General features: G+C 36.0%; 3 protein-coding genes and 2 long non-coding RNA genes across 70 annotated transcripts; 4 read left to right on the top strand and 1 right to left on the bottom strand.

Moving 5' to 3' along the window:
- Nucleotides 1-206: 206 nt before the first annotated feature.
- On the top strand, nucleotides 207-30,030 carry ubtfl (upstream binding transcription factor, like). Of its 55 annotated transcripts, none has more exons than XM_087239102.1 (20): nucleotides 207-357; nucleotides 2,953-3,060; nucleotides 5,024-5,205; nucleotides 6,922-7,005; nucleotides 7,117-7,272; nucleotides 8,793-8,857; nucleotides 8,939-9,059; nucleotides 9,200-9,310; nucleotides 12,400-12,527; nucleotides 12,727-12,868; nucleotides 14,010-14,051; nucleotides 14,127-14,240; nucleotides 14,363-14,518; nucleotides 20,591-20,701; nucleotides 21,130-21,215; nucleotides 21,328-21,517; nucleotides 24,560-24,607; nucleotides 25,924-25,989; nucleotides 26,237-26,350; nucleotides 29,353-30,030. In XM_087239102.1, the coding sequence occupies exons 2-20, from the start codon at nucleotides 3,003-3,005 to the stop codon at nucleotides 29,434-29,436; spliced, it is 2,058 nt and encodes a 685-aa protein (XP_087095228.1). In that variant the 5' UTR covers nucleotides 207-357; nucleotides 2,953-3,002; the 3' UTR covers nucleotides 29,437-30,030. The 55 variants fall into 55 exon arrangements, with proteins under 55 accessions (XP_087095228.1, XP_087095226.1, XP_087095206.1 ...); XM_087239100.1 differs by having other exon boundaries at nucleotides 26,234-26,350; XM_087239080.1 differs by having other exon boundaries at nucleotides 25,924-26,055.
- A 1,434-nt stretch (nucleotides 30,031-31,464) lies between these two features.
- On the top strand, nucleotides 31,465-123,398 carry asap1a (ArfGAP with SH3 domain, ankyrin repeat and PH domain 1a). Of its 6 annotated transcripts, XR_015477464.1 has the most exons (31): nucleotides 31,465-31,747; nucleotides 32,171-32,263; nucleotides 34,766-34,892; nucleotides 64,150-64,222; nucleotides 75,880-76,025; nucleotides 77,086-77,160; nucleotides 79,953-80,002; nucleotides 81,338-81,467; nucleotides 83,866-83,951; nucleotides 84,170-84,245; nucleotides 84,579-84,665; nucleotides 88,285-88,385; nucleotides 90,254-90,323; nucleotides 93,292-93,379; nucleotides 93,555-93,603; nucleotides 95,429-95,592; nucleotides 98,523-98,656; nucleotides 100,166-100,257; nucleotides 100,700-100,886; nucleotides 104,866-104,951; nucleotides 105,046-105,161; nucleotides 107,435-107,502; nucleotides 107,659-107,766; nucleotides 110,131-110,356; nucleotides 111,440-111,601; nucleotides 114,243-114,318; nucleotides 114,610-114,674; nucleotides 116,379-116,935; nucleotides 118,048-118,170; nucleotides 119,553-121,129; nucleotides 121,605-123,398. XR_015477464.1 is itself a non-coding variant. In XM_087238620.1 (30 exons), exons 2-30 carry the CDS (start codon nucleotides 32,205-32,207, stop codon nucleotides 119,625-119,627), a joined length of 3,456 nt encoding a protein of 1,151 aa, XP_087094746.1. In that variant the 5' UTR covers nucleotides 31,465-31,747; nucleotides 32,171-32,204; the 3' UTR covers nucleotides 119,628-123,398.
- Nucleotides 123,399-125,455: 2,057 nt separating this feature from the next.
- On the top strand, nucleotides 125,456-172,385 carry fam49ba (family with sequence similarity 49 member Ba). 6 transcript variants are annotated; one of them, NM_200070.3, is made up of 11 exons: nucleotides 125,456-125,832; nucleotides 149,740-149,829; nucleotides 151,291-151,412; nucleotides 151,535-151,640; nucleotides 155,553-155,689; nucleotides 166,317-166,394; nucleotides 167,170-167,286; nucleotides 167,426-167,505; nucleotides 167,626-167,752; nucleotides 169,860-169,930; nucleotides 171,744-172,385. In NM_200070.3, exons 2-11 carry the CDS (start codon nucleotides 149,757-149,759, stop codon nucleotides 171,808-171,810), a joined length of 978 nt encoding a protein of 325 aa, NP_956364.2. In that variant the 5' UTR covers nucleotides 125,456-125,832; nucleotides 149,740-149,756; the 3' UTR covers nucleotides 171,811-172,385. The 6 variants fall into 6 exon arrangements, with proteins under 6 accessions (NP_956364.2, NP_001278642.1, XP_087095010.1 ...); XM_087238881.1 differs by lacking the exon at nucleotides 125,456-125,832 and adding an exon at nucleotides 140,404-140,587 and having other exon boundaries at nucleotides 171,744-172,202; XM_087238883.1 differs by lacking the exon at nucleotides 125,456-125,832 and adding an exon at nucleotides 145,666-146,883 and having other exon boundaries at nucleotides 149,227-149,829; nucleotides 171,744-172,202.
- Nucleotides 172,386-172,749: 364 nt separating this feature from the next.
- LOC147837136 (uncharacterized) lies at nucleotides 172,750-176,383 on the bottom strand. Its single transcript, XR_015478697.1, has 2 exons — nucleotides 176,320-176,383; nucleotides 172,750-175,622 (listed from the first exon to the last, which is right to left on the bottom strand). It is a non-coding gene; the product is annotated as an uncharacterized LOC147837136 (long non-coding RNA).
- Nucleotides 176,384-177,578: 1,195 nt separating this feature from the next.
- Nucleotides 177,579-193,113, top strand: LOC147837135 (uncharacterized). Of its 2 annotated transcripts, XR_015478705.1 has the most exons (5): nucleotides 177,579-178,095; nucleotides 183,989-184,072; nucleotides 184,249-184,323; nucleotides 186,050-186,169; nucleotides 192,689-193,113. It is a non-coding gene; the product is annotated as an uncharacterized LOC147837135 (long non-coding RNA). The 2 variants fall into 2 exon arrangements; XR_015478706.1 differs by lacking the exon at nucleotides 177,579-178,095 and having other exon boundaries at nucleotides 183,981-184,072.
- The last annotated feature ends 50,680 nt before the right edge of the window (nucleotides 193,114-243,793 follow it).

Below are 243,793 nucleotides of genomic sequence, written 5' to 3'. Positions count from 1 at the left end.
CAATTTTTCTGCTTTGCTGTAAGAGCGTGTAAAGCTTGATAAAGAAGCGCTTTAAAATGCTGAAAAATTTAAAAACAAATACCCAGTTTCATTTAGAAATGTATCATAATGTTAAAAATAAATATTATTTCAAGTTTCAGCCTCCGCCTTTTTTCTCGCATGTTTTCCCTCGGAGTTCCTCCCCCTGCGGCGCTGGGCGGAGTTTCATACCGAACCAGACGCTCCTTTTGTCGGATTCGTTTCGACCTGACTCCCCGGGGTTTACGGCTAAAAAACAGGCACTTAAACACAGTAAAACCGTTTAACACGTATAAATCGCTAATCTGCAAACGCGTCCGTGACGGAATATTGAAAAAGGTAAGCGATTTGATGATTTTTGAGGCCGTTTTGAACGGTTTTCAATTTGCTCGTCCCCGAGTCTTTGTAACATTCATGGCGGCTCTGCAGTGAGGGCTCTGGGGCGAGGGAAGGCACAAGCGCCCGCTCATACCTCTATTTTTGATTCTGATTCACCGAAACATGGTATTTTTTAACATGTGGCCAGAATTACACATTTAGGAGTTTAACCTGATAACAAAATGTATTTTAAAGCGAAATTGCATTTTTTGAAATTATCACAATCTCTGCAAAACAAACAAAATGTGCATGTATATACTGTCAAAATTTCGGTAAGGAGGTTACTGATATGCCTAAATCAAGACATCAGTTGGCATATTTAATCGTCGTAAGCGTTATTGCTCGCACTTTTTCCAGCAGCTCGCTCGCTCGCTCGATGAGGCATTCGTGCCAGCGGAAGCTGCGTGGTGACTCCTGCCGGAATAAAGACGCCATTACTGGGGTTGCAACAAACTAACGGTCGGTGTGCTACAGGAAACATATTTTAAATGTATTTATTTAATAGGTAAGAGTGAGCTTTAAACGAGTCATTAAAGTAAATACGCAGACGCTTTTTATTAGCCGTATATTTTTAAAATAATCGGAATGCATTTTTGACAGTTTAACGTAACTTACTTTGCCTAACGTTAAGTTACTTCTGTCAAAAAGTGCTTGGAAGTCCATTACCTTGAACATAATGCGACTACAATATGCTGTCAGTTAACAGCAAGACCGAGAAACTGCAGAAAGAAGACTTTTTTCCCCGTGTTTTAGCTGTTTTGGCTCAGTTGACCTTGCGCGCGGGCGGGGATGACACTGTAACCGGGAAACCGGCGCCTCGTGCGGGCGCGCAGCGACGCCACAGCTCGAGAGAGACGCGGGCACGTGCGGGATGCTTCGGTGACACTTCCCGGTGATATTGCGGGTTAAATGACAGGACTTACCATACAATACAATACATTTGTGGTGTTGTCAAAATACATAAACGTAAGTTAGCGAGACATTTATTTATTTAATAAAAACGAAAACGTATCGCCTATTAAAATGTGAACTATCCACGAATAGGATATATTCAAACCAACAGCACATTCTTTAACACAAATGTATACACGCGTTGAATTGTAGGTAAAATGTTCTCTTCAGAAAATAAAACATCCGTAATATCATCAGTACTCGCCTATAAGTGCCGTAGTGGCAGCATGTAAACAGTGCGCGCTCGCGGAGAACGGAAGAAGAAACCCGAGGCTCCCGCGGCCACTGAAGCACTTGAACCGGGGTCTTGCTCGTCTTCATATCGCTGGTCGTGGTTATATAATCCCAGATGAAAGTCTTCACTTTCAGTCCTCGCCAAGATGACCCCGGACATCATGTACGTGCGTTCCTCTCGCATCCTCAGATCGTGGATTTAATCGGTCAGGATGCCCGGCCGGTTGTCGGACCTTTCTGAATGTTTGACTTTGCCATTCGCTATAGACGAACACAGATGAGAGTCGGTGGTTATTTCACAAATAGGCGTTGTAAATGTGCAGTTATGGCATCGTTTTGATGTCTTTTCCCAGCTCTCCGCCGCCGCTGGTGCGCTGGTATGGCTTCTGCGTAATGACGCGTCCGTTTTGAGGTGGTCCAGAGGCGGGGCATCATTTAGGCACATGCTCCTCTGGGTGGCACTGATGACTTTCAGTGCATTTCATTAATGTTATCACAATTAGACCACCATTCACAAAATTAAACCAGGGTCTGTTATGTCACTGTGCTCTCTTATGTTTCATTAAATTATATTGTGCCTGTGTTGTTCTTGGTAGCCCAACTAAAACAAAGAAACAAACAACAACAACAACAAAAAACTAATAATTACTAATATAATATGACAGATTTTAGGGTTAGTAGAACCGTAATTTAACACTGTTCTAACATTAATCAAGTGTTAGTTTTTGGTTTATTCTTATGTTACCCTAATGTTACTCTAACATTCGCTTTCATTGATGGTGTGGGTGCATTCTGACAATAAGATCTATATACACAAAGATTTTAAAATGAAGTTAAAGTAAATGAAAGTGATACTAATATTTCATAACATAAATATATACTAATATATAATGTAATTTATATATATAATAAGTTATGTGATAATTTATTGTATAGTTACAAGAAACAAACAGATAAACTTGTAATATATATATATATATATGTTTATTATAGGCCTAATTATTCTAAACAGTCGTAAGATACTTTGGATCTTATTTTATATATAAATTTAGATGTTTGTGATAATTTAATTTACAATAATTTATAAAATGTATATTTAATGCATTAATCAAATTAAATTCACTCATAAACATATTTGATTGCATTTAATACTACATTATAAATCATTTATAATATAACTATGTAATGATGAATGAAAACATAACAAAACCTGTAAATACTGCTTTGACTGCTCTGCCAAAAATCTGATTTGTGTTAATTAAGAATAGCTTTTGTTAAACATTAGCATAAATGTTGAAACTGATTAGCAAATGTAATAGTCTTTATTTGCAGCCTGACTTTGAAAGGTTTTTGCTCTCGTTTTCTCTGCAGCCACTTGGCCAGTGAAGTGTCAAGGTGGAGCTTTGGTGAACTCTGTCATCATGAATGGCAGCACCAGTGTGTCTGGCAGCCAGACTGGACGTATTAAAATTGAGTCAGGTATGCTGTCTGATGCACATATTCACACAATACCCCAGTTATATTGCCTCTGTCAACATTAAAGAGAGACTTCACCCCATATGAAAATTTACTTTCAAGTCATCCTAACTTAGTTTCTCTTTTCTGGTGAACACAAAAGAAGATATTTTGAAGAATGTTGGAAACCTTTTTCTGTTGACATCCATTGTAGTAGGGCTGGGCAATTTGGCCTGAAATCAAAATTAATTTAACATTTTAACTTGATTACAATTAATGAATGATTATTTGTTTATTTTTTGCCCTCATGGTTTACAAACAAGTTTTGAACAGTAAAAATGCTCTCTTTGAACGAAGAGTGCCTTACTTGATTTTAAAATAATTGAAGGAAACACACATCTGCTGTCTACTATCTATGATTATTTATTAAACATTTACGCTGCGCAAATGAAATTAAAACACACATTGCCTAAAATCACCAGTCACCAACATTCACCTTTTTTCTTATAAAAAAGTGAAAATAAATAACTTAAAATATTTTTATTTCATATTAAAAGCATAAAGTAAAAGCATCACTTCTAAATAAATTAACTCTTGTATATGCTGTAAATAAATTCTTCTGTAAAAAATATTTTCATGTAACTAATAATTTTAATGTGATCGAAAATAGGCCATATCAAAGCATCTCTGGTGCAGCGTCCAATCATTGTGTTTTGTGAGTGTTTTGTTTTTTCTGAATGCTACTTTAATGTTCAAGCAGCTCAAACTTGCTCATTTGGAGAGAGGAACCAGTGGATGTGCAACAACTTTAATCATAAATTAACACAAAGCAAAAGTTTGCATCTGGAGCTCCTCCACAGGACTGGGACTGGACACTCTTGCAAACACTCTCTTCAATGGGCTCGCTGCTCTCCCTGCTGCCCATTATCATCACCACTATCAAGTCGACCAATCATAGAGCTTAATCTACACGTCGTCACAATGTGTGGTTACTTTTTTTGTGCACCTAAGGGTCGGCGTCAGCCATGGTGAGGTGTATAGACCGCAGAAGTAAGAAACAGAGTGGGGTCACGTGACTCCACACGCAGTATGGAAAGTAATTAAAATAATCGATTATAGGCTCAATGTCGATTTCAATTATTTTTCGATTAATTCCCCAGCCCTACATAAAGGAAAAAGTACTATGAAAGTCAATAGTTACAAATTTCCAATATAATTTAAATTAAAATTTTATTTGTCTCATACATGGTAATACACAGTACAATATGCAGTGAAAATCGACTGCAAGTGACCTAAAAACAAAAGGCTATCAATTATAAATAAATTATGAAATAAAATAAGAAATCTAAATTATAGCTATATAAAATATTGTAAAACTATAAACATGGAAGATACAGCTATAGAAAATTATGTGTACATACAGTGAATGTTGGTAAAATGTTTTGGTGCATTTTAGCAAAATGGATTTATTGAGCGGATATATTAAAATAATATTTTAGTCGCTGAATATCTTTTTAAACAGAAAGATAATACATTTAAATTTATGCAAAATATTGCAAAAAAATGGTAAACTACAAAATTTCAACAAAATTTTATATATTTTAGTTTCTCTTGATTTTTCTTTCCCTTTTTAAAAATGCTTATTTATTATTTTGTCCTAAAATATAAATTTGGGCCACAATTCTTTTGGACTTTGATCTCCAGTTTTTTGTTAGATTAGCTCCAGATTTGGCTTCAGTACTGCCTAAGCGCATGTATACGGTATGCATAAATATATGATTGTAAAGCTTCCTATAGAAAATATTAATTTAGAAGAGAGATTTGTGAGGGGTCTACTCATATATGCTGAGCACTGTATATCCACACTATGTACAGTGAAAAAAATAACTCAATTGACGTAGAATTTAAATAGAAATGTCCAAAATATTCTTCAAAATATTTTCTTTTGTGTTTTGCAAGCTCGGCTCACATGTAATGTCCGTTTTAGTTGCCGATACATGGAGCAAAGAGGACTGTCTGATGCTGCTGGAGAGGATACGCAGTCTGCTACCTGATGGAGACACAATGAAGTATAAAACCACAGAGTCCCATTTTGACTGGGAGAAGGTGGGCTTTGGGGGCTTCTCTGGAGACATGTGTAAGCAGAAATGGCAGAAAGTTTCCACAGAGGTGAGCCAGATCCTTGTGAGCTTAAGCCAGGGGTCACCAATCTCGTTCCTGGAGAGCCGGTGTCCCTGCAGGGTTTAGCACCAACTCGCCTCAACACACCTGCCTGGATGTTTCAAGTATACCTAGTAAGAGCTTGATTAGCTTGTTCAGGTGTGTTTGATTAGGCTTGGAGCTAAAACCTGCAGGACACCGGTCCTCCAGGAACAAGTTTGGTGACCACTGGCTTAAGCAATAATGCTCCTGTTTTCCAAATAATGCTGATAGAACTTAATATTAAAGTCATATTTAAATTTATTTTTATTTATTTATTTTCCTGTTGTGTTACAAAGTTCACCCAAAAAGGAAAATGCTGTCATTATTTACTCACCCTCATTGAATCTGATTCATTAAGAAACTGTTTTTCTAATTAACATGTTAGACTGTGATAAATTATGGGTTCCACACAATCATTTTTTGTGTTGGAACAACATGAAGGAATTAAGTTAGTTTTTACAAATTTAAGTGGATGGAGCACACAACAAAAAAGTGTCCTCCCCAAAAAACCTCAAGAATTGTGTTTTTTAAGCTCACTTTAAAGGTGCTGTATGTAAGTTTTTGACTGTTCTAAAGCATATAAAAACTGTAATATGTTTTCAGATATTTAATAAACATGCCAAGTGAATATTGTTATTTATCTAAAAAACAATGCTGAAGTCAGATATTCTGCATTGAAAATATGTTTTCTTGCCGGAACGCTGTCTTTGTTTTGGTCTCTTTAACTCGTCCAAAACTAGTTTAGCCAATTATATTTCAGCACCCCAAGTTGCCTTGGTGGAAACAATGTATTTCATTCATTCAGTCATGAAGACTCTCAAAGTATGTGTCTGTGACCAAAATGCGACCTCCGGTGGATGGTGGAAGACTCTGAAATGAGACAGATTTAGAGTTCTACATGAAGTTATTAATTATCAAATAATACAAATATTACAAACGTGAGCATTAGGTGAGCAGGTTACATTGTAACCGCATGTTCTAACAACACGCTACATGATGAAATTTGCAGTTATACGCAACTTGGCTGTTTGCACAAGATGAAACACGACAGAAATTTAAATAAAGCCATTCAGAAGCACAGAATAGTGCACTTACTGCACTCCAAAAAGAAAAAAAAAAGGTTTATAATCCAATTAATACATATTAAACCTCTTAAACATTGTTAAATGTACATATTGAATCACTGATATGTGTTAGTTTGCACTAAGTCACAGTTCTAGAATTCAAGTTCAAATGGTTTATTTTATTTTCAAGATCTGAGGTGAACTATCTGGTGCTGCGTTCAGCATATGACAACAAATGTCTTCTGAAATGGCATTCAAACTCACATTGTTAGCGTTTAACACTGAATAACGCACATGAGGTTTACTTGAGGTGATCATTGTTTTTTTTTTTCAATCTGGCAACCTGCGCTTGCGTGTTTTGAACCAGGCATGTTCAACCACCGGATGTCAAACGTACATACTGCACCTTCAAATAAGTCATTTTAACAAACAGCAAACATCCTTTTTCGAGTGTAGAAAAAGTACTGTATTTCTTTCTACCATCAAAGTCTTAGGTTACTGTTTTCTAACACTCAATTTTTTCTAAAAAAAAAAAAGAAAAGAAAGTCATAAAAGGTGACTCGAGTATGATGAGTCAGTTGTTTGCATTGAATAAGTTGTAACCATTTTTACACCTCAGGTGCGTAAATACAGAACGATGACAGAGCTCATTGTCGATGCTATCGAATATGTGAAGAATCCTTATAAGGGGAAAAAATTGAAGGTAAGAATGCAAAAAATATGTTTTTTATCCTAACATTTCATGTTGTACCTTGCAATGTCAACCAACAGAGCAATTTTCATAGTGCTGTTTATGCCTTTTTCCCTGTTTTAGACGCATCCAGACTTTCCGAAGAAACCTCTCACTCCCTACTTTCGCTTCTTTATGGAGAAGCGTGCCAAGTATGCAAAAATCCACCCTGAGATGAGCAATTTGGATCTCACCAAGATTCTGTCCAAAAAATACAAAGAGCTTCCTGAAAAGAAAAAGGTTAGTTTTTTTTGTGGGAAGTTGACATTAAATACATTTCACAAGTTTAATTCATACCCCTACATACATTTAGTATGTTGTTATAGTTGAAACCTTTAAGTCTTTAGCTAAATTTATGAAGTATTTATACATTTTATTTATGTATAATTTATTAAATGGCATTTGTCCTCGCATTATTAGATTTTGCATAAACTGCTTGAAAATAGAATTTTGTTGCTTTGTTATATAATCGTATCTTTCTAAATTAGTAATTATTATTAACTATTTAAAGAAAAATAAATAAATCTCTTTGCTTTAGGATAAAATTTAAACTCTGGAGTTTCCACATGTGCCTGTAGCGTGACCTTTTTCATCTGCACCGCACCCTTTGAATTTAACATGTAAAAGAATTTCAGATTAAACATGATATACTTGATATGCAAGAATAAAATAATGAATAGTATGTGATTTAATATGATGAAGTATTTATATGTGTTTTATAATTTGCCACACTTGTAAAGTTTTGGAAAACTTTAAAAACTCACATGGAAGTGCTTGAAAAGTGCTTATATTTCACTTTGAAAAAGGTGTAAGAAACCTGTAAATGCTTAAAAAAGGAACTACTTTAATTTAATTTGTCTTTTTTTTAATGAAACTCAAACTATGAAACTACTAAATTGTTATTATAGTTAATTTGCTTTGTTGCAGGACGATTTAAAGGGATAGTTCACCTAAATATGAATATTTCCTCCTCACACTAAAGTGGTTCTAAACTTTTATGTTTATTTTCCCTCTATTAAACACAAGTTCTAAAGAGTCTTGGAAAAAAACAGACATTGATATACATAGTAGGAGCAAAAAATATATACTTTTTAAATTTTTATCGCTCTCAAAATTATAGTTAATATATATATATATATATATATATATATATATATATATATATATATATATATATATATATATATATTAGGAAGTTTTTTTAACACATTTCTAAACATAATAGTTTTAATAACTTATCTGCAGCTCATCATCATCATCATCATCATCATATATATATTTATATATTTATATTGAACTATTATTTTGAGGACGGTGTCAAAAGCTCAGTTTTGGTTGGCCAAAAATTCGTTTATCCATTTTCTTACACTAAATCAAAAAATGAAAATGGAGCCAAAATCTTGTTTTTTTTTTTCATGAGCAAAATAAGAGCCAAAAAACAGCTGTTTTCTTAGTTTTTCTTTTTTTGTCTAAAAACAAATAGGAAATGGATGGAAGACACCCTGATTTAACTGTTTGACAACTATCTATCCCATTAAATGTCAAATTGTGGCAATGCATTTTAACAATAGCAACAGAAATTTAACTTAAATTCTTAAAATTAAATAGAAGTGCTGTTTATTTATTCAAATAAAGTGATTTCATTTGTGTAATTTCCTTCTTTTTAAAGACTTAAGCCTTGTTTCTGTCATAAGTAATATGCATATAAGTATTGCTTGTTAATGCCATCTGTTGTTCTTTGGAAATTGCACTTTTGTCAGCTCAAGTACATTCAAGAGTTCCAGAGAGAGAAAGAGTCTTTTGAGAAGAACATGGCACGATTCAAGTCAGTGTCTACTTTCCTTCATACGCAAATACCTTATTTTTTATTATTGGTGATTCAGTGAGGAGCTTCTATTGATTTTAGGGAGGACCACCCAGATTTAATAGAGGAGAGGAAGAAGTCAGACCTCCCAGAGAAGCCCAAGACCCCTCAGCAGCTGTGGTACAACCATGAAAAGAAGACCTACATGAAAATCCACCCCGAGGTAAAAGAGTTTGGCAGGGGAAAACACCCTAGTGGTCATATGCTCTCTTGTTTTGGCTATGCAACATACAATGAGCCTTTCAGTCATTTCTGTAAGTTTTTGCTTATTTTTGAAAGGATTTGTATGTTTGATACTTGTAGGTGAGCCAGAAGGAGCTGAAGGAAGCGTTACGCAGACAGTGGTCTCAGTTATCAGACAAAAAGAGGCTGAAATGGATCAGCAAAGCTCTAGAGCTGCAGAAACATTATGAGGTATGATTTTTTGTTGGTGTCATAAAATCTCTATTTACACCATGTACATTTCAGGCATTGTCTATTCATTCCTTAAACTGGAATGACATGAAACAAATGTATAATTTATAGTTAACTGAATCCATAAAAACAATGCATATTTTCTGATAATGTCAAAGGGAGTGTTTAGCCGCTTTTCCACTCGTGCTGAATCGTTCTTTAAACAGAACTGTTCCATTCCGTGCCAAACCGGGCCAGACAGCACGGATACGGTTTCATTTTCCACTGTCGTGCTGCGACAAAGCTCTTTAAAACATTACACAAAACGCATCAGTAGTTGCCTTGGTAACGCAATGTAAACGGCTCCCTTTGTTCAATTAAAGTTAAATAAGAGCCGAAACTATTTTTTTTTTTTTTCATAAAAGCAAAAGCAACCATGTGACTAAACACTGTTATGCCGTTCTATCAAATAGGGGTGCTAAATGTGCACCCTTATTTATTTATATGTTGCGCAGCTCTGGCTAAATTTTATTTGGAGGGAAAATTACCAAAATGTAACGTGATGATTGAAAATAATTGAAGGGGAAATAAATAATATTTAAAATCTCTGAACATAACAGAAAAATAAACAATGATAAGACAACAATAATAGTGCATTGGCATTATAGTGGCTGAAATATAATTTTGGACAGGCCTTGTCAAAGGTGAGCAGGCACTTTCACTAATAAAAACACAGCACTTCAATTAATTCATTTTTAACAATTAATTAAATTACACTGCGTTTTTATATCAAAAGTTGATAATGATATAAAATATACTACATTTTGATGGTAAAATGAAACCAATTAAGCGCTGGTTGTTATTTGTTTTACTATTCAAACATTAAATAACGAATGCGGCAAGTGAAAAAAAAACGAATATGAAACAACACATATATTGCAGGATTTAAAGCATATAAAGCACTATTATATTTAGCAAAATGCTGCTCTATTATCTTTTTATTTTAATCATTTTATTTTTATTATAATAATTTTGTGTTCATAATTAACTAACAAGCTGTAGGCGAATTATTGCTAGACGTTTTAGAAAATATTTGCGTAGCTATATTAAAGATCACCACAAAAAAACAGAAACACAGAAACATGTTACATGCCTCATAAATGTCATATAACTTATGTAAAACTGAATCATATAATTCCCTATAGCTGAAATGATGAAAATTGCTCATTTTATTTTTATAAAACATTTGTCAAAACGTAGCTATTGATATTTTTTGAGTAAAAGCAATACTGACATTTAAGAATCCATATTTATTTAATTCATTCATTCTTTTGAATTGTTTATTAGTGCATATGCTATAACATAAATCATACAACAGTACCTTGGACAGTTACAGTGCCGCTCCGTAAAGCTTTCAAGCAAAGTCTTTTGGACGGCCGACATTACAACACGAACACGCTGTCCTTCAGGTGGTCTCGCCGGTATTACAAGCTGTCCTGGCTTTGAATTAAAAAGTGCAATTATTTCCTCGTTGTTAAAAGAGTCTGCAAGTTCGTGTTCCATGGATATAGTGATGTTGTTGTGGAATTTGGACATCGACGATGCAAAGCGTGACTTTATTCGCTTTATTCGCTTTATTCGATGCGCAGCAGGAAAAAAAAGTCAGCAGCGCAAGTCGCTGGCATGTCTCTCCCGGATCAGAGCGAGTTTTGTGCTGTGGAATACAGCGCTGCGTGCAATAAACTCACTTTCAGGCAGGCGAAGTAGGTCTGTATTCAAGTCAATAAAATAATAACTTTAATGAATAAAATATCTTCGTAAGAATGTGATGAGTTATTCACTTCTCTGCCAGAGACTACTCTATGGTTTAAAAACCCTTTTCAAACTGTATCGTTTAGACCTGGATCATTATTTTATATTAAATGTACTGCAGTTTATTGAGGATGTCTGATGACTAGCGTGCTTCTGCTGAGCCAGCTGTGGTAGCTTAGCAACCGAGTCGCGACGTCAACACAGAATCTGTCAGCACAGTTCAGCACGGTTGTCTAACCGTGCCGAGAATTCCGGGCCGAGAACGGTTTGTAATCGTGCCGCGCCGTTCCAGGCTCAGTGGAGAAACAACCGTAACCGTACCGAAGTGTTCTTAGAACGGTTTGGCACGATAGTGGAAAAGCAGCTTTTGATTTCAGTCCTAATAGGTGTTTGAATTATTGTTCAACTTTTGAAACCAGTAAGAGAGTTGACATTTTCCCCATTTCAAACTCAAGATGCTGATCTCAAACCAGTTACCACAAGGCATGTCTAAAACAGAATTATAGTTTTCTTATATTTTATTTTTCAAAAAGTGAATGAGAAATTCACTGAAATATTAATAATAGTAAAAACAAAATGACAATAGAGAAAATAGATGCTTTATGCAAATGTTTAATTTGGTAAACACAAAAACAATGAAAATTAGACATTAGAATTATTTCTTGATAATTAAATATGTGAGTTAGGTATAGAAATAGATATATTTTGAGTTTTTTAAATGAATATTTTCAAGACAAATGTTCCTAAATAACAATATTATCCGAACAGTAAATAATCAATATTACCTAGCTGCGTTACAGGAGAGCATTTGTAGCACCCTAATTTATTTGTAATTGCACCATCTATCGAATTGGAGAACCACATTGACTGCATTTCCAAGACCCTACGTTTATGGACCGAAAAAGGTGTGCTATTAAGGCAGTATTTTCTAGTGGGTCACACTAAAAACTGAACTACACTGTTCCAGTTACTATGACCATTTATGTGAAGCTGCTTTGACACAATCTACATTGTAAAAGCGCTATACAAATAAAGCTGAATTGAATTGAATATTTTCACCCAATTATACTTACTTACAGTTTTAGGGGTATTTAAAGGTTTACTACATGGTTGCTAAAACTTAGATGAATCAATCAGGTGGAAACGGCAATGGGTTTCGGCTGATCAATTGTGAACTGATCCCCAAAAAACTACATGTTAAACTCAGTTGGAACCATATGGAACTATGCTAATGGGATGAAATCTTTGTTTATTAGAGGGATTGGGTATTTTGTTCAAATATTGTTTTACTCATACAGGACACCATGAGAGCTTATATTGAAGCTCATCCAGATGCTAATTCAGATGAGCACGTCAAATCGGTCCTGACCAAGGCTGAACGGCAGCTTAAGGACAAGTTTGATGGCCGGCCAACCAAACCACCACCGTATGTTTCAAACCACTTACAGCCTTTGGTTTTCTTCTGAATTTCTTAATTTAGTTGTTTAGCATTGCTTATGCAAAATTATCTCCCAAAAACTTGGTCGTTATTCCAAGATTTGCTGCTGTTGACCATTTTAAAATTTTGGTTTATTATATTAGCAGTGTTTGCCATATATACAGTATTTTATGGTTGTGCTCTGCAGAAATGGCTATTCTCTATACTGTGCTGAACTAATGGTAAACATGAAGGACGTGCCAAGTACGGAGCGAATGGTGCTGTGCAGTAAACAGTGGAAGATGATGACCCAGAAAGAGAAGGACGCGTTCCAGAAAAGATGCGAACAGGTCTGCCAGAACCATCCACTCTTGATTGTTTAACCCAAAAAACTGAATAGCAAGTAATGTTCATTGAAAAAGGTTTCAGTGTTTGACTAGTAAATGCTGCTGGCCTCGGTTTTAGAAAGCAGATGGGCAATATAATATGTATGTGAATATTTATTGTATCTTCAGACCAAAAGTTTGGGATCAGAAGAAGTGTTTTTTTTATGGGAAAGTTGCAACCATTACTTCGACCTTTAGTGTTACACAAATCATTCAAGAAACATTTATATTTTTTTAGGTCTGCTTGACATTTCTGTAGAAACTGTATGTTTGTTTGAGTATTGGTTGATAAATAGAAAACTCCAAAATACATTTTATAAACGTATATAAAAGAGATATAAACAAGTGTTTAAGACATTAATTTTGTTCAAAATAAATAGGAAAACGAGGGAAAAAAGTTACTATTCATTGACAAAGCTCTCAGTAAAACTGATGAAAGGGCATAGTTCATATTACTTTATGCATAAAAAAAAGTCATATTTTGGTTTTGGGAGTCTCCAACAACAATCTGATATGCATGCAAGGTCAAAAAACACTTTCATTGTCTTATAATATGCATTTATTTTTAACTAATTATCCCAACGACTCCTGTTTGATTTGTACAGCTATTCATTTGTTCCCAAAGCCCTCCTTAGCACGATGCTAATCTGTGCTGATTGGTCCGATGACCCAGTCTTTTGCGATTGGTCAACTGTGTATAGCATGAGACAGAGAGAAATGCCCAGCATGGCTTATCAACAGTTTTGAAGTAGTCAGAGTGTATGTGTGAGCCTAATGCCACCGGCATACTGCTCTATTCTTAACCATGACACACATTGAGTATTAAGATTTGTTACCCCGATTCATTTGAACCACTCTGAGTTGACTCCTTTATAGATGAATCAATAGTTTTAAACATAATGCACTTTCCGATTTAAGCTTTAGCTGGATATTTCACTTCACTTAGAGCTGTGTTACACACTGCATGGAAGGTCATTTTTAAAAACCCATATTAGGGGCTCTTTACAATGTTAATGCTGTTATTAGAGTTCTTATTAACACCATTATTGCATTTAAATTTGTTTTAGATATAGATGAATCTAACAATCTTCATCTCTCTTATCAGAAAAAGAAACAGTACGAGATTGACCTTCAGAGGTTCCTTGAAGTAAGTACAAGTCACAATAAACTCATACTATTAAAATGGAGACTGTTGAATTTCTGAATCTTTGTTCCTCTGCAGAGTCTCCCAGATGAGGAGAGAGAGCGAGTGATGGGAGAGGAGAAGCTGGGTGGCTCCAGGCTGAGCTTAGGGGGCGCAGGAAGCCCCCTAAGGGCCAAATCCCCATCTGCGAAGGTGGGCATCTGCAAGGTGTCCTTATTTATTTACCTGCATGCTATAATTCTCTGGTGTTATTATGTCTAAAACTGTCTGTTTTCAGAGTGCAGTAATGTTTTTTTGTTGTTGTTGTGCTGTAGGATCGGGTTCGTGACCCTGAGCTGGATCAGTGGGTGCATGGACTTTCAAAAGAGAAGCGAGACAGTAAGAAGAAAACACGGCTTCCTGAAACGCCTAAGACTCCAGAAGAGATGTGGCAGCAGAGCGTGATAGGAGACTATCTGGCTAAATACAGAGTAAGAGAGACTTGACTGAATCACAGAATGCTAAAGAAAGATGTAGTATTTATCTTAATCTTGCAGTGTTCTTGTTACACATTACATTTGCTGTACTAATAACAGTAAGTTATGCATAATTGCATGCAACTAAGTGTAAACCACATCTAATTACTACCCTAAAACTATTGTTAAGTACATGTTGTCAAATGGATAGTTCACCCAAAAATGAAAATATACAAGTGGTTTTAAACCGTTGAGTTCCTTTTTTTAGATGAACACAAAATACAATGTTTTGAAGATAGCTTAAAAGTTTCTTTCAGCTTCGATGTTTAAATACAGTCAAATCTATTTTATCTAGAATTTATTTATTTTTTTAAATCCATGCTTTTATTACGACTAGATTGGAGTATTGTAACTCCTTATACTTTGGGATTAGTCAGAAAACCTTATCTCATTTACAATTAGTTCAAAATATTGCTGCAAGGCTTTTACTAAGAAACATGACCACATCACACCAGTTTTAAGCTCTTTGCACTGGTTGCCTGTGCACTGTCGAGTCACTTTTGAAATTCTTTTCTTGGTTTTTAAATCTTTAAATGGCCTGGCACCTTCTTATTTGTCAGACATGTTAATTGAAAATCAGCCTGGTTGGTCTCTTCGGTCATCTAAACGGGGATTATTATGCATTCCTAAGTCGAGGCTGAAATGCAGAGCTGACCGTGCCTTCGCAGTAGCTGATCCTAGGTTGTGGAATGTTTTGCCCCTCTGTATTAGATCGGTTTCATCTCTGTCTTTTTTAAAATCTTGAAAACCTATCTTTTTGATTTTTCAGTTTATCAATGAAAATGATCTGTTTTAGCTATAATTTTATATTTTTCTCTGTTGTGATGTGTATTGTGCAGCACATTGGTCAACCTCTGGTTGTGTTTAATGGTGCTATATAAATAAAATTGACATTGACATTGAAAACCTGTAACCATTGACAATTATAGTAGATAAAACAAATACTATGGAGGTCACTGATTACATGTTTTCTCCAAAAATATATTCTTTTGTGTTCAACAGAAACAAGTGAAGAGTAGGTAAATGATGACAATTTTCATTTTTGAATTATCTGTGCCTTTACAGGGTGTCTGTGGGGTCTTAAGTCTTAAAGTCTTAAATTTCAAAAACAAAATTTTAGGCCTTAAAAAGTCCTAAATTCACTGAAATATTGTGTTGTAGGCCTTAAATCATTTTAAACAGGTCTTTATTTCCCTATGTCCAAGTAAAGCTACCCAATTTGGCCAACATTCAATCACCTAAAATCATTTCGAAACTTCTTTTTTATATTTAAGTTTTTTATTGCAAAGAGAGATAATTAGCAATAGCTGTTAGGAATTTTTACAGCAAAGTCTCCAAATTAAATTCCCTAATCAGGGAAAGAAAACTAAAACTAAAGCAACACATCCCTTTACATGATCTTCCATTAATACAAAAACTGTTAAAGAAATAAACAAGTCATTAGAAACAAGTGATCAGCAAAGTGTTTAGCCCTGTATAAGTCAAAGATTTTATTCATAATGGTCTTAAACAGGTCTTAAATTTGATTTGAAGAAACCTGCAGAAAAGCTGCTTTAAAGCAACATTATGTTTTTTGCTTACAGCTTCCCCCATGTTGTTTATAAGCTTAATATTTTTGCTACCAGTATTGTTAATACTGCAACTGAGATGTGTAAGCTTCCCTGTGGACAGAGCATTAAATGCAAATTTGTTGACTTTTAGTTGATAGAATGGGCACATTCAGAAACCTTATTTGGAGACCATGTCCACCAGCCCAGCAAAGAAGCCCATTTACCACATAAAATACTAATAACCTATATATCTGGCATTGAAATAAGTTTGTAAGACTGTAAAGTAACAGAGCATCTTTATTTTAATAACCGTTAAAAACATGAACTAGACCGAATGTAGGTCCATCTGATATTGATTCATGCTCAGGCTTTTGTCCGATTACTTTCTGACTGTATCTGAATTTGACCCCTGTACCATTAAATTGTGCACTATTTGAGGGAGCAACCATTTGTAGAGGTGTCTAAAATCATCATAGTGAACGTTCTGAAGTGCACTCAACCAATCCCATAATGCATTGCGATAACGAGTGTACAATTAAAGTGTGAGAATTCATTCAGTTAAGAGTTGTTCTACTAATGAAATCATTTTAGAGACCTTTTTAAGGTCTGAAAACTATATAGTGTTGCTTTAATTTTCTTATTATTAAGATTTTTTTGGACATTATTTTTACGTTACATTGTATTTTATATCTGCAGCCAAAAATGAGAGCTTTTCTCAAAACATATGCCATTGTTTGCTTCAATTCTAAAGTTTTGCTTTGAAAACTTTTAGCTTTTTTATTTCAAGAACCCTTGGTGCCGGAACGCTGTCCTTGTTTTGGTCATTTTAACCTGCCCAATGACAGTTTAGCCAATTATATTTCAGCACCCCGGGTTGCCTTGGTGGAAAACCGTGTGTTTCATTTATTCAATTAATTATTCATTCATTCATTTAGAAAGGCTCTGAAAGCATGCATCCATGACTGAAATGCGACCTCTGGTAGACAGTAGCAGACTCTGAAACAAAACGCAGATTCAGAGTTACACATGAGGTTATTAATTAGCAAACTACTTAATTTTTACGAGTGTAAACATTAGATGAGCAGGTTACATTGTAACCCTGTGTCCTAACAACATGCTTCGTGACTAGATATGCAGTGATAAGCAATTTATCAGTTTGCACTAGACGAAACACGACAGAAAAAAAGCCATTCAGAAGCAAAGAATATGCATGAAATTATAAGGTTTATAATCGAATTAATAAATATTTACCCTCTTTAACATTATTGAATGTACATGCTGAATCACTCATATGTGTTTATTTTATTTTCAAGATCTGAGGTGATCTAGTGCTGCTTTCAGTAGTATGGCAATAAATGTCATGTAAAATGGCATTCAAACTCACATTGTTAGCATTTAACACTGAATAAAGCACATGAGGTTTACCTGAGGTGATCATTGCTTTCTGTTGTTCCACTGTGAGAAATAGAAGCTGTTTCTAAAATATAAAGTCCAGGTGTTAGTAAGAACAATAACTTTTTTTAATATTAAAAATATTCCTTCTATCATGTGCTGTTGTTTTTATTTAGCAAACGACTTAAATCAATCACTCCTGGGGGGTATTCCAGAAAGCTGGGTTAACTTACCATCTGCTAAAACCTAAACTCTCGGTTGATTTACCCAAAACCTGCTTACCGCGAGTATGTTGGTTCCAAAACAGGTGACAAGAGTTAGTTAAATCAACCTCCTGAAGATAACCGCGGGTTAATGCGCGTGCACGGCACACACCTGAAGGCATTTTCAGTAGATCGCCGAATTCACGAGTCACCATAGAAAGTCACGGTGAGAAAAAAAGGGCAACGCACTTTACAAAGGCGAAGCTGGAGGTTTTAAACACAGAGATTACACATCTGCTTCAACGAAGGAAAGAAATATAGAATAAGAAATAGATAAGAAAATAAAAAATAAATAATAAGAAAATGTATTAGTTCATTAAATTACACATGCCACCCTCCATTTTATTGTAATGATAAATTAAACTACTCTTTAACATCCTTTTTGAGTATGTTGTGTAACCATTCATGCATTTATTTTTCTTGCCATTAATTTCTTAAGGCCACAATATGTGTATTGACTAATAAGGCTTATAGAAATTGTAATCTTTCTGGAGCTAGAACTCTGTCCAAAGTCATTAAACACAGAAACATTATCATAAAAGGTAATATTTAATTACTGGAGCTCTTTATTTAACACTCTAGAATATTCTTTCTGACATGCAGCTAATAGAAAGAGGCCTGTCTAACTGCTGTGTCCTATAATAAAGGCTTTTCAGTGGTTGAGTTTTTGACTTAAACCACACACTCTGTCACTGTTGTAAGTGATTGTTGTCAGATAGCTTTAGGTTCTTTTTATTTTGCATGCAGACGAAGTTCCTTCTGCCTCAACTAACAAGCAGTGTAAGAATTTTCTGCACTTTTCCATATTTGAATATTACTCTTGGATCACAAAATCTTTTATCTACATATTTAAATTCTAAAGTAGCTGTATAAGGTCCATCTTCAAAGATAAAGTCACATGAGCATCAACTTAAGGTGAGAAATGTATATGAAAAATATGTTGCACGTTGAAAGGTGTGTGTATAAAGCAGTGTACAAAATCATTCATTTTATTTCAGGAAATGAAGAAATGAACAGACCAAACTATTTGATTAAACATAGTTTTTTGATTAATTATATTTTTTAGCACTCTTCCATCTGTTTTGTCTGCTTGGGTCACTGAGATTTCCTCTGGGTCAGGCTGCAGGTAGGGTGTGTCATCGTATAAGGCAGAAAAGGGTATCTTTTGTCCTCCAGTAAGTAACAATGTAGTGCCCAGTAATGATCCTATTTTATAATACAAATATAATAAAAATAAACATTGTGTTAAGCAACATTTGCTTTATAGTTTTTTATTTTTTTTACTATATTTGTGGTATACACTTGAATCATTACTTCCTGAAAATCAGCCATTTAGCCTCAACATAGTGATGAGGTGGGGTGTGTGATGAGCTGGTAAGTGGAAGCAGTAATGAGTTTAATAGTTGAAACACCAAAAGATTAAGGATAGAAAATTAAGTTGTACCTGCACACTTATACTTTGGACAAATTTTATTTTATCAGTGTCCTTTAGTGACTGATGGAGCTTTAAAATCGGCTGCAATTAATGCACACAATAGCATTTAGAAACCCTGAAAAAAATATTATATTAAAAAATGTAGGTGTGTGTGTGTGCGTGAATGTATATATATAAGAATGACGTCCTACATCTAAAATTAAAGATATATTTTCCTACAAAAGACAAAGCTGCCACTTATAATATTATACAGAAAAATGTGAGGGTGCAGAAGGAGAGAAAAAACACAAGATCTGTAAGTGAGATTCGAACTCGCTCCGTTGTGCGCTCCGTTTTTCTTTATCGACGCACTGTCCACTACGCTATTGCCGTGCTCTGAATCATCTGTGTAATGATACGCAGTGATTTATGACCAAGGAACTGTACGAAAGTGTAAAAAACAGTTCAGTGCCAGGCATACTGTACAGGTGGTCCTACTGCCACATTGTACAGTTGCCTAAAATGCCCTGACGCGAATACAAAGAGCAGCACTGAATGTTTTTTATGGTAAGCGCAGACCCGCGGTTTGTCACATTTGATTTCAAAAAGGTTTGTTAAATACATTGACATTATGAATTTGTTTATGAAAAAAACTATGCACTTATAACCCTCTCACAACGAAAAAACTTGTATCTGTGTGTCCACATCCATAAATATTCCCATCAAAAGAGCACGCAATGCTCAGTAAACTCTCTAAAACAGACAAACTCTAAAACATAGCAACTTACTCTCTGAACATAACCTGCTCCGGAGCAGGTTATCTTCAGAGAGTAAGTTGCTATGGCTACTTAACATACCCAGAAGTTACCTTCGATTTTGGAACCAAAGTTGAGGTTATCCACCTACTTACTCTCAAACTTACCCGGGTATGTCACATAACCTGCTTTCTGGAACAGCCCCCTGTTCTCAATCTGGCAACCTGCACTTGCGTTTGTTTTGATCCAGGCGTGCAATACCTAGTTCAAGCACTGGGTGTCAAACTTACATACTGCACCTTTAGTTCCAACATAAAGTGCATTGTAATAGTCCAGACGAGAGCTGATAAAAGCATGAATGGCTTTCTCTAGAAATATCTTGACTTTGGAAAGAAGGTGAAGCTGGAAAAAGTTTGCCCTGATCACTGAATTTTAGTTTCAAGCTTTCTGAAAATTCAGTGTAGAATTGTGCATACATGAATCTGTGCGCGGAGCTAAACAGGCTGTGATGTGGATGTAGACACAGATCTTAGTTTAGTGTGATGAAATTGGAACAAACTTGTTGTTTTATTCTAATATGTAATGTTCTAAGACCTTAAAAATCATGGGAAATTTCGATATCTCAGTTTATGACTCCTTTAAACTCTTCACAGAGCGACCGGAAGAAAGCACAGAATGCAATGGACGCCGCTTGGAAGGCCATGGAAAAGAAGGAGAAGATTCCGTGGATCAAGAAAGCTGCAGAGGACCAGAAGCGATACGAGGTTCAGTACCGAACCGTGGTCAGTGACCAGACGTTTTGACCACTGTCTTCTCACCTGTGCTGAAGAAATGTCAAAATGTTGGTCACCCCTAACCAGAGTAGAGGCAGAGGGGTCTGCAATGGATGCTCATGTTTCACAATGTGTATATGCTCAGTTTGTGCTGTTGGTGGAGCTTGTACAGTATTACTGTTCAACGAGCATGACACCATCATTTCAGTGCTTTGTCACTTATTCTTGATAAATCTGACAACATTAGATATGTTCGCTCTTGCACTTGTATATATCTGTGTTGTGTAAACAAATCATTTGGTTAATCTGCTCATCTGTTGTCATGAGCATTTCGGCATGAATTATGTTTGGACTTGGCGTTAAGGAGGAATAAAGTCAGTTTTATTTTCATGTTCTTTCTTTTGTTTTTTATTGTGCAGAGGGAGCTGTTAGAGATGAGAACGGTTCTGTCAGGACAAGGACAGAGAAAACCCAAATTCGATGGCGAGCCTAAAAAGCCCCCTGTGTGAGTTTGCCATTTTTACTTTGCTGATTTCTAAGAGACACCTTCCTAGTTTAAAAACAAATACTGTTTCATCTGTTTCAGCACTCATTCCTCTTCTGTTCTTGACTCTCAGGAGCGGTTATCAAATGTTCTCTCAGGAACTCTTAACCAACGGCGAGCTGAATCACTTCAGCCTGAAGGAGCGCATGGTGGAGATTGGCAAACGGTGGCACAAACTTAGCCAAAGCCAGAAGGACAAATATAAAAAACAGGTGGAGGAACAACAGCTCGAGTACAAAGCTGAACTTGAAGCTTGGGTGAAGGTAGGAAGTTTTTTCAATCGTTCACATCTGTGGACAAAAATGTAGTAAAATTAAAGACGATTTTAGTTTATAAAGTATATACGAGACTGTTTGGTACACTTTTATGGCCGTTTTCACTGTCAAAAAGCGTACTGAATTGTACCGTACTACTTTTTCGGCACCCTTTTGAAAGGTTACCAAAAGGCGGAGCTAGACGCGCAGGTGAACGCTATTGATTTACAGAGATGGGTCACTCGCTCACGCAACGAGTTAGAATGAAAACAAAGGATCCGCCATGTTTTAAATACACACACAGCCAAGAGATTACAGCGGAATTATATAAACATATAATAATGAGCCATGGTCGACCCGGGCTCAAACAAACCTTGTCGTCGTCTTGATGAACAGCCATAAAGCCAAAAAGAAGAGCAGATTTACCCTGTGCCTTGTAGTTATTTACGAGCCAGTCTGAAGCAGGAGCGGTTTCACTTACCTGCTTGCGCATGCCGCATGTCTGTCATTTCAAATATAAACTTCTTGAGCTCATGATAATAACGTGTGCTTAATTATTGGCATGCTTTTGAAACGCAATCCTGTCAGAAACTGACAAACGCAAGAGTGGCACGCGAAAATACAATGGAGAAGCCGGAAAAAAAGGAGCACATTTTTTCAGCAAACGTTAACAAACAGCCATGTTTAACTATATCATCACCTTTTGGACTTATGAACCTTATGAACACACACACCTTATGAACTCGGAATGATAGAATTATTTTCTAACAAGAGGCTACATGTGCTGCTGAAGATTAAAGACACATATAAGAGGTTTTCACTGGCTATATTTTGTGTTGTTTTTGAACCTAAATAAGGACTAGATGTCTGCTTTTGTGTAGTTCTCTTGTATTTGTTAACATATCAGAGACTGTAAGGGTCTGTATGTGTTCATACATGTTGCATTTATTTATTTATATAATCACAGACGTTACAGTAGGCTATTTGGCACTGTCATTGATCTGCAGTTATAATCAACTCATGTTCATAGAAGAGTTAGTAATAAACTTTAATACAGAAGTATTTATGTGTATAAAGCATCTGTTTTGTGAGAAGTGCTTCTCATATGATATGTAAGCAACTCGTACAGCTTTACTTTAGACATTTTCTCGAGGGAGAATGGTGTTGACTGAAACTTTGTCGTACACAACGCCCAACAAAAGAGTACATTAGTACCCTTTAAGTAGTGGAAACACAAGCCTGATAAAGGTGACCTGTACCAACCCGTACTGTACCAGCCAGTGGAAACAAGTCAAAAGTGACATTGTATTAATATATTTAAAAATCTTAATAGAATTAGTTTAAACAGTCTTTGAGGGATGTGTCCAGATGGACCTAAAAATATAGGATTTTTTTCTACATACCTACATTACATCTAAAAAAACGAAATCCGTTTTTTGTTTTTTTTTACATGCGTCTTAGTCTGGACATTCTAGATTTCTCATTTATTATGCTTGATAATAGCATAAACATACCTTAGTGACTCTACTATGATTGATTTCATAATGCAGTAAAAAAAAAAATCATTCAAAAAAATTAAAATGAATAAAAGAAAACCTTTCTACATCTTTCTTTTAGATTTTTTTAACAGTGTAACACCTTATTTAACTACTGAGTAACATCAATTAATTACATGTGCTTACTATATGGTTAGAGTTAGAATTTGGGTTTGGTTTAGGGTTTGTTAAATGTAATTATGTATAATTAATTGTAATTGGTTAATAGGGCTGCACAATATATTGTTTGGGCATTGATATATGTGCACAATAGTCACATTGCAAGATTAGATTATTTATTAATATATAAAAGATGAATATATTATTCCAAGGCACTCAGAAAATGTGGAAAATTATGTTTGTTTTTAATTTTCCACATTTTTCGAGTGCCTTGGACTGATTTCTGTTGTTTGAGATTTTCTGTAATTTGAGATACCCCCTGGGTGCTTTTTGTTTGTTTGTTTTGGATAAAGATATTATTATTTTAAAATCATTTATACAAAGATAACCATGTTATTTTTTTTTTGTTTAATTTCTGTATCTGCACTGTTTATTTCACTTTACCTTTGCTCTGTCAAATCTTTCAATGCTTGTAAGCTATTATATTTTATGTAAATGCACTGCATAGAAAAACACTTGATCCTCCCAATCAATCTAAATGAATTAAATCTTTCCAAATCAAGCAATTTTTAAATCGATCTGGTAAAATTATATTCATGTCGCAATGTATATTGCAGAAAAACAAAACATTCAATGTCCGATTTATTTATTTGTATTTTTTTTTTCAAAATCATGCAGCTCTATTGTGTAATTATAGTAAGTACATGGAACGTGTAACAAGGACACCTTAAAATAAAACGCTACCTATATTTTTATACTTCATTGTACATCTTTTTTTATACTTTTAGCATTTTCTTAATTTTAGAAAAACTGCTTGTGCATTTATATAAAAAAACAGTATGTTCAAATACAGGTATGATATTAATTACAAACAATAACACAATAAGGTCATGTTAACCTCACATTACAATGATTAACATTGAACTTTAATTTTTGACAACATTTATTTACCTTTGTCAATGTTAGTTCATAAAAAAACAATCGTTCATTACTCGTTCATGAAAGGTCATGGTGAATTAATGTTTGCTTTAAGGCATGTACAACTAATGTCCTAATAAATCTAGAAATAAATATTAAAATTAATAAATTATTTTGAAGTATTACTGTATTTACCTCAGGCTAATAAAAGATAGCTTTCTGCAAACTAAAAAGTTTGAAATCTTCATTTGAAATATAAAAAGTGTATTAAATATATATTTATTTTTACTTAAAATAAATTGTCGACTAAAGCTGAAATATTTGAAAACGTGAATTCTTTAAAGAAATTAGTGTATGTTCAAAATATTCTTTCTTTGTCATCCATGACTTGATTACAAAAATAAATGTGTGACTAGAGTGAGTTTGAGTGTGTAGTGACATCTCTCCCTCTGTTTTTTCTTTCTTTTCTCTCTCCAAGTCACTATCCCCTCAGGAGCGTGCAGTTTATAAAGAGTTCTCCTCTACGGTAAGCAGTCCCAAACTTCATATTGGCTGCTGTCACTTGCGCTTTATAATGCAGAGCTCAGTATATTAGCATAACTTCTTACACAGTCGATCATGTAGCTGAGATTGTGATTTCCTCTTCTCTGTACCCAAACCCCCTGCACTGCATGGCAAGATTCGGCACTCTGATTGATTAGCTGATTGACTTTGCATGTAAAGGCTGATTCTGCCCATACAATCACATATGGCTCCATTATTTCCTTACTTCAGAATCTCATACACTACTGGTCAAAGATCAGTAAGATTTTTAAAAATGTTTTGGATAAAATGCCTGATCTGCTCACCAAGGCTGCATTTGTTCAATGAAAAATACGGTACAAATGTAACTGAAATGTTATTACAATTTAAAATAACTGTTTTCTTATTTAAATGCGCATCATTGGTTAAACCCGATACTGTTTCCATTGAACATTATATAGTCTTCAGTCACATGAACTTTAAGAAATCATTACTATACTGTTGTATTATATAAATATTACTCTTAGTCAATCATTTATAGTGAGTTTTATTATATATAGTTATCATTATAATATATAATTACTTATAATTTTCAATGTTTAATCAATCAATTTTAGAAATTTTATAATATTTTGCGTTCTTCGTGTCTCTAATATTTCTGTTAAACATTTAAATTTATCTTTGGTGTATTAAAGTAAACACCTTTTTTAATCTTACTTTTAAATGCTGCCATATAACACTTTCCACAACTATGAAGCTGCCCAACAGTTTACTACACTGATAATAGTCATATGATAATCATAAACCCTGATAATTATCACACGCCCGTAGACCCCCCCCCCCCCCACACACACACACACTGCCCCCAACCCCAACTGACAAAGTCCAGAATTTGATCCCAACATGATCTCATTTATCCCATTTTTGACTGCTATACCAACATCAATTGTGAAAATTATCAATAGAAAAAGGCTTTTAAGACCAATACAATTTTTAATTATTCAAGTGGTCAAATTGTGACCAAGAAAAGTTGAACAAGCCGGTCAGTTTGTTATTTGCCTTACTTACTTACATACGTATTACCAAATAAATGCAGCCCTGGTTAGCAGAATAGGCTTCTTTTTTTTTTTTAAATGTGCTGATCCCAATCTATTGAGCAGTAGTGCATGTATGTCAGCAAACTAACATGATTGAATGTATAATATACTTAAGGCTGTACTGTGGTGCGACTAATCATTACTCAAGCTTGAACGTCTGTGTTTTTTTTCCTGTGCTGCTCTGTCCTTGCACCCCCATCCCGTCCTCTCTCTGCCCTCACAGAAACGGCGAAGCACAACAAAAGCTCAAGGTCCCGGGGCCAAAGTGCGCGTCACCAAGGGGAAGGCGGTAGGTGCCAGAGCCGCAACAGTGGGTCCCGGGGGGGGCAAGCGTTCCATGGCGTACCGGGCCAAGGTAACGCCCGCTCTCTCTGGGCTAATCACCCACACAGTCTGTGGACTCTGTTTAAGGGTGTTGCATTGTATTTTAGTTTGCGGATTTCTGCTGAGAGTGTTTTTTGTGTAAATGTGCTGGTACACCGATACACCTGTGTAGCTGCCTGTTTGAGAGATGTGTGACTCTTGGTTTCCAGCAGGACACATCAGACTCCGATGACGACGACGAAAAAACAGACACTTCCGATTCGGAGGATGATGATGACGAGTCGTCTGGCAGCACGGATAGTTATGAGGATGACGAAGATGATGAGGTTAATGTTGCTTTGGTTTAAACTAGGGCTGGGCGATATCTTCAGTCTGGATTCATCTCAGTGCATCCAATTCTGCCAGTTTTTTATTAGTAATTAATACTTTTAAAATGACCACAGGACAGTTTTTTTATCATTATTTATCATCGTTATTAAAAAAAAACAAGACATCTAACAAGAGCATTTAAGTAAGAAGAAATGCAGAAATGGAATGAAATGTAAGCGAGCTATTTTTTTCCTGCTGTTTGAGCAACATTAAGGGCACAGATAGTAGGTTTGTTATATGGATGCAGTGAAATAAAAATTCTGGGCCAAAACTGATTTACCAGCATTTCCATTGGCAACAGTGGCACAACTGCAAGCATCAGCATGCAGGAGCTACTCTTGCACTTTCGTCGGCACAGCAACAAACTGTCTTTGCGAAGAACAAGCCATTGAAATGAATGGGTTTCATAGGTCAGTGCTTTCCGTGTTCGGTGTTGATGTCTTCGAGTACACAGTGACTTTTGCTGGAGAGAGAGTGAAACCAGCGCTTAACACTTGGCAGTGTGGTGCAGAATAGCATTCAGCTCTTATTTTTGGCCGTTTTTCTCTTTTGGCTCATTGATATTGATATTTTTGGCTGAATGATATTTAGTGGCCTAATGCAGTGTTTCTCGACCATGTTCCTGGAGGACCACTAGCTCTGCACATTTTCCATGTCTCCTTAACCAAACACACCTGATTCAGATCATCAGCTCATTAGCAGAGATTGAAAGACCTGAAAAGTATATGACAGACAAAGGAGACATCCAAAACATGCAGTGCTGGTGGTCTTCCAGGAACATGGTTGAAAAAACACTGGCCTACTGCACAGATCTAATATAATGCAACACTTCAGATTTCCTCCCTGCACATCTTAAGACATGTTAAGTTTTAACATAAATGTAGTTAATTATAATTATATTTGGTAATGTATTCAGAGAATTTAAAAGTTGGGAAATTGGATGCGTATCAGTATAGACTTATTTCAATGGGGTGACATCATTGGCCCATGAACATTTCCTGTTTGTTTTCAAACTATTTTATTACAAGAGGCAATTTAATCATAACGTAATGTTAAAACAGCTATCAAAACATTATTTATCAAAATGTGGCGCATTTTAGATTCTCAAAAGCTATAGAAATTAAAAGTGTAAAACAAGAATTATGTTAGGACCATTGTTTTTGTTTACACCCCTTAAAATGGTCTATATTAGGTCTGTGCAGTCATTCTATTCACCTTATTTTTCGCTGACGATTGGGCGCAGCCATTTGAATATTTTTTGACTCGAGACTTCCGGTCTTATTCACTTCCATTCATTTTTAGACATTAAAAACTGCTCGTTTCGCTGTTTGATGTTGCAAACTGATATTTTCTTATTATATTATTCTACTTGTTCTGTATAATCATGCAAATATTTGTTTGTAGAGCAAGTAGTTTGACGGTTTTCTGCCGTTTATTATTTCTAGTCATTTGTCCCATAGGCGATTGAATCGAAAGTTCTAAAACAATTGCTAAAATAGGTGCACTTCCGCATTTTAGAATAAGGTCAATAAACTTACACTACATAGAAAAAACATATAAATATTAATGTACAGTATGTGTCTATTTTTAGTATTTGTATCTTGATGAGACTAATATCTAACATCCCACAAACTAAAGAAAAACTTTAACTATTTAGAAACATCCTGCTCGTGATAGAGGTATGGGTTTATCAACTAGTTTTCCCACTATTTCCACTCAAACTGATACTGGCGAAATCAACACCATTTTTACTGTCATGCACTCTAAAATAAATCAGAATCGAGTCAGCCTGCAGAGCTGAAATTCACACGCTGTAAGCGGTAGACCAATCACAACACACTGGGTCAGTTCATCAGAGCTTTCAGAAAAGAGAGGTTTACAAAGAACAAATCTTCAAATTAATAATATTTCAAAGAGTCTCACAAGGTGACGAAGTGAGAAAATAAAAGTGTATTTTGATATTACACGAATGATAACCTTATGAAACAGACTTCCAAAACCAATTAACATAGACACTTTCCTAAATTAATGTTTTTTACAGTCAAAAAATGCAACTTACAGCAGATTGCTGTAACTTATTCACAAGTACAGCTTAGCTATGCTTATTTCCCCTCCTCTCTACACTGTAATTTTGACACAGTAGGACCTTTTTTTCAGGAAGATACTGAAATTTGTACATGTTTTCTATTATATTTGTCCTATTGTTTTAAATTTGCTACTTTGCTCCTATTCAATAATAGGGAAAAAATCATAGCTATATTCTGCGCCACAGCCATATCACAAGAAGGGCTGAGCCTGGTCAATACCTCGATGGGAGACCATAAGGTAAAAACTAGGTTGCTGTAGGAAGTAACGTTAGAGAGGCCAGCAGGGGGCGCTCAACCTGCAGTCTGTGTGAGTCCTAATACCCCAGTAAAAGTGAAGGAGACACCATACTGTCAGTGAGCGCCGTCTTTTGGACGAGACGTTAAACCGTGGTCCTGACTCTCTGTGGTCATTAAAAATCCCATGGCATGGTACTCGTAAAGAGTAGGGGTCTAACCCCAGTGTCCTGACCAAATTCCCTCCATTGGCTCTTACCCATCATGGCTTTTTAATCATTCCCATCCACTGAATTGGCTCTATCACTGTCCCTCCACTCCACCATTAGATGTGTGTGGTGAGCACAGTGGCGTCGTTGTCCTGTGGCTGCCATCGCATCATCAAAGTGGATGCTGCACACTGGTGGTGGTATGGAGAGACCCCCCTCATAATTAAGCGCTTTGGGTGTATGGCACCCTAACACATTACATTACACATTACATTCTAATATAAGTCATTAACCCAAAATAAAATTTCTCATTAAATACATGTTTTGCTCATATCGCCCATGCCTAGTTAAGATCTCAAGAATCTGTTCTGTTATTATTATCATTAGAGGTATTCATTTCGTTTTCCAACATTGATCCCCAATGCACAGAATGAAGAGGACGATGATGATGACCGATCAGACGGCTCCAGCAGCTCATCATCAGAAGACAGCAGCGACTCTGATTCAGACTAATCCGTCCCAGGCTCTCTCACAAGGGGGCTGTGCCGGACACACCCCCTAATCTAACACCCCTCCCAAAGGCAGAGAGGGTGTCCTGTAGCTGTGAGCTCACAGCATGCCCACCGTAATCTGGTTCCCTTTCTTTACAGGGCAAGAAACCACAAGATATGGTGGCCGACAGCTCTCCCCGTCATCATGTCCATACGACAGACTTAAAGTCAATTGGACGCCATGTTGTTTTCTTCTTTTCTTTTACAGGAGCTGTGTTACATGTTTGGTAATGGCATCAATTTTTATTGCCTTTATATAGGTGTGTTATTAAATAATCTGTGTTGGCTGTTTTGTTCTTTTTGTTTTAACTTGAAAATAATTTTCGGATTGAGCCGGTTGAGCTTTTGTACGTTTGGAAAGCATCAGGGTTGCTCGGAGGTGGACGTTCGGGATGAGAGACTTTGCAATGGAGATGAAATCCCCCTGTTCTCCTGTTTATATTTGTCCGCCTCAGAGAGTTGCCGGGGCTGTGAGGGCTATACCAGCTGCTCAAGACTTGTTTAAATCATTCTGTTGCAGATTTTGCGTAATAAATGCACTTTTTTCCTTCTTGTACTCAGTTGTGTCTTTTTAGATACATTGATGATACATAAACCGTTTTGCAAAGGGGTTTTTGTATGTGGATAAGAATTAAATCCATTTTTAGGGGATTTTTGATCAACAACTTTGAACCGTTACATGTCTCTAATGACTCTAAACCAACAAGGAAACATGCAGTAATAGATTCGTAAATTTAAAGAAAAAAGCTATCATAGTGTTTATATATACACAAGACAAAAGTTTGGGGTCAGTGGGATTTCTAAATGTTTTAAAATAAACTTCTCCTGCTCACCAAGGCTGCATTTATTTAATCAAAAATACAGTACAAACTGTAAAATGTTGTTGCACTATAAAATAACTGTTCAAAAGTAGTTTATCATTTAATTGAATAATTTATGCCTGTGATTTTAAAGAAGATTTTTTGGCTTCATTACTCTTCAGAGTCATATGATCCTTTAAAAATCACTCTAATATTTATTATTATTATTATTGTAGTTAATAATGGTAATAGTAGTAAAGCAATAATGACAAGTAATAATTTCATTTGAAACTGCAAACAATATAAGAAAGCAGTTATTTGAAATAATATAACTTTTTTTTACATTTAATAAGTACCACCTTGAACAGAATAATTTTCTTTAAAAGAAACATGAAAAAACTGACCCTATTTAGATTTAGATTTAAAAAAATAATAATTACAATACATATATTCAGATGATTTATATTTAATGCCTAACACTATTAATCCTCAAGAAATTGTCATTTAATTATTAACTTTTTATCAATATAATTACGCCAGTGCATCTTAATGAAAAAACAAACAAAAATTGCATTTGGAAACACAGATTCATGTTTATAATGGATATAATTAAACCAATATATTTTGTGACTATTAATATACATTTATAGAATAAATGTTTTAAACAATGATTCGGTTAGGCGTATTTTTATGTAAATGAAAAATTATTGGTTTAATAATATTTTACAGTTAAAGGTAGCCTAACAGTTGGGAGTTTTTTTATGATAACATGTCTACATGTTTTAGCTATTTTTGTTTAAAATTACACTAAATGAAACAGCCTATTTGTTGACACATGCACACACACATACATGTGTGTGTGTGTGTATATATATATATATATATATATATATATATATATATATACACACACACACAATTATTAATGTTTATTTTATTTCAAGTAACTTTATTTTGGATTAATGTTAAAACATTTAAACAACCCCCTCAGATGATCCTAATCAAGGGTTATTGCGCATTATCTTCAGTTGATCAGATCTGGATCTGGATGAGTGTTGATCTGGATGTTTCCTCAAAAAACGCCACTGTCATTTCCGTCCGCGAGGCTGATTTTAACGCCGCAGAACGCGCTGGTTTAGGGCCGCGGTATCAGGTTTCCATTTAAAAGTGAAGAGTTGCCAGTTCCTGCCATTAGTCGTGGTCCTGTGCAAGGATTCCCTCCTCCGGCCCCCTCCAAACTCACATGCCGGACTCCCGCTTCCTGTCCAGCAGCTCCAGATGGGGCAGATCAATGCGCGCATTCCTGCTCATTGTAACTGTAGCGGCATGTGATTTCAGCCCGTAATGTCCGCGCGCTGGACGGAGCACAATGCGCTGAATATGGTGCCACTCGGAAACACGGAGCTGTACGCACAATCTGCTTTGCAATTACTTTTTAATCTGTTAATACGGAGTGAAACCGCAGCTGTCTCGGTAAGTTATAATAAGGCGTGGCTATTTTTCCCTGAGTGGCTAAAAATTGTTTCGGACTAATATTATGCCTGGAGCAAATAGAAACTTTAGGAGAGAAGCGCTTTTTATTACTTAGAAAAAATGTGAATCAATTTAAATATTGACAAGTTTTCTTCTCAGGAAAATCCAGCTTAACTGGAAGTTTTGTTTTGGAACATGGTGGGTGGGTGGCTTCTTTTTTAAGGTTGCCATTTGTTGTAGGTAACATGCTTAAAAAAACAGCCTGACCAGATAGAGATTCTGGCTTTCTGGATGGTTCAAATGTGTCCACAAGCTTTCATTAGCTATAAAGTAGCTATAGCACGAGCTGTTTTTCTTTCAATAGAAAGCAGATGTATTTGAGATGTGATCCACACACTGATAATACCTTTTTTATTGTTTTAGCTCAGGGTTGTTTTGCTGAGGTGACTACAGAGCCATGAGGTCCTCGTCCTCGCGTTTGTCAAGTTTTTCCTCCAGGGATTCATTATGGAGTCGGTGAGTTGAGAAATGCACTTCTCTTTTTAAATATTCATCTGCTCATCATATGTGCTTCCAGTGAGTTTATCCTTCCTCCAGATTTGCACATCAATATGCCCGCACTGCTCAGTTTACAGCAGAGTAATCAAACTGTTTAAAGGGGTAGTTCACCAAAAGAATAAATAAAATAAGATTGTTAAAAACCAACATGTGACTTTTGTTCCTCAAGAAAAAATATAGAAGATTTTTTAGCTGAAACTGTGATGCTTGATGATTCTTAAAATAGAAATCAGTAGTTACCACTACAAAACACACACACAAAATACAGGCAAAATAATGTCTTTTAAAGCATACAGGAATGTACTCAATGTACCAGTAGCTGCTAATAAATCACCAATGACAACAATTTAAGCTAAAACATTCTTCTTGAATGTCTCAATAATAGGTCATCTAAATCTTGCATTGGCTAAGGGGGAGTACATTAACAGCAAACTGTCATTTGACGATTGTCATCGCTTTTTTTTTCATATTTATATTCTTCGGATGTCTCTTACCACAGTTGAGATGTCCAACTCTGGTGCATAATTAATAACAAAAATCTGTCCAAGGCACTCAAAAAATCTATACCGCATGTTTTTGGACTGTGGTGGAAACCAGAGAACCCAGAGGAAACCCACGTGAACACAGGGAGAACATACAAACTCCACACAAAAACGCCAACTGACCCAGCCGAGGCTCGAACTAGTGACCTTTTTGCTGTGAGGCGACAGCACTACCTACTGCGCTACTGCGTCACCATATATATATATATATATATATATATATATATATATATATATATATATATATATATATATATATATATATATATATATATATATATATATATATATATATATTTATTTATTTATTTATTTTTTCTAACTTTTTCGAATGCCTTGGACTGATTTTTGTTGTTTATTCTGGTGAATCCCTTACCCAAAGAGCACAGACATAATATTAAAGTTACCCCTGAGCACTTTTTGTTTGATTTTGGATTTTAAGGTGCATTAATATTGGAGTGTGAAAAATAAATGTTTGAGAGACTAATGGAAACATTTTCAGTGCATAAACGGATTTCAAAATATGTTATTAAGTAAGTTTAGCTTATATTACATTTTAAAATGCTTAAATTAAACCAGTTCAGTTGTGGATTATAATTATTGAATTCCCTTTTAAATTCCTATTCAGTCCTATTCAGTTATCAATGTGATGCACGAGTTAGGTCAGAAACTATGCGAGATCCCAACTAAGTTGCTACAATTTTTCGTAATAATTTTGTTATATGTAATAAGCTACAATTTATTAGAAATCTATCTAATTTGACTGTTTTATATGGAAATACCCTTGCTTATGCTGTTTAACAGTATAATTTATTTATGACTGACCGTCAAACCAAATAAATGTATTTACTTTATAGACTACATTTATAAGGCATGGATAAGTGATAATAAATATAATCACAAAATACAGAGAAGGGCCATTTTTATTTATTATTATTATTTTCACCATTTATTTGTTTTATTGTTTTACCAATTTATCATATTTATTGCATGTCTTTATCTCGTTTTTATTGCATTAATAGCCTTTTATCATATGGACTATATATACACTTTTTTTAGTGAAGGTTCTTTATCGGCATGAGTGGTTCCATGAAAAACTTTTAGCATCTTAGGAAACTCTCCATTCAAAAAAGAAAACCTTCTTTAAGAGGAAAAAATGTTCTTTAAATTAATAACTTCTCAAAAAAAAAATCAATAGCTTCTCAAGGTTCTTATGAAAGCAAAAATAGTTTCTTTAATAACTTCACTGCCATAACATTATTTTGGGACCATTATGTTTAAGTGAATACACGCTTGTTTCTTAATTAGATTTTCTGTACAAAGCAGCTAAAGTAAAACCCCTCTCCATTGCGTCGTGACGCATGCGCAGCTGCTCCTCTTGTTTATCCCGTCATCAGCGGTGGGAGGAGATGAGCGTGCGTGCACGCGCTGGTGTCAGGGAGCTCAGACCGTCAGGACGGGGGGAAAACGGAGGAAAGAGAAAGGGAAAACAGAATGAAACCGCTTTACAAACCGGAACAACTATAATTGAAGAAAACACTTAAAATATCATAGCATTTGAAAGCTAGGCTGCGGAATGAGGGCATTTTAAACCAGCATCCCATATCTTACATTGGGAGAACAAGGAGAGGAGTCAGAGCCGTTTTATGTAGATGCAAGTGGATAATTAAGACAGGGGAAGAGGAAAGACGGGGAAATTACACACAACGACCCTCTCTAGGGACGGGATTTGCACAGTCAGTGAAGGAAAAGGCAGTGCCAGGCATTTGGCTACGTTTCTTTTCATTTTACGCATTGCCTTGCCATTCAGCCTTACCCAAACAGAGAGACCGCTCCGCTTTTGACCACCCCTGTCTAATTCATGGTGCTATTGTGATTTTTCTCCCCTCCATTTTTACTGGGCGACCGCGTTTGCAAGGATGCCGGATCAGATCTCCGTGTCCGAGTTTCTCTCGGAGACGACGGAGGATTACAATTCCCCTACGACCTCGAGCTTCACCACCCGCCTGCAGAGCTGCCGGAACACGGTCAATGTTCTGGAAGAGGTAAGGCCGCTCTGTCACTCTCAGATGAGGGGAGCCTCCACTCGCTCACTATTGTGCAAGACGCGAATAACGGTCCAGTCCAATGGAGGATTCACTTTGAACGCACTTAACACTCGTTTCTGCCCTACAACCTCTAGATTCTCCTTGACTCTCTGTGCTGTGAAGCACCAGTCGGTTCCCGTTGGGCTGCGGGTAGTTCAGTAGATGTAAATTTGCTGTAACGTTAAACAGAATGCGGCGCTGGTGAACATTTACATGAATTCATCCGTTGTTGACAACAGTTTACACAGAATACGTTATTCGATAATATTATTACGTCACAATTTCTGCTTTCTAAAAGGGCTGAACTGTGTAAGGTTAATCTGTTCCTGACATTTTAATGAATTTTAAGGAATAACGCGTTCATCAGCGGTGCCAAATAGTCAATGGATTTACAATGAAGTATATTTTATCTAGAACTGCATTGGAATTGCAACGCGAGATGTCAGTTGGATGTAATGTTGAATGTGTTATTTATTTTGTGGCTGACTGTTTCAAGGGAGAAAACGTCATAATTTGTCGTGAGGAATTCTGTGATGTCATCATGGCTGTGGATGTTGGAAGCTACACATTAGTTAATGGGAATTTGGTCAATTTCTTTTTGTAACAACAGACTGTGCACTCTGCACAATTTGTACTCAGAAATATCAGTCTTCTACAAAAATCACTTCATTTTTAATGTAGTGGGTCCTCCCTAATGTGCACTGCCTTGTTGACATCACCAGTCAGATCAATCAAGTCATATTTTGAAAATTAAAAGCTCATTTTTTTTATGTATACAGAAATATATTTTAAGCAATACCTGGGAAACATAAAGGCAGACCTGCTGTGTGCTTAGATGTGGTTTTATTTTGCATTAATTTATCTTCAAGCAGTTGTGTTATTAAGCAGAGCTGGTGTACATTATCAATCGTCAATCACAAAGTTGCAGTAAGCAACACACTAAAAGAAAGCCTTAGCTCCGCCCCTTTCATGTAGCACTGCGAGTGACGTCAGAGCTCTCTATATACTTGAAAGTCCAATAAATAATGTTTATTACATGTTAGTATCAGTATGTTAGTCTTTCAAAATATCTACCGTTTAAGCTAGTGTATTACAAAAAAAGACAAAATTCTGTATATAAAACTGATACAAACATGCAAAGATATTAGTTTATCACTTCTGCCTAAACGAATTAACGTTTTTTTCCACGTCAACTCAGAGTTTAGTTACTCATCAAATTCTGACCAATCAAATGCTCTCTAGTATCTGACATGCCCCGCCCCCTTCAAGACGCTTCTCATTGGCTGCGTCCGAAATCTCCTACTACTCAGTAGGTACTGCATTTGAATTTAAACGTACTACTCGGACATTAGAAAAGTTTATTCTATACAGTATGAATGTGAGCAGTATGAATGGACGTACTACATCCGCCATTTTGTCACGTGACCTACCTGCGTGAGTTGCATCACTTAACTCCCATTCATGAACTCTCTTGCGGGGCATTATAGGATAGCGTAGCGTCCATACGATGCGCACTTCAGAATCTCACCAGAAGTAGAAGGTCATCCGGGGACTTCTCACTTACTGATTTTCAAACTCTTTGAATTTGGACATACTACTCGGCTCGCATACTGTTTTTAGTGTACTATTAAGTATGGAAGTATGTGATTTCAGACGCAACCAAAGAAAAAATTCTTGTTTAGAAATAATTCTGATACAAACATGTAAAGATAGTAGTGTCAACTAAATGGGTCAACATTTTTTTAACATCACCTCATACTTCAGTTTCTCATCAAACCCTGACCAATCAAATGCTCTCTAGTATGTGATATGCCCCACCCCCTTCAATATGCTTCTCATTTGCTTTTCATTTGATGTGCTTGAGCCCAACCACTCTCATTGGGAGAGGGGTAATAAAACGAAACACTATTGGCTGTTTTTTAAAGGGGAGGAGCTATTATATGTCCCGCCCTTACTTTGTTTTTCATTTAAGTCAAACATCAAATAAAAAACTGCACATTTCGCTTCACGGGACCTTTAAATATCTGTATATATTTACCCATAATTTGAAATAAATTAGAAAAAAAAATTGTTTATATGTATATATGGAAAAAATGTGTTTTTAAAATGAATAGTTTAGATGGTGTCATTCTCGGTGCTTCAGGGGATTGTCGTTGTTAAAAGCAATTAAGCAAATGTCTTTTTCTTAGATTTTGACATACGTCTTTATTTCAAATCAAAAATGTGTCAATGGTTGGTTTAGTTAATGGCTTATAATGCTTTGGTAAATACTAAAAACTTTTTAGGGAAAAAATATGGGACAAATACTTTTAGCATTGGCACCAATTACTCTATTGACACTGTAATTATTATTTATTTTAACTGTTATAATAATAATAATATATTTACTTTATAAAATACTTTGTGAAACATACAACTTCATTTAATCAAAGCAAGCAATTGAATGCTTGGAAATGCAATTGAATGCAGGTTTGTTTGTATTCATACATAATTATCACACAATTACTGATTAATTACTTATTAATTATTTTCTTTTTATTCACAAACATTGAATTCCTTTATATTTCTGATGAATTTATAAGAACAGAGATTGTAAACCACCTCATACAAGTGCAACTGTGATTAGATCAACCTCAGCTAATTAGTCAAAAGCAACAAATGCAGTGGAACATAAGCGAAGACAGATGGGCCAGTGGTCCCCGTGACCTAGATGTCTGTATGTTATTATGTTCATAGATGAGCATGGACTAGCGGAGGGGCAAAATAGAGTCAAACGAGATTTGCAAATTTGCATAACTTTTGCTTGAAACTGGGTTTAAAATAAAAAAAACGTGTGTGTGTGTTTTTTTTTTTTTTCAATGAATCTATTTAATATTAGTGTCATTTGGGGGAATAGGCTCATTAATTTCTTTATTTGCGTGCAATTAAATTATTCATAAGCACACATCAGGCTGTCACATGATTTGCACAATGTACAGTGCAAAATGTCAAAATATCTTGTCCAAATATCTAAAAATTCTTCTATTAAAAAGACTTTTTCCAGACAAGTAATATTATTCTCTTTAATACGAGCAAAAATAATAATCCAAAAATCTAAAATGATCTATAATAATCTAAGAAATAGTCTAGTTTATTTTGCTTAGCCCACTTGCTGATAATTTTACATGCTTTAAGGAAAAACTTGCTTAAAACTTTGTTGTTTTTTATGAAAACAACACCATTTTGTATTTATCAAAAAAATGCTTCTTGATTTAAAAATTATTAGATATTTAGACTAGAAACAACACAAAACCTCTCTAAGAAAATCGTTTTTTCTTAAAAATAATCTAAAAGTTGGGTCAGCCAGTTGTGCTTTCCTAATTCTCCAAGAGCAGAAATCCCACAAGTCATGCCAGCGTTGTTCATCCGCTGTGGATCTGAGATTTGTGATGTTCTAAGAATAGTTCATGTTACAAGGAGAGGTTATTCTCCAGAGCAGTGGTTCCAGGAGCAGAACGAGGGAGATAGAGAGGAAGGATTAACCTACTTACACATGGACCGGTGAACACCTGACTTGCCAAGAAAACAGAGAGAGCTCTGCGGGCGGATAAAGGGGCTTCCTCTTGCTTTGCCACAGAGCCTGCTCTCTATTGACACACTGTTTTAATGGCCAAGAAAGACACGGAGATCCTCGAATGACTCTGAGAGACGTGAACGTCACCGTCATGAATTAGCAATGTCTAGGGTAGTGATAGGAGGCATTGTGAGACAGAATGAATGGGAGGTAAATGAACAGCGCTCTGAATTATACACATGGGCAGGCTGGCTGTGTTTTTTTACTGAAAGGGTGTTAAGGAGATGAACAGAAAGCTCAGGACCGGTTGTGAAAGGAGCCCCTGATTTTTAGCTAATGATGGTAGCCTGGTGTAGAGCTGCACAATATAAGCTTTTTAGCACTGATATTGCAACATGCACATCTGCAATATAAAAAAATGCTTTGCATACTTAGAGTTTTTGTCTCATTTCTAGTCCAAATATCTAAATATTCTTAAATCAAGAAGCATTTTTTAGACAAGTAAAAATATTGTTTAGTTTTTTTTTTTAAAAATGTAAAAAAAAAAAGTTAAATAGTCTGCCACAGGCCTATAGGGGGTTTGGGTAGTTTGAAAGTTGGGTGATCCCACTAACAGAGGTCAAGGTTTTGTCCCATTCATGAGCTCATTTGTCCTATTTCGACTGCTATGCCATCATAAATTGTGAAAATAACCCTTCGAAGAAGGTTTTCAAACTAAGCAGAATCCTCTGTTGGCTGTCGTGACTTCAGCTAATCAGTTTTGGCCAAGTCATCAGCAAAGAGTCCAACATCCAGGTGTGCAAGAAAACATATAATCTGACGATAGTAAAGTCATCTTTCACTGCCGACCTGCTGTATTGTTGTCAAAGAAACATTTTTGTTCTAAATTTCGGACATTACTCGTGAAAGAAAAAAACACCAATAAAAAGGTGTGAAGCACAAAAAATGGCCCATTTTGAAGTTCATTTTAATACTACTCAGGCAATTGTTGCTATCTATGGATTTACAAATTTACTGTTTTACAAGAGAGGATAGAATAACACGTGGTTTTTTGCTCCAAGGTGAAAACCCTACTCAGTGTTTGTGTTGCATAACTCCTCTTACTATAAAACACATTTTACTGGACTGTCCTGATTTTACTGATTCCAGAAGACTTTTTAATGAAATGAACTCTTTTAAGGACATTTTTAACAAAATTAAACCAGAAAAGATTTTAGAATTTTTATCATGTATTAACATAAAAAATCTTATTTAATTTATGTTTTATTTTGTTTGTTGATTTTTAAATTGTATATTTATTGTTGAAAGATTCCTGCCATGAAAATAGCCTTGTTGCTGACATGGCATTAAATAAAAAATACATTACATTACAAGAGGGGATAGAAGATCGTGAAGCTCTACATGATTATTTTTATGTTAGAATTTTTTTGTATCTTTTTGTATTTTTTGTATTTTTATTCTATTGGCAAAATTCTGATTGTGAAAAAGGTGCACAACCAACAGGAACCAAGTTTGTCAATGCAATTATAATGACACAAATCACTTTGCTTATTCATGCCAGAGACCCGCGAAAAAATGATTCACAGGTGTTAATTTGTGTGTAACTTATCTTTGTTTATTCATGATTTGGTTATGGGTAAAACAAAGACCATGCGGGTCAGGTAGTTGAAATGGTAGGCTACAAATAATTAATTTGTTATGAATTCATTAATTATTCATAAACAATTAGTTCACCACCGCCTACAATGACGATGCCATCGTCCATCGCGATGTTTCCCATAAGACATTGTACGATGCCAAATTGGTTGGTATCGCCCAACTCTGTCTGCACCAAATGTGTTTGACAGAAACATTTAAATACCATCCATTCATTTAAAGGTCATCCGTTGCACTCCAGTTGAAATGGTAAGGATTATAACCTATTTAATACATATCTAACTTATTTAACATTATGAAAAAAGCATAGGCTGTGTGACTGATGTTGTTAGCTTGCAGTTACTGACTTTCATTTTCAATCCATTTACTAGTTATTTAATTTTCAAGATCTGAAGTGAACTATCTGATGCTGATTTCAGTAGTATGGCAATAAATGTCACGTATAATGCTATTGAAATTCACATTCGGTAGCATTTAACATTGAATAAGGCACATAATCGGTACCTGAGGAGATAATTGGCATAGCTGTTTATGTGTTGTTTTGCCATGACCTCATGGAAAAGAAACAGTTTTTACCAGTTTTGCACACTGTCACAGATGGTTGAAAACAAAAACTCGTTTTAAGATGAAAAAGATACCTTTCATCGTGCTGTACCGCTAGACTCCCAGAAAGCCCTAATATACTGTTTATTTAATTTGTATATTTGCTCCACTATTAATCTATACTTGTAATTGGTTTATTATGAATAAATCAATTTCAATTATGAATTCCAATTTCCAAGTAGAGCCACTCATTTTATCTAGTGTTAAGTATACAAACTATTTCAATATGTATTGCCAGAAAAAAAAATCACAATATCACGCAGCCCTAATCTGAAGAGACTCGTCAGTGGTGTCTTGTTTTGGCAGCTCCACACGTCCCATTGGCGTCTTTTGAAAGCATCATCTGGAATTCAGAGGATTTCCTCTCTTATTTTATTCAGACATGAGAGGGCTAGGGAGAAGTAGGGGAATGGGATGGGGAAATGACAGATGAGATGACAGATGATGTGAATTCCCATTGTCCCATATGAGCACATCACATGTGTCAGAGCACATGCACTAACCCTTAGGCTAGATCTCAGATTTACATTTTTACTGTATAAACACACTAATTTCAATCAATTGGAATGAATCCTGTTGAATCTAATTGAGTATAATTGTAATTTCTGCCTTGATGACATATTTAGAAAAGAGTGCTTATAGCAAATATGTAGTAAGTGGCCAAAATGTCAAATCAAGTCACAAGACATAAATAAACACTCAAGTTTGTATAAAATAAAATGAAGCTACATACAGTCAAGGAGAAAATGATTAGCCCTTGTGTGAAATTTCAGTTCCTTCCCAAGTGAAATATTTAAATACACCCCCACCCCCAACAGTATATATTTGTCTTATTATATTTTATTTCTGAAGATTTTTTTTTTTGTTAGGCTAGAATATTTAATTGAAAACAAAAAATCAAACAAGGTCAATAGTATTAGCATAGGTAAGAAATTATTTTCTTCAATTGGTTACAGAATAAACCATTGTTCTCTATTGACTTGCCTAGTTAACCTATTTAGCCTAGTTAAACCTTTTAATAGCTGAATACTAGGATGCAGTGTTGGGGATAGTTACTTTTGAAAGTAATGCATTACAATATTGAGTTACTCTAACTAGTTCCGTTACTTTGTTTCTTTTTTATGAAAGTAATGTTGCGTTATTTTTGCTTTACTTTACCTGTCTGAGGCTTGATGTCTTTCAGAACTTGTTTTTTCACCTCTCTGCAATTGACAACGCACTGTATAACTTACACCTACATTTATCTTAAAGACTCGAACCAGCGACATTCTTCCTGTGAGGCAACACAGTGGTTCACAGTGGCTCATTGGTTATCTCACAGCAAGAAGGTCGCTTCTATGTCGCTTCTATATGTAATACACACTCATATCTAAAAAAAAAAAAACAATTTTTGGATGCAAACAATCTTAACTATTCTTTGCCCAGCACTAGTTTTAAGATGAATACTGCTTGAATTTGAGATAAAAGTAAAACTTCATAGGGTTTCTTAAAATGATTTTTATTAATCATCATTGCTGTTGTGACATTAATTGTGTCACGGTGGCGCAGTGGGTAGCACTATCACCTCACAGCACGAAGGTCGCTGGTTCAAGCCTTAGCTGGGTCAGTTGGCATTTGTGTGGAGTTTGCATGTTCTCTCTGTGTTCGCATGGGTTTTCTCCGGGTGCTCCGGTTTCCCCCACAGTCCAAAGACATGTGGGATAGGTGAATTGGGTAGGCTAAATTGCCCGTAGTGTATGAGTGTGAATGAGTGTGTATGGGTGTTTCCCAGTGATGGGTTGCAGCTGGAAGGACATCCTTGTGTGAAACATATGCTGGATAAGTTGGCGGTTCATTCCACTGTGGCGACCCCAGATTAATAAAGGGACTAAGCCGAAAAGAAATCGAATGGATCAATGAAAATGAATGAATTTCTGATTTATTCATTCATTTTAACCAATAAATTGTCCAGAAAAAAAAACAATAGAACCAAAATACAATTGTATATACAAATATATTTGTTATATTATGTAAGAAAATGCTTTGGTTAGGTTGTATGTTTCAGACCCTGAACATAAGCTTTTTTCAATCCTTTAAGCTAGCTTGCTGCAATTTCATGTGGAGTCATGACTCATGACGATTATGAATATGACTCAATGAACTGGATTGGTGCATTTGACATCATTAGTAGCTGAAGCAAGCAAAACAAACTATGTTATGGGTTAAAACCTCAGCATTGCACTACTCATTACTTCAAAATGCTTTGCTATTAATATTAATACATGCTACTGCCAAACATTTTAATGTGCAATCTATATTTTCGCTTCACTCCATTTTGTCCACAGCACGTTTTGCTATAATCCTGCATTCCATACAGAACCACTCAGTCGTGGTAATGTTTTCTGTGGCACTGCACTCATATATCCTCATCATGAGGACCAGATGGCAATGCAAATATATAGACTACATATCGACAAGCTGCTGGCATGCATACAAATATACGTATTTTTTAAATGCTCACAATTTACACTTCAGAATTTACAGAACGGATAAATCCAGCTTTCATTATGAGACTTGATGAGCGCCACAAGTTTTCCTTCATACAATATAATCGAGTGAATGATGTCAGAGATTCACTGTTTTACCCCAGCAGTAATACCCACACTGTTAATCCACTCAGCTACAAAAAAAAAAAAAAAAAAAAAACGTCCCCCAATGCTTAGGAGAAGTCCACAGTTGACTGATACAGCAGTTAGTGCTTCATTTACATGGGCATTGAATAAATCCCTTGTACAGGGACGCACTGTAATATTCTGCACTGCAGCAAAACCCATCCAACTCCAGATTCACTCATTGCACTCCTGAGGCGGAGCTTAAAGCATTAAAGGGAGACCATAAACAAAACAGAACACAATTGTGGATGTTTTATGCTCTCACATGTTGATCGGTTGAAGGTTTTTAGTCTTCAAACTCCTCTTCGGTGGTTTGAATGAAGGTGAAATGGGTCAGTGGAATACCTTTCTTTACTTAACAATACAACGCCGCTCGGATACACCCGCTGCTTAGTCATCCCTGTCACCAGCACCAACAAAAATATGAATAAAAGATGTCCACCCTCTTTAACATTTGCTCAAAACATGCTCCATTGTTCGCATTGTTTGCTCCAAGCGAATGAAGCAGGGAGTCTCAACAGCAACTGTACTATTAAGGACAATAGTGTTCTCTGTAATAGTTCTGGACTTTATTTGTTTGCGTTTTCGGTATTTTGGGTTGCATTTTGTTTAGTGAGCTCCAAACAGGGATGACGACAGTATTGAGGAATCTCTTTATTGCGTTTTATTGATTGGCTCTGGAAACAATGAGGATATTTGCCAACATGAAAGAGCACATGCTAACAAATGTGATCCTGCTTTTAAAGCTATTCGGTATTTTCCAGTTGGTATGTGCAGGACTGGCATATGTTGTCTTTCTTTTTTTAGCTTACACATATTTATTTTTGTGTGTACTCATTCATGCGTTAGAGAGCCTGCATGGTAGTCGAGGGAAAGACGATAAATCGCTCTAGTGACCTATTTTACGGCAGACCTGATCTGCAGCCATTGATTTGTGGCCAGATGGGAAATCAGAGGATTTGCGCGACATTTGCTTGCCTCGAAATTCCTGGTGCATGAGATCTGTGGGATTGTACAGTGGGATGTTTTAGTGCTGAGCAGATTTCCATTTTTCTCACAACATCGTGTTTTCATTGAGCTGCAGAAGACTGAACAGTTACTTGCAATATACTTTTATTTCATTTAGCTTTTACACAAAGTGAAGTTGAGTCCTTTTCTAAAAATGTTTAATTATCATTTGAATAATTTAATTAGTTTTTAGTCTTGAAATTTTGGGGAAATGATTAATAATTATCTTATACATGTTATGCAAGCTTGCATCATCATACTAGAGCAGGAGTAGCTTGATTTATTTATTCATTTTCCTTCGGCTTAGTCCCTTTATTTATCAGGGGTTCCCACAGCAGAATGAACCAACTAACTTAGCTAACAATTTAGCTTATTCAATTCACCTATAGCGCATGTCTTTGGACTGTGGGGGAAACCGGAGCACCCGGAGGAAACCCATGCAAACACAGGGAGAACATTCAAACTCCACACAGAAATGCTTACTGTGCTAGCCGGTGTTTGAACTAGTGACCTTCTTGCTGTGAGGCAACAGTGGTACCCACTGAGCCACAACTTTAAGGGTTATTAAGAAAATCAAGTTATTAGGTGGACATTGGATTTGCTCTTCAGTGTTTTGGCTTTCAGCATGACATTTACAATATGCTGAACTGTGAAAACTGGACTAAAGCTGTTTCAATTTAACTTCATCTATGTTAAGCTTCTTTGATACCATCTACATTGTTAAAGCACGATAGAAATAAAAGATGAAGAAATACTTGCTCCCAATTCTGTGGTCTATAAATGGATTTAGTTGCTCATTTATAAAGCGAACCCAACAAAATGTTACGTCTAGCATTATATTCCTGGTGTGGACTTCTACTTGATGATTATAAATAAAAAAATATTAATATAAATTGTCAAAATAAATGATAAAATAATGATACATTTAAATGGTAAATATAATAGTACTTAGCACCATGTTATATTATAACAGAACTTTTTACAAACCCCAAAAATATGGGCTTTAAACTAATAAAATAAAAAATAACAATGAAATAGTTAGGAATGTAAATGGTAAATGAAAAAACTAATAATGTTTTATATAGCATAAGTAAAATAAAATAATATTATGGCTTTCATATCAGTTACTGGTTGATTACACGGAAAAGCACGGCTGCTTGATTAAAGGATCCATTTCTACTTTTTAAAAATTAAAATATACAAAACTACTAGAACAGGTTTATATATTTTGCTGAATTATGTAATTATATTATCACAAATGTTTCAAAGGATGTTCAAAACCAGAGAAATAAATCAATTTTAACTAGTGACATAGACTGTGTCATTCTGTGTCATGCTAATGATGTCTTACACCCTCGATTTTGTTTGTGTATTAACGAAAACAGGGAAACAACAAAGACTATTTAATATGTTGTGCATGCTATCAGACTGCACAGAGCAGCATTATAACAGAACCTGTATTAAGTATAATGATACAGTGCTGATTCCTCTTTATGTGATCACGACTGGTAAAAAAGGGTCGACTGGCGTGGAAAAAACAGCGCAGGCTCATTCTGAAAATGTAGCCAAATATACATTTCTGGAGATCGCAAATTATGTAGCCAGAAGTACGTTTGGCTGCTTTTTTTTTTTTCATTTTGAAAGCAAAGTGACAAAAATGTTCCGGTGGTATGACGATGTTCCTTTTTGCGCTTACCTTTCCCGCTGTTACCAGTTTGTTCAGTTAGCTTGCTATGTAGGTCAGCAGACTTGGGAAGCAGAGAGACCATGAGTTGACCAAAAAATAAAATAAACAAGTAAGTAACGGTGAGAATATGGTAAAATCTGAAAACGAAAAACGTTTTCTGGATTGCTTTTTAAAACTGTCAGTTGGGTTTAGGGAAGGGGGTGCAGGGGTTAATCTGTGCTTTTGAAAACACTATTGGTTGGGTATAAGGAAGGAAAAGGGTGGGTCAGTCGATCAGTCAGTCATTCAGTCAGTCGACAGCGGCCTCTGGTGGATTTGCGAAAACAAAAACTGCAAAAACGTACTTTGTGCAATGTATTTGACATTGTCCAGAAATGTATATAGAGATATGTTTTCAGAATAAGCCTGGATTGGATAAACGCCATATCTGCTGCTTTTAATTTGATTTCGTCTTTCATCAGAAATTGCTTCAGCTGTTTCATTTTACTTGGGTGGTGTTCGGCCTTACTGCTTTATAATACCATAAACATATGTTGCTCATACATGAACATGACTTCTTCAGGGGTCTTGAAGGATGTAATGAAGACCACAAATCCCATGATTCCACACTAAGTCATGTCATCGTCAAAATACTTTGTTTGTTGTGAATATGAGCCCTCTAGTTGCAAAAATAGCATACTGTGCCTGTTACTTGGTCACTATTCCATGAGTCAGACTCAGATGATGGCTATATTTATGAAGTTGAACAGCCTATTTTGCATTTTTAAGAGTACATTCTAAGCTACTCAAACTTGCCAAAATGAAGTTCATGTGCATCAGCATTTACAGCAAACAGTTTTTGCATTTTGATAATTACAAAAAACCACATGACATTCTCAGGCAAAATTAAGATTTAGTTTTACTCTCATTTGCTTGTTAGGAATTGAAACACTTGCTTTAGATATCGCAGTTTTGTCTTCGTTTAAATAGACCTAAAGTATCACCACAGCTTGCAAAGCACATAAAGAAGGACTTTGCTTACTCAACACTGTGCTTGATCACCTTAGATGTGCTGGTGTGACTGGCATTTTGTCATTATCAGTCAGAAGTAGCTCTCAGTGGCCGCTCAGTGTTAGTCAGCAGATAATAGTGCTGCTGCTTGGCTGCTGTGTGATTGTGCTGCGTGTCTGTCATTTGAGAATTGTCCAGGCCCGAGCTCAGCTGGATGCTTGTACAAGCACATGCAGTAGTGGTGAAAGAGAGACGTGTGTCGCGACTCGTGTCCTTGCGCTGAGGTCACCAGACGCACTCGTCTTCACCGGGCTTCAGGGCTGACCAGACTGCTGTCAACAAAGGCCACCCTGCTCTGGCTGCTACTGGTAATACTCAAATATAATTTTAGGTGCAGCATTAATAGAACATTATTCTTGTTTTGTGTTTAGATGTTTGTTGTGGAACCCCTTGACTGATTTATTCATCCTACATTCATCATTTGCTGCTGGAGTCTTCAGGAAGCCCTGTGATTATGTTACAGGCAGATGAATGAGTGTCAGTTTTATTTATTATAATAACCCTTTCATGCATACGATCACACCGGTGTGATTAGAACGTTCAGTGTGCACGTCATCAACTGTTGAAATTCAAATCTGATGGCGCAAACAATTTATTTCAGGTTTCAGACATTGAAATTCACATAACTACAAGCAAAACATACAATTTAAAAGGAGACGGCAATAATAATAATTTTTCAATGTAACTGCACGATGTGCTTTATTCACGTAAGATACACACTGTTTATGTTACTAGAACATTTTCTTTATTCCTGTCCTAGATAAACAGTTGCTTAAACTGTGACATAATATTAATAATAATAATAATAATTATAAACATGACCAAAATCCAGTAACTCGACTCTCTCACCGAGCTGCATGAGAGGGTGTAGTCTAGATGGCATACAGCTGAGGATATTCACATCAATATAGCATAATTTTTATTAAACTGTACAACAAATAATATATTTACAGTGATGGTTGAGTTTAGGGTAGAGGTAGCGGTAGATGCTAATAAATTAATGTGTCATTTATTAAATAATATAAATACTTCTCATTAACTTCCGATCACAGCTGTATCCCTTCTAGCAACAACGGCTGTGCCCATTACCCGTCATATAACAAATAATATGACAATTTTTAAGCTGTTTAAAAGACAAAATATATGTTCTATCAGATATTTGAGAATCAAAAATTTCACAATATGATAAGAACATTTGTCAGTATTTACAGAAAAGGGCAAAAAGAAAACAAAATTTGTGGCTGGGCTCCACACCAAAATTTATCCCACCACGGCTACATTACAGCTTCTCATTCAAAACACTCAGTCGTTTTTTTTTTTATAGCGGGTTATAAATCACACCAAAACATATTAAAAGGTAAGTAAATTATAACTGCATGAACTTTTCTATAACCGTAGTAGAGCTGTGCGTTATTTGTTTAACCCTTTAAGGTTACGTGCTGACTGACTGACAGGTGCTTGATGCGTAAGGACTGCAAACTTAACGTAGTTTTCAGTTAAGATGAACACGGTTTCCATAACTATACTTTATAGATAAAGGTCTAGGGCTCTGCATATAATGATTTATCTTTCTGGAATTTATAGCCATTTCACTTTGCTTCAGGACACATTAATGTCGCTCTGTAGGTCTATTAGAGAAATTCATAAATATTCCTAGTAAATCTGATAAATGTTGGAGACAAAATCCCACTTTAGCAGCGTTTATTTGTGAGCGCACAAGAGGATCTGCGCTTGAGCAGCGTATATTTGAGGGTGTGTAAGAAGTTTTGTGCAAGAGCAGAGGAAATCGGCTCGCAAGCAAAGAGACTCGCATGCTCGTATTACATGAATGGGATCGCGACATTTGACATTGAATTAATAATTAGTAATTAGTAAATAAAGATGCAATTACAAGTGAACGCCATGATGGTAGTATTGCATGCGGTACAGTTAGCGCAACCAGTAGAATTAGAACACACTCTCGGATATTAAAATGCACTTGACCGTTAATGACTGAAAATAAGTCAGCAAAAAAAAGAGAAAAACTGACTCTGAATGTCAGCAGTAGGTCTAATATGCTAAGAAAGTATTGCTGTTTTTAAAGACTACAACATAGGGGGCCAATCACACCGACAAACTTTATGCGTCAAGCTTTAAGAGGCACCTCTTTTGAATGGTTTACTAACAGCCGCGAGGGTTTTTTCTATCAGAAAATATATTTTCTATTCTCCACTTTAAAAATTACATTATTAATATTATTATTATTATATTAGATTGGATATTTTAATTGTTTTATGATGATTGATAAGGAAATGTAAATAGCAGTGCAAATTCACTTGACTTGTAAATTTGACTTAATAATATATAAAAAAATCTGTTTTGTGTTAATGTGACATGTTTCTGTCCAACATTACATGCTCCCTGCATACTGCCACTATAAATAAAAGTTATTTTTTAAAGAACTTGACATGTGGCACTTTAATTGGTTTGCAAAACTTGATGTAGTCCTCTGGTCTAAAAGGTTTGCCCACCACTGTGTTAGACTGACAGACTAACAAACTCTTTACAAATTATTCACTGAGACAAACTGTGTACTTGATTATTTCAACACTTAACCAATTATTTATCTAACACAGTCAATAATTAATTGAACATTTTGAGGAAAAAAAAATATTTTTAAATCTGTTTCTTTAAAGGTATAATAAAATAACCAATATCCAGAAATTGATGTCCTGAATGACAGTGTTGCAGTTTGGACAATTTTTTGACATTTTATTCTCTCAAAAGTATTTTTTGATGCATTAAAGTTGTTTTTGTACACATTAAAGTGTACAGTAAAGTACACTGTTAAACATGCTGGGTTCCCCATAATTGCTTCATGTTGTTCCAACACAAATCAATTAAGTTAACTTAATCATTTTTACAAACTTAAGTGGATTGAACAAATTAATTAAGTTGTCCCAAAAAGTGTAAGAATTGTGTTGTTTCAGCTGATTTTAAATTTGTAGTTTAAACAAGCAGCAGAAGTCATTTTGTTTAGTGTACTTGTATTTAATGTGTTTTCTTTGTATATCGAACTATACACGTGTGAATTGGTTTATAATAATTCAGTGGTTCACAATTAATTTAGCCTAAAACATACTCTAATACATGCCAGCACACACAAGACGCATCAGCTATGATTAAAATTATATACCGGTTTGTTTAAATAAATAAAAATATTAAATATTAACATTTAAAATGAGTTCTATTTTAAACTTGCAAGGAAATTTAGGCATCATGATGTATAATATTCAGTTAATGACACCTAAATCTTGTTTATAAATGAATCTTATCATTGTGTAATCTAATCCTCACTTAATTTATATATAATAATATATAATTTATATTACATTGAGCTGACTGATAAATTATAAACGCTATCTGTCAGATTCATCGAGTTAGGCTTGCGTTTTTCAAAATGATTGAACCCAGTGTTTCTTTTACACATCCCACGAGAGTTTCCACCTGGCCTTGTGTGTGTGTCTGTGTTTACGTCTGTTTGCCTGTGTTTTATTAATCAGACTTGGACAGAACATGAATCCACTGAACCAAAGGCATACCTAGCATTCTGCGTGAGGATCGGAGGGCTCGTGGCTATGGATACCAACCAAACAGACCATAATTTACACAATGACCTGTTCTTCTCATATCTAGAGCCACAGATTCAATCAGTGCCAGCGCTGCAACGGCGTCTGCCAGGCCTGTGGGTGTTCGGTGGCTCAGCTATCGAGGGTGTTGACTTCATGTAATGTTTCCATTGCGTCTCCCTCGGTCATTTGTATCTTTTTCTTCCTCAGCTATTGAAACGAAAACAGACAGAATAAAGCCGGATCACCCTTGGACTGCAATTCTGACTCATAAACCCCATGAAACTTTGGCCTGAGCTCTTTTCCCTTGCGCTGTACGCTTCAGTCAAGTTTGCTGGCTTGGGTTTGGCAGCGAGACGTAATTCCTTAAGGAGTTCATGTTTCTTGTGGCTGATAGCTGGTGCAGGTCTCTCCTGACCTAAATGTGCACATGGGGCTATGTTTAAGTCTTGGAGACGTTTTCTAGTAAAAGACCCTTTTGGCAAGCCGGCTTTTCTTGCTTGGCTGGTCTGCTCTGGTCTTTTCGATTGGCTTTCTTGATAAAGTCCAGTATCGATCTTGTTGTTCCTAGTGTGAATCTAATGGATTGTGGTTGCTTTGAGCGGCAGTAAAAGTGTGTTATAGTGCTGTTTTTCCACCAGTATCTTGTTTCTGAGAGACTTTCAGCTTCGAGATTTGCACAGATGGATGGTGCTTTAGAGTGTGTTGTTTTTTTTGTTTATTGTTGGCTTCTTTTTGCCCCTGTAAAAATCAGTAAATAGCCATGTTCGAACTGGGGGAAATTACAAAAATGTATTTTTTCACAGACGTACATTGTGATTTTAATCCCATCCAAATGTGCTATATCTGTCTTTTTCTTCAATGACTAATGTAAAAATTCCAGGGCAATTCCAACATTTCCTTAAGAGTTTCATGTAATTTTGAATACTCCACATGTCTTAGTTTGATTTCTGTTTAGTTCCATTATGACTTAAGTCAGATTAAGGTAATCAAAAATACTGTTTACGTGGTAGACTCTTAATCCGAGTATTGTTTTAATCATATTAAAATTGGAGCGTTGGTGTCCATGTACATGCACTCAAGACGACTCAAGCCCCAACCCTAGAAAAAAGGAGTTCACTGATATCAATGACAGCCTTTCCACAGGTTAGTAGTAGTAAGCTTATGTAATGTTAATTGTATAATACAAATCTTGCAATTATCCTAACAAACAAATGATCAAAAGAAATATATTAATGCAATTATCTAAAATCATATCATATCATATCTAAAATATGAATTAATGTACACTTTAAACTTTAATTATATTGTTCAATTAAATGATAATTTCTTTTTGTCAATTAAGTTTTTCTAGAGTCATCCACTATAATTTGTGGCTCAATAGTATTGGTTCAGGCACCGTTTTGGCACTGGTATGGCACTGGCCATTTAAAAGTTTCGATTTACCGCCAGTATTGAAATAATCCCAATCGATACCCAACCCTAATCAGCTGTCCCATTACAAATCTAATCCTGTTCGAATGGGAATGTCTGAGATTGCCGAAAGAACAACACAGGCTCATCAGGTATATGTGCCCAGGGCTACATTTCTGAGAACAGAGAAATTTGTGCCTTTGGGTAGGGTTGCATGGTTTATCGATACTATTGTAGTATCACGATACTGTGACTCAAAAATACTGGCAGTGCCACCTGTAATTTGTAAACGATAGTTAATTTAATTTAATTTGGTTTTGGTTATTTTTTTTGTCAGTTATCTACAAAATAAACAAAAGGAATGAATAAAGTTTAGGTCATGCGATGTGCAAATCATACTTTTTGGCCCTAGGGTGAATTATGTATTACATTCAAGTAGGCCTATTATAACATAAAGTATAGTATTTCTGACAATTTTCATTATCATTTGAGTTATGAATTACAGGATCGCTACACTACTTAATATCGTGATACTTCACCAGGAGTAGTATCAGAAGATTAATGGTATTGAGACAACCCTACCTTAGGGTATATAAAGGTTGCATTTTGTGTGTAAAAACAGGGTGGTACTGCTGACTGCTTACTGTTGTATGCATAGCTTTTCTGGTGTGACTGGGTAGCTTACCACGAGCGGCCACCAAGGATGGTTCTAGAAACCTGGTAAAATGAAACCCCCCAAAAAAACAGTGTGATACAGTGGTAAAAGCACACGGCTATGATTGCTTTTCTCTTCTAGTTTGCTTTTAAAAACACAATTGGTTGGGTTTATGGAGAGGGATGTGGGTCAGTCAATATCAAGCTGATGTAATATGCATTACAAGCCAACCTGCCTCTTTCAATGAAACAAAAGGAGGTTGAAACAGCCAGAAACATACACAGTGGCCTCTTGTGAGAAATAGAAAACGTGCCCCAGTAACATATTTGAGATTGTCAGAAATTTGGCCTCCAGTGGATTTGTGAAAACAAAAACTGCAAGAAGACATAGTTTAAGGGTACATATTTTTTTCGGTTCTCAAAAATGTAACCTTGGGCTCATATTTCCAATGAGCCTGGGTTGTTTTATTGTATGTTTTTTTGCTCAACGTACTACCTTACAATTTCTAGCACAACGATATTTAGGATTCTGCGCACCAATAATGGATGTAAATGTGTTTGCCACCCTGTGAAGACATAAAAATGAAAACAGCTACAATCACATCCCAGTCACATAAATTGTTAAAACTGTTACTGTAATATTAGTTTAAGAGTATTTAAATTTCTGCATTCAGTTACATAATGTAAAAAGTATGTAAGTTAAAATGTATATATTCTAGTAGGTTTATTGTAAGCAGTTCTAATAACCTTCTTGTTAAATGTATCTGTTTTTTTTCTTTCTTTTTTTTTTTTTAGAACTTTTATAAAATGTTTAAACACTAAATGACCAAATGCAATTCACGCATCTTGAACACATGGTCTTGTTCAAGACCCACATGTAAAACACAAACTCCTATGTTTGTAATAAAGACAAAAATGTTAGTCCTATCTCAATCCATACATGAAATGACAGACATTGGCTGAAATGAACTAAGTAGTCCCAAATAGTGCTTGTGACTGGTTTGAGAAATTGTCCCGAATGGTGCATTCAATTTGGAACTGGGATTACTGAGCGCTCCAGGAATAGTGCCAAGGGCTCAGTGATGCCCATCATTTGAGTGGTTGAACAAAGGGTCAAGGTTTGTTGTGAGTAGTGTAGATGAGTATTAGCACGTTACTGCACTCCATCCAGTCATAAAGAGCAAACGCTTAGTCATGGAAGGACAAAGTAGACCTTTATTAAGAGTGTCATATTGTTATGGTGCCAGTGAGTGTAATGTTGCATTTGTTCTCAATAGGGCACTTGACTTTCCCTGTCTGTATAATAACTGTAGTGCTGCATTTCATTTTTGGTCTCAGGGTGAAGATGGTGTTGCATTGAAAATACACAGTTCAAGTAGGCTATTTAGCATGAGGCCCAACTTAACTTTGCATGTTGAATATCTGTTCACAATATTTTGGTTTGTAAAATAGTGATTTCTATTGTCTCATGATTCTCAGCATACGTACATCTAAACTACATAATATGCTGTTCAGTGTACGAATTATACATTGATAGGATTGTCAAATTTTCTGTTTTAGTTTGGTAATACATGCTTCAGTGAACCAAATTTATGAATGCATTTACATTGCATCTAATTTAATATTAAAATGTATGTTTCCAGTGTAGGACAGCAGAGTGGCGCAGTGGGTAGCCCAATTGCCTCACAGCGTGAAGTTCGCTGGTTTGAGCCTCGGCTGGGTCAGTGGCCATTTCTGTGTGGAGTTTGCATGTTCTCCCCTTGTTGGCGTGGGTTTCCTCCGGGTGCTCCGCTTTCCCCCACAGTCCAAAAACATTCGGTACAGTTGAATTTAATAAGCTAAAATAGCCATACTGTATGTGAGTGTGTGAATGAGTGTGTATGGGTGTTTCCCAGTGATGGGTTGCAGCTGGAAGGGTATCCGCTGCATAAAACATGCTGGATAAGTTGGCGGTTCATTCCGCTGTGACGACCCCAGATTAATAAAGAGACTAAGGCAAAAAGAAAATGAATGAATTAATATTTCCAGTGTTTTGAAGGATATTTAGTGTCTACTTTAGAGGTTACTGTAGGTCAAACTATACAAATTATGTGTCTAAATGTTCTTTTTTTTAAAGCTACATGCAGATATAAACACCTTTATTACAAGAAACGTGTTTTGTGAATACTCAAGATGTCTATTGGTGCTCTAAAACTGCCAGTTTCAGACTGTCAAATGATTTTTTTTCCCACCATTGATTGGCACAATTGATACATCACAGTGGTATGAACCATTGGTCCCCCATACATCTTGTTTTGATGTCCTCCAGGGGGATCAAGCGTTATTTTAGGGGGGATGCTGACTCGAAATAAAAAAGACTTGACTTTTCATTACATTCTTAAGGGATCTCTTGAATGAAGGATTCAGTGAAATACATTTTTAAACACTCACACCTACTCTCCTAACAGTGTAGTTGATACGACCTTTATTTAAATGCTTGTTACATTTAAAACTTGATGTATTCGGTGTTGATGTTGATCACTATAGTAGACATCAGTTTTTATGTTCAAACTACAAACTCTTCCATTATTTCTGTCATAATTAGATTTTATGTTGTGCATAGAAATAGGAATTCTTAATCCTTTTCATGATATTCTCTGTGATAAAAAGTTAATTTATTGTTGATATTTTATCTACTGTACAATTTTAAGTAAGTCTACATCAGACTGCACATTTAAATGATATTTTTGTCTATAAAGTAAAATGTATAAATTGTATTTAATTTAATTCACACTTAAAAGAAGGAGAGATTTACAGCATTACAGCTGCTGAGCTGTAATGTTTCTGCTGCAGAGCTCAAATTCATGTTCTGATCACTTTGGTCACGCCTAATAGCCTACAAGACCATCTGAGGATGTGGTTAGTTAGACTGCTGTAATTAGATATGCAATGGTATTGCCCTCTTCGTCATATATATTAGAAAACTGATATATTTAATGCTTATAGGGTACCTTGATTGATTGTAATATATATATATATATATTACATTTATCATTTTATATATAAACAATTATAACAAATTAACAAATTACCCTAACCCTAACAAATTATAACAAATCATGAATATACTTTTACATTATTTATTGTAAATATACATTAGCACACATTTTTCTTTAGCATCAAATTAGCATAATAGGTTGATTTCTCATTGATCACATGACACTTAAGTCTTTAGTACTGACTGATGAAATGTGGATAAATTTAGGTAGCACTATTATTTTAAGGTACAATTCTTGCTAATAATAAACCATTAACTTTGACTTTTGCACTAAAATAATTCTAATTTGCTGCTTATTAATAGTTATTAAGGCATAAGTTATGTTTAAGCATTAAGTAGTTAAGAAAAGGGATGTAGACTAAGATAGATGCAAAATATGTACTAATAAATATAATGTAAAGTACTAATAAATTACTAATAAACTCAAAAATCTTTATAATATGCAGATAATAATATACTAGCTAATATTCTAGTTACTTAAACTAAATTGTTACTAGTGCTGGGCGATTAATTGACATTCAGAACACATAACCAATCAAAATTTTCCAGGTCAATTTTTCAATTTCTACTGCATGTAGAGCAATGTGATCACACTCTGTTACTGGTTTACACTTCTACAGTGAACGCTCGGGTATGGTCCTTAGCGTGGTCGACGCTAATGCGCACCTCTAAAAAAGTTAATTACACATTGTGACTACGCATACTGCAAACTCTGTGATTGGTCAACTTGATAGAGGTGACGAGCGTGGGCTATGCGAAGAGCAGTGGGTGAGCAACGAGCCTGTTGGAGTGACTGTTTACAAGTGTGGAGTCCCGTAGAGGAGCTTTTGTTTAGTGTTTACCTTATAATTAAAGTTGTTGCACGTCTGTTCGTTCCCAACTCTGAATGAGTGAGTTTAAGCCACTTGTGCATTAAGGTAGCATTCAGAAGAAAAAAAAAACACCCACAAAGAAACTCAACACAGAGGTACATAAAACCTGCTGCCAGCTAGCGTTTCCAAAGTGTCATTGCAGACTGCAGAGCAACACAAAGAGCATGTAGAAGTATGAAGCCACTTTGCAGCCACATCTGATGTCTAGTCAAGTAGGACGATGCACCATTCTTGAGCCTTACTTTGTACTACACTGATCATGACTGGAAGCTATGCCAGAGAAGTCTTGGGATGGCAAATTTTCCATTGCAATAAAATTATTATTTACATATAAATATTTGTTTACAGAAGTTGTAAGAAATGCATTGTTTAAAATATAATTAAGAGATACTTTTTATTTTCTACTTTTAATATGAAAAACAATGAAAATAATTTATTTTGTTTCCAAAAGTGCAAGTTATTTATTTATTTACTTTTTTATAAGAAAAAAAGTGACTGTTGGTGTGTTTTAATTTTAGTTGTTCAACGCTGATGTTCAATGAATACATCCTCATACATCATCCTTCAATTATTTTAAATTATTTAAATTATTTAATTAAGTGCACACAGCATCCCATATCATCTGATAATTGTAGGAAATAATCCCAAAAGGCAATTGACTGTGTAAAGCCACATTAAACAAAACCAAAATAGGATGAATATGCCGAAATCAGTCGCTAATCTGCCAGAGTCAGCTGAGGTGAAGTGACGCGACCAGCGAGACATAGCTGTCAATCAAGTGGCCACGCCCTTAATTATGCAAACTTAATATTACCTAATATAAAGAAAACTGATGAGTTATAAAAAAATTCACCCCTCTCACAGTTGTCATGAAGGGTAATATTAGCTTTATGAACCAAAATCTTTCATTGTACCAGGCTGTAAACAGCTTTTTTCTGCTGTAAAGTTGACCATTCTAACAATGAGCTCAATTAAACTTTGCTCTATTATGGAGCCAGGACTAGCGGAATTTTGATGAGTTGCAGTTTCAGTTACTTCCGTAATGGACTCCTGAGGGAGAGCGGGAGGTTGCTGCTTGCTTTTAATATGTGAGCATATTCACTGTACAAAACCTGTCAGTGAACTATGAGGGCAAAAATAAATAAATAAATAATCAAACAAAATAATTGTTCAGTAATCGTAATCAACTTAAAATGTTCAAGTAATCAAGATTTTGATTTTAGGCCAAATCGCCCAGCTCTAAATGTTACTACATTTTGTAACACATGGAAAACAGTTACTTTAAATGGAAATAATAAATCACAACATTACTGTTTAACTGCAATTTTCATCCAAAAAAAAGAGTTTTAGTTAATATGTGAAAAAAAAAGTTGTGTAATCTTGCCTGCTCGCTTCTAAACGTCCTTTGTAAGTGCGTAATGCTTGTCTTTATACACAATAAAACGTTGATTTGCGTTTTTACACAGCTACCCATAATGTTCCTTTAAATCCTGGAATCTACAGGATGTTGTTGGTCATAACAATGGACTAACAAGGGAAAAGACCAGGATAAAAAAAGCTCTGAAAAGTCTCGACTTGACGCGTCCGTCTCTCACTGGTCCATAGTGGGAAGTCCAATTTTGGTGTACCAATGTCCAAACATAGCTGCAAGAAAACGAGAGAGTGACCGCAGCGGGAAATCATTTATCACATGAGAGTTGCAGAACTACTACTTTCATGGCCACAGGTTCTTGATCAGTGCACCACAGCTGTCCAAATGCTCATTATTGCTCTGCCTCAGCATGCCTTGTGTTCGCTGGAGAAGGAGGTACAGGAACACTATAAATGCTTTAAACACAAATCATCTCAAAACATATAGCAGGATATCAGCATGCTGATTAGAATTGGCTAGGGTTTCAATCTGACACGATCAGTATAGATATTTGTTGTTTTTGTCTTTATATGTTTGTCCCTTTTTTGTGTTTTGTTGCTAGATTTGTATCGGAATAGATTTTTCTATTTTTATTTCTCAATGGTAGAGCAAAATACTGCTCTTTTAGAGTGTCTGATATTGTCTGATATGGGTCTGTATTTGGGATGCTCATTTCGGTTAATTTTGCCAACCGATAACCGCCGCTCGTTAAGAAAATATTAACAGTTAACTGGTCAGATTAATCTTAAATTATTATTTAATAAATATTTCTTTGAAGTTTCTGCTTTGTTTCTGACACATTAAATATTGCATTTTAAAATATATACAGTGTTTCCAACAGCATGGGGAAAAAAAAATAATAATAAAATAAATAGTCCTGCCCTAGACATTTTTCACTTAAATGACAAATTTAGATTACAAAACAAAAAAAAAAACACTGACCGACTTTTTTAAGGACCAGTATATACGCTATTCTCTCCTATCATGTTTTTTCTTCCATCAAATAAAAATAGCAGGTTACCTCAAATCAATGGATCCGTGGAAAATATGCATTTAATTAATGTTCCGCTGTTATTCTTATATCACAAACCTCTGTCAACAATTTTAATAGAAGTCATTATCTAAATTATGTCTTAAGGGACAGAACTTGTGTGCTTTTTTTTCCTCTCTCATTCGCGGTTAATGTGCACGTGCTGCGTGTGATGAAAGACAATGACAAGGCTCATGTGTTGACTTTTTGTAAAGTATAGGCTACTATAGCATAATTTAGTTGATTACATATGATACTGCATTCATTTGCATACATGTTTTTTAAGCCAATCGTTAGTTATCATTATGCAAAAATCAAGAAAATCTTTGGATTTGAAGAACTTTTAATAACTGTAATTTTCCAAATAGTAAAAAAGGGTGGTTTGTTGATTATACAGTTAATCATCACAACTGAAACCTATTAGTTGTGTTTATGAGTGGTGTTGGAGTGCGCTTTTATGGCCGGCTTGTTTCCAAAGCATACAGTAGCACATTTCATACAGTTTTGCTTTGTTGCGTCTTTCTCCAATTGTAAAAATAAACAATAGTGTTTATGACGCCGATCCTGGACAGAGGCAATCAGCATCAGCGCTGGTTTGGCATCAACTCGACTGTAAAACTGACCAGCAATAGTCTCCTTTCCTTTTGCTTCTCTGGCAAAATATTAGGCACCTGTGGTAGCACCATCCCACAAGTTAACAAATATGTGTTTCACATTTATGCAACCAATTAAAAAAATAAAAAGTTAAACTGATACCATTAATCGGTTAAAAACTGACCCTTTCGGATAACGATGAATCTTGTATTATGAGCTTCCCTAGTCTTTATTTGATATATTCATATCTGAAAAAGTTTCTTACCAAGTCAACATTTACAGTTCAAATCACCATTTGTGTTTATTGGCCTATGTATTGGTTATCGGCTCCAAAAAACATTCTATAAAATTCTAAAAGTTATCGAAACAACCAAAATAACCATATCAGTGCATACCTATTACCTACTTTTCTTTAACCTCACAACAAATGTACATTTATGGTTTATTCTTAATAAAATATGTTAATACATTCAGTTAAAACAATATATTAGTAATACAGAAATGCTTTTTCTAAATTTTTGAAGACCCCAGCCATGTTGATGATGATCAGATGTTGTTGGAAAGCATTTTATTTTCAGAGAGCTGTCATGAAAGTAGAGGGATTTGCTTTCAAATTGTAGCCTTAAGCTCTGCGTTTCTCATTAATTGCCATTGAAGGGCTTCTTTAAAGACACCACAGCTTATTTTTGGGTACATTTGGGAGTGTGTTGGGGAGGGAGTGTTTGTGCTGGTAGCTGTGGCTGTTTGGACACACATCTGTTTGCTACCGGCTGAAACAGAGAGCTTGAGTGCATTGTGATTAGCTTTGTTTCCATCCACCTATTTTTATGGGCATTTTGGAATATTGCATAAAAAAAACGCTTACAGAAATGCCAAGATGCAGATAAATTTTGGATAAAAACATGCGCACAGCTGAGTAAGATAAACATTTTATTTGAAAAGAAACAATGCGTATGAATTTAAATGGAAACACATATACAGTATAAATTATAAAAAATGTGCACAGCAAAAAAGTCATGAGATTTTGTTTTAAGAGATCATTTCATAACAAAAATGGGTGTGATAGGACAGCATTAATGGACAAACCAGTCAACTCACCACATTGAAAAATATCTGAAATGTTGTTTTGATCATTCTAAAATGCCTTAGCCAAAGTCTGTCATCAAAGTGATTTGGTACTATTACCCTCCAGAGCTTTGTCTCGTACCTTCAAAAGCCACTGTGTGTTCTTTGTGTGTTATCATTGTCTACCAAAGTCATTTATTTATTATATAAGATTGTTAAAAAGTTCAAACTCATTCAAGGGAAGGAGGCAGGAAACCAGCAAATGTTCAGTATTTTAATAAATAAAAAACTGAAACCAAAACAAAAGCGCCAGACGTGGTCCTCTCTCATCTTCCTCTATCATCATTCCTCCATTTATATTTCCGCTCGAGACAGGTGGCGCCCGCAGGTGATGCTCATCAGTGCTCACATCACTGGCCTGGTTCCGTTCTGATGGCTCCTAGCCACGCCCTGCTTATGACAATGATAATAGGCCTCTCCTACCATGGTTGTTTCTAGAAGGGATACAGCTGCGGCTGGAAGTTAAGGAGAATTATTTATATCATTTATTAAATTACCCATTAATTGTTTTTTTTTAACATCTACACCTACCTCAACCCTAAACCAAACCCTTACAGTAATGTAAAAGAATGTTGTACAGTGTCACAATCATTTTGCTATATTGATGTGAATATCCACAGCTGTATCCCAGCTAGACATATTACCCCCTACCATAGCAAATTCCTTTTTTTTTTTGGATATTTGGTGCCGAGTGACAATTTTGTTCTCGTTGACTCATTGGATGAAACATTTGCTTTATTCGCAAATATTTTATGCGATTTTTCAGTTTTGTGCACAAGTTTATTTTGCATCTTGGGATGGAAACGTAGCTAATGGCAAAGTCTGTTGTTTTTGTTCACCAAATGCACTGAATCTGCTTAATTTAATGAGCAAATTTAATAAAGATACAAAGTTTCCTAGAATCAGATAGGGAGGAGGGCATTGGGAAACAGGAGCTAGAGCATATCATTGCATGCTTCCCAGTATTTTACATTTTGGTTTCTTTTTTTAAAAGGCAGAAATAAATAGACAGCAGGTCAGTGGGCTGCTTGGAGGAAACAGGATTGGTTGACACCCTGTTGTTTACTGTCATGCATCAAAATATTTTAGGAGATTTCCCTCAGGAGCTTGTCATGCTTGCAGCACTCTTAGTTCCTCAGTGGTTTGGTTTTGGAAATGATATCATCCACACACTGACAGTGAAGCGTGGTCGAGGGCTCTCCCCGTCCTTCTGCTGCGGTTGCTAGGAAACTGCTTGTCAAGGGTCCGTTGCTGGTATGTTAAGTTGTGTACCCATTAGCAGTCTTATTTAGCTATGGCATACCGTCTTGTCTGAGGAGATTTTGTCTAATATTTGTTAAGTTAATTAGTTAGTTGAATTACATTTTAATCAAAATCATTTTTGAAGGGTTAGTTCACTCCAAAATTCAAATTCTGTCATCAATTACTCACTGTCATGTCATTTCTAAACCCGTAAGACCTGACCTGTTATTTGAATCTCTTCATAGGACGTGTGTTCACCCAAATCTCTCACTTTCATAAGCATCCATAAAGAGATCAAAAAGTGTTCTTATTCACTTTAAATTATTGATTAGTGAAAACCTCAGAAGAATCTTAGGAGTTCTTGTTTGATGAGCTTTTGTTTGTCACGTTGATGATCAAAGTTTATGGGTCCTATCATACACCCAGCGCAATAAGGTACCAATCATGTGTATCACGATTTGTAGCTATTTTAAGACCAGCACAACCCTAATTTCTTAGTGTTTTGCGTCACGTTGTTTAAATAACAAAACCATTTGTGCCACTTTGTGGACTCATGGGTGTGCCGGTCTAAAAAGGAGGTGTGGTGAGGCGCAATGTTGGCGCGTTTCTATCTTGAGGAACTGAAATAGACTGTGCCACTGACCAACTTAAAGCTAATCTAAAGTCCAGCACAGAGAGCGTTAGTTGTGCGCCTCTGCGAGTCTAAATATGTACACATTGCTTAATACACACAGGATGTACAGCAATACACAAATATTTTTACAAATGAAAGAGAATTAAAGGTTTAAAATGTTACAAAAATTATTATTTTCTAGATAAATATAATAACCACTACCTATGCCTTTTTCAGTTTACTCATGAAAGTATGCTTTTGTATAATGTTATTAATATTAGCAGTATTATTTATTATATGCATATTTATATTTGTTTTAATAAAAACAAGTTTAGATTTGCCCACCTGTCGAGTGTTTAAGACGTAAGCATCATCATATGGGGCATAAGAATAGGACGTGTGTTTGAATATAAATCATTTTTTTTGACCACACTTTGTTATTATTGTTCATTTATTTGTTTGCTGGAAATTAGAACTGAATTTAGAAGTAGTTTTGAAACAGATCTTTGTGCTTAACAAATGAAATTAAATATGTAGTCTAATGGATGTCTTTAGTGGAGTGCGTATAACACTATTTCCTTACTCCACAAAAGTAAAGGAGTAAAGAATAAAACTAAAGGGAAAGTAAAGAGGCTGAATGGAGAAGGCTCAATTTTTATCCTCTGATTCGTTTATTGCACGTTATGCTCAAAACACACTCATAACTCATCAAGATAATAAGTACAACCCTTTTAGACCATGTACATCGGCGCAAACCATATTTTTCCATCCTTAAAACAGCAAAAGTTGATTTGGACATGTCCTTTTGCCCCCTTGCGCTTTAGACTTTGCGCCTAGATCCTTAAAATAGAGCCCTTAATGTGAATAAATGTCACATCAAATAAAAAATGTTTTTTTGGGAAATTTTAAAACCACTCAGTTGACACATGGACTTATTTTTTTATCTATTGATTGAATGTGTAAGCTTCAGAGTTTTTTACGAATACATTTTCAAAGGAGGGACAGAAATCTCAGTCATTCGTTCATTCATTTTCTTTTTGGCTTAATTCTTTTAATCTCAGTGATCTTCTTTTTTAATTTGGAACACCCTGATGAATTCTCTTTTTAGCCCGAATTACCCCTTAATGAAATAAAAATGCAGTTCACTAGGCTAAAAGCTGCTTTCTGTTTCTCTAGCTAGCCATAAGTTTTCCCATCATGTTGGCACACTTGAGTGTTGGTAATGCCTCCAAGTTTTTACAGCTCCAGTGTTGCATGGTTACAGTGTGATTATGGGATTCCCGATGTTTGGCTTTGCCCCTTGAGGTGTGCCCAGTGATGGGATTCCTCTGGAATTTTAGGATCATGACTCATAAATGAATCACAGACCTGTGATTTAAAATCATTCTCATTCTCTCTGTTTCTCCAGGCTTTGGATCAGGACCGAACTGCTTTACAGAAGGTCAAGAAATCTGTCAAAGCAATCTACAACTCGGGTCAAGGTGAGTTTTGATCCAGTAATCCAGTGCAACAGTAATGTTGTGGATATATTACAATAAGATTCCAAATTTCCATAGAGAAGGTTTTTAGGCATATTAGGCATATTTAGGCATATTAGGTGCATCTCTTAATGCTTAAAAAGTGGAAAAGACGCATGGACATTTTATCAGCTCAGTTCAGTGCTGCGTGAGAATAAGCTTATACTTTTCCCTTGACCAATCAAATACACATCCAGTAGACAGTTAGTTTTACTTTACTGTCTTTTTTAGATGACAAATATGAGAGGCTGTTTGATCAGGGCTCGATTATGTCTAATGTTTACTCTCAGGCCTCTCTTGTGGATCTGGAATAGACAAAGACATTGACATAGGCAGGGCTGGAGATTGAGAAGTGAGTGATGTGTGGATAGATAAGGCCAGGGCAATATAGCAAAAAACAAAACAAAAACATATCTTTGTATTTTTGTTGTTTTAATGCTTCCCAATCCTGTCCAATAAAATAATCTTTAAATTGATAGACATGAAAATAATAACATGCAAAAGATATAGCCCTTTTTACAGTAATTTGCTATCATGCTACCTGCTTTAATTTCATAATACAATTCTGAATACAACATATTACTGTGGATTTTACAGTTAAATCTTGTAGATTACAGGATTTTTTTACAGTGTAGGGATTTAAACCATGTATGCTATTCTACTGTGTTTGTGCAAAAAGATTTAAATCAAATTAAGTTCTAATGTTACAATTTAAAAACCAAATCAATGCTTTTCTGTTGCTGTTAAAGCAGATGTTAATATTCACCTTCAACTTTGATAGCACATTACTAGTCATTTTGCTGTTACTGATGTCATAAAAAAATTGAATGGGAATATTGCATGCAACAATTCAATGTTTTCCAGTTATGATGAAAAAGTATTGTATAAAAAAATACACGTTTGACTTAATATCGACTTACATATTACAATACAGTAATATTTTACACTGCTCACAAGTATCGGTATTGTTAAATGGCAATGAAACCCCTCCTGTCACAAAATGTGGTGAAAATCCTACATGATGGTAATAGTTTGATTAAGGTGTTTACATGTTTACATTTGGAGAGCAGCATTAACAGCAAATCTTTCAGTCCATAATATTGTAGTGATATTAACATACTGTCAATTTAGTAACAAAATAATTTTGACCAAGGTATGTATTTAAAAACTGAAAGAGTATTGCTAACGATAAGTACTAACTTTGCCATCTGAAAAAAATAAACAAAGCACATTGATCGCACACTTACCAAATCTGTAGAGACAGGACCATTGACACGAACTGGAACTTTTTTAAAAGAAGACGAGTGGCAAATCCAGATTTCACCATGTCCAGACGCAAAAAGCTCTCTCGGGTAAAAAGAAAATTCCTAACAAACTTATTTTTGTCACGTGTAAGGGACCACTGTAATCCACATGTGCGTCCATCTGCGCTCTCATAGCTGGGAAATGAAAACAAAAACTCTGTTGAGGCACATTTATGAAAACAACACATGTCTCCAAACAATTCTTCTTCTTCCACTTGGTTTAATGGCGGTTGGCAACATAGCGTGGCATCTCTCTGCCGCCTGAACATTGTAACAGGTTAAAACATTCTTTGAAGCTATCATGTTTATTCACAATAGAGTGCGCTGATTGGTTCGAACCAAGTCTTTCTCATGAATTAATGCTGAAAGTTCAAAGACGTCATATTGTACCCGCCAATACAGACATCCTGTCTCCATGCTAAAGTTTACACATTAATCTAATTGCTCTGACATAGCTTCAAATTTTCTTTCACATTGGAGAAACGAATTTGCTCGAAATAACGCAAAAACAACCAATTTTCACCTTTTAGCAAAATATATGTGTCCTAATAGTGTTTTTAGCTGCGTGGGACACATATATGACTGCCAACAGCTCACAAAATGTGTTTTGGTGTTGCGTGACTCTTTAAAGACCTGCTATATATATATATATATATATATATATATATATATATATATATATATATATATATATATATATATATATATATATATATGTATGTATGTGTGTGTGTGTGTTTGTATGTATTTAGAACTATGATTATTTTATTGGCAAAAATAGTAATAATAATACATTATAAATTGTATTGTTACAACAATAATGATAATAAAGAAAAGTGATTATTTGGTAAATAGACCAAAGCTGAAAAATTACATATTACATATTTTAGAAAAACTTTCGAAGCCTTGCCAACAGTCTGGAAGACTATAAAATAGCTTTTTACTTAAATTGCAATTTTAATGAGGACACTTTCAGCGCTGGCATTTTGTGGTCAAATGTAACGATTTGTATTTGTATCTTAAACAAATTAGATTTGTAAAATGAAGTAAGGGTCCAATTACAAAAATACACTGTTTTACCAGCATTAATGCTGTTTGCATTAACACAGACAACATTTTTTTCACAACAGAAGTGTCCAAAAAGATAAAAAATAAGGAATGTTTTTCTCTTAAAAATAGTGCTAACTATAAAATTGCCATCATCATTTTTTCACATATAGGTATAGACAGGGCTTGACATTAACTTTTTTGATCACCAGGCTCTGTGGTTAGTAGTTTTTCAACATTATTAGCCACTCACCATTTTCACTAGCCACAGTTTTGCTGTTAAGAAAATATATATTTATATGCATACATTTGACTTTGGCATGCTAAAATTAGATTTTGTAATATGTCCGCATGCCTCATCATTCATTTCACTTATGTGTGTTGTGTATGACCTTGCTCAATGAGCAAGAGCAAATGGTTTGTGGTTTACATAGTGTCACATTGCAATTAATTCTTGTTTCACAAGATTCAACACTAAGGATTTACCTCTTTCCACACCAAAAATAAACAGATAAATAAAAAATTTCTTTGCCACAATGTTAAAATAATTAAAAATTTTCAAAACATGCTAAATAAAGCATATATACATAGACTTTTTATTCAACAAAACGTTTCTTAAAAAAAAAAAGAAGACATTTTTAAAAATAATTATTGTCATGTATCTAGAACTCATAAAAGTCTGTCCTGACTAAAGGTCCCAGATCACTAGTTCACTATACAGAAATGGGAAGTTAATCTCCTATTAAGGCAATGCTATTGTAAAAGATGATAATTAAACCATTAATAAAAAATAACTAAAAAAAGCAGATGAAAAACACACTGTGTGTGGAAATGAAAGAATGATTACGTGCACATGGTTACCGTTAGCCCTATTAATAATCTGTTCAAAGAATGATTAAAACGAAAGTGGCAACGTCTGCTGCTTACACAAACACGTTTTTTAAAAGAATCTCAAACTCTTGAAAGCAAGCATCGCATTTTGTTTAGTCTATTTCAAAGGGAACCAATCACATCAGTTGCATTTCCAGGCACGGTTGCTTCATGCAAGGAAACAGGAGCGTGCAAGCAGTTAAACACTCACGCATCACATCAGCTGTGTGGGCAACACCTAAACCCTCGTCAGTGAGTGAGAGTCTCTTGTGCGTCATCTTCTCTCGTTCTGTAAATACCTGCTTTCTTTTGCTTACGCGAACAGTTGTTTTTGTCAGTCGTGCTGCTTCTTGATGGGCATCCTTATCCTAATCGAACTTTGCTTTTAAGAAAACTCCAATTTAAAAATTATTTTCAACCGCCAAAGTGGCTAGTGGGTGTGGTTGTCTAACCTGCCACAGCTGTAATCTACCCGCATTTGGCAGGTTGGGGGGTGTTAATGTCAAGCCCTGAGTATAGATATTAAAAACTAAAACAAATAAATATACTAGCACTGGCATTGTTATCAACCAATAGTCAGAATCTGGTTATCAAACCACTTTTTCTTTAAAAACTGTATCAGAGCATGTCCACCCACTACATGATCTGACTAGGACAGCATGTGGTGAGTCCGTATGGCGTGCGGAATGGGTCAATAACTTGACGCTGCAACGTGCACTCGTCTCACTGAACGTCTCACTGAACGTCTCACTGACGTCTTAAAAAATATTTTTTTTTGCTATTAAATCCATGCAATTTAAGACGCAGACGTGACGTAGACGTCACGTTGACGTCACGTAGACGTCACGTAAATCACGTGTGGCAGTGAAGTGTCAAGCCAGACGTTACGCGTGATTCACGTGTAGCAGTGAAGTTATTTATTTATTTTTTTGCTAACACGTATCATAACACGCTGCTCACACGGCTCAGTGCAGTGTGTGAGGCAGTGCACAATTTTCTTGCCCTTCATACATTCCTCTCAATGGACGTGACATCAACGTCTGACTTGTTACATGACGTCTGCGTCTACCTTTTTTTTAAAATATATATATTTGAGCAGTTTTTAGTGCGTCTGTCTGCTTTTTGCCGGCTAACTTATACAATATACAATAATTATGTGCAAATTATATATAAATATGTTAATATATAATGATATTTGTTTTCAAGATAGCATTAAAACGTATAAAAAATGTATAACAAAAATAACAAATGTCTCCGGAGGTAAAGTTTAGGTTGTTTATTAATATATTCATGTTGTTTAGTTTTGTAAAATCCTTTTTTAATTTGTTTTACATTTAAGTCTTATTGTGTTTTAATTTTTTACATGTTTAATGTAGCCTACAGCATATCAGTGATGACCAACTCATCGACCACTATCGACTGTTAGATCTGATACTTTTGCTGTAAAATATTAGAAAAATAGAAAATTACATTAACCATTATTGTGTTGTTTTTAAAGCACCTTTCTTCTTTATTTTACGTTTAAAACAATATTATGATTCTTTGACAAATAAAAAAAACATAACATAATTTATTTTTCATTTGTTTCCTTTCTTTTTTGAAAGAAAATTAATATTTTTATTCAGCAATAATGTTACATTGATAGTATTTATATTTTGAATAATAATTTGCCAGGATTCAATCAATCAATCCTGTAAAAATATCATAGAAAAACATTTAACAGCACAACTTTGACAATACACTGAAGGATCATGCGACATAATAGTGTCAAAAAAATTTACTTTGCATCTTATAAATAAATAAGTATATTAAAATAGAAAAGCGTTATTTTAAATTGTCATATTATTTCCTAATATTACCCAAACCCTGAACCATTCATAATAATAACCAAAACAGTGATGTTTAATCTTAAAACGTTGAATAGCCTAATGTTATTTGAAATAATTTAAAAAAATTAAAATTTGCTTTAAATGTTACATCTAAACTAAAAACTAAAATCGCCAGTAGGTGGCAGAATGTCACTATTACAGTTTTTCTTAATTGTTTACACACAATTACTTGTATATTTCGGCATACACTTTCCATCCCCAAGCAGAAAAAAAATCTTTAATAGGATTAAGGAATGGAGAATATGGAAGGAGATAAACAACTAAAAACATGGGTGGACAGTGAACCAGTTATGAACCAGATGAGCTCTGATTTCTAAATTGCAATTCTGTGTGACAGGTGTTTACTCATGTCATGAGTTAGTATACAAAGTAGGACAACTGACTTTACAATTGTGAATGACAGTGTGTTCCTTGTAAAAACAAGAGATTTTCTGCATGAAATTTGTGCCAAATGCAGAGAATTGTGTGTTGTGTTTTGAAAAAAAAGTGTGTTTTAAACCTGCAGTTTGAGTGTAAAGCAGGAATTGTGCTTGTAGTTTAGCTGCATTGGTTCAGGGGGTTAGTACATCAGTCACATGTTGTAGTCATTGTGTCTGAAGTACAAGTAATTGTGTGTAAAAAAAACTGTAAGTGAGTCAATGTTCATTTACAGTTTTTTTTTTTTTTGATTGCTCAAGCACAATTTTGAAATGAAGGCTCATTTTGTCAAAACACTACACACAATTTCCACACACACACACACAAACAGCAGAACACATCAGAACTTTTGCAAAATCAAACACTTCATCCAAAACTTTACAACACTATAACAAAACACAATTTTAACACTGTACAGAACACACACGCCTCATTCAAGATGAATCTGTTTGCTTCATTTACACACTGCTGATCTCAATCTTAAACACTTGTATAATTTCTACCTGACTAATACTGATATAATCTGGGTTTGATTTGTTTCAGAGGTATTGCTATAAAGTACATGAACATACTGTATTCACCAAACAGTGATAGACTGAAAGCTAAATATTGCCCTATCCTAATAAAAACCATACAACAAATGTAAAGTGTTTTATTCAGCTTTCTGGTGATGTGTACATTTCAATATATAAAAAAAATCCCATGCCCTGTCTCCTGTTTACCAATCTTCCTCCCTTCCGTGCTTCCTCTTCCATACTGCAACATTGCCGTCCATATTTATTGAAGATTATTTATTTATAACTCCTGTTAAACATATTTATTGAAGACTAATATTTACAGCTATACTACTGTTAACAAATGTATTGTAGATAAATATAATAGCCTAGTTTATACCTAATACCCAGTTACAGTTTTTCATGATTGCTAACACACTAAAATTAAACTTTTCCTACAATTAGCAAAACCGTACAATTATGGAGCAAAACACAAGGCTAGATCTGCACAACTGTAGGCACATAGCTTCATACTTTTTGCAAAACATTACACACAGTCATTTGCAAATCACTAAACACACTTGGATGCTTTTGACACAGACATTTTTCATAATGGAAATTCCTTGAAATTTCAAAGCAAAGGCTTTCATATGAGCACACATATGAACTATAGGTCAAACACAGCCATCAGGTGTGCACACACAGCTGCTGCAAACTGTAGACACACACCAATCAGCTGTAACCACAATAAAAGAAGCAATATAGGAATAACCATATATGGCATACCAAAATGTTTAAATCATTTGTATAAATATTTACCATTTGAAATAAAAAACTATAAATAAGAAAGGTAAAAAGCACTTAATTGCAAATGAAACATAACTGTGGATAAGTGAAAACACTGATAGAGAATGAATAGGTATAATAAAGCAGAAATGAGAGCAATCTGCTGCAAACCCTTGAAGCAGACGTGACGCAGACGTCACGTTAAAGCAGCGGAACAGTAATGGGGCAGACGCAGACGACACGTTCGGCACACGCAGACGTCACGTTCGGCAGATGAAGACGTCACGTTCAGCAGACGCAGACGTCACGTTCAGTGAGACGAGTGAACGTTGCAGCGTCAAGTTATTGACCCATTCCGCACGCCATAAGTCCGCAGTGCTGATCAGCTGACTTCTCTCTGACCTCCAGTATTCCTCAGAGAGCAGATCTCTTCAGTCCCCATCACGACTCAGCAAATACCGGCACGGATGTCACCTTTTGGGGTTTAAGAAGGGAGTGACAGCAGCTCCAGCTGAATGACACTCTTCTTTCTGCTAACCAATGTCTTCCTGAAGCTTTGAAGGTCTTGAACTGCTATCCTGCTGTGTGAGTTCAAGAGGCCTCTGTGTGTGTCACGATTCTGCCTAATCAGATGTGACTGTATAGTAAGCACTTTAATCAGCTCCAGATGATTAATACCTGAGCTCTTGACGCTCTGCATGAGGCTTTTCTTCACTGCTCATGTCATTTTATTTTGTTTACAGTTCTCTTTAGACCTGTCTGACATCTCTGATCTGTCTGTGACATTGTGGGATCTTCTTATCTTCTTCGCAGACATCAGTGGATCATTTTTACCTCTCATATAATTCAAAATTCTCAAAGTTTGTTCTTCTTGATCATATGTTTTTTTTTTTTATGTAGTGTTAGTCTTTATGTCAGTGTTGTGGTAATGAAAAGATTATGAAACATTCCCATTCCAGCACTGGTTAGTTCTCAACACAGTTTAACAAAACGTTGCCAGATTGGGAGTTTTCAAGTTTTCAATAGTTTAAAAGTTTACTGAAGTGTTTATATAAGCCGTTTCTTTTGTTGCGTAAAGGAGCTGTATCAACCAGTTGCACTCACTTACTGTAAATGTGAATGAATTACATTTGTGTCCGACCAGGGTCTCGTTTACACTGATACGTTTTCATTTTAAAAGGCATAAGTTTTGCTATAGTATGGTTGCACCTTTCATTCACACTACCCTGGAGTTTTCCAGCCCGAAAATTGAGCTTTTTAAAAAGCTGAAGCGGCAGATTTGGTTTTAAAACGCTGCTGCTCCGTGTTAAGCCTGATTTATACTCTCACCTGGCGCCATGTTGTAGACCTCCGCTGACTGCGCGCGCACCTCACAAAACCGATGAGGCTTTTTTACTTGAAAATGACAGGGGGCGGTCAAAACTAACTGACCGTAAAATCACATGGATAAACAGAGAAGTGGGAAGTTTCTAGAACTACATCGTATCATTAATATTAATGAAGATTTTTAAACTAATTATTTTTAGTAATTGTTTTAATGATTCATTTATTCGTTTATTTATTTTCTTTTCAGCTTAGTGCCTTTATTAATCTTGGGTTGCCAAAGCGGAATAAACCGCCAACTTATCCAGCATATGTTTTATGCAGCGAATGCTCTTCCAGCTGCAACCCATCACTGGGAAACACCCATACACTCTCATTCACACACATACACTACGGACAATTTAGCTTACCCAATTCACCTGTACCACATGTCTTTGGACTGTGGGGGAAACCGGAGCACCAGGAGGAAACCCACGCGAACGCAGGAAGAACATGCAAACTCCACACAGAAACGCCAACTCATCCAGCCGGAGCTCAAACCGGCAACCTTCTTGCTGTGAGGCAATCTTGCTACCCACTGCGATGCATGGTGTCATGTAGGGCTGCACAACATATTTCAAAATTATTATTATCACAATAATAGTATATGGAATGTACGTATCACAGACATTTGATAAATGACATTTATTTTATGCATTGGTTGTTTATCAAAATTTGACCACTCAGATGGGTCCTTAGTGTCTTAATTCTTACCTCTCCAGTAGTTGTTGTTACTCTATTGGCTGAAGCGGTTCAATGAGCTAAATCCAGAGCTCAAAATGAATAAAGAGAGGAAAATGACAACAGCCAATCACAGTCAGAAATCTGCTGAGGTTTTCACTCATTTATAGTGTTTTACAGACTAAATGTTTGCACCTTGACACGGTTTTAGTCTGATTTGGCATTAATTAGATGTGGAAAATATATTTTATCTGTTTAATATCATTAAATAAATAAAATATTTCAAAACATAGCTAATAAAAATTGCATTTTTCCAGGGAAATGTTATATTTTAAGAAATAGCGTTTTTGTAATACTTAAGAATTTTGAAGAAAGGTTTAAAATGTATGCATATGTATTTGTTAGGAGATTGGAGTAAAGACGTGCAATATTTTCACATACCGCAGGTGAAGCATTATTTACTGTACAAAGCTGTTTAAATAATATACAAATAAAAAATATATTGATATGCAATGTTACCTGTTATATGAAAAAACATTCCAATAAAAATAAAATAAACAGTCTTAAAAGAGCTGATATTTTATATTTTATTTATTTATTTATTTGTTTGTTCGTTATTTTATTTGTTTGTTTGTTTGCAGTATACTTTGAGCTCTCATAACTGTCTGAAATTCCCTGAGTAGTAAACCCTCCCAGCTGGTTATTTTACTGTACCTCCTCATTTATTAGTGCTGCTCAAAAAGACAAATGGCCTAATAATGTCATTCTGCCATGGACTGGGGTCCTACTGTGTCCTATAGGAACATAATCAATCAGTCCCAGATGACTTCATTTTCAAAGTTGTGTCCAGTATGGAGACCCTAAACTTTACATAGAACTAAAGATGGTCACATTGTTTTCTTTTCATGCCTATTATGGCATGACAATGAATCCCTGTTTGTTTCAAATGCGTTAACGACAAATATAAATATATGACTATTTTTACAATAAATGACCGTGCTTATAGGACATCAGAAGAAAGGACTAACTCATCCCAATGTTTACAGACAACAATATTTGGATATTAGAAGCCAATATTCTCAGCACTTTGCTATTTTTACAGATGGTTCAAAGGTGGAAAATGGCATAGCAGCAGCAATGGTAACTGACAACAACATTATGGAATCAGTCTGCCTAAAGAATGCTCCATATTCACAGCTGAAGCCTGCGCTTTACTTTTAGCATTGGAGTATTTAGAAAGTGCCCAACAAAAGGAATCTATCATTTTTACAGACTCTAAATCCTTCAAGTTATGGAATCTTCAAAGAATGATCATCCTTTGATTGATAATATTTTAACTAAAGTTCACCAACTACAAAATTAGTTTTATTGCATCATTTTTTGTTGGGTTCCAGGACATGTCTGGCTTTCAGGAAATGAGCGAGCTGATGCAGCTGCTAAAGACGCTTTGAAGCAAGTGGTGAACAAATGCCAAATTCCTCCATCAGAGATGAAACCTTTTTATCAACATTTACATTTTAAGCAAGTGACGAAAGGAGTGTGATGCATTAGAAAATAATAATATACATCATTCACATCTAGCATGTCTGTTTTGCTGTACAGTTTTCATTCATTCATTTTTAGTGCTGATGAATGTTGCTCCTTGGAGAAGTGTTTAGGGCAGATCTGTGGGGCTACTGGTCGGACAGTGCTGTAAATTGCAATTTATTATGAAGGTAAATCAGCAGCAAATCTCAAGAGCTTACAAATCTGATTTTCAGAACTTGTGATAATAATATTTGCATGTGTAGGTTGAAATTTACACACACAGGTCTGAGGTGATAGCTGAATCTCTTGATTTGCACACACAGACAATTATCAAAACACCAGTGTTTTGAATTTGAGGTTGCAGAAACTAGTTATGTATTTGTAAAATGTCATTCAACAAATACATAATGACAGACACCAAATTGTACTGCAAATTTACCTGAGCGCCTTGTTGCGGTTTGGCTGTACAACCACAAATTGGCACTCACAACCTTTCAGATTTGGCAGTACAGAACGTTTGGCAGATGTTTTGCAATATTCCTGTAACAGAACTCAGCTTGTACTTGTAACTAGAAGCGCGGGGAAAAAGCTTTTTTATTTGCCCAATCCTGACCAATGAACAGCAGCCGATATGACTTGCATATTTTTAAATTTTATTTTTATTTTTATTTTTTAACAATTTTTTAAAAAGATTTTTGTTGAATGACGTTTTAAAAATACATAAATATTAATCTACAGCTTCGATTTTAAAAAATAAAGGTTTTGATAATTATGCGTGCAAATCGTGAGATTCAGCTATCACATCATAACTGAGTGTAAATTTCAACCTACAACATAAAAATATTATTATCACAGGTTCTCGAAATCAGATTTGCAAGTGTTCTGCTGATTTACCTTCATAATATATTGTGACTCATGTTTCGAGATATGTATCATATCGAGAGGCCATTACCAGTGGGTGTCAATGTTAGTGGATGACACTCTGTGTGTACTGAATGGGCTTTTATTTGTTTTTTCATGACCCTTGGGTCCAGGATTCACACCAAACACTATCCTGGACAGAAAATGTGCAGGGAATTGGAAGGAAGAGCATGAATTGTCTGCATGTTTGTAAGAGGATTCAGGAAACATGTTTAAAAACATCACTGAAGTCTGTTGACACTAGTGGTGCAGAATAGATCCCTAGAAGTAGTAGATTCCCCTGACCTTGCATAATATGCATGTTCTGTTCATCTTCTCTACAGAACATGTGCAGAATGAAGAGAATTATGGACAGGCACTGGACAAGTTTGGCAGCAACTTCATCAGCCGAGATAACTCTGATCTGGGAACAGCCTTCATCAAGTTTTCTGGACTTATCAAAGAGCTGGCTGCTCTCCTCAAGAACCTGGTAAAGGATTTATTTTATTTTATTTTAATATTTTTTAGTTTAATTTAATTAAATTTATTAATTTATTTTATTTTGTATTTAATAATTTTTAAAATTTTATTATGTTTTTTTTTGTTTAGTTAAAGTCATTATCATTTTTTATTTAATTTCATTTTTCTTTTCTTTTTTCTTTTCTATTCTTTTTATTGTTTTAATTTAATTTCATTTTTTTATATTATTTCATTTCATATTTTATCATTTTTAAGTTAATTTTTAAATTTAATTTTATTGTTTTAATGTAATTAATAAAAAATTATCTCTTATTTTAAAAATTTAATTTAATTAAAATTAATAAATTTTTATTTTATTTTATATATTTTTTATTTAATATTTTTAATTGATTTTTATTGTATTTTTATTGTTTTAATTTAATATAATTTAATGTAATTAAATTTTTGATTGTTTTAATTTAATTAAAAGTTGGATTAATCTTTATTGTATTTTATTTCTTGTTTTCTTATTTTTTTATTTAATTAAATATATATATATATATATTTTTTATTTAATTCAATTTTAAATAAAATTTAATTTAATGTTTTTCATTGAATAATTTTTTTTATTTAATTTAATTTTCATTGTTTTAATTTAGTTTAATTTCTTTTAAATTTAATTTAAATAAGTTTTTATCTATATAAATATATACATTTTTAATTGAATTTAGTTTTATTTAATTTAATTATTTAATTTAATTTTGTTTTATTTTATCTACCCTCTTGTACAGCAGAATGGTAATTTTTTTTTTTTAGTTCATTTAGCACTTTTATTTCCAGAGAATGATAATAAGTCGATATAAAATATGTAACATGTTTTTTTTTTTACCTCAAATACTGGGAAAAGTGTGTATTTGTATTTTTTCATTTAATACATCGAGTTAAAATTTAAGAAATATGTAAAATTAAATTCAAATTAAAGTAAACCTGTTTACTTTTTTATCTGTAGTTTCAGTGAGCTTTAAAAACTGCTTCTCTGATCATAAGCTCTATAACACTGCTTCTGACTGTCCTCTGTCTCTTTTTCTCAGCTCCAGAGCCTCAGCCACAACGTCATCTTCACCCTGGACTCTCTGCTCAAAGGAGATCTAAAGGGAGTGAAGGGGGTAAGATTTACATCTGCGTCTCTGGACTTAACTAATTGGAAAAGTCCCCTTTGAGGAACACCCTGATTTACTGCCCCATACCCGCTTTAAATGAGTCCCTTCGGACCCAAAAACGCACACTGTAAATTTCTTCTGAGTTAAATTACAGGCTTCCTCTCGCCACTGTCCTCTATGAAACGCAGCACTGAGGCAACTGCCAATGCTAACGCTAGTAAACAGTGTGTGGGAGTGTTTAACGCCCTTTGACTCAGTCAGTTTGAAGTGTTTGCTGGTTGACTGAGGTGAAGAGCTCAGGCGTCAGACTGACCACTCCTGTCAGACGTTTGTTGATGTCTGAGGCTCGAAGACAAACATGTAGCGATTGAGAAAATGACTTGCGCTAAAGCTGCTGTCTGATTGTTTTCACATTAGCACGACCCGGGCTAAGAGCCTCTGCAGCATCAGCTGAATTTCTGAGTGGAAGTGATGAGGCTTCACTTTTTTTTTGCTCTGTAGATGGAGGATGCATTCATACCTACCAGCCTCCATTCTTTCTTTCTCTTTTATCTTTCTCTCTCTTTCTTTCACCCTCTTACTCAGCGGAAACGAAAGTGTTCTCTAAAGCCCTTATTGACAGAGGCAGAGGCAGTTGAAGGGTATAAGTGCTGTCCCTGGAGGACATTATCAGCTCTCTCTAAAATCTTTTCTGCACTGGAACAGATGCCTCATAAAGCATTAACAAGCAGGAATAGCGATGCTCCTGTATGTGTAACCAGGACTCGCTCAGAGATACGCAAATCATGTGAGGAAATGAAGACAAAACACAGGACAGACTCATAGGTTGTTGCATCAGCATCAGCAACAGGAGAACTCAGAAGCGATTTAGTGAATATATATACATAGTAAAATAGTTTTTGTTATCATTTTCTTCCTCTTTTATTGGTGGAGTAAATAACAGGGTTGTTGAAGGATGATGAATAAATAATAACGGAGCAAGGAAATTTTTACAGTATGTCTTATAATATTTTTTTCTTCTGGAGAAAGTCTTATTTGTTTTATTTCAGCTAGAATAAAAGGAGTTTTTATTATTTTTAAAAACATTTTAAGGTCAAAATTATTAGCCCTTTTAAGCTATATATTGTTTCGATAGTCTACAGAACAAACCATCATTATACAATAACTTGCCTAATTACCCTTACCTGCCTAGTTAACCTAATTAACCTAGTTAAGCCTTTAAATGTCACTTTAAGCTGTATGAAATAAATCAGTTTTTAGAGATGAGTTATTAAAACTATTATAATTAGAAATGTGTTGAAAAAATCTGCTCTCCGTTAAACAGAAATTGAGGAAAAATACTAATTGTAAAAATGAAAACACTCAAAACTAAAGGCGTAAAGTTTAAATACTATAAATGAATTGAGACTTTTTTTTTTGCCACAGCTTACATTTTACAGTGCTGTAAAAATACCCAACATCAGACAGTGCCGACGAGTTTTGGATGATATCTGATATCATTCATTCCTGCTTTTTAGTGTCTACTAGATTTTTAATTGGTTGGATATATTTAATAAGTACTTTTCGGTTTTAATGAATTTAGCTTTTTGTGAAATTCATTATTATTAATTTTAAATGTTTTATAGATGCATCAGCAATAATGCAGTGCATTTGTTGTATTTTCTCATCGTTTTATGCTTCATGTGATGTGTAAAACAGCATAATAAATGAAAACCCTTAAAAATAGCAACGCAAATGTCAAACCATATAAAAATTACACACAGAAACAAGAGGAACGCCTGTGCTCTGGCAAAAAGCAGGGCTTACAATATTGCTAGCCTGAAGTCCCGGGCCTTTTATGTTTTTCAGTTGGGCTACCAAAAATTAATCCACCCTGCCTATCGGACTATCTTAATGGGAGGAAAAATATGGCATATTTTAGTGCATATTTCTTCTCTCACAAATTGGGTAATTACTGTATGTTGTATGTAATTTTCATGCAGCAAGTAACCACTATTAATATGTGTTTGAATTGGCTTTTGCACTAACTAATGTTAACCAAAAAACTAGTACTTTGGTACCAAGTTGATAAAAATAAATTAATTATTTAATAAAACAATAAGTGTAGGCCTACCAGCTTTTCACATGGTTTTGTTCAAATCAATCTATAAATATAATTAAATAAAATGTAATTATTAAAATAAATAAATAATACAATTTTAAAAATTATATATATATATATATATATATATATATATATATATATATATATATATATATATATATATATATATATATAAACTGAAGAGTGCCCGCCCAAAAGGCTATTTGAAGTTCTGCAAGCCCTAAAAAGGTTTAAACATCTATATACTGGCGGAGTTAATATATTCTTGGTGTAAACACATTTATTTTTTAGGAAGCTAGCAAACTAAAACACTTCAGAGAAAACTAACACACTCCAAAAAGACTCAAAAAAAAAGCCAAAACATCTGTGCGTCTTTCGTGATCGATTATTATTTGAGCTGAAGAACATTTGGGTAGCAGCAAAGTGAATAACGTCATTACATCCAGAAAATAGGTTCCTGAGAGTGGGAAAATCTGATAAAGCAATTGCATTACCACAGTCCATATCTCTCATATGCTACTGTACATCAGATGCATCTGAGTGTCAGAGTAATGTTCATCTTTATATACTGTAGTTGATTTCTTTGTGCTGCTTTATACTGCATAACAAAGTGTTCAGTTTAACAATTGTGATAAATGCTCAATAACTCCACACAGTAAACCTAATTACGCTATTTATTTTATTTCCCACACAGGACCTTAAAAAGCCTTTTGACAAGGCCTGGAAAGACTATGAAACCAAGTTGTAAGTATCATTAGCATGTGTTTATATTCTTTATTCTTTGGTATTAGTTTGCACAAGCTTGTTTAATGTAATGTGGTGATGTACAGCACTTTTACAGCAATCCCATATAGAAAACTGATATATGGCAATACATGACATATTTTACACAATGTATTTTATTTTTACATATGTTTTGAAATGTAGCAAAAAATGGGTGCTTATGTTTTTTTTTTAACCTGGTACTAGTAAAGTGTACCTAATAAAGTATATAATATATATACATTTATTACCGGCCACTTTATTAGCTATACCTTTATAGTACCGGGTTAGACCCTCTTTTGCCTTCAGAACAGCCTTAATCCTTCGTGGCATAGATTCAACAAGGTACTGGAAATATTCCTCAGAGATTTTGGTCCATATTGACATGATATGCAGATTTGTCGGCTGCACATTCATGATGCGAATCTTCCGTTCCACCACATCCCAAAGGTACTTACTGTCATGTTCAAGAAACCAGTCTGAGATGATTTGCGCTTTATGAACTGGTGCGTTGGAAGTACTACCATGCTGGAAGTAGCCATTAGATTTCCTGTTTTTAGCTATCAGAAGTGGTACCCGGTGTGGTCTTCTGCTGCTGTAGCCCATCCGCCTTAAGGTTGAACGTGTTGCTCTTCGGAATACCTCGGTTGTAATGAGTGTTTATTTGAGTTACTGTTGCCTTTCCATCAGCTGGAACCAGTTTGGCCATTCTCCTTTGACCAAGGCATTTGCATTTACAGAACTACTGCTCACTGGATATTTTCTGTTTTTTTTAACCATTCTCTTTAAACCTTAGAGATGGTTATGCATGAAAATGTCAGTAGATCAACAGTTTCTGAAATACTCAGACCAGCCCGTCTGGTACCAACAACCATGCCAAGTTCAAAGTAATTTAAATCACCTTTCTTCCCCATTCTGATGTTCGGTTTGAACTGCAGCAGATCGTCTTGAACATGTCTACACTTCTAAATGCATTGAGTTGCTGCCATGTGATTGGCTGATTAGAAACTTGCGTTAACGAGCAGTTGGACAGGTGTACCAAGTAAAGTGAGTGTATATGCATGTTTGTAATTTTGAACAAAAAACGTCATGTAAATGTAAGCTGCCATTTTTGCTATATTTTAAAATATATGTTGCATATACTGTATGAGTGTGTATGTCATATATGTAATTTGCATATATTTGTCATATGTCAGATTTCTTTGTGGGATAAACAAACACAATACATCATCATCACATTAAAACAGTCACTTAGAATCACCACTGTTTAACATCTGAAATGTAGTCATCTTCTATTACTGGTGTTTTCCGCCAAAGCACAAAGATCGAGAAGGAGAAGAGAGAACATGCCAAGCAGCACGGCATGATCCGCACAGAGATCACCGGCGCAGAGATTGCAGAAGAGATGGAGAAGGAGCGGAGGATCTTTCAGCTGCAGATGTGTGAGGTGTGTGTGGGCTTGTGAGAATTGAAACTTTCTGTTTCTTTTCTCCTGGAAGTCAGCTTGACGGTAGTGTTGATTGTTCAGCAACTTCCTGCCAAGATGTCTGCTCTTATTTGCAGTGTTGTGAAAGGCCAAGGGATTTTCAAAGGCATTCGATTTTAGCCAGAAGCAATGGAGCAAGTTTTGAAGTGTCTGGTTGAAACATCATGGCAGCGTCTCGGCTCATGAATATTAATTAGGGTGTTTTAATGTTGCTGGGTAACATTACTGAACGATCCATTCAGATAGCCAGATTAATATTCATGAGTCAGGCCTCAAGTGGTTGGAGAAAGGAATAGTGCTGCGTCCCAATTCGCATACTATCTGTCCTAAATAGAATTTGAAAATAGAATTAGCATGTCCCAAAATGGTAGTATGTTGAAAACAGTATGCCAAAGGTTCGCGGATGGTTTACTATTTTCAGTAAAAATTTTAGGTGTAGAACCGTCCATACTTTAACTGTTATAATTGGCCACAGTACATTACGCGTTGGACATACATTTAATTAGAGCTACAAACGGTGAAAAGTGTAAATAAACCACAAACATGATGGACACTTGAGATCAACCGTCAAGTAGAGAGGCTACGGTAAAGATGTTTGTATGACTGTAAATTAATATCTAGCCAACTGGAAAATATTTAAATCCAGTTTTCCGTGTTATGTTTAATCTGGAACAACAATATTGAACTTTTATCAAGATATGTTTGGACATCAATGTCTGAATGTATAATTATCCAAAGACCTGAGGAGATTTCTCTGCATGAAATACTTGTGAATGGGAGATTTATCCTGCTGCTGCTCCTGCTGCTGCTGCTCCAATATTATATTAATATAAGAAATTAAATATGACAGAAATGTAGATGATGTGTGGATGATTGACAGGGCTTGTAACCAAGCAACACAACGATCTGTTAACAAGGAAGTAGTATGTCCCAAAGCTTGCATACTGTTCTGTTTCACACTCAAAAGTATAGACTTTTCCTTCACAAAAAAAGCACATACTTTTAGAGCGAATAAATATGCGAATTGGGATGCAGCATTGGTTTTGAGTATTTGTGTGCAGAATTTATTGGCTCTAGAAATACCTGATTATCAAACCAAATTTATGTTTGATCAAATTTTTTCCCTGATATTTTTGGTATTTTTGTAGATATTAAACATACAGCTGGAGTTCAAGATACAAAAATGAGCTATAAATTAATTGTTTTCTTTTCGGCTAAATTAATCAGGTGTCGCCACAACGGAATGAACCATCAATTTATCCAGCATAGAAAACAACACTGGGAATTACTTATACACTTTCACACACACTCACTTACACTATAGTCAATTTAGCTTATTCAATTCACCTGTACCACATGTCTCTGGACTGTGGGAGAAACTGGAGCACCCGAAGGAAACCCACGCAAACATAGGGAGAACATGCAAACTAAGTGGTTAGCACCATATTTCACACACATCTCCTATCACCCTTCTATTTTGTTATTTCTCCAGGGAAACTCCTGTAATTTGCATGGCCCAATCTAGTTGCGATAAATCACTTCTTTGTCCATGTTTGTCAAGCTGCCAGATCTTGTATGAAGCTCATCACCTCACACAATTGATGAAATATTCAAATCTCAAAGTGTTTTTTTACCTTAATCTAGCAACATATGTTGCAACCCAGTCATGCTGTTGATTTCTGCAAAGGTAGTAGATGTGAAATTTAAAACGCAGTGGTAGCAATGTCAGTAGTTGTAGACCAGGGGGGTTATTTATAAAAAATATATATATTTGAAATTTCGGTCTTCTGAAATTTCGAAGACAAATGCTGGTAGTTATGCCTTTAGTATCAATTAAGCAAGTCCTTGTACAGCAGTGGTTTGTTCTGTAGCCAATGCAAAATAATAATGTATTATGGGGGCTAATAATTCTGTCTTAAAAAAATAACAGGTGCTTTTATTTTTGACAAAATAAAAGAAATAAGACTTTCTTCAGAAGAAAATAATTATTAGAAAATACTGTGAAAATTCCCTCGCTCTGTTAAAACATTTGAAAAAATAAAATAAAATTGTACATTGTTTTACATTAATAATTTTAACATTATTATTAATTGTACTAATAATTTTGTCTTCTATCTGTACACATATATGCATGATACAACTAATGGAGGCTGGTGCTAGGTTTTACATTCTATTTTTTTATATTTTCATAAACCAGATGTGTCTGGGTGGAGTATTTGAACAAAATTCTTATAGTTGAGCCGCTTGAACCACTTCAAAGCAAGTGTGTATGTGTGTTTAGAAGTGCAGTGTCTCAGATGTAATTTCCTATTAGCAAACCAATGTCTCTCTGTGCTTTATTGTCCATGGTTCCCAACAGTACCTGATCAAAGTCAATGAGATTAAGACCAAGAAGGGAGTGGATCTCCTCCAGAATCTCATCAAGTATTATCATGCACAGTGCAAGTGAGTGTCCCTCAGTTCGGTTTTCCCACTGACGTAATGTAATGTACATTGTGATGACATATAATGAAATATCATTTTCGAATGTTAGTATAAAATATAAACAGTACTATGCATATTCTAACGATATATTACTGACCCCAAACATTTAATCAACAGTATAGAATGTTAAACTAATGCAGTACATTTAACCTTTGCTTTTTTTGTGTGTATTTTTTCAGTTTCTTCCAGGATGGCTTGAAAACTGCTGACAAGTTGAAGCAGTATATTGAAAAATTAGCAGCTGATCTTTATAATGTGAGTTCAGTTTTCATTATGTACTATTATTGTTAGCTTTAAAACGCAGCTCTTCTTGTGAGAGCATCATAGTTATATAAAATATAACAATAAGACATAAGCAGTATTCATATATGAGTCTTTGAGAGTGAAATATTATCTCATATTCTGACAGGATAAAACAAAGCTCAAATCAGCTGTTCCTTGGAGCAAGTAATAAATGTTCACTGGCAGTGTCTTCTCCAGAGAGTGTTTACTATTATGAAGACATCTTGGAAAGAGGAAATAGCAGTGCATTTGTTTTATGTTATTTATTTCATCCCAGATTGAAACACTGCAAATCTGTACTTTCAGATAAAACAGACTCAGGATGAGGAGAAAAAACAGCTCACAGCTCTCAGAGACCTCATCAAATCTTCCTTACAGCTGGACCAGAAGGAGGTAGGGATATTTTTAGTAGATAGTTTTTAATTCACAATGGTTTGATGAGACTCTTTAATCTGTTATATGAGATATTTCAGAATAGTGCTGTTACATACATGATCTAAAGAATCCTCTTTGCATGCCGAGACAAAAAAGAAGGGTACAATGCAAAAATAAATATAAATCCTAAAGCTATAAGCAGAGATTTTTCCCCTTTAGTAGTGAGATATAAAAGATATTTGCTACTCCCTTTTGGCTTTTACCCTTATAAAGACAACTGTTTATTTAAAATGTGTAAGCCTTTAAAGTATCATGACCAAAATATCTAGTAAAGTATTATAAACTGTCATCATATCAAAGATATTGGAAAGTTATTAGAAATCAGTTATTAAAGCTACTTTGTTTAGAAATGAGTTGAATATGTTTTCTTTCCATTAAACAGAAATTGGGGAAAATAATTAATAATCAAATGCTATATAGTAAATTAGTGTAATGCGAATGTCACAATCTAATAACAGATTATTATTTAAAATTGTTAGTGGTTTATATATAAACCATCAATGTGTAGTTTTTGGCAAAACATGCACGTTTATACACATAATGAAGTATTTTAGTGCATAATAGATGAGTCTGCATTACGTCATTCATGGTGCTTCATGGGTGTGGAAGGAGCTAAAGATGATTTTTGCTGCACTTTGCTAGCAGCTTCACAGGTAATGTAGCTTGAACATGAATGCCATAAAATAGGCTCAATTAATGCAAAGATATGGGTTGTGTAAAAGTATATATAACTAATTAACAAACTCAAAACTCAACATTTATTTAAAAATATTTACAATTTGTTGGTAATTGCTAAAAAAATACTCATGGTGAAATTGAACTGTGCTTTTAGTTCCAAAACCTAACTCTTGCACTTTTCAGAACTGAAAAGCCATTTTAGGGCTGTTACCCATTAAATGACATCAATGTTGACCATTGTGCATGGCATTTAGATGCATTTATCTAGGCTCTATAGCTTAGAGATGAAATGAATGCATTTACAATTTACAGTACAGTTTAATAAAAAGTCAAGTTGTCAGCTCCTGAAATTTTTGACACATTTAAAAATGATCTGGAGCTTGTACGTTGCCTTATTTTACTTGTAAATTCCTGTCACACAGTACCACAACCACACAAGCATACGCAATTTGCACACAACTTCTCTGATGGGAAGAAAAAAAATTCCACATACAAGTTCATGCGACAGCAATATCGCAGGTACTGACTCCTTCATTTAAAGAATTCATTTAAAATGGTTATTCATTCAGAAACGTCAATTGCAATCATTCAATCATTTGTATAATTTCTTCAGAAATTGAATTTTTTTAAAAATGAAACATGACTCATTGGTAAACATGAAACATTGTTAAAATAGAGTAAGAAAAGATCATATTGACATGTATTGAAATGTATGTTATTTAAAGATGTAGTTGCCAAAAACTGAAAAATTTCATGAAATTGCTCTCCCTCAGGCCATTCTTTCTTTAGTAGAGCATTAAAGAAGATTTTAGCTGAACGTTATTGATAACAATTATTAAGCCTCAACAAACAGTCTCCAGGGCATTTGGGCAAGTAGCAACAATAGGTTTACAGGCTGCATCTGGCATTAAAGAACTGAATGAGTCCAGATGAGAATTTGCGTTTCATGTCCCGTTTGTCCTGACATTTAGTGCCTCAGAGAGAGCCGTGTTTTCAGTGTTTGTGTGCTAGCGTACATGTTCTCATGAGAGAGAGAGGAAACGTGGACATGGGGATCAGGCAGTGACAGCACAAGCTCTTTTGTGGAGCCCAGCGTTTGATCTTTTATGTGTTTTGTTTGGAGTCGATGTCCATTTGAACCGGACGTCTCTGGTCTCGACTGAATAACAAGGCTCTGGGTTGTATTATCCTCCAACGTGGCTGTGAATACTTGCTCTTCATTTTATTCTGTGCACACTGCAAATACAATAACAATATTCTGACATCTGCATTTCTGCATCTCTGTTTCTCTTTCACTGCCTTCCAACTGAAGTCTAGGAGAGTAAGTTCAGAACATAGCAAAAACATCTGCCAGATTGCATTTTCCTCATCTGTATATATTTATTTACTTATTTTATAATTTTTTAGTTTTCATTTTCTTTCATTTTTGCATTATCTAAATATAAAACAATACAATTTGATTTATATTCAGGGTTTCTGCAGGGTCTTGAGAATTATAATTCTTATAAATCTTAAAGAGCCCCTATAATGCATTAAAAAGGGTCATATTTTGGTTTGGGGGTCTCCAACGACAGTCTGATATGCATGCAATGTCAAAAAACTCTTTCATTGTCTTATAATATGCATTTATTCTTACCTAATTATCCCAACAACTCGCATATAATTCCTTCAGCGAGTCATTTGTTCCCAAACCACACATTAGCGCGATGCTAATCTGCGATGATTGGTCCGATGACCCAGTCTGTTGTGATTGGTCGACTGTGTTCAGCGTGAGACAGAGAGAAATGCCTACTGTGGCTTATCAACATTGTTGCAGGAGTACATTACAGCAATGCAGTTAAACACCAGCATATTGCTCTATTCTTAACAATGACACACATTCAGTTGAACTATTTTGAAACTTGACTGCCGCTGATGGTGGCAATGACAAATGGCAGTGGCTAGTGAGCTCACAAACACATTTAAATCTGTAAACAAAGTGGCACACGCTGTGATTTTTAATGTGGTTTTAGACACAATATGAGAATATCAAGCGGTTACAAGTAACAAAACACAATTAAATACATAATTTGCAAGCTAGAGAAAACAAGGAGGCAACCATTATAATCGCACTTACTTACACTTGTGAAATGGAGGAGGAAACTGATCCATAAACTGCACTGTAAATAGTCACACTTTAGAGCTCAGCGTCTTCACGACATGATTCAACTGGGATCTGCTACCGTGTTTGTGGGCGCAGTTGGGGGTTTAAATTCGATGGGCGGGGCTTGAGTTCCGTATTAACGTCATTCCGACGCTGCTTAAGACTCGTTACAGCGGCAATTCATTTGAATCACTGTAATTCGACTCTTTTATAGATGAATCAATAGTTTTAAACATGGCACACTTTCAAATTAAAGACTTAGCTGGATATTTCACTTCAATTAGAGCTGTGTTAAACACTGCATGGAAGGTCATTTTCAAAAACCCATAATAGGCGCTCTTAAATTCACTTAATTTCTTAATGTTCCTGTGTCAGTGTAACATAACCTCTATATAACCTCTAACATAACTGAAATGCTCATACATTGTCTTATTAAAATATATTATGTATTACAACTGCAAATGACTTCATCAATGTGATACGGGTCTTTACTTTAACTAATTATGGTCTTAAAGTCTTAAATGTGATGTGGTTAAAACCAGCTGAAACCCTGTATTGTCATTATTGTGGATACATTGGATGCTAGAATAAAATAAGAACTATTTCTTTGTTTTACATATTTCTTTGTACTACTTTTGTTTACACGTTTATTGCTTTATGGTGTTTATGACTCAGTTTATGACTGTATATTGGCATGCTAATGTGCTCAGTACTGTTCATGGGTCAGATTATGAGTGATTTTGTGATGATGTGCAGGATTCTCAGAGTAAGCAGAGCGGTTACAGCATGCACCAGCTGCAGGGCAATAAGGAGTTTGGCAGTGAGAAGAAGGGCTATCTCTTTAAGAAGAGTGATGGGTGAGCGCGCACACTTCTGTGAATTAGAGTCTGATGTTGTGGTTGTTGTATATTCTGTGTAGAGGGACTTAATTGTCACTTAATCATCGTGTCTAATGGAATTTGCTACACTGTAATTGATAGATTTAGCATTAACACATTGTTGCAGCTCTAGTGTCGAGACATGTAAATACATACAATACAAACACCATTGCTTAGAAAACTCTTTTTACTTCAACAACATTTTTATAAATAATAAAAAACATAATTTGATACAAATTCACATGGTAATTGGTTAGAAAATGATGTCAGAATTGTTAAAAAAGCATTAGTGACACCAATGCCAAGTTTTAACTTGTCAATTTGTTAGAAAAGAGTTTATGTGACATTCACACTGTCCAATAAAAATTGTAGATTTGTGGTAAATGATGAAAGATGAAGATGAAAATGTGTCCCAAACTGTCAAACAACAATCTTACACAGCTTAGATTTTTTCTCTCTGCATTAGAACATTTAATATTCAATAAAACTGAACAACCACCAATCATACATATCATGATATACAAAATATTTAATATTTATAAATGTCTAGAATATTTAGAACAATAATCATTTGATGGTATGTTATTAAATTTATTATATTGACAGATAATACAACTGAGCAAAGTCAATTATTAATTTACATATTTAAAGAAGTACAGGTCAAAATAAGCATGCTGTTTTATTTTTAAAAATATATTTTTGTTGTTCTGAAGAAAACATCATTTTGACTTTGAAGGCTAAACTTGAGCTGTCAATGAAAATCTAATAGATGTCTAAAAATAGCCCAAAACTAGACTAGTCATCAAATAGACAGATTAGACAGACTTTATATGTGTAGTCATTCATTTCTGTTTATTTGATGGCTAGTCTAGTTTTGATAGCCCAAATTTAGCCTTGTTTTAGCCAAAATGACTATGTTTAGACGTCTTTTAGACATCTATTAGACATCTTTTAAAATCAAAAATTGCTTGCATTTTATTAACTTTATATGTGTCTAATATTACTTTTAAAGACTCAATATGGTGCAAAAATTGAAGGTTTTTTCTACCTTTGACTCTTGTAAATAATCTGGTTTTGTGGTCTCATTTTGTACAAACATTTAAGTAATTTGCTGTAATGACCAAGTTGAACCATTAAAAGATTTTAGCAATTTATAATACATCAATAAATATATAGTGTAGCTATAGGAAGTAAATATATTGCAGCTTAGGGAAAATTAAAAGATTATCAATCACCTAACATAACAACTCCTATTTTAATTAATCTTTATTTCTATAGCACTTTTACAATGTAGAATGTGTCAAAGCAGCTTAACAGAAGTTTTAGTAAATTGAAACTGTCAGTTCAGTTTTCAGAGTTGAAGTTCAGTTCAGTGTGGTTTAATTTTCACTGCTGAAAGTCCAAACACTTAAGAGCAAATCCATCAATGTGCAGCTCTACAAATCCCGAACTATGCAAGCCAGTGGCGAGGAACAAACTTCACCAATTGACAAAAGTGAAGGAAAAAAAACTCGAGAGAAACCAGGCTCAGTTGGGCACGACCATTTATCCTCTGGCCAAACTTCCTGTGCAGAGCTGGAGTCTAGGCGCTGATTTTAAACTACTATATTTGCAGCCTGTTGTATAAATTTTGTTCTTATTATTTTGTATATATTTTCTTGTGGACAGAATTGCATGGGTTTCAAAGTTCATTTAGTACCTCTAATTACCTTTTTACTTAAAAAATTGATAAAACTGAATTGTTTTTTTTCTTAAATGGAAAAAATCCAACTTTTTCCCTTCTCTGTTCCAATGACCAAAATCTGTTTGAGATGCTAAGGAAGAGTAAAATGATTTTGTTTCGACAGGATCCGTAAGGTGTGGCAGAGGAGGAAGTGCTCAGTGAAAAATGGCATCCTCACCATCTCTCATGCCACAGTGAGTACTTCAATCACCTCGATTACAGAGTAAACTAACACTTTTTTTGACTTACATGAACATTAAGCAAAAAGACTGCTTTAGTTTCCACACTTTTAGTCAAAACCCGCCGTGTAAAGGTGAGCACAGGGGGGTTGGTGATGCCCTGTTACCATAGAAACATGCACCCGGTGCGGTCTGAGTCATACTCTAATGATATTAGCAGGAACGAGATCCAGCGTGCTCCGGGCCGCAGGTGGTCTGTGAGTTTCCTCATGTAATCTGCTGTGAGGAGACTCATGCTCAGCAGACGCTGTGAGGAGTGAATGCATTTCCCTCTCCAGTCTCTGCGCTGCTGCATGCTCTTATTCCTGTCTGATAGCATTTTAATGTGCTGCAATTTTCTGCCATCACATCTGCATGTTTCATCAACAAAAAAAGTGCTGCTATTTTTGTTTGCAGTCACCTTGGGTTTATTTGAATGATTTCGTTATTGTTTTGTTGTTCTTATTAATTATACAGAAACATAGGAATAAGTCCTCATAGGAGCTACATTTAAAATGCATTTGATTATTTTCTGAATTTATTGACCATTACTATTGTTTTTTTTTCTTTAATCTGAAACTTGGATACTCAATTTGCAGCCAGTTTTTTTATATTTGAAGTATATTTTCTACAATGCTGCACAGATGCCATGTATGAACTAATTGGCAGTCCTTTATTTCATCAAGGCTGTTATTATTACCAATATGGATCTGTAGCCATCTGTTTTACCGCACTGCTTCTAGCAAAGGCTTTTTTCCCCCCAAGAGATTTTTCTTTTTTGTACAACAAAATCAGCAAATCATTCTCTCCATTTACAAAAAAAGCATCACTTCATTTTTTATTCGTATAGCGCTTTTACAATGTAGAATGTGTCAAAGCAGCATCACATTAAAGATTACAGTGAATTGTAACAGTGTCAGTCCAGCTTTCAGAGTCGATGTTCAGTTCAGATTAGTTCAGTTGAGTGTGGTTTAATTTTCACTGCTGAAAGTCCAAACACTAAAGAGCAAATCCATCGATGCGCAGCTCCACGGGTCCCGAACCATGCAAGCCAACCGCGAGGAAAAAACTTCACCAGTTGGCCAAAGTGAAGAATTAAAAAACCTTGAGAGAAACCAGGCTCAGTTGTGCACGACTATTTCTCCTCTGGCCAAACGTCTTGTGCAGAGCTGCAGGCTAGGCGCCGGAGGCCTTCAGTTTAAGGACACTGTAGACTCATTGTAGACTAGCTGCTTATGCGTATTACTAGCATATTGGCTTTTAATTAGTAGTTAAAAAGCATGCATTAATGCTAAAGGTTATTGCACACTGAATCCGAAATTTTTGTCTGTAATTTTTGCATGTTAAAAAATAAATTTGACCTCACGTTGTGTGAATCGTATTGACACACTGCCTCCGAAACCTTCATCCATCAAAAAATAATAATAATAGAGTTATGATGACACGAGTGAGAGTAACTGAGATGAGTTTCGTGAATGGAACCCTTCGCTTACAGAAGATGTATAAATAAATAAATAAATAAATAAATAAATAAATAAATAAAGATTGAATACTTCAATAGGGTATATGCCGAAGCATGCTATCAGGACTTTTAATTTGCCAGTAACCTGGGTTAAGCGCTTCTGGCGAATTGAATGCCAATGCAAAATCCAGTGCATTTAAGGTCTGTTTTCTTTAAAAATCAGCGATCTCTACTTGCTGAGTGATATCCGATTTAAAGTGGATCTCAGATTGTACAAGAAGCACTGCATTAAATTACATTTCCCCCGTTATATCTTTATAATATGAGCATTTATTTTACCCCAGTATATTCAATGGAGCTTCTGCGCTAGCCTGCCGATTCTGACGGGCGCGTGCGAGTAAACAGCTTTTTGTCTCGTTTTACGCTTGGGCAACCAAATAAATGCCAAAGTTTATTTAACTGAATGTATTTTAATGACATTACAACATCGATGCTGTATAAGGAACCGTATAAAATGGACAAAAGTTCACAATAACAGGTCACCGGAAGTGTATTAGCATGGGAACGGCACTAGCTCGGCATATACCCTATTACAATACCGAAGTGATTAAGTAAATTGTTCCATGTGTGATTAAGTTTAAAACAGCAACAACAGATATTTGTGTTCCATGTAGCATAAATGTCTGTTTTAATCTCACCAAAAAGCCTAATTTTTGGCCACACTACAGTCAATATTATTATTTTACATTTATTTGTAAACCTAGTGCTTTTTAAAATGCGTTTCACTTCTTGTCCTGGCTTTGTCCATAAAAATTATAATAATTTTACGTTTTAATCAATTAAAAGTAATTAAACTTTAAAAAAGTAAAAAAAAAGATAAAAAAGTAGACTGAGAATGTTAATGAAAGTTTATGAAGGGGTGCATTTTGCGGCAGGGGTGTGTTTCTTGGCACAACACCGGGTTCGTTTTTTGTGAAAAAGTGTTTGTTCAACATAATACAGGTGGTAAAAAACTGATAATAATCGAATGACCCTTGAATCATACAAAAATAGAGCTTTAGTTAAAATAGAGCAATTATGCACATTTATTTCAACATTTAAATCAGCCACAGATTGAAAACGCATGTGCGTTACTCTTGACCGCATGCTGAGAAAAAATCTAAAGTAAAACTGAAATACAGTATAATATAGTGCAGTACTTTAAACATCCAATAGGTGGGAGGTCAAAAGCACAAGTGGTTGTATGCAGATTAATAATTGTGATTCAAAAACATATATTTTGGTGGTCGAATCTCGTTATATTTTTGACTTCAGTTGCGGGCCAGGAGTAAGAGACCCCTGCTATAGACCTTGCTTAGTGAATTCAGGTTTACTTTTTTGCATGTAATATTTTTGGACATGCCTTCCTTAGTTATATTTGTCCTGTCTCTTGATGTGTAGCTCACTCACTTACTAACTGTAATTACTGTACTCCCTGTCCAGTCCAACAGGCAGCCGGTGAGACTGAATCTGCTGACCTGCCAGGTTAAACCCAGTGGAGAGGATAAGAAGTGCTTTGACCTCATCTCTCGTGAGTGTCTACACAGAAACTAAACTTCAGAGTACTTTCATGCGTGCCGAGTGCTCGAAGTGTAACTCCATTACTGAGCCAGAGAGCACTCAGTGCAGTGTTGAGGGACTGAAGGCCAGTTAGCGTAATGGACTTTCTTCATCCTAATAATCTCTCTGCCTCTTTCCCTCTGCAGATAATCGAACATATCATTTCCAGGCAGAGGACGAACAGGAGTTTGTGATGTAAGTGTGAATGTGTGAGGTCGAGATCTTCATCTGTTATTTCCCTCATGTGTGTAAATGAGATGTGTGTATCTGAGCTTCTGCGTGTTAACCAGAGTAGATTGTGCCTGTGTGTAAGGCTAGAGCTTTGTAAATTTTATATACAGTCATGGCCAAAATTATTGGCACCCATGAATTTTTTTCAGTAAATCAAGTATTTCTCACAGACAAGTATTGCATTAACATGTTTTACTATACACATGTTTATTCCCTTTGAGTTTGTTGGAAAAAAAAGGGAGGAAAAAAGCTCATTTTACATAATGTCGCACAAAACTCCGAAATAGGCTGGACAAAATTATTGGCACCCTTAACTTAATATTAGGTTGCACACCCATTGCAAAAATTGCTTCCTACAACCGTCAATAAGCTTTTTACACCTCTAACCACGAATTTTCGACCACTCTTCCGTTGCAAACTGCTACAGGTCTCTTATATTGGAAGAGCACCTTTTGTCAACATCAGTTTTAAGATCTCTCCACAGGAGTTCAATAGGTTTTATTTATATATATATATATATATATATATATATATATATATATATATATATATATATATATATATATATATATATATATATATATATATCAATCCGGTAGCTAGCTCTCTGCAACTCTTACATGGTCGCCCACTGAAGCTAAACAGGGCTGTACCCAGTCAGTACCTTGATGGGAGACCACAAGGGAAAAGCTGGGTTGCTGCCTGAAGTGGTGTTAGTGAGACCAGCAGGGGCCACTCAGCCTGCGGTCTGTGTGGGTCCTAAAGCCCCAGTATAGTTAAGGGGACTCTATACTATTCAGGGAGCGTCGTCTTTCAGATGAGACCTTAAACCAAGGTCTTGACTCTCTGTGGTCATTAAAAATCCCAAGATGTTTTTCGAAAAAAGATTAGGGGTTTAACCCCGGCACCCTGGCCAAATTTGCCCACTGGCCTCTGTCCATCATGGCCTCTTAACCATCTCCATATGATAATGGGCTTCATCACCTTCTTTTCCACCAATCAGCTGGTGTGTGGTGTGCAGTCTGTGCATCAGGTGGATGAGGAAATCCCACCCCAAAAATGTGTAAAGCACAAGTGTCCAAAAAAGCGCTATATAAATGTAAGAAATTATTATTATTATTATTATTATTATTATTATTATTAAATCAGGAAGATTTTATTTGTTTAGCAAGGAAGGAATAAATTGATCATAGACAGTAAGGACTTTTTTAAGGATAAGTTTTTTTTTTATTGTTTATGTTATTTTTAATCAAAGAAATAAAAAAAATACGCTCCATGTCTGCAATAAAAAAATAAATAATAAATAATAAACCTGTTTTTGTTCTGTCTTTGTAATTCTGTTGCACTGTTGAAGCTCTGTCATGAAAACAAATTCCTCCTATGTGTGAACATACCAGGCAATAAAGCTCTTTCTGATTCTGATTGTGAATCTTAAAGTAAGAAAGTCAATGAAGTTGACTAGCAGGCAAAATAAAAAGCTTATGCAAGTTTATATCCAGCTTATAAGTGCATATCCAGCTTAATATTAAATCTCCATGAAAATCATTGTGCTTATTTAGTAAATATTCACTAAATAACATGTAGTATATTCCGCTGTCGATTTGTAAGCTTTTAAGGGTCTGTTGTCAATCGAATACGAACATAACACCTATATATTGATAGACAGACTAAATGGTTGTTTGTGTATAAACCTGTCTTCATGTGTATGTGTGAAATCACATGTGCGTGTCCATCTGTGGTGGTGTGCGGGCGTTTAATGCATATAAACACGTGCTTGTGTGATGTGCAGATGGATCTCGGTGCTGACTAATAGTAAGGAGGAGGCTCTGAACATGGCATTTCGTGGGGAGCAGAGTGCTGGAGATGACAGTTTGGAGGACTTGACCAAAGCCATCATCGAGGACGTGCTGCGCATTCCTGGAAACGAAGTCTGCTGTGACTGTGGGGCTCCAGGTTAGCCAAGTATTACGTTTGAAAGTGTTATTGCAATTAGGGCTGCACAATATATAGTTTAGCATCAATATCACAGTGCGAATCTGCAATAGTCACATCGCAGGATCTGCAATGTAGAGTTGAGTTTATTGTTAGTCAGAAATTACAGTTCAGGAATTTAGGAGTCACTTCAAATTGTACCCTTACAGCAAAAGCTTATTTGCATTTGTTTTTAAGACCTGTGACTGTGTACGCATTCCAAGCAAATTTAAGACAATTTGGTACAATATATTTAATATTTGTAGCCTAAAAATTAATTGTACAGTACAATTATTTACACAATGAAATTATTTTACATTTGATTATTTCATTTCTGTTTCTGAATACTGTTTGACTCCCTAGAAAAGAATAAATCATTGTTTATTTAATTTGTACCTCTGCTTTGTTGCATTTAACTTGCTTGTTTATTTTTAATCAAATTTTACGCAGAGACATTCCTCTACAAAATCATCCAAATCAATCTAAAATGATCAATTGCTTACAAATAGAGCTATTCTGGTGAGATTGTATTCATACTGGAAAATATAAATGGCTGTAAAATTAAATATTGCAATGTCTGATTTTCTTCAATATTGTGCAGTCCTAATTTACCCTTCGTTAAGCCCCACCCTCTTTAGTTACTGTTGCTATGCCTGTCAAGCTTTCATGTCTGGCATGTCTATTGCAGTATGTATGCGCCGGTGTCAGACATTCCCAGGGATATAATTAGTCATTTTTGGCAAACAGGTGAGATATCCGATTAAAAAAAAAAGACTGCAGTATGCTTTATAGGGGTTTATTCACGACATAATACGCAACTGATTAGAAAATAATTTCATCAAAATTAAAGCTAGGTTAGCCTAGCCATCTCATACACTGACCATTCAACAGCTTAGCTCATGCACAGCAGGAGAGGTGAAATTTAAAAGTAATCTAATAACTGCAAATTAAAGCGTGATTTCCCTTTTTTTTGCCAAAAAGCCTGATAGATTAATTGACGTGCAATGAAATATAGCATTACTAACTGACGAGGAAACACGGATGGACAGTGCTACTACATATTTCATTCACAGAAAGAACAGCCAGAAAGGGGAAATTGAAGGAATTGTGCAGAATATTACCATCATTGACCAATAACAACGCACAGTACCTAAAACTGTCAGTATGTTTGTGTGCTTTTTATCAAGTTTCTATTCTAATTAGCAGTTAAGTGGAAAAAAATAAATACATTGAAATGCAAATCAAAGTATAAATAGCAGAAGCGAACAAATAGATTTTCCCTACCAGCAAATATTAATCCGACACAAAATATAAAAGCAGACACTAACCCGGTATAATGCTGTCACCAATGACTAAATCTCTAAAAGACGGACAAAAACATCAGTGAATTGTAGGCATGGACATGAGGGTTATAAATGACTGAAAAACAGCTGCGGGTGAAGTATATTGACTGCAAATGCTTAGATTGTGATCATATCTCATTTTTTTTCTGTTAATTTCAAATGTGCGTAGCTTAAAACAGATGAAAATATGATTGCTATTAGTATGACTGCTATGGTGAGGGCTGAAACGGGTCAGTGTTCATAATATTGAGCGGAGAAAAAAAAGACAGCTGGGAAACATAACCTGCTTTGTATTTTTGTAGGAAACACAGTTTAGATCTGTTTAGGGTAAGAGGTTTGCGAGTTATTGCCATCTATCACTGAAAGTGTTGGGAATATCGAAAACAAAACCAACTTAACCCCTCTCTTTTAGCTCCCCTCACAGAGATTGGGTTTTAGGTTTGAAAGGAAAAAAAATTCCATCACACCGTCCAAACTTTTGGGATACCGGGTATCAGATTTACACAGTCCATATACACAACACTTTGGCTTGTTACCCTCACTCGAAAGCTTGACAGACCTCCTGCGTGTCACTACGGTTGCTTAACCACGATTGGTGTGTGGCGGTTTTCATGTGTGGCTTATCGAAGGTTCAATTGCAATAAAATCTGACACAACTTTTCCTCTCTTTATCAATGCAGCAAGTAGGGATACAATCTATTCATTATATAATCCTTTAAATCGATTCACTTTATCGATTGCCAATAATGCATAGACATCGTTTACATGCATAATTTGGAGATAAATGTGTCCAAACAATGGCCCTTTTACATTCACAAGAGTTTTTCTTATTATGCAAAATTGAAAAGAAAATGACACAGAGTGACAAAACACTGCTCACGTGTACACACACATGCACCAATTGTCAGTGTTACACTTCTGAAGCTCTATTGAAGTTGTATATTAGACATTACATTTAATGATTAAGTGCTTCAATTAAAAGATCAATCGTTGATGCTCCTTACAGTCCTACTAGCCCTTAATTCACTGTAAAATCATTTAATTTGTTGATGTATGCTTGTGTAATGCTGGTGCATTAATAAAAATGATCTCATCATCTACTCTTCCTCATGTGGTTTTAAACTTTTATGAGTTTCTTTCTTCTGTTGAACACAAAAGAAGATATTTTAAAGAATGCTGGTTGCTGGTACCCATCGACATCTATTGTAGGAAAAGAAAAACCACAGAAGTCAATGGGTACCAGCTTCCAGAGTTCTTCAAAATATCTTCTTTTGTGTTCAACAGAAGAATGAAAGTTAAATTAGTTTTTAACATGTGAAGGGTTAGTAAATGATAATAGTTTTTAAATTTTTGCTTGAAATATCGCTTTAAAATGAATAATTAACAGTTTAATTGTTAATCTAATTGGAAATCAATCATGGGATTTCCTCTATTGTAAGCAGCAAGTTATCAGGACAAGGTTATTATAGATGTTTGCGCCACCTTGTGGCTCACAAGTGAATGGCAGGACACTCTGCCCTCCACAGCTATAATAAAAGACTGAATGTTCTTCCATTCTATCTACTTTAGAGCCCAAATGGTTATCCACTAACCTCGGCATCCTGACGTGCATCGAGTGTTCAGGAATCCACAGGGAAATGGGAGTCCATATTTCGCGCATCCAATCCATGGAGCTTGACAAACTTGGAACCTCTGAACTCTTGGTAAAACTCGTCAAATGTTATTTTTATAAGGAAATTAATACTTTTATTTAGCGAAGATGCAGTGGTAGTGTAGACATTTATAATGTTACAGAAGAGCGGAGCAGTGGGTAGCGATGTTGCCTCACAGCAAGAAAGACGCTGGTTCAAGCCTCGGCTAGGTCAGATGGGATTTCTGTGTGGAGGTCTCCCCGTGTTCGCGTGGGTTTCAACCACAATCCAAAGACATGCGCTATAGGTGATTTAAGTAAGCTAAAATGTCCGTAGTGTATGTGTGTGAATAAGAGTGTATGGGTGTTTACCATTGATGGGTTGCAGCTTGAAGAGCATCCACTCTGTAAAACGTGCTGGATAAGTTGGCGGTTCATTCCGTTGTGGCAACCCCTGATGAATAAAGGGACTAATCTGAAAAGAAAATGAATGAATATTACAGAAGATTTCAAGTTTATATAGTGATTGTTTGTTAGACATTTCTATTAATCAAAGACTTCTGGCAGAAAATATCATGGCCTACACACAGATTCTAAGCTGTTTTCATCATTGATACAATAAAACACATATTGTTAGGTTCCAGTTACAGCCAGGCAGAAAATTAAATCACAAACAAATGACATGTTTTGTATAATTGGCCAGACATAAAACTTAGAGTATGAACATATACCTCTTTAAAAACCTTTAGAATAGAGATATGAATAAAACTATAAGGCTGAAGTGGAGATTTATGGTTTAAAAATATATATTTATACTTGAAATTTACAGACACAAACTGATAAAATGTGATAAACACTTAACCCTCTACTGGGCAAGGAACTTAACTTACATTGATTACAATATATGTTTGTATAAGTCATAAAAGTTTAATAGTCTTGTAATTAATTCTGGTAACTCAGTTTTTTTTATTTTGGACATTTTTTATTTTTTTTTTAATTAAATAAAATCTGAAAAAAAAGCCCCAAAAAATTGATAGGTGCATCAAAAAACAGCATCTTATCTTAAATGGTCTTATGGATCCTAAATTTATAAACATTATTTACACTTTAATGTCTTTTGTTTTTATTTTTAGATCAGCTCTTAGCTGAATGTATGTTTACTTAGTGCCACACACAAATTTTACATTCATTCATTTACTTCCCTTCGGCTTAGTCCCTTTATTCATCAGGGGTCGCCACAGCGGAATGAACCGCCAGTTCATCCAACATATGTTTTACACAGCGGATGCCTTTCCAGCTGCAACCCAGTACTGGGAAACACCCATATACACATTCACTACGGCCAAATTAGTTTATTCAATTCACCTGTACTGGATGTCGTTGGACTGTGGGGGAAACAGGAGTACCCAGAGGAAACCTATGCGAACACGGGGAAAACATGCAGATTCCAGACCCAGCCGAGACTCAATCCAGCGTCCTTCTTGCTTTGAGATGACAGTGCTAACCACTGAGCCACAGTGTCACCCAAATTCTACATATGCTTTGTTATAATAACTTACAACTTCTTGTGATGTCTCCCCAGCTGGCTAAGAACGTGGGCAACAGTAGTTTCAACGAAATATTAGAAGGGAATCTGCCGAGTCCTTCACCAAAGCCAGCGCCATCAAGTGACATGTAAGTACCAGCCTACCTAGAAAACATTAGGACATGTAGACAGCAATATCTGTAGAGTAGTCCATCTGTTTAGTAGTTATTGTGCTAACTCATACAACAGTAGCTAAAAGTAATGTCCAGATGAGAGCGTTTGCACAATAATGGTTTTAACCCTACAAGTGCTGTTAAAACCATCAAAATTATATTGATATTGATATGATTGATATTATTTGACACCTACTCAGAAAATTATTTGATTTTACTTTTTAAGAAATGCATAATAAAACAAAAAGCTCACAGGAGTTCAAATATATTTTGACTAATAATTAAATTAATCCATATTTCACTGGATCTAGCAGAGATTCTAAATCTACTTATTTCCAGCGAAGGACGAAGATTGATTTTCTAATGAATGTTCAGCAGAATGTGCTTTGAAATGCTGTTTTCAAATGCATTCCTTCAGGACCGAGAGGAAGGAGTACATCAATGCGAAGTACGTGGAGCACAGGTTCGCTCGGCGAACGGCCACTACAGCCACAGCCAGACAGGGCGACTTGTACGAGGCGGTGAGAACGCGAGACTTGATGGCTCTCATTCAGCTCTATGCAGATGGAGTGGAGCTAATGGATCCTTTCCCAGAAGCAGGACAGGTATTGATCTCTGACTAATAGTTTGTCATGGACTAAATGATTTATACATTTAACTATTTAGAGAAATATGGCCATTTGTTCCTTGGAGAGTATATCAGCTGATTTCAGGACAGATGACTTGTGTTGCTTCATTCAAATGGGACCGGCCTGAGGTTAAAGAGTATTTCAGTCCTCGGCAAGGCATTTTATGTTTAAAATCTCTATATACAGTTAAAGTCAGAATTATTACCCCCACTGAATTATTAGTCCCCCTGTTTATTTTTTCCCAATTTATGTTTAAAAGTGGAAAAAAAATTCCAACACATTTGTAATAATAGTTTTAATACCTGATTTCTAATAACTGATTTATTTTATTTTTGCCATGATGACAGTAAATGCCATTTGACTGGATATTTTTAAAGACACTTCTACACAGCTTAAAATGACATTTAAAGGCTTAACTAGGTTAATTAGGTTGACTAGGCAGGTTTGGGTAATTAGTCAAGATATTGTATAATGATGGTTTGTTCTGTAGACTATCGAAAAAATATAGCTTAAAGGGGCTAATAATTTTGACCTTAAAATGGTTTTTAAAAAATTAAAAACTGCTTTTATTCTAGCCGAAATAAAACAAATAATACTTTCTCCAGAAGAAAAAATATTATCAGACGTACTGTGAAAACTCCCTTGCTCAGTTAAACATCATTTGGAAAATATTAAAAAAGAAAAAATAATTTAATTTGTGGCTAATAATTCTGACTTCAACTGTATATCCTGGGTAAAGGCAATGTTGGTGTTTTAGAAAAGAGCCGCCCCAAAAAACAACAGAAATATTTTATATGAACTACAGTTGTCTACAATGTAAAAAGTGATAAAGTGCAGCTTTCTAAATGTTACTTAAGGCAGTGTTTCTTAACCCCATTTGTGGAGGACCACCAGCTCTGCACATTTTCCAGTCCCCACCAAACACACCTGATTCAGATCACAAGCTCATCAGCAGAGAGGGAAAGACCTGTAATGGGTGTGACAGACAAAGGAGACATCCTAAACATGCAATGGTGGTGGTCCTCCAGGAATGTGGTTGAGAAACACTGACTTAAATTTACAAAAGTAAAAATAATATATATATATATATATATATATATATATATATATATATATATATATATATATATATATATATATATATATATATATATGATCAATATGAAGTGTACACAAAATATAAGCAACAAAATACAATGTAGTTGGCTGGTTAGTCAACTTTTCATCTCCATTTTTGAACATGCATGGAAAAAGGACAAATGATTGATGTTCGCTATTTAGATTACCGTCCTGGTCATAGTTAAACTATTTTATTTAATTTATTAATTAGGTATTATTTTCTACACTATTCAAAATGCCGGATTTCACACAATTTCTTCCTGTTGTCCTAACTGAATTGTTTTTACAGCTTTAAGTGGATTGAACCTAAAACAATTAGGTATTTTTTGAGAAAGAATATTTTAACAATAATTATTGTAGAAAAGCACTATACAAATAAACTTGAATTAAAAAATAATGGCAAGAATGTGTTGTTTCAGACAATTTTAAATAAGTAGTTTAAAAAAGCAGCCAAAATGTTGTTTTAAGTGTACAATGTATATGTATACAATTAGATTGATTTGGAATTGCGCAGAACCCGTTTTTTTCTTCTGCTTAAAAATGATTACTTGACCTTGTAAAAATGTTGAAATTGTAATTGGCTCCTCCACAAAAAAGTAATAAGTAAATAATTTAAGGTGGGTATTACATAGTATTTATAAAAGTTTTCCATGTAGGTCTGTTAGTACAGAAAATAATCAAATTTCTTATATATGGTTATATTACCGTTGCATTGTTTTCCAATCAGATTTTTTTGTCTTTTGCTGTTGTTATTTATGCAGGTGTACAGTATTAAGCAGTTTTCACATTCAAATAGAATGCACAGATCTAATCTACTGATGCACATATGTTTTCTTAAGACATCATTGACTGTGTTTAAATTGTATATGTTTAATGTTGCCATAATATTTGAGAAATTTGTCTGTTCAATTAAAAAAAAATATATATATATATTATTTGCGCATAAAAAATTCAGAGTAGCATCTTTTATGCATTTGTATGGTAAAGAGACACACAAGTGGGTACACTTTGAAAAAAAATGCTCTCATGAGTCATTCCCTTGTTATTTTTGTGGCCTATATTCCGACTTTGTAGCTTAAAACAGCCATAACTTGGGGTTAAAGGGTTAGTTCACCCAAAAATAAAGATTACTAATTAATCAGCCTCATGGTGTTCTAATCTCCTAAGACCTTCAATCCTCTTCAGCACTCAAATTAGGATATTTTAAATGAAATCTGAGAGCTCTTTCATCCCACATAGACAGCTGCAACCTAAAAACATTCTCAAAACTTTGCATGTGACAAAGCACTAATATTTTCTAAGAATCTTCTGGCTCATTTAAGAGGATCTGAAACTTGCTTGTTCGCACTTGGTCAATTGAAAGAACATGCTTTATAGCACATTGACGGTGCATCCAGAAAGTATTCATAGCTCTTCACTTTTTTCACATTTTTTTATGTTACAGCCTTATTCTAAAATTGATTAAATTCATTTATTTCCTCAAAATTCTACATAATGACAATTTGAAAAAGAGATGATTTTTGAAATTGGTGCAAATTAATAAAAAATTTACAACCTGAAAAATCACATGTACTTAAGTATTCACAGCCTTTGCCGTGAAGCTCTAAATTGAGCTCAGTTACATTCTGTTTCCACTGATCACTCTTGAGATGTTTCAGCAGCATAATTGGTGTTCACCTGTGGTCAATTCGTTGATTGGACATTATTTGAAAAGGCATACACCTGTCTATATAAGGTCCCAGGGTTGACAGTGCATGCCAAAGCACAAACCAAGCATGAAGACAAAGGAATTGTCTGTAGACCTCCGAGACAGGATTGTCTCGAGGCACAAGGCTGGGGAAGGTTACAGGAAAATTTCTGCTGTTCTGAAAGTTCCAGTGAGCACAGTGGCCTCCATCATCTGTAAGTGGAAGATGTTTGGAACCAGCAGGACTCTTCCTAGAGCTTGCCAGCCATCTAAACTGAGTGATCGGGGGAGAAGGGCCTTAGTCAGTGTGGTGATCAATGACCTGATGTTCACTATGTCTGAGCTCCAGCCTTCTTCTGTGGAGAGAGGAGAACCTTACTGAAGGACAACCATCTCTGCAGCAATCCACCAATCAGGCCAGACGGAAGACACTCCCTGCCTGGAATTTGCCAAAAGGCATCTGAACGACTCTCAGACCATAAGAAACAAAAATCTCTGGTCTGATGAGACTAAAATTTAACTCTTTGGAGTGAATGCCAGGTGTTATGTTTGGAGAAAACCAGGCACCGCTCATCACCGGGCTAATACCATCTCTACATTGAAGCATGATGGTGGTGGCAGCATCATGCTGTGGGGATGTTTTTCAGCAACAGGAACTGGGAGACTAGTCAGGATAGAGGGAAAGATGAATGCAGTAATGTACAAATGGAAATTAACCTTCAGAGTGCTCTTGACCTCAGATTGGGGCGACGGTTCATCTTCCAGCAGGACAATGACAAAAGGACACCGCCAAAAAAACAAGGGAGTGGCTTCACAACAACTCAGTGAATGTCCTTGAGTGGCCCAGCCAGAGCCCAGACCTTAATTCTATTGAACATTTCTAGAGAGATCTGAAAATGGCTGTACAGCGTCACTTCCTATCCCACCTGATAGAACTTGAGAGGTACTGCACAGAGGAATGGGCAAAGATTCCCAAAGACAGGTGTGCCAAGCTTGTGGCATTGAATTCAAAAAGACTTGAGGCTATAATTGCTGCCAAAGGTGCATCAACAAATTATTGAAAAAAATGTGGAAAAATGTGGAAAAAAATTGTAAATGAATGCAAATATTTCTCAGTAATTTTTTTTGGTTTTGACTCTCTGTGTACAGGACCCGGGAGAGACAGCTCTGCACTTTGCTGTTCGGACATCAGACCAGACTTCCCTGCACCTGGTGGACTTTCTTGTCCAAAACAGGTAGTAGACATAACTGTGGTGTGCATTTGTTGCTCACTAAGAGATGATTAACATGCAGGAAGGTGAATATGGATGTTTGTATGTGTTTGTGCAGTGGGACTCTAGACAGACAGACGGAGAGTGGAAACGCTGCTCTCCATTACTGCTGCACATATGAGAAGCCAGAGTGTCTCAAACTGCTGCTCAGGGGAAAACCGTCTATTGACCTGGGTAAGTAGATTAGCTTTGGCTACACACTGACAATGTTTTGACAGAGACACAGAAAAAAATTAAAGACAGATTTAAATGTGATGTTGTTATGTTAAACTTCTTCAATTGATTCATTGTTTGTCAGAGTTTATTAAAAACAAACATTTCTGCAATCATTTTTAATTATTATTATTTCTGCAACTTTTATGAAATCAAAATTAACTCTTCTTATTTGAAGAAGAGGTATCTACAAGGTATAAACAAGGTATCTTTGCATTTCATTATTTTGTGAAAATTTCTTTGTCCTCATCTTTAATCAAATACCATAACTTTACCTCCCCCCTCAAAATGACTTTTGTTCACTTCTGGTCAAATAAACTTCAGGAATGTTTAAATTGGATGTATATCACAATATGTGGAAAAAGACAATCTTAACGTTTGTTTCATGACAAATTTTAGTCTAAATTTAGGCCAAATTAAAGTATGATTTAAAAAACAATTACACTAACCCCAAAAAATCACACAGACATTAACAATTTAAGTATTTAAATTACAGCCGAGTGTCTTAGTGTCCCACCAGTGACGATATACAGCCACATTGCACTGCTACAAGTGTGTAATTTTGTTTACACAACAGTTCAACGGCACCATCATGTACATAAAAAAAGAAAATCAAGCATGAAGACTCTTAAAAACCATTTTGTAAGAAGAACTACTTTCTTAACCCCATTCATTCACATCTGCAGCTGACGTCAGAACAGCAGAAACCATTGCTCATTCACCAACGTCATTTTAGAGCTAGTATTTGAATGATTCTCTAGCGTAATGTCTAAAGTGATGACAAAACAGGTGATTTTTGCACACATTTTAAGATTATAAGGCTGAAGGGCATGAAACGCCATCAGTCTACAGAGATTTCCCAGTATTTCTCTGTTGCAATCAGGAGATCACAATAATTACCCCTGAAAAACCCAAAGTAATGCAAACACTACCAGTTTCTGTGCTATAAACACAGCACTACAAAATACAAAAGAGAGAGAGATTAAATTAGAATGTCGCTTACCTGATTTATAATGTTTTGATCAGCTGTAGTTTGAAAGTTATGTTGAGAAAATGCAGAGTTTTTCTTCCTCTATGGACTTATTATGTGGTCTCTGTCGTCATCTTGTGGCGAAAGTCAACCGTTTACTTTGGTCTGCTCAGACATTCTCATGGCAACTGATGCACTGCATATTTAAAATTAGAATTTTTTTTAAAATAGGCACTATCCTTATAAATAAACTGCATAGTTGCAGACTAAAAAATTACATTTTGCGACTAAAATGCCTCGAAATTATGCTTTACATTATGTTGTCCAATAGCTGCAACATTTGTCAAACTGTAGAGTGTCCTCTGCTTGTCGCTGCATGCGGGTGGAGGAATACACAAGGGTGAAGGGTGATGAGGTTGTACTAGTGCTGTTATTTGCAGAATATAGCACGGCTATCAGCCAATCAGTTTGGAGAACCAGACAGAACTGTTGTGTGTGTACAAACAGTTGAAGTAATAATTATTAGCCCCCCTTTGAATTGTATTTATTTTTTTAATATTTCCCAAATTACGATTAACAGAGCAAGGAAATTTTAACAGATAATCTGATAATATTTTTTCTTCTGGAGAAAGTCTTCTTTGTTTTATTTCGGCTAGAATAAAATCAGTATTTCCTTTAAGCTATATTTTTTTCGATAGTTTACACAGAACAAACCATCGTTTTATAACTTGCCTAATTACCCTAACTTGCCTAGTTAACCTAATTCATCTAGTTAAGCCTTTAAATGTCACACTAAGCTGTATAGAAGTGTCTTGAAAAATATCTAGTAAAATATTATTTACTGTCATCATGGCAAAGATAAAATCATTTATTAGATATGAGTTATTAAAACGTATTTTTAGAAATGTGTAGAAAAAATCTCACCGTTAAACAGAAATTGGGGGAAAAAATAAACAGAGGCTAATAAATCTGACTTTAACTGTGTGTGTATATCTATATATATATATATTATAGTACTTTCAAGGAATTATTTGAGCTTCTACAGAGGTTTATAGATCTCAACTGAAAAAACAGGCCTCTGGGACACACATGTCTGTCTGCATGCTTAGAGGCTCATCTTTCAATATGTTTCATTCTTCAGATTCTTTTCATATTCATTGAAGTTGACACACCTAACCTGAAAGCTTTGAGTTTTGCATCTTGTTCAGTTAAAATTTCTGTTATATATGCAAATCAAACATGGACTTTCTGTATTTTATTTCAGTTAATCAAAACGGGGAGACAGCATTGGATATCGCCAGACGACTGAGAAATGTACAGTGTGAAGAGCTAGTGAGTGACGTATGGTTTTTCTGTTAATTGGGAAGAATTTTGCCATTCAGCCACCTTCAGCTTCACTGAACAATTGTGTTTTAAATGACACAAAACATGACCTTTTGTGGCATTAGAAGTGTATTATGTTAATGGTTCTGTGATTGGATTGTGCAGCTGGTGGAGGCAGCAGCCGGGAGGTTTAATCCTCATGTGCATGTGGAGTATGAGTGGAATCTGCGGCTGGAGGAGATTGATGAGAGTGACGATGACCTGGATGACAAGGTTTGTGTGTATCTGCCTTCCACTTTATCTCATAACTCTCTGTACTGGAGCTCCACTTTACTCTGCTATCATAATATAAAACGCTGCATGAGAAGTACAAGGAGTTAATTCATAATTTAGTGCTTGTTGCTGGAAATGGAATTTTCTCCTTAACTATGTAAAATATGTCATCATTTACTCACTCTCAAGGGGTTTCAAACCTGTATAAAACCTGTAAGGATTGTTGTTGTTCCATAAAAAAGCAGGGAAACAAACTAGTATATGTTTGGAACAGCTTGAGTGTAAATAGGTAGTGATTAAAGATCTCTTTATGAAAGCATAAGCAAAAGTATAAACAAATTTAAAACACGAGCATTGTTCTGTAAAAACAAAACATGTACAGTACTATGAAAAAGGGCAAACATACATAATATATATATATATATATATATATATATATATATATATATATATATATATATATATATATATATATATATATATATATATACACACTTACTGGCCATTTTATTAGGTACACCTTAATAGTAATGGGTTGGACCTCCCTTTGCCTCCAGAACTGCCTTAATCATTCGTGTCATAGATTCAACAATGTACTGTAAATATTCCTCAGATATTTGGTCCATATTAATATGATTGCATTACGCAGCTGCTGTAGATTTGTCGGCTGCACATCCATGATGCTAAGCTTGTGTTCCACCACATCCCAAATGTGCTCTATTGGATTGAGATCTGGTGACTGTGGAGGCCATTTGAGTACAGTAAACTCATTGTTCAAGAAACCAGTCTGATATGATTCGTGCTTTATGACATGGTGTGTTATCCTGCTGGAAGTAGCCATCAGAGATGGATATACTGTGGTCATGAAGGGATGGACATGGTCAGCAACGATACTCAAGTAGGCTGTGGCATTGACACCATGCTCAATTGGTAGTAATGGGCCCAAAGTGTGCCAAAAAATATTCCCCACACCATTACACCACTTCCACCACCAGACTGAACTGTTGATACAAAGCAGAATGGATCCATGATTTCATGTTGTTGACACCAAATTCTGACCCTACCATCTAAATGTTGCAGCAGAAATCGAGAATCATCAGACCAGGCAACGTTTTTTCAGTCTTCTACCATCCAATTTTGGTGAGCCTGTGTGAATTATAGCCTCAGTGTTCTGTTCTTAGCTGACAGGAGTGGCACCTGGTGTGGTCCTCTGCTGCTGTAGCCCATCTGCCTCAAGGTTCAACATGTTGTGCGTTCAGAGATGCTCTTCTGCATACCTCGGTTGTAGCGAGTGGTGATTTGAGCTACTGTTGCCTTTCTATCAGCTTGAACCACTCTGGTCATTTTCCTCTGACCTCTGGTATTAACAAGGCATTTGCGCCCACAGAACTATCGCTCACTGGATATTTTCTCTTTTACGGACCATTCTCTTTAAGCCCTAGATATGGTTGTGCGTGAAAATCCCAGTAGAGCAGCAGTTCTGAAATACTCAGACCAGGCCATCTGGCACCAATAACCATGCCAACTTTAAAGTCACTTAAATCACCTTTCTTCCCCATTCTGATGTTTGGTTTGAACTGCAGCAGATTGTCTTCTTGACCATGTCTACATGCCTAAATGTATGAGTTGCTGCCATGTGACTGGCTGAAATTTGCTTTAAAAAAGCAGTCAGACAGGTGTACCTAATAAAGTGGCCGGTGCGTGTATATACTGATATTAAATTTGATTAAACTGCAGTTACTTATGAAAATGTTTACATTTACAAAGGGGTTCAATCAGAGTATTTTCTTTAAGCCAATGCTTCTCTGATGCTTTTAATGATGAATTAATTATTAATAAAATAACTGAAATTTACTAAAACAGCCATTTTAAATAGCCAAACTTTATTATTACTCTATATTTTGGTTCCAAAATAACCTTTCCAACAATCCTGAAAATATATTGCTGGTATTAGGGTAATGCACATATAAAATCACTTATAAATGCATATTTGAAGCTATGGGAAACTCTTGAGTTAATGTCTATATGAGTCACATTAAACAGTTAACAATTGAGTGTAAAAAGGCCAACAATATGCCTGTTCAGACACTGAAAATGATGAGAGCTTTAAAGTGTATCACAAATACACTTTGAAAAGTGGCTCCTCATTTACAGAGATCCATGACTAGACACATAAGAACTGAAAACACCATTAAGAATCAAAACATTGCAACACTTGAACATGAAAGCACACACACCTCCACGTCAACATCACGTATCCACAGCACCACCTAATGCATTTGATTGTAATTGCAACTTTTTGTAGAAGATGTTGACCACTTTAAAAATCTACTCATGTAATGTCATTTTTTTCTCAATCCTCAGCCCAGTCCAGTGAAGAAGGAGCGTTCTCCTCGTCCTCAGAGCTTCTGTCATTCGTCCAGCGTGTCTCCTCAGGAGAAGTTAACCCTGCCGGGGTATCTAGGACACAGGGACAAGCAGAGACTGTCCTATGGAGCCTTTGCCAACCCCGTCTACAGCACCTCCACCGAAACCCCTGCATCTCCAGTGTCAGAGGGACCCACCATAGCCAGCAAGACCCCTGCAAAAGGTAAAATGCCTTTAAAATCTGTATGCATGGGCCTGACCATAAGAAGAGCAAGCTGGACAGGTGAGGGACGGTTGTTGTAGATTTGCATGTTGCAGCATCTTTTATGTTAACTCTAATTGCGGGGGAGGTGTAAAATGCAATCAGTTGAACCTTAAGCCAAAACTCAGCTTTGGTTTTTAAGCTTATACTATAGTACATGTACACTACATATGAAGCATATATGGAACGCAATGAGGGCCAAAATCTCTCAGATAATGCCAACACACAGTTTTTCCATGTAATTGTGGCAATTTTGTATGTGCTTATTATGTGTAAAGATGCCAAATCATTACATAACACTAATATGACACACAGTTTACAAATGCATTATCGCTGTCATGTCACAAATGTAAATATGGTCTTAAACCTTTGACATACTAAAACAGTAAAACTGCATGTTGATGCAAGCAAATTTCAATCCCTTTTAAATGAGCACTTGAGGTGTGCAGCTGTTCCAACACTCTCGAATACGTTTTTGAGCATGAAAGTGAACTTGCTCAAACATTTCACACACTAATTGTTGTCCACTCGTGATTGGATCGACGAAAACGCATTTTATTACCAGATGTGAAAAGGGCCAAATATACAGTACCAGCAACTCTGTTTTTAATGGGTGCAAGGATATTTTTATTGCTTGCAGCTTTTGAAGAAAGAAGGTTCAGACATGATATAAGGATGAATCTGCCTAGTGCACATGTTTTGAACGCATGCATTCATGTGCTCTTTCAAATGAAACCTTCAAAAAAGCCTGTGTCACCTGCAAAAAACACACCAACTTTCAAAGTTGGGCTCAACTCTGCATGATAAAACAACCTCTTACACCACAACCACTTGTGCTTGCTGAATCTCTGTTTAATCGAATCAGATTTCAGTCCCCCACCTACATTCTGGAACCATTCTGATGTTTTTTAGAATAATTTGGTGGTGCTTATCTCTTTACACTCCACATATGATGATGGGGTACTGTCTTTGCTCTTGTGCTCTGGTGCACTCGAGTCTTCTTGCTTCTGAGCCAATCACATCATCATATGGTCACTGTTTCAGCTCCGTCCTGTGGGCCGCCCACCTCTCTGCCGCTGGGATCTCAATCGAGTGCAGGAGGCAGCTCCACTCTGTCTAAGAAGAGAGCTCCTCCTCCACCTCCCGGACACAAGCGCACCCACTCAGATCCCCCCAGTCCCGTACTGCAGGGTCCGCAGAGCAAAGGTGCGTTCAGTTTTGTGAATGAAGAAACAACATTTCGTCGCTAACTCTGCCACAAGGGTTTGAATACAATGAATTATGAACATATTTTCTTTTTCCTCACCCCACAATGAGAGTTAAAGTTGTTCATCTCCATGTAATGTCCATATTATTAACTTATGGCTGTTATTTTAAGCTTACAATAATAATTTTTTTCAAAATGGCTTTTAGTTTTATTTATGTTGCATTTATTTAAATATTTTATTAAATAATAAAAATTGATGCCGTCCTAGCTTTAACTAAAGGAATAACTACAATTAAAATGGTGAATCAAATTAGTTAATAATTGTCATTAGATTGAATTTGTTATTTGGGATCCAAGTGTATATATATAACTATATATATCAGTGCTTCCCATCGTTTTGAAATATACTTGCGGTAATAGCTGAATTGAAACACACCATTTACCCACAACTCTTAAATAGTTAACTATATGCGACAAACAAAACTATTTAATTTTTAACAATAATTTTATTTATCATGACAATGTTAAACACTGTTTCTTTTCAATTGGTTAAAGTAAAAAAAGACTGTCAAAATAAAAAAGAATCCACTATTTGTCTTACTTTCTATTCAGGAGCCATGTGCACCCACTGACAGGTAAAATCTGCTTCCCTTTCAAGTTCAAAGCAAACTTGAATGCTAAAGCATTTTAGAAATGTATATAATAGCCTATGTAATATACTAGCACCATCAAATTAATAAAATATACAGAAAATGAGAAATAAATGACAGAAAAAGGAATAAAAACAGACGATGTCTCTAAAAATGTTTATAATTGCAATTTTAAAACGTGTAGATTATTTAAATAGGGCAGTTGCGTTGATTAACTATTACTACTGGTGTACATATGTTTTGCAGACAGTTTAGACCAGTCATTTCGTCGTCTCTAAGTACATAGTAACGTTTTTCTGAGTCATTTAAATTCAGGAATTAATTGTTTAATGTTTCTGTGAATAACTGTGCATGTGCTGTCAGCTGCAAAGCCAGTTAAAAGTAGGCTTAAGTAAAAAGGTAATGCAAAAACGCATACAATTAACGAACGAGCAAATTTCATTTTAGGAAATTTAGACCGCAGTTACACTACACTGTTCAAGTGACTCAATTCCGATTTTTTTTTTCTTCCATGTGGCACAGATCGGATATGGCCCATGTATGTGCAAGTAGGAACAAATCACATTGATTCCGATTTACTCAAATCAGATTCAGGCCTTCGGATCTGTGTTCTCGTGTTTGCAGTGTAAGCAGATAGATCAAATTTTCACCTGTCAATGCAAGTCAAGCATCATTAAAAACCATAGAGAATGACGTCAAGTCTGACACTTTCATTTCAGAACAGACTTCAGCAGAGTCCCTAACTTTAAATCTCATACACGAGCACTTAAACAGCTTTTATATTGACTTATTACACAGGTATTTAAGCAGGTTAACGAGAGCGAGAGAGTGCAATGTCTGCAAAGTAACCAATATAACCTAATATAAAACTAGTGCAAAGCTACATCACGTGCATAAATCACGCCATGGACATTACATTAAGTTGCTTAAAGGTTTAAAAAACAGCCTATATATCAAAAAAATGGACAAACGAGAACCTTTCTGTCATAAACTTTAGTAAAACAGCTTGTCAAAAGCTGCGAACAGATTACATACAGGAATAGAGGAAAGAGCGCTTTTTTATTATCAGCTGTTTGTCAGCACCTGCTCTTTTTTTCCAGGTCATTTCCCCTTTTGCTGTGTGCTGTGTAAATGCAGACAATCGGATACGAGTCACTTTTAAAAGATGATGTAAGCAGGTCATCAAAAAAATCGGATACAGTCACAAAATTGGAATTGACCATCAAGATCTGCAGTGTAAATGCAGCCTTAGAAACCCGGCCGAACAAATAATTTAAGTCTCAAAAAGGCACAGCTATGTCGGCCTGCAGAGCATGTGAGACTGTCTGTGGGAGTGTTGACAGTTTACACGCGCACAGAACGATTTTCCCCTACTTAATTGATCGCTGATGTTTGGTTATGCTAGGCGGATACAAAATAGTGTAAAAGCAGGATAATAATAGTAAAATAAAACATGTCAATAAATCCAATTGGGTGGTCGTTAATATATCTAACAACCCACCCCCTCCCCACCCAAGTAAAGTCTATGTGTGGGAAGCACTGGGTCAAGAATATAAAGAAATCTGTGGCAGAACAGGTTATAATCACCATTTTAATTATATTTAATGCTGTAATTTGATTGTGTTGATGCTTTTCATGCTAGGTTCATTAGATGTGATCAAATATATCTTGCTACATTCATTGCATGTTAAGTGTAGTGTAATGTCTATTATGTTAGATATGCTTTTTATAATGTTTGAGGACACTAAATTCTATATTTTCAAGGTTTCCCCAATCACACTCCACAGTTTTTATATTTTCCAGAAAGAAAAAAGTATTTATTGAGCTAAAATCTGTTAACGCAATTCTAAGCATCATCTTTATCTTTAAGGTGTTTTGATAACATGATGGTTGCTGGGGCACAAAAACAAGAGTGTAAGATATGACCAATAAAATAAGGGAACTTCAAACTCACTTTAAACCACTTCCTGTTTTATTTTGAACCTCATAGGAAGTGAGTCCACACCTCCTTCTGCAAATCGGACATCCCCGGCCAACAAGTTTGAGGGAATCCAGCAGCAGCAAAGGTGCTGATTTTTGGACATGCTGAATCTCTGAATTTCAACTCATTTTCATGCTGATGAAAAGGCTGCGGTCTTAATTAGAAAAATTTGATGTTTTACATTTCCTGATTAACACTATTTTCACTATTTTCATTCTCTACTGCCAGTTTCTTAACTTATTACAGTGTTTGGTTTTACAATTTAATAGTCCTGTTTGGCACAATGAACATTGTAAATCTTTACTGTGCCTTTTCATTTTAATGTTAGCTTTATGAATCCATCATGAAGATTTTGTTTGTCTGATTTTTTTTTCAGCACTACGTCTATGAACACAAAAGCAACATTTGGCCCACGAGTTCTTCCCAAACTACCTCAAAAAGGTTTGTTTTTTATAACATTAAGGGTGCATTGTTTCTTTGGTTCAATTAAAACAGAGTCTGGTGCGATCAAAATTCAATGTCTAGTCAGTGTCTAAGGACAACGTTATTTTGATATCAAATAGCGACGTTAAAATTAAGTTGATATTTGGTTGTTTTGGAAAGTGACCAAAATCCAACGTCTGATAGACGTCATAGTGGTAACGTCCACAAAATGTCAGGGTGTAACATGATTAGACATTGACATTTGGTTGATTTTAAGTTAGACGTGGGAAATTGACACCGGACTGAGGTTGGGTTCTGATCTCAACCCCTTTTATATTTCCTAACAAAATCCAACGTTGGGGTACAACGTTAATATGACATCATGTTGATGTCCTGTGCCTGCAGGGGAGACGCTACAAATCACAAGATTAGATTTCTCTGAAGGAGCAGCATGTATACCAATCAAAATTAGCAAAGGACAAACAGAGCATGTTTGCTGTTAAGATTTTTGCTCTCACAGTTTTGCTTTTTTAACATTTTATGTTAACACTTTGTAAATTTTTAGATGGGTTAAAAATCTATATATAAAGTACATGCATAAAAATATAATGTTTAATTAACAGAGCTTTCGAATTGACGTTTCTGTCCCAAAATAAACAGCATGTCATAAAAGCTGTACAATCAGGTTGTGAACGTATCCTACAGCTATTATGTTTCTTATTTTTTGGCTAGTTGTTATAAATTCTTGTATGAATTCTCAGTTAACCAATGACCTTTTTTTTTTTGGTCCAAATGAACCATGCCACAAGTAAACACACTATCAAGAATTAAATGATTTATATATATACTTTACTTTTAACTTTAACAGGGTGTGTGTGGGGTCTTAAAAAGTAATAAAAGTTGATAAATCAATTATGAGAAAATTAAGGCCCTTAAAAGGTATTAAAAAAATCTTTATCATGTTTTTTTGAGGTCTTAAATTTAGTTTAAGCATTGTCCAAAGTGTTTGACTTAAAAAAAATCATAAATATATTTATTTTCCTAATATTAACAATGGCATCCCCAATCCACTCCATTGGTTTGGTCCGGTGTGCATAAGGCCAAGCTCCTCCGTGCGGGTGATGTCACGTAATTTGCGAAAACCATACAGCGAAACAGACGTCAAAATTGGAAAATGTAAGTTTGTATTCTCCTGGATAGAGAATAATAAGTTTAAACAGCGGCTGAAGCCTGTCACTGTAAACAACCGCCTAATTTATTCTTTAAAGTTTTGTTTCTTCCGAGCTTATCTGAGTTCTTATGCATGGTTGTACTCCATTGATTTATTTAACTACAACTTTTTATTAACAGTGGTTTATTAAGTTAAAGGTTTGATACTGATTTAAACTTAAAGTGGCGATGAGGTCTTAAAATATTCTGAGAAGGTCGGCGCCAGTGGTGTAGAGGTTAGTGCGTCAACACATGCACTCAGGTGCTCATGGCGACCCGAGTTTGATTCCGCCTCGTGGTCCTTTGCAGATCCTTCCCCTCTCTCTGCTCCCAATGCTTTCCTGTCAATTCACTCTTCTTTCCTAACCAAAATATAGGTAAAAATGAAAAAATAATTATATATAAAAAATCTATATATACATATATATTCTCAGAAAGTCTTAAAAGGTATTGAAATTACCTTTAGCATTCCTATATATGCCCTGTTTAAATACACCTATGTTTCTCTTTCAGTGGCACTACGAAAGATTGACACAATCCACCTCCCATCAGTGGACAAGTCTGGTCCTGATGTGCTTCAGAAACCCCCACAGGCCCAGGATGCACCTCCCACCAGAGCCTCAGATACAATAACCAGACCCACTGAACCTCCACCTAAAATTCCACAGGTCGCAGAACGATCCCAGCCTGTGGATGTCCCGCAGAAACCGCACATCTCAGACCTTCCTCCCAAACCGCAACTATCAGATCTTCCCCCCAAACCCCAATTGTCGGATTTACCACCAAAACCTCAGCTTTCTGACCTGCCCCCGAAGCCTCAGCTTAAGGATCTTCCCCCTAAGCCGCAGATCAGTGATCTGCCATCCAAACCGGCCGTGTGTTCTGCATCTGAGGCCACACAAAGGCAGTCAACGCAGGAGGAAACCAGTCCGAAGCCCCAGCTGACGGAGACACAGTCATTCAGCCAGCAGGAGGAGCTCTCACCCCGACAGGCCAGCGAGGACACCAATGGAGCGCCCGCAGGAGCCTTGGAAATGCCAGTCCCAATGCCACGCAAAATTAACACAGTAGTGAGTAAAAGACGTGTTTTATGGGTCAAAAATGGAACGTCATCAGTGTAATAGATATATTTGTTGTAAGAACGAAACATTTATTTTTAACTGTATACAAAATTTAAAGCTGTTGGAAATATGCATTTTCAATGCCCTTTTCATCTTTGACCCATTTAGGTAAAATGGATGCACTTCCAAAATCTTTTTTTCAAACCACATTTTATGAATTACTATTGTTTTATGACTACCAAACCAAAAAAGGGTTTAAATTTAACATTTTAAGTTGTGGCTTAAAAGACTAATGATTTTATTTTTCCGATATTAATACTTTTTTGCACATGGAAAACATTAAATTATTCAAAAGTGAAAGTAAAATTATTCAAAAACGATCACGTTTCCACATATATTAATCAGTGAAAAGGTTTTCTGATAATAATTATGTTTTTTTTTTTCCTGAGAATCAAATCAGCAAATATAAACAGTGTTTAAAAGATTTATAATATAAAACTGAAGACTGGAGTAATGGCTGCTGTTATATTAGCATTAATAGATTTTAAAATATCAGCATTTTAAATGTAAAAAATATCATAAGCAGTAACTGATAACACCCATTGATTTATTAGAAATATAATGCACGGCCGACGTGAATAAGAGTGACTGTTACACATCAGGTGTGCTGCATTATTTTCTAGTATTTTAACAGACTAGAGTCAATTTTTATGCCTATATTTTGGATACCACACCGTAAAACACTGTTCAGATGTTTATACTTCAAAACATTTGTGGGCTTTTTGTCCTTTATCAGTTCCTGTCTGTAGTTCTAGTTTCTTATGCATCTAATCAAGATCCTTTTACAATTAATAACTCCAATCCTTGTAGTGATATGAAACTGTCAACAGTCAAGACGTACTTAGAACTACTTATCTAAAAGTAATTGCACACCTTATACCTGGATAAGTTAGTGGTTCATTCTGCTGTGGCAACCCCTGATAAATAAAGGGACTAAGCTGACAAGAAAATGAATGAATGAATAAATATTAGAGGAAACCTGAAAGTTTGATTGCTAATACATACTGGGAAAAAGTCAACAGGTTTAACACTAAAATAACTGGAGTCTGTGTCTTTTGCAGGCAAAGAACAAAGCGAAGCGTGTGAAAACCATCTATGATTGCCAGGCAGACAATGACGATGAGCTGACTTTTGTGGAGGGCGAGGTTATAATTGTCACAGGAGAGGAAGACCAGGAGTGGTGGGTGAGTAAAGCTGTGCCGTTTCAATCAGTGTATACTGTTAAAGTGGTAGATCACACAAAAGAAAATCTGCTGTTCATTTACTTACCATACTGTTAAATTGGAAGCGTTCCCAAAAGAAAAAATCTAACTTACTTACACTTCAGCCATCCAAAATGTAGATGACTTTTTCCTTTCAGTAGTACAAGATTTTTAACTGAAACTGTGGATCTTGGTGATTCATAAAGTGCAAGTTGAGTTCTTCAATCAAAGTCTGACCATTTGCTTCTGCTTTGGAGTGGCATTGTTTTTATGTTGATGTTAGTTTGATGGCTTCAGCCACAATATTCTTAACCACGTCCCTCTTACCATTAGTTTGCTATGAGAGAATGATGTGCAAAAAGAAAGCCCCTCCCCCTACTCCCTCGTTCTAAGTTGGATGTACATCAACACATTGGAGTAAAGTCTTGTGACGCCTTTCCACAGTTGGAATACACGCCTTTGTGGCAGTCACACAGAATTTTCAGTTTTGTTGTGCACTGTGGCAGAGAAGCTGATTCTCGCTGTGTCAGAAATAAAGGAGTGCAAAAGCAAGAGCCTTTATTCTTTGTGTGTTTACCATGGTTGAATGAATGAATAAACAAATACTAGAAATTCATAGACCGTTGAAAATTTTGGAGGGAATGTGGAGACCGCATTTAAAATAATATTTTTTATTACTCATTCATGAATAGAAATCTGTTTTTTTAAATACAAAAGGTTCATAAAGCTTTTTAGCTTAAACACTTACTGCCAGCTAGCGTTCCGGAAGTATCATTGCAGAGCTACAGAATCAGCACAGAGAAGTATAAATGCACAGCTACGCGCAGGGCAGGCGCCGTAGGTCACGCCGATCACTTGACGCAGAAGTAAATACCAGGCTTCAGTGTGACAGCCTTCTTGGATAGAGAAAGACCACGTCTATGACCTGTCATACCACACTGAGGTGATCTCACATGGAAAGGTAACTATTTCACGTTTGGTCAGTTTTAGGGCTAATTCGTACAAGTTCAGTTGGAAAACACAGGAATACATCACGTCCAATCGGCCGATCACATGATATAGTTGCAAAAGTTCAAATATTTTAACGGATCCGCAACTCAAATCAGATTAGAATTTTCTGCGAACAGGGATTATCAGAACTCCACGCAGCTCTTGGAATACTCTATATTGGAAATGAATGAATTCTGTTCTGTTGCTTGTCGTTGTTGTGTGCAATGGAAAAACGGCTTCAGCAACTTCTTTAATGTTTTAAGAAAAAGTAACCCTAATCATCTTAGCCTCGGGGAGAGTAAATGAACAGCAAATTTATTTATTTATGAATGTTCAATTAATGTATGCAATTAAATCAACCTGCATTTTCACAGATCGGGCACATAGAGGGTCAGCCTGAAAGGAAAGGGGTCTTCCCAATGTCCTTCGTGCACATTCTGTCAGACTGACAGTGCATGACCGGCAGCCGAGAGGCTCTCTAACTAGCACAAGCTCCGCTCTCTCTGGCCTCACACTGGACTGTGGGCATTGCCTCTGTACATAGCTGCTGAAACCCAAACGGTCTCCAAACACATACAAAACATGAAGTATCAAACCCATGCTCCCTTAATCCTCAAGGGTGAAATGTGTAAACTATGTGTTGTTCATAAACTGTGTTATCCTGCCTACCAGTATTATCGTAGCCATGGCAGCCCAGCATGCCATAACTGGGTTTGCAGTAGCTATACTTGGAAATCTAGCACTTAACATGTATGCTGTAACTTTGTGTATGTGTACACATATAGAATTATATGTATGTCCATTTTAAGTGTGTCTTTGTACATACATATGCACAGACGTAAGTGTATATTTATGTACGTATGTATAATGTACAAGTGTGCAAATGTATGTTAACCCTGCTTGCTTATGGAGCCAGAGTGACTCTAGACATTTTAGTGTACTGTTTTAAATGAAGAAAAACAAAAGAAAACAACTCAAATCATCTCTTAATTTTTTGGAAGGCCTAAATAATAAGCAAGATCACATAAATGCTACACCAGTGCTGAAATTCCCAGCATAGTGGCATGCTGGTCAGGGATCGAAACCAAAATGTAAAGGTTTAAACATCTCATCTGCTATATGTAATCAGAATATGCATTCATTCAGATTGCATCACTTGCATCAAAGCCCAGAAAACCTCTTTATTATAATTGCCTCTGTAAGTAGGAGGACAATTTACAGCCCTCGAATATTGCTGGCATACTCTTAGCACCTTGGTATACTCTTAGCGAAATTGTTTTTCGTTCTTCATGTAGAGGATAAAAGACATTTAAAAGTCGCGGATTACAGTTAGCGAATATCCCAGTGCTCCCCATACTGTTTGCTTTCTTCCCGATGTCAGAATAAACATACAACTAAACTGATAGCGCTGAGAAAACAGCAGCTAAGACAGCACCCGCGTAACCCCGCTGGTCCTACAATACCAAACCTACTCTGAGCTGGGATCAAACTGGTGAAACTCATTGCTTCTGCTGCATTCACCCCCTTAAACCTCATTCCTGTTTGGGTCACGGCAGCAATGTTACCCTGCCGGTCTTACACTACCCTGCTCGCTCTGAGCTGGAATCGAAACGGAGATTCTTTGTATGGGAGTTGGTTGCTTTTACAAGGAGGCTAAAGACGATGGCCTTTAGCGTTTGTCGCTGGAGCACCTTTAGAGGTCAGAGGAGTGAGGTTTACCTGCTCAGCACTTCACTAGCTTTCCTCTGCTACAATCACTCCCCTAAACCTCACTACTATCCAGGTCACAGCACCAATGTAACCCTGCCGGTTCTACACTACCCTGCTGGCTCTGAGCTGGGATCAAATGTAGCGATTCTTTGTATGGGAGTTGGTTGCTCTAACAAGGTGGCGAAAGAGCATGGCCTCTAGCATCTATCACTAGAGCACCTTTAGAGGTCAGAGGAGTGAGGTTTACCTGCTCAGCATTTCACTAGTTGGCCTCTGCTACAATCACTCCCCTAAACCTCACTCCTATCCAGGTCATGGCTCCGATGTTACCCTGCCGGTCCTACACAACCCAACCTGCTCTGAGCTGGGATCGAACCGGCAATACTTTGTATGCGAGTTGGTTGCTCTTACAAGGAGGCTAAAGACCATGGCCTCTAACATCTGTCGCTAGAGCACCTTTAGAGGTCAGAGGAGTGAGGTTTACCTGCTCAGCACTTCACTAGCTGGCCGCGGCTACACTCACTCCCCTAAACCTCACTCTCACCCAGGTCAGGGCACCAACTTAACCCCGCCAGTCCTCCACTACCCAACCCGCTCTAAGATGGAATCAAACATGGCGATTCTTTGCATGGGAGTCGGTTGCTCTAACAAGGAGGGTAAAGACCATGGCCTCTAGCATTTGTCACTAGAGCACCTTTAGAGGTCAGAGGAGTGAGGTTTACCGGCTCAGCACTTCACTAGCTGGCCTCTGCTACAGTCACTCCCCTAAACCTCACTCCTATCCAGGTCACGGCACCAATGTAACCTCGCCGGTCCTCCACTAGCCTGCCCGCTTTGTGCTGGGATCGAACCCGGCGAATCTTTGTATGGGAGTCGGTTGCTCTAACAAGGTGACTAAAGGCCATGGCTGTCGCTAGAGCACCTTTAGAGGTCAGAGAAGTGAAGTTTACCTGCTCAGTACTTCCCTAGCTGGCCACTGCTTCACCTGCAACTTGGCTCTTTAGTCAAATCCTGCCACATGTATTTTTTTTAGCACTTTATATAGAATATAGCTTTGAAGTAGGCAGCTTTACAGTGTTAAACATGAAAAAAACAGTGTTAGCATTACTTCAAATTAGAATTACGCATCACTTTTCACAATAGTGCAGTTTTTAGTATATTTTTAACCATGGATGTCCGACTTTCACAGACTGAACAGGGGTCACAGAGTCACACCTAAAAAAAATTGTAACCCAAACTTGTTTACCAGCTGAAGAAAGCTCAGTTTGCTCCTTTGATTCAAACTGGTTTTGTTCAAAGTCAACTTCTCTTTAAGTATACCAGGGCTTCAACCTTAGTGCTTCATAAGCAATATTCATATACTCTCCAAGCAATTATGCTCATAATAAGTAATAATTTAAGGAACCACTAAAAAATCAAATGATCAAAACGTTTCAGTGTCTACAAGGTGGTTACGGCTTTGGTTGCATCTGTGGGATCGCTTCATTCCTTGCCCCCCATGTTTGTTTAATGCCAAATCTGACAAAACCGATGCCTCAGACTCTGGGAAAGTGTCCTTGTCAAAAGATCATACAATAACCTACCTTCTTCATCTGGTCTCTGGTGATTATTCACCAATTGTAAAGCATAAATTATAAAGTGTATGGATCTGAGTGGTCAAGTGTTGTTGGCTTTATCTAGTTGAGCAGAACGCAATCTGTTACAGGTCGCTTATAGGATGAGTTTTCATTGTTTGCTTACGGTGACTGTGGAATGTGATTTTTCTTACTGTTTGTTTTGTTGTTTTTAAGTTGAATTGAAGTGCAAGGGGACCCGGCGGTGAGTGACTGACTGTCCGTGTGACTCAGAATGAACTAACGCTGCCTCTTATTTTCGTTACCCTATCAGGGAGACCAGCATTCACTCTTGGTTTTTAACTGTTATTGTAATAACAGCAACAACAACAAAGAAGATGTATTAATGAATGCCATCTGTACTATATTTGATGATGACAGTATTTGACATTTATAGGGCTAAAGTGTTTCAGCATGGAGAGGGACGGACCCTTCAAGTGTAGTTTATTATTATGGGTTTTGTTCTTCGGTTTTAGGTCATGTTAATATTATTCAATGGATGCATAACAGAAACACCTCCAACTTCAAGATTGTGGAATAATGTTCGCTACCGAGCTGTTTTTGTTTCAACCCTATTGAATAGGCCACTGTTGGAGCGTGTTTTGTCTGTTTCGATGTTCAGTCCAGCACAACTCCAGATGATCCGTTCTTGTGTCGCTAATATTGTAGCATATCAAAGCCTGGAAACGGTCAAGAGGACAACTTCACATTTAAGTGAACAAACTGGATTGATTCAGTCCTAATTTTACATTTAGGATGGATTTTGCCACTCTCTCTTACTTTGTTTTTTCTTTGTCTGTGTTTGCTACACTGTAAGTTCAGTCAGAAAGAAAATCAAACTTGGTTATCAAGTCTTCGAATCCTAAAATAAAGACTTTACGTTGAAACCATGAAGAATTGTTGTATTCTTTATTTGTTTATTTTGTTTGTATTTACTACTGGGCTCTGATGTTTTCTTTTGAACTTTTAGTAATCTAAAATATTTGTTAATAAAATGTTTTTTTTTTTTACTTTAAAATAAAAATGTACCGAAAAGAAGCTCCCTAAATTTGTTATACACTTTACCATTTATCAATAGTGTACACAAACTTGACTCTGTATTCAACATCTTTACAGTATCAAACATTCTTGGCATGAAAAGATGTGGTAAAGTATTTGAATACTCCTTTTACTCTTTTCTTAAAATCTCCTGTTTTGTGTAACCCTGATGTACCACATGCTATTTCGAACATTGGTTTTTAATCATGGAAACTAAAGGGGATTTTAGAATTAGAAATATTTAACAACAGGAATGGGGCCGACGCAATGGCGCAGTAGGTAGTGCTGTCGCCTCACAGCAAAAAGGTCTCTGGTTCGAGCCTTGGCTCAGTCGGCGTTTCTTTGTAGAGTTTGCGTGTTCTCCCTGCATTCGCGTGGGTTTCCTCGGGGTGCTCTGGTTTCCCCTACAGTCCAAAGATATGCGGTACAGGTGAATTGAGTAGGCTAAATTTTTCGTAGTGTGTGAATGTTTACTAGAGATAGGTTGCGGCTGGAAGGGCATCCGCTGCGTAAAAACATGCTAAATAAGTTGGCAGTTCATTCCGCTGTGGCGACCCCGGATTAATAAAGGGACTAAGGGACTAATGGTCTGCATAATCACACTTTTTGAGGTACCAAAAACATTTGTTAAATACATAGAAGAAATATGAATCAAGTACTTATTTTTCAAATACACATTTATCACATAATATATCACTAGAAAAAAAAAGGAGTAACAGTTTTAAATGAAAAAGAAAAAAAACATTTTATTAAAACACAAGTTTATTAAAAGTATTAAAATAAATTTTATAGGCCACTTTTGGTGCTTTAAACCCTTTATTTTAGTGCTTTAAAAGTTAGGCTACTTGTAGTGAAAGATGACTTCACTTTCGTCATATTGTATGTTTTCTTGCACAGCTGGATGTTTTTTTTTGCGTTCATTGGAAGCCTTCAAAACATTCAAAATAAGACAAATGAGCTCATGTAGATAATATTTTAAATAATTTAAAATTGTTACTTTATTATTTTTTGTGTTTTTAATAACTTTTCATGATGAAGAAATAAAGCTTCACTTCGATCTGACAAACTGTTTTTTATAAAGTGAAATTGACAATCTGACAAACAATACAACTACTGTATTACTAAATTAACATGCAAAATATTACTTATAAATCATCATTTAATATGCTATTAATATTGAAGTTTAATATTAGATCTTTCTAATGACAGAAAACCCACTTTGGTTTGGGAATTACACCAAACCCACAACTTCACCTGTTGTAATATGTTTGAAATGTTTCTATATTTTATTTCTAAGTATAAATTAACTTTAGCTTGTTTCAGATGAAGCATTTGGCAATTTCATCGATTTCATAATAGTTAAACTAGAATAAAATCAGTTAATAAATACAACTATACACATATTTAAAATATAAGCTACAATGCAAACATGCCAAATTCAAACTAATAAAACCTGATTTATATATGATCAATTTAACATGGAAAACACCAAACATTGATAATACAACTATATTTTAAATGATGTATACTTATTAAAATATATATTTTTTCTATTAATAACTTCTTATGTTGAAGATGTAGAGCTTCACTTGGATCTGACAACCTGTTTGCCTTTTATAAAAGTGACATTGACAATTGTTTCCTCAAAAAGTTAAAAACAATGATATTTCTATAATTTATTTATTTACAATATCATCAATAATTAACAATGAATGTTGTAAATCTGACAAACAAGACTTATGTATTACTAAATCAACATGCATGCAATGTATTACTAACGAATGTAAGCAAGTTTAATATTAGGTTTCTTAAATATTTGAACTCTTTCTAATGACAAAATACCTACGCTTTGAGAATTACAACAGACCCACAACTTCACTTGCTGTAATGAGTAAGCAATTCAAAATATAAACCCCAAACAATCCATCACCATCATCTTTGCTTCGTCGACAACGCGCGCGTTTTGTCGCTCTCCTCGCTCTCAGTCTGTTACCAGCAGCTTATCTGAGCTCAAAACAACATGACTGAAAGCAAAATTATCCACAACAGACACAAAGACCGCTACTAGACGCATAGTAAAACTAGTCTGCTTCCTCTCTCGAAATCAATTCCTTTTATAGATGTAGGCAGAGCCTCTTTAGCGCTCAACCTGCGCGTCAAACGCAACGCTTCTGATGGGCCAATCCGGAAAATGTAGACACACACACGCCACATCTTCACAATGATCCGCTGAGCAGGGTGTTCTTCAGCGGTTCCCCATATTTACATTTCTCTCAGTTCACTGGAAATTAAGGTAAGAATCGTGGATTAACGTGCAATTTGCTTTCCATTATGAGCCTGACACCTGGCGCGAGGCAATGCTTGTTTCTTTCAGGTCACAGGTGACACGACTCCTAAACTTTAGCGACATTAAATGAAAGTAAAGCTGAAAGTAAAGCTCACTCATACTTTAAATATTTAAGATGTGCAATTTTAAGCTTTTACGTTACTTCAGAAAGTCCGTTTGAGGAAAAGACTTTCGCTCAGTTTTCACTTGACTTCAGGTGCGTTCTCTTTGTATTGGACAGAGGTCACAGATACATGTTTTTTTTTTTTTTTTTTGGCGTTATATGTATCATATTTCCGTGTTGTGTAACTTACACTTGTTTTATGCGTATTTACTTGCTGCTGAGCAAAAACTAAGTGAAGTTTTTGTGTTAAAAACCGACACTGCTTTTAAGAAGAGAAGCATGGGTGCGAGTTTTCAGACTTCCTCTGTGTTCAAATAGATCATGCCACTTCCTGATTTTGTTTATTCAAAACACCATTTCATTTCACAGCAAGTTCCTACATTTCTCTTTCAGCCATGTTCCCGTCTAGATTATTCGATGTCTGAATCCGAAGATGTGTTTTTGACACGATTTGTGCCTGTTTTAGATATGCTAAGAAATCTAACATTAGGCTGTTTTGATATGCAGATTGTTAAAATGACTAATTTATTGGTTCATTCAGAAAAAAAAACCGGTAAACAGATTTCCCACACTTTTAGGCCAATGAACTTCCATACCTTCTGATGACCTTTCGATATATTTGTGATGATTAAACATGATTTTTTTTAAAGATAATTTAGATTCAGGTATAATTTCTTATTAATTCTATAACTAACTGGTTTAACTCTTAATTTGGATCAAATGTAAACGAACCACACAAAGATTAGATTAGAAGATTAAGCCTTTAACGTTACTTGTTCATTAGTAGTTCTTTTTCAAGTTAATTATTTAAACTAATAGTAATAATAATATCAATAATAAATGTCAGTAGGTGGTTTTTAATAACATATTTAACAACTATTTCAGGTTTTAAATAATCATTTTAACCTCTTTTTCCTTTTTCCCTTTTACACAAGTAGCTTACATAATGTAATGTGTTTGGAATTTTTTTTATATTAAGTGAGGAACGCAGTGTTTAAAGCTCAACAAAAACTTTAACAAATAAAACTATTTACTTTGCAGAAATATAACTTCTTTTATAATTAACATTATTATTGTTGTGTCATAAGCAATAAAATTAACTAATCAACAAAACTATTAAAGTCTTTGAGTGTTAGTTGTTTGACTCTGAACATGAAACTTATCTGTTTGCATTACTTGAATTTTCTTGCATATTGTTAATATTAATGATTAAATTAATATTTAACTTTCAAAATGTAAAATCATAGGAGCTCTAAATAAATTCACAGCTACATAAAAATACCTTGTTTGTTGTTTATGCACGTGTTAATAAGCTCATTTGTACCATGTTGTTATCCTCCTCCACGGGACAGCTCAACTGTTTGTGAAGTGAAAGGCCACAGGTTTTAATTAGTTGCGTGAACTATAAATATTGACCCAGCAGCTTTCATTAGGACCTAAAGACCAGTGGTCAGCATTATACAGCAACACACATGAAAACACGTACGCAATAAGCAGACAAGGCAAATGCGAAGATTACCATATTAACATATTTCATAAAAGCATATTATAAAAAACTCATTTACTGTATTACTGGACAGATATCAGCTTTGGTAGGTTGACAATGTTTTTTCTCATATGGTTGTTTATATGGAGCCGTTTTGCAGCAATGCCACCTGCAAAGATCTAATCACTGCGAGATGCTGATCAATAGCACAACTTTGTGCAAATAGTTACTTGTGACGTCTGCAGTTGTGGAACTAGTGGAGCATTCCTGTATTGCAGGGTTTATCTAATGCAACTTTACATGCCCTGAAGGCATGTGTGACTAACTTAAGCAGTACGCCCTTTGCTAAGTAGCTTTTATCAAGGATTCTGACTAGAATTTCTATGTATTTTTATTTTTAATTTTAATGTATTTTAAATGTTTTATTTAAATTTTGGAGGACATGTAGAATCTGTAAACACAAGACGTTAAACAAAATTACAACAAAGTAAAAAATTAATCTGTAACTTATTAAAAAAGGTTGTGAAGGCTCATTACATTTTATTGTACCCTAATTTACATGACCAAATCATACAATCTATTATTTTCTAATAACTACTAAAACACACACATGCACACAGATAGATGTACAGTTATATACATACACAGTGGTGTAAAAAAAGTTTTTGCACCTTACAGATTTCTTATTCTTTGCAAGTTTGTCACACTTTGTTTCAAAATTACTTATTAAGGGAAAACAAAATACAACTACTGTGTGAAAAAAGTGTCCGCCCCCCTCGTTAAAATAACTTATCTCTGGTTTATCGCACCTAGGTTTCATTTATCTAGTTACACCCAAGCCTGATTACTGCTACATGTATTTTCACAGTCAAGAAATCACTTAAATAGGACCTGTATGACAAAGTGAAGTAGACCAAAAGATCCTCAAAACCCAGACATCATGTCGAGATTCAAAGAAATTAGAGCTGCTCAATTAATCGTTTAAAGTTCGCAATCTCGATTCGACCAACTAGACAATCTTAATCCAGCATTTCTACGACTCTGCCAATCATGCTTTCAAGTTCAGGAGAGAAGAAAAGGAGGCTGCACAACTCTTTAAATTGTTTCACACACGTTGCTCAGTGACATTATGTTGAATGAGTCACGTACTGTATTTATAAGGTATAATTCACCTAAAACTGCCATTTTTGTCTAAACATGATGTTTTTGCGATCTGGAAATCACACGTGCATGAGCTGCTGACCGTGAGCTGTTATCACAGAGAGCGCTCTACTTAATGATAGACGCACACGTCTACTTTAGTGAACACCTGCATATGTTGCGAGTAACAGGTAACACAGTTACAAATAATATTCAGTTTGTGGCACAAAGTGATCGTTTGGGAGCCGTTCACGAAGTATGATCAAGCACATTGCAGTCAAAATGAAACTGAAAGAGTGCACTTCATTTAAATGATCATATCGCATTTTAGAGTTATGATTACGACAAGCATTTGATTAGTTTTTTCTTTCATAGCGAACCCACAGTTGTGCATGAAAATAAATGTTTACAATGTCAGTATAACTACTCTAGCCTATATATTGTTGAATATAATCTGATAATGGTAAATGTCTAATTTTACCAGTGAATAAAATTGTCTAATATGACAGATTGCAAGCATATATCTCAAACATAATAATTCAACATTAGAATTATTATAAGTAGAACAGAATTATTTATAGAAACCAGTAGACCTACACATAATATTATTATCGATGGTGTGCCATATGTTTGTTTTTACCATACCTTTATTTTACATCTACAGAATCGTGAGAAAATCGTGATCTTTATTTTAAGCAAAAAATTTTCATCTTAGCCAGAATCGTGCAGCTCTAAAAGAAACTCAAAAACAAATGAGAAAGAAAATAATTGAGATCTACTATTCTGAAAAAGGTAATAAAACCATTTCTAAAGCTTTGGGGCTGCAGCAATCCACTATAAGAGCCATTATCTACAAATAGCACTAACATTACACATAGTTTACACATTACAAATAGTAACACTGCATTTGAGAAAAAGAACAACATACCACACTGTAAAACCCAACAGTCAACTTTATCAAATGAAATGAGTGTAGTTAACTTAAAATTTACTGAAAGTTAATTCTATTCATTTGAAAAGAGTTTTGAACTCTGTGTTGAAGGTAATGAGTTAATTAAATACATCATTACTTCAACTTAAATTGAGTTCACAGTACTCGTATAGTTCAGTTTTTCCAACTCAAAGGTAGCAATTGGCTTCCTCAAACAGTTTGAGTTGACTTAACTTGGGTTTTACAGTACTCAGTTGGTTTGAGTTCTCTTCATTTATTGGATTTTACTGTGCTTAGATTGATTAATTTAATCACAGTACTCATTAGGATTAGTTTGAACTTAAATGGTTTGTTCCTTTTGCTGTTGTAGTGGTAAGGTCTGGGACAGTTTTGTTGCTTCAGGGCCTGGAAGACTTTCTGTAATAAATGGAACAATAAATAAAGCTGTCTTCTTTAATATCATGAAGGAGATGGTCCGGCCATTTGTTAGTGACCTCAAGGTGAAGTGAACTTGGGTTCTGCAACAGGACAATGATCCAAAGCACATCAGCAAATCTACTTCTGAATGGCTAAAGCAAAACTAAATAAAAATTTTGGAGTGGTCTAGTCAAAATCCTGACCTGAATCTAATTGAGATGCTGTAGGATGACTTAAAAAATGTCGTTGAATTACAACAATTTTGCAATAATGAGTGGGCCAAAATTATTCTACTGCACTGTAACAGACTCGTTGTCTATTAAGTTATTGAAAACGCTTGATTGCGATTGTTGCTGCAAAAGGTGGCCAAACCAGTTAATGGTTTTAAGGGGCAAACGTCTTTTCACACTGGGCCATGTAGTTTTGCATTTATTTTCCCTTAATAATAAACACCTTTCAAACTTGCATGATGTGTTTACTTGTGTTATTATTGACTAATATTTAAATTTGTTTGATGATCTGAAGCACTAAAGTGTGACAAACATACAAAAAGCAAGAAACTAGTAAGAGGAAAAGACTTTTTCACACCACTGCATGTATATGTTTAGTGTAGGCTTAAATATTGCGGTAACTGGTGAGTTTATTCTATCTTGCATGTAGTCTGAGAAGTGTTGTGAAGGAGGGAACCTTTTTTTGTGCTTGTTGAACTTCCTGGTTATGCTTTGTGGTTTTACAGACACAATTTATTGGTTTTCAGACAAACAAATCAACAGAAACTTGACACCTATTTGTGGCTAAAAGTCTTTCTGTTCTTCTAGCTCAAGAGCTGCCACAGTTACATTCAAATGGGCAGCTTACTTGCATTGCATTTCTTCTAATTTTTAGTAAGTATATGGGGATTTGTGTATCACACATAGATTATCGAATTGATCTATTTCTTGTGGCAGTGTTGTGGCAAAGCTGTAAAAAAAGACGTTTAGACACTGTCTAAAAACAGAGCTTGTGTGTTTTTCAGCAGTACATGCAGAAAATCAGCACAGGAGGGAACAGAAACACCTGTGCTGTCATGCCACGGGCAGCATGTCCTTACAGGCCCGATAGCTGCGGCTCACGTTAAGGTTTCTCATGTTCCTGCCTGTGGCATTTTTCCATGCTTCTTGGTTTTTTTCTTTGGAAGAGCTGTAGAGAAGTGAATCCAGCATTTCAGTAGCATGCAGAAGTTGTGTTAGCGAGTGCAGGAAAGCATTTGAGAGAGATAAAGCAAGCTCATGGCAGCGTGTTGGGACATTTTCAAGTTAACTTTGAGATTTATTTATTTCAAATCCAAAGTGTTCATTTATAAAGTGGATTTAAGTTGAAATATTTCATATTGTTAAACTATATTGGTATATTTCAGCTTCTGAAAGTAGCCTAAAGCCAAAGCATACTTATGTTTTTTTATGGATTGTGTTACAGTATGCTGCTAATGTCTCTAAATCAGACACATGAAATTTGCAAATGCACAGTTTGTCAGGTGGTTTAATTTACCATGTACATTGTAATGGACTAAAGAAAACTCACGATTGCATGTTTTGTCTATTTTAAATTAACCACATATTTAAGTTATTTATTTGGTTTGATAGTTGTTTTCATAATTTTAAAGTAAAATGATCCAGGTCATGTTTTCATTTTACGTTAAAAGTATAGTTTACCTAAGAATGAACATTTACTGACCTGAATCCAATTGAGATACCTTAAAATGGAGATTTATGCTCAACTGAAAACTAAACTAAAAATCATCCTAAAATCTAAAATCATCCAGGTCATTTTCTCATTTCACAATAAAGGGATATTTCACACATAAATAAACATTTACAGATAATTTTACTTACTCTAAGGTCATCGAAGATGTTGGTGACTTTTTCCCTTCAGATTTTTAGCTTAATCTGTGGGCCTTAGTGATATTGTGTAATATTATGTTATGTTATAATATAATATTATTATATTATGTAAGAAACTGAACTTTATTCACATTATTAGCGTTAATCCACAGCATGGAGAAATCGTTCTTGTGCAAAAGTGTAGTGAGCACGTGCGTCTTGTCACTAGTTGACATATGTGCAAGCGCACAGTCAGGCGTGAGTTCATTTCACAGAATGGAGTCCTGTCAGTATCACAGTACACACAGTACATGTCATGTCAATGAGTGGAATTTATAGCAGTTGCTGCATCTGTTGTCAATCACAGGTAAGAACCATATTAGCAAAATTGTGCATTCTCACGCTTGTCACCTCACGCCTGAGTGTGCACTCGGCCATACATCATCTAGTGACTGGAAGCTCATGCTTTAACACTCCAAAAACTGTTTACCCATGCTGTTTATAAAAGCTAATAATATTGTGAATCATTTTCAGGTAATTGTACAGACCAATCGTTTTTGCTTCATAAAGACCTCAGGGTATCATCTGGGATTGATTTGGACTATTTTTAATCTCAAAAATGGGAGACCATTGACTTGCACTATACATGTCACAAAGGATCACATATTCAGTGAAAAATGTGTTAGCTGAAAGTCTAGCCCATACTGTAGTACTGTAGTTCTGTAAATAAACTTTTAAACATTAAAAGCTAAAGAACAAATCATACAGATTTATTTTCAGAGCCTTCTTTGCTCATCTTTACAGAGTGTGCCAATAATTTTAACTGTGATTTTATGTGGTGTGTATTAGCCATGGGACGATAACTGTTTTCAAGGTATACAGGTATAAGGTATAATGTTTGGAAATGTCAAAATATTGTAAAAGTCAAAATATAAATGTTTTTTTTTTAGGACAACAGTATTTCTAGCAGAAAAGATATCTGAACATGCCGTTTTAAATTATAAAGAAATCTGTATTTTTGAAACGAATAAAGACAGCAAAAGTCAGTGATTCATTTGAATTATTTAGCCTGACATGTTTACTGTTCTAAAATACTTTAAATGTTTCTCAAAAAAAAGTTTATTGTCTGCGTCCAAAATCACATACCACTCAGTAGGTACTGCACTTGAATTTAAATTTACTACTCGACCGATAGAAAAGTACGTTGTATACAGTATGAATGCGAGTTGTACAAGTAGAGCTTGGATGTACTAGATGCCATTTTGTCATCATCATGTCACATATTCACTCCCATTCATGAATTCTCTCACTGTGCATTATGGGATAGTGTAGCATCCATCAGATGCACACTTTAGAATATCGCTGGAAGTAGTCTGGAAGTAGTAGTTCATCAACATGCTTCTTGCATACTTTTTTTTAGTTCTATGAATTCCGACATAATACTCGACTCGACGATGTTTAAAGCAGTAGTGACAATTCCGTGAAATTTTTATCCAAGGTTATCATACCATTGGAAACTTAAACTGTTAGAAGGCTCTGCTAGTGTTTGTATAAATGTATACATTTCAGGTTGTTTGATTTCGTAATAATTTGGTTATTAAGTTTGTTTTAAGTTATAATATTTGCCACTTTGTATCAGTCTTCTTTATCTTTACAAAAGTTTCCGTTTTTGTATTAAGAGTTTTATTTTTATTGATTAGGTTTGTCTCAGATTTGGACTTTGAGGCTTAATTACAGGTCACTGTGGTATGTTTCATATCAAGAGCTGTCACTGGGGCCATTTACTTTTTCAAAGGGTACACTTTTGTACCTAACAGGTTCACACAGATTCCACAAAGGCATATGTTTGTACTTTTTAACTACTGATTTGTATCTTTAAGGTACCAATGTGGACCTGTTGGTTGGTTGATTAAGGTGTAAGAGATGGACAACAGCCTAATTATATTGTAGGTGTAATTACATGCAGATGTTTAATTAAGTACAAGTACAATGTAACATCATGTATTTACGCATTAAGTACGTTGTAACAAATTATTTAATTCAGTGTAAGTACATATAATTTAAGGCCACAATATAAAGTAGGACTGAATTTTGTTGTGGTTTTAATTGAGCAAAAGAAATTGTAGATGTTTTCCGCAAAAGAAATACTCATCTTTGCACCAATAAAAAAATAAAGGTAAATAAAGTTGTGATATCTAATTAAATGAACTTTTCCTCAACATCTTACAATTTTGGGTTATGTGTGTTGCTGAATATGCTGAATGATGGGATGCCGTAAAAAGCGTGTAGATGTTTGTTATACGGAAATATCTCACCATTTACCCCACCTCAAGTGGTTCTAAACTTTCACTGGTTCATCTGTTAAACACAAACTAATATATTCTGAAACATGTTGGGAAAAAATAAGCAAAAGACATCAATAGTCGAACTAATCTATGGAAGTTAATGGCTGTTCTCTTCAGTATCAACCTTTCAGTTTAACAGATGAAAGAAGTTTAGACTGATTTGAAACAAGTGAAGGATGAGTAAATTATGACAGAATTTTATCTCTTTAGGAGCTCTGAGCTTTGCTATTTTCAGACCTGGACAGTCTTGCACACTATAAAACATGCTAGCAGTATAAATAGCACACGTCAAACTGTCTTTCATCTAAATTCAGGGTGAAAATACTGCAGCCTGTGAGACTGTAAACAACATCACTGAATTATAACAAGAAACAGATCGAGATTACTGTCTATCGAGATGATCTAACAGAATTACATGTGTCTGGTCTGAATATATCAAACATTATTGCATATGAGGCATAAATCTTCTGCCTCTTCCTGGTGTTGACAGCAGATTGTAACTGCCTGTCGCAGTGAGATTTATTGAAACGCAATCTATGTAATAAATATTATCTAAATGGACTATTATTTTAAGCAGAGAGGAGAAAGAAGTGCATAAATAATTTTAGTGTTGCTTGGCAGCAGACATGTCAAACCACCATTTTTGCATCTAAATAACACCCTAAAAGGAGAAGACACTTATAAATGTCTTTTCTCTATCTCTCTCTCTCTTTCTCTCTCTCTCTTTCTCTCTCTCTCTCTCTCTCTCTCTCTCTCTCTCTCTCTCTCTCTCTCTCTATATATATATATATATCTCTCTCTCTCTCTCTCTCTCTCTCTCTCTCTCTCTATATATATATATATATACAATGCTTTTGTTTTCAAGTAAAGCGCATGAAAATGACCAAGATTAAAGAATCATCATGTTTTTTTAATTTATTTATTTATTTAACATTTTTAATAAATGTTTTACATAGTAAGATTTCTATTAATCAAATAGTTATTTTCCATGGAGCACAAATTTATTTAATGTCCTTAATTGTTTTTATTTTATAAAAAGTGTATTTAAATAAAAGCATTATTATGACTCAATATATTGCTAGTATATATTACCATTAATTGTAATAAAATAATAACAAATAAAAAAGATGTTAAAATAAACAAAAAAGTTATATCCATCCATCCATCTTTTGCTGTTCAGCTTTTTAATAATTTCTGTTTTATTAAATCCGAGAAAAATATCATTACATGGTCAAGTACATAATACTGTTGTATACTTTAAATTATGAATTATGATTGGTTAAATCATTAAACTTTATTAGGTTCACCTGTCCAACTGTTTGTTAACACAAATTTCTCATCAGCCAATTACATGGCAGCAACTCAATGCATTTAGGCATGTTGACATGGTCAAGACGATCTGCTGCAGTTCAAACCGAGCATCGGAATGGGGAAGAAAGGTGATTTAAGTGACTTTGAACGTGGCATGGTTGTTGGTGCCAGATGGGCTGGTCTGAGTATTTCAGAAACTGCTGATCTACTGGGATTTTAACGCACAACCATCTCTATGGTTTACAGAGAATGGTCAGAAAAGGAGAAAAAATCTAGTTCAGTAGTTCTGTGAGTTCAAAGGAGAATGGCCAGACTGGTTCCAGCTAATAGAAAGGCAACATTTACTAAAATAACCACTCGCTACAACCGAGGTATTCAGAAGAACATCTCTGAATGCTCAACATGTCAAACCTTGAGGCGGATGGACTACAGCAGCAGAAGACCACATCGAGTGCCCCTCCTGTCAGCTAAGAACAAGAAACTGAGGCTACAATTCACAAATTGGACAATAGAAGATTGGAAAAACGTTGCTGGTCTGTCTAGATTTCTGCTGCGATATTCAGATGGTAGGGTCAGAATTTGGCATCAACAACATGGAAGCATGGATCCATCCTGCCTTGTATCAACAGTTCAGGCGGGTGGTGGTGGTGGTGTAATAATGTTGGGGATATTTTCTTGGCACACTTTGGGCCCATTAGCACCAATTAAACATCATGTCAACGACACAGCCTACCTGATTATTGTTGCTGACCATGTCCATCCCTTTATGACCACAGTGTAGCCATCTTCTGATGGAACGGGAGATTTGCATCATAGATGTGCAGCTGACAAATCTGCAGCATCTGCATGATGCTATCATGTTAATATGGACCAACATCTCTGAGAAATTTTCCAGTACATTGTTAAATCTATGCTACAAAGAGTAAGGCAGTTCTGAAAGAAAAGTGGGTCCAACCCAGTACTACTTAAGGTGTACCTAATAAAGTGGCCGTTGAGTCTATATTTTTATTATAGCAACATTAATGTATTTAGTGCACTGTCATATTGACAAACAAAGGTATCGGCTTTATATTTGGTTTAACAAATCGCATTGTTATGGTTAACATCTAACTGGACTTAAAATAACTGTTACATCCACGTGTAGTTTAATAATCAAGAGTAGTCGGGCAGGTAATGGTCAAACTGGAGCATAAGAGTAATCTAAAGAACGTGGTCAAAATAACAGGCAAATGGTCAGAACAGGCAGCATAACAGCATAAACAATAGAAGAAACAAGGGTCCAAATACATGGGAAGGCAAGACAAGGAAAATGCTTCATTATGCTAACAGTGAACAAGACTCAAAGTTTGTGTGAAAGTAAGTCTGTAGTTCAGGTAATTAATGAAGATGAGTTTCAGCTGTATGTACATGTGTGTGTGTCTGTCCAGATGACTGTCAGCTGTGGCAGGAGTGATTGGAGCAATGACTTCTGGGATTTGTAGTTCGGTTCAGCAATCATAGGAACAACATTAACATAACTGTTGTGTTTTCTCAAAGCCCCGTTCAGAACCTGATTTTTATTGTCAGTTACGAAAGTCACTATTTTCTTGAAAAAATCTTGACTTGTTGTGCATAACAAATGTGCCAGACCACACGTTCCTTCACAATCAGTAATCCCATGACGTCTACAGCAAGCATTATTTTCCAAAGCAGTCACAAGTGTTGCTATAACAAAATTTCTTATCTTAATTTCAAATTTTATTTTATTTATCTTATTTCAATTTCAGTAAACACTGATGCTTGCTGACAACTAAGACCTACATTATCTAAGGGCATTTGGACAGGATCAAAGGTGTATCGTCACCTTAAAATTATAAGGTTCTATCTGACATTTTTTGTCAAAATTGAGTTATTGACATGTTCTTATTAAATGACAACTTATTTACATTATGGGATGTTTTTTTATAAGTCGTTTACATTTTAAGACTTTCTTATTTAAAAAAAACAAATGTTACACACATACTGTTTGCTATGAATTGCAAAAACTTTGAAGCTCAATATCTCAAAATCATTCAGACCCCAGATAGAACCTTATAATTCCAGGGTGACAATATTTCCTTTTTGACATCAAGATTTTTTCTTTGAAATCTAAATGTATATTTTCCTGCCAGGGTTGCTTATTAAACAATTCCTCGCCTGAACTCACCGAGACAGCACATAAGCACCAAGGAAAATCAGATGCTCAAGAAAAAATCTTTAATATAATGACATATGAAGAAATGAGCAAATACATAAATGAGATTTGTGATACGATACTGTGATACTATATTTTAATCTTAATTTTTCTATTTTAATGCATCTTTTGTTGGTCAGTTATCTATAAACAAGAAAACCGATTAACATCTGAGGTGAAGCGCTTCAAAACAAGTCTGCTATATGCACCAAAACATGAATTGCCGTGGGATTGTGTTGGTTTGTTAAATAAAATAATCTAGTCTAAATAAAATTAAAGTGAAATATTCACAGTTTCAGCGAAGCCTATATAAACTATTTTTACTATTAATGACAAATTTGAATAAGCAGGAAATGCTTTCGCAGTGTATTCGCAGATTAACATGTTCCCAGATTACCTCAGAGGAATAAACTCTGTTGGAAGTGTGAGAGAACTAAGAAACTCATTGGAGTGAAGATGTCTGTCAGATAAAATTGCTTAAAACACCTTAATATTTCTAGAAAAGGTAATTAAAGTTTGCATAACCAATGACCCACCCATAAGCAAATATACAATTTATTTTTTGATTACCTGACCAGCACATTCACGGCAGCACCCGCTTGGATAACCGAGAAATTATGTGCTGAAATGATGATGAAACTCATCGTGAAGAATGAGAAAAAAATGAAACATGCTAGACTTTCTGTGATGGTGTCGTGAGGCATTGCATGCATGGTATCGGTTGTCATCAACTATGCCACATTACACGAGAAGAAACATTGCGTCTTGTGTCACGATGCCCATTTGTCATTTATGAATCCACACGACACCCTACACTAAAGAAATCATGACAAATTTGTGTAATCTGACCCGGTCTTCATACATCTTTATTATATTAACATTCATATATTTATCATGTTGTTTATCATATTTTTGTCCATATTTGTTTACTTTTTTATATGAACTGTATTTAATGAGCAATGCTTTAGTTCATTTAGTCCATAAAGTAAAAATAATAATAACAATTGTTATTATTTTTTATATTATTTAATTTTTTGATATAAGGAAAAAAGTATTATTTTTGATAGTGGCCAAACAATCATATATATATATTTTTTTTATTGTGAAGTGTTTTACATTTTCCCTCAACGCATTTTGACGTGTTGTTTTAAGCCAACATTCTCCATTACAACAAAAGCTTTTTCGTTTGCTTTTGTAATTAAAATGAGTGAATTGCTTGCATTGAAAGTAGACCTCAGCATCCTGTTTGTTGCTGCAATGCTAATATAAGAATATATTTTCTGTAAATAGTCGTGAGTCGGTCTGTGAGAGTAGAGCAGACGGTGATGTGAGGTGAGAAGGGCGAGGTCGTCTGCATTAGATCTGCCCTGTCAGTGCACCTCATGTCCACCAGGAGGCAGTAAAACCCTTTCATTTCCACTGTCTGCGCGCATACTGTATACAGTCTGTAACCCTCCTGCTACGAAGCAGAAATGAAACGGTATTTCTGTAGCTTTGTCAAGGTCACCCCAACTTGCCGCCTCATGCCCTGTTCTTCATATTTAAAATGAAGACAGACACAGTATCACATGCGAGGTTATATGAAGCTTCGGATGGAAACGTCTGCTTGGAGGTGTGAATGTTCATTGACAGCTCTGCGTGCTTCAGGGTGTTGTGTCTGCATCTCTTCTGTCTCTTCGGGCTCGTGATCACACAAGGGATCCGAGATGTGCGTTTGTTCACAGGTTCATGTAAAGTTCAGCTGAGAGCTGCAGATCTACAGCAGACTCGGCCATATCACAGAAACAGTGAATATAGTGTGAATATAGTTTCATGGCATGATGCAGCAGACGTTTGACATTACTTGATCAAGTCTGTGTGTGCTGTACTGTGGCTTATGAAGGTGCAGATATCACGCAGTGGAGGAGTGAGGGAGTGTGTTCTGTCACAGCTGGTCAGTCCTGCATGCTTGTGTGCAGAGTAGACTGAGTGTCCAGGACACTAACACACACGTGTCTCATTCCCATCTTATGACATCAAACTCTGGATTTCTGGGCTGCCTGAATTTAGTAAAAGTTTAATATAACCTTGAATATTGTTCTTTGTTGTACAGTATGTGTACATGTATAGAAATACAACTAATTTGTTTAGTTTTTATTTGCCAAATATAAAGTATGAAGACATAATAATGCCTTGCTACATTAGTATTTAAGTGTGATTTAAAGTGTTAACTAGGTTAATTGGGCAAGTTCTTGGACAACAGTGGGTTTTTTGTAGGCAGTTCATTTCGATATGGCAACTTTGCACGATTCTGGAAGTATGATAAAAAATAATATTAATAATTCAAATAAATCATTGATTTCTGCTGTCTTCGTTAAACACAGAACCTGAAAAGGGGTCTTTGGATTTCTTTCTTTTCATTGGATATAAAGCAAGCCACTGCACTGTTCAGGTCCATAGCATGCTTGTATGTTGGTGTATAATACTGTTTATGAGGAGGGTCGTAGCTGGAGATTCTGTTGATCTAAATGAAAGAAATCAAATTTTGTCTTTGACAACACATGAAAAAAAAAAATCGAACATACGTATGCAAACAGTACTGTCAGGAATCCTTCCGGACTGTCAGATTCATTCACTGCACCTGCACGGCCTCAATCACCAGAATGCTAATCAATTTCACCTGTTGCTCATCACCGCTCACACTATATAAGCCTGAAACATTCACTTATTCACTGTCTAGTCTGCTTGTTAGTACACTGACTTTTTTTCTCTTCAGCTTTATAGCATGTATCTGTCATTTGTATCTTGTTTGTTTGTGTGCCTGCTCATCAGTTTGTCTGTCATCCCGTTTGTTGTCCTGTGAATCCTGTACTGTGTTTACCTCCACCGGAATCATCTTGTTTCAATTACCACCCGCAGTTAAGTTCTGTTTGTTATGTTTTCTTTTATTATATTGGTGTTGATGATATTTCTGTTCTGAATAACCCTCTTTTACATTGTTTGTTTTAAGTATCCGTAAATATCCATGCTTTCTGTTAATCCACCTTTGTCTTCTCTCTGATCCGTTACAACACTGTAAAACCCAACAGTTAACGTTTATCAAATGAAATGAGTGTAGTTCACTCAAAATTGACAAAGTTGATTCTACTCATTTGAAAAGAGTTTTGAACTCTTAATAATAGCTCATTACTTCAGTTTAAGTGGAGTAAGTTTACAGTACACATAATTATTAGTTTTTTTAACTCCTATGGTTTATTGCAATTGGTTTCCTCAAATAGTTTGAGTTGACTTGACTTATTGGGTTTTACAATACTCAGTTGATTTGAGTTTCAGTGAGCAAATGAAGGATAATGAGTGAGGGTTTTTTTCTATAGCCATTTAAAAAAAAACAACAACATAATGTCTTTAGTTTTTAGGGTCAATATTACAAGCCTCTATTTAAAAAAAGAAATTTAAAACTACTTTTATTTCAGTCAAAAACTAAATGTAATAAGACCTTTTTCCTCTGTAAGAAATAAAATAAGAGGAAATTACTAAACCTCACTTATAAAGTCTTTGAAAAATAATCAACATTTAACAGGAGTGCTAATAATAATGATACAGAAAAGAAAAATATATAACAAACGTGTACATTTATTTATATATATATATATATATATATATATATATATATATATATATATATATATATATATATAGTGACGCAGTGGCACAGTAGGTAGTGCTGTCTCCTCACAGCAAGAAGGTCGCTGGTTCGATCCTCAGCGAACCAGCGTGGGTTTCCTCCGGGTTCCTCCGGTTTCCCCCACAGTCCAAAGACATGCGGCACAGGTGAATTGGGTAAGATAAATTGTCCGTAGTGTATGAGTGTGTGTGAATGTGTGTGTGGATGTTTCCCAGAGATGGGTTACGGCTGGAAGGGCATCCGCTGTGTAAAAATGGGCTGGATAAGTTGGCGGTTCATTCTGCTGTGGCGACCCCGGATTAATAAAGGGACTAAGCTGACAAGAAAATGAATGAATGAATAAATGAATAAATATATTATTCACATTTATACTACGAGCCTGTCGATTGCTTGATTCTGATTGGCTGATGACCAACTCTATTCAGATAAACACTCTATAAAGCAGTTCCAGGAATGTCTTGACAGTTTTACAGTTCCATATCACTGTGAAAAAACCTGACGCATCAAATTCAGCATCTGAACATTAGGTGTGGTAACTGTAGTATAAGCAAGAGTAACATACTCCAGAACTTACTTAATTATTTGAAAATAATAAGTCTCGTGTGTATATATATATATATATATATATATATATATATATATATATATATATATATATATATATATATATATATATATATATATATATATATTCTAGTGCTTTTATTAGCTTTTATTTATTTTTAATATTTAATATTCTTAATTAATGAACCCTGAATCAGATCTTGATAAATTATTATATTGTAAACTCCATTATATATGTATTTATGTACTAAATTTAACAGTTAAAATTGCTTTTATCACAAGAGGTTTTAGCTGCATTTAATTTCAAAGGTAAGGTAAGACTTATTCCGTGTCTGTCTGTGTGTGTGTCTGCCGTGGGGACTCTGCTGTGAATTCACCCGTGTGTCTCCTCCATGCTGGGGTTAATGTTAACCCAGAGTGACGTGGCGGTGCAGGAATCTGGGTCAGGAGGAGCGAGTGTCGTCTGCACTGCCGCAGAGCTGCTGCCCCTCCTCTCGGCTGCTCTGCTGGTCTCTGATTGGCTGGTTGTAGTGTAGTAGTAGAGCTGAAAACACGTGGTGGAACATGTGGCTGAATGAGTGCTGCAGTGAGAAGCTGCATTCACACACACCCATGATCTAAAACACCCCATCTCTCTCTCTCTCTTTCTGATCACCTCCACTGCTGTAAACCCACACACATGATGCTGATAACAGGATTTGGGATATTAAGCTTATACTTTCTGTAAAGCTAAAGTTTTTTCTTCTGTTTCATTTTTTTCTGGCCCTCTTTATATTAAGATTTTATATTATTATATTCTATATTAAGATTATGGGGAAAAAATAAAATCATATTTTCAAACAGCCAAAAAAAAAGAAATTTTATTCCGTTATTATATTTATTCATTATATTATTAAATGTATTATATTTTACTAATTAAATTGCAATAATTAATAGTATTGCAAATAATTTGTATAAATATTATACTTATGTACAATTAAATAATACAATTAAATAATACAAAGATAAAATATTCAAGTTTATGAATATTGGAGTTATTGTATTACTTATGTGTGTTTTATGTAAATGTTTAATTTTATTTCTGTATAAAATTAATGACCCAATTCTTTATTACCATAAAATATATTACACAATTTGTATGAAATGTTTGTTATATGTTTTTATAAATCTGATTGATTTTGTAGTTTTTAAGCTCAACTTTTAAACAGTCTAAAAAATGGATTTTTATATCATCAAATATTATGTATGAATTGAATTGCAATAATTAATAGTATTGCAAACTATTTAAGATGTACAATTAATTACTGCTAATTAGTATTTGAAATAGTGGAGCGTAAATGTATATCACAGGCAGTCTCTTTGTGTATGATATTAGCAAAGAATACATTTTTACAAAATTGGAAGTCAGATTATGTGCCTGTCTTTGAAACCTGGATTAGGAGCTTAAATTATGTGTTGCCCAGGGAAAAATTGCGATATGGGATGGCAACCAAACATATCTTTTTAAAAATCTGGAACCCAAATATATTTTATTCCAGTAATGCTGACTGTTAAGTTGTGGAGGCTTCACATTTCTCTGTAAATTATAATTTGTTTTAATATTTAATTAGATTTTTTTTCTCTTATGCTTACTGGATGATATGTTGTCCAGCTGTTTGTAAAATGGCCTTTGTACTTTTTTTTTTTTCTTAGTTTGTTATTCATTTATTTCTTATGCTAAAACTAAATATTTACTCAGGGGCTTCCAAGGTTTTCACCACAGTGTCGGGAGACGTCTTTGTGCCAATTATTGAAAAAGTTCGACAAAATTTAAATGATAAACTCAGGAGGAACCGTTTTTGCAGCATAAAAGTGTTTTTCATCATAGTCAATATTTTTATATTTAAAAAGAATCTGTGAAACTATGTACTTAAAATCTTATATTGTTGGGATTACCGTCTTCTAGGCTAAAAGATGGAGTAGATGGATTATTTTATTTCTAATAATGCAAATAAATGCATTGTATAATAATGGATAATAATACAAGTAAATCCAAATGTGTTTATCCAAAAAATAAATAAACACACTGTGCTATGTTGAATAAAAAAAAGAGTTAAGTACTGAGAAAATATACAATAGCTACTATTTAAAGTAAACTGGATTTAAATGAATTGTGTGAAATCTGATTTATTTATTTTATTTTTTTTGAATCCCTCTAACTGTTACAACTTGCCCCGCAGGTAGGGTAAATAGTTACATTTTTACTCCTGGCACTTTTGGCAGTACTGCACAGAAATCATAGGTCCGGCGATAATAATTTCAGTACTCATTTGTAGGAGAAGCTTGTGTTCAAAAATAGGGTTTGTCTAATCCCATTACTTTGTTCATTATTTGGCCAAAACCAAAAAGTGTTACTTTGTGCCCGGCTCTCCCATAATACAAAGATAAAATATTCAAGTTTACGAATATTGTATTTGTATTTGTGTATTTTTGTGTAAATATGTTTACATTTATTACTGTATATAATTAATGACCCAATTCTGTTAATTCATTACCATAAAATCGACTGCAAAATTTAAATATAATTTTTGTTATATGTTATTATAAACTAGATTAATATTGTAGTTTTTAAGCTCAGTTTTTAAACAATCTAAAATAAATGGATTTTATATTATATTGTTAAATATTATATTTTTTCTATTAAATTTTAGTAGTTAATAGTATTGCAAATAATTTATATAATTAAATAATATGTACAATTATTAACTGCTAATTAGTGTTTGAAATAATGCAAAGATAAAATATTTAAGTTTACAAATATTGTAGTTGTATTTATGTGTGTTTTTGTGTAAATACATTTAAACAATTTTTCTGTACATAATTAATGACCCAATTGGGTTAATTAATTACCATAAAAACTATTACATAATTTATATATCATTTTTATGCGCTTAATGTTAAATAATATAAGATAAAATATTCAAGTTTATGAATATCGTATTTGTGTTTTTGTGTAAATATGTTTACATTTATTTCTGTAAATAATTTAATACCCAATTTTGCTAATTAATTAATTACCATAAAATGTATTACATTAATTTTATTTTATTTTTTATGTTATTATAAATAAGATTGATGTTGTAGTTTTTAAGCTCAACTTTTAAACAATATAAAAGAAATGGATTTTATATTAAATCATTAAATATTATATATTTTTAATTCATTTTTAACAATTAATTGTATTGCAAATAATTATTGTAAATATTTAATATATACAATTAATTACTGCTAATTATTTAAAATAATGCAAAGATAAAATAGTGTAGTTGTATTTATGTGTTTTTGTGTAAATATATTTAACTTTATTTCTGTATATAATTAATGACCCAATTTGGTTGGTTAATTAATTACCATAAAATGTATTACATAATTTATAAATCAATTTTAATGTGTTATTAAAAATTTTATTTATATTGTAGTTTTTAAGCTTAACTTTTAAGCTCATCTTACAGTAAAATCGTCGCTCCTCACTTTGCTTTTGATAAGTTTGTATATTTATAATTTAAATGTATTTTAAATAGTTCTTGATGAAATGACATTTATAAGTGTTTAGAAACATCTTTAAAGGTTTACTCAGTCAAACTGTTCCACTTTTCTCCCCAATTTAGCCACGTTTCTTTTTCTTCATAGTGCTGAACTCATGATTAATTTATTCAAGCACTTTTTAAGTCCCGTCGAGTGCTCCTTTACTCTGCCGCTATTGGCTGACGGCACATTTTGGCTTGGAAAATATTTTTGGGCTCCATGGAAACAGCAGAATGTTCTGTCTCCCTCCTCAGCCAATAGAATCGCAGGGTGTGTGTGTTATAGTCAAATGAGCCGCCTCAGTTCAGATGGTCCCATCCCCCCCCCAAAATAAACTCAGGGGTGTAAAGCTGACAGGAGGCTTAGCGGTTCAAGACAGATCAAGACAGCACTGCTTATTTAGTCCCTTAGGTTGCTTAAATCCTGAATGCCAAGATATAAAGACTGCACACCCCCACTCGCTGTACTGTAGGTCAGTGAGACGCCAAGCGGAGCAACCCATTTACCTACTTTCTGAGGAGACGCAAAGTCCTTCAAAGATATAAACAAACTTTCTCTTCAGGCCTTGGTCTTTAATAGTATTGATGTTCTTCTTGTTGTGTGTGTTTGTTTTTTTTTGTGGATGATGCTATTTTATCTGTGACTCACTGCAGGAGCGCTGAGCTCAGAGCGATGAATAAGAATGAGAGTGAGCTCTTTTTAGGGAACATATGATTCCTCTTACCAGTGTTTAGCCCTCAGCTTATAGGGAGGGGAACTTTACTGACAGATTTGGATTGTTGACAATAATCAGAAGTACAATATTTTGCATTAATGAAAGTGTGTAATAATTTTTATTGGCAAAACAAAAGTAAATAATTCATAGTCATTTAAACTTTAAGTGTCACTTTTAAGAATATTCAGGTGGTTGTTTAAAATTTTTAATGACTTTTTAAAATATATATTTAGCGTTATTAGCATTTTCTTTTGCTATTCTGACCTTTAGCATGTCTGTTTCATTGAACGTGTTCTTAGTCTTCATTGGATTAGTATTTGTTAAGACTTTAGATGTTTTCTCCCTCGAGTCAGAGTCGTTTGATTTTGAGTATCTACCGAAACCCAATCCGATATTTCTATAATACCTAAAAAAAGAATCAAGAAGAACGAAGAAACAGATCCAGGATGTTTCTTATTTTTTATTTAATTCACCTTATTTTAACATTCAACAACTCTGTTAACAAACAGCACTTTTGTGAGGTAACTTGAACAATCAAGTAATAAATAATATAAATTCTTCACTTTTGGACTACGAAAAACGAATAAAAAATCAAATAGTACCTCAACTTAAAATACCTGGCAGGCAATCCCATTTTATACATCTCAGTTTGCTATGACAATGTTGCCTCTTCAAGCTGCTTCTGTGTTCTTCTTTGCCGGCATTTAACCAATAGCATCTCTGCAACAAAGTGATGTCATGCTTTACTTGTTGTTTCTGTGTGAACAGCGCATAACTATAGATGTTTATTTATCTATATCTATATGTGGACAGCACGGTGGCACAGTGGGTAACGCTCTGGCCTCACAGCAAGAAGGTCGCTGGTTTGAGCCTCAGCTGGGTCAGTTGCCATTTCTGTGTGGAGTTTGCAAGTTCTCCCCATGTTCACGTGGGTTTTCTCCAGGTGCTTCGCCTTCCCCCAAAAGTCCAAAGACATGCAGTAAAGGTGAATTGGGTTTCCCCGTGATGGGTTGCAGCTGGAATGGCATTTGCTGCGTAAAATATATGCTGGATAAGTTGGCGGTTCATTTTAAATCTTGATCAGGAGGTGATGTCTGATTTTGATCGAGTCTGAAACTGTATGATCGGACCCGATTTACGATCATGTAATTGAATCTAGACTTCCCTATTTTAAAGTCTCTATTTGTTATCATTGTTTAAATAAAATAAACTGAAAGTAAAAATTACAATGTAGTTTAAAAAAGATGTCAAATATATGAATCTTGGGCGATGTTCATTTAGTGATTCATTAAATGTATAGTTCAACCAAAAATCTATACAGTATTTACTAAACCTCATGTGGTTGCAAACATTTATAGGCTGGGCTGGGCAATTTGGTCTAAAATGTATTAATTGAACATTTTAACTCGATTATGATTAATGAACAATTATTTTTATTTAATTATTGTTTGCATAGTTCACTGACAGGTTTTGTACAGTAAATATGCTCATATTACAAGTGAGAGATTTTTGAATGAAGGGTGCATCACTTGATTTTAAAATAACTGAAGGAAACACACACTAATCTAATATTATTTATTGAACATTAAACAAATAAAATTAAAACACACATTGTCTAAAGCGAGCAGTCACTTTTTTCTTATAAAAAGTGAAAATATATAACTTTCATTTTTTTAAACAAAATAAATTACTTTCAATGTTTTTTCTTAATTAAAGTACAATGTATAGGGTACCTATAGTATAGTAGGGTAGGTGACTACATGAAGGCTGTGCCGGACCATATGCGTGTGCTCAACGCAGAAGTATAAAGCAGCCAGAGCGGGGTCAACACACTCCACATGCAGTATGGAAAGTCATTGTTAAAATAGACCTGGAAAAATGTAATCAATTATGTGTTCTGAATGTCGATTTCGATTGCTTTTTGATTAATTGCTCAGCTCTATTTATGGGGTTCTTTTTACCTTTGAACACAAAAGAACATAATTTGAAGAATGTTGGAAACTCGTAGCTATTTACTGTAAGAACAAATGGCAACATTCAGAATGTCCTTGTTAGTATTCAGCAAAGGATAAAAACTCAAACAGATTTAAAACAAGTGAAGGGCGAGCAAATGATGACCGAATTGTAATATTTGGCTGAATTATCCTTACTGTTTATTTATTTATTTTTTTTTAAATGGAGCTAATAACATTTACTTCAGTAACAAATGTAGATATTTCTCACTGATGTTGTTAATGCTTTAACTACCAGCTACTAATGAGATGTTGTAAAGTGAAATATCATTCTTTAATAAACTTTTTCCAGGGCGGCATGGTGGCTCAGTGGTTAGCACTGTCACCTCAGCACTGTCAAGAAGGTTGCTGGTTTGAGACTGGGCCAGTTGGCGTTTCTATGTGGAGTTTGCATGTTCTGCCCGTGTTTTCATGGGTTTTCTCTTGGTGCTCCGGTTTCCCCCACAGTCCAATGACATGCGCTATAGGTGAATTGGGCAAATAAAATTGGCCGTAGTGTGTGAATGGGAGGTGTATGGCTGTTTCCCACGACTGGGTTGTGGCTGGAAGGGCATCTGCTGCGTAAATGTATTCTGGAATAGTTGGTGGTTCATTCAGGTTCATTCCATTTGGCGGCCCCTGTTAAAAAAGGGACTAAGCTAAAGGAAAATGAAAAGTTTTATGATTCTTTTTCTAGTAAATTTTCAAAACATTGTCATTCATTCATTTTCTTGTCAGCTTAGTCCCTTTATTAATCAGGGGTCGCCACAGTGGAATGAACCGCCAACTTATCCAGCAAGTTTTTACGCAGCGGATGCCCTTCCAGCCGCAACCCATCTCTGGGAAACATCCACATACACATTCACACACACACTCATACACTACAGACAATTTAGCCTACCCAATTCACCTTTACCACATGTCTTTGGACTGTGGGGGAAATCGGAGAACCCAGAGGAAACCCACGTGAAGGCAGGGAGGACATGCAAACTCCACACAGAAACGCCAACTGAGTCGAGGTTCGAAACAGCAACCCAGCGACCTTCTTGCTGTGAGGCGACAGCACTTCCTACTGCGCCACTGCCTCGCCTTTCAAAACATTGTATCATGATAATAATAATACCATATAATGTGATAAGAGCTTCAGAAATGCAAGCAGAAAATGTGAAGGTGTCATACAGTATGTCAATGTGAAGGCCTGTGACTGCTAGAGGGCGTCATGATCCTGCAGTAGATCAGCATTAGTTCAGCATCAGTCTTCTCACCTGCACTGAATCTATCCTGCGTGCAGTTAATGCTGCAGTGTTCAGGTCTCTCCTGATTTTCTGCACTGCCCCGAGCAGATGTTCTCCCTCACACTCATGTGTTTGGCCAGATGTTGCTGTCGTGAGCACAGGTGCCGCTGGTCTTTATGCAAACTGAGTCAACCTGAATGTGCTCTTGTGTCTGAGGGCAAATCAAATGGTGCATGAACTTCATTGACATTCAGAGCGTGCCACAAATCACGCACAATCAGCATCCTTGCGTCACTTTTTTTATCTGCTCTTTTAGGGCTCTGACAGGTCGGGATGGGGAATCTGATAAAGGTTCTCACGCGAGACATCGACAACAACGCAGGGAACTTTTTCCTGGACTTTGAAAGTAAGTGATTGTGTAGTCAAGAAGAGCTGTATTTTAAATTTAAGCCACAGTTAGACTGTTAACTGAATAGCATTTAGAAAGTAATATATATTTTTGCACTGCTGATGATTAAAAAAAATTGGACTATAATATTCTAAATTATAATTGTATTATTTATAATAATGCTAGTATTCATTTTATTTTCAAATAAATACAAATCTTGTTGTTTTAATTAGAATAATATTAGTTATTATGTGTTAATTTATATTAAATCAATAGATCTAATTTAATATAAATGCTTATATAAATACTTTACCATTGAAGTCAGAATTATTAGCCCGATAATTTTTTCCCCAATTTATGTTTGACAGAGAGAATATTTTTTTAACACATTTCTAAACATAATAGTTTTAATAACTCATCTCTAATAACTGATTTATTTTGTCTTTGCCATGATGACAATAAATAATATTTTTACTAGATAATATATAGAAATATATAATAAGTAGCATGAAAAAATAATAAAATATAACATTAATAACATTTAAAAATTATTATTGAAATCTAGATAAAATATAATATGTATTTTAAATAATTATTACCAAAAAAATCACTATAACTATTTTTATGAACATCGTGTCTCTAGGCTGACTGAATTCAATGTAATTTGGTCAGCAATAAGTTTATTATTTTTATTATATAATTTATTATTATATATATTTTTTAAATATGTCATTTATAATTAAATCTTCTAGATGCATAAATATGTATTAAAATAATATTTATAATTACTTGCTAATTACATGACTAGTATTATTAGTCACAATTAGGCCCACACGGACTCTGCATGCACAGAAATCCAGATTTTTTTTTAGCTCCTAATTGAGTCTATGTATTTACTGTGTATTAAATGTGTAAATTTATATTTATTCAGTTTTTAAATTATTTCAGTAATATTATTGTGATATAATAACAGTAATATTAAAATGTTTATATGATTTATTTACAATACAGTTTGTATTGTATTGTACAGTCTTTTAGTTGATATATTATATGAGAGACTTGCTTTGTTCACCAAATATGTGGATCTAATTTGATTTGCATTGCAAACATTAAATAAAAGTTGATAAATTTAAAAAACGTTTTATTTTTTATTTCATAATTTAAGTTTTTAGGTATGATGCTCACAAAATCTGCATAAATCTGCAGATTTAAAAAAAAATTCTCTGCAGAAATAGCAAAAATATCAGAATTTCTGTCTGGCCCTAATCGTAATATTGTAATGATCATTAATTATCAGTGTTATTACAGTTTCTGCTGTTAACATTTGCTATATACAACTGTACATAATTAATATAATAATAGTAATTAATATAGTAATAACATGACATTGATGACAACCCTCACTCTAAATATCCAACCAAACAAACAAATTCAGCTTCCAGTGTCATATCTGCAACTCGTTGTGATGTCTCTCTGCAGATGCCAAGCCCACAGAAGCGGAGAGAAGGGTTTGGGAGGAGGTCAATGGGGTGCTGAGAGAGGCTGCGATCATTCTTCAGGACCTGCAGTCATACAGCGGAGCCGGTGAAGCCATCAGACAGGCCAGTACATCCAGAGACGACACATTCATGCTGTTTTCCGTGACACAAATTCTCTTCATATTCTGCTGTACTGAATGCCCTGCTGCTTTTTTACAGTAAGTGTGCACTTGTCCTCTCCTCAGGCCATACAGCATCCCAGTGATGAGCGTGTGCAGGAGCAAGCGTGGGCCGCTGTGGTCCCGCTGGTTGGCAAACTAAAGAAGTTTTATGAGTTCTCACTAAAACTGGGTATGTCGTTTTTTTTCCCTCCTTTCTTTAATATGCACTGCAGACAAAACTGTAAATGGTAACGTAGTATTTTTACCTAGAAGCTCGAGTGATAAATTGATCTGCTCTCTCGCCATTCCTCAAAGGGTTTTATGGTCCACTGACCCATTTAACACACACCGTACAGTAGTTCCAGCATCTGCTCTGGACTGTGTTTTGATTTTTTTGAGTGAGATGATGATCTGTGATTTGATTCATCAGTGTTATGATAGCAGCGCACACGTCAGTGGCTGGCAGTAGAGAGATTATATAAGAGCAGGGATTACTGAACTGTCCTTACTCTTACGTCAGCTCATATGCGCTTACTCAAGCCTTTCCTAATTTAACAGACAAAACCAGAGAGCTGAGATAACCCTGCTGTCTTATAACAGAACTGAGGTCATAATGGCCATGTGTATACTAGTCAGACAATATAACATTTCAAGATGTCAACCTCATGTGTATACAGGTGTGAATTTTAGTAGAGATTATCAGATTGTGTGTCACTGCAGACATTAAAATACTTTACATATTTTAACTTATTGCACATTTAACTCTTTATCGGATGAGGAACTGCACACTACCTGAAAATCTTGTCGAAAATCTTGTCGTTGATTCCAGTTGTAAGAGCAACAAATAATAATTTGACTTCTTGTCAAGACTAGACTTCTAGACTACATCACAAATACTGCAGAAGATCTATTTGAACCCACATGTACCCAAAATTCTCATAGAAATCAGTCAAGTTTGGTAAAGGAAAAATCATGGTTTGGGGTTACATTTAGTATGGGATATGTGAAAGATCTGCAGAGTTGATGGCAACTTTAACAGAGGTATCAAGACATTTGTGCTGCATGAAATATCAAAGTTATACCAAAGAAAATCAGGATGCACCAGGACTGGTCAGCCCAGTCATTAAACATGAACATTGTTGAGCATGTCTAGGGTAAGAGGAAGGAGGAGGCATTGAAGATTAATCCAAAGAATCATGATAAACTCTTGGAGTCCTGCATGAATGCTTTCTTTGCCATTCCAGATGACTTTATTAATAAGTGATTTGAGTCATTGCAGAGATGTATGGATGCAGTCATCAAGATCATGGAAGTCATTTACAAGATTATTTCTGTTTCCACTGCACCATGACTTTATATCCTATACTGTACATTATTTCTGTTAAGTGACAAAACTTTTGTCTCAGCAAAGCCTAATTAAATGTTTAAAAATCAAGGCATGATCATGTTTGATTTTGGTAAAATAATCGTAATCTAGAGGCCTTTGCCTTTCATATAAGCCACTTCTGATTCCAAATGATCAACTATAAGTGATTATTTGTTGTTCCTAAAACTTGGATAGGTGACAAGACTTTTATCAGGTAGTGTAATTATTAACTTCATTGACATTTATAACAATATAATAATAAAAAAATCATAACAGTTTAAAAGTCTTCTAATAACTTTAAGTAGCAATACAGGGTTTTCTGATGAGTATTTCGATTAGCTCCCTTTAAAGGGTTCGTATCTAGTATTTTTGATTATAGTAATACTAAAAAGTGATCAATGACTCATTCTGGTTAGCCATTAACAACAACAACAACAACAGAGATGCCTTGTTTTATTAGTTTTTATATGTGATTTTTTTTTTTTTTGTAGATTATGGGCTTATTTTTTATGATTTGAACTTTTTATTAATTTTCTTGTTTGCAAATAACTAATGAATATCAATGAATATTTCAATAATGAATATCTGTTTTATACAGAGCATTAGCATTATAATATGAAATAAAATAAATCAATAACATCATATGAATTTATATGCATATTAAATAATAAATGTAACTGATGTTAGTTAGTAAATATACCAAACCAGTAAATATACCAATATCAAAAAAGATTATGGGCTTGTTTTTATATAATTTTTGAGCAAGACCTGGCAACGCGATTGAGTCCAGTTAAACTTTGCATACAGAAGACAGACACTGATATGTGTTTAAATACATCTATAGAGTAGGTATTTATTGGCAACTAAGTCTATCTGTAATGTGTACAGTGCTCAGCATAATTGAGTACACCCCATTTTTTAAATAAATATTTTAATTTCTTTCTGAGTGAATATAGGCAATATATTTTGGTGCATTTAAACAAAACAGATTTATTAAAAAGATATATTTATTAAAATAACATTTTAGTCGCCAAACATATTTAGAGATTAAAAGATAATACAATTAAATAATTATTTTTCAAAAAACACAATCTACAAAATTTCAATACAAAATTTTAAACATAAATTTAGGTGTATTATATAATATTGTAAAGCTCTGTGTGCATATAAAGGCACTCTGTGTGCATATAAATATATTTAATGCGAGGCATTAATAAAAATGTCACATGAGCAATACAAGCTGTCTTTAGACTGTTGCCTACAGCTGACAGCTGGATTAGTATAGATTTGTATAGTGTTTTGCATCAAGTAATGCCTTTGAGTTCAAGATATCTTAATATTCAGTGTGCTGTTGTTGATCTGTTTCGATTTAACGCATGTTCTCAAGGAACAAGCCATAAACAGAGCAGCGGTGCATCATAATTGGATTAACACGGTCTTTGGGCAAACCCAGTTTATTTCACCACATCCAGCAAAACACAGCTCTCGTCATCTGCAACCGCACACGCCCCAGATCTACTGTATCACAGTAGTATTATTCCTAAAATGAATATGTTTTATGGAAGGTACACTATAGCTTTAAAGGTTTAGGTTTAGGTCTATATATATATTTTTTTAACTATTATATTATATTATATTATATTATATTATATTGCAGTTTAAAATTTTCTTTTTAGGGAAAAGGAATAGTAAACATTGACATGAGGAAATATTATTTTTCAATTTTATTTAAAATGTTTTGCATTTCCCCATTATATTTTTCTGTGTGCTTGCAAAATAAAAATGGCTGCAAAATATGCTGGTGCTAGGGAGGTAATATTGACAATTCAATTATTTTTTTATTTAACAATGATTATTAAACAATATTTTGCTGTGTGTATTTTTTACTAGTACATTTTTAAGGCTTGTCATGGATAAATAATTTGAGATCTAAAAAGCCAGTGACTAGTGGCAGTATTTATTGAACGGATGGTTGAATCAAACGATATCCAAGTGAAAAAAAGTCAGTTAGCTTTATTTTCAATTCAACCACATGTACATATTGAGAATCGAAATTGCGTAACTCTCAGTCCAACACATAATATTAATACAAAAGTAGACATTTTAAAAAGAAATTACAAAATCTACAATTATGCATATTATATCATTAAAATATATATATGTAAAAACTAAAAATTGTAAACAACACAATTACACTTAAGGATTTGTTCAAAATCTGAATCATTCAGCTGCTGTGTTGCTTAGAGATGTGACAACATTCTGCACTGCCTTTGGCTTTTTTTGCTGGCAAAACTGATAAAGCAATCTGTCTAAAATGTTGCTCACTATACAAAAAAAAAAACATACAGGTATGTTTTGCTCTCAGAACTTTATTTTATTTCTCTGAAGAAAAACAATTGTAATTTTTTTGTGCAGTCTGTCATTGCGTGTTAGTCTGTTCAGAATTGAGGGTCTGATGTTGAGAAATAGGTCATGACCTAATTAAACATGACATGGCCCTTAATCACAGATCAACAGCAGCCAATGGCAGCGCTGTCTCTGGAGGAGAGGCTCTGGTGAAACATGAAAGGGTCAGACTGACCTAACATTTCTCTGTCAAACACACTGCTGTGTTCCTCTGCCAGACCCTCTGTTTCTGTGCCTGTTTTACATCAAAACATGGAGAGCATAACCCAGTATTATGTGTACAGTCTCCTTCATGAGCATTAGCGCTGGTGTTTCTTCTGTCTCTTGCAGAAGACACTCTGCAGAACCTGCTGGAGTACCTCACCAGCTCACGCTGCAGCCCAACTCAGCATCTGGAGCAGGAGCAGGCTCTGGCACGCCAGTTTGCTGAGATTTTACATTTCACGCTGCGCTTCGATGAGCTCAAGGTAACCAAGCAACCTCAGGTCACACCCATGCTGCACATTTTCCTAGTCTGTTCCTCTGTGGAATCATCTCTTCCTAACACTGGATACAGCACATGATTTTAGATGCGTTTCACTCGCCAGCAGATTTCTGAAACTAACGCTGTTAGCTCATGTGAGTGAAGATTGGATGTGTGAATTATTAACGATCCAATATGAGGCTCTATTTCCACCTGGTACAGCTAGCATGCATTTTCAGCTGACATTATAGTTTATATCTGATATTAACATCCAATGCATTCCTTGTCATTCGAGGTTTTCTTCATGGTGTTTTTGAGGCTGTTTGAATGCATTCAGCCACATGTAAACAGTTTGATCAAATGCTATTTTAACTAACTCTCAAAGTGGTCAACTTAAGGAAGCATCATCTGCTTCTGTTAGAAACACATCTTAAAAGGATCCGCTGTGTAAAACATATGCTGGATAAGTTGGCGGTTCATTCCGCTGTGGCGGCCCCAGATTAATAAAGGGACTCAGCCGAAAAGAAAATTAGTGAATAAATGAACAGCTTAAAGGGATAGTTCACCTAAAAATAAAACTTCTGTCATTAACGCACTCTTCGCTTGTTTCAAATGTTATAGGTTTCTGTTAAATACAAAAGAAGGTCTATTGAATAATACCTGTAACCATTGACTTTCATTGTGTTTTTCTGTGGAAGTCAATAGTTACAGCTTTTCAGCTTTCTTCAAAATATCTTCTTTTGTGTTCAACAGAAGATAGAAACTCACAAAGGTTGAGAACCATTTGAGGGTAAAAAAATATTGACTACATTTTTATTTTTGGGTGAACAATCCCTTTTATACCAATTTTCTTGCTGCAATTATTTGTTGAATCTTAAATCAAGATGTATGGATATTACACTATTCACTTAAGCTACAGAAAATGTACTTTAACATCTATAATAACCAAAAAAAAAAGTGGCTCAGTGATTAGAACTCACATCAAGAAGGTCGCTGTTTTGAGTCCTAGCTGGGTCAGTTGGCATTTCATTGAGAAGTGTGCATGTTCTCCCTTTGATGGCGTGCGTTTCCTCTGGAAAGACCATCTAAACATACAGTATGCGGTATAGGTGAATAGTGTACAGTATGTGTGTAAATGTGTATGGATGTTTCCCAGCACTGGGTTACAGCTGGAAGGGCATGCACTGCGTAAAATGTATGCTGGATAAGTTGGCGGTTCATTCTGCTGTGGTGACCCCTGATAAATGAAGGGACTTAGCCGAAGGAAAATGAATGTTCAGAGTAAACAAGTGTATCAAACAAAGGAAATTGCAAAACCATTGATAAAAACAATGCTGTAGGCAACACTTTATAATGAAGTCTAGTTAGTAAACATTGGTTAATCACATTGGTAAGCAAGAACAACATTTTTTCTAAGGCAATGTAAGTTTAAAAAGTAATGAATTTGACACTTGTTTGACTGTTTTAACGTGTTATTAGACGTTAACTAAGAAATAATTATCATGTAAGCTTAATAAAAGCTTTTGTAGTTTTCGTTGTGAGTTTAGTTAAATTGACTGATGTTAACAAATGGATTCTGTTTGTAAAATGTTCAACTATAAATATTTATCAAGTCTTCAAGCATTTGGTGCTTTGAACAACCACTTCCAATGATTTAATATTTTTAAAAGACTCTTTAAGAGTGTCCATAATAAATTATTTACTCTATTTTGAAATTTTAAGTACCCATGATAACAATATTATGCATGTTTATTATCATCAATATCAACTTATCCAGCAAATGTTTCACGCAGCGGATGTGCTTCCAGCTGCAACTCATCACTGGGAAACATTCATACACCCTCATTCACACAAATACTACAGCCAATTTGCTTACCTAATTCACCTATAGCATATGTCTTTGGACTGTGGGGGAAAACGGAGCACTCAAAGGGAAACCCAAGCCAACACCGAGAGAACATGCAAACTCCACACCGAAATGCCAACTGAACCAGCCGAGGCTTTAACTAGTGACCTTCTTGCTGTGAGGTGATTGTGCTACCCACTGTGCCACCGGGTCTCACAGATTATGTTTACAAGCTTAGTTATTACATGTAGGTATTCTTCCATCCTTTTCAAATTAAAACATCATCAGTTTTTGCGATTTGAAAGCAGCGAAACCATTTAAACTGTAGAGCAAAGGAAGAATTTCTCAGCTAGTTTCCTAGAAAGTACTTATTAAAACATTTTGTTTTTTCACATAAATATGACCTTAAAGCAGGAGCCAGGTTGGGAACAGATGATTTAGAAATTAGGTATTTAAATTGAATTTCATGCCATGTCACAATAAAACAGAAGTAGTGACAGATCATTCCTTTTTGTATTGTGAAATACATCTCTTTATAATGAATTATTGAAAAAAAACAGGTATAGGTAGGATGTGGACTTGCTTCTAGGCATTGTTTCTTGCTCAGATTTTGACATCTGGGATGATTGAACAGGACTGCCTGACAACTGTATAAACTCTGTGTGCTTTTGTATTGGTTTAAGTTTGTTGCTGATGAAAAATGGCTGAGTACAGCAAGTATCCAGCAAAGTGAACGCATACATTTTCAGTTGTTTTTAAAGCAAGGTTTTAAAAAAAGCCTGCAGGATCGTGAGGTTTGTACAGGTTATCCACAGGGTCTTAGAAATTCTTAGATTTACTGAAATGTTGTGTTGTAGGTCTTAAATCTTGTTTAAACAGGTCTTGATTTTCATTTGATCATGTATAGCCGCCCAATTTGGTCAACACCCATCAAACAAATGAATAATAAAACTTAACTTTTTATTTAAGAATGTACATGTTAACTCTTAACTTCTAACTCCATTTACCATAATGATTTAATTATTTTCTGTAAAAGTTATAAGAAAGCGTTCTAGCGTTCTGGTTAGACGCAGTGTTGAAGTTCCCTAGATGGGGAATTAAAAGTTCTTCATGTATTTACTGCTGTGGAAGCTGGCCTGGACAGACTGCTGTGCATACATTTAGTTTATTATAGTTTTTAAAACCTTTAAAACCTTTTTCCATTTTTTAAAGAAAAATTATGTTGAAAAAAAGTGTATGTATACAACTAGAGCTTGCTAGTTTTGACACAATATTTAAAATATTTTCATCAGAATTTACAAAAAAATATATATTTAATATTAAATGATCATTATTGTATTATTATATTGATTCACGTATTTAAAAAAAGTTTGATAGGGCAAAATAAAAATCTATTTTCAACTGGACCATTCGAGAAACTCGAATATAAGTCTAAAATTTTATTTATAATAGTCTTAAAAATGTCTTAAGTCTTACATTGACTGAAATATTGTTAAATATCTTAAATCATTTTTAAACAGGTCTTCATTTTCCTTTGTTCATGTGTAACTACCCAATCTGGCGAACATCCATCTAATAAATAAATTATAAAACTTTTTACTTTTTATTTAATGGTGTACTTTTTTTTTACTGTATTTACCATTATGGTCTAATAATTTTTTTACGATAACATTTGTTTTAAAAAACTATGTATTTAAGCTGGACAGACTGTTGTGCATACGTTTTGTTTATTACAGTTTTTAAAACATTTAAAACATTTTTCAAATTTATTTTTGTTTGTACAGGGTGTCCATGGGGTCTTACAAAGTCTTCAAAATTAGAAATTAAATTAAATTATAATCAAATTCAAAATCAAAAAACAAAATCAGATTAGAGAAATTTAAGGCCCTTAAAAAGTATTAAAACATTTTAAATTCTATTTTACAAGGTATTAAATTCAGTATCAGTATACTTAAGTTTACCTTTATATTTATATTGAATATTGGGATTCTGTGTAGTTTTAAATCAAACAAATCCTGCTAGATTTGACATCATGCTGCTTTGTTTACTGCAGTAACCTGGGATACACTGTTATTCCTGCTGTTGTAAAAGCGCCACCTGCTGGATTAGCATTTGTATTCAGTATAAAAACAATGTTTTGGATTAGGATTATTTTCTTGCAGTCGGTATTTAGGAAATATACTGCAAGTTAAAGTGTCGACAATGTTACTAGTTGAAATTAAAATTGGTGATGAGGTTATCGAATGGCCCAGTTTTATATATATATATATATATATATATATATATATATATATATATATATATATATATATATGGTAAATTATAAATAGTTATATATTTTATCATTATTTTATCTTATAATATTTTTATTTGCCATATTAAATTCTAAAAAAAAGGTTGATAGGGCAGATAAAAAGTCTTTTCCAACTGGGCCTTTTGATAAACTCCTTAGCGTTTAGCCCTGTATGACTTTAAAATTTTATTCATGATGGTCTTAAAAATATATTTAAAAGACTTAAATTTAACTTGCTGAAACCTGCAGAAACCCTGTTTGTAGTTTACTGACTAATTATACAATATGTTGAATCAGCTTCTACAATCCAGTAACTACCAATGATTTGAATGCGCCTCACTCTCAACTAAAAAAAAATATATAAATAAATAAATAGCTGCTGCCAGAAGTGCTCTCAATCACCCAAGTGTGTTTTTATTAAATGCTTTGTTGGATGCACAGCCTAAAAAGTGATGATCTACAGTGTTTTGACCGCTAATAATTACCTAAAGAAACATGTATAAATGATCATTCACAAGCTGTATGCGATGCATTTAGAAAATTAAATACATTTTCACTTTATGCCAACTCAAAAATGTTCAAATTGATCCTACATTAAGGCTTGACAAAAAACAAAATCAGCATTTTTTTCAGATACTGATGGCATCTACTGTACTGTATCGCTCATAATGCAATTGCTATAGACGATGTGAATAATAGAATTGATTTGTAAGCCACGGAATTATATATCCAATTAGTTAACTTGATTATCACAGATGCGATTCAGCTAATTAGTTGAGCTAATGGAACACAAAGTCCAGTTGCAACCAATTAGTCATATTAATGGAGAACAGAGTACAGCGCTTTCAGAGGTGCCACAGAGAATCTGTTATAGTGTAGATTTTAGCATTGATGAAGTCTGTCACAGAGCCAGCGGTGGATGAAATGGCCATATGCTCATTTGATTTTGTATTTGCTCACTTCAATTCATACATTTGTGGTGAAATGAAAAATTCATGAATGCCACGTTTCTCAATCCTTTATTCAGCATAAATGCAATTTTTCAACTGCCAGTCCTGCATTTAAATGTGTCTCTCTCTCTCTCTCTCTTTGAATGGAGAGCACTATGCAAACCTCCATCGCTGAAGAAAGTTGCTGATTTATAGTGAAGGGTTCTTCATTCAGCTGTGGCTGTCAATGCTTATGTTTCTGTGTTGAACTCTGATGTTAGTCATGATTGTGCTTTTTGTACCCTTTGTGAGTCTTTCATTGTTTTATGGATTGTTGTCATCTTTTGTCATTGTTTTCATGAGTTAAAAATTTAAATGGTGTAGTTTTTTTTCTAAACAGTTGTTCATTTTGGTTTATAGATATGCACAGAAAAACAGAGAACAATGTCAATAGCTCAATTTTATTTTGGGGAGAGCAAAGATGGCTGTGTATATCGATAGACGAATGAGCAATATGACATGAGTAAGCAGTGGGATATGGCTGTATATCGGCACTGGTGGGAGGCGTGGGTTGAGCCATATTGCACTGCTACGAGTGAGATAATTGCATTTATACAACAGTTTGACGCCATAATTGTGTATATAAAAAAGAAAATCAAACACGGAGAGTCTAAAAACCTCTGCCATTCCTTCACATCTACAGCTGAATTCCAGACTGTTATAAATGAATCCTAAAATATTGATTGTTAAAGGTGCAGTAAGTGATCTGCCTAAATGCTAACTGGTTAGCATAATATGTTTGAAACACAATCCTTTTCCTGCTGTCTAAAGCCACGCATTCTGAAATCACTAATGCGCTCATTAAAGATGACAGTAGACTACCTACTAGATCATGTCATTCGGCAGTTATAAAACGTTATAGTACTTTATTATACTACAATTCTGATGAAAAACTGTATTATATCTAGCACGTTTTCAGTTGTGTAGTTAGAAAGCAAAACTTGTCATAATGTGCAATATTTCATGCATGCAAGGATTGCTGGTCTCTCTCTCACACGCTTTCCTACTGTATGCTCAGTGGTTGGACAGCGGTGTGTAGGAATTACACTTATTACTAAGCCATACTTACATGCTATTTCAGACCTAATATTCATAGTACACAATATAGAAAGCGGATCACAGGTGGTCATTGTTAAAAAATAAACTAATGTGAATATAAAACCAGCTTCACCTCAGTAAAGCAGGCTAGGTTGAATAGCACTATTTACTGATGTTTTGTTGTTAAACTAAATAATAATCTACATTATCAATGCTGTATTATCAATGTAAAGGTCCCTTATAAAACTTAAATTAGTCACAATAATCTTTCCCTGGAGGATTTCAGTGGCTGAACAACACTTCTGTGCATATAACCCATTCAAAACAACACAATCTACATCAGCTTTGCGTGACTAAAATACTTTTAAAACATAGCATTACCTGTCTAACAGAAACACTTCAGCCATGGTGTCAACCTTTCCTTCAGTGTGCAAAAGTAACTCCAATATTGATTCAGGATTTTAAAAAGTTTTGATTCAGCATGTTTTTACAGCTCTCTGCACATGAACGTGCTGATGGCAGATCTGCATAAACAAAGTTGCGCAGATATACAAATCTAAATTTTTTGATAGACAGTTTGTGCTACTTGTCAGAATTATGGGAATTGTCAGTCCGACAATTTCTTATTGGATGAACATTTTTTTATCCTTATGCCTTACACAGAATATAAAAACACATATAAATGCATTTAGATCATTTACTTTAATCATTACTATTGGAATGTGAAGAGACTTTCAACTACCACAACAAAACATGTTTCACATCACCTACTGCACTTTAAAATATACTATTTTCTTATTGTTGTATTATGTATTATTATGCTTTTTTTTTTTTACTACTACAGTATTTCATTTGTTTACATATGTTTGATTTAATGTAAACAGTACATGTGTGGTGCGGTTTAAGTTAGGGTGTTTAGGGTTAGGATGTGAGTGTCATAGGTCTCTCACTCTACAAATGCATAGATCACAGGAGTTATCAAAAAAAAACACATTTATTTACAATATTAAAACTCACAACAGGAACTGGAACAGGAAACATCAAACACTGGACAGGGAGTGTGGCAAACAATACTGGCCAAAGAATGAACTGCACACTAAATACACAAGACAAAATTGAACTGACGGGAGAGACACAGGTGGAACTAATACACATTAATGAATAGCGGGAAACAGAACAAAGGAGTCACATGACATCAACACAAGCATATGGAAAAATGGCACAACATAACACTGACACACCAGACATTAGGGAACATTCGTTTCACTATTAACCAAGCTTTAATGAGTCATGGTTAATTAATCGTAAAGGCTTCTCAACACCGCATTTCTGCACGGAACAAAACTGCTAAAACTTAACAGTTATGCCAACTGTGCGTAAGTTTGTCGCTGAGACTAATAACCATGCACACTAGATTAACTAGGCTATTAACTAAGACAAGCTGGTGAAAATTCGTTATTTCCAATGGAGGGACGCGCACGCGACGCAGGGCGCTCACGCTCTTCAGGCGCACCTTATTGGGATGACAAGGGTGCTTTTGTGACTGCGAACTACCAACTACCAACAGCTGAAGTCTGAGAAAAGCAGTACATGAAAAGTACACCGGTTGCAAACCCACTTAAAGGTACAAATAATGGCGCCGATAAGATCGATTAAGATGTGGTGAATGTTAATCCACTAGCCGAGATCAACAGAGTGGTTTCGGAGAGAGCGCTGAAAGACTTGGAGTGGATCCGCTTTTTAATGGCCTGAATCTTGATACGTTGCATTCACCGCGCATTCAGCGCAAATGTCCGCTAAATGTAAAATCTAACACTACACATCATCGCCAAAAAAGCTCACCTTTACTAAGTTCATGACAGCTCATGCAGCTCATGACAGCGGTATTGCGCTGGTGGTAATTGCGAGAATCCTGCTCTGCTCCCCTAATATGGATCAGCTGACTTACCTGCTTTTTTCCACAAACACAGAGAAATGAACGAGACTGAGCATTTAAAATAAACAAACCGAAACCAAAACTTTTAAAGAGGTGCAGAGTTAAGAATTTTCTTCCTTTCTTTTGTCCGTTCTTTCTGTTTATTAAATTGAAATGCATATAAAACAATAGTGCAAAATAAATAATGACAAACGTAATTCATTGTTAGTGTTATTATCATCTTCGTCGTCATTGATCATTTATAATTACCAGACATTAATTTTGGAATTATTGCGCAAATATCAATACTTCATCACAGCATTAGTTAGATAGTTGTTTCTGTTTTATTTAGTTCTAACTGATGTTGTTTTCAAATAAAATTAATCCGTTAATATACAAGTTGCAGTAGTGGTCATTAATTTTTGGTCCTCTTAATTTTTTTCTAATGCTTCTACAGTTTTGAAGTTGGGAGCACCGCCAATTTCAAGCCCATTAGACAAATACTGTTTTTTATTTATTCTTATTTTTATTTATTTATTTATTTATTTATTGTTCTGTCATTTATTTACAGTATAAAGTTTATTGTTAAAGTGTCCAAAACATTCACTTATTAAGCACAAAGAGAGAAATGTACTATTGTTTGTTTTTTTATATTATTTTGTGCGTTATTGATTAGTTACTGAGCAGCAATAAATAACACTGTAAAATATGAGTTTTCATACTATTTTCTAAACTAGTGGGGTTTAAATTAATAAATGCATAATAATCATGATAACCATGATTATTTCTCAGACTATAATCGTACAACCAAAATCTATAATCGTTGCATCCCTACAGTTGGTGACATAACACAATGAAGGAATACCAAAACAGGAATATCACATAAAAGATGTGCGAATAAAGCAGCATTTCAATCCAACGAGTCAAATAAAAGAAAATCATCACTTGCTGACAATAAAATGGAATTTGCAGCGGTAGGAGAACTGCTTGAATCTTTTTGTCATATAATAAATGACTTGCATGGTGGCGTTTGAAGGCTTCAGATGTGGAGCACATACGTCCTCCGCAATTCTGGAGGTAATTAATAATATAATAATACTCATACTAGCATTTTGGAATGATCAAAACTACATTTCAGATGTTTAACAGTGTGCTCAGCCTGCTGATTTGTCCATTCACAAACATTTTTTAAAATCACATGATCTCTTATAACAAAATCACATGGCCTCTTTTAATGCGCATACTTGTATTTGTTCGGTAAAAGTCTTTCCATCAAAGTTTATGCGCATCTTTTCTTATCAAATAAAAAGTTGATTCTACCTCGAAAGACTATGCCGACAGTTTCCATCAACCATTTTTTATGCGCATTTTCAAAATTTATTCGCATCTTGGCATTTTCATCAACTGTTTTTTAAGATTTGCGTTTCCAAAATACGCAGAAATATAGGCAGATGGAAACATAGCTACTGAGAACAAAATTGTCATTTCCTGATCAACCAGCGCCAAATACCTAGTAAAAATGGAATTTGCTGTGGTAGGAGAAGCTGGGTGAATCTTTTCTTTATTTAATAATTGACTTCCACCTCAAAAGACAAATGTCGACATGCAATGAACACGAGGTGGTGTCAGCACAGACGCTCTATACAATTCTGGAGGTAATTAACAATATAACAACACTTACACTAAAACGGTTAAGGCATTTTAGAATGACCAAAACAACATTTCGGATGTTATCTGAAAGCATAAAAAGCTTGATGGAAACGCCAACATGTTCATCAATTTTGAAAATGTGCATAAAAAACATATGCGCATAACTGAGTAGGATAAACTTTTATTCGATCAGAAAAGATGCGCATATACTACAATGGAAACACTTTTACCAAACAAATTCCAATATGCGCATTAAAAAAAAAAATCATGTTATCATGTAATGATCAAATGTGTATAAATTGTTAAACATCTGAAATGTTTTGTTGGTAATTCTTAAACGCCTAACTGTTTCAGTATTAGTGTTACTATATTATTAATTACCTCCAGAACTGTCAAGAGCAATGGCATGTTAATGTTGTCTTCTGAGGAGCAAGTCATTTATTAGATAACGATTGACGCAGTTTCTCCTACCACAGCAAATTCCATTTTTACTCATGATATTTGGCGCCGGTTAATCAGGAAGTGACTATTTTGTTCTCTTTGACTCATTGAATGAAAACACTGCTGTATTTGCAAGTCTTTTATACGATAATCCAGTTTTGCGCATACATTTAATTTGCGTTTTTGGATAAAAACATCATATCATCATAGTTTATGCGTATGTTATCGAATAAAAAGGTTTATCCTACTCAGTTATCCACATACGTTTTTTAAGTTGTATTTTCAAAATGTATGCACAGCTTGGCATTTCCATCAATCGCTTATGTGCTTATCCAAAATGCGCAGAAAAATAGGTGGATGGAAACATAGCTTATGTTTAACCTTTTGAATTTAAGGTAAATGAGCTTGAATTTTGGGTAGAATGTTTCTCTGATATTCTTTTCCACTTTCTCTTGCCAGATGACCAACCCGGCCATCCAGAATGACTTCAGCTACTACAGAAGAACCCTGAGCCGCATGCGCATCATCAACCAAACTGTGAGTAAAGCGTCTCTCTATGGAAATGCACCTCATTATCAGACGCCTAATGTTTTAGTACTACGCCATTGCCAGTGTCACAGGGGTTAACGGGAGCACTTCTGTTCTCTAATGGTCTGGATCATTAGGTGGCATAAGATCCTGACTCAGGGAAAACACCACATACACACACACACACACACACATCTTGTTGGCTTCATCTTGATATTTATTTTGTACGTCTCCTTCTTACTCGCTTTTATCTTTTAGCTGACACAGAGCTGAAGTGTGTTCGCTGACGGTGAGGCGGTCTAACGTGCACTAACGGCTCTGGTCTCATTAGCGCGTGCTGTATCATCAGGGAGCGGCTCAGCAGGGTTTGACACAGAGGATCGTTGACCTTGCCTCGCCAATTAAAAGCACTCTCTGTGAGGAATAATTACGACAGGCGCTTTCATCCTCTGAAACATGAGCTCGGCTGTGAAGGAGCATGTATTAGGAATTCTGGACATGTCTGCAGTCTGTGGATTAAACGCAGGATTTACATTCAGTTTTTAGCATACTGTAATGAATGAAATGTTTCAAGTCAGCTAAAATGCCTTTCCAGCACACCCAGAATGCCCAATTTCCACTTCCATTTCCATGATTAACTACTTAAGTAAAAGCTGACCAAGTAAAAGAGCATCCGTAACCTCCCTCAACTGACCCCTTTAGTTTAAATCTTAAAAAGTATGGATTTTTATCTTCTCCTCCACATTTAGATACTATAAACCCCCCATGTGTGTTCTTTCTGCAGGCAGAGGAGCATAATGAGGTCGACAACGAATTGGCCAATCGCATGTCTCTCTTCTACGCCAATGCCACGCCCATGCTGAAAACGTTAAGCGATGCCACGACTAAATTTGTATCAAAGGTAGGTGTTTGGTCAACTCTACTGAGTGTGATATCCAATACGCAGCTCTGATCACTCAAATAGGTGTTAAGTAAACAAGTCCAGATGCTCATGAATACACGCTCCTGCAACATTCTGCTCTCTATGTCTATGTGATCAGCATGCAGAACTACCTGTAGAGAACACAACAGATTGTCTGAGCACGATGGCAAGTGTGTGTAAAGTCATGTTAGAGACACCGTGAGTTGACTTTTTTTGTGTTTAATCATTGTTTCTTCTGGAATGGGGTGTGTCTTTGTTGTTCATCCTCTCTCTTTGTTTCTCTGTATGTGTGTGTGTGTGTGTGTGTGTATTGATCAGGGAGTACCGCAGTCGTTTTGCCAGTGAGGACACAGTGTTATTCTGTCTGCGTGTGATGGTGGGAGTGATCATCCTTTACGACTATGTTCATCCGGCTGGAGCATTCGTCAAATCCTCCAAAATCGATGTATGCCTTATTCTGCTTTTTGAAAATTATTTACTGGCATCAACGAACAGATTATTTGATCAAATTGTGTTTTATAGTTAGGGCTGTCAATTTAAGACAAAACATTAAAAAGATAAAACAAGATTAAGCAAGCATTTAATTTAGTCTTTTTAGATTTAATGAAAAGAAGTGTTAAAGGGCACCTATGGTGAAAAATTTACTTTTCAAGCTGCTTGGACAGACATGTGTGTATATATAGTGTATAGACTATCATATTGGGGTGATATAAACACACACAGTCCTTTATTTTTTTTTTCAATTTAACAACATAAAAACGGTGGACCAATTGGATCGGTTTTTAGAGTGGTCCCCCCGCCCACCAATATTGATTGACAGCCTTGCGTCACGATCAAATTCTCAGTTTCTTGCATCAGTCTCAGTGAACAATCTCGGCACTTGTACACCGAGACTATACAAACTATACAAAGACACAAATGATTTTGTACTCGCTGCTTGGTCTGTGTCCGAGTCGTACATTTATGGCTGAATGCTGATCCTAGCTTAGCTTAGCTTCTCTCTCTATGTCTGTCGGCCTGTCTGTTGCAAACACAGAGCGTGGGAGCTTTTGGATCTGCCCCCTTGTTATGTTGGGCGGGAAGCCGAAACTAATTTTCATGTAAAGCAACATGCCCCTAAAACAACGAGCTGTGTACACGCCCCCAACATGACACTTTTAAACACATTATGATAAAAACATCTAAACTGTGTGTTGAACTGAACCTAAACTGGCAAACTCAGAAGAACCATAATATTAATTTTAAATCATAAAATAGGGATAAACTATGTGCCCTTTAATACTTACTAAATTAATCAAGCAAACGAAATTACCAAATTCAAAATGTAATTATTTCACTGCATGTTCAAATTATTTGAATAAAATAGGATTGCATTAACCTTTTATGGGGTTGTCATTAAAATATTCACTGGAAAAACCCTGGATTATTAATGGGGGTTATTACTTTTATGAATAAAAAATATTTACAATTGAAGTCAAAATTCTTAGCCCTGGTGTTTCATTTTACAATATTTCCCAAATAATGATCATCAGAGCAAGGGATTTTTCACAGTATTTCCTATAATATTTTTCCTCTGGAGAAAGTCTAATTCGTTTCATTTTGGCTAGAATAAAAACGTTTTAATATATTTAAAACCATTTTAAGGTTGTTATTATCAGTCCCCTTTAACAATATAATGTTTATATTGTATACGGAACAAACCATCCTTATACAATATCCTAACTTGCCTAATTAACCTAGTTAAGCCTTTAAATGTCACTTTAAACTTTACAAAAGTATCTTTAAAAAATCTAGTGAAATATTATCTGTCAATGATGGCAAAGATGAAAGAATACAGTTATTAGAAATGAGTTATTAAAACTATTATGTTTAGAAATGTGTTGAAAAAAAAAACTTTTCTCTGTTAAACAGAAATTGGGAAAATAAATCTATAGGGGGCTAATAATTCTGACTTCAACTGTATATCACATTGTAACTAAGGTCATTCAAATTATCATGAACGGTTCTTTACCCGATAAAATTTTAAGAAGGAAAGATTGTCACAAAAGGCTTAATATTTGTTTTTAGTTGAGCGATTTAAGTAGAGAGTTTAATCTTCTCTTAATTTGGACATTTAGTAGAATTTCAGTGAAAGATGTTATGTTACGACTGTGCAGAAGTATTCTTGCAACACTGATGTTGCAGCTTCTTTCAGTGCAATGCAAGTCGCTTTGAATAAAAGTGTCTACCAAATGTGTTAATATAATGTCAAGAAGCAAAGCTGGTGGCATAATTGACCAAAATAAATGTTTGTTGTTTCTCTCAATGAGTAATAACTGTCGAAATTCCAATTCTGACATTGTCCTCTTCTTACTTTAACAACAATTAACATGCAAACTTGCTACTATTGATAGCTATTTCACACACAGACCTGATTTCGTTCAGTTTGTTGAACAAAAAATTATTCAGAATGAAAAAAACATTTATTTAAAGCAACTTGTTTAAGTCTAGTAGTAATTGTAGCTTGAATGAATGAAGTACATAATGTAATTGTCTGTCTTCATGTGATACAGATGAAAGGATGCATTAAAGTTCTGCGATATCAGCCGGCCAACAGTGTGGAGGGGCTACTCAATGCCCTCAGGTTAGTTTGCTTTACTTATGCTATATAACATTGCACACTGTAAGTGTTGATGGACACACACAAGACAGCTTTGTTTTTACTATGTTGGAAAAAAGTACAATTTATAAATGTACTTTCAACAAGCAGATGCATTTACACTCCTAAAGGTGCACTGTAATCCATCAAAAATGAGTTCCAGTGGTCATTTACACCTGTTATTTTAAATATCTTCTGTATCTGATCAGAGAAATTGCACTTTTAAATATTAAGTGCTTTTTAATGTTAAAAAAAAAACAAATTAACTGTGATATTGACAATTTTTTAAAGATATATTTTGTGATGCAATGTTACCAATTTCCTGTAAAATCTACAGACACGTACCGGAAGCAGTTTGCCAAATATTTACTGTAAATCAATCTTGTTCTATATGTATTTACAGTATTGTATGTATATTTTTACTGTAAATTATACAGTAATTTTCTCTAGGCCTGACACAATAATCAATATATTGACTCACCGCACAATACATGGACATGACCTCATCATTTTTGGTGATGCAATATATATCGTCTATACATAACCAATTCTAGCAACATTTCAGCTTTCTCGATTGGAGGTATCAGTGTAAGTATGGTAAAAAAAAACACCAATATTTACTATAAATAAGTATATTTTTATGTGGGTGCCTGAAAACTGAAGATAGATCTGGTAGCATATATCGCAGTCATTTATTATTATTTGTTTAGGATATGCATTTTCACATTCTGATTCCAATGCATAAATATTAAACTGTTAAAAAGACTATAAAATTATATGTTCTTAAGAATAAGATGTTATGTGTTCTTTGGAAGAGTGTTACTTGCATTGTGATATCATGTTGTCATTCTGGTATTATATAATGAGTGGCATAAAATGGTCTTAAAATGACAATAATATTGTTTAGCACAATATATTTTGGTGCAATATATCGTACAACAAAAAACAGATATCGTGACGGGCCTAATTTTCACAATGTAACTTTAAAATACAGTAACATACTGCTTAACTGTCCTACAGTAAAATACAGTTCATATTACCGTTAAATACTGTCTAATTTACAAAAATCATTAAAAGTAGCTATGTTTCCATCCTAAGATTGAATATCGCATAAAGATGTGTGAATAAAGCAGCGTTTCCATCCAATGAGTTAAAGTGAACCAAATCGTCACTTCCTGATTAACTGGCGCCGAATATCAACAGTATATTCAGCTTCATGAATCTTTTCTTAATTTAATAATTGACTTGCGCCTTAGAAGACAAATGCTGACATGTAATGAGTGCATGGTAGCGTTTAAAGGCGTGAGACGTGGAGCACAGACGCTCTTGATTCTGGAGGTCATCAATAATATAAAACACTTATACTGAAATGGTTAAGGCATTTTAGAATGACCAGAGCAACATTTTAGATGTTTTACAATGTGCTCAGCCTGCTGGTTTGACCATTCACACACTTTTTGATTATAACATGATCAAATACAAGACTATTTTAATGCGCATACTGGAATTTGTTCAGTAAACGTGTAATATTTTGCCACAAGGCAATTGGTGCCAACAAATTACCAGGATTTTTTTGACAACGATATAACAATAATAATAATAGAAAATAGAAACACAAATAAAATTACTATCATAAGTTCAGCTGTATTCTCATTTTCAGGCACCCAAAAGCCTCTTGTAATGTGTGTAAACAGGCACAATGCTGAAGGCGTTTACCATTGTTAGTTCAAACGTGTATATTTCTGCTGCCGTGTCTTATGTATTGTTTTTCAGAGCATTTCTTTCTTGACTCTCACAGGTACACAACGAAACATTTGAACGATGAGTCTACCTCCAAGCAAATCAAAAACATGTTACAAGCTTGACCGTTTCTGCCGTAAAAAGTATTACTTCTCAAATAGACTGGACGAGACGCTTCCACAGTTTTAACTCGACGGGAATAGCCATGTGTCATGTGGCAGCTACTGTTATCAGTCTGTTTTTTACTGTTGTAGTTTGTTTTCTATTTTACTCTGATAGACTTCAAGTCATGTGTGGCCTTTAGATTTCAAAGACGCTTCTTTTGTTGTGTTCCACAAAGAGGAGCTTAATTCATTCCCTTCCCGTGTTTCCTACAGTTTACTGAGTGCTCAGGCAGGAAAACAACAAATATTGCATTTCGCTTTTTATAAATGAGATAATTTACTGTGATTTTTTTTTTACATTTTTTTTATTATTAACATAAGTCTTTCATATTGAATAAAGCTATTTTAACCAAGTGGACTGTGAATGCTTGACAGGAAAGACTCGCATCATTATACTTTTACTCTCACCACATGAAAATGTAAGCTGACTAAATAATTTGTTCTTAACCCACATCCTCTTGCTTCAATTGGTTCAGTATTATTCATCCCTCCGCTACTCCAGAACATCATAGTATAATAAAGACTCTTTCCAGGCAGTATTCCTGTTCTTTTGGTCTTGTTAGCCAGAAATAAACATGTGGAAATTCAGCCCTGTTATGAGTCAGCATCTCTTCAACTTTCCCCCAGAAACCAAAAGCAGAATGATCAGAAATTCTAGATTGGTAGTTTGGTGGTCTGCTGACTCGACTTGATTAATGGGAGAGTTCAAATTAACTACTATCTGCACTTTGAAAAACATATTCGGGCAAATTAAATTAATACCCGTGGCTCCTGACACACATTGAGGTCTTATGAGCAAAAGTATAACTACTTTTCATATACAGTGAAGATCAATAAATTGCTAGTGAGCAATTTATCAATAATGTACAGTTGAAGTCAGAATTATTACCTCCCCTTTGATTTTCTTTTTTAAATATTTCCAAAATAATGTTTGACAGAGCAAGATCAATTTCACATTATGTCTGATCATATTTTTTTTTCTTCAGGAGAAAGTCTTATTTGTTTTATTTCAGCTAGAATAAAAGCAGTTTTGAATTTTTTTTAAACCCATTTTGAGGTCAGAATTAGTAGCCGCTTTAAGCTATGTTTTTCGATAGTCCACAGAACAAACTATCGTTATACAATAGCTTGACTGTCTCAAGATTGAAAGCAATTTCATTATGCTATACTATGAAGGAGAACAGTGACCACATAGTCAAGTACTTCTCACCATACCCTAAAATGCAACTTGCCCAAGAATGTAACTATGTCAAGATGAAGGCACAAGATCTGTATGTTGTATGTGTAAACCGAAAAAGTGTGAAGAAACTCAACAAAGTGGAACATGTAAACCTTACAATTGGAAATAGAAATGTAAAAACCAACAGCAATGAAATACAGAAGTATAAATGCTCATGACCGTTCTCATAAGTTAAAATGAGCTTTATAGCCCGTTTCCACTGAGTGGTACAGTATGGTATGATACGATACAAGTAGGAACAGGTCCCCTTTATCAGACTTGCGTTTCCACTGCGTTTCCACCTAAAAGGGTACTAATGGTAGGTGGGCGTAGTGTACGTACGACAGAAAGTCAATGTCACTCTCGCTTGAGAAAATGTCTCACACAGGTCGCACACCAGAAGCGCCGCGACACGGCGAGCACATGACAGTTTAAAGTATCACACACCAGACGCGCACATTCGAATGATATTTAACATGAAACTAATCAGATGGCGCTCTGTGGCGCAGCTGAAAAATGAACTGCGTCCTGAGCCGTAACCAGGCGGCGCTTCTGGTGTGCGACCGGCTTAAAGCTGTATGGGCCGTTCACATATCATATGAGAAGCACTTCTCACAAAACATGCTTTATACACATACATACTTGTGTATAAATGTTCAATACTGACCTTTCTATGAACATGATTGGATGTTAACTGCAGATCAATGATGCAAAATAGCCTACTGTACTGTTTGCAATTATATAAAATAAATAAATAAATGCAACATAGATGAACACATACAGACCTTTACAGTCTCTCATATGTTACCAATTACAGAAAAACTATACAAGGCATACACTTAGTCCATATTTGGGTTCAAAAACAACATGCAGCATAGCCCACAGTCAGTGCAAACCTCTCATCTGTATCTTTAACCTTCACCAGCACGTCTAACCTCTGTTAGAGAGGACTTCCATCATTCCAAATTCATAATAGTCCAAAAGGTGAAGATAATATGTAAACATGGTTTGTTCATGTTTTAGGTTGCTGAAAAGAATCATTTGCTGCTTTGTTTTGTTGGGCTTCTCCTTTGTTTTTTCATGCGTCACTCTCACGTTTGTTCATTTCTGACGGGATCGGATGTCCGAAGCATTTCAATTATCATGCACACGTTGTTATTATCATCAGCTCAAGAAGTTTGTTATTTTAATTAAAGACGCGCTGCGAGCTCACGCGAGAAAGTAAAACCGCTCTCGCTTTAGACGGCATTGTAAAAAACTACTTGGCACAGGGTAGATTCTGCCCTTCTTCTTGGCTTTGCGGCTGTTCATCAAGACGACGTCAAGGTTTGTTTAAGCTCGGGTCCACCATGGCTTGTTATTATATGTATATATTATTACGGTGTAATGTATATTTAATGTGTATTTAAAACATGGTGGTTTCTTTGTTGTCATTTTGGCTTGTACCCAAAAAGTGGTACAGTACGGTTGGCTTTTAGGTACCTTTTGACAGTGGAAATGACCATAAGAGCCTACCGAACCGAACTGCACCATACCACTCAGTGGAAATGGGCCATTAGTGCTATTGTGAAGATGCACTATTCTAGAAATCACAAATAGGAAGGACCAACTCTTTTGTTGAGGCTGCCCACTTGCCCTTAGTCAAACTTACAAACAACCTGCTTAAGGTTATTTTTGATCTCCACTCTGAATTGCAGCATCCAGAATGTACACGGGTGCCAGTTTGATACAATGCACACCATATCCATAAGCAAACAATACCAGATCATGTGTAAGTTTGTGCCCGAGCACATCATTGTAGGAAAGGAAGCTTCAGACTGTCATAAACTCACTCAGGACTGTTTGCAGAAGCTGTGGGTTAAAGGTATAAAATAACAATTTTCTCCACAGGCTGACTGTTTTGCTTCAGTGTATCATCAGGAACCATGAGTGTTAAAGGGATAGTTCTTGCAAAAATGAAAATTTTGCTTAGTTTTTTTTCTTCTGTAGGACACTAAACAAGATTTCCTAAAGAATGTCGGATAAAAGCAGCCATCGACATCTTAAGTTAAAAATGATGAGATTCAATGACTGCTTTTTACCACTATTCGTCAGCACGTCTTCCCTTTGTGTTAAACAAGAAAATGAAAACACAAATTTCTATTCTAACTATCCCTCTTTATATGTTTTGGTTAAAGTTTACTGAGCTAAACGTTATTTTATTGTTCTACAGCCAAAAAACAGTTTTTCTGCATTTCGTATAGCCCAAGTAAACAGCATATTTTCCTGACCCTATCCCTTTAGCAAGAATGAAGAAGCAGAATGAAATTCCCGAATCCTCCAGTCCTGGAAGTGGGAGTTTTTCCTTTCAGTGGGATGAGTAACACATTCTTCACTCTGCTGTATTTGCTGTGGGCTCTTCTGGGATCTGTGTGCGGGACACTCCTCCCGGTTTGGATGACCATTCTCTCTGTTGTGTATCAGTGACCTCTGTGTTTTCCTCTCACTCGTCGACTCACACAGTTTCCTCATGTTTGTGTGTCTGCTCAGCGTGTGTCATCGCCGGCCTCAAATACTTTCCCCACTGCGGAGTGTGTGATTGTTGCCCTGCTGTCCTCACTCCTCACTGTTTTTTTAATGGCTTTCCTGATGAGCTCGGACACTGTTCCCAGGAGGCTATTGTGCGGCCAATCTATTGTCTATCTGGGAGAAGAGCTACTTCTGATGACTTCCTGCCAGTGACGCTGCATGCAACACCCATAATTCCAGAGCAGCAGACCAGACGCCATATGTTCATGAGGTTTTTTACTGAAATTACAACAAGCAACTCAAAACGAGCATTGAAAGGCAAAGAGAAGCACTGTAAATGTTTGTTTAAAGGGTTAGTTCACACAAAAAAGAAAATTCAGTTGTTAAAAAGGCCATGAAACCCTTTTGTTTCAGTAGGGTTTTTTCACACCTCTACTTTAAAAAAAAGTCAGGAAAGTGAGCGTGTCGGAGGAGCAATAGAGGGAGGATCAGTAAAAATTTGCATAACAATGGGAGTGTCGGTTTGGGCATGGGCTGATTTTCACAAAACGCACACACAGGGTAGAAAGACAGTGACTGTGTTTACATGGACATCAGTAATCGAATTAGTTGGCAAATTATTAAATAGTGGACTTTAACTGCAGTTTGACTCTTTCATTCAGGAATTTCATTCATGCCCCTTGTGATAAACGAGATATTTGAATCAAGGAGGAAACATTGAGGAGTAAGGACAGCAGGGCAACAATCACCCACTCCGCTCTGGGTGTGTATTTTTCATGCAATGTTTGATATCGCACGGCGAATGAGAAAAAAAAAAAAAACCTTCCACATTTCCCGGAAACTTAGATGCACTCGGCAGGTAGCGTCAGAAAGCCATGTGTGTTATTACTGTCACAAATTGCGGTGAAAATCCTACACGACGGTGAGTTTGATTGTGGTGAAACATCCATACACACTCATACACTACAGTCAATTTAACCTACACAATTCACCTGTACCGCATGTCTTTGGACTGTAGGGGTAACCAGGCCCCCAGAGGAAACCCACACAAATGCGGGGAGAACATGCAAACTCCACACAGAAACACCAACTGACTTAGCCAAGGCTCAAACCAGCAACCTTCTTGCTGTGAGGCGACTGCACTACCAAATGTGCCACTGCGTTGCCCCAGGTTGCATACTATAGTAATTCACTTATTCTATTTGTCCAATGTCTGGACTCTATAGTTTGTCATTGATTATCTTACTTTAGTGATCACATACTGAATATAGGCAATCGCCACACTTTTCTGAAAACATTTATGTAGTGATATTTTATAGTTATTAGAAAACTGAATTGCAACATTAAATCAGATCCTAAACAACAAGACAATAATGGAAAGTGCTCGCAAATATAATTTCTCAGCATGTTTGCAAAAACTTCATACATACACTATAAAAATATTAACTTATAAATGATAACAAGAACTGCTTATTGAAATTAAAAATATTTAATAAATTACTAACATTTATCACTAATAATAACTAATCATTAAAACTAATGCTTAAAACTTCTATTAATAACTATGTAATTTATAACAATTATAATAGTTTTTATTTTGCCCTAATATTAGTTTTGAACCACTTTACTAGTAACTGGTAAGTACTTACTAAGATAGTTGTACAATGTATTATTATACAAGTGTCTTCGTATTAATAATAAACTAAGATTGTAAATGAAAGAAATAAAATTCCCAGTTAACAGATCTTTCCATTATTTGGATGTCACTACATCTCTGTCCATTATTCAGAATCATCCATATACAAAGCTGACAACTCAATCAACTTACATGGAGAAAGTTTCTGACCTTAAATAGTTGACTGAGAAATGTTTAAACTTCGATAATAATCTGACTACACATAGAAGTAAAATATGTTGGAACTGGAATGGAAAGGTGACACTGGAAAAACTAATGCCACTGCAATGTTTGGACTGTGAGTCAGTCAGATCTGAGTGAACTAGCACTGCTGGATTTGCTGTATTTAAGCACACTCCTACATCCTGTTATCGGAAGCTAATTTTTGGAGTTACGTCTGCTGTGACCCATATCGCACATTCTGGTATGTTCTGTTGTTTCTCTGTATGAGTGTTTGTCTGATTCTCGCTGAGGAGCAGATGATATGAATGAGTTCAGCCTTGATTTTGCGGATGGCAGCAGTAACCTGTGACACTGTAAATCCATATGGTGAACCAACATACAGAAAGAGAGGAGTAAAAACAGATCTGAGCTCGACTTCAATGTCAGTAATGTGGGTCTGAATCAACAGGTCTGTCTGTTTTAATGAATTGTTGAGCTGCGAGCACAGCAGATGCTGTCAATGTTAACGGAAGGACCCTCAGCATGAAAAGACCACTTACAAGGAGCTCTTCCTGATGGGACGTCCGCTCTTGTGTCTCAGAGGTCCAATCAAAGACATTTTCAGAAGCAAGAAAAAGGACCACACAGGAAAAGAGGAACAACCTAAGCATTCAGAGGACAGGTTGCTTTCATGGTTCCCTTAATATTTAGCCTTTTTTTTTTTTTTTTTTGAGCAGATTTTGGTGTAAAAGCAGGAAGTTAGACAGAATATATTGGTTTAAAAAAAAAGAGAAATATAAAGTGCTTATTTGATAATAAACCATTTTTAAAGAATGTGAGAAAATATCATGAGTCAGTTCTTTTTACATTTTGTTTTACATTTAATTTTTTCTGAACTGTACCTCAAATATTTAGAAAAAACCAACGTAATATACAAATAGCAGAAGAGTGATTTATCATTGGACATGTATCTTCATATATGCTATTTCTTTTATATGAAATTATTAATAATATTTTTGTCCTTTTAGGGCATTATATATTTACATAGAGGTGTCACATTATAAGACAACAATCGATTTTCTTTTCAGCTTAGTCCCTTTATGAATCAGAGGTCACCACAGCGGAATAAACCGCCAACTTATCCAGCATATGTTTTACGCAGGGGATGCCCGTCCAGCTGCCACCCATCAATGGAAAACCACCATCCACTCCTGCATTCACACACATACACTCCAGCCAATTTAGCTTATTCAATTCTCCTGTAGCATGTCTTTGGTCTGTGGGGGAAACTGGACGCAGCCATTGATATCCATAACAATAAGATATAGAGAATACTATTAATGTCAATGGCTGCCCCCCCCCCCCCCCCCCCCCCCCCAAAAAATCTTATATCTTCCTTTGTGTTCATCAGAAGAATGAAACTCAAACCAGTGTGGAATAAGTGGAGGATGAGTAAATGATGACAGAATGTTCAAGTCTGGGTGAACTACCCTTTTAATAGATCTCTTGAGAGATCTAGCTGGGGTTGAAGGTATACTGAAGGTATACTGAACTGTGTGTGGGACCGAGCTGCAGGATGATGGCAGAGCTCCAGCTGTCGTTGTGTAATCGTATTACTGTAATTAGGTAGTGGACTCTGTAATCCACTTCAGTCAAAACACTGGCCTGTGTTTGACTCACGTCAACATTGACCGCAGCACACTGGCAGATTCTCTTCTGAAGCAGTTCTCGTTCATCAATGCTGCTTTTGTGGTATAATCTCAGTCCAACATTTAGACATATTTTCAACTACCAATTCAAACGACAAGAACACAGCAGTTCACTATGAATGTTTTGTAGATATATTTTTAATAGTTTGACTGAATCAGACTTAGGGGCCACATGGTGACTCAGTGGTTAGCACTGTCGCCTAACACAACATGAAGGTTGGTTCAAGTCCCGGCTGGGCAAGTTGGCATTTCTGTGTGGAGTTTGCTTATTCTCCTCTTGTTCGTGTGGGTTTCCTCCAGGATGCTCCGGTTTTCTCCACGGTCCAAACACATGCACTATAAGTGAATTAAAGAAACTAAATTGGCCATAGTGTGTGTGTGTGTGTGTGCAAATGAGTGTGCATGGATGCTTCCCAGTGATGGGTTACAGCTGGAGTGCATCCGCTGTGCAAAACATATGCTGGATAAGTTGGCGGTTCATTCCACTGTGGTGACCCCTGATGAAAAAAGGGACTAGGTCGAAGGAAAATGAATGAATGAATTAGACTTACATATAAGGTGAATAATCCTTTATAGAAATATGATACATTGAAATATATGCAAATTACATAACATACAAGTATATATTTGGATTTCACATTTATAAAATGTCATATATGCAACATATATTTTGAAATGTTGCAAAACTGGCTGCTTATGTGTTTTTTCAACCATTGGAATAACTTGTATTTTACTTTGTATGTATGTTCAAATATATTTTATAGAACTATATAAATGTTCATGTGTGTTCATACTGTATATAGTCACAGGGGCGTAGTAACTGGGGAAGGACGGGGGGATATGTCACCCTCACTTTTAGAGACAGACCATTTAGAAACAGGTGAATAATAATTATATGAATGTAACTTTTGGATCTTATACAGCTTCTAAATCAGTTATTGGAGATGAGTTATTAAAACTATTATGTTGAGAAATGTGTTAAAAAAAATCTCTGCGTTAAATGGAAATTAGAGGAAAAAATAAACAGGGGGACCAATAATTCAGGGGGGCTAATAATTCTGACCTCAACTGTATATGATGTATATGTTTTAAATAGGTGAAATCCAAATATGAGCAATTTCTGTTTAACAAAGTAAGATTTTTTTTCAACACATTTCTTAACATAATGGTTCTAAAAACTGGTTTCTAATAACTGATTTATTTTATCTTTGCCATGATGTTAGTACATAATATTTTCATTCATTCATTTTCTTGTCGGCTTTGTCCCTTTATTAATCCGGGGTCACCACAGCGGAATGAACCGCCAACTTATCCAGCATGTTTTTACGCAGCAAATGCCCTTTCAGCCGCAACCCATCTCTGGGAAAAATCCACACACACACTCATACACTACGGAGAATTTAGCTTACCCAATTCACCTGTACAGCATGTATTTGGACTGTGGAGGAAACCGGAGCATCCGAAGGAAACCCACGTGAAGGCAGGGAAAACATGCAAACTCCACACAGAAACGCCAACTGAGCTGAGGTTCGAAGCAGCGACCCAGCGACCTTCTTGCTGTGAGGTGACAGCACTATCTACTGCACCACATATTTTAGATTCTAGAATTCACCTTAGAGTGCAATTTAAAGACTTAACTAGGTTAATTAGGCAGGTTAGGGTAATTAGGCAAGTCATTGTATAATGATGGCTTGCATTCCTTTAGACAACTGGGAAAAACACTGCTTAAGGAGGCTAGTAATAATATTAATATTACAATAAATATATATTTTTATTTTATATAAAATTTATAAAATTTAAAAACTGCTTTTATTTTAGGTAAAATAAAATTGACTTTCTCCAGAAGGAAAATAATGATAGGACATATTGAGAAAAAAAAAAATCCTTGCTCTGTTAAACATCATTTGGGATATAAAATCACAGGAGGGATAATAATTTTGACCAACATATGTATGTCATATTTGTAATTTGCTAATTCTGCAATATATCAGATTTCTAAGTGAGACAGAATAAAAAATGACGATTTTTTTGCAGTTGTAATAGCTATCATATTAAGACTTTCTCTGCAGTTGTTGAATATGTATAGGTGTCAAAGTTCACTGAGGTTAGAGTTTATGTTTTATGCCTGCAGGTGGAGCAACAGCACCAGCTTAAGCACATCTATACATAGTCTCATGTCAGACACTATATGAATGTATATGAGCTCTGTATGCCTTTTTGATGCACTTTGAGAATTGGTCTTGGTGTATATGGATTTACAGAGAGACAAGGTCATTCTTGACTTATGCAGCAGCTAAAGGACAAACGCTGACCTTGTATGAGGTTAAAAATCACTGAGTCTCTCATTGTACGTCAAGTCTGTCATGGTCAATAATGATCAATCATCTCCAATGATTTCACATTAACCGAGCAGGTCGAATATTCTCTTTTCATTTGCCTGTAAGAAGGGTATTGGATGAAAGTAATGCTGAGTTTATGATTGCACGGCACTTTCTGTTTGTGCTGAGATCAAAATAAATGAGAGCCGTTTATCTTTTTTTTCATCTGTCTAATTTGATTAGCATCTCTCTTCTTATCTTTTGTCAATTATTATGGCAGTTTAAATCAATGTTAACTTTCATATTGTTTAGACTACAGAAAGAATTATGTATGCACTAGTTTAGGGTCTTTTTAAAATTATTTATGTTGAATAAAATTATTAATTTATTCAGCAATGATGCATTAAATTTATCAAAAGTTTCAGTAAAAATATTTATGCATACAAAACTTAAATTCTTTCACATAACTGATGTTTTTTTCGAATGTTGTATAGTTTCCACAAATACATATTCAGCTGTTTTTTAGCTTTATTTATTTATTTATTTGCTGTTAAAATTGTGCTCGGGTCATTATTTCACCAGTAAGTGAGGTCAATATTATGATCCAGGTTAACAGGAGGGTTAATATTACTGATTTTTTTTTAACAGATGTTTTTTCCTCAGTGGACCTGTGTGTAACTTGTTTCAAACTGACACAATATAATGTTTCTTGTGACATTGATTTAAGTTAATGATGAAGATTAGCTTGTTTCTTTATGCAAAATTCTGTAGATTTGAGGATTGGACTTAAATTTAGCTGCTTTATTTTAAAGGTTTATTAAATGCATCATTTTTGACCTGAAGGACAAACGGTGTATACAGAATTCTAGTACAATGATTTATATTTATATATTTTATTATAATGATTTATAATGCAATGCCACTTTTCACTTCTCTAAAAAAAAAAAAAGAAAATCTTCTATTTTCCATATACTAAAGGTTAAGCATCTTCTCAAAAGAATAAAATAGAAAAACAAGCATTTGAAGCCTTGCCAACAAAACAGAAGGAAATGGGGTGAAATAATGTTGTTTTAATAGATTTCAATAGGTACATTTCTGTCCTAAAAGTACTGAGTGAAACTATTTTCTGAGCCAATAGTGTAAAACAGATATATGAAAGGAAATTAGGGTGAAATAATATGATTTATTAACATATTTGACCCAAATGTGGATTAAAAGAACCCAGCATTTTTAGTGTAAACCATTAGTGACCTATAGAGTGTGTTTGGACTGTGGAAGAAACCGGAGCACCCGAAGGAAACTCACGCCAACACAGGGAAGAACATGCAAACTCCACACAGAAACGCCAGCTAACCCAGCCGGGACTTGATTTAGCAACCTTCTTGCTGTGAGGCAACAGTGCTAACCACTAAGACACCGTTTATATATATTGAAATCTTATTGTTATTGTATATTGTTATTGAAATCTTTAATACTTTCAGAAAACAACTAAAATCTCCAGTTTTAGTCCTTTCCATAAATCAAGTTTTTTTTTTTTGCTATTATACTCTTCTATGAAAACATAAAACTTAAAAAAATGGAGATACAGTATCAGTTTTTGCAAATAAACTCTTCATTGACAGACATCTTGGTCATTCATCAACTATGGAACCTGCAGATCAGCTACTGGCATAGAATCAGCCTATGAAGTATTGTAGGAATCGCCACTGTAGGACTTATTTTAATGTTGTTTGTCTTATTGTCTTGGCATCTGCATTATAAATCCATCCAAAGCTACTATTATTTGTGCAGTTCACTCACTCTCCCAAGAGTTTTTCAGTTCTTCTATAACTGGAAATGTCACAGTTTACCCCTTTAGTTAACACCAGTACAGCATCTTTGGGTGTTTTATATTTCTGAGCTTCCTCTACATTTCCACCTGTAGCACTGAGACTGAGAATGATTATGTGTTAAATAATTTCCATTCATACTCCAAGCATTGACCACCTTCCTCAATATTGATAAATTTTCTGGTTTGATCTCAAGCCTACGCAAATAACTGAGAAAGCACCAATCAGAGGGCGCATTTTTATGGTCATTATGTAGAGTCTTTACAAGGTATTTTACAGCATTTTAAAAATACAAGACACTGAAGTATTCTAATACAAAAAAATTACCCATTTTCATAAACATAATCAAATACAAATTACGAAACACAATTTTTTATTGAAAATACATATTTTAAATACTTGTATCGTAAATAATGCCGTTACACCAAACCAGTTTCTAGTGAAAACTGCTGAGATATTACAGTAAAAAAAAATGGTGTACGTTGAATCAACCTTTGTTTCTTTAATTAGCAGTTAGCGGGAAGCAGCACTTCCCTTTCTGCATTCAGCAACAGTCTGCTCTGAATGATTTTACTTTGAATAACTAGGCAAACAATAGTTCCCCTCTGAGCAACGCTCTGCCATGTGGGCTGTGCTTATGTCAACAAACAGCCTCATTACCTCTAATATGATTTCCTCTGCTATTTCTCGCTTTCTTTCCTCTATTTGCACACACAAAGATGGGGGGCAAAGTGCAGAAGACTCCTGGAAGTTGTCATTGTTGTCAGCGGCTGGCCTGTTCTTCCACTCTAAACACTGCTGAGGTGCAAACAGCTCCTTTTCACTTTTGCTACTTTATTTTTTATGCAGGGTCAGTTCAGCCACCATCCATCTAAATAAAATGACCATTTACTATGAATGCATGTGTACAGCTGACCCAAGAGTGAAACGCTTACAACTGTAATGCTGCTTTAAACCTGAAGCTGTTTTTTATCCGCAGTTCATGCACTTTTGTTGGCTTCTTTGCTGTTCTATATGAGCCAGAAAGTCATCCAGGATGAAAGCTAACATGAGGGTAAGTGCAATCCGATATTCTTATCCAGTTAAGATATGAACCACCATATTTAACATGTTTACATACAAAGGTTTGAAATAAAATGCGGGCTCCTCACACCTGCTGTATTCTCATATTGCAGCAAACAGCAGAGTCAGCCTGGATTCTTTACCATATTTTCACAACATTAGCAGTGCCGTGTCACCATGACTCATTATTACTGGTATATCATTGTAATGATTAAGCTCATAGTTTTCTTTCAGCACTATTTTACTTTCAGACCAGCCCAATTCCAATTCATGTCTAGTCTAAACCGCCTTTAAATATTAACCTGAGTCTTTGATTAATTAACTTTGCTGATAAATTGCAGTTCATGATTTTAAGATTAAGACATTCCTCTGGTACAAAAGCTCTATAATTCCATAAGGAACCTTTAAAGGTAGCATAGAATGCATTGATACATTGATTAAATTGTTCTCTGATATTTACATAGAATGTATGTGGCTTAGGTAAGTGCAAACAAAACTCCAGAAAAGGCTTTAAAACCCCATTTCGAACCCAAGTAATTGGCCAATATAGAATAGAAAGGTCTTATTTGACCTTGTTTGGAAGAGGTGACTTGAAAATATTAATGAGCTCTGCATCTTCTGATGCTTACACAGTGTAATGTACTCCTAAATACATGCATGCGAAATATTCAAACTTCAGTTGGCAAAAATATTTTATCAAATCGAGTAGACTCTTTGTCAAACGGTGAACAGTTTTACGTTAGGAGCAAGTGTTACTATAATTATTGTAATTTTCTAAAAAAACATTGTGACCAATCAAACCCAGGAGGGGGCCACACAATGGCTTATCCAACTTATCCAGCATATATTTTACGGAATGGATGCCTTTCCAGCTGCAACCCATCACTAGAAAACACCCACACACACTCATTCACGTGCACACGCAGACTCATACACTGCGGTCAACTTAGTTCTTCAATTCACCTATAGCACATGTCTTTAGACTTTAGGGGAAACCCGAGCACCCAGAAAAAACTCATGTGAACACTGGGAGAACATGCAAACTCCACATAGAAATGTGACCAACTGACCCAGCCAGGACTCGAACCAGTGACCTTCTTGCTGCGAGACAATTGTGCTACCCACTGTGACGCCTCATTTTTTGCGTAAATATCTATATTTCATTCCATGTCACTTAGAAACTTACACTCCTAAAAATTTGCTAGTTGATATTGAACCTTTAAGTTATGCAGAACCTTTCCATTGCAGAGTAGTTTGATGGGCCTTCGATGGCATTGTGACAAATAAAGAAATTAATAAATTAAAAAATAAACTCTTAGGAGTCTACAAAGTTTGCTCATTTTGCCTTTGCATAGCAGTATTGAGGTCTCCTTTCTTGAGTATTTGAGTCATAAATCAGAGGGTTTTAGGTGGAAAGTTTCCGCTCAGCTTGTAGGCTCCACAGCGAGTCCTCAGGGATCTCCCACAGCTACGGTCCACGACTCCAGCGGGCTGCCCATTTAACACAAGGGTAAATAAACAACACTCGCCTGCTGACACATAAACAGACACACGCTCCTTCTGGAGGCAGTTGTAGTCTGCCACAGTTTAAGTAAACTCTTGCGTAATAAGGAACTGTGCAGACAGCTTTGGCAACAATGGCAGTACTATGCAGAGAGGGTCAGGGAGGCCTGCTGTCGGAGATAAAAGAGTAATCAGATGCTTTTTTCCTCATTCAGTTTTCACCCAGAAGACTGGAAATGAAAACATGAAGACACATGCACTGAATTTCAACTCTCAAAGTGAGCGTGAGTTCACTTCCCAGGCCGAGCGGGACTCATTCTTCACCTCTGTGTGAGGTGAGTTCAAACACAACAGAGGCCATTCATGGGGTCACCATCGCATCAAACTCTCATTCGCTCACTGCACGACAAGTAGCACACAATGCTGGACCTGTGCCCACTATCCCGGGAGATCGCAATAACTCTGGGAACACGCAGCGTTTGCTCATTCACAATAGAGCCTTCTCAGTCATATGTGGAGGAACTTTCTAGTGCAAACATCTGCACTTGAGTTCAGTTCCACTTGAACGATTCGGTTCATTCATAATGGAGCATTGCTGAGATCCCCATCAAACTTTCCTCCATGATCATGTGATTAAGCCACTGACAGATCTGTCATCCTCATATCAAGTCCAAGTAATGATCAGTCATCTCTAATGATTTTACTTTAATAAGCTAGACAGCTTCTTTTTCTATGCAAAATTTGACATTGTAAAAATACTGAAGGCAAGTCTTATCACATGACTGCACAGCACTTTCTTTATCAGAAATAATAGATCAGAAATAATAAGCCAGTTATTTTTCCAATCCATTGGTTTTTGAACTTTTTAACTCCTCTTCGAATAAAAACTACTTTTACTTCCCCCAAACTTATTTTTAATTCTGAAAAAAAAATGTGTTTTGTGTTTTTCAGCTTCATTAAAATAATTAATTCATTAATTTTACTCTCTTTATTCATCAGGGGTTACCATTGCAAAATGAACCGGCAACTTATTCAGCATATGTCTTACACAGCGGATGCTTATTCAGCTACAACCTAGTACTGGAAAACATCTAAACACACTTATTCACACACATACACTATGGGCAATTTAGCTTATTCAATTCACCTGTACCAGATGTCTCTAGACTGTGGGGGAAACTGTAACACCTGGAGGAAACCAATCATTAAAATAATATTCAAACAAAATAGATTAAACACTTGAACATATATGCTTTGCAGATCAGAATTAACTGTCTATACACTCAAAAAATGACGTTTGCTGTTTGTTCAAATTACATATTTGAAATGAGCTGAATCAATACAATTATCGAGTTTTTTTTTTTGCAACAACTTAATTGTTTTATTTTTAATTCACCTAAATCTGTAAAAATTTAATTGATTAATTTAATTCCTTTGTGTTGTCTATTTTACAGTGTATTTAGAGTGTCTGGTGTACTTTTATAAATACCACTGATCAGTTTTCCAAAACATCACTTTTTTTTCCGGCTGATACTGTAATATCACTCAGGCCTGTAGCCAGCCTGGTGTAGAGGCTGGTCCTTTTTTCTTAAAAAGTGGATCTTTTTGCAGTTATTTACCTTATTTTCTATTTAATTATGAGGTTTAAATACTGCATTTTAGTGACATTTTAACCACTATTTTTAGCTGGATTAGTTTGTCAGAGGGTCATCATAATCACTCTTTTTAATGTACCATAAACAGTTAAAACATTAACATGCAGAGCTTCTTGATTTTTTAAATCTTTTTTAGTGAAAAAAAAAATATTCAAAAAGTTCATCGACAAAAATAGCCTTATTATTATAAAAATAAACTCTAATATGGGCACCTTTTTATAGTTATTTTGTTTTCTTTCAAGAACTCCAAGACCTAAAATAAAAGTTACTTGTAGTGAAAGATGACTCCACTTACATCAGATTCCGTGTTATGTATTTATTTATTTATTTATTATTTTTTTGCACAACAGGACATGGTGTAAAATTGTTTGCATTTATTGAAAGCTTTCTTTGATGCTTTCACAACTTATGATGGCACAGCAGTCAAAATTAGACAAAAGAGCTCATGTATGGGACAGATTCTGGACCTTTTATCAGTGGAGGATGGGTCTTTCATCACACTTTTTTATTTTCATGGTCTGTTTGTTGAATTTAAGTTACATTGCATCTACATGCCAACTAATTCTCGTTAGATTATAAGTAGACTGTAAGGTTGGGCTTAGGGTTAGTGTAAGACATGTATTTGCTAAGTTTCTTATAGTCAGTTAAACATCTGTTGAAGGAGCAGTATAAACATTACGCAGACAGTAATCTTTAAACATCTTTTTTTTTTTTACAAGCACTTCCAAAACAAAACTTTGACTAACTATAGGCAAACAACAGACTTCTCCAATTTGGGCCAAATGTCAATGAATGACCATATCGTGTTTAATATTACTGGCTTGATTTATTTATTTATTTTCTGTATTTGCACAAAAATAATAGGTCAAAGTGTGAACGACACTGCTGTTGAGCCCTAAAGCCCATGATGAATCCCTGGACTAACAAAAGACAAGCAGTAGATTTCACTCGCTCTCTGGGCTTTAAAGTCATACAACGATGGGCGTGCTTTAATAAAGCAGATATGAGATGAATATATCTTTAAAATTTCCAGTGAATGAAGTCAAATATGGGTAGGGTTAATGTAAATTCTAGAGAGGAACATACATGAACACTCCCTTCGATCCAGAACAGAGGAATTAGTCATGGACTTTTTCAGCCGTAACTCTACACCACACGCTTCCTCCTTCATCCTTTGCTTCTCAATTACCGATTTGTTGAATAATTACAAGCTTTTATTGTGCTATCGACTTTCTTTAGAAGATATCTGATATCAGTGCAGCTTTTGAAATCATATCAGCCCATTACAGACACTTGAGGAATCATGACCTCCTCCTGTGTGTTTTTCTGAAATTAATACAATGAACGAAAAGAACAATAATGTGTGTGTGTCATGAAAAACTATACTCTAAGCCACAGATTTCCTCTAACGCCTTTTATTTTAGATTTCTTATAAACTTCAAAAGGGAAAAACTTTTATTCCAAAATCATGGAAAAGCAAATAATTTAGTACGAAACAAATGTTCTCAGTATAAATAATGTCAGTATATCTAACACATTCAATATATTTTGAAGCTGCTTTGCATGAAACCGTGTATTATAATTATCGTTTGGATCGATATGCTAAATAATGTAGAATTTCTATAGACAAACTTATATATATATATATATATATATATATATATATATATATATATATATATATATATATATATATATATATATATATTAACAAAATATATATGCAAAATTTTGTTTTCATGACAAGCAAATAAAGTGGTCTATGGTTTTGATTTACAGTTTTTACCATCTCAACAGCTAGTGAACTGTCACTTTCATCAGTGTCGATGGTCTTTTAACTATAGGAAAGCGTACCGTGTGTAAACTCTGCAATCCATTAGTTGTGAAATCCCACAGTGCATTGACAAATATGCCGTATCTTCAAAGGAGCAATGAATTGAGCTTTAAAGTGCCGCTTGCAATACAATAAAGAGATAACAGTTCCCAAGTTCACTAAAATGTAACTGAAATGTTTCAAGTACAACTTGCACGATGCACATCAGCTATCTTTTGCATTATAAATGCGTGAGAACAACTGGGACAAGTTAATTAAAGTACAAAAGTATAACAATTAAACCACATAATAGTTACTGAAGAACTGGGATTTAGTTTGTTGCACAGTTACATGAGAATCAAAGTGAGCTTTTAATTAGGACAGGTTTAATCAACAGAAAATGAACCTACTGTAACCATATTACAGTATAATTATTAATTTTAGATGGTTTTAAAGGGATCGTTCCCCCAAAAAGAAAATTACCTCTCCATTTACTCTTGCTTTTGCGGTTTTAAAACTTTACGAGTTTCTTTTTAAAACTTTATGTTTCTTTCTTCTGTTGAACACAAAGTAAGCTATTTTGAAGAAAGCTGATCATTCTTCTAAATAATTTCTGTTGTGTTCAACCGAAGAAAAACTCAAGTGAAGGGTGAATAAATTATGACAGATTTTATTTTTGGGTGAACTCTCCCTTTATCTTATCTCTTATAAAGATAATCAATGATATACGCCTAAATACAGATTCAGGCAAAATAACAGTGCTGGTATTGTTGGATCTCAGTGCTGCATTTGACACTGTCGATCACAGCATGCTTCTGGATAGGCTGGAAAACTGGGTTGGGCTGTCTGGGACAGTCCTCAAATGGTTTAGATCTTACCTTGAAGGTAGAGGTTACCATGTCAGTATAGGTGACCATAGGTCGAGGTGGACACCCATGATGTGTGGAGTCCCACAGGGCTCGATTCTGGCACCTCTCCTGTTCAACCTTTACATGCTCCCTCTGAGCCAAATAATGAGAAAGAACCAAATCTCCTACCACAGCTATGCTGATGACACTCAGATCTACCTAGCCTTACTGCCTTACAGCCCCATTGACACCCTCTGCCAATGCATTGATGAAATGAGCAATTGGATGTGCCAAAACTTTCTTCAATTAAACAAAGAGAAAACTGAAATGATTGTGTTTGGGAACAGAGATGAGGTTCTCAAGGTAAATGCGTACCTTGTCACTAAAGGTCAAATGACAAAAAATAAGGTCAAGAATCTTGGTGTGACTCTGGAGTCAGATCTGAGTTTCAATAGTCATGTCAAAGCAGTCAGTAAATCAGCATACTATCATCTCAAAAACATAGCAAGAATCAGATGCTTTGTTTCTAGTGAAGATTTAGAAAAACTTGTTCATGCTTTTATCAGCAGCAGGGTGGATTACTGTAATGGACTCCTCACTGGTCTTCCTAAAAAGACAGTCAGACAGTTGCAGCTCATCCAGAACGCTGCAGCCAGAATTCTAACCAGAACCAGAAAATCAGAGCACATCACACCTGTCCTCAGGTCTTTACACTGGCTGCCAGTTACATTCAGAATAGATTTTAAAGTATTATTACTGGTCTATAAATCACTAAATGGCCTAGGACCTAAATACATTACAGATATGCTCACTGAATACAGACCTAACAGATCACTCAGATCTTTAGGATCATATAAACTAGAAGTTCCAAGAGTTCAGTCAAAGCAGGGTGAATCAGCTTTCAGCCACTATGCCCCTCGCTGCTGGAATCAGCTTCCAGAAATGATCAGATGTGCTCCAACATTAGGCACATTCAAATCAAGACTGAAAACACATCTGTTTAGCTGTGCCTTTACTGAATGAGCCCTGTGCTGCGTCCGACAAATTGCACTATCATGTTTTTCTCTTCTTCTTCATTCTTTTATATCACATTTTACCTGTTTTTATGTTTTGTTTTGTTTTTACGCATTTTTATTATTTGTTTTTATTTTTATTTTACTTGTTTCTTTTATTCTTGTTTATGTAAAGCACTTTGCATTGCCACTGTGTATGAAATGTGCTATATAAATAAACTTGCCTTGCCTTGCCTTAACTACTAAATATTTTTGTTAGTATTGTTAGGTGTAAAGTAGTAATAAAACTATAGTTTGGAGTAAAGTTTAGGCTTTGGTTGGGGCTAAAGTTAATGGTGTAACTAATGTCTACAGCCAGTACTTTATACAGTGTTATGTACCAATAATGTATTATACACACTGGCCACATTATTAGGTATACCTTACTAGTAATAGGTTGGACCTTTTTTTTTTGCCTTCTAAACTTCCTTAACACGATGCTCAATTGGTACCAATGGGCCCAAAATGTGCCAAGAAAATATCTCCCACACCATTACCCTTACCACCACCAGCCTGAACCATTGATACAAGGCAGGATGGATCCATGTTTCATATTGTTAAAGTTCAATTCTGACCCTACCATCTGAATGTCGAGCATAAATTGAGACTCATCAGACCAGGCAACGTTTTTATTGTCAACGTACAGGCAACGTTCTATTGTCCAATTTTGGTAGGACTCTGTGAATTGTAGCCTGAGTTTCCTGTGCTTAGCCTTAAGGTTGGGCGTGTTATGTGCAGTCAGAGATGCTCGTCATCATACCTCGATTGTAACGAGTGATTATCTGAGTTACTGTTGCCTTTCAGCTGGAACCAGTCTGGCCATTCTCCCCTAACCTCTGGAATCAACAAGGCATTTGGGCACACAGAACTGCCGCTCACTGGATATTTTCTGCTTTTTGGACCATTCTCTATAAACCCTAGAGATGGTTGTGCGTGAAAAATCCCAGTAGATCAGCAGTTTCTGAAATAATCAGACCAGCCCGTCTGGCACCATCAATCATGCCACATTTAAAGTCACTTAACTCACCTTTTTTTCCCATTTTAATGCTCGGTTTGAACTGCAGCAGATTGTCTTGGCCATGTCTACATTCCTAAATGCATTGAGTTGCAGCCATGTGATTAGCTGATTTAAAATTTGCGTTACCGAGCGGTCAGACAGGTGTACCTAATAAAGTAGCCAATGAGTGTATATTGTGTTAAACAGTAGTTTATTATGCCAGGTGATATTAAGTGAGGCTAAATTCCTTTAGATTATCAACTCAGAGCAAAGTGGTTGTATTTCCCCTTCTTTCTGATTACTCAAGAAACCAACAGTACCCTAATTAAAAGAAATAGAGTTTGACTAAACAATTTAAGCATCTACATACAGAAACACTGAGCAATTTACCTTCTAGTCAACACTCATTTAAGGCTAAAGCCCAATTCTCTAATACTTGTTTGACTTAATTTGCAACTTAAACTGTGTGTCTTCACCTTTGCTCCTCAGTGCATGAAGAAAGAAGGAGGTCTTCCTAATGGGAATTTCCCTTTGGCGCTGAAGCAGTGGGATTCCAGGAATTGTGCTCATTTTGAAAGTTAACTGCTAGCATGACAGGTGTGCCCATGGTACTGTATATGGGTAACGGCTTGCTTTGAAAGCCTTTCTGTGGAAGCGTGACAGGAGAAGAAGGGCCTCACGGTCTGGGAAAGCATTCGGTGCTGTCACACTAGAACATACATGTTTCACACATTACAGCATGCTGCAGGAGAAACACGAGACGCCTCTTGAAAATATTTAAGGCACTGACATACAGTATTGGGTACTGTATATGTGCTGCTGTATATGTAATGTATTTACTATATGTAAATTGGCTTACAAAAGTCTGAGACTGTAATAAGAAATCTGGGATTAAAAAATGAGGAAATAACTCCAACTCTGCCTGATTCTTTTAGTGTTCAGCACATGAACTGAGAAGAGGAGAAATCAAAGGCACACCGAATGCACATACTTTAGTTATAAATTGTTTCCCACAAATGATTTTACAAACCCATTTAAAATCCAAGGAATTGACCGTAGAATGTAATGCTCTGTTTTTACCCAAATTTAATAAGTTTATTATTTGTATAGCACATTTAAAAACAACACACATTGGCCAAAGTGTTTTCCAATAATAGCTTAGAAAATACAATGAACAGAGCTAAATCAACCAAACATAGAAGGAGCATGACAAACACTACAAGCATGCATCAACATATAAACCTACACTAGTTTACACCAAAAGCCCTGGCTCTTTTAAAGTGCTTTAAAATAACCTAATATCCAAAGATAGGCCATACCAAAGGCAAGGTGCAGCAAACTAAAAAGGCTCAGTCACCTTTAAATTTTAGAAAGGACTTTGGAAGCTTTAATAGACATTTTTGGGATTACCTCAATGGCTGACTTGTATAAGACTGCATATCTGAAGTCTATTTAGGAATTTGACTATGCAAATCTTTATAGACGTACAGTAAGTCCTTAAATTGAACTGTAAAATTAATAGGCAACCGTTGCAATGAAGTTAGCCCGTGTGCTCTTATCAGTTACAAACATTGACAGTGATGTACACTGAAATACACACGACCAAAATAATCATACATCAGTTGTCAAAAAATATTTTATCAAAATTGAGTATATTTCTTGTCAAATGACATTTGTTTTGACTGAATTGGTGAAGAAAGTCATGTTAGCAAGGAGCGAGTGAGATATTTCAAAGATTACCTAATAGCTATCTGTAAGCATTAACAATATAGTTTGCTCCTGAGTTATGTGTTGTGGATACAAGATAGGAAAAGTATAATTCTAGCCAACAAATGCTTGAATAAATGTATAATCCATCTTTCCTGTATTAAGCATTCTGGTTCTCATGCACTGTGATCAGAGGAGATACTCCATGCCTGTTGAATCAAAATAATGTCTATAATGCTGGTCCTGTTTTTAACTTAAGAGTCCCACATACATAAGAAATAACGTTAACCTGGGGCTATTAGAGGTACGGTTCAGATTGGCCTGTTTTTTAGTGATTTTTTCCATTCAGAGGATATGCGATGTAGAAAGTAATTTTTGAGGCTCACAGTTTGTCATTTCCATGAACTCAACTCTTATTGTTCAACTACACATGTACAGTTTTTCTTTCTATGGCAGTGGTGAAGCACTTGATGGCTTCCATTGCAATATTCTTAACCACGCCCCTCTTACCATTTGTTTGCTTTTAGGGAATAATGCGCAAATGGAACCCCTGCCCCCTACTCAATATTCAGTTTCAGCCGAAAGTGCATTAACATTCATTCCTCTTCTCCTTAGTCCATTAGCCAACTTATTCAGCATGTGTTTTACACAGCGGATGACCTTACAGCTGCAACCCCGTGCTAGGAAACATCCATAAATTCTTGCATTCAAACACATACACTACGGCCAATTTAGCTTATTCAGATCACCTATAGCTCTTGTCTTTGGACAGTGGGGGAAACCGGAGCACCTGGAGGAAACCCACGCAAACATGAGGAGAACATGCAAACTCCACACAGAAATGCCAACTAACCCAGCCGTAGCTCAAACCAATGAACTTCTTGCTATGAGGCCGCAGTGTTAACTACTGAGCCATCGTGCTGCTCTGTGCATCAACATACTAAAATAAAAGTCTCAGACTTTAAGGTATTAATGTTAATATTTTTGCGAATATTGTCTTTTTTTCCAGAGATGGGTTGCAGCTGGAAGGGCATCTGATGCGTAAAACATATGCTGCATAAGTTGGTGGAACAGATTGATTGTTTTAGCTCAATAAATGACCAGGATCCAAATATATTAATTTTGCTTCTCTATTTTTTCTCTCTTGTTACAATGTTATCTACATGTCTTTTATGAATCACCAAGAAACACTGTTTTAAATAAAAGTGTTCATTGCACCTCAGATGGCCTGAGATTTAGTAAATTAATTTTTTTTTTCATTTTTGGGTGAACTAACCCTTAAAAATGCTGAGACAGTTCTTGATCAGCTCATCTCATATCCACTCTTACTTCTCTGTTTTAGCAAATTTTATCAAGCTCATATATTTTTTAAACTGTATGACATCAAGTCTTTTGCTTGAAACTTTGACATGTAAAAACTGATATCAGTATATCAGATGATATGAAATAAAGTGCAATCCTAAACCAAACTGATCCACAAACATTGTTATTTTGTCACAAACTGCTGATGAAAGCTGACAGCAACCTCACTTATTGCCTACAATGCTGCATTGTTTGATTAAAAGGCAAACTGTTTGCGAGTTCAATGAAGACGATCTGAAATCACAACAAAGGATGAGTGTGTGTGTGTGTTATGTAACTGCGATTATGGGGCATTAGAGTAATCTGCTCCACACTGTTTACTGGAGACAGAGCAGCTGCTCATACTCTCAAGACAGAGACAACAGTAATGGCATTGCATACAGAAACACACACACACAGAAGCAGCTCAATTATCCAGCCAATGTGCGCACCAGCTCTGTCTTTACATCTTTTAATGCCACAGTGGTCACCATTCTCTCTTGGCATCCCACTAAACATGTCCACCTCGCTATAAACACATGCTTACAATGCATTTAATGTACATGTAAGATCAAATTAAAATCTATTGAAACTTCCTCTGAAGTCGAGTGTGAGCAAGGCCCAGGATTAGACCTGTCTCATGATCTTATTACAGCCTGTTTTCAATGGCAGATGCTTGTGGGTTTTAGGTCAATGTCCATAATATATGGCTCTTCCATGACCCTTTCTAACCAGACAAAGCCGTTTATACATATAGACACCACAGGGCAACTAACAACAGGATTTTATGGTCCTAAGTAAAGGAACTGGCATCTTGGCACTGGATAGCTTCAACTATGACAGCTGGATTTTATGGGTCAGCTGTTCAGAGCTAAAATGTCAAGGGACAAAAGCATCTGATAGAGTGATTGAGACGTCTAGTTTTTAGTGTGAATTGGAGACAATGTGCATATTTGGTCATGATTGAAAAAGGATATGTTTTGTGTAATTCTGGTATTGTTGAGGTCATGAGTAAATGTTAAAGTTGATTGAATAATTGAATAGGAATGCACAAATGTTCAATTGATGACTAATACAGGTTAGCAAATATTATATATATAATAAAATTATATATAATGTACGGTATGAAAGCAGGTATTCATATTGCTAAAAAACTACATGACATAAATTAGATTTGTTTACAAAAATATGGGATATGATACTTTACACTTCAAATAAATGCTTGTTATGTGATATTTCTAATATCAAAGAATACAGAAAAGGTTTAACAGTTTTAAAAAAATTGTTGTCAACATTTATTAGAAATGCTTTTTTAATGTCATGCTGAAGAATGCAATAATGCTGCTGAAAATATAAAACAACAGCGCATTTTAAAACTTAAGTTATATAGCGTTGAATTGAGTTCTAATAATATTTCACAATATTCATTTTCATCAAATAAATGCAGCCTTGGTTAGAATTAGAGACTTTGAAGAACTTTAAAATTTATTCAGAACTGAACACAAAATATAAACCCTTGCATAATTAAATACAACCAATATCATTACAGATTTATTTCCAACATGACATGCCTTTAAGGTGCATCTTAAATCTAATCATAATTGTGTTTATGTATTCATAACAAACATTCTAAAAAATGCTAAGTTGTTTCCACAAATTTGGTTTAAAATACTGACATATATTTAATTAACCAAATTAAATTAACCCTTAACTCTTGAGTTTGTCCACATTTGCTTCATTAATTCATTCATTTATTTTTTTTTTGGCTTAGTCCCTTTATTAATCCGGGGTTATCACCGCGAAATGTACAGCCAAATTATCCAGCATATGTTTTACACAGCAGATGATCTTCCAGCTGCAACCAACACTGGGAAACACCCATACACACTCAAGCACACACATACACTATGGCCAATTTAGCTTACCCAGTTAACCTAACGCACGTCTTTGGACTTGTGGGGGAAACTGGAGCACCCAGAGGAAATCCACACAAACACAGGGAGAACATGCAAACTCCATACAGAAATGCCAGCTGACCCAACCGAGGCTCGAACCAGCGACCTTCTTGCTGTAAGGCAATCGTGCTACCCACTGCGCCACCATGTCTCCTAGATTTGCTTCATTTGAGTTGAAACACTTCAGCATTTTTCAACACTTAAAAATTCTTAAGGTGATAGTTCACCCAATAATATAAATGCTGTAATTCTGTCATTTACTCATCATTTACTTGTTTCAGACGTGTTTGAGTTTTTTTATTTCTGTTAAACAGAAAAGAAGATATATTAAAGAATGTTGGAAACCTGTAATCATTGACTTTCAAATTATTTTATTTAGTTAGTATTCTTTTACTGTGGAGGTCAATATTTGAAAGAACGCACACACCTGGAACAAGGTTTGGAACAAGTCAAGTGTGAGTAAATGATTGTTGGGTGAACTATCCCTTTTAAAATACTCCAGTTTTCGCAGCAATGTCATAAACCATTTTGGCTTCCTTTCAGTGAACCACTTAACACAACCATTTTGTCTCTTAGTCTGTGTGAAAGCTAAAATTCTGCCTTTAGAGGCAGCATTATAAGGTAGTAAGGCATTAATGTACGCTCAAATCCAAAATCACTTCAAAGTTTTTACTTCTTGTCTCAGAAGAAAGTTGAATTTCGAAGGCTGCATAGATGTATCCTTCGCTGACTTGGATATCTGGAATCTTGTGAGTTTCATTTCTAACAGTTGAGCTGAATTAATTAAGCATCTCAAAGTGCAGCTAGAGTGAAAATTTGTGTGTGTGAATGGATGTTTTCCACATTATCTACATTTATCCATAATCCTGGACCAGGCCGTATCCTGAGCAGATACTGTGGCGGTCATGGAGGAGCGGAGACTTAAAAAACCACAGTGACAGACAAGTCTCCGCATTGATCCCGTGGGCCAGCCTGATACACCCACTGGTGACCTACTCACACCTGGAGCTTCTCCACAGTAGACTTCCACTGTTCTCCAGCCTCGAGTGCCAAGACTGCAGCTCTGCACAAGAAGTTTGGCCAGAGGAGAAATGGTCGCCTGCTTTCTCTCAAGGCTTTTTTCCTTCACTTTTATCTATTGGTGAAGTTTGTTCCTCATCGCTGTCACCACTGGCTTGCTTGGTTTGGGACTTGTGGAGCTGCGCATCAATGGATTTGCCCTTTAGTATTTGGACTTTTAGCAGTGAAAATTAAACCACACTGAACTGAACCACACTGAACTTCAACTCTAAAAACTGGACTGACACAGTTTCAATTTACTAGAACTTCTATGTTAAGCTGCTTTGACACAATCTACATTACAAAAGCACTATAGAAATAAAGATGAATTGAATTGAACTTGATGCAATTTCTAGCATTGGAGTAAGCAAAAATCTCCTTAGTTATCAAGAAGTCAGTTTTACGAGATGTTTTCATGCACACAATCTGCTTCTATAATCACTGCCTGATTGGGCAGCGAGGCAACACGTCTGCAGTCTAAACTTTCAGATGCAGTCATCATGCGAAAAACCTTTTAATTCTCTAATGAACCTTTTTTCCATCGCACCAAACCTTTGGTGGAATGTAAATGTTCTTCATGGAACCACCGGTGCCAATAAAGAAGCTTTATTTGCAAGAGTGTGTGCCTATCCGTGTGTGTTCCAGCTGCTTGGCAAAACTGCCTGACCCAGTTTCAGCTTTCTGCTCACTTTCAGTATGACTTTACCCTCTCAGCTCCACTTCAGATGTCCATGAGCGCTGATAACAGCTGGAAAAAGAAACCCAGCTCTTCCAACAACATGGAGCGTCTGGGTCCATCTGGATGGCAGAACTAGATGCAAGATAAAACGAGACAATAGAGGAGAACAGTTACACCTCCTGCTGTCATAGCTGCAGCCTTTGTTATAAATGTACAAATATGAACACAAACAGCCTAATAACTTCTTTGTCATGCAGAGAAACAGCAACAAGTTTATGTGAGTCAGCAGAGACAGAGTTACAGTATCGAATTCTCCAGTCAGTCTGACAGATCGAGTCGAGTCAACCGTCTGCTCTGGTAATGAGGAAAGTATGGAGTTTTAAGCCATTAAGCGGGACTGACCTCAAGGCTAGAGTTCAAAGAGGTTTCTTTTGGCAGCTGTGCGAGTTAAAAGGAGCTGAGTATCAAATGTGAGCAAAGCAGACAAAAAGCACGTCTTGGATATGAACCGCTGCTACATCCTCAATGCAGTGAAACGCGATCTGCGGCAATGGGCTCCTTTGAAATTCTGCTGAATAAAAGTTAAGCTGTCAGTGTGGGTGGTGAGCTGCTGGAAAAACAGTCTCATTTGCATTTAATGTGGAAGGTGCAGTTCGTGCCAAATCATTTGATATTATTCAAATATTTTGAAGTCACGATGATCTCTCAGTGATGCGTTATGTTTCTGTAAACTACTTCTTTGCCAATCGCAGTTACAATTCTGTGAGTTAAGGGAATGGTTTAAAAGGAAATGAATGATTTTCTTGACTGTGTGTATTAAGATGAAGCCTAAATGACTGATTTTTTGCAAAATCTAATGCAGAGATGGGTGACATGGTGGCTTAGTGGTTAGCACTGTCACCTCACAGCAAGAAGGTCACTGGTTCGAGTGTATACTGTAGTGTATAGTTCATGCGGTAGACTGTAGGTGAAATCAATAAGCTAAATTGGCCATAGTGTATGTGTGTGAATGAGTGTGTATAGATGTTTTCCAGAACTAGGTTGCAGCTGGAAGGGCATCCGCTGTGTAAAACAACCGCTGGATAAGTTGGTGGTTCATTCAGCTGTGGCTACTGCTGATTTATAAAGGGACTAAACCAAAGGAAAACGAATGAATGATAATGCAGTGATGGAGATATGGCTGGCAAGACACTTAAGACTCTCTGCCAAAAAACGAAAGCCAACTAATGTTAATGAAATGTCAGTTTAAATTTGCAAATGCAGTGCTGTCAAAAGCATTGTTTCTTGATGAATACATCTGCATTTTGAACCAACTGAACAATTCAATGAATCAACATCTACATACAAGATCTGACAGGAGAAGTCTTGGAGTCAAATCAGAAATTGCTGTAAAAAATGCATATTCCTGATGAAAGCATGTACATTTACTGGGCAAAGTCTTAATGTATTTTGGTATTAGAGCCATAATGAAACCCTTTCACAATAAATTTCATAATCCAGCATGTAAAGATTTAGATTACTATGTACCTAAAAAGGTTTATTTTTATTCACTTCAATTCAATTTGTGCTTATTTGTTGAAGGTGCTGTATGTGAGTTTTTGACTCTTCAAAAGCATAAAAATGCCATAATATGTTTGTAGATATTTAAGAAACATGCCAGGTGAACATTCTTGTTTATCTGAAAAACAATGCTGAAGTCAGATATTCTGCTTTGAAAATGTGAGTTACATAACGGAAAGGCTGTGCTTGTTTTGGTTCTTTTAACCCGCCCAGCATCAGTTTAGCCAATCACATTTCAGCTCACCAGGTTGCCTTTGTGGAAAACAGCGTATTTAATTCATTCAGTCATAAAAGTTTTCAAAGCATGCGCCCATGACCGAAATGTGACCTCTGGTGGACAGTGGAAGACTTCGAAATGAGACGCAGATTCAGAGTTCCACATAACATTATTAATTAACAAATGATATCAATACTACTAACGTAAACATTAGGTGAGCAGGTTACATTGTAACCCTGTGTCCTAACAATTCGCTACGTGATGAAATTTGCAGTGATAAGCACTTTGGCTGTTTGGACTAGACAAAACACGACAGAAATTTAAGCACAGCCATTCAGAAGCAAAGAATATGCACTCACTCACAAAATTGGTAAGGTTTATGATCTAATTAATACAAATTAAACCTCATTAACATTATTAAATGTACATGCTGAATCACTATGAATTGGTTTTCATTAACTTACAGTTCTAGATTTCAATATCATCTGCTGCTGCTTTCAGCAGTATGGCAATAAATATCAAGTGAAATGGCATTCAAACTCACATTGTTAGCATTTAACACTAAATAAAGCACATGAGGTTTATCTGAGGTGATCATTATCAGTTGTCTGTTGTTCACCTGCAAGAAATAGAAGCCGTTTTTAATATATAAATTCCAGGTGTTGGTTAGGACAAACGTGTCGCTGCTTTTATTTAAAACAAGATTTAAATTATCCTTGAATAAGCATTTAGGCTTGATGGCTTGCTCCTGTTAGTTCTCAATTTGGCAACCTGCGCTTCCATGTGTTTTGATCCAGGAATGCAATACCTAGTTCAACCAATGGGGGTCAAACTTACATACTGCACCTTATAGACTTTCATAATTCACAGTGGAAAATAAATAAATAAATAAAATAGTATTAATAATAATATTAGTTTTTGGCATTGTTTCTTCAGAATAAAATTAATTCATAGATAGAGAAAAAAAAAGTTTTTGTGAGGTTTAGTTCTGGGCCACTAATCTAAAGCAACAAAACAGGGCTCAACACTTCTAAAAATAAAGGTTCTTTCGTTTTGTTAGTTTCACAGAGACCTTTACCATGTACAGAAAGTTCTTTATAGTGGAAAAAAAGAGCTTTCTGTTTTCAAAATGCTTAAGTCTTTAAAATATGGAACCTTTCTAAAACCTTAGTAACACCTTTACGTTTCACAGAACAATACATTAAAAAGAGAAAAGAGTTAGTGAAGTTAATGTTGGGTCTAGCATTTGTTTGGAGATAACATTTGGTCTGATGTTTTGGCAGCACTGTAAAATGCCCTTGAACTAGTTGATTCATATGCTAATAGGCCAACTGTAAAAGCTGTAAAGGGCATCGGTATACTTTGTACTACTGTACATCAGAGCGCTGCAGATCTGCCAAACCATATATGGCATTTCCTTCCTTTGTAAAAGTTGTAGCAGTGCCAGGCGCATAACAGACTGTGAATGTGTGCCAAGAGAAAGCAGGAAATCACTCATATATCTTTAAGATAAGAAAGGGTCGGCATTTTGGGTACACAAAGAACAAAGCGCAGCTGTCACGGCTGTTTCCTGCATGCTCTCTGCCACTGCTGTCTAATATCGTTATCTTCCGTGTTGTCAAGTATACAGATTATACGACAGGTTTACTCAACTGTGCTGTGAAATCACATTTACGTCACACTTGTGCGTATTTCTATTGAACCAGCACACCTGCATCCAGGTCATGGTTTCTTTAAAGGTGCACTGAGTGGAAAATAGACATTTTTGTGCATTTTTCTTTAGGAAAACTTTAACTTTTATGAGACAAAATGAGGAGAGTAGTGTCAAGAGTGCTTCGGGAGGAAAATAAAATAACATATAGCACTGTAGAGTATATAAGCATATCAGCACATGCCCACGCATGGTGCTCTTTGAACATTCATCTAAGCTAAGTTCCTTTAAGATAAGGAGCCGAGCAGCAATACAATACTTGTCAAAGATATTTACAATCATGCCGTGCAGTAAACAATGGGACAGAACAATAAAGAGCCCTTGAGGCCCTCAGGTTGTCTATAGTTACTTGAACTGCATGTATGCGTTACAGCACAGATGTTGCATACCACTGACCAATCAATCATTTTCAAACCAAACCACTATAGGTACAGTAGAGGCCTATAAACTGATGTCCGGCTTATATAAACTGATGTCCTTGCTACTTATTTAACTGTTAATTTTATAAGCATGTTGCACATTTTTGTGTTTAAAAGCAGTAAGTTGTTGTTTGTGCTCCATGTCAAACATACACAAGGCAAAACCAATAAAATATAAGTAATGAACTATATTGAAGTCAGCGTATGCTTTATTTAAAGTAAGATTTTTTTATATTCACAAATTCCCCAAGCTATAGTCAGCATGCTTGTCAAATAATTTTGTCATTTAAATAGCTTAACCAAGTTTACTGTTTTCTTTTTTCTAGCACAACGTTACCCTTTTTGGATGGTTCCAATCAAACTTGCCATGTCATTAAAAGCAAATACTATTCAAACAGTGTGCTGCACCAGACATCACTTTGACCACTATTTGTATGCATATTTTAGTTGAATGCATTTCACTGACAAAAAGACATTTTTGAGCAAATCATTCCAATATTTTTCTCCATTTAATGTAATAAGAGCCCATTCATGGCAGCATGGTGGCTAAGTGGCTCAGTGGTTAGCATTGTCATCTCAGCAAAAAGGTCGCTGGTTCAAGACCTGGACATTTCTGTGTGAAGTTTGCCAGTCCCCATGTTCACATGGGTTTTCTCTGGTTTTATCCACAGCTCAAAGACATGTGCTATAGATGAATTTTGTCAACTAAATTGGCTGTAGTGTACGTGGGGATGGGGGGTTGTTGAATGTTCCAGAACTGGGGAGTCATGAGTTAGTGTGCTTTTTGCGCTGGGTTGTGGCTGGAAGGGCATCCGCCACATAAACATATGCAAGAGTAATTGGCGGTTCCTTTCTTTGTGGCGACCCTTGATAAATCAGGGACTAAGCAGGAAAGTGAGTGAGTAAGAGCACAATCTTAAAGTGCATATGGCAGAGGATAGTTTTGCAATGTTTCCAATGACAATGTGTGAACTATTCATTCATTCATTCATTCATTCATTCATTTATTTATTTTTTGTTTAGTCCCTTTATTAATCTGGGGTCGCCACAGCGGAATGAACCACCAACTTATCCAGCATATGATGTACGCAGTGCGTGAATTATTAAGCAGTGCAAATTGGGTGGCAAACAAGCAGAGCTGATGGTGAGTTTTTTTTAAATGATTCAAATAACAATGAAAGGGAACCCCCTACACATTCACATGCAATAAGGTCAGTTAAAAAAATAAGTTTCAAGCCTTTCAAAAATTGCCTTTTCATTGCTAATGTTTAACTTTAATCTTTAGTAAATCCTGACAGACGCTGTTCTCTGCATTGGCACAAGCTGAAAGTGATCTGGAACAAGTGATCGGATATAATCATCTGACCAAACTCAATGCACAAATGTCTCAAATGTTATGTTTTAAATTGCATGAGATTGTCCCAAAATGTAAATTGCCTGCCAAAATTGTATTCCCAAATTTCAGGCATTCACCTCTGAATGTCAGTGTTTGTTATTTCATATCTATTCTGCTTGCTCTGAGGCACAACCATTGGCAGCAGCTTCCTATATTATTAATGGCAATTTTTTTTAAGTTTACCATTATTGGAAGAAACCATTTTTTTTAACTCATATAAAGGAAACAGTTTATTTGTAAATTGCAATGCTTTAAATAAATCACCTTCACTTCGCCACTTCTGATGGACACACAACTTCTGTGTCAACAAAGAAGTCTTGTGAGCACACTGGCCTCTTGTGAACTCTTGGTTTTCCATAGCTCTGGCTACTGTGCGCCACATGTTTGATTCTTTATCCTCTTGTGGTCAGCCGTCATGAAGACCCCCCTCCAGTCATCCAATCCATAATTGTTAGCAGGTTCTGCTCTGAAAGCAGCATTCATTATGACAGAGTTGGTCAACAGTGCTTTCACTGGTGCTCTACAGCTATCAGATGTGCTCATTTTGCGCTTGAATTTTTATTGTGTGAAACTGAATAATGACTCTGAAAAACAGCTTATCTATCACATAAGAGTCAAACACAAGATTCTCTTGAATTTCACAAAAGTAGGGAACACGAACATCCTGGCAGTTGGTCGACGTGTCCCTTTATAATGGTTATGACAGCGGTTGGTGTCTTCAGTAATTGCTCCATATAAAAAGACGACCATCCCACATCAGGTGTAATGTACACTGACATTGTCAGTGGCACAGCATGACCGCTGCAGGGGCACAATGGCTGCGAGCATAGTGAATTTCATTTGGTTAAGAGTGAATTAGCCCTCCTCCCGTGTGACCACAGGGTGCTCTATAACCAAAGTGCAGGTAATGCCAAACCACCGGTTTACTGGAAAATAGAGGTCATAGAATTAATGCACCAAGCTAGATATACATCAGGGAATGACTATGAATCACTATACCTGCTTTATCTTTGTAGAAACCCTGTCAACTTGGTTTTTAGTGGTCATTTACTGTAAGTAAAGAGTAATTGATGACAGGATAGGAAGTTATTTTTATATTCCTTTAAAACACTCAACAATGCGCTAAAATCATTTAGATGTATGTGAAGAGCCCCTAAATGACTGAATGTGCAATTTTCTTCTAAAACGAGCATTTTAGGCTTCTGCACTCAAAAAGATAAAAATAAAAAAATTACTGCTGTTTGTTCAAACCACCCGTTTAAAATGAGCTGAAACAATTAAATTCTTGTCATTTATTTGGCAAGTTTATTTGTTTTATGTTCAGTCCACTTAAATTTGTAAACCATTAAGTTAACTTAAGTGTTTTGTGTTGGGACAACATGAAGGAATTGTGTTGGTCCAACTACCTGGTTAGGAGATTTGTAGCTTCCAGCATGTGTTGCATCTGATTGAATTAAGAAAAGAAAATGTTGACAATTAAAGTAATCTTAGGTGTTTAAAGTTAATAGACAGACTTGTAAGAGTTTAATCTTCACTTTAATTTTGAGATTACCACCCTGCAGAAGCACCAATGCTTTGGGTGTTGGCATCTTAGTTACTAAAAATGCAGTTTGTTGTTTTGCTCAGTGAGCAGTAACTGTCCTAAAATTAGTTCTGAGATCAGTCTCAAACAACTGTACCGTGAAAAAAAAAATATTCAAAGATGATTCCTTGGATTTATAAATTTTTAAAGTTAAGTGGTTGTAAACAATTTTTTGGGCTGAATTTAAACAAACAAATTAAGTCGAAATTTACTAAAGTTTAATTTCTGTGTTTAAATTCAACATTTAAATTGTTTGCAACAATTTTGCAGACATCTCTTTTTTTTAGTTCATTTGTAATTCATGAAATACGCCTAAAAATGGCTCTTTTAGTTAATTTAGGATAACTTCAAATAAAATGGAAAGACTTCAAATGTACGAGATATATAGACATACATGATATTATCAGAGATTGAGTTTAAGTTGAATAAAAATATGAATGTATTTGAACTTTTATTGATAACATCATGTTGGACCAACTCAGTTGCATTTAATTGTGTAAATAGTTTTTTTAGTTGGTGTATTGGATAGAAATCCTTTCCTCAATTAAATTGAGTTCATTCAATTAGTTATTTTTTAGAGTGATTGTGTGCAGGTTTGTTAATCTCACTTTAATGGTAATGAACAGGGTTAATTCATTACATTTAAAATGAAATGAACATCAACAGATCAACAGAATGCTAAGGAAAATTTGTAATTTAGTGTATGTATGTATGTATGTATGTATGTATGAGTGTATGTATATATAAAAAAAAAAAATATATATATATATATATACATACATACATATACAGTTTATATTATTTATTACTTATTTATGTCCTTTTTGTCCTATTGTTCCTGTTGTTTACAAAAAAAAAACCCACACAAAAAAAATTCTTGTATACTTGAGAACACATGAATACAGCTCATTCTGATTGTAAATGATTAGAAAATAATGTAGACTTGGGATGGTGAGTGTTATTTTCTAATCATTCAATAGACTGGAGCCACACCTAAAGACAGATATTGTATTTCATGACATTTGTCAGGATTTTGTCCACAAAGAGCTCCTTTGTGTAGGACTAATTTCTTACACTTAATTTGATGAATGTTGAAAACTGACATTGGGTGTAGTGATATGAAACTGTAATGCAATAAGACCTACCTGAAAATATATTAGCAGTTTGTTTACCTGAAAATAGCTGCACAACTTAGAATGAGCCAATCAGAATCAAGCATTCAACAGCTTGTTAGAGTAAGTATAAATAAAGGTCGTTTTTCTGTTGCTTCCTTTCATGTTCTGGCTCAAAACAAAGACAAACAAGAAATGTTTTGTCTCGTGCTGCAAATCTGCAGACGCTACAACATTACAGCTTCAAAAAAATGTTTTTCACAGGACGTCTGGGCAATAAATAAGTCAGGAGTGTGAAATTAAAAATGTATAGGTTCATCTGGAGTTTACTGGAACTGTCTAGTCAGCAGGGATTATGGCAGTAGGGTTTGTGCAAAAGGTATTTATAAATCCTTATGCTCTATATAATCTGAAAATCACATTCAGCTGTATATGTGTAAGCTGTATTTATGGAAACATGCACAATATCGCATGTGTGTAGCATATGGCAAATACGAGCTCTGTGAATTGACTGTGACAGTGACACTTAACCATATTCTGGCCAGACGAAAAAAAAAAACTTCACTCAGTTTAATTAAAGAGGCGCAGATAAAGCTATCAGATTGCCCACTCAGCAGTACTCACTCAGTGCCCACACCTAAAGCCTGCTGCCATTATGGGTATTAAATTGCTGCGTTGCTCTTGGTGGAGTTTCATTAAACTGTAAAACAACTGTACGAGGGTTCAGACAGCTGATCCGTTTGGTGGCACAATGCTGTAACGTATCTTTGTGGTCAGTGACATTTAAGCTTCCACAAACAGTATAGTAAATTGTGGGACTCTGTAATAGTATACTATACTATACTATACTATACTATACAATACTATACTATACTATACTGTACTATACTTTCCTATATTACTATTAGAGTATACTATTAGAATAGTATTATACATTTTAAATGACAAAATTACTAATAATATACTAAATAAAATAGATTTAATGCTAAGATATATATATAGGATTTTTTTTTCACATTTACAATTTTCACAATTCACTATTTTTTAGAAACAAAAGAATAAAAGAAAAATATTAAAGCAAACACAAAATATGCAATTATTATTGAAATGCAAGGAAAAGGACAAATTTTTATTTAATCAATCTTTAGTATAATATATTTGCAATTTTTGTGTTTTAATTGCAGTAGTTTAGTTTGTGTCCCCTTAAACAATTATTATATTAGGTAAAGTAAAATTGGATTGAATTGAATTCAATTGAATTAAAATAAAATAAAAAATAAATAAAACAAAAACATTAATAAATGGATTAAGCCGTAAAAAATGCCGTTAAGCCGTAAAAAATGAATGAATGAATAAATGAATCAATTTAATTTAATTGAATTTAATTTAAAATATAAAGTTATATAAAATTATATTAAATTAAACTAAATTTAATTAAATTAAATATATAAAAAATTATTTTAATAAAATAAGAAAAAAAATTAATTCAATTAAAATTAAATAAAATTAAAAAATTTGATTCAATTAAATAAAAAATATTAAATTAAAATAAAAAAATTAATTGAATTAAAATTAAATAAAATTTAATTTAATTACAAAATAAAATAAAATAACAAATAGAAGTCTCCACATTTTAAGCAGCTTTTAGGAATAAATCCATATATAATTGTAAGTAAAAAAAAATTTATACATAATATTATACATAATATTTGGAATTTCGAAATAGTTTATACCAAATAATAAATTCAAAATTTCCTCAGCATGAAACTACTGTTCTTCAGCCTTTAGCTGGGTAAAAAAAAAAGTGTCAGAGTGTTGTTGTACAAAATTGTGTCTAGAGCAGGTAAATGTTAACCATCTTAACTCAACAGTTAATGGACCCACTAACTCTTCACAGCCAGCAAGAACACCAGCAGTTTTTAATTTCTTTTAAGTTGGCACTGAAATTAGCCTTTGGCAATGACTAATAAGCTCTTTCTCACCCCTAGATCTCTCTGAAGAACTAAGACATATTAAACATGACCCAGCAAATGTAATGTGGTCCAATTTTTTTCTGGCACACAAAGACTGTTGTTCATGTGGATGTTTAACATTCTTTCCAGTTCTTGTTTTGAAAAGCTTCATTATCTGCTGCTGAAAAGGTGTTGCAATAACATGGCACGTAGTCTGTGAGAAATGTGTAGGCACTCATTTAATCGATCATTCCTCTATTTCTAAATGAGGAATGTGACAAACGAAAACAGAGTAGGTGGCGAGGCTGTCAATAGGTGTGACATTCCCTTCCATTATCACGCTGCTTTGAGTTCGTAAATGGCCAACTGGCTTTAAATGACTGACCTACATTTACAACAATCAAAGTCAAGGATGAAATGGAGAGCAGTTTGACAAAGAGTTGCAAAACTCAACTGCATAAAATGAAATCGCAGTGAATTTTTAAAGGGACAGTTCACCAAAATTAGCTTATATTAGATTATATTACAAGAAGATTTTTGAATGACTTTTGTTTTTATTGTATAGTTTTGTTTATACTCTATAGCATATAAAGTCATTATAGGAAATGCTCACCCAAAACTAAAAATAAAAAACTCATAAAGGATTGGAACCAACTGTTCGATTTTCTCAGTTAACTATCCTATTAGGTTCACTATCCACTTAATAAAAGTTAAAAACATTTCCTGCTGGTGATAATAAAGCACAATTAAAAGAAATAAAATATAATTTGAGACTTTTTTTTTACATTTACAATAAAAACTAATAAACAAAACAATACAAGACAATACAGAACAACATTAACTTATAAACTGTAAAAAGTAAAGGTGCTTCAAATACCCTGTTGAGTACTCAAGGAACCTCAAAATGTATTTTAAGTGACTCAAAGCTCTTTCTCTTATATCCTGAAGGAACCACCCCCAGCAGGCACACAACATTGTAAGACATTAATATTAGGTTAGATTTAGGTCATGATGTCGGCTGACTAAAATTCAATCTCTAGCCAGCGTCTAAGGACAACGTTATTTTGATGTCCAATAACGACGTCAAATGACGTGGATATTTGGTTGATCTTAGGTTGTGTTGGAAAGTGACCAAAATCCAGCGTCGAACCAACATCTTAAACCAACGTTATATTGACATCAAATACTGACATTTATTAATTTGGTATGGAAACCAAAATCCAATGTCTGATAGACATCATAGTGGTAACATCAACAGAATGTCAAGCTGTATGATCATTAGACGTTGATATTTGGTTGATTTTAGGTTGGGTGTTGACGTTGATCTGATGTTGGGTTCTGACATCAACTTCATTTTCATTTCCAAACAAAATGCAACATCCTCATGATGTTGGAGTACAACGTCAATCTGACATCACGTTGACCTCTTGTGCCTGCTAAATCTGACTGGGATCCTTCAAGCACTTTTCCTCAATACTGAGGTTATGGATTCACTGTTTCCTTACATTAATACCTAAAAGCTCTTATTATTAAATTATTAAATAACTTATTAAAGTTATAAGAAAAACTCAAATTCCAAAAAAGAGTTACTGTAAGGTGGCACAGTGGGTAAAGCTGTCGCATCACAGCAAGAATATAACTGGTTCGAGTCCCCGCTGAGTCAGTTGACATTTCGTTGTGTGGAGTTGCATATGCTTCCTGTGTTGGAGTGGGTTTCCTTCAGGTGCCCTGGTTTCCCACAGTCCAAAGACATGCGCTATAGGTGACTTGGATAACCTAAATTGTCCATAGTGTATGTGTGTTAATGAAAGTGTATGGGTCTTTTCCATTGAGAGGTTGCTGCTGGAAGGGCATCCCCTGCGTAAAACATATGCTGAATAAGTTGGCGGTTTACTCCGCTGAGGCGACCCTAGATTAATACTTCAGAAGAGTAGCACATAAATGAGGCTGGTGTCGTGATCTCCTTCCTTTCCAGTGCACATTAGTTTGTTTGATTTGGACGTTTAGAAACTAATCTTATGAGACAGATGTTGCTCAATTTTATTGCTGATTCCAAATATGTAATGTAATTGTAAGCTTGGCAAACAGTTTTGGAGAATTTGATGTTTACCCATTCAGACAGAATGCCCGAGCATATGCCCGAGAGGTGTTTCAAAGAAGGCTGCCGAGTGAAATGGCTTGCCTTAAAGGAACTTTAATCTAACTCTTAAACATTATAACATGTCAAATTTTGTTCATAGCATGTCATAAAACATGTTCTCTTACCAGTCTTGATTATAAAACAAACCACAAGGTTCAGCAATCAAAGAAGAAACACACGCTGCTCTCTGTATCCTTTTACAATGTTTCTTTGTGATTTAATGCGAATTGTATTGTCACTATATCCGTTGCTGTGTCTCCCGTGTCTACTTATGATCTGACTAACCAAAACATCTATTAATATGGGGCATTATGTCCATTTGCATCAACATCTAAGCAGCAGCAAATACCAAAGCACTTATTAAGATACAATTTTCATGGATAAAAATCTGTCATAAAATAATTACGAGGCAAAAATGACTCTCCTTGCTTGTCTATTTTCATCAGTGAGGCTGTAATCAACACAGATTAGGGCAAATGTGCAATAAGAACAAACTACTTTAAGACACATACAAGAACCAAGACTTAATCCTATAGAAAAGAAAGACATAGAGAGAAACAAAGAGAGGCAACATGACTCATAATTCTGTAATGCATCAGTGCATAATTTTATCACAGTATGTATAGGAATTTCCAGAGCTAGCCACAATAGAGGGCACTTATTTCCTTTGGCAATTTGGCAGCGTCTCTATTAAGTGCACTTCCTGCTCTGTTTAGCATCTCTTCATTGAATGTCCCGTCCTCTGCGCCTGTGGCCTGGGCTGAGCTCACTGCACTGTGTGGTCCAAGGTTACAAATATGATTTACAGCAAGCAGAGAGAGGAGCCTCCTTCTGAGAAAGCAGGAACACATACTGCATCCATGTGAGAGCAGGAATGTGCTGCCGCCTTCAGTGTGTGTGTGCTGTTTATCCGAAGCAGAGGTATGAGCATGCAAGACTGTGGATCTGAGCTGTGTAACGCATTTGAGCTCGTGTACACAGTGTACATATTTGTTAGCATTGCTGAATCTGGTACAGTACGTTAGATGAGCCAATATTTAAAGCACTTCACACAGGAAAGTTAAAAGAGTCTCTTTCTCTGAAGCATCAGGCCTGGGAAATTATTGGAAATGAATGTGTTGCCCAGTTCTTGGAAGCAGAAATATCCATGGAGACTTCTGGTCAGCGCACCTTGTTGATTTATGAGGAAGTCCTGAGGGGAGTTTCACTCTGTCAACAGCGCCACTCATTATACATATTCACGCATCACAAACAGGACCTCCAATATTTGAGAGCACCTCCGAAAAATACTATCTCTCACTGAGGTAGAGGAACGTTCATGTGGCTGTGCTAAAAATGAAAGTGTGAGAGATACCAACACTCTCTTGACAGATTGAAGATGCAGAAATCACACAATAATATACAGCTTTCATTGTACACTCTCAGAAATAAAGGTCACTGGGGTGGTACCTTTTCGCAAATTACAAATTTGTTCCTAAAAAAAGTCTATATTAATACCTAAAGGGTACATATTTGTACCTAAAAAGTACAAAAGTGTTCCTCTTAAAATGTTATTAACTAATATGTACCCTTGAGGTATTAATATGGACCTTTGAAGTACAAATTTGTACCTTTCGAATATGTAGGATAATGTTATCTTCGGTATATACAGATTAATGGTAGTTTAAAGCAATGCGTTTGCAACTTTTGTACTATTTGTCTGATTTAAAAGTAAAATCACTGTCCATTCAGATAATCCTTGTTTCCTTTTCTTCAATGTGTTCAGAATAATGAGAATATTTCCATTGCTTCTTTCTCTCTGTCTGTTCCTGCATTCTCTCATTGTGTGCTGGATTTACCGTGACTACAATCATTTTAATTCAGCAATTTATGAAAAGAGAAATAACTAAACTTAATGAAGTAACTTGCATTACATTTTGTTTTTAAAGTAGCTTGAATATTATTACTTTATTTTGAAAAGTAATGCAATACTTTACTTGTTACTTAAAAAGTATTATTATTACGTAACTTGCGCTACTTGTAATGTTTTACCCTCAACACTGGTAACTAGTGGCATCCATAAGAAAAATCTATAATTTCCACAGTATGGAAATTAATAGTTTTCTTCAAAATATTTTCTTTTGTGTTTAACAGAAGAAAGAAACTTCAACACGTTTGGGGCAAGTGAAAGGAGTAGATGATGACAGAATTTTCAGTTTTGTGTGAACTATCCCTTTAAGTATTTAATACTTTGTTTACTTTAGATTAGCAGATAAGCTTGTTTTGTCATCGTCAGTAATTTGTTGTTCTTTTTCTGTCTGGTTTGTTTACACAGGATAACACAATGGCTCAATGCTGTGTTTGATACTACTGGACTTGCGGCATTTGATACTATTGACCAATGCATTCTCTTTGGTATAGGCTTTAAAATAATGTTGACATTACAGGGATTGCCTTTGCACATCTTCAGTGAGTAGTTTTTTCCTCAGGAATTGTAATTTTAGTTTTAAAATGTGCACCTTCACTTTCCTAAGATTATAGTATATCATAATTATATTATATCATAATTAATTATTAGTATAATTGTATTATACTGAACATTCCAAGACATGGACACTTTATAAATGCAGCAAACCATTTTGAAGCATTAAAAGTGTCCAAGAAGATGTCTAAAAATCATGCACAATGATCCACAGACGATTTAGACTGAATGTCACTGATGAGATGACCTATGTTTACTGTACGATGACTAAAATGGCCTTAAACAATAACTAAATGCACTACGTGCTTTTTTCATATATATATATATATATATATATATATATATATATATATATATATATATATATATATATATATATATATATATATATATATACAATATCTAAATATAAATAAACTTTCTCAAATATATGCAAGTGTGTATTTTTATATACAAAATAAATATACACAGAGCACACTCATACATTGACAACTTTTTTATTTTTATTTTCTTTGGATGTGATTAGTCGCAATTCTATGCCCTGCACTGGTTCATTTACTTGCCATTAATAATTTAAAATTATCCTGTTGTAAATAGTAGTAACAATAACTCACTTATTTTGCATGGTAACATGGTATATTCAAAGCCGTTACTGAAGACTGATCAAAGCAACAAAGCCTCAAACCAAGCACCAAACTTTTTGTCAAGAACTACATTAACACCAGCCAATCATTAAAAGTTCTTCTCTAAAAAGTTAAGAGGATCAGGGGACAGAAATGATCACACGCATGCTTGGTTGCCTCTGTGAAAGCCTGTTAGCTCTGGGTGAAGTCCAGCTAGAGCCTGATCTACAAAAGTTAGCTGACCACTAGCTGAACATCTGGTGCATAATGCCACTAAAAACACTTTTAAATACATCATCTGATTGAATGAATTCTACAAGATTTCCATGTGTGTCTAATGTTGTTTTAAGTGTCTGACTAGAAATTAAGACATGATAATGACAAATCTTCTCAATCAAGAAAAGAAGTAGTTGTGTTTACAATGGTAAAAATGGGTGCTTATCCTGATCAACAAAGCACTTTTTTAAAACATACTACTTCAAACATATACGCTTCAATATTCAGTTAAATCCATAAATATTTGGACATCGACACAATTCTAACAGTTTTGGCTTTATACACCAACACAATGCATTTGAAATGTAGCTGAAGATGTGCTTTAACTGCAGACTGTCAGCTTTAATTAGAAGGTATTTACATCCAAATCAGGTGAACGCTGTAGGAATTACTACAGTTGCATATGTGCCTTCCACAGACAATTGGCTTCTAAGCCAAAAATGTTAGAATTGTGTCGATGTCCCAATATTTATGGACCTAACTATATGTTTAAGAGTTGTATTTGATATTACAGGGACTTTCCAGAATTTGTTCCAGAATTTGTCCCATTCATTTGTCCTATTTTGACTGCTATGCCATCATAAATAGTGAAGATAGTCCATCTAAAAAGATTTTAAGACCAAGTGGAAACCTCTGTTGGCTTTCGCTTCAGTTTGACTTCAGTTAATCAGTTTTGGCGAATGCACAATTATTTTTCAACATCCAGTTGTGCAAGAAAACATACAATCTGACGTAAATCAAGTAATCTTTCGCTACTGTATTGTTTTCAAAAAGAGAAAACATTTTACAAGTAATTTTTATTCTAAATCTTTGACCTTATTCTTAAACAAAAAAAAATCCCATGACAATGTTTGAAGCACCAAAAGCGGCCTATATTAAAATGAATTTGAATACTATTTTGGCTGTTGTTGTTATCCATGAATTTCCAAATGTACTTCTTTGGTTATGATGACCATCCGGCAGTCTATTTTAGCTAAAATGGTGCTTAAAACGTCACTAAAATGCAGTATTTAAATCTAATAATAAATTGTAGCCTAAATAAACCGCAGAAAGGTCCACTTTTTGAAAAAGAGCCAACTCTTTCACCAGGCTGGCTACGGGTCTGAGCTGAGGATATTTAAATGAAAAAATGTAAATAAAGTAAAATTTACACTTATACATTTTTAAAAAGTGCAAATGCTTTTTGAATCAGCTATTCAAGAGGCCGCTGAGCCATGCGACTGTCACATTAAATGGTCACCAGTGACCTGGTCGAAGCATGCACTCAGTCCTTTTCCCATAATTACTGCTAATCACCTCACCTCTGACCCTTATAATTGCTTCCTATCAATGCCAACTGTTGACATGCTTAAAATAGAGGATCAACACAGAGAGTGGGGGCAGTGAGAGCTTCCATTGACCCAATACAACACAGCCAAAGAGCAATAATTACACTATTACCCTCACAAAGAGAGCAACTATTGATTCCAACTCCTTTGAGAAGCCTATATGTCTATGAAAAAAGGCCGCATTCAGTATAATATAGTGTTTGAAGAGTAATATTAGATTATTATATAATGAGGATAGGGGCGACACAGTGGCTCAGTGGTTAGTACTGTTGCCTCACAGCAAGAAGGTCGTTGAGTCCCAGCTGGGCAAGTTGGCAATTCTACATGGAGTTTGCATGTTCTCCCAGTGTTCACGTGGGTATTCTTCCGGTTTCTCCAACAGTCCAAAGACATGCAGAATAGGTCAATTAAATAAATGAAATCAGTTGTAGTGTATGAGGGTGAATGAGTGTTAATGGATTTCCCAGTACTGGGTTGCAGCTGGAAGGGCATCTGCTGTATAAAACATATGCTGGATAAGTTAGAGGTTCATTCCGCTGTGGTTACCCCTGATGAATAAAGAGACTAAGCTGAAGGAAAATGAATTAATGAATTAATAATGAGGATAAGGTGACAAGATGCGACATAGTGGCGCAGCGGGGAGCATGATCGCCTCACACTAAGAAGGTCGCAGGTTCAAGCCCTGGCTGGATCAGTTGGCATTACTGTGTGGAGTTTGCATGTTCTCCCTGTGTTGGCGTGGGTTTCTCCCACAATCTAAAGACATGTGGTGTAGATAACTTGAGTAAGCCAAATTGGCCATGGTGTACGAGTATGAATAAGAGTATGGGTGTTTCCCAGTACTGGGTTGAGGCTGGAAGGGTATCATAAAAAAGCATATGCCGTTCATTCTGCTGTGACGATCCCTTATTAATGAAGGGACTAATCCAAAGGAAAATGAATGAATGAATAATGAGAAACATGATAAAAATTAGATAAATTGAAGCACGTTTGTGTGAAAGATAAATAGAGAAATAAGAGCGAAAGTTCATATCAGCAAAAACATTTACTGTGCACACAAAAATAACTGTTTTAAGGGGGCCTAAAAAATCGATTTGTTTTTGAAAACTGGTTTAAAGGTCCATTCATGTAAATAACAAAAACATTATTTCATGAAAATGCTGTTTTTATAGGCACAACAAAATAACATCACCAACTACTAATAAGCATTTTTAGTCATGGACTGGCATGAATGGGAATAGCAGTGTTGTTTCATGTGTGTGAAACCTTTGCAAAAATGCAAACAGAAAAAATGCTTCTAGGTACGTTTTTATTATGTAATAATACAAAACTGTAAATACAAGGCTTAAATGCACACTGTAAAAACTGATAAGTTAACTCAAACTGTTTGAGGAAACCGATTGCGGCCAACCCTTTAAGTTTGAAACTGAGTACTGCAAACTTATACATTTACTGAGTCATATACACGTATGTTATTTGTGTTGATATAATCAAATATTTGGTATTATTAACTTAAAATTTTTAAGTTCAGTTACCAAGTTGGCACGAGTCCAGTTAATAGAACAATTAAGTCCAAACAACAAAATATCTACTCAAATGGCTCGGTATTGCTTCTACACTGTAAAACCCAATAAGTTAAGGCAATTTAAAAAACAAACAAACTCAAACTGAAAACCAATTGCAACAAATCATTTAAGTTTAAAAACTAATACTGATGAGTACTGTGAATATAATCCATTTGAGTAAACAAAGCAATTTGAGCACAGTAAAATCCAACTCAAATGATGAGAACTCAAACCAATGAAGTAAAACCCATTAAGTTAAGGCAACTCAAACTGTTTGAGGAAAAAGATAGCTACAATCCATGAGTTAAAAAAAAATCTTTATGAGTTCTGTGAACTTATTCAATTTAAGTTAAAGTAATGATGTAAACAGCATCATGCTTGGCCAAATTAAAGATAAACATCAAAGCAAGTGTTAAAATCATGGTTAAAATTAAAGGTTAAGTGATTATATTCTTACAGTTTTCAAATCATTTCACAAATGAACAACAATAGACTGTAAACATTACTGTTAGACCTGTGTTTTTGTCATCAAGGGATATTTTAGTAGATATATTGACCTTCATGTTGACAGCACATTTAATTGAACATACTTTTATTTTGTTTGACGTGTTGAATTACTGATGTTATAACTTTTAAGTATTACTACAACATAAATAGTAACAACATCAAAAACAATAACAATTTATTCTTTTTTTTAAATATTTCATTAAAAGTATAAAACACTATGTCAATGTTTAAACATGAATTTAACCATTTAAATAATTGGTTACGCTTATTTTTAAGGTTCTATTTAAATATTAGAAGACTGTCTGCTTAATATCTGTTTATACTGCTCCTTCAACAGATGAACTGACCATAAGTAACTTTGCAAGTACATGTCAACTTACACTAACCCTAACCCCGACCTAACAGTCTACTTATAATCTAATGGGAATTAGTTGGCATGTAGATGCAATGTAACTGAAAATCAACAAACAGACCATCAAAATAAAGTGTGACTCAATAATTTACCCAATCTATATTAAAAACAACAACAACAGGAAAGTGTGAGAAGTATGGCAGACTTTCCTTAAAACACAGGTCCTAATGTCACTTCAACACAGCTGCTTTTACAAGCATTTACTTGAGCTCCAGTTCTCATAGGACTCATGCCAGCACACAGCGGATATAGAGTTTTACAATATTAATCAGAAGCCTATGGAATCATTAGACAGAGGTAATGTGCTGCTCATTATTTATTAACAGTGGTTAGGGCAGAGTTAAACTGTCCCGTGCCCATTAATTCTAATTCCCACAGGAACTATTTCATGTGTATACAGTGGCACTACCGTCTGTGCAATATAATCCATCTAAAACTGCAGTAAACGAACAACACTTTTTCCTTTAATACGACAATAACCCATCAAGCACATTCAGATGTATCAAAGAGAACATCAAATGAAAGCTTGTACTCGGTTGACCTTGATTCCCCTCCAAACTCCGGCCTGTTGGCAGGATCCAGAGGAATCCTGACGGCCCCTAATTAAACTGGGAGTGTTATTTTTAGGAGCGTGGCCTCGATACAGCTGTTCCCTTTTATTGAGCAGCAGTAGAGGAGGTTAAAGTTGTCTTTAGGTACCCTCACTGTGGTGCACACAGACAAAGTGAGCCCTGTCTCTGGTTGGCTAAATGGCGTCTCTCTGGATGCCGGGTTGCACAATGAAACCAGAAGCTCTAGGCATGAAGCCCGAGCCACTGAAGTGGTCAGAGAGCAGACTCCTAAAAATATCCCTCAGTCTCATATGCTCTCTCTCTTTTTCTCTTCCGCTGTCTCTATCTCCTTCTCCTCTTTTAATTCCACTTTTCACCATCCTGACTTCTTCTTACTCCTTATCCTTCCCTCTTCTGCTTTACACGTAACAAGATGTGTCACGAATGGCTCATTGTGCAGAAGTCAGCAGCTGAGGGGAATTAGTTGGCTTTGCGCACTGCAAGGAAGTGTGTCACAGGCATTTGACACACAGCTCAAAGGGATAGTTCACCCCAAAATGACAATTCTGACATTATTTATTCACCCTCATGTCATTACAAAGCTGAAAGCTTTGGTTTCTTCTGTGAAGACAAAAGGAGAATTTGGACGAAATGTAGTAAATGTGGATGGAATTATGTGGGGTTGAGTAAAATAGACAGTTTTTTATCACATTAAGGAAGTCTCGCATTTTTTCCTTTCATACAACATCTTCTTTTGTTAAAATTGCAACAGCTGGAGAACCAAACCCCATAAAGACAAAACTTACAAATATGACAAATAACAGGAATAAATTACAAACTATTTTTCCCACTTACTTACTTTTACTATTAAATTATTAGTAGTTTTGTAATGATTCACGCTGAGACAGTTGAAAATTGATTCAAATATGTGACGATTCAAACATTACATACACTAACAGAAGAATGAATATGATGCACATAAACCGTCAGCACACAAAAAACTATTAATAAGCCAAACCAGACCAGATGATTTGCTCTGACGAGTGCTACAGAGATCAAATGATGCATTTTAAATTAGTATATGTATATATTTTAAAATTTTGTTTAATATTTGCTTATTATATTTAAAAATGTTCAAGATTATCTCTTCTTAGGTGTATCAAACTGATAATTATACTAATTAATTATATAAGTAATATTAAATATTCACCTTCATAATCATGTTCAACTCCTGTCTCTATCCTACTATATCATTAGTAATTTTATAATCAGTTTTTTTATGCCAGTGGCCAGTCGCCTGGAGCAGAGGGCCTATTGACCACCTCTGCACCCACTGCTCTCTGGTATAGGAAAGGCTTACTTCTCCACACCAGTCATCCCAGTCCACAGTAAAAGAGTTTTCTCAACAGCAGAGCACATTGAACATATGCAAAGACCTCAGTGTATGCCTGAAAACAAATATTCTGATATTTCTTTTTTAAAATGTAAAATTCCAGTCACAGTTTTAGTTTGTTTATATTAATGAGTCTTCTTTAGTTTGTATTATTATTATTTTTATTGGGATTTCTTTTTAAAGTAGCAATTTAGGCAGAAAATATATTATGTTTTGCAAAAATATGCAGCATTAAAGAAAAAAATGAAAGGGCTTTTCACCTTTAATTTGTTAAATGGTCACAAAACTCAAGGAATACTAGTAACACTTTACAATAACAGTACATGAATAATGATGTGTTAATATGTAAACTAAACATTACTTTATAATGAATTAATGATGAGTTAAGGCGCGCACTAATCATGAACTAACTTGAACTACATGTTCATGAGTGAATAATAGCTATGGCTAACTTAATTACTTGTTTGTACATGCTGTTAATTAATGTATTAATTCAGATTTAAGTTTAAGCTAAATGTAATCGACATGAACTCATGAGCTGCTAATGTATAATTATGTCATGACTTTACTTTGAGAGGCACATCACCATTAGCTTATCCTTAATTACACATGAATTCCTGTGTTTAAACTGTTAATGTTAACGGAATACTTTTCTATTGTTATTCAGTGTAAACGCACTAGACAGATGTGCATAAGGAGTTCATGAGTAGTTGAGAATGGTTTAATGATGATGCGCCCCCTCCAAGTAAAGTCATGGCATAATTAAACATTAACATAAGTTCATGATGGTTAAATTAAGCATAAACTAATGTGGAAATAATACATTAATTAACAAACAATCATGTACTAACAAGTACTTAAGGTAGACATTATTCACACATTAACTACATCATGAGTCACATGGTTTCAAGTTAGTTTATGATTAGCGCATGCATTAACTCATCAGTAACTCATAAAAAAGTCATGATTAGTTTTCATAGTAACACTTTATAATTGATGTATTGTTATTGTAAAGTGTTACCGGAATTCCTAATGTCACATCACTAATCACAATCAGTTCCAACCAATGGTCACAATACACGAGGAATATATAAGCTATCCATTCTTTTAATTTATTTGGTTGCAGATACAGATGCGGACGTTCACACACCATCCTCCTCACCACCACCAGGTTGTCCCTTCTTTGGCAGTCATAGCTGGATCTACAAACTTTTGATTTAAGCCAGGGACCGGGCTGGCTTAAATCATATATATATATATATATATATATATATATATATATATATATATATATATATATATATATATATATATATATATATATTTTTTTTTTTTTTTTTTTTTTTTGCATATATTAGACATAAAAACAAGGCTAAGAAAGACTTGGTATATCTTCTCCCAACTCCACTCCATCTGAAGGTCTAACAATACAACCGCAAAACAAAGATTCTCCCGTACAACAACAATGTCAAATCTGTTCTTCCTTTTGGTTCAAAGTGTTGGCGTGTGTTCAGTAAAGACATGAGGACTTCCATAATAGATACCTCAGGCCAATTTGCCAGATCTTTTGGCCCAACAAAATATCCAACCACAAGAAAACCAGCAGTAAAAGTATTACCAAGGACATCACATTAAAAAGTTTAAAATAGCTTGGACATGTGTTAAGGATGGCGCAAGACCGCATCTTAAGAGTGGCTTAAGATGAAGACCACCTGGCAAAAGAAAACCTGGGAGACCCAAAAACACCTGGAATGGAGCTATGGGACGAGAGCTTCAAAAGATGAAAATTTCATGTGGAGAAGCACAACATGCTGCCAAAGCCCGCATGCGATGGAGAGAGCACATTGAAGCCTTATGTCCCAATGCTATTTCACAGCAACCTTTTAGATTTAGTGGCTAACAAACTTATTCATACATTTTAGTACGATTTGCTCACCCCCAATCAATGAGTTGTAGATTTGGGGTGGGGTTTGGAAGCTCGACTCCATTTAAAAATTGTACATTTTCATAGAAATGATTTTATAGGAATTAGCATAGAATTAGTTTGTTTATAGGATTGGGCTGTATGTCCCAGAGGGTTTGAAGAGATGCAAGTATATACTATATTCCAATATATAGGGTCTGAAAACATAATACATGCTGCTTTTTTGTAATTACCTGCATTTGCCGTCATTATTTAGGCCAATAACATTTGCTTATTATTTCACATTAAAGGCAACAATTTGTTGACTTCAGTCAAATGTATTTGCTCTGGAACAAATAACAGATTTATAATAGCAAAGACTTCGCCTTAAATACAAGGTTATAATAATTTTTTTTTTCAGTAGTTTTATTTCTTATTTTGTTTTGACGATTTCTTTTAGTAGTTTTTATATTTCAAAATTGCTTAGTTTTAGTTGAGTTTTTATTAGTTTTAGTATTAGTTTTTTGTTTGTTGTTTTTTGTAGGATATTTGTTAAGTGCAAGATTCAAGATTCTGAATAAATATTGTATAAAAAAACCAAATATAGGCTACTTTTTTGACACAAGAACGCTACCATCTACCACTAGCATCTACTTCAAATTCAAATACAACCCACAAGATAGCATAAAATATGTGTTCAAGGCCGCTTCTGAGGTTAGATACATAGTAGTGATGGGAAGTTTGGATCTTTAATGCAAACTGGATCTTTTGTGACAATCTACCTGAGTTTGGACTCAACATTTCAAAAATATGTAATGAAAATAAGTGAGGAATACTAATTCCTTACATTTATATAGCGCTTTTCTGGGCACTCAAAGCACTTTACACATAAGGGGGGAATCTCCTCATCCACCAGCAGTGTGCAGCATCCACCTGGATGACGCGACGGCAGCCATTTTGCGCCAGACCGCACAACATACACCAGCTGATTGGTGGAAAGAAGACAGAGAGATGAAGCCAATTATGATATGGGGATGGTAAGGAGGCCTTGATGGACAGAGGCCAGTGGGCAAATTTGGCCAGGCTGCCAGGGTTAAACCCCTACTCTTATTCGAAGAACATCCTGGGATTTTTAATGACCACAGAGAGTCGAGACCTCGATTTAACGTCTCATCTGAAAGACGGCGCTCACTGAGCAGAATAGAGTCCCTGTCACTATACTGGGGCATTAGGACCCACACAGACCGCAGGTTGGGCGCCCCCTGCTGGCCACACTAACACCACTTCCGGCAGCAACCCAGCTTTCCTATGTGGTCTCCCATCCAGATACTGACCGGGCACAGCCCTGCTTAGCTTCAGTGGGCGACCATTTGAGAGTTGCGGAAAGCTAGCTGCCGGCATGTAGTCAGCAATCATAATTTGAGTCAGTTCAAACATCAACATGATCTGAGATGTTTCTAACAATTAAGTTTTGCAACCCAACTGAAGCATGATTCACTTATTTAAATTCCATTAGACTTTCCGTTATGAAATATACTTACATTTTGCTAGATCCTCTCATTTAAGGCCTCGGTTTACCTGCGATGCAGTTGGTCAAGTTTAGTTCAGTTACAGCAGTACTATTTGTGCTCAGTTCACTGAATTAAGCATGCCTGGTATTATCAGTTTACCGCTTCTCAAATCTGATCTCAGTGTACTGTTCTAATAACTGAATAACCTAGTATATATTGGTTTATTTCAAAGTCAGAGGGGGGCATGATAAAAAGAGATTAATTTGTGGATAAGTGCTTAGCGTTACTGGAGAAGCGCATCGCTTCAAATGATTCAGTTCGATTTGGTGAATTAGTTCAACAGATTTAAAAGAAGATCCAGTTAAAAAGAACAACTTATTCGCAATCACGATCACTAATACAGAAATAAAACCCATTATTGGGCACAAATGTGTTAGATTATTACTCTTAAGTGTCTGCTTAGGTTGTATTTAATGTTGTCACTGTGCTGCTGTCATATCCAGCCGTTGTTTTTGTCGCCGGAGCAACAGCGTGGATAACTGGAGAAGTACCGGCTCGATCTGGCCAATAGCATCAGGATAACAGACTCCATGAGGTGACGCATGGGTCAATCATCAGGCAACACAAAGTAAATAGATTTACTTCTAAGTAAGGGTTTACAGCATGTATTAAAACATGAAAACAAAGGATATAATTTTAACTAGTTTCAGTTAGTTTTGTACAGTATGTTCACAATACAGTTTCAGTTAAATCTAGTAGTTTTTAAAACTTCTCGTTTATATTTGAGTTAACGAAAATGCTTTCACAATGAAAGTGCTATAATAACGTTCGAGGTTACTAAAGTAACCCTTCGTTCCCCGAGGAGGGGAACGGAAGCACTATAAGTGGATTTGATTGTAAAATCCACGCATTGGGAGGTTCGGTTCAGAAGCTACTCGTCTGAAAGAGTATTGAACGGGCCAATTAAGAATGAATTGGCAGCGCAAGCCTGCGCAGGTGAGCGGCATAAGCAATCAACTGAGTATATAAGCTCACCTGGCGCAGCAGACGCTATCCTTTTTAAGCTGAAGAGACTTTCAACAGCTAAGGGACAGTCATTATGGCGACGGAGTATAGTGCTTCCGTTCCCCTCCTCGGGGAACGAAGGGTTACTTTAGTAACCTCGAACGTTCCCCTTCGGGGGGAACTTCAGCACTATAAGTGGATTTGATTGTAAAATCCACGCATTGGGAGCCCATTGAAAGCGCTATAATGACTGCACCTTACCAACACCCCCGATGAGGAGATAGTCAAGCAAGCGTGACGCACCCACATCATGGGGGGCGCGGTCCTCCAACGTGTCCCTGGCCCTAATTTATCCTACTTCAACAGAAGTTTTACGGATTTATATATATTTTTTGGGGTGTCGTGAGCATCTAGATAATTCTAGGAAATACGACAGTACGTTGGGAAGCGTGCAATCCCGATAGGGAGGACGCTGCGGAGGCCATCCGTTACCCAAGGGGGGATAGATGGCAGAATTTACATATGGACTAGCCCTAAAAAGGGGGAGTACGCATAGCAAAAGAGTGGTTAGCGGGGAGGGAAGACACGGGTCCGCCCAGGGGGGGGGGACTTAACCGTGGCTGAATAAGCATATGGGATCGCCTAGTGGGGACCACGCATAGCAGACACCTTTACCCAAAACGCGGGCTGACCAGCGGGCAGACCTACAACGTAGTGGGCCAGCAAGTGACTCCTCCGCTGAGTCAGTGCTGGGGGCCACGGAGGAATCTGCAGGGCTCACCTGACGGGGAACTTTACTGACAGATAAAAAGGCGCACGTATCTCCGTGTTAGGGAAAATGGCGCAGCAAGCGTGTTTCAACACCCTACCGAATTGTTTCCTCAATCACCAAGGGTTACCTAATACCCTTGAGGAAACCGGCTCCACTCGCAGATTGTAAAACCTTGCAAATGTGTTGGGTGTCACCCAGCCCGCAGCTCTACAGATGTCTGTTAGAGGGGCGCCGCGTGCGCGCGCTCGAGAGGATGCGAAGCTCCGAGTGGAGTGCGCACGCGCTCTCGGGGGACGCGGCTCATCTCGGCTCTGATAGTGAAAGAAAGGCATCCACAATCTAGTGGGAACTTATTTCGGTACGGCACTTCCCTGCTGCCGACCGCTATAACAGACGAAGAGCTGCTCAGATGATCTAAACTCTGAGTGCGGTCCGGATAATACGCAAAACGCGAACTGGACAATAAATAAGGGCTGGGTCTGCCTCCTCCGAGGGCAGCGCTTGCAGGCTCACTACCTCGTATTAAAACGGAGTGGTAGGAACCTTGGGCACATATCGCGGGCGGGGTCTCATACGTGAGAGAAGCCAGCCCAATTACAGGCACGAGTCACTGACCGAAAAATGCCTCCGGGTCCCCGACCCTCTAATCGATATCAACGCGACCAGCAGAGCTGTCTTCAGGGACAGAAATATACTGAGTCGAGGATCGAAGGGATCTGACGCGAGGGCGAGATCCTAAGAGGGCATGAGAGGGGGCGGGGTGGATTAATTCGCTTAACGCCCCTGAGGAACCGGATGATGAGGTTATGCGTTCCCACGGTGCTGCCAGCCACCGCGTTATGAGAGCGGAGATGGCAGCCACGTAACCTTGAGTGTGGAGGGCGACAGCCTGCTCTCCAACTTCTCTCGGCGTAAAGAAAGCACAACGCTGATCTGGCAAATTACGGGGGTCTTCTCAGCGAGAGACACACCATTCAGTGAATAGACTTCACGTCAGGGCATAGGCGCGCTCGGGGAGGGGGCTCTAGCCCGAGTGACGGTATTAGCCACCGCAATCGGAGGTTACCTAAGTCTTCCTCGCGTCTAAAATCTCTTCAAAGATCGGCGAGGGTGCCAGGTGGTGCCCTGTCCCTGAGAGAGTAGGTGCTCTCTCGAAGGGACTGCCAGGGGAGGGCTATCGCGAGGGAGAGCTCTGACATCCAGGTCCGGTTGAGCCAGAGGGGCGCAACCAGCAACCTGTTCCTCGTCCTCCCTGACCATGCACAGTAACTGCGCGAGCAGGCTCACTGGGGGAAACGCGTATTGCGCGTGCCCCGAGGCCAGCTGTAAGCCAGTGCATCCGTGCCGAGAGCACTCGGTCAGGGAAAGAACAACTGGCAATGAGCGATCTCGGGGGAAGCAACAGATCGATCTGGGCTTCCCCGAATCGCGCCCATATCAGCTGAACAGACTCGGGGTGGAGTCTCCATGCTCCAGGACGCAAGGCTGCCGTGAGAGCGCATCGGCTGCACGGTTGAGCTTGCCTGAATATGAATGGCGTGCAGCGATTTCAGCCGCGGATGACTCCAGAGAAGCAGACGGCGGGCGAGCTGAGACATGCGGCGAGAGCGCATACCCCCTATACGGCTGATATACGCCACCGCCGCCGTACTGTCCGTCCTGACCAGCACGTGTTGCCGCTCCAACACCGGAAAAAAACGGTGGAGAGCGGGGAACACTGCCAACAGCTCCAGGCGATATGCCAATGCAACTGGGTACCTTTCCACAGGTCCGCAGCCGCATGCCCGCAACGCACAGCCCCCCAGCCCGTGTTGGAAGCGTCTGCTGAAACGACAACAAGACTGGACGCCTGTTCTAGAGACACCCAGGCCTGTAGGAACGAGGGGTCGCTCCAAGGGCTGAGGGCGCGGCGACACAGCGCAGTAACAGAGACTCGGTGTGCGCGCGCGTGCCATGCGCGTCTGGGGACTCGATCGTGAAGCCAGTGCTGAAGTGGTCTCATATAGAATAATCCGAGCGGCATGAAGCGGCTGCGGATGCCATATGCCCCAGGAGCCTCTGAAATTGTTTCAGTGGGACCACTATTTTACTGTCGAGCTCTCTCAGACAGTACAGCATCAGCTGAGCGCGCTCTCCGGAGAGGCGCGCTGCCATGGTGACCGAGTCCAGCTCCAGCCCGAGAGAAGAGATCCTCTGCACGGGGGCGAGTTTGCTCTTTTCTCGGTTGACCTGAAACCCCCACAGGTGGAAGTGCCAGAGCACTTTGTCTCTGTGCATAATCAACTCTGTGCATAATCAAAAGAGAGGGCAATTCAACCAGTCGTAAAGAAATTGAGTATGCAGATGCCCGCGAGCCGAAGGGGCGCTGAGGCACCCTCCGCGGGCTTGGTGAGGACCCGCGGAGACAGAGAGAACCCGAAGGGGAGGGCTTTGTATTGCCAAGCTCGACCTTCAAACGCAAACCGCAGAAACTGTCTGTGGCGAGGAAGAGTGGAGACATGGAAATACGCGTCCATCAGGTCTAATGCTGCAGACCAACCCAGAGGACGAACGCACCGGAGGATGCGCTTCTGCGTGAGCATTCCGAACGGCAGCTTGTGCAGGCAGCGGTTCAAAACGCGCAGATCTAGGATTGGCCGTGACCCACCGCTCTTTTTGGGCACGATGAAGCGTGGGCTGTAAAACCCGCTCTCCATCTCGGCTGGAGGGAGCGGCTCGATTGCATCCTTCGCCAGGAGGACAGCAATCTCCTCTCGCAAGACAGGGGCGGACAGGGGGCTGACCCTGGTGAATACACACCCGTGACTTGGGGGGCCGTTTCGCGAACTGAATCGCATAGCCGAGTCTGATTGTGCGTATGAGCCACCGCGAAGAGCTGGCCCGCGCTAACCAGGCAGGCAGAGCTCTCGCTAATGGACTCATCGCTACAATCGCTGACGTACCAGCAGTGGGGCAGCGCGGAGTGGGTGTGCTGATCCGGGAAGCTCGCGGGTCCCACGGAAAAGCTGGAGGTGAGATATTTGCTCTCACTCCAAACCCGAGCTCCGGAGGGGAGGCTCGAGGGGTGGGAGAAAGGAGACCGTCCTCCCAGCGCTCATGAGCCACTGGCGAAACGCACCGAATCTGCAAGCTAGAAAGCATAGCGTCCCAGACTGGCAGATTTCGGGCTGTCACATCTGGGGAAGTGAAAAGTGCCCTTTCATAATGTTTTCATGGCAGTAAAAAGTGCCGTTGGAAATGGGGCCCCGCCCTCCAGCGGGGAAAGAGCAAGTTCCCTCTTCTCCAGATGGCCTGTCCCAGGGGCGCTTCGCGGTCCGTTGCCGGACTTAGCGGCGTTCTGGGCAGGGGGGCTGCCTGCTTCCGAGGTGCCCGACGCGCTCGCTTCGCCTTAGGCGTGTGCGGGGGCGGAGCAGCTCTCGTAGGCGGACGCCTTTGGCGAGGAGCAGGTATGAATGGCACGGCGGGCGGAGCGGGCTACGGACCGCCGATAAGACATCACCCACCAACTGCTCTCTCACCGCCTTGAATTCCTGGGTGAATTCACAGACAGTGTCGCCGAACCTGGCTGGGGATATGGGGAAGTCAAGAAAGCGGACTTTGTCGACTTTGCGCATATCAGCCAGGGGTGGCGCTCCTGGACCACTAATGTGGACATCGTCCTCCCCAACGCACACGCAGCGGACTCAGTAGTCCGAAGAGCTAAGTCGGCGGCGGTGCGAAGCTCGTAAGCCTGGGTTGGACCCACCCTCGTGCAGCTCGGCCAGCGCCTGCGCTTGGTAGCGCTGGTAGGTGGCTATCGCATGCAAGGCGGAAGCAGCCTGGCCCGCAGCTATGTAAGCTCTAGCTCCGAGGGAGGTAGATAACTTACAGGCTTTGGATGGGAGACGAGGCGGACCCCGCCAAGAAGAGGCGCCGCGCGGATTTACCGCCATCGCGCACTCAACCTGAGGAATCGCCACATACCCCCTGGCTGTTTCACCGTCAAGAGTGGTTAGGGTGGAGGAACACGCAGCACGAGCAGAAAAAAGTGCTTTACAAGACCGCGTGAGCCTACTGTGCACCTCCGGGAAGAAGGGAACGCCCCTCTAGTCGGTCCGGCCGCGGAGCTGGGGGATAAACCATCTCCAACCCACGGCCGAAGCAGCCCGGGAAAGCACGGCTAACATGTCCGTTTCAGGATCCGTAGTGACAGCGCTCACCAGCCCGAAGGGGGCGAGCGGGTCTGGATCATCATCGGACAATGAAAGCCCACCCTCCGATGCCGCGGTGGACATCTGGTCTCCGGTGTCATCGGGCGTAAGGGCTACCATCTGTTAGACGGATCGCTTCCTCCGCCCGAAGCTTGGATGGAGCGCTTAGAGGAGCGGGAGGTCCGCGGGCCCGTGGGCGACGGATTATCTCTCGCTGAAACCCTCAGATCTGCCCGAGTGCCCGCTGCAGAGCAGGGGACAACTGGGGTGGTTCGCCTTTTTGCAAAGGCTAACCGCGATCTTGCGCAACAGTCATGGCATCGCAATGACGACATGAACTGCCCGCGAGCAGCGCATTAACATGCTGGACCCCCAGACATGTAACACAGTGCCCGCGCCCATCATCCGAGGACAGGAAACCACCGCATCCAGAAATGCACAGTCGGAGCGCCGTCCTGATAAGGACGTGCTGCACGACTGTGTTGCTCTTTCTGTGAAGTTTGCAACTTTATACGCACCGCTCTGGAGGACCGGACCCAAAGAACGCCAGGCAAGGGAGAAACCCAGCTCGACCGTCTGCCACTGCGTGTACACACTCTGGACCGGGAGAATGCTCTCGTTCGCTCAGAATCGCTGGTCACAGCAGGAGGAACCCTCATCGACTCGATCAGAAAGTCTCTGAAGCGAAAAGGATAGCGTCTGCTGCGCCAGGTGAGCTTATATACTCAGTTGATTGCTTATGCCGCTCACCTGCGCAGGCTTGCGCTGCCAATTCATTCTTAATTGGCCCGTTCAATACTCTTTCAGACGAGTAGCTTCTGAACCGAACCTCCCAATGCGTGGATTTTACAATCAAATCCACTTATAGTGCTGAAGTTCCCCCCGAAGGGGAACCTTGCTTAGATGCACTGAAAATAAATTGTATCTCATGTTTAAACATTATAGAAACATACTGCATTTCAGAGTCAGTGGCGTATTTCAGAGAAATGGTACTGTTGAATTTGGTAGAGTACATGAGCGCTAAACATCCACTGCTCTCCCAAAGCTCATATATCTTCATATAGGTGCTGCTAGCTTTAAAAATAAACCACATGAGAAGCTTTTTTTAAAAAACAACCTACAGTATATACAGTTAGCTGACAAGTTTTTGGCCCAGAGCCATCAACAATCATCACCTCAACAATCTCCTGACTGATGAAGCGGCTCAGCAGGATGAGCACAGATTGCAGTATCTCCTTACCATCCACATTTGATCCTCTATACCGCTGTGCATTCAGTGTGAATTCGCATATCACAACTAACATTTGGAGACCCCACAAGTTCTGATTTATAAGCTCTTTTATACATCACACACTCTCACATGTCTGTACATTTGAGCCTTGACAGCCCCGGATGCTATAAAAACCTCCATTGTCTCCACATTTCCTTTGTTGTTGTAGCGTCTGGAGGCAGTTTGGAGAGATGTATGGAAAGGCAGCCTGAGCCAACGCTGACATTAAGCCTGAAAGAGCACTCTGTGTCCAGGCAGAACAGACACACACACACACACACAGGCATTTAACACACTCCCCCAAATTAGCGAGCCCCAGTCGGCGTCCCATCTGACACATAATTACAATAGTCACTGCAGTTGTCTGGGCACAAGTTCAACTCCTCCTCAAAGAGACAAGATAGTTAACAGCTAGTGAAGATTGTGATATAAGAGCTGACCAACCACTAATTACAACACCTTGATTTGAACCCTTCCATGCGTAAAAATAAAAAGCAGCTTTAACCATTATGGGCGACCACTGTATAACACTTAACAGGGCTCCTTTTCTGTGGCTTCATGGCTAAATCCCGACCATCTGCGTTCAATGAAAACATCCTACCACCAAGTGCATTATTCACAACCAACCACATCATTTAGAGTCCCTTAAACAATGCTTATTTAGGGATGAGGGTGGTGCTATACGTCGCTGGCTGGTTCTCATTAGACTGCGCTGTGGAGTGAACGGATGCCTCGGTCTGTCTCCTTAAGTAAAGCCCACTGATGAGAGGCTGGGCTTGATGCTATTTTAGACAGTGACTGATCCATAATTTGGAGACTTTCTGAAAAGCCATAACCCTCTTGAGTTATGGCCCGTTTCCACTAAGTGGTACAGTTTGATACGGGTCACCTTTATCAGGCTTGAATTTCTACTGCCAAAATGATACCAATGGGCATGGTGTACTATACAAAGTTTCTGTCAACATCATTCTCGCTCGAGGAAATGTCAAAGTAAAGCTGTACGGGTCGTTCACATATCATATGAGAAGCACATCACACAAAACAGATGATTTATACACACAAATACTAGTGTAGAAATGTTAATTACTATCCTTTCTATGCACATGATTTGATTATAACTGCAGATCAATGATCGACGATAATAGTTAAACATAGCAGTTTGTTCATCTTTTAGGTTGCTGAAAGAATCATTTGCTCATTTGTTTTTATTGGGCTTCTCCTTTGTTTTCTTTGCACGTCACTTTCATGTTTTATGAAAGGATTGAATGTCAGAAACACTTCAATAATCATGTGCACGTTATTATCATCAGTTAAAGAAGTTTGTTATTTCAAATAGAGACGTGCGGCGAGCGCTCTCAAAAAAACGCAACCGTTCATGCTTTTAGACAGCTATGTAAACAACTATAATGCACAGGGTAGATTCTGCTCTTCTTCTTGGCTTTGTAGCTGTTCATCAAGACGACGACAAGGTTTTTTAAGCTCGGGTCCACCATGGCTCATTATTTTATGTGTATAGTATTACGGTGTAATGTCTTGGCTGTGTATTTAAAAAATGCTGCTTCATTTGTCTTGATTCTCCTGGCTTGTGTACGCGCTGGTGACGTATCTCTTTAAACCAATAGCGTTCAGTTGCACATCTAGCTCAGCATTTTGGTACCCTTATGTCATGTTAGATACCCTTTTTTAAAAAGTGGTATGGTATGGGTTGCTTTTAGGTACCTCTTGACAGTGGAAACATCCATAAAATTGTATCGAACCATGCCGTACTTTTTCACTCAGTGGAAACAGGCCATTAATGTATCTGAATCAGATCAGGACATTCCTCAGATCGGGACTTGTAGACCTGTGCTTCAGTGGATTTGCTCTACAGTTTTTGAACTTTCAGCAGTGAAATTTAAACCTCACTGAACTAAACTAAACTGAACTTCAACTCAGAAATCTGGACTTTACTAAAACTTTGTTAAGCTACTTAGACACTATCTATATTGTAAAAAGCGCTGCATAAATAAAAATGATTTTATTTAAATTGAATTGTTAGACCTGTAATGCATGCTGAGGCTAATGCAAGTTATATACATTGTTTTTTTATCAATGGTTGAGCCAATCTAATGTTTCACACAGTAAATCATAGTTTAAAAGTTTACGCAAAAAACGAAACATCTGACATCATTTACTCTTTCTCAAGCAGTTCCAAACCTGTATCCTTTCGAGAAACATAAAGATGAAAAATAAGCCTCAGTGTCTATACACTGAAAGTTAATGGTGTTTAACATGTTTTGAACCCCACAGACATTGAATTATATGAACCCAAGTAGCTTGAAAATACCTTATTTATGATCCACAGATGAAAGAAAGTCATGCAGGTTTGGAACAACATGAGGCATATGTTTCATTTTAGGTCACCTAACTCTTTAAGCATTCAAACAGTTTTTTGGGTCACTGTACATTACCAAAGGCCATCCTGACCAAAAAAAAGACTCTTAATACACACAGCCAAAGGAACAACAGAATTGCTAATTCAACTAAAACTGCAAAGGATCCAATTACACTCCATAATGGCGCATGCACAATGTGAGTGACAAAGCCTCTTTCTCTTTCAGCAGAGACGGCGTTGTATACACAGAGTCTGACAGCACATGTGAAAGGATTTGATCCCTGCTTCATCTCCAGCCTGCTGTAGACCTGTATATGAGGCGCCACAAACGTTTGGAGATAATACTTGCTATTGTTGGTCCTGTTTAGACCTTATTAAACTACAGTATATATAATATCTGTGAAACTAAGTCAACAAGGAGTCATTAGCTAATTGGTCACTTAACTGATTTTTTACTGACTATAAGTTTGCAAGTATGTTGCTCTGACTAAGCTACCAAACAATGACCGTTCGCAGACATGGTTACAAAGATACTTATATAACAAATGGAGTATCTAAAAGGGGCCATCAAAATAAAGTGTATCCCATTGCTGTCCTAAAGTCAGCTTAGTAAGGCTCCAGTCCATGAAAGCGGTGAAAAACACTTGCTCAGTTTTCACGGAATTGTGTAAAGGAGCATGAAAGATGAATGACAGCAGTTGGAACTTAGCCTGGGAACAACCTTATGGATTTCTCAGCTCTTTGCCTCTGGCATACAGCGCTTTTGTTAAATCAGCTCTGAGAACTGAGCACTTTAGCAGTCATTTGTCACAGGTACATTATGTAATTCAGAGTCAGGCACACCCTGGGTAAATTAGGAAAACATCCATGATGGGACTTGTTCGCACATAAGAAGTAACATTGCATTTCCCTGCTCGGGCTCGACACTATTTCAAATGGCAAAGTGCTGAGTAGGCGATGCCATGTGCATTATAGTGCCAGAAGGCAGCATTCTTTCCAATCAGCCTCTTTCATGTGAAGCAACTGCTCGGATGCACTGCTGACACATAACACTGTGTGAATGTAATGAATGCTCCTCATAGGGCAGGTCTCTGCATGAGTAATATGATGGCGCACTGGATCTCAGCCAGTGCAAATACTCACAGTGTAAGCGACGTCTTTGGCGTGCACATTTATTTCTCTTTAGTAATATGAATGGTAAGCAGTAAATCATAGGCATGTACAAAGCAGTGACAGATGATTTGAGAAGTGCTTTTGGAAAGCATTGTGTGTACAGTCTTTAGAAGCAGCTGAAAAGTTCAATCTTATCTGAACGCTCTGAAGTTTAAAGATCAATGGCAGCTTTTTATATAGGCAGACACTTCAAGATTGTGTCAAATAAAAGCCTTGCATGAACAGACCTATCATACACTGCCTGTGGTAAACTTTTTTATATGAATAGAGCTTTATAACATTATTTAAACAAATTTTAATTATAAGATTATACAGGCACATTACACCAAAAAAAATAAAAATAAATAAATAAATAAATAAATCTGTCATTATTTACCCACCCTTGCTGCAAACAGAATAAAGTTTGAGCAAAGTCCCTTTAAGACATTGGCTTCAAACTCAATTCCTGGAGCGCTGCAGCTCTGCACAGTTTTGCTTAAACCCTGATCAAACACCTCTGATCCAACTAATGAAGGCGCTCATGACTCTTTTAAACCACTTGATTATTTGGATCAGCTATATTTGATGGGGTTGGAGCAAAACTGTGCAGAGCTGCGGCCATCCAGGAATTGACTTTCAGACCTATGCTTTAAGTAATTTCACCCGGCGCCCATCTTTGAAAGGCCTCTCAGGCAGTATAATCTGTTTGAATGGGGAAACATTAAATTCTCCAAAACTGCTTGTCAAGCTTACGACTAAATTTCATATTAGGAATCACCAATAAAATTAAACAACAACTGTTGATTCTGATAGTAAATGTTGTATTGCCGTCTTTTAGGTTGAATCTCAGTTTTAATGTGCTATTTTGTTTAAAAACAAAGCATCTGCTTGTCAGCACGACAGCAATAAAATCCAATGGACAGCCGATCGCTTTCACTCCAAAATGGCGGAATCCGGGGCTGTTGCCGGGCACTGCTGTTGCAATGGAACGTTCTATTGAGTGTCACCTCTTTGTCATTCTAAGCTCTTTGGTTTGAGTCAGACCACAAAAGAAGATATTTTGGAAAATGCTGGTAACCAACAGTTGACATAAGCCATTTCTCATTTCAGAGGCTGCATCCTCGGAAGGATGCGTTCGAAGGGCGCTGTGTCATTATGTTGTGGCGAAGGCTGTCTCATTTTTAAAAAATTCAAAGTCTCCCTCAAATGCAGCCTTCAAATGTGTCCATCGTTTCCCAGGTCATGAAGGACAAAACCGGTGGATCCTTTGCGGGCCTCGAATGTCCCAAGATTGATTGCGCGCTGATAATGGCAGGAGATTTTTAAAATAAAACTCCAGATTAAATGTATGAATAAGGTTTTATTTACTTGGATATCTAAACACGTTAAAAAGAAAAAGTGTATGACATGTCTTTCTAAAAAGGTATTTTGTTCACATTTTTATTTGTACATGTATGAATCAAAAGAATTGTATTTCCAGCTTTTATAAGCCTTGCTTTGCCTTCAGATCACTTAAAATAAGTTTTAAAATCACTCTGAAAAAAATTACAAATTTTATTACCGCTTATTAACGGCAGCTACATCTGCTCATTTCAAAATGCTCGGTTCGGCCTGCGAGGACTTAGAAGGACTCACTCTTGAAGTCAGCATCCTTCCAAAAAAATTGGAAAGTCTTTGGAAGTCAATAGCTGCCATCAAGTGTTTGGTTACCACCATCCTTAAAATATTTTATTTTGTGTTGAAAAGAAAAAAAGAAAGTCAGGTTTTCAAAACAGGTTTGGAACAACTTGAGGAATAGTTCTTTTTACTGTCTTCGCAATGTCAAACTGAATGTGCTGGTCTTCATTCAGGTAGAAATGCCTGTTAGACAAGCTGTGAAGAAATCAGCCATAGTCAGATCATCAGGCTGGAATGAGAGGTAGAGTTAACTGTCATCAGCATAGCAGTGATAAGAAAAGCCATGTTTATTATGACAGATTCAAGCAATCCCATCGAGGATAAAGAAGAGAAACTGTCTCTGAACTGAGCTCTGGGGCACCCCGGCAGCAAGATTCTGCATGCCCATGGACACCTCAACAATCCTGAATTATCAAACTATTTACTGTTCACCACAGAAAATAAGCTCACAACTGGATGATACAGTATGTGCTCATTTAGCGCTTGAAGGTGATTGTCATGCACATTTTGTCAGTAAAGCCTGTTCTGCAACTCCAGCATGAGATGTCAGATTGATACAGTTCACAGATTCACTGACAAGCAATGCAATAAATCACACATGATTTAATCTCATGATAATGAAATCAAAGTTAACCATTCTGCTATAATGACAGTCCTTTTGCATAACTTCTCAGTAAACTATGGCTGTCTGAAGTAAACGCTACACTGTAAAACCCAACAGTCAACTTAATCAAATGAAACGAGTGTAGTTACCTTAAAATTGACTGAAAGGTATTCTACTCATTTGAAACGAGTTTTGAACTCAGTGTTGAAGATTAGTTTTGTTTTAACTCAAAGGGTTTGTAGCAACCAGTTTCCTCAAACAGTTTGAGTTGCCTTAACTTGTTGGGTTTTATACTCAGTTAATTTGAGTTCTCTTCATGTATTGGGTTTAACTGTGCTCGGATTTCTTTATTTAATGGATTAAAGTCACAGTACTCATTAGGATTATTTTTTTAACTTAAATGGTTCATTGCAATCGGTTTCCTCAAATGGTTTGAGTTACCTTGACTTATTGGGATTTACAGTGTACATCTTAAAACATGCAAAATACCATATTTAATAATGTGTTTTTCTCAATTGAGTGTTCAAAGTGTTGGAAATAAATCTTTCTGTGAGATGATGTGGTTTCTCACACAGTTTTTAAGCAGTGATAAATGCAATGCATTTACTGTATACTTGCAATGTAATGCAATGTACTGTATACTTGACGGAATAATTGAACCATACATTGATGAAAGCAGTTCATCTGTTAGTTCAGTAAACGCTAAAGGGATGACATGGTTTTCTTCTCTGAGGTGTATATGAAGTTTTTGTACAAAAGAGCCCATTGGCCTTCTAATAGAAATTTCATACTGATCAGAGAACTGTGCAACCCTGACAAGATGTGTGTGACAATCGCAGATTTCGTAAAATCACGATTCCGATTTCATTCATTACTTCATCCACCAGAATAGTAATACTTCTTTTACTCTTTCTCTTATTTAATTGGGTTGACAAACTGCAACTGTGAGTATGTCAGTGCCAACATGGCCTTCACGTAGCCTCACCACTGTCTTTCAGCCTATTTAAAGCAGCCATTAATCATTTCCTCCCAACAAATTCATAAGAGGAAGCAATCAACATGTCATTGCAGTATATAAGTATCTAGCGTAAACAGATCTTCGGCATACATTCTAAGTATGGACATCTGAACCCCAACACTTGCGATGCCCATCGATAGGCATGTTGCATGGCTGTATACATCTATATATAAATCTCTCTATTTTGCCTGCGAGTTTTGGCCTCATTACACAGTAACTGTTTAGCCTGATTCAGAGAAAGAAATACTGTTTTGTGGTTCTCAGTAAAAACTTTATGAATAACAGGTGCGTCTGAATGATATTCCTAGATCTCTCACCTGTCTGTCTAAGACAAGATCAGCCGCAACCTAACTTTAATACACATGAGCAGATAAAAAAAAACCCAGTAGTCTTATTTATAGTATTCAGGTGTCTGAAAGTTCTTCTCAATTCCCCTGCAGGCTTCCTTATCTGACAGCTCACACTGCTTCATCGGTCTGCAGCAGAGCCACAAAAGCTTGTGTGTGTTTCTAGTTACAGTTCAGAGAGTTTCTTTAGACCTGGATACATGTTTGACAATAAAACCGCACGCCTTCGACTATGGAGGTTTCCCTCCACAGTGATCTGTTGTTAGCTATAAAGCAGAGACAGCAGAAATTCAAAGTGCAGGAACTTGTTCTCACCTGATATCACATCTTGGCAAATGTGCAGATGTGAATTATTGAGAGCAACTGTGAAACAAAGAGATGTTGCTGTTGTGAGCTCATTGATGTATTGATGTGCTTGAGGTGTTGGCATATTATTCCTCCTCTGTCCTATAATGGGACACTCGGTGTCCCTTATAACCCCCATGAGGAATCTTCGGGACCGCTGCCAGTCGCTAGGTGTTACTCGCTGCCCCATTCAGGAGTAAGAACAGAACAGGCCGATCCTAAAATACCAACATGAAGTTTAGAATAGTCACTGGCTCAATCCCAATAATCCTCTGAAGTACTTGTAAGAAAGTTTGCTTCTCAGAAATCTATAAATATAGCATGAAGTGGCAAATTGGGTCTTTAAAAGATTTTTGTTCTGTAACAAGGTAAAAGCGAATGACAAGCAAATATTAAAGCTATGTATTATAGGGAAATAACACATAATTACAGTCAGACAGTCTCAACACACTATTTCAAAGTTTATATAGCATAATAACAATAATAATAACTAGAATTGTACGTTTCCTCCATGTGAGTGGGGTTTTGCCGTGGCAATTTTCTGGGGTACAGTACATTTTAATTGGTTGCTAGGGTGTGAGTGCTCGGTGGTTGATAAGGCATTGATAGGCGGTTGCTAGACTGTTCTGAGTGGTTGCTAAGGTGTTGCTTGGTGTTCTGAGTGGTTGCTAAGGCATTGTTTGGTGATTTCTAGTGTGTTCTGAGTGGCTGCTATGCCATTGCTAAGTAAGCAATTGCTTAGTAAGCAATTCTAGCAAGTTATAGCACTTGGCTAATCATTATTAGCATGTAGCTAGTCACTGCTAGCATATGTAGCATATACAGTAGGAAGTCCCATTCGCTAGCATGAATCAAAGGAGCCAATCCCCTTGTCTCTACAATGTTCTGATGCTGAGATATAGCTGTTGATAAACGGTTGCTAGGGTCTCTGTTTTGTTGCTATGGGCGTGGTTGCAGAGTGATCTTGAGTGTTGCCTGAGTCAAATAAACCCACCCCCCATGTCTGTAGGACACTGCTATGCAAAGATATGCATCTAGGCCAGTTATAATGGCAGTCTACACTCAGTTACTTGTTAAAATGGTTTTGGGGTGTAGCTTGAGAGCTAATTGTCATATTGAGATGCTTATTGGTTACCTGAGTCAAATGAACTCACTCCTATGTCTGTATGATACTGCTGTGCAAAGATATGCATCTATTACAATGGCAGTCTATGGAATTAGCTATGGCATGGCTTAAAAGCTTCATTATCATATTGAGAACCTGATTAGCCGAGTCAAATAAGCCCCAAGACTACATGACACTGCTATGCAAAAACATGCATCTATGGCTATTATAATGATCGTCTATGGAATCAGTAATTAGTGGCATTTATATGGTTTTAGGGTGTGTGGCTTGAGAGCTTCATTATCATATTGAAATGCTGATTGGTGGTCTGAGTCAAATGAGACCACCGCCATGTCTGTATGATACTCTATGTAATGGTATTGATGTGTGAAAACTATAATGGAAGTCAATGAGATCAATGTATTTCAATGGCTGTCCCGTCCCTATGTTAACTTAACGGGACAACTTTGGGATGTCCTAGAGCCCCAGAGGTACAGCTTATACCCCCTGAGAGGTATGTTCTCACTTAGGCTGCAACACTTTTCAGATGTTGTAAATCTCAAATTTCTATGAAATTCCCATTCGGTGCTCTGACTCGTCAATTTTGCAGCTCAATGTAAAGTCTATGGATTTTTGAACCCTTATAATCCGCATGATTTGACCCCACCTTCAATGGTTTTGGGCAAAAAAACATTGGACAAGTTACGTTGCCAAAAAGTGCACGGAAAAGAGAAGAAGAAGAATAATAAGTATGGAGAATAACAATAGTGGAATTTGAAAAGACAAAAGTCATTAATATTACAAGTAATCAAAACTAAGAACAGATTATTTTTTTTTCATTAATTGTAATTATAATAACATCAGTTTACTTATTATTCATTTATTCATTCATTTTCTTGTCGGCTTAGTCCCTTTATTAATCCGGGGTCGCCACAGCAGAATGAACCGCCAACTTATCCAGCAAGTTTTTATGCAGCGGATGCCCTTCCAGCCGCAACCCATCTCTGGGAAACACACACACACACTACAGACAATTTAGCCTACCCAATTCACCTGTACCGCATGTCTTTGGACTGTGGGGGAAACCGGATCACCCGGAGGAAACCCACGCGAAGGCAGGGAGAACATGCAAACTCCACACAGAATCGCCAACTGAGCTGAGGTTCGAACCAGCGACCTTCTTGCTGTGAGGCGACAGCACTACCTACTGTGCCACTGCCTCACCCTATTTATTAAAAAAACAAATAAGTTCAAATGCACACATTTATTTTGACGTATTTATAGTTTACAAGGTAATATTTTTTTAGTAGCCATCAACAATGCAGAGCCCTTGCAAGGCCTAGAAATTCAAGTCTCATAATGAGTCAGCAGCGTTTAGTGATGAAGTCACGTGTGATTATGACTCACCATGACAACCGTTATCAAGCAGAATATCAAGCTGCATTAGATGTGACACAATTCCACACGGACAGACTCTCTATTGGATTAATTAGCAGGATGATGAAGAGTCTCCTTCTCACTCACTAAACAGTGTCACCCTCAAATAGGAAATGAAGTTTTGTCTGAGTGCCAGAAAAATCACTGAAAGTCAGTTTGGCTACATCTAGGAGTGAAAAACTGAAGTCGATTATATTGACAGGGAAAAACAATAGAAAGGTTTAGTCACAAAAAAAGAAAAAAAAGAAGAAGGAAAAAAAACAGGTCTCGGATAAAGCTGACAGACTCACAAACACTTGGTCAGGGCAGTTAACTGAGCTTGACACATGGCTTTTACTCCTTAAATGTGCTCTTTATCGATTAAGGCAAGAGATTCCAATAAAACATGCATGCATCTGTCAATTTTGTATTATGTTCAATCATAAGTTACAGGTACCTGTTTATATACTAGGGACGTGCGGTCATGGGAGGCATCATACTCACCTGCCATTATGAGATGTATACTAACAGGGCCAGAGTGGGACTCCTTTTCAGCCCTGGAGTTTCAAGACCGGTACACCTGAGTTCACGACTGACTAAAATAAAGTCATTTCCAATACAGTTTCTAATGGCACTATCACGTCTTTTTGATGTGTTCAAACAAATGTTCAGCAACCCTAACAGTATTACATCTCTTAATAATAAAAATGAAATAAATAAATAAATAATTCAGATGAGGTTCAAACCCAGGTAGGGGCGTCGTAACACAACATGCTGACCACAAGACTACAACAGCCTTTCTCAGTGTAGTGACTTATCTGAGCCACATCATTATTAACCTGCAGGCTGCATCTTGCTCACGAGGGTGCGAGAAAATAGATTAAGAGTGGAGCTGCGGCTAAATAATGAATAATAAGAGTGAGGCTGTGGTCAAATAAATAAATAAATGAAAAAAGTGCAAGTGCTGAGAGCAACAGAGTCTGGAGCTAGGAACACCAGCCCTCGTGGCCAGCCCACCGGGAATTCTCCCGGTCCTCCTGATCAGCCAATCTGGGCCTGTATACTAATGATAAAATAAGTATTTGCCTACTGATCAGTGTTATACAATTTATATGATTCAAATGATTTCAATCCTTTTTATGATCAAAGTCACTGTATTTTGGTATCTCCTGTTCAATGACAGTGTAGAAAGCGAGATAAGGCAGCACCGAGTTTTGCCTCATGTCAGATTGCCCAAACCGCTGCACACTGGCTCATGCCTTTTGCTCACTTTGTATATGCTGCCAATCAGTGGCGCCCCCAGAAAATTTTCTTAGGGGTGGCCAGAAGAGGCCGCACCAAATCTTGGGGTGGCACACAAATAAAATAATGAATTCAGTGTAATGTTATATTTTTGTTTCTGGTGAATGAAATAATGTAGTTTTTATTCATTTAATTAATTCTTCTTGAAATATTGCAATTTAATCCTTAAAATAATTCAGCAAGTACATGGTCAAACCAAATAAAAATCTATGTTTAGTTTAAAAACACTTTTCATATACTGTATAAATAACTTCTTTTTTTTACGTGCTTTTATTGTACATCATACAGTATATGCCATGTCTAAAATTAATTAAGATCAATGTGTTTATTATTCCCAGTGATGGGTTGCAGCTGGAAGGGCATCCACTGTGTAAAAATGTGCTAGATAAGTTGGCGGTTCATTCTGCTGTGGTGAGCCTGGATAAATAAAGGGACTAAGCCGAAAAGAAAATGAATGAAAGAATAATGAGTTTATTAATTACCCAAACAAATGAACAAGCTGAACAAAAGGCATTACTATATACACACTCACTATACCTAATAATATTATTTATCCATATTGCTTTTTGAGCCATTTAATGCAGCTTCTTCGATTGATATACTGTAGCTTAAGGTAAATATTAAATTGCCATTGCTGTCTATTGAAGGTGTCTGCGTGTTGTGTACGACGATCAGGGAGGGTAGTGGTGGTTCTAGTTTAAATGACACCCTGGGCGAACCACCCTATACACCCCCCACCTCTCTTGAATTGTTAGATTTGTTATTCAATAAATATAACAATTTATTTATATTTATTCTAAATAAATAAAATTAATTTTAATATACAATTATTATTCTAAATAAATAACAGAAATCAGTCCTAAATATTACTGGAAAACAACAACTGGAGTGATATGCCAAGATCCCTTAAGAAACCTTTTGCATGAAAATTAATTATGACAATTCTAAAGAATACAAAAAATGTATTATAGAATATCTGTGGTCTTGGACCAGATCATGGCTGAGAAATCATGTTATGAAGTCTTACCTCTCTGACTCATTATCCCTCCTTTCTGCTTTAAAGGCATGCTTAGTGAAAGTATCATCATCCTCATCATCATCATTTTGTATAAACTTTAGTCGACTTTCAAAACTCGCTGCGTGCCGACACCTCTGCACAAAAGGCTGTTACTCCGGTTGCACGACGCATGAGCGGCGCCTATTTTGTCGGCGGGCATGCAAACAACCAACCGGTATTCACACAGGAGTGCGTGAGGTGCGCGGGAATGGTTTTCTCCGCGCATGCGTCAGTTTGCTTTCACCAGCATTGAACCAGAGGGGGAGAGCTACGTCAGTAACACCGACAATAATATAGTGACTGCATTTTATTTATTTATTTAAATATTGGGAATTTATAAGTTCATTTAAATCAATAATGTCAACAGCAAAATTAGGGTGACCAAAGGGGTGGCCACAGGGGTACAGTACATACCACGGCCACCCCTCGGTAAACTCTGGCCACCCCTTGGGGGCGCCCCTGCTGCCAATGTAATGCTTTGTTAAAATGATTTTATACATTGCATACATTTTTATTATATGTCCTCATTTTGCATATGTTAGGTAATGTATTTCATGTATGTCTATCATGTATTTAGTTTTCGGATCAGACATAAAGCCG

Source organism: Danio rerio, chromosome 2 (genome assembly GCF_052040795.2).
Source record: "Danio rerio strain M-AB ecotype USA chromosome 2, GRCz13ab, whole genome shotgun sequence".
Classification (NCBI taxonomy): domain Eukaryota; kingdom Metazoa; phylum Chordata; class Actinopteri; order Cypriniformes; family Danionidae; genus Danio; species Danio rerio.
This window is presented reverse-complemented; position numbering and strand designations above follow the sequence as displayed.

Coding starts and splice junctions, on each gene's coding strand:
- ubtfl (NM_001443225.1), top strand. CDS start 3,003: ATGAATGGCAGCACCAGTGTGTCTGGCAGCCAGACTGGACGTATTAAA. Junction 14,052..14,126: donor ACCTTCAGAGGTTCCTTGAA/GTAAGTACAAGT, acceptor GTTCCTCTGCAG/AGTCTCCCAGATGAGGAGAG. Junction 21,216..21,327: donor GAGCCTAAAAAGCCCCCTGT/GTGAGTTTGCCA, acceptor CTTGACTCTCAG/GAGCGGTTATCAAATGTTCT.
- asap1a (XM_087238620.1), top strand. CDS start 32,205: ATGAGGTCCTCGTCCTCGCGTTTGTCAAGTTTTTCCTCCAGGGATTCA. Junction 83,952..84,169: donor TATTATCATGCACAGTGCAA/GTGAGTGTCCCT, acceptor GTATTTTTTCAG/TTTCTTCCAGGATGGCTTGA. Junction 93,604..95,428: donor GACGAACAGGAGTTTGTGAT/GTAAGTGTGAAT, acceptor TGTGATGTGCAG/ATGGATCTCGGTGCTGACTA.
- fam49ba (NM_200070.3), top strand. CDS start 149,757: ATGGGGAATCTGATAAAGGTTCTCACGCGAGACATCGACAACAACGCA. Junction 167,287..167,425: donor CGACTAAATTTGTATCAAAG/GTAGGTGTTTGG, acceptor CTATGTGATCAG/CATGCAGAACTACCTGTAGA. Junction 167,753..169,859: donor TCAAATCCTCCAAAATCGAT/GTATGCCTTATT, acceptor CATGTGATACAG/ATGAAAGGATGCATTAAAGT.